This window comes from Rattus norvegicus, chromosome 20 (assembly GCF_021556685.1).
Source record: "Rattus norvegicus strain SHRSP/BbbUtx chromosome 20, alternate assembly SHRSP_T2T, whole genome shotgun sequence".
NCBI classification, from domain to species: domain Eukaryota; kingdom Metazoa; phylum Chordata; class Mammalia; order Rodentia; family Muridae; genus Rattus; species Rattus norvegicus.
The window spans coordinates 21063753-21311723 of NC_141553.1; the positions used below are offsets into that span (position 1 = coordinate 21063753).

Sequence of the window (247971 nt, forward strand, 5' to 3'; positions counted from 1 at the left end):
ATGTTCACATACGTGTGGGTGCCCTCAAAGGTCAGAAGATGTCATCAGATTCACTGAAGCTGGAGTTATGGGCAGTTGTGAGCCAACAGATTTGGGTGCTAAGAACTAAACTCAGGGCCTCTGGAAAGAAGCAAGAGCTCTTGACCAGCCAGCGTCCCCCAGCGTTTATTTATTGGAACTCACTCTACAGACCAGGCTGCCCTTGAACTCACAGAGATCCGCCTACCTCTGCCTCCTGAGTGCTGAGACTAAAGGTGTGCGCCACCACAGCCTAGCTTCCCTTGCCTCTCTTAAATACTTTCATATTTTTGCTGGCACTTTTTGTCCAACTCTTTACGTTTTTACACATTAGAAATGGAATAATTCTCGAGAGTAGCTGTTAATGAGCTTCAACCCGAGTGTCTTCCGAGGAAGAGATCGTGTTTCCGAGTAGATGTCTCTGAAAGTCCTCAGGGCCCCATTTTCTTTACAGATTGAGAACATAGGCTAGACTCACGTTAACCCCCTGTGGAGCATGAAGCATCTGCTACCGTAATGTGGGGACCAGGTTGTCCCTGGAAGCAGGCACTGAAACAGAAAGGTTGCCAGCTTCCGGGTCAGATGAACTTAGCCCAGCGGCCTGCCCGTCAGATGCATTGTCTACTCCCCCAGTGTCCTCATTTGGAAGGAAGGATGCTGCTTACAGAACTTAGGGTTTAGGACTCCATCCTTCACTTACTCAACTGTCAGGAAGGCACCAAGGATATTATAGTACCAGAGAGAAAACGGAAAGTGTGTCTCAGAGTCTTCGGTAAACTGTGTTGATTTGAATGAGAGGTTGCCTGGGAATACCTCTGTTTGGACACTTGGTCCCCAGCGTGGTGCTACTCTTTGGGAAGGTTACAGAACCTTTAGAAAGTACAACTTTGCTGAAGGAAGTGACTGGTTTGGAGTGGGCTTTAAGGGTTTAGAGCTTTGCCCAATTTCCTGTTCTAGCTGTCTGTTTTCATCCTGGGTGTGGATGAACTGTGATTGGTCCACTGCCGGCTCCTGCCATTCTGGTTCCTATTGTCTCTCACTGTTGCTTTGCCTGACCGCCATGATGGATTGTATCCCTCTGGAGTTGTAATCTGAATTAATAACCCCCACCCCCCCAACCCTCCAGCCCTCACCTCCCACCCCCCACCCCCACTTGCCTTTTCTTGGAGTGTTTTATCTGGGCAACAGAAAAGTAACAAATACACCAGCTAACAAGAGCCGACTGGAATGTTTCCAGCTAGCTGGACTCCTGCTAATGTGTATCCATGCTTGGAATCAACAAGAGAGGACTGAGTTGCTTAATATCATTTTATTCAAACAATTATCTTCTATCTTGGAGAGTCCCAAAAAAAGTATTTAAAGTGTTGAGTGCCTCACCCATTTGTCACTTCACTATTTCCTCAACGTAGTAATACCAGGTCTAACTCCCTTCTCCCCTTTGCCGGCACCAGCATTGGGAACACTGGGAGACTGTCTCTTTTATAGACTGTCCGTCCCCATTTGCAACAAATAGGCAAGAATTTGGATTTGTAACCATGCTAGACAGGAAACTGTATCTGCAGTGTAGTAGTGTAGTGCCTGATCTCATTTGAAGTCTGCGTTTCACTCAAGAAGTCGGCTTTATGGGTGGACAGATGCACCTTGTCTCTTGATCAGTAGGCTGAGCTCAACTCTCCAATCTCCTGAGCTCTAGAAGTCACGGGACAAATCCAGAGAGAGCTTCGCTCTTTTTCCGTGTATGAACTACTTGTCATGCGACCCTGGCTGTTGTCAAAGGAGACTTTGTGCTAGCTAGCCTATCCTAGACTTGGAACCAGACTATATAAAGACAAGCAAGTGTCCTAGGCTCTTGCCTGCTTCCTTTTGTCCCTCTCTTCCAGAGCTCATTTAAACCTGTGAAAGATCTCTACAACCAAATCGCTACTCGGTGGCATGTGTACCCCTAAAACAAGTTCCAAGGGAAAAGTGACAGATCTTAATTTTTCTCCACTGTAAAATGTTCAAAACAGTATTCGATCCTTCAGTCCCCTGGGGACTGCAGTGACACACTGGTGAAATCCATTCCTGTGTGGAGAGATGCCTGAGGTAGTCTCAGTACCATTATCTTTATGATTAACTCAACTTCTCAAAAACAGCACCAAGACCTGCACCTCAAACTCACCTCAGTGACAGGACAAATTTTTAGTCAGCCATCCTGGAGGTTACGAGAGTACTATTTCAGGTTGAAAGTTGTATAGATGGGCAGAAGAGATGGCTCAGCAGTTAAGAGCGCTGACTGCTCTTCCAAAGGTCCTGAGTTCAAATCCCAGCAACCACATGGTGGCTCACAACCATCTGTAATGGGATCTGATGCCCCCTTCTGGTGTGTCTGAAGACAGCGACAGTGTACTTATATACAATAAATAAATAAATCTTTTTTTTAAAAAAAAGAAAGAAGGGGTTGGGGATTTAGCTCAGTGGTAGAGCGCTTGCCTAGGAAGCGCAAGGCCCTGGGTTCGGTCCCCAGCTCCGAAAAAAAAAAAAAAAGAACCAACTTGGGAGACACATGTCCCCAGCTCCGGAAAAAAAAAAAAAAAAAAAAAAGAAAGAAAAGAAAAGAAAGTAGTATAGATGTCTTCAAATTAAAGCCTCAAAAAATGAAGTCATGGGAATCCAGGTGTGGCAATTCAAAACAGACCTTTTAGAGGAAGGCATAAAGTTAAAATATGTTAATGTAGGCTCCATATCGATAAGACTTCATGGGGAGCATGGACCCTTCTCTTAAGTAAGTCTTCAAAATACTTTTCTCAGAACGTCAAAAAAAGTGTCCGTGGTCAAAGAGATAGTCTACAGGGTACAAGTACTCGCTGCCAAGTCTGACAACCTATGTTTGATCTCTGGGATGTACATGGTGAGTGGAAAGGTACAGCTCCCACAAGCTGTCCTCTAACACACGTGCACGCGCGCGCGCACAGACACACACACACACACGCACAGGCACCTACAGGGTAACACACAATAACATACATGGTAACATACTCAGACACACAGCAATACATACACTCATACACACTCCCTCGGAGACACACACACAGCAGGTAACACACATTCTCACACACCCACTCACACACACATTCACACATACACACACTCACACACACACACTTGTCTCCCCACACGCGCGCGCGCGCACACACACACACACACACATAAATAGGCATAATAATTTCTTTTCATTTCCAAAGCACCTTCTTCCTGTAAATAAGTGGTAATAAAGCAATTCTAAATTATTCTTATCTCTTTGTTATTCAAGTCCCATAAGGGCCCTTCATGAAGATTTTGTTAACTGAGTTCTCTTAATTAAAAATGCGTTTGCTTAAAATACTCTATAATTTGACTTTATACAGTGAGTAAGAAATACCTTTCATTGAGAGCTCGCAGATGTCAGGGCACTGTTTTCAACATACTCACACCCATCATCTGCTTTATCTTGGGGACAATCGGTTATGTGTTATGTGGACATTTTTTTTCCTCTGCTCCCAGGACAGCCAGCATGCAAGAGTTTTAGAAACTCCTTCAATGTCCGAAAACAATAAGATGATAATGCAGAAATATTAACTTAGGACCACTTGATTCTACACCCTTTCTCTTACCCAGACTGTTAGTGCGTCTCTTAATTAGGGTATTTTAACTTGGAGAGAGTGAGGAAGGGTTTGATAAAGCCGAACACCTGCGCTACTTGCCTTTTACCAGTTTCATGGTGATACAATGTTCCAACAGAAGCAAGCAAGAGAAGACAGGGTTGTTTTAGCTTCTAGCTCCTGAAGGAAGGTAGCCCATCTCAGGAGGAAGGCATGGCAACAGTGAGGGAGTTCATGAGGGCAGTTCACCGAAGCTCCGCCTTCTAAAAGCTCCATAGCTTTCCCAAACAGCACCACCCACTGGGGACCAAGTGTCCAAATGCACAATCCTGTGGGGGACATTCTCCTTCCAAGCGCCACAAGCGGTAAGGTGATGAAGCAGAAACATAAACTGAGAATCACCTGATTTTAAGCCCTTTCTCCAAGCCACGCTGCTGATGAAGATACCATTTTAACGTGGACAGTACTTAAAAATGTTGACTTTAATAAAAAAATGTATTCATATTATTACTGTGATTATGCGTGCGTGGAAGCAGGGCTGGGGAATGTGCACTGTTCTTGTGAATGCAGATCCTCCAAGGAGGCCAGAGGAACTGGAGTTACAGGCAGATAGATGTAAGCTGCATGCAGATGCTGGGAATGGAGTGTAGATCCTCTACAAGAGCTGCAAGTGCTCGTAACTGCTGAGCCATCTCCTCAGCACTGAAAATGCATTTCATAAAGGGGAACACCTGACCTAGGTGCCCCTTTTAGCATTTCTTCAACCTAACATTGCGGCTTCCATTCTCTTCCCTTCCGTGAGTACATCACCAACACTGGTTCTGTACATCTATTTCTTTTTTTTTTAAGGTTTATTTATTTATTATATACATTGTAGCTGTCGTCAGACACACCAGAAGAGGGCATCAGATCTCATTACAGATGGTCATGAGTCACCATATGGTTGCTGGGATTTGAACTCAGGACCTTTGGAAGAGCAGTCGGTGCTCTTAACCACTGAGCCATCTCTCCAGCCCTCTACATCTATTTCTTATTTCAATGCATGTGTGTGTGCATATGACACACACAGTGGGGGTGGGGTACTACTGAAGTTGGTATCTCAGTGTTGTCTTCTATTACCCCTCACCTTCTTACTCTTTTGCTACAGACACCCCTTGTAATGCCAGGCTTGCAAATGGGTGCTGGAATTCCAATCAGGAATTCATACGCGCAAACATTTTACCCGCGGAACCAACTCTCCAATCCAACCCTCTGCCTCCTTTACAGACTGTATCACGCACTCAGTTGCATTTAATAGGCAAGGATTCAACAATGATGGGCAGGAGGCTCAGCCAGGGCTGCAGTGCCAGGCCTAATCACCTTCCAATTTGGAATTTCACTCACTGAGGGAGCTCCATCAGTGGGCAGGGCTCACTCTCAATCTGGGCACACAATTCAGTGCTCCAACTCCCAAACTCAGCTTACCGCAAACCAGAAGGGACTTTTCTGCAATGAAGCAAGTTATAAGAAGTCCCTGTTTGCTCTCAGCTGACACTTGTAAGGGTGGTAGCCACCCTTGACAAACGCTTTATTGTAGGTTCATTCTGCATAGTTGAGTGCGGTGCCATAGCGTCAAAAGGAGTCACAAAGTGTGACCCACGATAACTTCCAAGTCTCCTCGCTGTCAGGTAGTTGATTAAGTTCAATAAACGTCCTGTGTACAGTCACAAAATCATCCGGTCGATGGGTGACAGGCCTGGGAAGATTAACCCATCTGCCCTCTTCCCTTTAGCTCTCTACTGATTTTGCTCCTAGCAGCAGCTGCTACTAGAGGGAGGGTAAGGAATAAGGAGCTCTAGCCAAGTCCCCCTTTGTCCATTCTAGGAAGAAAGCAGAAGCAGCCAGATAGGGCAGTGTTGTTGTGCCATGATGACACCAGCTGAAGGGGGAGCCAGCCCCAACTTCAGGAATTCACAGCACAGTCCTCAGCCAACTTTCTCCGCAAAGAGGGATGCTGTGGAATGGAAACTTCCACCATGAACTGGATTTTTCTTACAATTTCAACAATTACTTGGTTATTAAAAAAAAAAAATCTGGGCTGGGAGATGACAGACGAACACATCAGATGGGGATTGGGAAGAGGAAGCGGTGTCTAGGTAATAAACAGATTCTTCGGAATAATTTGCATGCAAACGCATAAGAACCCATAACCCTGCCAGCGCCAACAGGACAGAAGACAATCGCTTGCAGCAGTGTGTCTATCCACAACAAGGTGTGTATGCCCTTGTCTTAGTAAGGGTTTTATTGCCGTGAACAGACACCATGACTAAGGCAACTCTTATAAGGACAACATATAATTGGGGCTGGCTTACAGGTTCAGAGGTTCAGTCCGGTATCGTCAAGATGGGAGCACGGCAGCATCCAGGCAGGCATGGTGCAGGAAGAGCAGCGAATTCCACCTCTCTTTTCAAAGTCTGCTAGAAGACTGGCTTCCCGGAACCTAGGATGAGGGCCTATGCCCACAAGGCCACATCCACTCCAACAAGGCCACATCCACTCCAACAAGGCCACACCTCCAAATAGTACCACTCCCTAGGCCAAGTATATTCAAACCACTACAGTCCTATCCTGTGCTTGCTTTCAGGGTTTGTTTGTTGTTTGTTTGTTTGTTTGTTTGTTTAATCAAGGTAGAAGCAGAAAATCAGAAAACTGATATGAATCCTCTTCCCTCTCAGTAGCTCAGATAGAAGCAACTGTTGGTCTAGGAGCAGGACAGTAGCCATTCTGACCCAGACTCAACCACCGTGAATTTTCTGTTTTCTATGTAGCTCGGTGCTTCAACAGCTCAGATCGACTCGCTACAGTCCAAGCTTGACACAGTATTTTTTTTCCTTGTTCACACCCAATTCCCCAATGTTTGAAGCAAGACTACATCATAGTAAGAGGTCAGTCAGAACTTGTGACATTATTAAATGAATAAGCATCTATCCATCCTCAAAGACGGCCACCAATATGAATGGGCTTTTCTTCCATGGAATTACAAATAATATTTATTGTCTCAGTCTACTTTAGCTCTGGACTTTGGGTAATTCACTAGAGGGTATCTATCTCCATACATTAAATGCTGGTTCACGGTTAAGGGCCAGGAATTCACCTCTAGGTGAATGTTTACCCAGAAACATTCCAGTGCAATTTCAAACCCTCCCTTACCAACATTTTGTAGTGCTCATTTAGAAGAGGGCTTTCTGATACGAGCCCTTTCTCCTTTCTGAGATGTTTCACAATAAGACAGAACAGAGTTATGCTTGGTCAGAGGCACAAATATGAAGATTATTGATGTATCTTATTCGATGTGCACAGGGGAGTCTGTGTTTCTCTGTGGGTATGGATAGTAAAATATTTGAAGGAAAGGGGATACAGTGATGATATATTGTTGCTATTTAAAGGAATCAATACACACACACACACACACACACACACACACACACACAGGTTAGTTTTAACTGTTAACTTGCCACAACCTAGAATAACCTGGGGGAAAAGTTTTAATGAGGAATTAACTACATCGGGTTGGGCTACAGGCACATCTGTGGAGGATTGTCTTGATTATTAATTTATATAAGATCCGGCCCTAAGAAGGGAATCCTGAGGGGTTGGGGATTTAGCTCAGTGGTAGAGCGCTTGCCTAGCAAGCGCAAGGCCCTGGGTTCTGTCCCCAGCTCCGAAAAAAAAAAAGAAAAGAAAAAAAAAAAAAAGAAAGAAGGGAATCCTGAACAGTGTAAGACAAAGCCAGATATGAACAAGCAATGAAGCATGCATTTATTCTTTCTTTGTTCTTTGTCTTAATTAGGGTTTCTATTGCTGTGATAAAACACCATGACCAAAATGCAAGTTGAGGAAGAAAGTTGAGGAGGTCCTTAAGTTACTGGGAGCAAATTTCTCTTCCCTCCCTGTTTATTGTTGTGTGCCTAACTAAGGTTACACAGTCAAAAGGGTCCCTCATCCAACCCTGTGCATGCTGTTTGGCCTTATCAGCCTCCAAATTATGAGCTAAGTAAACTTGTTTATTTTTTTAATAAAGTTTAAGCCTGTCTCAGGAATTTTGCTATAACAGTTCTACAAAACATCCCGAACAAAAGCAATGTAGGCAGGAAAAGTATTATTTGGCTTACAATTCCAAATTATAGTTCATCATTTCAGAGAAGTTAAGGCAGAGATTCAACAGCAAGTCACAGCACATCCCTAATAAAGTGTGCTGGCTTGATTTATGTCACCTTGACACAGACTGTAGTCATCTGAAAGGAGGAAACCTCGACTAAGGAAATGCCTCAATACCATTGGGCTGTGGGCCAGCCATAGAGCATTTTCTTAATTAGTGATTGATGAGTGTGGGGTGGGGGCAGCTCATGGTGGGTGGTGCCATCCCTGGGATGATAGTCCTGGATTGTAGGAGAAATCAGAATGAGTAGGCTATAGGGAGCAAGCCAGTAAGCAACACTCCTTCATAGCTTCTGCATCAGCTCCTACCTCCAGGTTCCTGGTCTATTTGCGTTCTAGTCAAGACTTCCTTCAGTGATGGACTGCAATGTAAAAGTATAAGACAAATAAACCCTTTCCTCCTCAACTTGCATTTTGGTCATGGTGTTTTATCACAGCAATAGAAACCCTAATTAAGACAAATAACAAAGAAAGAATAAATGCATTCTTTTTTTTTTTTCTTTTTTTTTTCGGAGCTGGGGACCGAACCCAGGGCCTTGCGCTTGCTAGGCAAACGCTCTACCACTGAGCTAAATCTCCAACCCCGAATAAATGCATTCTTTTTTTTTTTTTTTTTTCCGGAGCTGGGGACCGAACCCAGGGCCTTGCGCTTCCTAGGTAAGCGCTCTACCACTGAGCTAAATCCCCAGCCCCCTAATAAATGCATTCTTGATTGCTTGTCTAACACTGCCTTTGTCTAACACTGTTCAGGATTCCCTTCTTAGGGAATAGTGCTACCCTTAGTGGGCCAGATCTTATATAAATTAATGATCAAGACAATCTTCCACAGACTTGCCTGTAGCCCAACCTGATGTAGTTAATTCTTCATTAAAACTTTTTAAGGACCACCTCCTGTCAATTGCATAATAACTGCAGGCAGCTAATGAACCTTGAGGGGGCTTACCACATCCAAACCCCAGTGTCTCCATTGCCTTCCTGATGCTGTGATAAAAATGAGAACTAATCTATTTTGCCTCATTGTTCTAGAGAATATTCTGCCCATCACAGTGGGAAATGCATTGAAATAGGACCACAACATGGGCCTGAACCATCACAGTAGCACCAAATAGGCAAATTATAAACAAAAGGTGAGGTCAGGCTGCAAACCCAAAGTCTGCCCCAGGTGACATACATCTCCAACAAGGTGCTACCTTCTAATGAGTCGTCATCAGCTGGGGACCGACCCATGAACCTGGGGGGAGCATTTCATGTTCAAACTGCACCCCAGGTAAATTCAAAAGTCTGCAGCTGGATCTGGTATCTGAGGGTCAAAGGTTTCTTCAGTTAAGGCTACGTGTCTCCAGATGTCATTATTGCCTTGAGTCCAGATCCTTCAGACCCACATACTTCCTTAATATCAGCTCCCTAACCTGGGAAATAAATGGTGTCCATTTACCTTCCAAACTGCCCTTGCTCTTCCTTGGAAGTTGCATGTGCTGTTAACAAGTGGTTAAGTCACTAAAGGCATTTAATGAAGGTGAGCACTCGGTCAGACTGAGTCATGACTCTGTGGTGCTTACGCTCTAACATCATGGAGACGTTAGCGCTCTGGGACTCGGTTTCCTCCACAGTCAGTGAGGGAATGATGAAGGCAGGCTGTGTGCTGCCGGCTGACCTGGCTTTGAACTGAGGGTGGAGAGGCTTGAATGTTACCCAACCTGTGGCTTCTCAGAGTCACCCTGATATCAGCGTTGGGTGACTATAAACTGACAATACATCAAGGCTGTTCTTCTAGTCAATGGAGTGGATAATATAAGTTGTAAGATGGTACGTTTTTTTCCCAGGGGATTCAATAAAGCTATTTTTATTTTGAACGGGGAATAAATATACCCCATAAACGTTGTTTATATTTTCTGAACACTGCTTGCTATTTCTCAAATTCCGTGAGTCTGTGTTTTGCGTATCTCTCTCCACCCAGAACAAAAATACTGCTAAGGCAAAGGTATCCTAAAAATATCGTATGGGTGGTAAGAATAAAACCGAAATTGTCTGCATGCGCCCTACATGCTTTCTAATACAATTAAATTGTGGCTTCGTGATGGCTCTATCAAATAGAGAGGATGAAACTAAAGCTTGCAACAACAGGAATGAAAAACCAAGCTCGATATGGTCTGAGTCAGATGCCAAGTACTTCCTACTATGCCTCACTGCCTCCTTGAAAAGTCAGTTTCTCGGGTTGCGGATTTAGCTCAGCGGTAGAGCGCTTGCCTAACAAGCACAAGGCCCTGGGTTCGGTCCCCAACTCTGGAAAAAAAAAGAAAAAAAAAGTCAGTTTCTCAAACTGGGTGGAAGCAGACACTATGTTAAATATTTCTCCATTACTGTCTGTGAATAAAAGAGGCTATTCTCATGGGGGGGGGGGGGCTTGTTTGATGCATAGATGTGTGTTCCTGTCTCCTGTTTATCTTTAGTGACTGTTTGTTTGCTGTCTGTCTGTCTGTCTGTCTGTTTGTTGAGATGGGATCTCACATCTCCCAGGCCGAGTTTGAATCCACAAAATGAGCCCAAATACTCAGTCCTCCTGACTCTACCCTACAGGTACTAAGATGATAGGTATTCCTGGTCTATTGGGTGCTGGGGATGGAACCTAGGGTCTTGTGTATAACAGGAAAGCACTTACTCTACCAACTAAGCTACATCCCAGCCTTCTAAACCTTACGTTGTTGAATTTTACTTGAAGAGGAGGAGGAGGAAGAAAAGGAAAAGGAACAGGAGGAAAGAGAAGGAGGAGAAGGGGGAAGAGGAAAAGAAGGGGGAGGAGGAGGAAGAAAAAAAGAAGAAGAGGAAGAGGAAGAGGAAGAGGAAGAGGAAGAAGAAGAAGAAGAAGAAGAAGAAGAAGAAGAAGAAGAAGAAGAAGAAGAAGAAGAAGAAGAAGAAGAAGAAGAAGAAGCAGCTGTTGATGATGATTTAAAGTAAGTGTGTGCCCTATAATTTCAATACTTGGTGAGAGGACAGTCGTAGGTTAGGTATGGGACCAATCTTGGCTACAAACAGCAATAACCGTGACAATTTAAAAAAAAAAAACAAAACTTCTAAATAATACTTTGTTTTCATTGTACTTACTTTTAAGGCTACAATTTTCTATTGCACATTAATATTGGTTTTGCTCACTCAGACTCATTCAGAAATTGTGTGTGTGTGTATGTCTATGGAGAGGCCAGTGGTAAATATCACTGTCTTTCTCAATCTCTCCCCACCTTAGCTTTTGAGGCAGAGTCTCTCCCTGAGCCTGGAGCTCACCAATTTGGTTCAAGCAGATGGACAGCAAGCCCAGGATCCTCATCTCCATTTTCCAGCTCTGAGACTCCAGGATAATAATATGCCTGGCTTTTCACACGGGTGCTGCCGATCCAAACCTGGGTTCTCATGCTTGGGAATGAACTCCTCTACCGGATGAGCCATCTCTCCAGCCCACATGAACAAGGCAAAAGTCAGCAAGAAGACATGGCACCATCTAAAGTTCCAGGAACACCAACCCAAATGAGGAAGGTCAGAATGCCCATCAGTAATCCTGCCTCCATATTGATTAAGTCCCATCCCAGGCAGAGCCATTTTGGTGGACTCTGAACACGGAAAGGGGTCAGAAACAAGGAAATGTGTTAGCCACACAGACAAGATCTTCTTACACCTTCTCCATGCTGTCTCCTTAATATATGGCCAGCCCACTCCTGTTGTCTGAGTCCATCCCATCCGAATCCCCGTTTCTCTGGTACGAAGCTCACTATCTTCACGGTAAGCCTAATTAGTCACTCCCACATCTAGTGAATCACTTTAGCACCGAAGTCAACCAATCAAATCATAAGAATACCAACGACGGGAGCTGGAGAGATGGTTCAGTGGTTAAGAGCACCGACTGCTCTTCCCAAGGTCCTGAGTTCAAATCCCAGCAACCACATGGTGGCTCACAACCATCTGTAATGAGATCTGATGCCCTCTTCTGGTGTGTCTGAAGACAGCTTCAGTGTACTCCTATATAATAAATAAAATATTAAAAAAAAAAAGAATACCAACGACTCAGTAAGCGAAATGGATCAGCCAAGATCACCTTAAAGAAAAGCACAAAGAGCCCAGGGCGGAAGGCCCATTTGTGTGCCATGACACATACAGCTCCAGTGTAGTTAAATGCTCCAGGGTTAGCAATAAATTCTTAATAGCCTGAAATCTATTCTTGTTTTCCACTGTTAAGTCTTTTCTTGGCTACTTGGAAAACATTGGCTTTCTTTTACTTTTCTGCCTCTCCTGCCCCTGTGTACAACTGGAAATTTGGATAAAGTAGTTGTTAATTATGAACTATTAGAACAAGAATGACAGCCCCTGTACTGGGAATAGCCTCCCCCCAACCCCCCCCCCAAAGAAGTCTAACAGACATGAGCTGTTGGGACGTCACAGATGAACTTTGCATTCTACTAAGAGACTTCCACTGTTCAGCAAATAGAGACAGAAAGTGTAAGAAGTTGGTTGGTCTGCCCTAAACCCTTTAGAATTCAGGAGATCCAAGTGGGATTAACTTTTATACTATCTGCCTATCACTAATTTCATAGTTATTGCAAAATGTATAATAAATGTGCCACGAGTTCCCCCACCCACTCACACCCACAGCAGACGTGAGTAATCAATCAATCAAGGAACTCGGTCAGACTAAGCATTCTTAACAGACACTGACATTTTCTTCTCTTAAGAGCAAGTATTCAGAGTCTCCTAACGTTTCCTTGTTTGTTACCCTGATGGACACAAGAGACCTAATCTTATTGGTGAGTTTCGAAAGGAAGCCACCCATGAGTTGGCAACATGTTCCTTTTGGGAGAAGGCACATTAGTTTATAAAGCATGTGCTTCTATCGTTCCAATGCCTCTCGGCGAGCTTTTCGGCGAATTTTCTCCTTGACCTTTAGGGAGAGGAACAGTATGGTCCTACCTTAAGTTTCAGTGAGGCTCTCAGATTAGCAGTGTTAAAAATAAGGAGGTCTACTTATGTAGCAAACAGATCGACATTGTAATCATAGCAAATGCAGTGTCTTCTCTTGGCTACTTCCTTGCTTAAACAGATTCAGATTTGGGGCCAGAGAAGAAGGAAGATATTTTGAAGTCGCTAAATCCTATTCCCTTTAGCTATCGATTAGGATTTTGGGAACCCTAGTACCTCTCTCGAGCTATAACGTGGTTTTGTTTATAGCTACAAAGGTCTGTGACATCAGTGCTGATAAGGGTGATCTGACGACAGGGCATAAGAAAAGCCCTCCTGTAATCAAAAACCTACGACTCCAGAGGAAATCACTTTTGTCTTAAGTGCAGACTTAATCCATCCCAGGCAACTTATCCAATGGGTAAATCTCACGATCCAGACTCCTTATAGATACACACTCCTGGCAGAGATGTAAATTGATACCACCTTTCATGGGGCTAATTTGACAGTACAGCCACATTGTAAATTTACTTACACGTTGTCATGGAAATTCCACTTCTGTGGATCTATCTCACAGGCGATGTTTGCACAAAAATAAATGCCCAAGCTCACTGCAATACCTATTGTAATGATGGGAAAATTGACACTCTCTAAATCCCAAGCCATGGAGAGCTGTTTAAATAGCTGTGAATATTATGACTCGGATTCTAGTGGTTTGCGTTTTGAATTAAGTGTATTGTATTGTGTCTCAGTGAATGAGATGGAGATAGGAGGGAAAGAAATACCTACCTATAATTCTGCATTTCTCCCATCTCAAATGTTAGATGAACCGGTTGTAATTTTATAGCTAATAATTAATAAAAGATGAACACTGCTGTTGCCATATTAATTCATAGTCTTTTTTCCCCCTTAGATGCTGCTCTGATGTCATTTAGGGTGCTCCTGTCACTGAGCCTAGAAGCTGAACAGGTGACACAAAGGGTGGCAGAAGATAGGCCTGGGACCCAAGCAGTCTGGAGAACAGCTTCTGCAGGCCCTGTGCACGTCCTGTAAACCTCTCCATCCTATTGCAAGCCCAAGATGGCCATGGCTGAGGGAACCAATATCCTTGATTGTCTATGTGTATGTTTATGATATATATGTGTGTGTATGTGTATGATGTATATGTGTATGTATATATATAGATATGTCCTATATGTAGTCAAGAAAAATGGTATAATACATATTTACTATATACATATATGTGTTTATATGGGTATGTGTATATATGTGCTTATATATGGTTGAATACACACACACACACACACACACACACACACACACACACACACACACACTTGGAAGAGGAGTCAGATCTCCCAGAACTGGAGTTACAAATGATTGTGAGCTGCAAGGTGGGAGCTGGGAACTGAACCCAGGTCCTCTACAAGAGCAGCCAGTGCTCTTAACTGCAGAGCCACCTGTCCAGTACCCTTAACTTTTGAGGTAAGAGATGAATGTCATTCAGGATTTCCATCCTGCTTCTCAATTCAGAATGCCCAAAGCACGTCGCGAACAAAGACCGTCTTCATTCAAGTTTTAACTCGGGGTCACTGCCCTTACGAAGGGCCTTCTGAAGTACTCTGTTAGCATTCCAAAGGCCAAGTGCACATCCGATTTCATTTCTACTCAGACTTACTTGGCCCATTTCTCTCCCCAAGAAACCTGAACTACAGATAAGATTTCAGAGACTGCTTGAGAAACAAAAATGGACAAAGCTAATTTTCTTTAAAAAAAAATTATATTTATTTCTTGTTACTTCCACGTGTACGTGTGGCGTGTGAGGAGTAGCGACATGAATAGAGGTCCAAGGGCAACTTTGTGGAGTTGGTTCTTCCCTCTACCTTTTCCCCCTGATTGACCTCATTCCACGGACTGACTTCAGGCGGCAGGGCTTCAGCGGCGAGGGTTTTACCCACTGAGTCACAGCACTGACTATCCAGGTGTCTCCTCTTTCAACAGCAGTAATCCCCTCCCTAGACTGAAGATGATCTGTCCCCATTGTCCTACAACTGTCTCATCCACTTGGGCTTTCTCCAAACTGGATGACATCTTCCGGGAGACTCAGTGGGTTAGCCTGGTGTTGTTTGTATTCTGATATTAATACAGCTTCTTCCTCAGGACAGGTTGCCCCCAGGAGCAGTCCACAGACATCAGGCGATGTCATGTGAACCTTCTTCCCATTTTAACTGGTCAATAAAAAGCTAGAGTCTGTAATTAGGCTGTGGAGGAGAAAGGTAAGACTGGAGATTCGAGAGTGAGGGCAGATAGAGAGGAGAGAGGAGAACAGAAGAGGGAAAGGATGGAGGAAAAGGAGGAGAAGCCACTATGGGATCAGAACTGTGTGGCCCAGAGAAACCACAAGTAGCAAGGGGTCTCACAGCTGGGGAACAAGTTAATAGAGGGTTAGATCTGCCCAATCTAGGCATAGAACTTATAATTATAATAACTGGGTTGTGTGGGTTTTATATGGACGTATTAGGGTTGGAAAGTCCAACAAGAGGGAGAGGTACTCTCATTGATCACAACCAAGTCCCTAGGAAGGGCCACCTCCTGCCCCTACCACCTCCAAGGGTTTCTAGGGTGCTAGGCACCAGTGTCCATTGCCTTCCACTCGGCCCGGCCCACAGGACTGGGACTGGGCAGTTTTGTTGTTGGTTTTCAACAATACTAAAAGATTCGGTGGTTCTGCCAGTGCCTTAAACCATTGTAGACCTGTTCACACCTATTAACGTAGTTTGCTCTGAAAGTATTTCCAATAAGAGTAGGGTTTTTTTTTGTTTTTGTTTTTGTTTTTGTTTTTTTGCCTCTTTCGTGACATACAACGTAGCCTGACACGCGCCATCTGTCCCATCCACCTATGAGGAAACTGAAGCTCTTAAAAGCAGCTGAGAATGTTTCGTGCTTGTGAAGTAGCCAAGACTCTAGCCATGCCTCCCACTCTGGGGCTTGGGTCAGGTTCTTGGCGTGAATTTTTCAATCCACAAAAACCTGGTGGACTGGGGGGTACCTTTAAGACATCGTGCTTCATTCTATTGGAATAAATCAGTCCAAACTCTTTCGGTAGCCAATGCTGTCCTATCCCTGTGGTTTCTTAGTAGGTCTAGCAGTAAGCCATTGTAAAGCCCCAGCCAAGAAAACAAGCTTCTCTTGGAGTCTTTGGCAGACAGAGAGCCTTGTCCCCTGGTAGCAACAGAGAATCCTTTACAGAGGATGGGGACTTGGAGTTGGTTCCTTGAACGAAGAGGAGGGGAAGTAGAGACATTTAGAGAAACCAAAATTATAAACGAGGCATGGCAATCGCTAAGATTTTCCCATCCTATGGAAACACTAGTGGCCAACACGCTAGAAACCCTCGAAGAGAGCATGCGCACAGAGGTGAGCAAGCATTCTCTCGTCAGAAAATGCCTTAGGCTCAGCAGAGACCTAAGAGGCCACTGCGCAGGGTTCTCTGTAGACTGCTCACTGACCCCCTACTTGTCCTAGGGGCTAGGTCCCTTATTCACTGACCCATTCTTTCCATTTAACACAATTAATGTCATTTTGATGCTAAGTACTCTGCAAAATCAAGGCTTGCACAGCCTTCCAGCCAACTGCACTCCCTCTCCACGGAGGAGGACCTAGCTCGTAAAAGCTCTAGCGTTCTCTCAGCACATGGAACTTTTGTGTCTATGCTTCCCAGATTTTAAGGGATGGAGAAACGCCGGTGCCAAAGCTGGAAAACCCCAAGATCAGGGAGATCAATGATCACAAAGAAAAAATACGGGAAAGGGGTGGGGGAGGGACAATCCAAGCAAAATTCCCAAGTTACCAAAGTCAAATTGAATTGACTATTTTGAGGCACCTTTTCAGATAAAAATGCCCCTTGTATTACATCTGCCTGATACTAATGCTGCTAGTAGTAGTAGTAGTAGTAGTAGTAGTAGTAGTAGTAGAAGAAGAAGAAGAAGAAGAAGAAGAAGAAGAAGAAGAAGAAGAAGAAGAAGAAGAAGAAGAAGAAGAAGAAGAAGAAGAAGAAGTGGTGCCTGGCAGACATGAGAATTATTATTTATTCCTCTTAGTCTCCTGGGGTCTTCCATCTATGGAAAGGATGATTTTATTTTTAGTCAGACAAAACTGATGCTCTGTGTTGGGGTAACCAACAAATGTTCTTTCCCCCCAAGAACCAGTGGCTTAACACCCCAGGGTCAACACCTTTCCTTTATCTCTAAACCCTCCAAGTTATTCACAGCCACTTAGAAGCTTTCTCCTCAGCAAACCTGGGCAAGTTATTCAGTCTCTTGGTGCTCAGGCTTCCTCAAGGAAGAGAAGCATGAGTGAGGGACACTCATATCCAAAGGGCCGTGAGGATGAAAAGAGATAACACAAAGCTTCTAGCAGTTCTCCTCAGCCACGATGAGGGATGAGCACTCTGTCAACTATAGCTACTAATTTGCCTTTAAACATACCCTGGCTAGAATCATTGCACACATGGAGAAACTTTCTAATGGTAGAGGCAGGGAGGTCAAGCATTGCCTTCGTCCTTTGTGCATGCCCTAGGCAACGCTTTGGGGTTGGAGGGGGTGAGTGGAGGGCTACCAAAATATAGATACTTGTACTCACATGACTTATATTGTCAAAATTTATATTTTAAACATTTTTAAAAATTCCCTTTTAAATTGAACACTATTTTAAACATCTGTCCAGGTCAATAAATGTGTTTCCTTAATACCTGTGAACATTTCCTTCTTGGGGAGATACCATGAACTATTTAGATGATTGTTAATTATTCACATTAATTATCCATTATTCATGCTTCTTCCCGACGTTCTTTCCTTCCATTTTAAAGTGTTCTGTAAATTTTGCACATCATTTTTATTTTTGAGTACAAATGGAGAACTTCATAGAGATGAAATCTTGACTCTGATGGTCCGCTGTATCCAGGAGACCTCTCGTAAGTCTGTGTCGCCAAGTTGGGCTGCAGGGCACTGTGTGAATTTGAAGTCCCACCAGTCCCACCAGCCGAGCGAATTCCATATTCTCACTTCCACCCCAGCTCTGACTACTATTGAAAATCTTTGCCAAGTTGATAGGTTATTAATGTAATTTCATATTTTAATTTAAATTTTTTATCAGATGGAGGGATGGGAATTTCTAATGCATCCATTCATCAAGTGTGCGAGCTTCCGTTTTCTTTTGTAACATCCAGGACGTTGTCATCAAAGAGACGATGAAGGGTGTTGCTAAGAGCACAGGGCTCGGTAGGTAAGGGCACTTCCTCCTCAGGCACAAGGATCTGAGCTCTAATCCCAGCACCCAGGTTTTAAACGGGATGCTGTGGGGGGAGGAAGAGAAATATGACTGAGATTGTTCTGGCCACCAGCCTAGCTCCAGGGTCAGGATATCCAATGTCCTCCTTTAGCATCTATGTATGAGCATGTGTGCACATGCACGAGTGCGCACATGCGTGTACACACACACACACACACACACACACACACACGTGGGGGGCAAGATACAACTGTAAAAGCAGCTCCTTTAAAAGGATTTATTTATTTATTATACATAAGTACACTGTAGCTGTCTTCAGACACATCAAAAGAGGACATCAGACCTCATTACAGATGGTTGTGGTTGCTGGGATTTGAACTCAGGACCTTTGGAAGAACAGTCAGTGCTCTTAACCGTTGTGCCATCAACTTTAATTCACCTAAGGTAATTGTCATCTTGAAGGCTTACTGCCTCAGTCCGCAATCCTAGGCCTAGTCCAGAAAACTTCTAGTCTCTGTACAAGTTAATCTAAGCCTAGAATGCTTTCAGCCTTCGAGACTTACTGCTGAAAGGGCGCTTTCTAGTTCTTTCTGACCTCTGATTCACCGGCATAACACAGCTGTTCTGGCTGAAACTCCTCTCCAAGCTGACTGATTCATTCTGGTTTCTCTCCGCTTCTGCTGAATTGGTTTTCTTGGCCACATATTATCTTTGGGAGTCAGATCTAATCTTGTCTCTCTTCAATCCGTCTCTCAAAAACTCTTCTGGTAAAATTATCTCCTCTCTCTCTCTCTCTCTCTCTCTCTCTCTCTCTCTCTCTCTCTCTCTCTGTCTCTCTCCGCTGCCTCTCAAGTAGCTTCCCTTTCTGTTCGTGAGAGTTAGGCATATCCTATTTGGTCAAATCTTTCACTGACTCATCACTTTGTCTGCCACACAATTAGACATCACTTTCAAATATGACTGCTTCCTTCTATAAACTAACTTTACCTTCATTGTTTGGAATTAAAGGTCTGTATTCCAGCCAGAGGATTTAAGTGTGTGGTAAGGCTGAACCACATCACAACTAGACACAGAGTCGTCCATTAAAAAAAACCCGCAGTCCTAGGGTTCACGGTTTGACCCAATATCCTGAAACATACAACTGAAGACATTTCATTCCCAGACTTTGACAGGCCAAAATGGAGGCTGCTTCATTAGGTCAAGTAATGTACTGACAGGAACATTGGATGTAAAAAAGGGATTCCCTAGTTTACAAGACATAAATTGTTGATGTTTCAACTTCAAGATATCAAGGTGGATTTCAACCTTGTCTACTCTAGCCTCAGTCTACCCACCTCTACACGACACCCAGTCTTCAGTGGTCCAACTACTGATGGGCGACAGCCCTAAAAGGGGACCCCGGAGGAGCATATTTATGGCCTATATAACGCCGTAGACGTCTACAGGAACGTAGAGTGTATAATTAACCAACACTCTGAAAAAAATCAGATTGTATCCATATATAAGTAAATATATCTGCTTCAGTTCTGTAGTGATTATTCTACTTGTGATTAACAGCTTTGAGCACATTAATATATGGAATATATGTATAACTGCAAAAAAACCCCTATGATGCAGGGCAAAAGTAAACATGAACTTATAAATAACTATATGTCTATCTGATACGTATTCTCAGTCAAGGGTCTGGTGAGCGAGGCTTCAAAAACTTGACCCTAAATATCTTATTAGGGCAACAGTTATTTCTGCAAAGTAGGCACTGCTTTAATTATGGCCGTCTATGCACCGGCTTCTATATTTTATGTACCTTTTATTTGTGCTCTACGTCTTATCTCCCAAGGTAGGCTACAAATGTCTTACAGGCAGAGATCGGCTTCCTGCTTTGGCCCCTCTCCCTCTTAGCGCGGTGCTAGGACCCCTCCAACTCTGCCCCTTGCTGGCTATTAAAATGCCTCAGTCTCCTCACCCAGACTATTGGAAACAAGAGCACCCAGACTATTGGAAACAAGAGCGCCACGTTCACCGAGCTGGTGTGGATGAAATTTCGAGAGTGTCGTACAAAGTTACGAAGGACATCTTCGGGGCTCAGTGACTGGGAGTTGTGTTTGTCGCAGGTTGGATTAAATTCTCACCTTCCCGTGTATATGGGATGCTGGGGCGTCCTTGTCAGGAGACAAAAGGGAGTAGGAGAGGTGGCTCCTCCTTAAACGAGGGTCGAGCTTAAGATCCACAGTGAGCAGATAATTAAACGTGTAGTCGGTGCTACAGAATAGAGTCTGGTTGGAGTATGCAGAAAGTTCTATCAGAGTACAGCTAAAAGAGCTATCAATAGATCATCCGCCCTCATGCTTTGAGGTACAAACAGGAGCTTTCGGTAGGCAGAGGAGAACCATAAAGCTTGGTGGAACAGCTCAGGCAAATAGACACAAGGCTAGCTCTCCAGGTATGGCGCAGGGATCTGAGGCACTTCCAAAAGGTCTTTTAGGTCCAAATAATAATCACCACGACACCCAGACATCATTTGCTTCTCTTCACTATTTTCCTGTCACAAAACTGCCATGGACTTTCCCAGCAACCTTGCGGCTCGTGCCCGACTTTAATAGTATCTTTTTCCATCGCGGCTTATTTTGGGAAGGACAGTAATTTTCATTAAAAAAAAAAAAAGTTTTTCTCATGAATTTATTACTTTAAACTTAGTGAGTAAATAATTGTGGCTATCTCCACTTTAATCTCCAAGATTGGGGTCTGCATGTGGTTATGTATTTACATATGCGTTTCCAGTTAGATACACATCGACATCTTCACCATAAACAAAGACTCTGGTGTCCCCGGTGACGGTCCAAAGTGAAGAGAGATCGCAAGTCCATCAATACAAAGGCATAAAGTTGCATGGTGTGCTCAAGGAATAAATGAATACGTGAACACCGGCAGTTAGCTGGCTCTGGTTTCTTTTGGAAGTAGACAGAGTATAAATTATAAATACACACATTGCATATTTCATATACAATGAATATGATTATCATATCCTCTCGGCTATGAACACCAGAGATAAAATATGTCCAAATTCCGAAAGAGTTAACCTGAATTTATTGGTGATTTCAAGAAAGGATGAGAGAGCAGATTTAGTTAATCCAGGGAAAGTCATCGCGTATAAATTTGCAAACTAAAATATTCCCTTGGCTGAGGTCATATGTTTAATTTTAGCAAGTAGGGTGAGTGTGTTTGGGGAGGTATTTATACTGAGCAGTGAGTACCGAACTGGGGATGGGTTTGACAGAGAAAACAACGGTGTAGCCTTTATTATTTTCAGTGCAAAAAAAAAAAAAATTGAACTATTAATGTGCTGTTCTGGTTGAGAATTTAAACTCTCCAAAAAAAAAAAAATCTGGAAATTCAAAGTCATGGTACCCATAGCAACCATAACTCTGCCCCCTTGCATGCCCAGTGAGGAGTATTTTGTACCAAGGTACATGCTGTGAAATCTATGCCTAAATGTGCTATATAGCAGAATTACAGTTGCTGTGGGAACTGTAAGTTTGAATTGCCTGCCTTTTGTGTCATTAAACTTTCAGCTGAAGCATTGAATTAAAGGAGTTTCTCTCTCTCTCTCTCTCTCTCTCTCTCTCTCTCTCTCTCTCTCTCTTGCTTTTCCTCGTTAAAAAAAATTGATTGGACATTTTTAAAAAAAAAGGTATGAATGGTGTTAGATTCAAATGGTAGGGTGGGGTAAGACTGGTTCCCAGATGTAGGGGCTGATACAGCATTAGCGAGTTACCACATCTCCATATTGTGGCTCGCAAAAATTCATAAGACAATACTGTTTGTTTTTTTATATAGCATCTTTCATTCTGAAGCGTCCGTTCACGTGGGCAGTAACTGAACTACGTTGGGCAAGACAACTCAATAGATATTTTAACAATGTCCAGCAAAAGTGGACAGTGCTTTAGGACAAACACCAAGGAGGAAAGTCCCTGTCATCCACTGTGTAGAACTAAACCCAAGCAGTCTTCTGCTCCTATGTCTTTGGGGGGCATTAGCAAGGTCCTTGGCATCCAGCCATTGAGCTGCATCTCTCAAAACTGTGGATGTTTACCGCCTCTGTTTACAGGGAAAGTTTTCCTAGAGCTCTTGACAAGGAATACCTCTAGAAGGTCACCTGACTGAGTGTACTCTTCCTAGCCTGGGAATGCAACACTGAGCCCTGCAATGGGGTCCTCCAGCCCCTACTACAGAGGGCAAAGACTGTAAGGAGCACTCAGTCTCCATCACTGTCTCGCATCATACCACATCAGCCCTGAAACAGCCGCAGATGTTTACATCACTAAACCAGCACGGGGGTCCCACAATAAAGTTTGTTTCTAGAACTCCAAAATTCAAATTTCATGTCACTACCATGTGGCACATCCTACCGTTCTCCAAATGAACTTTGAATCCTTTAAAATGGGGGAAGCTGAGTCCTGTGCTGAAATCTAAAGCAGCATGTCCTGTTCAGGTAGCCATGGACTTCTAAGCATATAACAACCAGTTCTTCCTCCAGCTCGAAAAACATGCACATGTCCATGTATACATAAATATGTGTGCACTTATATACGTGCGCATGCTCATACTATATAGATTTCTTGACATCTATGGGTGTATTTATATCTAATTCTATACATACATGGGGGACATACATTTGCTACACACTGTTGTGATTTGAATGTAAAATGTCCCCCACGGGCTCATGTGTTTGAATATTGGTCCCCAGCTGGGAAGGTTGTGGAACCTTTAGGAGAGAGAGCCTCCCTAGAGGAAGTGAATCACTAACCGCCCAGCCCCATTTTCTGCTTGGTTTTTGCTTCCAGCCTGCAGATGCAACGTGATCAATTGTCTTATTCCCTCCCCTGACCCTTGCTTTTGCAACCACGACAAACCACATCCCTTTCAGAACACCAGCAAAAACACTGATGGTGATGTTAATGATGATACGTCTCTTCAAAGGCTTTTTTTTTTTTTGTCAGACATCTTATTACATCAGCGGAGAAAGTACTAATACATACATTACTACTGACATGAAAGACAGGCCAAAACAGGAACCAAAATTAGCAATTCTACTCATTAAAGACAACAATCTATTCCCCCTGTATCTTTTGTACTTATTCGCTAACTCTACCCAGAGCCAAGACTCAGAGAGAACGCTGATTTACACTTCTATCTCTCCCAAAGAGTCAAACAGAAGTAATAAATAAATAAATAAAATAAGGAGGCATCCCTGAATTTCATTTTTTCTTCTTTAATAATACAAGCAGCTTCATACTGATATTAAATGATGGGTTTCGAATACTTCCTCGATTTTCGTGTTAGTCACAAAGTAATTGGAAACAGATTTTAGCATTCTTACTTTTAAGTTTAATTTGCGGATTAGTCAAGGGTCTCCAGGGGACGAGAACCAGTAAAGTACGTGAGTGGGCGAGAGAGAGAGAGAGAGAGAGAGAGAGAGAGAGAGAGAGAGAGAGAGAACTATTGTATTATAAAGCATCAATGTATGTGGCGGCTAACGGACACTACCAGATACTAAGAAGGCATGAAGTCAGTGTTTTGGGTTCACTCTGAAGTTCAAGGAAGACCAAAATCTCAGCTCAAGTGGGTAGGGATGCTCCCTTTCCTTAACCTGTCTGTGCTAATCATGGCTTTGACTACTTTTCCATCCATGTTAAGGGACACAGTCCATTTAACTGAGGAGAATGTGAATCCCATTCAGTGACTTCCTTCCAAACACACCCAAGGTAACTTTTGGCCATAAATGGTCTCACCCCGTGACCCAGTCAACACCTAAAATTATCTATCATCATCTACCAAATCACCTCTGTCCTTAACCTGCTGAGTTAAGTGTTCTCTTACTGGGACAGATGCTTGAAGGGAGGAAGATTTATTGGAGTTCACAGCTTTGCGGGTCTCAGTTCAGGGTCACAAAGTTCCTGTCACTTTGGGCCTGAAGGGGAGGCAAAGGTCTTAACAAACAACCAGCATGTGGTGGAGCAAAGAGCCTCACTTCCTGGCTATAGGAAACACAGAGGCGGAGAATCGCTGAGGGCGAGCATACCATTAAAGGCAAGCACACAGTTGCTTCACTCTGAGACGGACCTCCATTTCCTAGTCTCTACAACCACCCCGCAAGAGATTAAAGAAAGCAAACTATGGACGGAGTTAAAACCCAGTCACTTCCTGCCCTTAAAGGATAGTTCAGAGTAAAATAACAGCCCTCTCTCTCTCTCTCTCTCTCTCTCTCTCTCTCTCTCTCTCTCTCTCTCTCTCTCTCTCTCTCACCTGTCAATAAGGAACAAGTTATAACCTGACTTATAATCTTTGTTGAGTCCCATAGTACAACTGCTGTCATTCTTTCTGGTTTCAAGGTGCCAGGGGGTACAGAGTAGTAAGGGTGTCCTCGCCCAGCATTGGGAACAGGAAAATAGGAGGTAGAATTAGCCTCAAGAACATAGACGCGAGTGAAGTCCAGCAGAACGGAATGCAGTGGGGTTTGAGTATGTTTCATTGTTTATTAGTATAACTTAGTTAACGGCGGGACGCATGTAAGTTAAGGTTTCATAGTGGATGCGTTTAATAGCCCGCTTGCAACATTTGCCCAAAATGTCATGATGAACTCTGGGGTCCTGGGGGGGAATTAGTGTTAGTTCGCCATTAAGGTGGTGTCACCAGGGTAGGGAGTTGGCTCGATGGGGGAAGCGCTTGGCACGCAGGCCTTGAGTACTGAACTTCAAAATTTCAGCACCTATACAAATGCCAGGCAGGCATGTCAGTAATTCCAGAACTCCAGAGGACAGATAGGGAATTGTGGGGGAGGGATGTGTGGGGGAGGAGGGTGATAAACAGCCAAGCTAGAATTGGCTAGCTCCAGGTTCAGCAGGAAACCCTTGTGTCAATAAAAAAAAAAAAAAAAAAAAAAAAAATGGAGGAAGATACCCAGTGTGAGCATGAACTTTCATATATGCACGTGCTAGCACGTGCAAACACACACACACACACACACACACACGAACGTATACACATGCACACATACACAAACACACACAAAAATAAAATAACATAATCTCCTAATTTAAAGACCGAATTGGGCAATTCTCTGAAGACCCATCTAATTCTGTTACTTGGTGGAAGCTTACCAAGGTCTATTTTGATCTGAAGTCATTGACAAAGGGGATTGGAACGACCTCTGGGCTATTCTTGGCCAAGGACACTGATCTTTTTCTGCTCTTAGGGATGAGACACATTTACATATGTGAGCCTTCCCCCCCAGAAGCCTTAGCTTTGTCAATCCGTAGCACTTCGAATGTGGGTGGGTACTGGCACTCCCATGAGTTTGGTTGACAACCCTTAGCCTAGGTGAACACGGAACACAGATGACCAGTCTAGATAATTGCACCACAATTATCTGAGAGACCTCGGCAAATTCAGAAATAGGCTTTTCTTCTAGCACATAATTATAGCAATGGACACAGAGACCCAGAAATATGTAAAGGTTCATTCCTTGACTTTCAGAGTGGTGATTTGTCTCCCAAACCCACTGTGCTTTCTCCATCAGAACTTGCTGAATGCTTGTCAAGTGAATTCAAGTTGTAAATCGCCAAATTCAAGGCACAAGTAATGTCCATTTGAAACCACACAGAGGAAATTTCTATAAACAATGTATGGTCACTGTCATCATCACCCCCAAGTGAAGCAAAGACTCCGTGTGTGTATATGTGTGTGTGTGTGTGCTTAGTGTCTGTGAATGTATATATGTGGTGTAAGTGTGAGTGTGTGTGCTTAGTGTATACGAGTGTGTGTGATATAAGTGTGTGAGTATGAGTGTGATGTGTGTGTAAGTATGTGTGCTCAGTGTGTGTGAGTGTGTGGGGTGTAAGTGTGTGAGTGTGTGTGTGTGTGGTATAAGTGTGTGTGTATGTGGTATGTGTGAGTGTGTGTGGTGTGTGTGACTGTGTGTGTGGTATGTGTGTGTATGTGTTCGTGGTGTGTGTGATGTGTGATATGTGGTGTGTGTGTACAGGTGTGAGTGTGTGAGTATGAGTATAGTGTGTGTGTGAGTGTGTGTGCTCAGTGTGTTTGTATGTGTATGGTGTAAGTGTGTGAGAGAGTGTGTGTGGTATAAGTGTGTGTGTGTGTATGTGAGTGTGTGATGTGTGTGACTGTGGTGGTATGTGTGTGATGTGTGTGTGCATGTGCGTGTGTGTGTGTGTGTGTGTGTGTGTGTTATGGTGTGTATGGACAGATAGGTTGCAAGATTTTTGATAACCTCATATGCCTAGGACTTCTAGTTTTTTATAAGCTAAAATAATTTTCCTAGATTTAAAAAAAATCTTGGGCTGGAGAGATGGCTCAGAGGTTAAGAGCACTGTCAGCTCTTCCAGAGGTCCTGAGTTCAATTCCCAGCGACCACATGGTGACTCACAACCATCTATAATCAGATCTGGTGCCCTCTTCTGGCCTGGAGGCACACATGCAGGCAGAAAGCTGTATGATGTATATATAATAAATAAATATTTAAAAAAATAAAAAGAAATCTTATTAAGGTCAGATGTGGTGCCTCGTGTCAAAAATGTCAGCACTTGGAAGGCAGAGGCAGGCCAGTCTCTGAAGTTCCAAGACAGCCAGGGCCAACTGGGTCACAAATGAATCTAAAGAGCCAGGGGTCTGTGAGTGGCCCTTTCTGGCAGCAAGACATCCCATAATGAAAGGAGCTTGTGAGTCAGCTAAGAGTTAGTTCTGTTATATGCATCCCTGCAGAGCAGGCAACATCTTAAAAAATGGTGTTCGTATGCTAAGTAAGTCACCAAAGTCAGAGGCATTTAAAGGTGATGGGCAGTTAAAATAAAGTGTTTGGGGGTAAGTTAGGACTCAAATTTAGCTTACAAACATTACAAAAAACGAAAGGTTCGTCACTGATCCTAGGGATGGCAATGATTTGCTCCTTTAACCCAGTTTCCCTGAAAATATGCTACTCATTCGAGGTTAAGAAGGGACCTTGGTGCCTCCCCTGTCCACAAAGACTATTATGGGACCTTTGCCCAAGGATATCTTTCTCCAAGTTTCCCACGTCATTCCTGCATCCCATTCGAAATCCGTTCAGAAACCTCTCCCCAGCCTGGTTCAGGGCTGGCATCCCACACCCACCCCAGCCCTGAAGACCCGCTTCTGCAGCCAGGAATCCCACATTTAAGGTGTAGCTCAACCTTTGACCACTAGAGGTCTCCGGGAAAGCACTGACCCGTATAACCCTGTTTATCATCCTAACCGTAGACTTGTTGCATAGCCCGGCGAGCCCGCTCTGCTGGAGGCCGCCTTCTGACGGTCGCCAACCAGTCCTGGCTCGCCGTGGCGCCAGCCTAGCAGGGGGATGGGCCAGGCAGTGACTGACCATCACACCGGGCTGACTCTTAAAGTCACGATTCAATCCTCATGGTCTCGTGGGGGTTACCTCTGGATCCCCACTTTTGGCCAATCAAGTAAGGGGAGAACCCCAGGTGGGCAGCTGGTACCCTTCTGTCACACTGCCCAAGACTAGCCAAGGTCTAGGCGTTCTGAGTCACCTGGCATCAGGTCCCTCAGCAGGCAGGGATCCACCTCCCTGTTTTGCCCCTCTCCCCAACCCTTTCCCAAAGCTCCCCACACTCTTCCTTCTCCCAACCCCTGCCCTGTGGAAGGACACTGGGGTTCCATTCACTGCCCCTGTTTTTATCCGTGTGGGAGGTTTCTAGAAAAATAGTGTCGTCTAGCTGTAAGAGAAAAAAAAAATTAAAAAAAAAAAAAAAAAGGAGGAGGAGGGGGAGTCGAGGGGGAGCCAGAAAGGAAATAGCCAGGTTGAGTTCCCAGTTTTTATCAAGCAATTCGCTCACCAATGCTGCAGTGGCAGATTCGAGCCACACGCGGTAGTGTGTAGCAATTAGTAGATACAATGCTGACTAAAGTGCTAAAACATGAAGTATTATTGTAGCCAAGGTCAAAAATGCTTCAGTTGCCTTTTGCAATTGGGGTGTGGGGGGAGGGCGGGGAGAGGAGGCCCAGAGGTGAGTGGAGAGATTGGAGGTTTCGAAATGGACGCCTTCTTTCTACAAACTGTACTTTTTTTTTTTTTTTATGATCCTGTTTATTATAGCCCGAGCTACCTAGTTATGTCACTGCTGGGTTTTGCAGCTAACTTAATCCTCCTGATCCTTTATGGAACGATTCACACACATCGAATAATGTGTCTCTCCCCCCAACCCCTTGAGGCCCAGGGTGTGTGTGTGTGTGTGTGTGTGTGTGTGTGTGTGTGTGTGTGTGTGTGTGTATACATATATGTATATATGCATATATATACTTTTAAATATATTAGGTAACTTAGTTGAATTGGGAGCTCATAAAGCAACAGGGATAACAGGGATATAGATGTGTGGATGGAGGTTACTGTATTTCAGTACAAGGGGGAAAAAAAAGAAAGAAAAAAAATATTGGTTCATGTGAACATACACCGCTCCACCCTCCTCCTCCTCTTCTTAGAGCCAGCCAGTCACCGCTACAAGCCTTTTTTATAGATAAATAAAGCAGTTGCTTTCCTGATTATAACTGTTGTGAATGGATTGTCTTCTTACAACATTCAATCTGTTTATGAGTATTTACTTTACATTAGCCCAGGGACCCCGCACTGCTGGAGTTTGCTTCTATTCCCCTGGGTGTTGGTGTCTCAAGTCTTACATCTGCTCTGTGATTGATGGAGACCGAATCCACGTTATTACTCTCTCACAAGCAGAAATCAAACAGGCTATTAACTACATTACTTCAAAGAACTGTTTCAATACAATCTCCTTATCTTAATTGAAACTTTCTTTGTAGGGATAGTTGCTAGCAGATAATTTACAGGTGTCTACCAAACATCACATTAAAGAGGTAAGAACAGATTTTTTTTTTTTTTTGAGGTGGGGGGACTTAACATGGTGATCTGTAATTTTAAAGGCCTTTCTCAGTATCGGATAGACCATTGATTTAGTAGATTTATTATGTTCATGGGAGTGGAGCTCGTGGTGCTGGAGGAAGGGGAGGGGTGGAGAAATCCAGTTTGCAGTTTAGCAGGGAATCTGATTATAAAAATGCAAATATTCAAAAAGACTCTGGGTTTGGAAGACCTTATCAGGGGAGATGAGGCAGTGCTGCCTGGTGTCATGCCTACCTTCAGGAGACGTAGAAGATGGGTTCTAATTAGGCGAAGTCATTTACAGACACTTAAAGACTACCCAAGTTGCTCAAATGCTGTAGAAAGCTGTGTGTTTTTAAGAGAGGTTTAATACACAACCCAGGGATACCCTCAGGCACTGTGTCGAGGTTTCCTGCATAAATGCAGCCGCCTTGGTCAGGCAGGAAACTGACTCATAGATGATCTCAAAGAAAATCTTGTCAAAATACAGCAACTCAAGTCTTTTTTTTTTTAATATATCATCTTTTGAATTGAATGTATATATTTACACTAACAGGACAGAGGCTAACGGAAGCCTGAGGCAGCTCATGAATATTTTTTTTAAATATGTAAAATGCCCTTCAGTCAAATCCATTCATATGTTAAAAATGAACAAAATGGGTTATTCTAATCAAACGTCTGCAGTGTGCACCATAAAGTTAAAAAGAGAGGGCGAAAGGGCTGTAATTTCTCTCTCTAACCCATGTTTATGAAATGGTAAGATCAGATGAAATTTCAAGGAAGATAATTAAGGAGTGATGTGCAAGTCATAATTTGGCTAATGCAAAAGATGGAAGACTGTAAATTGGTACACTGTCCTCCCCCACGGTGCGGAGTTGGAATATTACTTTAAATTATTAAAATAGCTTTTCGACAGCTTCCAGAATACGGGCTTTTTGGCATGGGCTTTTATTACTTATTGTAATTGGAGGATCTGCCATTTTCTTTCGTTTATCTCTGTGTATATAGAAACAAGATACATCTTGCCTTTTTTTTTATGACTTCTCCATGTTCCGAATCAAAAAATGTGTTTTAGATAATGTTCAGCGCCCTAATTCTTACTGCAGCGGAGGCAGACGTTATGGAAAAAAAGCGTCAAAACACACACAGAGGGTCCTTCCACCGCCAGATCACCGAAGACGAGGCGTTTGTGCTCTGCTGGGTGTATTAACTTCAGCCATGTGAATATAATTTTCATTAAAGTAATCCTGTCTCAACTCGATGCTGCGGGTAGAGGTGAAACGTTGCGAAAGCGTTAAAAATAGCTTGCTAGTAATTTCAACATCCTGTAATTTTATCGCGGATCGAGTTTCAACTGTCGTACTATACAAACCTTATCCCCCATATAGTACATGTTTACTTTTTTAGCCTGCCAGACCCACTCTGGAAAGATTGGTGCCAATATAATAAAATCGCTGGGGAGGTTGGGGGGTGCTGGAAAGAGTGGGAGGAGAGCCGGGAAGGGGTGGGGGAAGTGAGTACACCATTTTACATCAACGCTGCGAAAATGCAAGCGAGCCAGGCGGAGGACCGGCAGCTGGGTCGCAGCGAGCGAGGGCTTTGCAGTCCCTGCTTGTTCCTTGTTCTGTGGCTCTTAAGTTTCTCTGTTTGCATAATAGCCGTGCATGCAAACCGCGCAATGCTCCAGGGCTCTAGAACAATAAATATACACATTTAAAACCTTTATTGTCTTACGATGTGTTAACCACCCCCCCCCCGTTTCTAACAGCTTAATTTCTGATGATATTTAACTAGTTTGCAAATGGATTATTTTTTTCAGTTTCAAACTATTACCGAGAAAGCTCCCCCTCCCTTTTTTTGGAGGAGGGGGGCACGGGAAGGATTGGGGGTGGGGTAGAAGTCGGTATATTATTCCTGTAGCGCCGGGTTATATAAACACATTATCATTTGAGAGAGCCCTTGGCGCCCATCAGCATTGTAAACACGTACGAGTGTATATACTTCAAAATTAAAGAATGCACACGCAGAACCCGGAGCCCGAATTCATATTCCGAGCAGACTCGCGGCTCGCATGTATTGATTTATCATGCACGGTTTATTGTTCCTCTCCCTAAATGCAGTTGCTGTCCGTTCAATATTGTTGCAAAATCACGAGACGTGTGTGCACTGCTCACTTGTCTTTCTGCTCTTCTTCTTCCTTTTTTTCCCCTGCTGAGTATTTTTTTTTGCGAAGCGAACAAATGCATTAATATTTATATGTTTATATAATCGATAACCCACTTTTCCCTTCCGTGTAAATAGGCATCGGAAGATAATTTAACAGATTAGTTCTCTCAAACATGGCAGTGAGGAAACGTAATTTAACTATCAAACAAATCTACATGTCTAATAACAGCAAATCTGCTAAGGAGCATTAGAAAGAGGAGCGGCGCCCCGGAATCTCTGCAGGAAATGTTCTTTATATTAGACATATACAAGCAGGTCCTGTCAGATGCACAACGCAGCTCGGGAGACGTGGTCTGCTCCAAAAATCTCAGCCGACGTTAGCCACAGACACAGAAACGGGGTAGATAAACGTACCCTCATTACTTGGTTTTAGGGTGGGTTTCAATTTTTTTTACATCTTCCTGTCTGCTTTTTGCCTTGATCCATTCTCTTCCCGCCGAGGTCGGACTGAGCCCTTCTCCCTATTTCGAATTTGATCAACCCATCTTTGGCAGCAAACCCACATCTTTTTGACAGGAGATGAAAATTGAGTCTTCGAAGAAATATTAGGATATATTTTCAATCATTTTGGTGTCGAGGGGGAGGCTAGAGCTTAGTTTTATATTGAGACATCACGCCGGCTGCAAGCAGAGAATGCTTTCCCCTGCCAGGACCTGATGCAATCCATTCAAGCCAACAAGTTTGGAGAGAATGTTGAGTTCAATCAATTCAGAACGTCGAGATGGAGCCCAACTCACTCCAGGTATTTCGCTCTCCTCCGCTCCTGCGGTCCCGCCGCCCCCCGGCAGCCCCCAACCCCCCAGCTCACCCACCCCCTCACACCCCCCCACACCCCCCACAAACTTTTTACCAAACTTTTACCCTCTGCATCCCCCCAAAATCATTTTTATTGTTTTTTTAAAAAATCCCTACGCTGATCATACCTACATAATGTAATTTTATCGCCTCATATGGGGAACTGGGAAGGGGTGGTGGTGAGGACCCGGAGGGTTTTTTTTTTTTTTTTTTTTTTTTTTTTTAGGGGAGGTAGAAAATTAGTGGGTTTTGTAATATTTTTCACCCAACGTTCTATCTGTGGGTCGGTCTGTATTGAGAGTCTTGTGTGTGAATGTGCCTAGGAATAGATATTTGTGCTTGATGGCTACATTATTTACGTGGTGCTTTTTTTTTTTTTTCTCCTCTCCCTCTCTCTCCCCCTCCTGCAGTGGGTCGGCTCACCGTGTGGCTTACACGGACCTTATATTTTCTATAAGGCTTTTCAATTCCACCTTGAAGGAAAACCAAGAATCTTGTCCCTTGGCGACTTTTTCTTTGTAAGATGTACGCCAAAGGATCCGATTTGCATAGCGGAGCTCCAGCTGTTGTGGGAAGAAAGGACCAGCCGGCAACTTTTATCCAGCTCGAAACTTTATTTCCTTCCCGAAGACACTCCCCAAGGCCGAAATAGCGACCATGGCGAGGTGGTAAACCTATCTCTCCCTCTCTTCCTTCTTTATTATCCACCCCCCCTCCAGTAATGCGTATTATAAGGCAAGCTTGAAAATACTGTATTCAGTTCTGCGGTGAGCAGGATCCGCTCGTTTTTTAAAGGGGTAGCGCCACTAACTGGGGCTGGAGTATTTTACCATTGTCAGAGTTTGGCTGTCAGCTTTACAAAGACCGTCCAACTGCTGATTTTAGTCAAGATCAAATAACTTGTCGAGAAGGGTTTTGTTCCAGGGTGTGTGTGTGTGTGTGTGTGTGTGTGTGTGTGTGTGTGTGTGTGTGTTTAGCTACCTCCTCTTGAAGATTAATATCCCATGCTTTAATATACATATTTTAATATACATATTTTTTTGCTTTTTTTTTTTTTAGTTGTACCTTCATGCCTGGCTCCTAGGCTTGGTAGCTTTCTTTTAGTGGGTTTTGATATTGTTCGCGTTTTTTTTTTTTCTTTTAAGTATTTGATATGTTTAAGAGGGCGGAAATTACGAAACGGAGGCAGAATGAGATCAAAAGCAATTGAGTTGGCAAAGGCGTGTTGACTGAAGTGATAAATGACAGGTACTGGGATAATACATTCAAATAACTTGCGCATCTGCCCGGGCGGATTTCAAAGCGGTCGTGTAACCGGCACAAACACGTTCGGCATTAAGAACTATCTCGCGCCCACTCCCCCTCCTCCCGGAGCCATTTGATGTTCTGGTTTCCAGTGACTCCACGCGAAGTGGACGTCTTCCAGTGGGGTGTGGGGCTGGGTGCAGGGGCCTCTGCGGTGAGGTGCGAGGCTGCGCGCCGGGTGGACGCGGAGGGGACCCCGCGGCGCAGCCACCGGGCCACCTCCCTCGGGCTCTGTCACTGCGGGTGTGACCGCACCTCTACCGGCACCCCGGGTCCGAGGGCCGAGCTCGGTGAAGCGATAGCTACCCCCACCCCTTACACACACACACACACACACACACACACACACACACACACACACACACACACACGGGAACTATTTTGGGGAGTCTGCGCTCAAGGCGCGGCGGGAGGGAGGGCGCACGGCCCCCCTGGTCAGGCTTTGTGTCTCCCGAGAGAGAGCAGGGTGATCAGACTGAGACTTTTGAGGGCAGCTAGCTCGGCGCCAGGCTCGCGAGCTTTCGAGGTAGGTCTGTTGTTAAATGAATGGTTCGGTGCTGAACTCCTCCGGGGCCCTGGAGCTGCCAGCCCAGGCAGAAATTCCTGGAGCTGATGGAGTTGATTGCACTTTTGGCCTTGCTAGCTCACTCCCTCTCCCCCGGATCGAATTACCCCTCAGTGGTCCGCGGCTGGTTAATTAAGGGAGTTCGTCAGAACCTCGGCCCAGGAATCTGCCTTTTCGGAAATAAGCTCCGCCCTCCTCCCTGCACACACCCCTCCCCCGCCCTCCCCGACTAGCCTAGGGTGTAAGCATTCGGTTTCCCGGGCTCCGCCTGCAGCCTGACTAAGGTGCTGTGTGGATGCAGAGTGGGACCCCTGCAGCCCACCAACAGGTTGAGCGACTTCCCCCGGGCTCAAGCCCCTCCCCCGACCCAACTTTGCTGCGCAGCTGTCTTCCTTCTCCCTCCCCCTTCCTGATTTCTTATTATTTGCTTTTCAAATTTATTACTTCAACATGGCCTGTGATCTGGAGAAGGGAAGGATTAAATATCCAGAAAAGAGCTGGTGCCTAACAGACTTCGGACTAAACCCAGGAGGAAATCATTCAGTGTTTTATGGGATATTTGTGGTCACTCTCTCTCTCTCTCCTCTCTCTCTTTTTTTTTAATTGAAATTGGAATATTTGTTGAAAAGACCCCGGGTTGACCCCACTAGATCCTCTTTAATTTCTGTTGGTGTAACTAAATGGCGAATTCTGATTTAAGACTAAAATCCACAGACGATCCCATCTGTCTGTCAGAGCTGTTGACAATGAGTAGATACGTTTTTAAACACACGATCTCTTTTTAATTGTTCCTTATGGGGAGCTGTAATGATCTAGGCATTTCGTATCTACTGTATGAGCCATACCTCAGAAAATTAATCTTGCCATTTAAAAGTAAACTCTAGGGGGTTTGTGGAGAGAGGGCGGCTCTATTTATAATCCTCAGCTGCTTATGCATAGTCTAATATTATGCATGATTTGTTTTTTAATGCTAACACGGCTGGTAATTAGCTGTATGATTATACTTGTATATTTCATTAGGACTTCGGCTGATGTCATTGTGAGTTATTCAGCCATATTAAAACAATTTTCAATTGAGATAATGACACGCCTCAAAATTATGCAAATGGAAGCTGCATTGTGCAAAATAATTATGACAAATGGAAACCAGGTAGAAAGTTTCCCGGTGCAGGATCGCTTTTCCACCCCGGTGATGTCATTTCCCCCCTGGCCTAAGTCAGACGTTAGCAGAACAGCAGCAGCCAGGCTCCTGGGGAGGAGAATCACAGACCAGCATTTACTGCAGGCGCCTAGAGGGGGCAACAGGGCCTCTCATTAAGAAATTTGCTTTGTTTTCGCCTACTCCATTAACTTGTTTATATACATTGAAATGGTTTTTATTATTGATTTTAAATAGTTTTGAAGGATGCCTTTGCCGTTGGTAAATGCAGGGGAATGTTTTCTTGGTGTTCAAGAACATTTAATCAGCCAGTAGAGTTTATTTTAAGTAACCAAATGGAGGTTAATAATTTCCTGATTGAGCTGACATCGGCACCTATCTGAAAAGGACAACCAGGACTCAGTATTCTCTGCTGAAAAAGAGTTGTTCTGCCTTTTTCTGATTTCTTGAAATGGGAAGACGTCAGTTCTAAAAGCAGAAACATGATCATTGTGTGAGTTTAGAAATAGCGTCCCTGTGTGGTTCGCTGTGATTTGCAGCAGATTTTTTTTTTTTTTTAATTCCACATGAATCTTTGCAGTCACTGCAGGAGACCCGGGTGATGCAGGATTGTGCCTACCCATTTTATAGATGGAGACAGGAACATACCAAGGTCATGTTGCCTGTCAAATGTGGCCAGTCTCACCCAGTCCTTCCTGAACTTTAAGCTTGTGTCCTCCAATGAAAACCTATTCTTTTTTTTTTTTTCCTTTTCTTTTTTTTTCTGGAGCTGGGGACTGAACCCAGGGCCTTGCGCTTGCTACACAAGCTCTCTACCACTAAGCTAAATCCCCACCCCCGAAAACCTATTCTTGAAACAAGAAAGCACATGGTAGTAGATTCTCCAAGCATGAGCCGTTAAAGGCGATCTCTTGATCATTTTAAAATGAGGCTACCCAATCAGCCCTCAGGGCTCGGACATTCAGGGTTAGAAGACTTTATCTTACGTAGTTCAAGTAATCCCAACCGAAGCCATAGAGCGAAATTATTTTCATAGTTATTAATAATTAGCTATTGATTGGTTTCCAGGGCGATAGTGACATCAGACATGGCCAGGGCTGGTGATCTGCAGTGAGGAAAGGCGTTTTGCAAAAGATGTTTGAGGCTAAGGAGATGATGGCTCAGTGGATAAAGCATCTACTGGGCAAGCATAGGGAGCCGGGTTCAAATCCTCAGTGCCTCATAAACTGGAAGCAGTGATCCTAGCTGGAGATGGAACACAGCAGTGAACAGGACTTTAGACAAGGTAGATGTTAGCACTTGAGGTTGTCTCTTCACTTCCACAAACATGTTAGTACCCCATGCATACAAGTACCTCTCTCTCTCTCTCTCTCTCTCTCTCTCTCACACACACACACACACACACACACACACACACACACACACACACACACACACACAGAGAGATTTCTATTCTGCAACTTAGTCTCAGTTCGACCTTAAATAACCATAAAGATCTGAGCCTCAGTCTCTTCTCCCATCAAATGGGAATAATAACGAGAACTACTGAAAAATTTGAGGGATCGAGAGACATTCTTATGTAGGGGAAAGCACTTTAGATATTTCAAGATGCTTAAAATAAAAAGGACTCAGGGTAAGAATGTTATAAACTTTTTTTATATATAAATAATAAAATGTCATAGTGACGTTTATTGGATTTTGTTGGATTTAATCGTGATGCTGTCTTGACTCAGCACAAGAGGAAGAACAGGGCCCGGGGAAGGAGGGAGTGCCTTTGGTAATCACCCTCGATTGGCACATGTGCCCAGTAGCTCTTCAGGGGAGGACATGGCAGAGTTGGTGGGTAATTGATCCCAATACTGGGCAACCTCTGATCATGCTCATTCTCAAATTGCCAAGGACTTAATTTATCGGCGGTTGACTTTCAGAATGCATGCATGTGCAGGCTTGGGTTTTTACATGAAGGTTTGTTGATGGCCTGGAACTAGGGATGGGGAAAGTTAAGCTAATGATGTCATGGAGTCAAGACCAAGCATGCCTGGATGTTTTGGACTCCAGCTTGCTTTCAGGATTTCTAACAGTATGTAGTTGTCACCGTCCAGGATACACCGTAAGTGGCGATCCGTTTAGAAACCGCTTCAGAGATGCCTATTCTAATGAGAGCAGTATAAGTTGGAGTTGAATCCAAGACATTGAAGACTTTCAATGGTCTCAATCTAGTGATAGAATCCTGAAGGATTTCTCAAGCATTCTGTGTCTCAATATTTTCATCCATATATGGGCATGTGGTATCTACTTCCTGGGATTGTTTTATGGACTAAATGAGCTACTACTATGTGGTGGAAAGGTACTCAGTGGATAAGTCAGTAGTGATTGTCTGTGTTTGTTATCCTGAATACTGGTATGTGCTTTTCTCATTGGAATTTGAATCGTTCCTAGCAACTCCTGGGTTACTTTGCTAAAAGTCCCTGGTGACTCTGGTTCCTTCCACTGGGGCTGTTTTTCCTCTGTGTGTTGAGTTTAGCTGTGTCATCAGAACAGAAGCTTTCTTAAGAATTTTTATTTTGCTACTGAAAAATGTTGCAAACCGGACCGGCAACATTTTTCAAAAGATTACCTGATTTGGTCATACCTGGGGGCCAGGCAGATGCATTCTGGAATCTAGACGGTTCTGCCTTGGGCTGTCTTTGTTTTTGCAAAGCCCGTAAGCTGATTTTAGAGATTTCTGAGTCTCCTTGACTTGTTTTTCTGTCCTTAAATGGTGCTCTGCCTCGCCCAAGACTCCATTTTTTCATCTGTACAATGGAACTGCTGATCTTAATTCTACTGAGAAAATCAGAGACAATGATTACAAAAAAAAGGGAGTGGGGTGGGGTGGGGGTGGGGCAGCCAGCACAGGACTTAGGTAAACTCAGCCTCTTGTGGTAGAGGTGATTTTCATCTGGAATCAGGACCCATGGGAACTCAGCGACTGATGACTTCAGTTACCCTGGCTACTGTCTGTTCATAGTCATTCTTTAAAACTAAATGAAGGGACATCTCTAACCATGTTTAGAACAAGAAGTAAAGCACTGCATGGGGGCCACTCAACTGGACTCTGCTAAGGGCCAGCCAGCTAAAACTTGAAGGCCAAATCTGGCCCTCTGATAGTTTGTAAATAAAGTTTTATTGGGACGTAGCCAAAGTCATTTATTTATATAGTATTTGAAACTCTTTAGCTGGGACAACACAGCTAATACTTTTGACGGCTACCACATGATCAACAACATAGTAGAAAAATTTGTTATCTGGCCTGCTCCTTTCCAGAAAGAGTCTTCTGACCCTTGACCCATAAGGTCGATGTAGAAGACGGAACGTTTCTATTCTTCAGTATTGGGAACTGAACTCAGTTGGTTGGCACTTGTTTAGCACATGCTCTTGGTACGAGCTATTTCCTCAGTCCCTATTCCTCTTTCCTACTTGGCTCAGAACAGGATCTCGTATTATAAGATAATTGGTATCAGTATAATGTCATTATCGTTTACAGATGTGGACGTGGTTTTTTTTTTTTTTTTTTTCTTTTTTTCGGAGCTGGGGACCGAACCCAGGGCCTTGCGCTTGCTAGCCAAGTGCTCTACCACTGAGCTAAATCTCCAACCCCATGGACGTGTTTTAATATGGAGTCTAAGACATTCATTTTTTTGTGAATAAATACAATTCACATTAAAGTATATTTTGAATGGCTGAGATCCAAGTTCCAGGCAATATAGGTATTGTCTGGCTTATGTTCATCAGATATATATATATTCCTACTTGCTGAGGGTTAACCTCGTAGGTGGTAACAAGATGACTAGAAAACACTTGACAAACTGACCCCTTTTCTCCAGAAGCTGATCAATCTTAACAAAGCGGTGAGTTCAATACGCTTAAAGACATACAGACAGACACAATCGGAGATATCCTGTCACATGAGTAAACTGGAAAACATGGCGTCTATGTGCACTAGTGTGCACTGAGCCCTTAAGCACAGCGGAGGTGGAAGGGAACCGCCCCTTTGGGGAACCTCACAGACTATCCCACCCTGATTGACAGATTCTGGTCAAACAAATATCGTCAGACTTTCCAGCTGCCGTCCCGAGTTGAAGTCCAAATGAGCTAAGGTCTCCCTGGATGTTTCATGCTCTTTCTAGAAAGTAGAAAGCGAGATCTTTATCTTGGGAGTCTCAATTGCCAGATACACTTTTACAGAATACCTACTGTGTGCTAGGGCCGCATGCCCATTTATAAAGTACCCACTATGTGCTAGAGGCGTTTCTCCTCAGGGTCATGAATCCCCTTCTCAAGAACTCGTGAGCTGATGGTGCTTTAGTTTGGTGCGTCTCAGGGCTCTCTCTTTGTGTGAGGTAACATAGCTAGCACGGTTCCCCTCTTCCTTGGAGTTCACTGAGTTCAGAAAGGCTGAGCATGAAATGACAACACTTGGGAGGGTGGGGCTGAAAAGATAGCTCAGTCATTTCAGATCCTCTATTTATCTTACAAAGACTGAGCCACCTGTAACTCCAAACCCAGGAGATCTGTGACCCACTTCTGGACCCCAGGAGTGTCCCACTCATGTTTGCACACATAAACACATGCAGACAGCTGATTTAACTTTTAAAAAAACTTCAAAATACCTGGTTTAGCCTTTCAGAGTGCATTCTGTTCTTGCAGATAATCTGGGTTTGATTGCCAGTACCCACGTCCGATGGCTCTCCAACTGTGTGTGACTCCCATGTCGGGGATCTGATGCCCATTTCTAACCTCTGTGGATTTCCGCACACATGGGATATACATGCACTCTTGCGGGCTCACACGCACACATACATAACAAATAACTAAGTAAATCTTTTTAGAAATGATGTCGTTCAGCATGGCCCATTGGCTGGTCACCAGTTTGTTAGCTTACCTCAGGACCCCATCTCACACTTTCTCCTCTTCTACTAAAACCCACATCACCCCAGTGGATGACAAAACATGTGAACGGATGTTGTGAGTTGGACTGTCCAAAGAAATAAGCCAATGTTTTAGATCCAGGGTTCAGCCTGGAACCGCCATGATGGTCTCTCCGGGTACCTTCTGATCTTCAACAGTCAGCTCGTTGAAATTAGGGACTTTGTAGTGACAAAACTGAAACCGAGACTTCTGGAGAGAGGAAGAGTCAGTCTCCAGCCTAGTCCTGTGGCAGTTCACAAAAGATAGCATTTTTCTCAGATGGGTGACCTTAACCAAGGTTTAATAGTGACTCCGTACCGAAAGCAATTAAAACCTCTCTTGACATTTAAACGGTCAGGCCCGTACTCAGGAAATGTTATTTTTTTTTTATGAAGTACAAGAGTCCACGCATGTAAATACTTGGTTATTAATTATTAATAAAGCACGCCGTTGTTCATAGTGGCATCTGGTAACGCGCAACTTGGGCTCATTTATCAAAGTCTTGTTTTAACCGATATCCAGCATATAATTGCTTGAATCCAATGCGTTCGCTTGTCATTTTTTATAGCAGGGCAGTTGGATATTTGCCATCCTCTACTCAGAATAATATTGTAACTAATGATTACTTGGTGACTCTGCTTTTAAGGGTATTTAAAACAAACCTATCGATTGCTGCCTAAGAGATTTCGTTCAGCTCTAAGCGATGTGGTCATGGATCCTTTGTTTCTGGAAGCATCTGTCCCTGAGTCCTTGTGTAACGTGGACTCGTTCAGGGCGTAGTATAATCCTCACCCGTGTTTCCATAGACCAGAACCTAGGCCTTGGCCCTTAGAGCATGTCCATGCAAATCCTGGACTCTGAGCATCATATTGGCAACACTTTTCAAATTATGTGGGTTCGGGGCTGGCTCGGTGGATATCAGAGGACCCGAGAGTTAGGCATCCAGGTATCCATGCCTTTAATCCCAAGGCTAGGAGGGGAAGACCGGGGATCCCTGGGGTTTAGTGAGCAGCTATTCTAACAAACTAATGAGCTCTGGGTCCAGTAGAAGACCCCCGTCTCAAATAGTAAAGTACAGGATTGTTTAGGAGGGCGTCTGAATTCAACCTCTGGCCCACACAAGCACGAACACTCATACGGGGAAGCGCGAACGCCCCGCCCCTCACACACGCATGTAATGTCTATGCGCCATATAAACCCACTGGAAAACATGCGGAAAACTATTATTAAAAAGAGGGCTCTGAAGTCAAGCCGATGGATCCAGCCCACAGCAGACGCGTACCCGCAGCGGGAAAGACGGAGACTTGACATTGTCACTCAGACTAGGATGGTGGCTTGATGACGTGAATTTTCTTTAGACCCCTTGTGCCTTATGGGTACAGCAGCCTACATTTTCGTGCGCAGGACAATCCAGCCCACAGCCATGCTCAGCCCTTACATCCGACCGAGGAAACAGACAGCAGAGGCCACGTGTTGCTAGCCCATCTCTTGACCCCTCCCCCACCTTCCTTTCTCATGACTCCCAGTGTCCTGGTTCTCTCCTGTTCAATTCTAAAGCCCATGCTTGGCTTAAACATTAAACTCCTGTCTTTGCGAATTAGGCTTTCCTTTCTACGGCCTCAAGCATGGTGAGCTACTGGGCAAGCTGGAAAATAAAAATGTTCTAATTGTGTCTTTTAAATAAGCATAGGAGTGAATTAATTACACCATATTTTGTCTTTAGTTGCTTAGTTACACAATAGTATATTCCTGAGCACCGGGAAGATAAATTGGCTCTCTCCGTGCCGTGTGTCCCTTAATCATAATTACTGTATTGCTTCGGAGAGTAAGGCACACATAGATTTTTTTGCATTTTTTTATTAATAGTCCGAAATATGCATATGATCTATAAAGTATATGCTGCTCAACCTGCTTTATATGCTTTTATTCGGGAAGAAGTTTTATTGTGGTGGTAGCATTTGCATTACTTGCTCAAAGATGTAGTTCTGGGAAATACATAATTGAAATGTTTTTGAATTGCTTTTTCTGGCCTTTTCAATCTTATTCAAAATAATATGCCTCTGGTCCCGGAGCAGTCTCTCTGATTTGATTTAACGTCTTGCTTTGCACTGCATGCATGGAGCAGTTTTAACCCCTGCGGAGCCCAGATGAGGTGCTGGGATTCCTCGGGTGTCTCATGTCTGGGGTTTTGGGGGGTCAGGCTCACACTGTAAGGGTTTCACGGGATGAAGGGATTTGATGGGCACCCTCATCCTAGAACAACTGCTTCCATGGCCTATTCTTGGGATACGTTCTTATTTTTCATTGGGGGGGGGTTTTAGGGCTTGAACAAGCCTGAACCTTGTGTACTGGGCTTCTGGGGTCCAGTAGAATATGGCGTTGTTACTGGAACTTGGGTTTCTAGACCCACCCCACCCCCAACCTCCACCAAGGAAGGCAGCAAGAAGGAGGCGGCTTAATACAGTTGTTGAACAATGGGAGAGCCTAGCTTAAGATCCAGATACAGGCTTGGTAAATGTATGTGGAAGCTGACCCCATTGTTCTATTGTGTTTGAAAAGCAAGTAAATTATTTACAGATATTTGCTAATTAAAGCACAGTTAGCCAGGACAAAAGAGCACAGTCTAACTGGAGACAAAGGGCTTAGTGCAAATATTTCAGTCATGCTAATTCTGTGTACTCTTAAGGAAGAAATATGTATGTATATGTATATATGTGCGTGTGTACAGATTTATATATATAATATGTATATATTATATACATAAAATTTTATTTTACATTTATTTCCTTATTTTGTGAGTGAGGACAAGTGGCTATTGTGCAGGTCAGAGGTCAACTCTCAGGAGTCAGTTCTCTCCTTCCACCATGTGGGTCCTGAGGACTGAACTCAGGTTGTCAGGGTTGGCGGCAAGTGTCTTGACTCACCGAGTCATCTCGGTGGCCTGAGAAACGTGCCCTAAAACTGTGTTTATAGAGGGTGAGAGCGAGTAGAAGGCACAGAGTCTCAGTCGGAAGATGGCTAAGGTCTGAGGTGCTCCTGGACAGCATGGTACATGTGAATGGTAAGAGAATTGAAGTCCTTAAAAGTACTCATGGGCTCTAAGTGGAGGCTCTGTGAGGTGGTGGACGGCAATGTTTTGTGTGGTATGCATGCATCAGATTGCTGCCATCTACCCCTTAAATACATAATTCTATGTGCTAACCACAATTTAATGAATCTAGAGACGTTACCAGTGAAAATAACATATACATGCTTATGTACGTGTGGACACATATGTATGGCTTCAGGGCCTCTATGAGGAAAGCTGATGCACCGCAGAGGTGATCGGCCAAGTCCCCATCTTGTTATTTGTAAGCTGGGTTCACTGTAGTCTTCCTAAGGCATGTCAGACACAAGTGGTTTTGACCAAATCTTTGGTCCAACCTTGATTTGTTGACTGACTGGGACTCAGCTCAGGGAACCATTTGGGAGAAAAACAAATTAGCCCTCTTCTGTAGGAGAAAAGTGAGTAACCTTATAGTTTCCAAAAAGCTTCGGTTGGGGGCTTCCATCTTGCTGATTTGATAAGATGGTGCCCTAACTTTGGTCAAGTTTAGGTTGGACCTACCTGTTGTGTCTCCAAATATCATACCGATGGAAACCGCGCCTAGAAAGTTAAAGTTCTCTCTGACTTTCTCTGGTTGGAAGGATCAATGGCTGTCCATTGGTCAGGCCCATTCTTTGGCTCTGTTGCCATCAACAGACATTTGTGGGTTTAGACATGAGTAGTCCCGGGGTCTCTTGGCATTACTGATTGCCAGGGTTCCTTAAGATAAAGGCCCTTGTCTAATTTCCCTGGACATTAAGATAGACTCTCAGGTAGCAGGAACTCTGAGGCAGGGAGTCCAGTTTCCCCACATTGTTACCACTCAAATCAAAGTTGCAACATTTCCCACAGCCGAGCCCTTATGTGGCAGCACCTTGGCATTTATCTATCAATCGTCCATAGAGCGGCTCATGTAATTATGGTGGGGATTCTTTAAGGTTTGGAGTAACTTGTTACTACTTCACTACTAACAAAATAGATGTAGTGGGGCTAAGTAACATGCCCAAGTTCACACAGAGGTGAGACTTAGACCTAAGACTGAACTCTAGGCTTTCCCTAATTCTTCCGAAGACGAAGGGTAAGCAGTTTCATTTTTTCGATGTGAATCCCTATAACTTTAGGATGCACTAACGACTCCAAATATTGGGACCTTTACTGAGCACTGACTTGGTATTTATTTGAACCTCTAGAAATCGGTAGTTAGGTTGGTGACTGATTGATACCCATACACATCTATGGTAGTGTCACATGCTCTATACTGGAATTTAAAAGCTCCTTAGAGCCCACCTGAAGTCCATTGTCACAGGAGAGAAGTCTTAGCCTCAGTGCCTCCAGGATGTCTTCTGAGTAGTCTAGGGAACACAGACCCAACACGGGAACATACAGGCAGCTAGAGAGTAGACACACGGTTCATCAAATTACCCCAAATCCTGTGTCCTGGTCAGAGTAATGAAGGAAAAAATAGAGGTTCCCATGACATGGGTGACTGGCCATCTTTGAAAGGCCTGCAATGACACTGTGGGAGAAGTCTAATGAGGTTTCAAGGGGAAGCCTAAGACGTTTATTGACGAAGGAAGACAAAAGCAGCATTGCTGGAGGATGATGGGAAAAGACATGGCCTTGGGAGTCTAGTGACCCAGTTCTCAATACTACAGATGCCATGTGGGGACATCTGTGCCTAAACCAATCACCTAACAAACATCATTTTTAATGACTAAAATGTCTGGCTGTGTGGATGATGGAAACTTAACGCCCATATGCCAAAATCATTGCCTGCTTAAAAAAATTGATAAAGTTTTACTAGTACACAACATCCCATAATGTTTACTGACAGTGTTCACATTATAGTGGCTGAGAAGTTATGACAAAGACTCGCTGAGATTAAAATATTTCATGCCCGAACCATTCCTGAAAATGCTTGCCAAATCCTGGTCAAAGATATTGTTACCTGAGTTCATCTTAAAACTCCCTGCTGATGGCTTTAGATGCTACTTCTGTGTATACGTCTCATAGCATAAGGCTCTAGAAGGTTCTCCTGTCGCCTCCCATTTTGTGAAAGGATAATTTGAGCACCTGTCTGAACGCTCCAGGATTCTAAGGTCATCCATCAGGAAAGTGACAAGGACTGAAAGGAAACTGAGTTATTCTGACTCCAAGGTGCTGATGGTCTAGACAGAGAAACCTTGGTCTGCTCTGGTTATGAGCGGAGAGAGAGAGGAATGCTTTAATGAGTTGAGGCTTCACTATGACAGAAACACCACACAGACGGCGTCTGTCTTTCCATCTTCCTCCAGGAAGCCTTCCGTGGCTGTCCAGAGGAAAGGGACCCCTGTGGAGCACACACAGGCCCATGTGGGAACCAACCATCTAAGGCAGACAGACACATCTAAGGGACAATATGGTGTTCAGTGGAGAGCTGGGAACTGTAAAGTTCACTTGCTGTGTGGCTCTAAACCATTGCTCCTCAGGCCCTACCTGTCACTGCCAGGCAGGAATCGTCTCAATTTTGCCAAGTCGTCAATTTCGTATGAAAGGCTAGAATTCTGCATGATGTCCATTGACCATTCAATCCACTTTGTGACATGCTCCGTGGGCCAAACAAAACACGACTTTTAGCCTAGCTGTGACCCATCCTGCAGTGTCCCTAGAGCCTTAAATTATGTTATCAGATTTGGTTCATTTTCTGTAATTAACCCAGAAGGAACCTGTTGGTTTAAAGGGGGGGGGGCAGCAGGAAATGGGGGTGGTAGGAGCGAGTTGAGCGGTCACTCAGATCTAAGCCGGCTTCCAGCATCCGGAGCGAAGGCAGGGACACTGAGGAATAGTAGGGCTGTGCGTAGTGAGTCTGTCTTCTCCCTCACACCTACTCTAAGGCCACGGGAAGGGGGCGGGGATCCTAGGCATCAGGGAGCAAGAGGCTGTTGATACAAGAACCTCGAAAAACACTAGGGCTTTGGTGGGTAGAGGTTTCTGATAGACACTGCGGAAAAGGGAAATTGAGGCAGAAGAAAAGCCACAGGCAAGAAACAGCACGGCCATGCTGGGTATGTGTCACATGTGGTTAGAGGTCTTGAGTCCAGTGCCTAGGCCAGAAACCGGGGAGACTGAAGCTAAGCGTCCCAGTATGTCATTGGGACTTAAGTCTGAAGCCAGCGCTGATTAATAATTCCTCAGACGTGTTTTCTTCTTTGAGGTTAAAATACAAACCATCAGTGTGGGCTCCCGGTAAAATAGTGAATATTTACTTTGTCGGTCACTCAGTGTGTTCTCCTGGCCGGCTGGCCTCGTGTCTCTGGCATCTGAGTCTCTTCACTGAAAGGGGTGACCGGAACTCGACTGGAAATATCTAATAAAATCACAAGGCGGGCAGAACCAAACTAAGACCTGGCTTATCCTCCGGAGCTTGTGGTAGATATTTGGCGTGGTATTTGGCGTGAGCTCCGCTCTTCCTAGTCCTGGACTAATCCTAGCTTTTTGAAGTCTGCCATGGTGTTAGACATCCTGTTAACAGCCCCTTAATAAGTAATTTATTGGTTTGAGTCACTGGGCTATTGTTTGAAAAACAATAACCGAGAAACCCATGACGCTAAATAAGCTTAGCTTCCTGGGGTTTCACCTGTCCCCAGAGATACGAGTTCAAAGGTTTTCGTCTGTGTTTGAGATTTCTGGATTCTGAAGTGGGCGCACTCAGATCCACTCTCCCCTGGCTACTCGAGGCATTGAAGGTGCTGAAGTGAGCATCTCTGCACGAGCTGTAACAACATCCAATAGGACCAGAGGATGACAGAGTCATGAGACACCAGCAGTGCCCCAGAGCTTCCTCCTCAGTGGGCCAAAGGTCATACCTGCAGCTTCTCACGTTCCAACCCCCACCCTGCTCCATGATGCAATCGCCAGGAAACCTGCTGTCCACTGAGCTCGGAGCAGGCATTTATTTTAAATATACCCACTTTCCCTCTACTCAAAGCAAGCCTCTGCCACTTGCTGCTTCTTCATTTGAAATTTTGTTCGGTTCCTTGTCTCCCTCTTCCTCCTCTCTTTTCTTTCCTCGTCTCTTCTTGTTTCGCCTTCTCTGTTTCCTGTTTCTCTTTCTCTTCCTCCCTTCTTTTTTTTCCTCCTTTTTCTTATTTTTCTCCTCCTCCTCCTCTTCCTTCATGACTTTTCTTGGTCATGGGGTAAAAGGCTATAAGCTGGTCCATTCCTTTCAAAGACGCAAACACAGTGGAAGGATACATCCAGGCCAGAATACCTTGGGTGCACCTTAGGGAAAGGATTCTCTAAAACAGCGATTCTCAACCTGGGAGTCTTGAACCATTTGGAGGTCACATGACTTTTCACAGATCATCAGGGAAACACAGATATTCACATTACGATTCATAGCATTAGCAGAATTATAGTTATGAAGTAGCAGTGAAGGAAATGTTATGGTTGGGGGTCACCACGACATGAGGAGCTGCACTGAAGGGTGTCAGTATTAGGAAGGTTGAGAACCACTGTTCTAAATAGAGTGCCTGCCAGCTGGGACATGAGGTCCTTTTGCTTTGGGCTAATCCCACGGTGTATATCAGGTTACTAGAATTCAGTTGAAAACACTGTTGTAGGACTCCTTGTCAAATTATTCCAAAATATATGGGTCACACATACTAAAAGGTCACCAGATTTACTGTGCCTTAGGTGAAATTATGTGTCCCGTTTCTGTTTTGAGTGAATATTCACCATAGGATTGTGTTTTGTGCTCCTAAAAGTTGAATATGGCATCAGCAATCATGTATTGGGTTATAAAATATCTATCCTGGACTCTTGGGGCAAGCAAAAAGAAGGTTCTGGTAAGAGAAGCTGAGTATGTTTTTTCTAATACAAGTTTTATGAGTTACATAAATGGTGATATCTTTTATAATTATTTGTGGGCTCCGTTTCCGGTTTCGTTACAGTATATGTTCTGTTCTTTCACATTTTTTATGTTACTACATCAGTAATTTAATAGCCAACCAGGTACTCAGAGTGCTCCTAGGCCCAGAGTCCCTTAAAGAACCTCTTGATTGGCAGAGTGAAAGATATTCCCACTATGCCCGAATAGAAACATGCCTTGGTTGTCTTAATTAATCAAGTTGTGTGTGTGTGTGTGTGTGTGTGTGTGTGTGTGTGTGTGTTGCCTCTCTCTCCCCTCTTTCTCTTTAAGACAAAAAGAGCAATCTTGTCTAGATTTTGGGCAGAAATCTTGTAAGGTTTTGTGCTCATGGTCTTACAGATCTCATGTGAAGCCAATACATTGCCACCTGCTCAGCTGGACCAGCGGTCTTTAGAAAATGATATTTGATTGACAGGCTAGAAAGAAGACAAAAGCCATGAGCCATCGAGTCCTTCTGGGGTAGCTAAGGACATAATCCAGTATCACTCTAGAAAAGTATCTCATTTCTATTTTCAGCTATAAATCTTTGACTTCTACTTAATTAAACCTAATTAGTATTAATTAGTATTATGAGGGGATCATTCAGGGTTCAAGATAAGAATGATATCAGCCCATTTTCCCCTGGGTGCTTCTTTCATTGGCAATATTAGATTTCTTTTCCCCTCCTATCTTGAAACGTATGATGGCATTATTATGGAGTCCTTAAAAATGTCCAGAGATATCGTCCCCTGATCCAGGATGCAGGCAGAGGCATGAAGTGCTTTCCCATTGGCTCATCATCTGCTTAGACAAAAGCCATCTACTCTCCAAAGACAGTTGAAACTGGAGTTTAGCACCCTACTGCACAGGTCTCATCTTGGTCATCGTATGGTAGCATACAGTGTGTCCTGTGTCACGGATTGGGGTTTTGCTTACCAATTCCTCACGAAGTTAATCATTCTAGTTTTGCCATCTCAGCCAACCCTTACCCTTCCCAGTTTCTGTGGGTCAGGTGCCTGAGTGGAGGTTACCTGGACGTCTCTGACTGGACGTCTCTCAGAACTACAACCACAGTGTGAGCTCAAACTTCTGCTACCACAAAATTCTGCTGGAATTGAATCAGTCTCCAGGTTCATTCTCTTGTCCCCCGGAAGGTCTGACATCCCAAGGGCTGTTGACCTGGATATCAAGTGGTCTCTTGCTATGACACATGGACACCCGTGTGTATCCCATCACACACATGGTAAGCCCTTTTCAGAAGTGGCATCCCATTCTTCTTGGCTTAATTCTGTTGATGAGAAGTCATGTGTCATCCACACTCAGACATAGATGTGGAGGGAAGAGAGGTGGGTGTTGATGAGACCTCTAAGCGGCCTCCTATGGCCGTCAGCAACAGAGCTGACTTTCATCACGGACAGCTGGTCTGCTGTGGGTTGAAAGATGTTCTTGCTCTGCCTCGTCCTTTTATTTCTTGTTCTCCTCTCATTAGGCAGCCTCCTTGGGCAGCTCTTTCCTCAAACACCTCCTCCCTCTTGTAGGCATGTAATTATAGATGACATACACACCAGACAGCAGATTGCTTTAATCTTTTAAAGATTTGTTAGTCTTACAACGTGTCAACAAGCCATATTGAGTCTTTTTTAAAACCTAATGTCTTGATCAATGCGTTTGAGGAGTTTAGCTCAAAATGGCATTGGATCTGATGTGGGTAAATCTAGTGAGAAGGACGGAAAGCCAGTAGCGGATAGAAGCAGGTACCACACTCCATAAGAAAGAGGAATCTGTCTGGTATAGTCTTTGAGATGGAGCCTTAAGTCAAGATAAGTCAAGATTGTTCTGAGAGACTTCTAAAAATCTAGATAAAAGGCATTGTTCCTTGGGTTTGTGTTTCTAATTAGCAAGATCATTAAGGAAAGATGAGCGAAATGAACCCTCTCCCCATGCCCTTCAACCTTCGTGCACCAACTCAGAGAAACTGCCGGCCTTCTGTCCCCTGAATTCCATAGAAATTAGCTGGTCTCTCCCGTGCGGGGAATGACCTGTTTCTCTTTAAGGAATAATGTGAGTTGATTTTCAGCAATGTGTTCTTCTAAATGTTTGAAGAAAAGATAGCAGATTTCTGCCAACGTAAAACCAACGGCAACAACTAGGTACGTTTTATTTATTTATTTTGTCTCAGGGCTGTGCGTATAGGTGTCACAACATCCACCGGAAGGTCAGAGGAGACAGCTCCTGGGACTCAGTTCACCCCTTCTACCATATGGGTTCAGGAGGCGCCTGAAGGTCAGGAGGAACCTTTACCCACTAAACCATCTCGGCAGCCCCTGATCAACGTTTAATACCGATAGTGACTCCTGGGGAAGTTTTTGTGCAAAACCTAGCGGAACATTGACCAAATGGGTCTAGACTCAAACAGGGAGCCCACCTCAACTCTAAAGGACATGGGTATGCTGGATGCTCCTCTCAAGGTCTTCCTCTGTCTTTGAGGTTGACCTTGGACCACCTGCCATTGTTCCCTTTTTTTCTGTTTACCAAGACCTTCCCTGGCTACCCTAGGTCCTCGCCCTTGCCCTCCACTGACGCTCACTGTCCCTCCCCCAGTACTGCCCCCTCTTGTTCCTTGTTTGTGATTTTGTTTACTTTCGGGCTCTTCGGCTCTATTCCCCACACCCCCAACCCCAGTCCGTATACTCAGAGGCTTTCATATAGCCCAGGCCGGCTTCAAACTTACTGTATGGCCAAAGGTGACCTTGAACTGCTGACTCTTGGCCTCTCCTCCCTGAGTGCTGGGAGTCACCATGCCCAGTGAATGAGGTTCTAGGATAGAACACAGGGCTTCATGACCACCAGGCAAGCAAGCTACCAAACGAGGCACAAAGTCCGCCCATTCCTTGGAGAGCTTGGGCAATGTTGGCCTGCTGAACCATATATGAGACTAGAGGGAGGGCCACGTATTGATTTAACAAACAAACAGACCACAAAAACGGGAGCTTTAAGAGTAATAAATGGTGGGCTGGGGATTTAGCTCAGTGGTAGAGCGCTTACCTAGGAAGCGCAAGGCCCTGGGTTCGGTCCCCAGCTCCGAAAAAAAGAACCAAAAAAAAAAAAAAAAAAGAGTAATAAATGGTTTTCAGTTATTCCACATAGCAGATCTGGCATGCGCGGTGGCTGAATTTTGGAGTCAGTGTAACCAGTTAGCTTCAACAGAATGTCCTTATGGAAGGCAGGCAAGACAGGTACATTGGTAAAGTTTTCATTGTACAGTTATGAGGACCTGAGCTTAGTTCTTGGTATCCACCACAGAGCTGTGCCTATAATCTCGGCACTGGCGAGACAGACCCGGGTCACGGGTCACAGGTCACAGGTCACAGGTCACAGGTCAGCCAATCTGGGTGAATCAGGAAGGGGGTACGTTCAGTTGGACAGTGGATCTTAAAAACTAAGTAGAAGGTGATTTAGGAAGAAAGCTGGTAATGCCTCCACATGTGTACACACAAGCACACACACACACACACACACACACACACACACTCACGCACTCACTCATGCACGCACACCGAGAATACTCTTATCGATAGCTCAGGTGAGCTCGCACACTGAGAATCATCCCCATTTCTCTTCTTTGTTTTGCTGCTGGTTTAGTGTCCAGCATATGCGTGCCAAGCTAGATAAAGGAATCTGAAAGCGGTTAAAAAAAGTAGATGGTGGCGTTAACAGTCCATCAATTTGTCTGAAGGAAGCCCAGCCAAGCTCGGGTCTCAACTCAGTTTTCCTCAGTGGGATACAATCCCTTGCTCTCTGTGAAAATTGCCCTTAACTTTAAGGAGGCAAAACAAAAGAGAAGAAATGGAAATTAATTGGAGGCTATTTGGGGAGGTTTCTTCCCCTTGACACTTTCTCTGGCGGAGGGGGTTGGGGAGAGAAAAATGTTCCCCTGCTCATGGGAACAGCCTCACCTAATAGGTTTTAGTTTAGCTCACCTTTAGATGTAGTTAGGAACACATAATACTTAAGGTTTTGTTGTTGTTGTTTTTGTTTGCTTGTTTGATATGCAAGTGAAGTGCTGTGGGCCTTACCCTGAAGGCTGGTCACTTTACTGGTCACACCAAACACGTGACACCTCAAGCATTGTTCCTTAGCGTGATTGTGCTAGGACAGATTCCCTTAGTTCCTGGAGCTTCAGGCTTGACCTGAGTGACTGTCGAGGGTAATGAAGATGCTGGAAGGGGAGGGGCTGGATGGAAAACCAGAACTCAGTGGCCAAGAAACCTCCTTGGTGAATTTTTTCCATGGAGTTCAAAGGTTAAGATAAACCCTAGCATAGATGAAGAGCTATCATCACCTCCCGGAGAGGAAGCTCTCTGTATTTTTAACTGAAACTTGAGTAGCAATGTCTGACTTACTTTGGAGGCAAATGAGATATCTCAGGAAAAAGTCAATGGATGGATGGATAGAAAGAAAGAAAGGAAGGAAGGGAGAGAGAGAGGGAGAGAGAGAGAAAGAAAGGAAGAAAGGCAAGTTGGAGAGATTGCTCAGAGATTAAGAGCACTGACTGCTCTTCCAGAGGTCCTGAGTTCAAATCCCAGCAACCACATGGTGGCTCACAACCATCTGTAATGGGATCCCACCTGTATGTGTGAAGAAAGCTGCAGTGTACTCATATAAGTAAAAATAAATAAATCTTTTTTTAAAAAAGAAGGAATGATACATAAATACATAGATAGATGCATAATATGCAAATAAACATTTTTAAAGGGATGGCAAGGTGACTCTGGCTCTTGTCTACAGGCTGACCATCAGAGTTTGATCCCCAAAGAATAAATTTCCACAAGTTTTTTCTCTGACTTCTACATACATGCTGTACTTACATTCTCTCTCTCTCTCTCTCTCTCTCTCTCTCTCTCTCTCTCTCTCTCTTCCACCCCCTTTCATATACACACAAAGTAGAAAAATATTTTCATGAAAATATTTTTCAAATCATGCCTGTGCTCCTTACGTATACGGTCCTGAGACCTGAGAGGGATCCCAAGAGACACAAGGATGTCACCCGGCTCTTTGGGGAGGACAAGAGAGTTAAGCAAGGGTACAGCTGTGGTTCCACCAAAAACGTTTACAACCTGAGTTCTTACTGAAGGCGACAGAATCGTGCAGTTCAGCAGCAAATGCTGACGCCAAAGGAAGGCTTAGTAGCATGTTTCAGGCAACAATAGGAGCGATTCCCACTGAGGGCACCAACTTAGAGCCAATAGCTTCTGATTTTGCTTCCTAGGGCCACTAGGAAATGGTAGTTACCACCTATTGCCATCCTTGTATCGGAGAGGATGATATTAATCCAGAGCAAAGATAAGGACTTGAGTAGAATATGTCTGTGGGGTCGATCCTTGTCTAGGCTGCTCATTTCTCCTCTCTATCGGCCTCCGTAGACTTCACCATCATCGCCCATGAGCCCTTGTGGTTCCAGGGATTTTAGCCAAATCGGTGCCCTCCTAGGGTTGGAATAAGGGGTGTCTAAAAGCAGCTGTGTTTTCTTTTGTTCTTCCTTTGATTATCTAAGTTGATGGTGGAAGGGTCTGTCCCATCCTGGTCACTAACCTTGCCCTCTGTGACCTTCTAGAAGGTGCTACTGAGTCCGTACAGGCCTAGGTTCCTGTGTTCGAGGTCTCTTGTGTTTCCATTATGGCCCACCACCTCACAGATTCAGTTTTTGTTTTTTTCCTTTGTTTTTTTTTTTTTCTTTTCTTTTTTTCGGAGCTGGGGACCGAACCCAGGGCCTTGCGCTTGCTAGGCAAGCGCTCTACCACTGAGCTAAATCCCCAACCCCTGTTTTTTTCCTTTGTAACCCATTGGGTTATCTTGACCGAGTATCCTATCTCTCACTAGGGTCCTGAGAGCTACAAGGGCAGTCTTTGAAATCAGCGTGATGAAGCCCAGTGGGTTTCCCTCATCTTCTTCCCTCTCCATCACTGACTTATAAAACCTCCCTTATCTCTGCCCATTTACCTGGTATGTGCACGTTTGTGCTCCCCCGTGAGTGTCCTATGAGCACATCACAAACATGAGTGACAGGGACAGCGGGTGAACCAAGTTGGAAGGGCCTCATGCCATAGAAATTTGAAGGGAGCCTTGTAAATCAGGGGGTGCCAACAGAGCTGGGCACTTGGGTGACACGCTCTCCCCTTTACTGGCAGACACCACTGCACATCTGATGTACGCTTGCCCAAGCACAGTGCATTCTAAGAGTTGACATGATCGTTCTCTTCATTGGATTCCGTATGGATGAAAACGTTTGATTCTTTATCAAAATAATAATACTTTTTTTTTTGAGAATTTCGAGATGTGTTTTGAACATTGGTTCATCCCCTCTCCTAGTCCTTCCCTTAAACCATTCTCTCTTCCTGCCACCCAGCTTTTGAGTTTTCTCTCCCATCAAGTCCAGTTTGTGTTGCTCAACTAGTTTGGGGAGTGGGGCCTGTCCTGGCAGGTAGTCAGTCTACCAGGGATCACATTATTAGAGCGAATGGACCCCTGCCTCCCCCTGCAGCTATGAAATGCCAATCACCCTTTTCCATGCCCCCACCTTTATGCAGGGATTTTCTTTGGCTTGAGTTTGTTACAGTTACAGTTGCTATGCGGTCTTATGGGCAGCCGCCCTGTTGTGTCCAGAAAAACAGTTTCCTTGATGTTATCTACCACTTCTGGCCCATAATCTTCCCAACTCCCTCTCTTCTGCAATTATCCCTGAGCCTTGAGGGTGAGGAGTGGGGAATGGGGAGGGGGAAGGGCGTGGTGTGTGTGTTTCCTTTCAAGCCAGAGTACACTGGTCTCTGGTTCTCAGCCCGTTGACCCATTCTTGTGGAACCCAATGGACTAAGAGTTTGGTCTTTCAATTTATTTGCTTACCACCATGAGTTACCGTTCTGTGTCGCCAAGTTCTGCCATGTTTTAAGCGCTACGTGGGAGCCCCGTTGTGAAAGCTGAGTTGTTCATGGCAGTTTGAGAGGAATGTCTCAGCCCTTATCCCCTCACCTGCCTGTCCCTGACGCACCCTTGGCTGCGATTTGCATGACTGTGCCCTTGGGGCTTAGCTGACTACAGCTCTGTTCTGCTGTGGTCTGTTGTTTGGCACCACGTGGTGCTGGGGGATGCGGGGGCTCTCCATTGACACAGAAAGACGTAGGCTTAGCTATGTGTATCAAAAATGCATTGTAACCGTTTCAATGCGTGGAGAGTTCAAAATCTCTCTCTTGTCTACGCCTGTAGATGGTCCCAGGCTATGAGTGTGGTGAGGTATCAGGCTTCCACTTTCATTTTTCAATATTAAAATCTGAAGCCCTGCTCATTTGTTCTGTGGACAAGAACTGGGAGGTTTGAATTTCACGTCCATGTGCCACTTGCTCATGGCTTGGTCACATGCATGCTGTAAGGGAAGCGGAGAGACGGGTCTGTGCCTTGTAGGCTAACTATGGGAAGGAAACGGAGAGTACCTATTGAGGAAAAGTTAGCCGTAGCTGGAGTGTGTGTAATTCCCCTCAAACCAAGGGTCGTATTGTTGATACCTCACAGGAGGGTACATTAGAAAACTCAGTTAATAGTCCACTAGAGTTGATGCTCATTACCCCGAAAGCTGGAGCCCAGCTGAAAGTTTGGAATCAAACTTTAGGATGTTGTCACAGGCTTTCAAGGTGGACGGGTGAAACTCCACGGGGAGTGTCTTCTTCGAAGATTAAAACGGTAAAAGAAAACCTAGGCCCTGATTGTACTTAGGAATATGTCTCCTCCACCTTCTGCGGAGGTTTGGAATGAGGAAGTAGACAAACAGGAGCCAGCAAATCAGTGTGGAGCCCTCAGGTATCAGGCAGCTGTGCGGGCAGCTGTCCTCGGGCTTCCCCATTGTATCTGTGAGCCGATTGCCTTCCGTCCAAACCGAACTCTCTTCTCAAAGATGTCCACACAGTTAACAGCCTTGGGACTCAAAGACAGTATTTGACTCCAAACCAAAATAAACAGGTCCAGCACCAGATACCTGGGCTCCCTAAGCTTGTCTCTTCTCAGTGAGGCGCCCCAAGAGTGTGGGCAGCTCTGTCCTTACGTGTTCCCCTCAAGGAGGTGGATCTTGGAGACGCTGCCACAGAGAAAGTGGACCCGTGTGAGGGGTGCAGACTCCACTAGGTTCTTCTTAACGCAAAGATTTTACTTCCAGGGTAATTTAAGTCAAAAAGAATGTAAAGAATATGAAAATACTATGCCTCAGTGGTATGATACAGAATATTTTTTTAGCATTTGTTTGTCTCACTGACTGTTTTATTAACTAAGAATCCTCCGTGGTAAAATTATACAGGACTCACTGAGAATCTGTTTACGTGAGATCAGTTGTTGGTTCTTATTAGACTAAAGTGAAACAGGCCAGCCAGTGATGGCACGCACCTTTGATCCCAGCACTCAGGAGGCAGAGGCTAGCAGATCTCTGTGGGTTTAAGGCCAGCCTGGTCTACATAGCGAGTTCCAGGACAGCCAAGGCTATGCAGAGAAACCCTGTCTTGAAACAAAACAAGCAAACAAACAAACAAAGAAAACGAAACATAAATTATTGAAATATAGCATTCATTGCAAAATAATAGTGCAGTACCCGTAGGTGAAGGCATTGACTGTCGTGTGAAATCTCACCACAGAACACAAAATTAAGTTGGATAGGTGAATGTAAAAAGTACAAAACGTTTGGATGCAAACACTGATTTTTTTTAAAAAAAATATTTATTTATTTTATGTATAAGTACACTATAACTGTCTTCAGACACACCAGAAGAGGGTATCTGATCTCATTACAGATGGTTGTGAGCCACCATGTGGTTGCTGGGATTTGAACTCAGGACCTCTGGAAGAGCAGTCAGTGCTCTTAACCGCTGAGCCATCTCTCCAGCCCACACTGATTTTTTTTTTTTTTTTGTGACCCGGGATTAGGCGAAGTATTCAGAGGCAAAAAGCAAAATAAAATAAATGAAATAAAAGAACTCACAATTCATAACAGAAAAAATTTGAGCTAGTGAGACACACATGAATCTATGAATTCTTCTACAAAATGTTCTGCTACGGCAAGAAGACAATATTTTTCCAAAGATTTGTATCATTCTATATTTGTGTGTGTGCTTGCTTATGTCTACGTACAAATGCTCACATGTTGGTGGCCAGGTACCCACAGAAGCTAGGAAAGGTATGGTGTTGCCCAGAGCTGGACCTCCAAGTGTTTGTGAGGTGTCTAATGGCAGTGCTGGGAACCAAACTCTCTATAACGGAAGAACACCAGGCACTCATTGTAACTGCTGAGCAAACTTCCTGGTCCCGAGAGGGTGTATTTTCAATCAACAAACCTGACCAGAGTCCAGAAGTTAATGAAACCACTCCAAGCTTAAGGGTAAGGAAACAACCAAATTTTAAGACTGTGAGATTTAAATATATAATCAAAAAAAAAAAAAACCAAAAACAAAACAAAACAAAAACGAAAAAAAACCTAACACCTGAAAACTAATATTTTGGCATCGCTAGTCATGTGGTGACATGGAACTGGAAACTGTCAAGAGGCGAGAAACCACAGTGCACACAGTTAATTAGCAGTGACATTGTCTAGCAATGGAAGGGACTAGGAGAGACTGTCTGAATGCAAAATGGTAGAGCTATCCCAGAAAGCATCTGGGCAGTAGCGATCCTTCACCCAGGTGTTTAGAGACCTGAGAAAGACCAGGGCATGGAAGATACATTGTATCAGTTCTGTTTGTAATTACCTAAACTGGAACAGCCCAGGAGTCGGGGTGACTGAGAATGGTTGAGCATAACTTTGTATCTGTCTACCCAGAGGACACCTGCTCACCCGAGATTCAAGCTGTCTACTCAGGCAGAACATGGCTGGCTCACAAGGCACTGTGCTGTATGAAAAAAGCTATCACAGAAGGGTATGATTCAAAGTACAGTAGATTCAAAGTATGTGACACTTGAAGACAGGATGATAGATCAGTGTTTGCCGGAAGTGGGTGGGATAGGATGACCATGATAGGGGCTTCTGAAGTGTTTTTAGAAGGAACATTTCTTGTCTGGCAATTACGTATCGGTGGCTGTAAGAGTTGGTAAAGAATTTGGTGAGCATGTAACATTTTCATGGAAGTCATAGGTGATGAAATACATTCTCAGATATAACGGATAAGTCTCTTTATCATCTAGCTTCATGGTGTTAGATCTGCTTCCGTCCTCACTCAGTGGGCTGCGGGCTCAGGGAACCCCTTCCATGCTCTTGAAGGAGAATGAGTGAAAAAAGTCCAAAAATAACTTCATGAATTTTGATTTTTAGATTGGGCCCTGTGGATCCCCTGGAGCAGTCCAGGCATTCCCAAAGGCTCCTGGACTGTCCTTTGAGTATCTCAGAATGTACTGTGCCATATTTTAGTTATCTTCTAACTCATCCTTTTTCTTTTCTGTATCCACCTGTCTCCTGTGTTGGCTTCATGACTTTGCTCAAATTGATCCTTTTTAAACATTACATTTATTTAAAGAAGAAACTATATTTCATACAACTAGAAAAAAGCATCAGTTTTCAGTCATTCAAATAACTATAAGATAATTAAGCCAGGAATTATACGATATATGAAATACATCACTCCTTGCTTATTGTATGTGTTTGTGTACACATATATAATAGACACACACACATAATGTATATGTACAAGTATCCCATGACTTTGCAATTAACCTAGTATTTAATTAATGCATATGTGAACCTCATTGACACTCTGTGTTCTTAACCCTTGTCTCGAACAATGCATGTACTGTGGGTGGGCATGCACACACGTGCATATGTGTGTGTAAGTGTGCGTGCGGGTGTGTGTTTTCCTATGAATCATCTAAATCCATCTCTGCATAACAGACTTTGGAAGATATAAAGGCATCACTAACTCTGATAAACCTTTTGGGCCAACCTAGCCAAGACTGTGGTCGGTAGCTGGAATCATTATCCTTTAAAAGAAAAGAAAATACCTGTCAAAATAATTACAGCACATGAAGGTTAGAGAAGTTGCTCCGCAGTTCATAGCAACAAAATCCAGGCCTGGGATTTGAACCCAGGCAGCTAGGCCGCAAAGTCACCAGATAGGAAACCTAGATTGCTATCGGAGCCTGGCCGTGAGTCAGCACTAGGGTGTGTCACTGACCTGCAGGGCCCTCATCAGGGACACAAATGGAGACTGATCAAATCGTGGTGTGTCCACTGAAAGAGCTGGTGTCAGCGCTGAGCAGAGCAGGTTGGGGAGCCTAGATGAAACTCCTAACCTACAGGGGATTTCACATCTTGAAAAAAAAAAGAAAGAAAGCATGTACTGTTCAGTTTCTGTTGTTAGTTTTGGTCTTGCTTGTTCCTTTTTTTTTTCATCTCCTTCCTTATTTTGTTTTATAAGATTGAAGTCTAGGTTTTTTGTGTATAAATTTTCCTACATCCGTCACTTCCAGAAGAGCCAGCCATGGCCTTGGGGTAGGCTGCTCTATGACTTCTGGCCTGGATTATCTTTTCTGACTTAGAGGATTCGTGCTCCAGTGAACTGGTTTTTGTACAGTGGTAGAAATCAAATCCCAATTACAGGAACAATTTAAAGCAATGATGAAGAGAAAGAAGAACTTAGTGAGCTTCTTAACATGTCCTACATAAATATTGATTAAACGCTGGGTTAATTGAAAAGTCAGGGTCCATTAACAAAATAACAACGTGTATTTCTTTGTGATCCTTCTGCGTTGTCTGAGAGTGAATCGGGGATATTACTCAGTATTTACTCAGCACTAATTCTCAGTTTGCTGAGAGCTCATGGAATCATGGCATGAGCTTATTGGAATTCTTTTCATAGACACAGAGAGACTTGCCCAAGAACGGCCACTATGAGAAAGTTAGTCAGCCCTGACTCAGAATAATAAGTATGGACATGTGACAGATGCCATTGTGTGCTCAAAGTAGGGTTTCCCGACACATTTTCCATGTACACGTGGGTCGTTTTGTTTCACAGAGTTGTGTGCTGTTTCCAGTTCTTATCAGATTTCCTTTAAAAATCCATTTAACAGTGGTGAAGAGATTCGGTCTCTCTAAATCCACAGTAAAATGCAAGGCTGTGTTCACAATCAACCCCATTACAGTTTATATGTTTGTGTGAATCCCTGCTCATGCCTCTGTCTCTCTGTCTGTGTCTGTGTCTGTCTCTCTGTCTCTGTCTCTGTCTCTCTGTCCGTGTGTGTGTGTGTGTGTGTGTGTGTGTGTGTGTGTGTATGTATCTAAGTGAGTGAAGGGATTGTCTAGGGCAAATCTACAGAGATAATCTTGAAAGACAAGTTTATTCATTAATGACATCATAAGGATTGTATTTTTCTCTTGGTTAATAAACTGTTTGTTTGACGGCTGCTGTAAGGCAGCCAGGGCTAGTCATGCCATTTCTCGGAAAAGATCTGAAGCAACTGGTAATTGAAATGATAATAATCATTTGATCTATTTGAGAATAACACTCATCTCCAAAGTTGTCTATTCTAGGAAGCCTTATTTGGTCAAAACGTTGCCAAATTCCATCTGTGCTAGTGTGGAGGCTAATATACCATGCTACTTAATTATTTTCCAGAACATTCTAAATGCTGTTGCTGCTATGCCCCCTCCCCCACCCCAGAAGCTGTCCCCATATGCTTTGAAACAATACCCAGCCTGGATTTTTTTTTTTTTAAATTCTGACATTTCATAATCATCATGTAATAGCTATAAAATGCAGGATGAGCAGAGGTCTTCTATTTCAAGAAGTTGATGAAATAGTAGAGTTGAATGTGGGTGAAATCAGCCCCTGCAAATGGTATTTTGTAATGTGCCCACAGCTTATAAAGTCTCGAGGTATTTTCTTGAGAAGAGGGTAAAACACAATTTCCACTTTGTCTGCCTTTACGAGAAGTTCATATTTGATCAAGATAAGGGAGGGGATCCCGTTACCCAGGCTTGTGTTATATTCTTGAGAGAGTTCTTGTGACTGTTCTTTGTAACAACCTTCGCTTTCTCAGAAGCAGTCATGAACCGGACAAGGAAAAGCAAAATTTTCCTCTTACCTTAAAACATTCAAAAGAACAAAACTGAGACCTTCTTGCTGTGTAAACATCATCGTAATAAAACCCTTTTTGTTTGAGTTGGAACAGTGTGTGCGTTAGGGTGTGTGTGTGTGTGTGTGTGTGTGTGTGTGTGTGTGTGTGTATGGGTGGTTTATGTGTGAGGTGTGTGTTGTGTGTATGTAGTGTGTGGTATTTGTATGGAGGAGTACATGTGGTGTGTGTGTGTGTGTGTGTGTGTGTGTGTGTCTGTGTGTCTGTGTGTGTGTGTGTGTGTGTGTGTGTGTGTGTGTGTAGGAAGGGTAAGGAAGAGAGAGTTGTATCTAACAGCAAAATTAGCCAAGTTCCGTTGTGAATTCCTTTCTGTCTAATAGTTCAGAGACATCTTCCTGTTGTTTTGTCAGAACTATTTTGAAATTTTTTTTTCTGTAAGCTTTAGGGGTTTTTCACAGCTAAGCCTTCGTCAGAAATGTTCAGTCAAAGAAAGGGAATGAGAGTCAGCTCAAGTTAAAATGTCAAACGCTTCAAATCAGTTCATTTAGAGCCCAGGGAGAGGTATCCATAAGTCTTTTCCAGAGAATCTCTGGGCCAGGGGGCCCCCTCTTTGTTCCTCATAGAGATATCTACTAAATATCTTGCTGGGTTAATTCTGAGGCAGAAAACTTGTTTCCTGGAAGCAATTAGAGATGCTCAAAATTCAAATTTATGATCCTTGGGAGGAACTGAAGCTTCAACGACTTTTCTTAGATTCAAAGGCCTCCTCGGCGCCCTCCCGCCCCCTACCCCCCAAATGTATTAAAAGAGAAAAAAGTCCACTCATCTCTCAGCTTGCAAAGTTTTTCAGAAACACGAGAACGTGTAAGCTGCTTTCAGTGGGAAGCACATAACATTTATAAAGTATTTCTTTGGGGATTACATCACGGTTTTATTTAATTTTTTTAGGACAAAAGTTAAATTCAATATTTGTGTCCAAGCCAAGGGAAAATGTACCATAAACATAGGAATTTGGGGGTGAGTCAGAGTTCCAAGAATTCTAGATTTACTTAGGCCATTTATATGAAGACAGGCTAACCATTAGTCATCCAGCCTTACGCTTTTTTCATTTGCAATTAATTGCATTCTAAAAATTAGCTTTCACCCAAGGAGTTGGATTGGTAGATGGGGCTTTGTGTCTAGCATTAAAAATGTCTGTGAGAATTACTGTCCTGTTTCTGGAAACTTCCTACCTCCCAGCAAACGCATCGTATAAATTATTCTTTAAAATAAAGAAGCCTGGAAAGTCACTGAGCTCAAACGAGTTCGTAGGATTCTTCTCACCCTAAAAGCTACTTGTCCCAGGTTAGGCCCCTTGCTGGAAGGTGAGGCTGTCCCTGTGGCATCCAGGTGAGCTTTGCTAAGGATGGATATTTTCCTTCGGACCCCAAGTAACATTGTCTGTTCTCCCCACCTCTCGTAGGACGAGGTCATCGCCGTCTCTGAAAAGGTGATTGTAAAGCTCGAGGACCTCGTCAAATGGGCGCATTCTGATTTCTCCAAGTGGAGGTGTGGGCTCCGAGCCACTCCGGTGAAGACCGAGGGCTTTGGGAGAAATGGCCAGAAGGAGGCTCTGCTCAGGTACAGGCAGTCAACCCTTAACAGTGGGCTCAACTTCAAAGACGTTCTCAAGGAAAAGGCTGATCTCGGTAAGCTCGGCTCCTGCTTCTAAACGCAATGTACTGGGATGTGCGACGGGCTACACTCCCCTTGTAGCCTGAAACCCTTACTATCAATCATTTACACGAAACAGTGTAAGAACCATGCGTGTAAGAACGGTGTGGTATCTAAGAGTTGTGTATTATTTAAGAACCATATAGCATAATTTTAGCTTATGGGGCTGGAGAGCTGGCTCAGCATTATTTAAGAACGTATCGTTCTTTTAGAAAAATTTCAGTTCAGGGTCCAGCACCTATACTGAGCACCTCCAAGTCCCCTGAAAGCATTACGGACATCAGATGTCTCTGGTCTCTGATGATACCTACACTCACGTGCGCATGGCACACATAGGTGCATATATGCACACACATACACACAATAGAAATAATAAATATGAGTTTTCAAAAAAATATATATCATGTATATAATGACATATTTAGGATCTAGAGAGATGGTTCAGATAGGAAAACCCTTGCTTTATAACCCTTAGGACCGATATGTGAGCCCCAAGACCCACATTACAAAGTCAGGCACAATGATATATGTGTTTAATCCCAGAACTGGGGGGTCTGAGTCAAAAGAACAGCTGAAGCTACCCCACCTAACCAAAGAGATGATTTCTAAGCCAATGGAGGTGGGGGACGGGAAGCCAAGATGTGTGGCTTCTAAAGAGTAATACTAAATGCTATCCTCTGACCTCCACGGGTAGACACAGGACAGGAACAAACACAAAGTGTACCTAGAAATACACACACACAAAGAATTCATATCTTATAAAATTACATATCGCATAACATTAGAGTATGTAATTTTTATTAAAAAGTGTAAGTATGTACAATACATATGTGTGTATATATGATTGATTCACTCTAATGGGGCTCAAGACTATGGCCTGGGAAATGCCGGGGCAGGAAAGGAAACGTGTGGCCTGTTGTATTTACAGGGTCTCTTTCGTGTATAGCCTCTTACTGGGTGACATAGCATGTGACCTCAAATAATGGTCTATGTGCCGTCAAGATCTAAGACTTAATTAGGGCTAACAGTGAATTAATGGCGACTTAAAATGTTTGCTGTAAGTGGGTACTAAAACAACTAGGGTTTCAAGTCAGAATTCCATGGAAGGAATGTAGCAGCCCAAAGTGCAATGGTGATTCATTTACCTCAGGGCCAATAAAACAAGCTAGAAACTGCTGGGGTGGGTGTCCTTGGCCTCCCCCACCCCCTCGGCTATGTGTTTATCCCTCCTTCTTGTCTCCTACAAAGGAGTGTCTGGACTTTAGATTCCTCTTCTGTCCAGCTTTGAGTGTTCTGGCCATATCTTAACATCAACTCTGCCCCTCCGTCCCGGGGCCTTAGGTAAACATGTATGGTCTGATTTTCCATCCTCCCATACAAACAGGGACATGAGAGGTCTCACATGGTGAAGGCATTCTCCTGCCTCAGCAGTCACTCCTCCCATGACTGTGTGACCCTGACCACCTTTTGTGTGGACTTGTTTGTATCCTCAGTGGCCTTCTTGGGCCGACTCTTCTGGTGTTGCTCAAGACCAAAGCTATTGACCTCAGCTTTAGGCTGCCTGTTTCCTCTTCACGCAAAGAGGAACTTCGTCCTTAACAGAGTGAGGTGTCTTTTCTTTCATTAGACCACAATGCCGATTTTTCAGGGACCTGGTTGATGCCTCAGTGTGACAACTTCCTGGTTTTTTTTTTTCTTTTCTTTTCTTTTTTTTTTTTTTTTTTTTGTTTTGTTTTTAAACCTAGAACTTAACTTTTACAAGAAACCTTGATGATTTCTTTTAACTGACACAGACTGAATAACATCAGGGAACTGACTCTCTTTCATGTGACTCTGGTTTGTGGTAAGGCGTGCAGTTTGAGCAATACCGTCAAGACCATCCTGCAGTTTAATATCAACTGTTGCCTGGCAGCTCTTTGATAGATGTCGGACGGTGGCATTTTAGACATATGGCCCCACTTGTCATGTGAGCAATTAGAAAAAAGATTATTAAGGTAGAATTCTTTCCTCTCAGCCGAGGAACTTTCAAAAATAGTCTTTACGTATTTCCTGTTCACAGGTCCTGACTACTTTTATGATGTGTGAGAATGTTTAGAATCTGGTGGTTTGCCCTCTTCATGTGTTATCACTGTCCTGTCTCCCTGGTCCTGCTTTTTACCTTCACATTAAACCATTTCTTTTTTTCATTTTTCTTGAGTTATAGAATATAGTGTTACTGATAAAACATTAAACAGGAAACCCTTGGGGGACAAAAGGCTATGTAAATGGTTAAGCTTGATGTCACACATGTAAACAAGAGTATTTATAGCAGGGTTGTTTTGTGTTTCAAAGGGATAGTTTATTAATGAGCGCACACACACACACACACACACACACACACACACACACACACACACACACACCAGTTTCTTAACTCCATCTAAGGAGAGTTTGAGAATCTTAGATTCTTTAAAAGAAAAAAAAAAGTCCATAATTTTTGTAGCTCCCGCCCCCACCCTCCCTCTCTACCCTCACCTCAAGTGGTTCCTGAAGAAACTGGTTTGCCTGACTATTCAAAGCACTTGCAGAGGGTTTGGTCTTGAAAATGCAGATTAGTGGCTTTGAAATCAAATTGCATTTACATTTACTAAGGAGAACTTGGTTAATGGCTAAGTGTAGCTGCCTTAGAACCTTCTTTGTGGGACTGAGATAAAGCCAAAAAGTGTAGACTGATAAAAGACTTCCCAGATGATTTGGGGTGTGTGTGTGTGTGTGTGTGTGTGTGTGTGTGTGTGTGTGTGTGTGTTTGTGTGTCAGACTTGGGATCCATTTGTGAGGTTAGCTTGGGAAGGGATATATTCAACAGGAAATTGAGTGAGAGACCCCTTGGGGGAGCAAGAGAGACTACATACCTTTTCTTTCTGTAAATGTAAGTACCCCTTTAAGGACAGAATGTAAGGCCTTGAAATTCAACTGGGTTGGTATGAACTGTGGGGAATTTGAGACAAATAGCTTTCGTAATTGGAATGTACACTGTGTTGTAATAATGTGCAAAGAGAAACAAAAACTTTCCTTAATGTAATGAGTTTCCATTATTTGTCTGATCTGAAGTTTGTGAATCCACATAGTTGGGATTGACAGTGGGGACTTTTAGACCAGGAACGCTGCCGGAAGTCATTGGCCGCACACAGTTGGGTCCCAGAGATCTTTCTACTCTTCCTTTCTCTGGCTATCACATCAAAGGATTTGTTGACCTTTCTTTCTACCTCAGTGTTCTCTTTCTAGCTCACTTTCAGTCTCTCTGTGTCTCTGTTTCTCTCTATTTCTGTCTCTCTGTATGTCTCTATTTCTTTCTTTCTCTCTGTCTGCCTCTCTTTGTCTCTATCTCTCTCTGTGTCTCTGTCTGTCTCTGTCTCTGTCTGTCTTTTTCCCTCTGTCTTTGTCTCTCTCTCTCTGTCTCTCTCTCTCTGTCTCTCTCTCTCTGCCACACCAAAACCACCCCAATACCACACTATTAGTGGAAGCTCTCAGCTCGCTGGGTCTTTCCTTCTGTAGAACCTTCCTCATTGTTTTCATCAAAGAAAGATGAACTTTTGAGATTGCTTAAGGACCCTCCTACTAGCCAGGAAACGAGCAAAGAATGGAAAAACTCACCTCTCCATGGAGAAAGTCAAACTTTGAGTGTGCTATTTTTTTTTTCTTAAAAAAAAAAAAAAAAAAAGCCCAGTTCCTCTGGCCTGTTAAAAACATCAATAATAACGAAAGAATTAGGTTGACTCTCAAAGACAGACTTTTTTTTTTTTTACAATATAAAAACCAAGTAAATGAAAGTGCTCCTCTTGCTCAGAGTTAGTAAGTTTCCTCCTCTGGCAGTTTGTGTCATTTCCCGTCTCTCTGTGAATAGTGAAAGAACAGAATTAAAACAACACAAGTGTCTGTCTGGCAACAAATTAATGCTGCACAAAGAAAAACTCTGCCCAGTGGTACCTCCCAATGGCCACTCCAACTTTCTTCACCACCCTGGCCGGTTTTCTTGTCTTTAAATCACCTTTCCCCTTGAGGGCAGCCTGTTTGGTTTTTTTTTGTTTTTTGTTTTTTTTTTTAAATCTTCCAGAGTCTTCATTTAATCTTAAATGGCTGCTGACAACAACTACAGATGCAGCTAGTGAAAAGGCTAATCATTAAAACAATAAACATTTCTTCCATGTGATGCAGCACATTTATTATCCCCCCCACCTCCTTTTCCCCTTAAAATAAAGTTCCGCATGAGACCAACACCAATCGGGCTGTCCTGGGGTGGGGGTTACTCCTTCAGCTCATTTCATACTGGAGGGTGGTTTCTTTTTCTTTTTTTCTTTCTTTCTTTCTTTCTTTTTTTTTTTTTTTTTTTTTTGGTTTTTGAAGTCAAGAAAAATAGCTCTGTGAGAACAGAGGGTTAAAGGAATGTGTTATTCATAAGCATAACGAACACAAAACCTGTTCTTCCAGAAGAATCAGACTGATTAAATCATTCACTACACAAGCCTCTAGTTATTTATTTTTTTGTCTTCAGAATTACAGTACTTAGCTTTGTATTAAAGTGGACCTGATACCCATATTTGGTATGGCCGTTGAGGGGAGTCAAATGAAGACTTATTTCATTTTACAAAAATTTTAGCAACTTAGGAGAATAAAAACTATCAGTTAAACACAGCAAAGTTGCATTTTTTATTCCTTGGGCTATCGTTTGGGGGGAAAAAAATCAAATTATTTTATACAACACTGTTTCTCACAGAGTTCCTTTAAGCGAGGTATGAAAGCCGCAATGTAAGCTTTATTGGCCTATAAATATGTCATTATAGTTGGACTACATTTATATGCTTCGGATTGTTGTTTAAGCCAAGAAAATATGTCTCTACAGGTTGACTTTTTTTTTTTTTTTTATTGAAACCCTTTGAGGCATACAGCAAAATGTGTTTTAGGCCAAGGTTATTAAAACAGCCTTTTCTCCCCCCACCCCCCTTTTTTTGTAACAAACTCAGTGTCAATTATCATGCTGCTAACTGTCTGCGGATGGGCGGTTATGAATGGTCTCGTCTCTTAAGTATGACTTTAGAAGAAAAATATTAAAAAGAGGGGAGGCCATCCCTTCTCTGAGGAGAAAGAAAGGGGGATGGGTGAAGGGGAAAGGGAGGGGCTGGGAGGAGAGGAAGGAGGGGAAGCTGAACTCTAGATGTAAAGTAAATAAATTAATGTATGAAGAAAGAGGGGAGGCTGAATGAGAGAACAAGAGAGAGAGAGAGAGAGAGAGAGAGAGAGAGAGAGAGAGAGAGCGCGCACATGTGGCAAAAACTGCCTGAATTTAATATTCCCTAAGTGTCTACTCGTGCATCCCACCAGGCAGAGAGTGACCTCCCCTTTCTCTGCCCTAGCAGGGGCTTCCTCTATACTTTGGGTAGTAGATGGTACCATAAGAGGATGTTGCCTTTAAGATCTTTAAGATCTGCTGCTCTCTGGAAAACCCCTGAGCTCAGCACATGCTCATGCCTTCAAGTTCTTGGTTGTTAAAATGAATAATAATATACACCTTGCTTTGAGATCTTGGATTTGGGAGGAGATCAACCCAGGACGGACTCCCCTGGTCTTAAGGAGCATTTGTGACCCTGGAGTCTAAGTTACTTTTGTCCATGTTAGCGCCATTGGATGGAAGTTGTGTCTGACCAGGAGCTATGTAGAACTCTGTGAGCACCATGGTTTGTTTCTGATGCCCCTAATCACAGTTTCTGGGGACCAGGAGTAGGGTTTCTCTCCACACTGCCTCTCCCAAAAGAAGATACACCGAAGTGTATGTATACTCCTATATATAAATTATATATTTATGTATGACATGTGGCATAATATAAATATAATATATGATGTATAATATATTGTATCTGATGTGTAATATATAATATAATGTTCCTGCTTACCCTTTACCCTAGCCACAAACCTATCTATGTAATGTAGTATATATGGTTAATCACTGTAGTATTTACATGCTTAAACTGACAATATTACTCGTAGTAATACCTAATATGTAATCTGTAATTGAGGTATGTGACACACATTCGCTTTTCTTCATATCACAAATTAAACAATTTGTATTAAAGCAAGCCGAGCCATCCATGGCCAGTAATGTGAGGAATCTCTCAAGTTCTTTGTTAAAAATTGACTGGCATTGTTGCTTAGAAATCCTTGAGGCTTGCTTGGTAATACAAATGGCTCCTCTTAGTCACCTCGAGTGTGGAGTGTCGGGGGCTTCCTGGAGTACTCAAGGCCAAGACTACTACTCTGCTTTAAAGAACGAGCACTAGGGTTTCCCATTCGAAATACATTACTAACACGAGTTGTCCAATCAACTCATTAGGATTGGAGGCTCCTCGTGAAGAACCCACCCCATCCCGCCTTCTTTCTTCTCTCTGCCAGTAGGAAGGGGTCTTCTGAAAAGGCTTATTGAATGTGCCTTGGGTATCCCTGGTGCTGTTTGTATATTGATGTTAATCCTGCTTCCTCAAGAGGGACTGCCCCACAAGAAGTAGATTACCTTCCCTAGTGATCTCACTGAGACATCTCCCCATTCTAGTCCTTGAAATGAAGGCTAGAGCCGATGATTGGGCAGGGTAAGGGAAAGCTGGGGTTAGAGGAGAGAGAGGAAGAGAAGGCGGGGAAAAATGGAGCAGATCGAGATGGCCTGGAGTAGCAAGGGGTCTCATGGCTGGGGAATAACTTAGCATAGTGATCGATCAGCCCAATCTAGGCATATAGCGTATAAATACAATTAACTGGCTGTGTGTTTTTCATACGAGTTTATTGGGGAAAGAAACTACTCCCAACAGAATGTGTCATATTCTCAGTTGCTTGGCTGAACTGTTTCCAACTGAAACGGGAGAATTTTCATAGATGATGTATGCTTGCAATATTCTATTTGTGAATAATTTGAGAAGCCCTACAGGACCACTCAAGACACTTTGGCCTTTCTAATGTCCTTACTTTCCAACCAGAAAGACCCTTCTGAGGGATTCTCTTATGAGGGTTTGACAGCGGTCTGTGCTCACTATGACTCTGTGCAGAATCTGATCATAGCACAGTTAATTCCCAAGAAGCATGCTGCTACAGGATCAATATGGCCCCTCCAGGAGTTGTCTCTTGACATTGTAGAGTGATAACCCAGAGGCCCTTTTGGTTAATGTAGGAAAGTCGAGAGTTCAAGTTCAATCTAGACTCAGAGTGAATACAAGGGTGTTCTGAACTATATAAGATGATTCTGTCTCACTAAAGAAACTGAAGGGGTTGCAAGATAGCTCAGCAAAGTTGAGGGGGCTTGCTGCCAAGCCCGAGGAGCTGAGTTCAATCCCCGGAATATGGTGAAAAGAGAGAACTGAATATTTTTTTTCTGTACACACACACACACACACACACACACACACACACACACACATACACACACACCAAGTAACTCAAACATGCATAAATTGACCACCAAGATGTTTAGAATATGATCTAAGAATAATCAGAACCCACAAGCTTGCAACTCAAAAGGGAGGCAAAAATGACTTATTTTATTTGAAATCGAAAATTCAACTTGCCTCTCTCACTAAATAGTCGAAATTATCCTGAAACCGTGATGGAAAGGTCCAGTTTTCCAATGAGAAATACTCATCTACGTTTCCCGAACTCAGTTGGGAAGGAAGTCTTTGCCAAGTTTCCTAGGGCTTGAGTTGATTGGCAGGCATTGGTTGATGCTGCTTTCCACATACATCACCATCCCATATGCAGAGCGTTCCTGTCCAAGATCCTTTTGTTTGAATTCCCATGGACCCGAAAGGTCTCCAACATGTTCTACGTTGATACATCCTTTGAAGACCGGCAGCCGGCTAGAGAGAAGTTCACAGAACCTGGGAGTTTCTGAGTTTGAGAATTAGAAAAAAAAGAGGTGACATTAGATCCGCAAGGGTTTTCCCTTCTGAAATCTAACACAGGAGCGAGCCTTGGGGCGGCTTTTTTGGAGCTCTTTGTAAGGTTGTCCAGACGGAAGGGGCCTCTGGGGACATTGGTCCAGTTAACATTTCTTCTCTCTTCGCTAGTGATGGTCTTAAGAGTTCTCTCTTTATTTAGCTAAACAACCCCAATGTTTTCAATTCTTTCCCCGGATGTGGTTTTTAAGCTCCCTCACCCTCCTGGTTATTCATTTGAGGATGCCTCTCCAGTGTTTACACTACAGTGGTTTATTCATTTATATTGTGAGGTACTGTTTTGCAAAGAATCCTACGGCCAGAGTCAAAGCGGCTTCCAGGGGTATAGAGACCACAGTACAGTTCATCATGTCCAGTCAGATAGCCAACAGCTGGCGACGCCCTGGTGCTTCCAGCGATGATGTAACCCCAGTGAGGCTTAGGCTCCTCCATGCCTCTTCTCAGTCTTGCCTTTTCGAAACCTCTGAGAAATAAACATTATTGCCCCCACCGCCCCCCCCCCCCCCGTTCACCCGTCTACTTTTGAGTTGAGTTCTTCTTTCTATGTAATACCAACTACAGGCTATTACTAAAGGAACATCACCATTTATGAATCCTGAATAGGCCTTTTGGAAAACACTGCCGGTGAGGCTTTGCCTTTCCAATGGCTGGCGTCCCTGGGTGTGGTGTGAGGTGTGACCTGGATAAACTGGGTTTTGCCTCAGTAAGGATCCTGTGCGAAGGGCAGCCGGACGGACGTCTGGCTTATTTCACCCTGCTCCAACAGAGCCCATGGAGTGTGGTGGGTCCTCTTCGTCTTACCACGTGAGGCAGGTTTAGCTCACAGCGCCCTTCTGAATTCCGATGTCCTTGCATTTACGCTTTGTCCAACCTGTCGGGGGTTTCTGGCTTTTACTTTCCACGAATCAAATTCTTTGTGGCTATTTTTTCCGTACATCCACGATGGGTATGGAAACCGGCTTATGCTTTCCCTCAGGCTTCATTCGTGAGACATGACTCTATGGGCTGGCAAGCTGATGAGAAAATGAAAGAAAGATCCGGCTGGCCTTGAACTCCTGTCTCTCGACTCCCTTTGTCTCCTCTATCTACTTTGGGGAAACCGTTGGCTTCATACGAGATCATGCATCTCTAGGATCAAAGACAAACCTCCAAACTAGGAGTGGTGATTGCCAGTTTCCTTTGGTGACGGCATTTTAGTCTTGTCTCTAGGACAAAATATAAGGGTAGAGAGATCTATTTGGCTCCCGGTTTCGGGAGGGTTACCTCCAACTTCAGTTCTCCCCTTTGGCAATGACGTCACAGCCAACCAGGAAGCAGAAGTCCGCATAGGAAGCAGCCAAAGACAGTACAAACCCAAGGAGGTGTCCCCCTGAGTGACCTACATCTTTCACCTCACCCTTACGCCTTTGAACTTCCCACAGCCTCCTAATATAATGCCAATGTGTGGGGACCGAACACTGAAACCTCGGTCCTCTGTAGGACAGTTCCTATTCAGCTCATGATGGATTCAGTTGGCCTATTGTAATCTGTTAAACACCTCTTAAAAAAGAAATGCAGCCCTGGCCCTTCTTCAGGTACTTTTTTTTTTTTTTTTTTTTTGAGGCTTGACTCAGCCTTGCTCTCTTTTAGTTCCATTCTTTTATTTGCCTTTAAAAAATTATTTATTATATAGAAGTACACTGTAGCTGTCTTCAGACACACCCGAAAAGGGCATCAGATCTCATTACAGTGGTTGTGAGCCACCATGTGGTTGCTGGGAATTGAACTCAGGACGTCTGGGAGAGCAGTCAGTGCTCTTAACCACTGAGCCATTCCCTCCAGCCCTAGCATGTTCTTTCTGTGAGTCTCCTCCTTCACTTAGATCTTTGATAATTGTACATTAAATAATTTAATAAGTATACATTTTTATTCTTCTGAATCATTTGACAATACATTTCGTAGCCACCCCTTTCCTTTTTTTTTTTAATATTTTATTTATTTATTTATTTTGGAGCTGAGTATTTATTTTATTTATATATGTACACTGTAGCTGTCTTCAGACACCAGAAGAGGGCATCAGATCTCACCACAGATGGTTGTGAGCCACCATGTGGTTGCTGGGATTTGAACTCAGGACCTCGGGAAGAGCAGTCGGTGCTCTTAACCACAGAGCCATCTCTCCAGCCCAGCCACCCCTTTCCTTGATAAACCCATCACTACTGGATAACACACAGATGTTGTAGGTAAAATGGAAAAAAGCAATTGCCGATTCTCTTCCCACATTGAGGGAAGCCGGCTGGCATTTACATGTATGTTTCTGTGTGGAGAGGCAGGGATTTGTAGTCAGACACACCCCCCCCCACCTCCAATCAAAATAAAATATACTGTTGGGGAACCCCGCCTCATCCCGGATTTTATAAAGAATGATGTGACTATATCTTTGTGACGTAATCAACTTTTATCTGGCCGGGGAGTGGTTCTCTATTGAGGTGGTTCGTTCTCTGACATCTTATTGTTGGACTTCCCAGTGGTTTCTGGTCCTCACCAGCTCTGTGCTCTTCCCTAGCTGTTCATACATCTGCAGAGGGGAAGGATCTCTGGCCCCCAGAACGCACAGACTGTTAAACCAGCCTGTGATTTTTCCTTATGTAACCCTATCCCTGCTTGTGTAAACTTCAAACCTGACCACTCCCCACGCTCCCCAAATTCTCCAATGTGCTTTTGACTCGCTTCTGCCTTTCTACTGTAGGAATGGCCCTTCCAAGAGCTGTACGTGGGAGAATTCTCCTAGCTCTTATAACCCTTGGTCATTGAGTTCTTGATAATTTACCTCGCCTGACTGGCCTCTAATCACACGGTGTAGTCTCTACCACCTTGCTGAGCACCTAAGTGTATGCAGATGCTTCTGTCTAATCTTCCTAGGAATAATCTGAGCTCTACAAGGTTGGGCCCCGACTTCAAAGCTGTATCCAGTAGGCTGAGCAAACATTTGGCTTTTATAATCGGCCCCTCCTGAAATCACTCCTTTCAGTCCACCTGAGCCGTCTATGTACATTCAAAGGTTGACTTCATTTTGTTACAGCACTTCCCGACACACCCTGCTGTGGCGGAGGGGCTCTCTCCTTGGGGGTGTTTTGAGGTGAACTTTTGAGAAAGGGAGGCTAATTAGCAGCAAGTATCTGTCTCTCATTCTGGAAACACTTTTTGAGGGAGCTCTAAATACAATCTAGGCTATCTGAGGATCAGTGGTGGTGGTGGTGGTGGTGGTGGCATTAATGTGTGTGTGTGTGTGTGTGTGTGTGTGTGTGCGTGTGTGCGCGCACGCGCGCACGCGCGCACGTGTGGGTGACCAACTTTATATATTAATATTGGCAGTCGTTAATGTTGTTAATTCCTCAAGGGAATATTTATCTTGCTATAGGTTTATAGCAGAGGCATAAAGGGTTCAGGTTGGTAAACAAGTCCAGACGAAGTCATTCAGCCTTACCTTTTTTTTTTTTTAAATTAGCAGCTAGTTTGTAACCTGCCTTTATTTATTTATTTATTTTTCTTCTTAGGCGGCAGGTTATTAAGGCAATGGCTTTAGCTGCACGTGTAATATTTCTTTTCCTAGGCAACTACCCTGTTGTAATTCTCAGCTCCCTTAAAAAAAAACCAGTTTCTTGCTAATGGTTGAGGAACAGAGGCCCCACCTTCCAACCACCCAGTGGACTCCTTTAGCTCACAAAGATGGCATTCTATGAGGCCTTGCAGAAATGAAGCTCTGGGCCTGGCCTATTCTCTCCATAAGAAATAAAACATTGTTTTCATAGTCATGTTGATAATAAAGGAGAGTTCAAAGCGTGACGAAATGTATACTTTACTAGTAGGGTGGAAAAAAACCAAACTATGGTTACCTGGCTAATTTACCCCATCACGTGATGGCTGTGTGTATACATACAGGCTTTTATACATGTGGAATCTGTGTGCCCTTCTTTCATCCTTTCTTCTTCTGCTGTTTTAAAAACGACAATGTTCACTTCACTTTGTTCCCATTGTTCTGTATCAGTGTTTTCCATCAAAGATTTGGCAGAATAGGCCGATACAAAGTAGCTTCTTTCCCAGAACTGTGCAGGGTACCCAGCTCCCTCCAGCGCCCCACCCTGGAGTAGACCTTTAAAGTCGGATTGGTATTGCATTCTTTGTTTCAGACAATATAAGGTCCTGACATTTTAAGTGCACCTTGATTGCTTATCTGGAAAGCCAGGTGAACAATGCTGGTGTCACGGGATTGGGGAATTGAGTGAGAATCTGGTTAGACCTCGTTTTTTTTGCAGGCATCAGCACACAGTAGGTGCTCTTAGCTAACAATAGCAGTTTCCTTTTGTGTTTCCTTCAGAAAAAAAAAACAAACCTTCAAAACTGTTTCCTCCCCTCTCCCCAAGGCTAGCAGAAGGTTGTGAGTAAGAATGTGAAGAGGTATTAATAGGTAACAGCAGGGAGCGATTTAATTCTTAACTCCCAGACACCAGGTTATCTATTACAAGGCATTCAGACAGACAGACTCGGGACTGCGTGAGCCATATCTAAGGTTCTCTAAGGGCCGCAGAAAGCCTTGAGAGTTCTTTTGAAGTGCTTTTTAATATGTTTTGAATCTTCAGATTCTAAAATTTACCCAAGTAGGTGTTGCCTTGCAAGCCACCTGCCTTGACCTTTCCCTGACCTCTCTTTGATCGTAAAGAGCAGTGGATCCTACTTGGTCAGAACTCTAGCTGCCCGGAACTCAGAGTGTACTCTGGCGGGATCCGATCAGTACTCACGTATCACTGGCCTCCTCTGGTGTTGCTCTGAGAGGGAGCAGACAGTTCCTGGGCCTTAGTGGATGACTGTAGGGTGACTGTGTGGATAAGCTTGTGGGCTAGCAGCAGTTAGACACAGTCCCAGGCGGAAATCTCGCATCCATGAGGTGTCTAATGATTCCAAAAGAATGGATATCATCATGCTAACTTGGCCCCGGTTTGGGGGTGCTATTTAAATCGGAGGGAATGAGCAAGAATTCTCCATGCGGGTTAAAATAACCCGTATGGGGTTGTGGTGGCAGGCGTCTCAAAAATTTGAGGGCGTCGAACAACAGAGGGGTGTCTTACTTAGCCGCCGTTCTGTGTGGCGTAGGCAGAATTCTTCAGAAGAGACTTTCTTTGTGGTCACCTCGTCGGGGGGGGGGGGGACCACCCTTGCCACATGGGATTCTATGCTCAAGGCAAGATGGCGAAAGACCAGAAGGGCTGAGCAGTGAAAAGCTTGCTCAAGAAACTCGTGTGCAGTAGGTTGGCGCCATTTCCATGCCTCACTCATTAATTAAGTGCTGTGTTTTTGCGTCCATGTCTTCAAGGCCGTGGAGAGTAAGGTTCTAGAATTTTCTTGGAAGAAGTGGAATTGGATGCTAGGATTAATAATGTTTCAGCCATGCGTTTAGGATAATGATGAGTATTAGAGCGACATAAAGTCTCCGGATTGAAAAGAACCACAGCTTTTCTGCTTATAAGAGGCTAATTAGGACTTATTTCTAATGCCTACAGCGACTTCTGTGTCCTCCACAGAAATCCCTACTGGTTCACATTTTATTATTTTCCAATGAGTGGAAATTCACGGTTTTACAAAAGAGGCCAATTTTAACTTCGCTCCATTACTTTAAAAGAAATTGTTACCTTTTGTAAATTAAAATTCGAGTGCACAGATAAGCCACGGTGTCCACCGGCTAGCATCATCCTGCTATTTCTATTCCCATAACAAACTCACACAGAACGGATCAAATATACCCAGGTTGGTGTTTCAAATGTCTGAAAAGAATTCAGCTTTTTTTTTTTTTTTTTTAATTGTGCTCTTTTACCTGTGGGGACAAATTCCACCTCTGCCCCATCCCTCAGTACTTCCTGGTGGCTTTTGCCTGAGGAGTTGCCTCTGTCCCACTTAAATTGCATCTGCTTTAGTTTCTACGTAATGGGCAGGTGGAGGAGGGTTAGATGCAAATTAGTGCCCTGAGGAAGAGCTTGAGTCAGGGCTATCCAGGGCTACCTGGTGAAACAGTTCCAGGAAACTGAAAGAAAAAAAATTCGTCTGTCTGTTTTCCTGTACTTTTACACATTTCCCCCAAAGCATGTGCACACACACGCACGCACGCACACACACACGCGCACACACACAAAGCAAGCCTGTAGAATGAACAAGAATTAAAAACTTTTTCCCCCTTGTCTACTTTGGTTCCTTCTGGAAGCAGCGAGTTGGTCATGGATGGCAGACGCTGCCTCTGCTGTGTGTGTGGTGTGCGTTCGTTGGTCAGAAGTAGAAACTTGTTTTCCTGCGTCACTTTGCAGCCAAGAGTGGAACAGGAACCTCCATTCCAAGACCCCTGTGGAACACGGCTGTGAATGTGAAAAGAAGGTTCCAGAAAAACTACAGCATCCCAGTGAATTATTTAATTTACACCAAATGTATTTGTTTTCCTGAGAAAACAAATAGTCTTTCATCTTCCGGGCTGCCCTTGAACTCACCACCCATCGAAGATGACCTTGATCTCCTGAGCCTCCCACTTCTGTCTTCCAGGTGTTGAACAACGTGTGCTGCCTGACCTGGCTTCCTCTAATCTTAAATTAAAAGCTAGAGCAGCCTGTTGTTGTTGTTGTTGTTGCTGTGGTTGTGGTTGTTGTTATAGGAGACCACATATCACTGTTCAACCTTTAGCGTACAGATTAAATATGTCAGCAACGAGAAACTCAGATACTCCAGTTTCCAAGACTCGGCTTCCAAAAACACGGCCTAAAACATACATCCCACTAATAATTTTACATCAGGCACACGTTGAAATAGCTTCATAAATTGACTTTACTAAATGTATTATCCCAGCTATTTTGACCTGTTCCACTTTTGATGACCTTAGGGAAACGCTTCAAAGTTATGTGACTGGGCGAGAGAGTTTGGACAGGCGTGGCGGTTGGCCACCCAGGCTTTTTATTTTGAAGCAGAACCAACTTTTTATGAGGCTCAGGTGTCACTCTCTTTTCTGGGGAGAAGAGTCTCACGGTAGAGTACGGCACACAGGTACAGTTGTAAGGCGGCCTGTAGTCAGACTGTGACTGTGACGGGGAAAGAAGAGTCTAAAACAGGCTACACCCATAAGGAAAGGTATCCCTGCTCAGAGCAGGATCCTGATAGTTTAATAAGTGGTCCTTCCATCCTGTGGGTCCTTTCTGCTGTCAGGATATCGCCATCAGTAGAAGGTGTCATGGTCACTTCTGACGTGGATTTTATTGAAGGGGTGTGGACTTGGATCTGACTCGTTTTTTTCCCCAGATGGAAATGCTGTATTTCCTGTTCAGCGTGACCTCTCTGGGTTCTGAAAAATACATCACGGCGAGCTGGGGGTGGAGCTAAGTGGTAAAGGGCTTGAGGGGCATACCCGAGGCTCCGAGTTCACCCTGCTCTTTGGAATAAATAAATAAAAACAAGGTTGAGAAGAACTACGGGATGTTTCCTATCAAGAGCTGGCGGAGACGACGCATGCTCTTCGCTTCTCCTTGAACGGCTCAGACTACGAGCGTCTGCTGAGATGCGGAAATGATAATAATTTAGCTTAAGGCTCATTTGTGATTTATTCATTTGGATTTTGGGGGTTTTGAATTGTTGCAAAACTATGAGATTTCTCATGCTGATGTGAGTGAGTTCTGGCAACAAACGGCCATCCGTTCCACCTCAAGGCACCGAGCCTTTCATCTTCTCATTGGGTGTCCCTGGCTTATCGCAGGAATATTTTCATATTGTATTCTTAGAGTATAGCCCACAAGCCGAAAAGAGGGCTGGCAATTTTAAATCACAAACAATAGGACTTTTTTCACGAGATGTCAACTCTCTGCCTAGTTACACCGTTCGTGGTCACAGATAGAGACAATGTGGTTAATCAAGCCAGCTCATATAAGACAAGGCAGTTCTAGTGGTGAAGTTCATAAAGGGCATGGAATTCACCTCCGGCAGAACTTTCTGGATGAATAAGATTCCTATCCCACCACTGTCCTGAGAGTGACAGTAGGAACGGGTCGGAGTCTATAATACACTAATGTCAGAATGAAGCAAATGACCGACATCCTTATTCCGTACCGAGCAGGCAAGATGGCATAGCCGGTGAAGGACGCCTGGAGACGAGAGTTTGATACTTGGGTACCAATCAAGGGTAAAAAAGAAAATTGGCTCCTCAAACTTGACCTCTAATCTCCATAGTCACATGCCGGCCCCCTATCACAACGTAATAATGTGTATATGCATATACGTGTATTAGTCAATATTCCAATGTATTGTATATAATATGTATATTGGGAAAATATAACTTAGTCTATAAATCGAGTGTCTGCATGTGCTTCTGGAATAGAACCCAAGCCCAGGGTTCTTCCCTAAGAACTGACACATAGATTTTCATAGGGATGTGGTCCTTTCCCAGACTCGGGTCTAGAGCTCCAAATAGAAAGTGTAATATGTGTTTTCATGGGAAGTCGATGGTATCTTTCCCTTGCCTCTGGAAAGTACCTGCAATGATTCTGTTCTACAAAAGTTATTGTAAATCAGCTACTTCAAAAAACTACTCCGGCAAAAAAAAAAATATTTCCCAGCGTCCCATGCAAATCCCATGGCACAGTACAGCCAGTAGAGTCAGCCAGCCCTCGTGAATGTCTCCTTCCGAAAGTGACTCGGGCACTTTGAGGAGTTAAGGAACCCTGAAAGAAGGTTGATCAGTGCTCATATATTTGACAAAGACCGTTGGATTGACTTCCTCTAAAAGTACAAAGCCACCATTCACTTAAGAACAAACCCTAGGGCAAGATGTGTAGGTGAAAGGCAAAGTGTGCTTTCCCACCTCATTTCTTCTTTATTTCCAGAGGTGGACACTGTCAGCAGGAACGGGCTGTAGTTAACATTGTTCCACTGTCCCATGATAAACGTACAGTGGCCATGTTGTCTCCTCAGCTCATTTTAGAATGTCTGAAGGAGTCTTACTATCGTGGCAAGCCTTTGAAAACACCTTTTAGCAGAGTACCTTTGGCTGTGGACATCTATTTTTTAGGGCTTAATTTTTGATATATTGGGTTTTATAAGCTCACTTACATGTTCCTTTGAAGTGATCTTTCCTCTTCTGGTGGAAATGCATTTAGTACTTGACCCATTCAATAAATACTCTAAATATTTATAAAACAGTGAGGTTTTGTCTTTTACGTAGGGAGATCTGCATATAGTTTTTCCTCGAAACTTGGCTCGTTTCCTGTGAGCATGATTTTAAAGCTCGTGATGAGAAACCTTTTCTTTACTTCTTTCCTCACATCAGGGTCAATCTGCCAATGACGTAATTAAAATACTGTCAAGGAAAGAAATGAACATCGACCCTGCCCCACCTTCATCTCTTTAAAATAAATTTCAAAATATACGTGTGAGTGAGCGAGTATGTGTGTGTGTGTGTATGACAAAGTATATATGAGTGTGTGTATATGTGTGTATGAGAGAGTACATATGTGTGTGTGAGAGTGTGTGTGTGTATGAGAGAGTATATATGAGTGTGTGTGAGTGAGTGTGTGTATGAGAGAGTATATGAGTGTGTGTGTGGTGTGTGTGAGTGTGTGTGTTAGTGAGAGAGAGAGAGAGAGAGAGAGAGAGAGAATATATGAGCCTGTGTGTGTGTGTGTGAATGTGTGAGAGAGTGCCTGAGTGGGTGTGAGTGGGTGCAGGTGTGTAGGTGTGAGCGAGCGTGGACTGTCAGGTTCGGCAGAGGGTTTGGTAAAGTATATAACAAGTGTTATCAGAGACTGAGGTCTTAGGTTAGGAAATCCTAGAATCCCACCATTTTTAAACCAACCTCCCTATCTTTTGTGATACTAATGACTGGTGATTTTACTATTAATTCCCTTCATGTAACTTGCTTATTTTTACTTAAATCGTGATATTAAATGGGAAACTTGACATTACTGCTGTTAATAGAAAGATCCAGATAATTTTCCGCAATTAGCAATAAGGATAAATAGACATGTGTATCCCTGTACCACATAAGATTGACCTGTCCTAATTACATCTCTGTTGGTACGATAGAATATTTGAACCAAAACACAAATTTCGGGAGCAAAGAGTTTATTTGGCCTTAGTTCCAACCAGATATAGAGTTCATCGATGTGGGGGAAGGTGTGACAGCAAGAGTGTGAGGTCAAAATGGTAAGCAGGAAACAGAGAGGTCACATTTCATCCCCACACAGGAAGTAGACAGCCAGAACAGGAAGTGAGGTAAGGCTGTAAAATTCCAAAGCCCACTCCCAAAGATGTCCTTCCTCCAGCAAGACTCTGCCCCTTAAAGCTTCTATAATTTTTTAAACAGTGCCAAACACTGCGAAGCACCTGTTCAAACACTTGAAGCCCAGGGGGCAACATTTCATATGCAAATCAGGACTCTAGGCTACAACAGGTGTATACTTCTCTCCCTCCCACTCCCACCCTGCCTCTCTGAGGCTTTCCTCATGCACAAAAGCCTAACCTAGATTGTTGATTGCAAGGAAGGCCACATGCAAGCCTGTCAGCAGCAAGTTACACATTCTGTATTCCGTGATTCTCTCTCATACCGATCTATTAGCTCAGAGGCATAACTGCTCCCAAGGTGGGAAGGTTAAAAAACAAGCAACATTCAAGCTTACACCTAATCCTTTGTGGATCAGTTGTCCTATATCTTAAGGAGCAGAAGGCTAGATGCAATGCTGTAGAAACAGTGAAATAGGAATCTTACCTTCTTAATACCTGCATTTTATGGCTCTGTTCATCCCTAGTTCCTGAGTGGGACTAGGAAATAGAAGAATCTCAAACTCTAGACTGTTTACATCTTGGGGTGAGTAAAGGCTAATCATTGTGGTTACCTGTTGTGGTTTGAATGTGAAGTGTTTCCACACAGCCTCAAACGTAGAACACTGAGTTGCCGACTGGTAAGCTATTTTGGAACATTCTGTAAACTTTAGTAGCCAGAAACTAGTGGGAGGAAATCTCAAGTTGCCAGGCCAAGTCTTTGAAGGCTATACCTCACTCCTGTTTCCTTCCTTGTCCTCTACATTCCAAACACCAAAAAATGAAGACCCTCTCCAGCTACATGGTCCCACTGTAGTGACACTCTACCCATAAACATAGGGTCAGGGTATCATGGACCGAAGCCACAGAAACTGTGAGCTGACATAAATCCTTCCTCCCTTACAGCTTACATAGAGTTAATTACAGCTACTGCATGACTCTGTCCTCGAGAGCACTATTCCTGGCTATAACTTGTTTCTATACAATTTTGCTAGCCAAGGGTCACTTGCTGACCTTGAATTCCCCAAATTGGCTGAATTAGAACAACTTACTTGCCTAAGCGTGGGTCTTAATCTAAGGAAAAGGAAATAAACACAGATTTAGACACAAGGGTATTTTAGCAGTGCACACACACACACACACACACACACACACACACACGTGAGGCTCACATTGCATAATGCTCTTGTTGCATAATTGATAAAAGCACAAGGTCCGCTGTGTAGCCTCAAGGTCCTGCTGTTGTCACTAGTTATTTAAGTACACATGCTTTAGGAAGCTTTAGGACTCAGTTGAGACCCTTGGGAGTCTGAGCGTGATGTGCGGCTCGAGAAATAGATGTAGATGTCGATGTAGGCATTTGGACTCTGGCCTGGTTCTGAAGTCAAGTCTTCAAATCGACTGTATGCCATCCTGCTCTCCGGTGAAAGCAAGCTGCATGCCAGCCAAGTAAACCACCATGGACTCAAAACAAACGCAAGACCAAGACAGTCTAACGTTAAAGGAGTCATTAGAAGAATGTACTGGAATATAATTTTTCCTACCTGTGATCGAGATGTTAAATCCATTGAACCGGAGTGACTCATGTCTCATCGCCAAGACTTACATATGATCTTAGAGTGAGTGGTTAATAATTGTAACTTACAAGGCTGTCCACAAATGCATGGGGCGGAGTTGGGGGATCTGGTGACGCCGTAAGAGACCAAGGGAGAAGCTAGTGTAGCTTCTAATGTTCGCAGAACCATGAGCGATGCATGCACGTTTGTAACATTAGCCTTGTTTCTGGTGTTTTCAGGAGGGGTTAGCCGATGACTGCATTTTTGCTAAAAGTTAAAAAACAAAAAGAAAAATGGTGCACCCTGTTTTCATTAGCACCAAGGAGAGGGTTTGGATGAGGCTCCCTGCTTGTACAGCACATCTTTACCTCACGAAAGAGAAAGTAGGCACGATGGAAATCATCCCTTCCTGTCTCTATCTTCATTCTTAGAGTTCCCAATGAGTTCTCTGCCAGGGAGAAAAGACCCCATGGCAGAGCTTCAGGCCTCATCCTCAGATTAGCTGGTTTGATTCTGTATCCACATCTAAAAAAGTTAAATGCTACACATTCTCTTGAGTTCTTTAGTATCTCTACTTGATCCACCGTGGTCTGTTACAGAGAGGTTAAACAAGGGAGCAACAGCCCGCACTGGCCTACTAAACTTGACGTGAGCCTCACGGCATGAGTGGCCTGTCACTGAGGTGGCAACTTCAAGACTGTGGCCAAAATCTAGGATGTCATAGCCTTGCCTCAGGTAAAGATCCAGACATGCAGGTGTGCTCTGGCCTAGAGTCACTGCCTATAGGTCAGCCTGGTAGACCATCTCTTATCCAAATAAGGAGTAAAGTAATTCCTCGTGATGCCTGTGAATTCTCCAGAATGTCCCCCCAGAAAGACATACAAGCTAAGCGTTGTTTTGTTTTCACTACTGCTTCCTGTGCCTTGACCTCACTCCCTGGGAATCTCGGGAGATGTCAAACCTCCTTAAGCCTCTTCTGCACACAATTACTATATGGGAATATGTAACACGCACACAAAACTGGAAACAAAATGACCTATGACCTGTGCAGCTAGCAACAGCTTTGGTGGCATTCGTAGTGGTCAGGTAAAGGAATGTATATGCCAGGATTCTCGTGACTGGTGCCAGAAACCCTTCGAGAGTCTACTCCAGGGTCGTTCGAGTTTGCAGACTTGTGTGCCTCTCCCGTCACTTTCAGATTTGCTTCCTTCCTGGTTTTGGAATCTGGGTTCAAAGTAGATTCCAGTTTGCAGAGTAACCAGCATGGTGGAGGAAGCATGGGAGGCCACGAAGGCTATAGAATAATCAGCACACCCATGGGGGTCACAGGTGGGCATTTTGTCACCTGGGGAGCGGTGGTGTGTGCCAGGAACTAGCCCTTCAGTGGCTGGACCTCATCTCTCTAGAGAGCACACAGCGAGGCCGGCCTGGAGGAGATGAGGCAATGGTGATTTACTCAGATGCACTGAAGCCTTTGCCATTTCCACTCCATGAGGTCCTACCAGTGTGGGACAGGAGGAGGACAGTCCTCGCTGCAAGCCTGGTCTCCCTGAGTGAGCGCAGGAGGTCATGTCCATCTAGAATCTGTATGTAGTTTAACTGGAATCCCACCCCATAATGCTTAAGCGAATGATGCTCTTCATGTGCACTGACTAAAAATAGTTTCATCTGCGGTGGGAGCAGAGTTTCACGTTTATACGAGCATCTGGCCTATGGAATCCAGTACTCCATTCTTTAAATAGCTTCACCCCGCTCTGGAGTACTCAGCCCTGAAAATGTCTCCCAGCCAAATACCTTGTTTACACAACCCTGTTTAACTATAAACAAGCTTTCCCCCTTTGAAAATGAAGAAGAATATTAATTTGGAAATCAATTATGCTTTAGGGTTTTTTTTTTTGGTGTGTGTGTGTGTGTGTGTGTGTGTGTGTGTGTGTGTGTGTGTGTGTGGTGTAGTAGGGACAGCTGCAGAGAATATTTAAGACGCATGCATTTAGTGAGGTATTTCTGAATTGTCTACCGTATTTAAAATTTAGGATTTTCCTAAATTCGATTCGAATGCACATAAGTCACGTGTGAGCTTGGAGTCTCTTCTAGATCATCCTATGTAAATCCAGTTAAAAAATGAAAGTTTTGGGAGCCAAAGAATTCATACCACTTCTAATACCCAACGATAATAGAAACATAATTCTATGTCCACTTCGCCTCTCCACCAGAGACGTTTGGGGGTCAGAAATCATTTGGTGGCAGGCAAGGAATGCACCTTTGTTAGTTTTGGGGGGGGGCTACTAATGGTTAGTCCTCACGAAGAAAACCATGAAAGTCACAAATTGAAAGGTAAACATTACAAATGGATAGCTGGATAATAGTTAGCTGTTACAGTCCAAAGGGGCAGGGTTTTTTAAAAAATAGTTTTATGACCCTTGCCCAGCCTTTACTGAAAGATACTGTATAACGACAGTTACACATTTCAAGTCCATATGTCCTTTGAACATTCTTCTTCAAAGATAATAGGAAATAGTCCTGTTTCACAGAGGGGGAGAGGGTAAGGGAGAAGGGTGGGGAAGAGAGGGAGAAGAGGAGGAAGAAAGATTGCTTTTCCAATTTATATGGATTTTAGTGTTATACAAAAGAAATCAGAGGAGACTTTAAAAAATCCAATTCATGGACCCACAGCATGAGGTATAATAATGACACATCAGGAACCCCAAGCTCCTATCTCAACCATCCTGAAAATTAATACAGGTTCAATCACTCTCAGGTTCGTTCAGTCCTTCACTGAAAGACAGTCTAGATGTGTGTCTCTGTGAAGTAAATGGCTTCTATGCATATAGGTCAATTTGGGAAGGGGTCGGGGAGAAGAGGCAGGAAAGGTTAGAGGAAGATGGAAGGAAGGAGGAAAAGGAGGAGGAAGAATAGGAGGAGGAAGAGGAGCAAGAAAAAGACTTGTTTTCATATACACAACCAAATTGGCTGTTTGGAGTACTCAAGGACCCTAGGTTTATAGCTTACATTCATTAACTTACAAAACAAACAAAGGCAGCATTTTGATCGTTTTAGGAGTGCATGAAGAAAAATTGGATGGTGAGAAGTGGGTCCTTGCAGATTAACTTTTTTTGTGTGTGAAGAAATGAATATCAGCAGATCACCGGTCAAAAACTTGTCAACATATAGCTGTGTTTGAAGAAGCAGAGTCATTCGGGCTTCTTTTTTTCTTTTCCTTTTCTTTCTTTTTTTTCTTTGTCATCTATGTAAAAATTAGATTTGGGGCCGTCATCTCAGAGAGGTCAGCCAGGGGTTTGTTTTTCATGGCCCACCAAAACAAATGCTCCCACTGAACTGGAGTTATGCGTGTTCTCTGCTAAACACTGCGATATCTTCATTCAGAGACCACTTCCATTTTCACCAGCGGAACATTTTCAGATGAAAATCTAATCTCGTTCTAAATTGTCTTTACGAAATGTTTTCCCTATCGTGAATATCATCAATTTGTATCGCAGGAAGTGGAGACAGGGAAAGGAGTAAAAGTCATTCATGGTCCCCAAGCCCAGAGACTAGCACTGTCAAACGTTCGATCCCAGCCTGTTCTTTTTCCTGATACAGGGGTGTTCCTGACTGTAGAGATGTATTATCGTCTTCAGAACAGCTTTGGGGGAACAGGAAACAACAAAGCTACTTAAGACATACAGTGATTTCATATTACAACAAAAAAAGACAATGATAGTGTTACAAACTATGTGTTTTCCCATACTTGGTGGTGGTGATGGTGGTGGTGGTGGTGATGATGGTGGTGGTGGTGGTGGTGGTGGTGGTAGTGATGATGATGGTGGTGATGATGATGGTGGTGGTGGTGATGATGGTGGTGGTGGTGGTGGTGGTGGTAGTGATGATGATGGTGGTGGTGATGGTGGTGGTGATGATGGTGGTGGTGGTGATGGTGATGATGGTGGTGATGGTGATGGTGATGATGGTGGTGGTGGTGATGATGGTGGTGGTGGTGATGATGGTGGTGGTGGTGATGATGGTGGTGGTGGTGATGATGGTGGTGGTGGTGGTGTACGCATACTCTTCCTGTGTATGGATAAATGTGTAGTGGGTACAAGTGCACATGCACCTGGAAGCCCAAAGTTGATGTTCAGAATCATCCTTTTGCATCTTATTTCTCAATGCAGGTCTCTCAGTGAAACCAAGAACTGGCCTATAAACCTAGAGTCATGAGCCAGGTTGCTCTTAGAATCCCCCATCTCTGTCTGCAAGGGGTAGAATTGCAACTGGGCCACGCCCACCAGGCATTTACTAGAGATCCAAACATCAACCCCCAGACTTGGACAGCAAGCTCTCTAAGTGCTAAGCCATATTTCCAGTCCTGTAAAATCTATTTTAAAAAGCCAGGCCTGGGGGTTGGGGATTTAGCTCAGTGGTAGAGCGCTTGCCTAGGAAGCGCAAGGCCCTGGGTTCGGTCCCCAGCTCCGAAAAAAAGAACCAAAAAAAAAAAAAAAAAAAAAAAAAAGCCAGGCCTGGACTTTCCTTCTCAGAGCCATAATTCTTCCTGGAGTTCCCAAGTTCCCTGTGTAACATTCCCATACCCTTAAAACTATAAAGAACCGCAAAATTCAAGCTGGTTCCATTCTATACCCAGCACAAGTATCCTTAATTGCTCTCCCAGGGATGCCTTCCCTACATTTACACAACTATAGGTTTTTTTTTTCACATGCTCTGAATTTTATTATTTTCATATTGATTTTATTTATTGATTGTTCTTTGAGACAGTATTTTATGTAACCTAGGTAGCTTCAACCTCACTATGTAGTGGAGGATGACCTTTATTATTTATTTATTTATTTATTTATTTATTTATTTATTTATTTATTTTTATTTCTTAATTGTGCCTCTATCTTGTGAATGCTGGAATTTATAGTTGTACATCATTAAGCCTGTCTATGCTGTGGTGGGGATTGAACCCAGGGATTCATGCATGCTAGACATGCACTCTATGAACTGAGCTGCCTCACCAGTCATAATAGATCAAATTCAGTAAAACAGCGACCTCTCTCTAACACTTGTTGCTGTCAGTTCTTGAGATCTTTTTAGAACCCTCTAATGTCTAGGTTAAGCTCCCTGCTGTTCTCAGCTATGTCTCTTCCTCTGTACACTCCCCTTCCACTCAGGTGATTCAGCTCAATGCTCACTGTCAAAACGCCATCTGACCCTCGTGGCGTGGCAAAAGCTATTTTGTCTTGTGTCCATTTGCCAGCCATGTCTCATAGTTTCTCAGTAGCAGTACACTCTGTTGGCTCTTATATGAATTATAGTGAGCTAGAGACATCGGCTTTCACAAAAACAAAGTGAAAACTGCATTTTCTTTTATTAGATTTAGTTCTATTAGCTTCGGGCCATTCTTCAGCCTTTTAAGAGCTTTTTGTCTTTGACCACATGGGTTTAGATTCTATCTGCCAACCGTGACATTTGCAAGTATGAAAACTCTCCTAGTCTTTACTCAATCAAGTTGATTAACACACAGCAACTACCCCACACAGTTGGCTGCTGTCTATTTCACAGTATTCCATTTCTATTTGCATTTCTTCCTAAGGTTTATTTTCCCAAATATTTTAAAGGAAATTTTTCTTTTTAAAAATACTACTTATTTAATGTATATGAGCACACTGTAGCTGTCTTCAGACACACCAGAAGAGGGCATCAGATCCTATAACAGGCGGTTGGGAGCCACCACGTGGTTGCTGGGAATTGAACTCAGAACCTCTGGAAGAGCAGTCAGTGCTCTTAACCCCTGAGCCATCTCTCCAGCCCCTAGAGGAAGCTTTTCTTACCAGTCAAAAAGTCTTTGTATTATGCGGTGTGCACAACTCAGAGCAAGTCTGAATAAATCCATTGGCGTTGGTGACTCGTGCCTCTACCTTACTTGCTACACCACCTCAATGCTCTGTATCTGACCAAAAAGGAACACACGGTGTGAGACGGCACCTTGAGTTCAGCTAGGTATGGCGCATAGCACTGGAGACACGGCTGAGCGAACAGAGCATGCGCTGCTCTTGTAGAAGACCCAAGTTCCAGTTCCGGTGTCAGACAATTCGTTTCTTATTACGGCTCCAGGGAATCTACCTCCCTCTTCCCAACTCTGTGGGCATCTGCATCCATGTGCGCACACACCCAGAAACATACACAAGTAATTTTAAAAGATTTTTTATTTTTAGAAGAAAACAAGACTTTTAAGTATCTTTATAAATTTACCTAATGTTTCACAACAAAAATAAATTTACCATGGCAAGGAGACATAGCCACGCCCCAAACACACGTATGTATGCGTGCACACAAACACACAAACAGCAAGTAGTTTCACTAAAGAATACTTACCTCCACTATAAGTGGGGAACCCTGACATTATTTTTCATTCTATCTCATTGCTTAGAAAAAAAGGTCCCAGATACAGATCTCCTCACGGGGTTTGTAGTCCTACTATGAGCTTCAAACATCCTGTTGGAAACACAGACCTCGATGAAATCATGTAGTCCTGTTGTCCTGCTGTCCTTTTTCCCGGAAAGCACTCAATGTTTTGGGGTCTAAAGTTAACTAATTATTGCTCGCTCGTACCCCGTAGCAATACAGGCAGAACTGACGTGTTTTCTAAAAGGCTTAGACCCTTCTGAGACCCCCTGCTTCCAAGGTGCTGTAGAACTGAAGCTTGTGTTCTCTTGTTAATCAAACTGAAAAGAGTTAAGTGTTATTAAGCTGCCCGTGTCTGAAGCAGAAAGGCAGTCCACATATGGTACAATGAATGCCCTTGAGTTTTCAAAACCCGGACAGGTCGGCTCTTCCCATGGGCTGTGTTTTGAAGGTATCCGTCTTGTAGGCATTGTATGAGTTGGGATATTCCTCCTTAAAGGAGAAGGAGCGGTCATTTCCTGCCTCTTTGCTCTGAACCTAATGGAAACTGCCTTCAACATCCCAAAGATAGAGAGAAGTTTCTATTTATAGACCCGAGGTTCCTTGAGTTTTAACCAAAGGAAAAAAGAACAATAATAAATCGCCTTTGAGTTTCTGCCCGTAGAATTGTTTATTTAGCATTTTCTGTAAAACGGGAGATCTTCTGTCCTCACAAGAAAGACTACATGTGGATTGCCTGGGAGACTTGAAATGATTTCTAATCTTGTCCCAACTGTCTACTGCTCTATAAATGAAATGTTTCATTTTCCAAGAGATAGTGACGGTTTTCCTGAAGATGGTTCCTTTGCCGCCCTGCAACAGTGCTGCCCCCTTAAACACAAAGTGTTCTTCTGCTCTGTGTTTTCCAAGACAACAATGACATTGTTACTCTTATTGGAAGACAGGCTTTTCTGCAACTCCTACACTTGATCTTAGCCAAAAGGCCGAGAAGCGATTTTCTGCAACTCCTAACCTGCTTACATCTTAGCAGTTTCTTTGATTCCTGTTTCCGTGAAGTTGTTTGTGATTCACAAACTCTAAGGGCTGCCATTTTTGTGGGATGGTCAAATGGGACAGTGGTCATGTGGAGAAAGAACTATTTTATATAATATGTAATATGAATGTATGTACGTTCATATGTATGTATGTATATGTTTGGAATAAGAAATATCTACAACAGTGTTTTCTTTTGCTGAAATAAGCAGGTCTATTATTGACAGCTGGGTCAGCTGTACCAAAAGTCCTTGCAATTTTAGGGAGGTGATGAGGAGGTGGGCCACCAGGTTACTAACCATCCTTTCTTGTCCCTTGGGTTGGGCATTTTCAAATTGTTTAGGATTTCAGACACCAGGTGTGCTAACTCTAGACAGGATAAGGCTTTGTCGCTGACGCTATGTTGTGGTAATGGAGAGGTTGGACCCAATGCTCCATGTCTGAACCAACCTGGAAATGTGTGTGTGTGTGTGTGTGTGTGTGTGTGTGTGTGTGTGTGTGTGTGGTGTGTGTGTTGTGCGAATGATGTGCGTAGGCATTTGTGAGCACTCACAGAGGTAGGAGATGTGTGTGGAGGCCAGGGGACAATTTTGGGACCCAGTTCCCACCTTCCACCTTGTTAGAAATATCGCTCTCATTTCCTTTGCCCGCTGTGCACTCCAAGCTGCTCAACAGAAAGTTTTCCAAGTCTTCACCTCCTGTCTCCAAGTGGGAGTGCTGGAATTATAGATGTGCACCATAGGAGCTGACGTTTTACAAAGTTTCTAGAGTCTTCGAGGTTGCAGGCCTAACATGTTTTATCTGCTGAACTCTCTTTCCAGGCCCAAATCTACATCTTGAGCCAACAGATTTTTCACTTAAGAATCACTACTTTTCTATATTTTTTTCCTCTGAAAAACTGAACCTTTTCCTCTTCTCTGTTTACTAAATACCTTAATTTTGTTTATAAATTGCTCTGTGGTTCAGTGAGATTTTATTGACTCCCCATAGGTTGTGATTTCTGTGGTAGACCGCCAAAGATTCCATCGTTATAACTGATAATTCCAAAAGGGACGTTTTTTTAAACATTACTTTTAAAGCGTGAGAAAGAAACATATGGTGACTTGTCCCCACCAGAAAAAAAATGACTAATATCCACACAGACCAAAATAGTTAGTCAGCTCATTGTGTATGTTCAGATGATCATGTGTGTAAGATGTATTTAATCAACACATTCTTCCCTGATTCCATATTGAAATACTCGAGATCTCACGTGCCAATAGCTTTTATCTAGAGTCAATAATCGATGAAAAAGCTCATCCTTAAATTATCTATGAGAATGAGGATGTGAAAAGAACCTGGACTCACTTCCTTTGTAACTGACTGGCACTGGGATTGTTGTTGTTGTTGTTGAGCATAATGTACATGAGACGGAGCCAGGACTGTGGAGGAATGTTCAGGTGAATTCAGATGGGATAATGTTGGAGAATCCCACTCAGAGTGGAGTTCTGCGCAGTGTAAAACACCCTGTAATGTGGGCAAAGGAATTGTTCCTACAGATTAAATGCATGTCTATAGAAGGATCATTGTGTCTGCTTCAGATGTAATTTCATGCCTGAAAATTTACACTGAAGGAAAAAATGGTCTGGATCCCATTAGCCAGGGCTCTGTTTTGCTGTCAGTTTAATTAAATGGAAACCGTTGGCAAGAGCCACAGAGGGTCATAGAAGCGGTACGATTTTTGTATGTTGGACCGGGATACCTCCAGGTCTTCCAGCTTGAAAAGGATACAAAAGAAAAAAAGAAAACCGAGACCTGTGACTCAGTTGTGTTTACAAATTTCCTCCCGGTTTACAAGGAGTTCCGCGATAAGCAGGCTGTAATAATTTATAGGTAGTGTGGGGGACAATGGCATGACCCCAGATAGGGTATGCTAATCTCAGGGAGGCCGGAGGAGTGATGTAGATGTGGCTCTGAACAATAGGAGGAGGAGGAACACTTTCTTCAACAAAACTAATTGTTTCCTTTGTTTTATGGGTCCGTGGGGGACGGGGAGGGCACACAGGACTTTTAAAGTGTGTGTGTGTGTGTGTGTGTGTGTGTGTGTGTGTGTGTGTGTGTAAAACAAAAGAAAGAAGTAAGAGAGGAGTGGGGGGAGCGTAAGCAGAGACCCAGGGACAGTGATTTATCTGTTAAGTGTGTTTGGCGTCCTGCCTTTTGGCTGGAATGTAGGAGAGAACCGTATTCGGCGTACTTTAATGGGCAAAAAGCTCTGAGCTTCTTTTGTAAGGGAAAAAGACCATGTTTTCTCTTCCCTTGTTCAGTTCAACTTTATTGCATCTTGACATTCTGTCTTGTAATTCAATAGCAAATTCTGGACCTAGCTTGGAAAGAAAGAAAATTCAAGCTCCTTCTCCTCCCCTCCTCTTCCTCCTTCTCCCCCTCCTTCTTCCTCCTCCTCCTCCCCCTTCTTATCTTCTTTTTCCTCCTCCTTTTCCTCCTCTTCCTTCTTCCCCTCCCCCTCATCTTCCTCTTCCTCCTGCTCCCTCTCCTCTCTCTTCCTCCCCTTCCTTCTTCCCCTCATCTTCTTCCTCCTCTCCTTCCTCCTCCCCCTCCTCCCCCTCCTTCTTCCCCTTATCCTCTGTCCCATCCTCCCCTTCCTCTCTCCTGCACCCCTGATATTGCAGAGAAATAGATCCCATACCCAGGTCGTATCTCATCTACAACTCTTTCCCCCTTTGAACTGGCATCCAAAAGTAGTGAATGTTTGATTTTGCTGAAACTCTGTAGCTGCCCTTGAACCTTGAACTGTACTGAGAGAGTTGGTGTGCTTGTGCCTATTCTAATAATTCAGTCGATGTGGGTAATTTGAAGGAAAGTATTTCAATCTACAGTTTGAGAAAAATGTGTATTGAAGGTATTCTATATGATACACCTAACACACACACACACACACACACACACACAATTATGCTTGTGGCAACACCAATTAAAACTGTATGATATAAAATGTGAACCTCCTATAAGGTACTGCGTTGGTAGAAATGGGATGTTATTTTGCCAGTGATAATACAAGATGCTTAAAAGGTTTTGTTAAAAAAAAAAAAAGATACCAGCAACCCATAAATCTAAATCATTATTTTCCCCTTTAAGTTGGCACAGTATTGTCATTATTGTTACGAGCTGAATAGAGCTGAATAGATTCACTGGCTTGTAACTCCCTGACAAGGCATGTTGTGTGTGGGATTTAATCAGCTACAATCCATAAAAGTTGGCCCTCTTACTCAAAACCATGTGACTAAATATTTGAACAGTGAAATATTAGGGAATCTGCGGGAGGGATATTTTCCTTCTTTTTTTGTCCAGGTTTTTTTTCTTAATTTGCTTTAATTACGCCTATTTCGTCATAATAACACTAACGACCACTTAATGTGTTAAAAGAAATACTGTGGTGGAGAAAAAAAGAGAGTTGAACTCCCGGGTGTCTTCTGACATTGATACTTACATCTGGGGGTTCAGGTGTGTCTGCCTGTGTGTGAGATTTTCTTCTATTATCTCCCTACTTATATATCATCTTCCCACACGCTACAGCACACGTCTGTGCGCAGCTGACACCGATACTTCCGTGAGCAGCATCTTCGAATTTCTGGCTCAACTGTCTTCACTATGACGTAATTTAGTTAACGATTCCTGTAGATTTGATTTTTCCCCACCCCCACCCCCAGCTTTTAAGCTGTGTAAATTTCAGAGATGCCTGTCGCACATATCATTGTATGTCCTCAATGAAAAATGCCTACAACGGGGGACTCGTAAGTTCAAAGGTCAAAGTAGAATTCTGAGGCCTCCGCTAAGGGATGGTTAAATACACACATCATTTTCGGTAGATACTGTGTGTCCTGAAACCATCCCTAAAGCCAGTGAAACATAAACAAGTTGGTCTTCGAGTTTCAAAAGAAGCAGAGTGACCGAGAAGTTGGGCCATCGTGTGTGCTGCGTGGAGTGAACCTGAGGGTACCAGGTCCTAGAACGATGACTCCAGAAGTCTGACCCTGAGAAAAGATAGCCCTGCCTTTCCATGCAGTTCCCAGTTAAGTCCCTTCTCTTCCTGCCAGAAGCCCCGCCCCCTTTTAGAGTGATGCCCCGCCCTTTAGAATGGTCTAGCTCCAGGTTTTGGGTGTGTGGAGGGAAGGCTCCTGTGTTGTCTCTGAGCACGCCTGGTGGACAGAAGCAGAATTGACCCAGCGTGATAGGTTGGGACTCAAGCGGAAGGGTTAATCACTGTTTCAGCCAATGGTTGTTTATCCCGATGATGTCACCACCACGACATCAGAGGCTCCGGGCTATTCCTTACGAAATACTCAGAACTGAAAACATTCCTTCTGCTTTTTAGCACAGCACTTCATGTGAGGATAAGGTGGAGTTTCAATAAAATGAGGACGCTTGTGTTGCTTCAGGGTCCTAAAAAAAAATTGTCTTTTTTTTTAAGCTACAGTTAGATGAAATTCACTTACACACACACACACTCCATATATCAGAACGAAATACAGGGCACAGGAGACTTTTAAACTTTACTACTGACTTTCTGTACGTACAATTTAGTCCAAAAATTATAATTTATAGACACACCCTTGTAATCCCAGTGCTTGTGAGGCTGAGGCAGAAGGATCACAAATTCCAGGCTAACCTCGGCAACACAGTGAGTTCCGGTCCAACCTGAACTATGCGAAAAGACCCTGACTCAAAAATCAAACATAACGATGGTGATGTATAGATGATGAAGAAGAAGACGATAATGACAACGACGTCGAGGATAATGTTGAGGGAGGAGGGAGAGTGGGGAGGACTGGGAGGTGGAGGTGGAAAATAGAAGTATGAGTTAGCAGCCACTGTGGGACTGGATTTTTAGGCTCATAAACAGCTTAGGCTTGTCTTTTGAAAATCAGATGAGATATTCGGGCAGCTAGTTTATTTTAATTTCTTTTCTTTTCCAGTTCGTGACAGTATTTCAAATAATTAGCCTGATTTATGATAATGGATAGCTTGGAGAATGGGGATGCTTCTGTAGCAAGCACGCGGCCAGTTTATTGTATCTGGCCTTATCCAATTATAAAATTGAGTTTAGTCATGTAATGCTGCCCTAACTAAAATATCGATCACTGCAAGCCGGCTTTCTCCACATTTATACGGGGAGGCCGTTTGGAGCATCTCCCTTCGAGGCAACCGCACATGTGAATATGGTTACCCGGCTCTCTTCCTTAACATGTAAGAACGTAAACTCTGGCTAAATTTAGTCTCCTGACTCTAACGCACATGTTTGGTGACAGCAGAGAGGGAGGTTCTGATGACGAGCAGGATATGATAGAGTAGAGTAATTATTTCCCCAAGAAAACGAATGTACAACATTGTTTGTACAAATAACATAAAGTGATTATTTGCTACGGAACAATAAAAGGTCATATTTAATTTTAAAGACCATCCCCCCGGGATCTTCCATTACGTTCTGGATATTTTTGGTCGATAACAGCATCTTAAAGGGTGGAAGGTGGGGGAAGGGAAGATGGGGGGGGGGCTGTGGCAGTTCCCTTTCTCCCTCCCCCCACCACAAGAGAATGTGGGACAGGAATGCTGAAGTATCCACTTTGGAATAACGTTTGTATTTCTGGGTTTTTTTTTTTTTACCCCATATTGTTCACATAACCATTTATTTACAATAATTTGAGTAATCTCAGAGTTCCTCTTAAAGGCTTTTTTTTTTTTTTTTTTTTTTTTTGGCCTGGATAAAAAAGTACAGCTCTAAGATATTTCTCCTAAAATAAATCCGAGACGGTTCTCATTTGTACTCAGCAGGGTTGATTACTTGCAGACACACTGGAAATTTACATGCGTGTCCCTCCAGTATAGAGCACTGATCTGCTCAGATCATTACGAAGAGCGCTTGGCTGTTTGCCAAGAGGTCGAAATCTGCCGCTGTAAATCGTGAGTTGAAATAGCAGAAAGTAGATTTGTAACTTAAAAAGTGTAAACAGTTTGGAGAATGAAGTAATTTCAGGGTGTGATTGATTGCTTTCTGATTGTACTTTCAGTGAGCCTGGGGTCTCTAGGGCAGATACGTGCTTATTATACATTTTCAGTTTTCCAGGCAATAATAGCATTGTTGGTAGACTTTTAAACAATGTATGCATCTCCTGGAGTGACCTTTTAGGAAATGAATGGTTTTATTGTATGTCCATTACTTTGCCTGAAACAACGTCTTTGAGTTATTAATTTGACTAGTTCTATAAATAAAGAATTCAAAACGCAAGGCAGCTGTGCAGCCCAGAGCACAGTGTGCCACGCTCTGGCTTCGCAACCACTGTTTGAGATGGAGGACCCCATGAACAAATGGTTTCGTGGGTGATAAATTAGTCATGTTTCTGGAGCCCATGGTTACCAAAGATTAGCCCTTCAGAGCTGCAGAGCCGAGAGTTATTATCAAGGAGGAAAGCGGATAGTGGCTTTCCACAGCACCAGAAGAGCGATTGGGCCTTTTTGAGGCATTTCAGTGCTGGATGGCATTGGTGGAGGGACAAGTAATGGGGTACTAGAGAATAGATAGATAGATAGATAGATAGATAGATAGATAGATAGATACATACATACATACATACATACATACATACATAGATACATAGATACATAGATACGTGGATAGATGGATGGTAGATAATAGATACATAGATGATTGATAATAGATACAGAGATAGATAGATAGATAGATAGATAGATAGACAGACAGACACATGATTGAGGATAAATACATACATAATAGATAAATAGAAAACCAAAGATAGATCAAAAATAGAAGACAGGTAAATATGAATATACATATGTATATGTAAATAGATGATAGATGGATAGATAGATAGATACATAGATAGATAGATACATAGATACATAGATACATAGATAGATACATAGATAGATACATGAATACATAGATACATAGATACATGGATACATAGATACATGGATAGAGTGATGGTAGATAATGGAGAGATACATAGATGATTGATAATAGATACATAGATAGATAGATAGATAGATAGATAGATAGATAGATAGATAGATACATAGATACATAGATATGTGGATAGATGGATGGTAGATAATAGATACATAGATGATTGATAATAGATAGATAGATAGATAGATAGATAGATAGATAGACAGACAGACACATGATTGAGGATAAATACATACATGATAGATAAATAGAAAACCAAAGATAGATCAAAAATAGAAGATAGAGAGATAGGTATATATGAATATACATATGTATATGTAAATAGATGATAGATAGATAGATAGATAGATAGATAGATAGATAGATAGATAGGCAGACAGAAATAGATGATACAGAAAGGTAAGAGTAGCCATGGTGGGGCTCACCGTAGCGTAGTGGGTAAAGTGCTTACTAAGTATGAGGACTGAGTTCAGTCCCAGGTATCTCTCAGACAGACAGATAGAGCAGTGTGTGTCTGCAGTGCCAGAACTTGGGAAAGCTGAGTAGAGGATGCTGAGTGAATGTGGGAGCTCGGGGTCCAGTAAGAGAGTCTGCCATGAGATGGAAGACAGCAGGCATCCACACTAGACATCCTTAGGCCAGGCATCTGTTCCGCTAATGCTCCTGCCCAACCATCCTGGACAAGTCTGTGTCTTTGGTCCTCTTTCCCCCATCAGTAAAATAGGTGGAAGATTGATGTTTGAAACATTGTTTTGAGATTCACCAAAATGTGGGAGGATTTCATGGATATAAAGTGCTCTGCTGACTGACTGCCCTCCTTGCATTCCCAAGGCTACTGTGTGGTCACAACATGGGCTTTGCTCACTGCCTATCTGATACTGTGAATGGCTCACAGGGTATGGGGGGGGGGAGGGCACTGGAGGCGGTGGGAGGGGTGTACTCTGAGAAACAATCACTCACTTTCACAGCCAGAGGTCCCAGAAATAACTTTTATGCTAAAAGTAGTTTATAGGTTGTTTTTGTTTTGTTAAATGGAAACACTTTGTCCAATATAGCCCCCCTCCCTTTTCTGTATTTTTTATTCCTTGTTTAACTCAACAATTTTTTTTTTTGGAGGATCCCATTTTATTCCCATATTTAGAGAGGAAAATTTGCAGCTCTTAGGCATTTATCGGAGCATTCACTACATTTCAAGTGGAGGCTCCAGGGACCCAGTGGCAAAAGGAACGCAGCCATAGCTTTATGGGATGTTCGTGTGGCATTTGCCCATAGAACTTCCTTGACCCATGGTTTTCCTATGCTGGTCTCTCCTGTTTGATAATCTTATACGTTGCTGTCAAAATCCCGAGGTGTGAAGGCTACTACAACTCAGGAGTTGAATGCTTAGATCTCCTTTGTTTGAACTAATTTAATCTAAATAGCCACACACAGCTAGCGGGTATTATGGGGTGGCAGCCAGGGAAGTCAAAACACCTGTCTTTAATTACAGGCTAGGAAAGTAAAGAGGGTATTCTGTAAGTCTGGGGAACAAACTGGTGAGAGTTTCTATTCTCCTTAAGGAAATACTATGTCAAAATACCAAAAGTTATTGTTTGGAGAACCACACTTGGGGGAGAAACAGAGGGATAGCTTTATAGTATACATGTTGTCTAGAAGCGGGTTGGTAAGCAGTGATAAGCGAAGATCATGTTGAAACAGTGTATCAGGCTGGCAGTAATGACACCCCTCCCCATCTGGCTGGAAGGAAGTCCCTGCCAAACCAGCCTCAGAATGTTCCTTTGGTGAATAGCAGGAGATTTAGGTGCATATGTGCCCAGTGGATCCACACCGTTTGAAGGAATCTTGATGCAGCATGAAGCATTTTCATTTGGAGTGGTTCAAATCCAGTCATGTGTATGGCCTAGAAACTTCCCAGAAGTGCTAGGTGTGAAAGTGGGCCTATAGTTTGCCTACAGTGTGCCTACAGAATACCTACAGTGTGCCTATAGTTTACAGTGTGCCTAGTGTATCTAGAGTGTGCCTACAGTATGCCTGCATTATACCTACATTGTGCTTACAGTATGCATATAGTATGCCTACAGCATGCCTACAGTGTGCCTATAGTATGCCTACGGTGTGCCTACAGTGTGCCTATAGTGTGCCTACCGTGTGCCTATAGTATGCCCACAGTGTACTTACAGTGTGCCTATAGTGTGCCTACTGTGTGCCTATAGTATGACTACAGTGTGCCTATAGTGTGCCTACTGTGTGCCATAGTGTGCCTACAGTGTGTCTATAGTAGGCCTACATTGTACCTATATTGTGCCTACAGTGTGCCTAACCAAGATGGTAGCCATGAGTTCTACAGCCAGCATGGGTGGGGCCTGACCCAGGAAGGGCTGCCTTGAATATCTGCATTAGACCAACAGTCCAGCCACTGGGCTTCCTACATTCAAGACCTCTCCTCTGAGAGGGGAAACAGCCTTTGGCACCAAGTAACATTCAAATGGGAAAAGAAGGCCATTAGACATCATATAATTTCTATCTATCTATCTATCTATCTATCTATCTATCTATCTTTCTTTCTTTCTTTCTATTATAATTCTACCATGGAATTCCTATTATTTACTTATTATAATCCCACAATTCTATCAAGAATGGTAGACAATGTGGATTGTAGTGAATTTTAAAAGCATCAACAGAAAACCAAGTGGAAGAATGGTTTCACACCACACTTCACACACAGACAAAGGTCAGATTCCCACCTGAGAACTTCCTTCTCTCTGTCATCTCATCCCGGGCTTTCTTCTGGACTTTTCTCTCTCCACAGGGCCCCTCCTCTAGACTGGGACCCTGCCCATCCTAATGTGCTCTTTCAGCTCCAGGGCCATTAGCTACAAGGGTCCTAACCCTTTTTATCCAGGAGCCCTAGCAGGCACAGTGAGTGGCTAAATCCCACAGTAACTTTAAGGTCCCACCAAACAATGCTTTCACATCCTTTCAAATCAGAAGAAAATACCATGACCTTTAAGTCAGTAGGGAAAAAATTCTGAATATGTACTGTTTTTTATAGTTGTTGTTTTTATTCAATATTTTGTTTTGTTTTGTTTCATTTTTTTTTTATTGACGCCTACACTCCAGTGCCTCTTCCGGTTTAAGTCAGAAAGTCAGACAACAGTAACCACATTGCTGTCTGTTGAAGTTGATGGCCAAGAGAACTCTAGCCCAACATTTATCTTAAGGGAACTCCCCACAGAGGAGGGTGGTTTTGTCCTTCTGAGCCTCATAGAAGCCAACTCTTCTTCTCATTAGCGATGACACACTTCCTTTTTTTCCCGGGGACCATTGTAGGCTCTCAAAACCAGGAGATGGTAGACAGCCGTGAAGCATCAGTCATTGCGTCCCATTCCCGTGGTCAGTACGTCTGTCTTCTTACCCTGCCATCTTTTTTTTTTTTTTTTTTTTTTTTTTTGGTTCTTCTTTTTTTCGGAGCTGGGGACCGAACCCAGGGCCTTGCGCTTGCTAGGCAAGTGCTCTACCACTGAGCTAAATCCCCAACCCCTTACCCTGCCATCTTTCCTGGCTGTGAAGAATTCCTTCTTGACCTTGACAGCTTTCTACCGTATCCAAGTGTTCCGAACACTTCTGTGCGTGCATGGAAGCCTGTATCTCAGAAGTATTTCAGACACTTGACCAAAAGGAGGAGCTCACTTTGACCATAACGGTTCCCATGCCCCACTGAACGCCGCACACCTCAGGCATCCACGTAGAATGTTTGACTACATATTTGTCTTTCTACTTCTCCTACAGAAGTGTTAAGATTTTCCTACGGAGGAGAAGCAAAGGAAGGCAACGGTGATTCTGGGTTACCGGAAGTCACAACACGGTTGCCTTTCCCTGCTCCACTTCCTTATCTGAGCACCGAGCCGGAACCGGAAGTGCAGACAGGGCAGGAGCTTGCACATCCCTGCAAAGCCAATGCCGGCCTCACAGCTCCTTCTACGTTGCTTCATCCCGGGATACCATCTCTATTTCTGCCTCTTTTCTTCGATTATTTTAATTTAGCTTCTTATAATTTCTTTCAAGAATAACTTGTACTGTGACTATTTACTTCCTCTGGTATTCTCTCTCTCTTCTTGCTCTCCCAATCTTACAGATCCCTCCTCTTCTTCCCAACTAGGTCCCCCTGCTGCTTCATGTCTTATTTTTGTGTGTATGTTGTGTGTTCGTGATCATATAGATAAGACAACATTTCATAGGAGCCTCTCCATCCTCCAGCTCTTAGGGTCTTTCCACCCCACCCCACCCCTCTACCCTCCTGAGTCTTACATTGGTTGATTCGGACGTACCGTTTAGGGCTGGGCACTTAACAGTCATTCATTCTCAGCATGTCACCAGTCATGAGTCACTATATTAATTATTGCTCACTGCAAAAAGAAGCTTCTCCAGTCATGATGGACAGTGCCACTTTACTAGGCCACCAAGAGCGAGCCCCCTCCGGTTCTTCTTGAAATGATTTATTCTAGTGCGGCTTTTACCCCAACCATAATGTAATTGTACTTTAATCAATACAAAAATGTCTGCGGGACCAGGGGAGGGCTAGGGAGGAGAGAAGCCAGGAGATGTGAACCCTGGTTTAGTTATCTCTCTGAAACAATGTTCACGTTCAACCATCTGCAAATGGAAATGGATTGTTACTCCGACTGTCTTGGAGAAATAGATGCTGATTCCATAAACCCATGGGGCTTCCTGTTTCCGGTGGTCTCCCTTAAACTCAGAAGCATTTGGTGGGCTCAGTAAATACCTGCTTTCACTGAACTGGCAGCTAAGGAATTAATCGAGTAACCAGAATTGGCAACCTCCAAGGTGGGTGCTTTTTTCGGATACAGCACCAGAAGGGAGAGGATCTTGGTTTTCCAGGGTCATGACTCCTGACCTCTGTTCCATATGATCCTTGGATCTCAAATGTTATCCTTCCGCTGAGCGCCTCCCACCCCAGCAAGTGGCTCCATTGTGAGCCTCCTTGCGCCTTCTCTCTTCACATCACAGGTTTTCCTGACTAGAAGAAGCTTCTCACAGAACCTGTGAGGAATAGCTACTTTAGTGATCTGTGGGATCAGAGAGTCCTGGAGTCTAGAGCAGGGTTACCTTGAACGAGCGGTGTAATCTCTCTCAACCTCAGTTTCCTCGTGCTTGAGTCGGAAGCAGCAAACGTATCCCTCCCCGGGGTTGCTACGGAGATTAAAGACTCAATGAAGGCTTAGCGCTCGGCTGTCCGGAGCATATGTTCGACAAGAGGCATCGTTTTCCTGGCACGACTGTGCTCAATAACTGAGCATTCTGGCCGGGTGCCTGGGACGTGATTGTCATTGTGTCTGTAGGTTTGGTGTCAAGCGTCGTGATGACTGCCACATGGATGAACACCAGGAATCGCGGTTGGCATCTCACGAACAGAGCCCGTATCTTACCTGGCGAGGTGTGGGAGATCGTAGGCAATGTTTCTGAGTCTGTTGTGCTTGAATGTTGTCGGAGATGAAACAGGTCTGTCAAGCTGGAGATCCCAACACCCGCAATATACATTCTGCTATCCAGGTCTCTTAACACCTGTCCGTTATCGGATGCGTGATGTACGAAGATGCATTAAGCAGAAGCAGAAACACCTGACCCGGGTGTCGCTGAACTCCATTATGCTCCTGTCAGCCATCCACAGTAGTGGAAGCTTCGCCCTTTGCTAACTAGAATCTCTGAAGGCTTTCGCTACCTGTCTTTTTATCGTCTTGTTTGAAATAAATGGTGTTTTATGATTTTTTTTTTCTTTTTGCGGGTTTAGAAATCTCATTTAAACTGATGTGATGGGACACTTTAGACAAAAATGTAATCATTCTCACCTCTTCCTGTGTTGGGAGATGTCCTTCCTGTCACAACTAGACAGTCGGGGGGCGAGCATTCAGCTTGTTTCCACACAAGCTCTCCTCCTTGCGTGCCCTCTGACATCTCCCAGCACTCCATAGAAGTGGGATGGTTTTGTGTCTGTTCTAAGCAAATTATATTGTAGAAGAAATAAGAGGACTGTCATTTGACGGGATTCTTTTTTTTTTTTTTTTTGGTTCTTTTTTTTGGAGCTGGGGACGGAACCCAGGGCCTTGCGCTTCCTAGGCAAGCGCTCTACCACTGAGCTAAATCCCCAACCCCGTTTGATGGGATTCTTGAGAGAAGCAGAAACCTTAGACCGAGCAGACCAAACAATTCTCTTCTCAGTTCTGGAAAGAATACACGAGGTCCGATGTAAAGAGAGCTATCATGTTATCATTATTTTATCATTATTATTTCCAGTAATGATATATTTGTATATTGGTTCTGGGCATTTTTAAAAATAGCTTTAAGAACTTGGTGAGTGAAGACATGAAAATCAATTATCAGGATTCTTGTAGGTGAAGACCACGGTCCAGTCATGGTTCCCCATGACTCAGCACATAGTACTTACAGAACATTCTAACCCAAGCCAACATGGCGGAGACAGGTTATTGAGGTGCTTCGTTCACTGGTTTATGACTGGGAAGACTATCTCAGCACATCGTTACAGAAAGGTTTTTGAGGGTCCTGGGGGGGGTGCTGCTTGGAAGAATCGCTTTTGTTTTTCTTTACGCAAGTGATTTTAACACTTGCTTTCAGTAAGGAATCGGCTGAGGTGATCTGTTGCTGATCGAATTAGAAACCATCCCGTTTAATAAAAAGAGCAAAGGTAACATTGAATAATCAGATGTCTTGCCAGGTGGAAAGAGCCCTCTTCCTGGAGACTTTGGCCCCTACCTTTCCTTCAATATCGCCTCCTGGCTTCTTGCCTTCCGGGGTTTAACCAAAATGTGACCGCACGCCCCTCCAAGGTCCACTGCCACTTTTCCTTGGTGCTCAGTCTGGGCCACAACAACAGCTCTTTGATGTCGGCGTCTTCACGTGCCCACGCCCGTTAACTTTCCTCTTGAGGTGGCAGCAGCAGCACACGTAGGTACACAGGTCCCATCCTTGAGGTCTCTATAGTTGTGTGACGGTTGGCAAGTCACATCTTATGGTCACTGTATTCTCCATCTGAAAAGCGGGGCTCTGGATAATAACTTCCCATAGTACATTCTAGAAAAGGGGCGGCAGCTTCAGGGAGCCCCTCCTCCTGTCCCATGATTCCTTAGCAGTAAGGTTACAAGTGTACGAGTTCTGGGCCTCAAACTCGGGTTCTTATTCTTGTAGGGGAAGTATTTATCTTCCTGGCCCTTTGTCGTGTAATACACTTGTTTCCAGAATGCTTTAAATCCAACCACTCTGACGCTTTCGTTTCTGCCCTCCAGACAGTCAGTAATCGGAAAAGGAGAGCCCACCTTGAACGAATTTTTTTAAAAAAAAGCACAGTTGTGTGTTTACAGGGTCTGTAGTGTTTCTGGATATAATAATGAAATCCAAAAGCCAGCCAGTGAATATTTTAGAGTTACAGTTCATATAATCGTCTGCCACAACCCCTCAACTTCATAGCCACACAACTGTGCTGTTGGAATGCAGACTCGAACACGGACGTGCTAAGCTGCATGGCCGTGTTGCAATAAAACTTTATCCATAAAGCAGACCTGGGGCTGGATTTGGCTCACGGTCTGTTAGCCTTGCACACGTTAAGTCATCTCACTGAAAAATCTGAGATAGTCCCGAAACAGCCATTGGCGCCATGGGAACGGTTGGTATGAAGCCACAATATCGTGACTGGAGTTCATCTGCACCCGTCTGCTATTTGATGATCAGTAAAGGTGGGTCGGTTTGGGTATTGGCTATTAGGAGCCAAGAAAACATCAAAGATGAGTGTGTCTGAGGCTGGGAGATGCTATATGGGTGACAGAAGTGACCCACAGCCACCTTCCTGTCAGACTTCAATTTACCTAGGACTAAAACTGCACAGAGAGGAAGTCGAGTGGAGCCTGCCTGTGTCATCAGACCCCAGTGATGCTCCTCTCACAGTCCTGAGAGTGTATTAAAGGTGTGACGTGTTCTCCATGGTCAGTCACCTCGCCGTGAGCCTGAGTCTTGGTTTCGTTTCTCAGTAGGTTTTACAAGTACCTCCTTCAGATGATAAACTAGTATTAGCATTGCATACCCTAGAAAAAGGAGATAAATACTCATTCTGACTGACTGGTGTGCTCCCTCAGTCATGACAGGAAGCAGTAGGTAGCTTTTGGAAATGACACCAGGCCCATTTGCAGCAAGTCCCAGAAGACAGAGGGATTAGCACACAGCACAGGGCTCTGGCAGGCTCGATGGTAGGAAGCCTTATTTAAAAAGTAAATAAAAATAAACAAACAGATACAGCTGTCATATCTTTTATACCAGTGGTGCTGTAAACCTCTGTAATGCTGCGACCCCATGTTTAATACAGTCCCCCATGTTTTGGTGACCTCAAACCATAAAATTAGTTCCTTGCTACTTCATAACTGTAATGTTGTTACTGTTGTGAATCAGAATGTAAATATCTGACATGCAACACTCTTGATCCCTGTGGGGGTCGTGACCCACTGGTTGAGAACCACCAGATTATAGGAAGCAAAAGGTAGCAGAAAGAGTCCCTTGAAAGAGCAATGGTGTTGCTATCTCTTGGCTTCTTTGGGATCTTGGTACCAGACACCAATCTCGCCATTTTCTACCCCTCTATGCTATAGGCTCTTCTCCCAGCTGTGTGTCTGAAGCTCTTGTTTTCTTGGGCTCTAAGACCCAAAGGTATCTTGAGGACTGCCTTATTCCCAGAACAGCCCTATTTTCCTGTGGTTCCCCTTTTGGGTCAAGTTGTCTAGCATGAAAGTCTTCCCATTTGTTCTCTGGGAGGCGCTTAGGTTTTCTGTCCAACATGGCAGTCACTAGCCATGGGCTGTTTCTATTAATCCCTTGAATCTTGACTTGTCTAAATCAGAAGATGCTTTAAGTATAAAATACACTCCAGATGTCGGAATTTTCGTATGAAAAAGTGTAAGCTCTAGCACAGATCCTTCTGTTTTGATTTATTGGAGTAATACTTCAGATACTTCTAACTAGATAAAATAAACGTCAAATTAATTTCACCTTTCTAGTCTTTATCTTCTTAATATTGATTATGTATTTGATTCATAGAATGAGTAGTGGTTTGCTAAAGGCTTTTTAAAAAATTCTGTATATACCTTTTCGCATTTTCAAGTGGTTATATGAAACAGTGCTGTATGTGTTGCAAACATTGAACATGATAGAGAATGGAATGAGGCAGTGGTTAACTATAATTAGAATAAACGTCACCAATGATGTGATAAGAGTTTACGTTGAAAAGTGCACATTTAGTAAAGCGTAAAGGTTCCCAAATAAATCGTATACCATTTATTTTAATCCATCAATTTATTCAATCCATGTCAAAAACTCCGCTAGGCTTGCAGAGCGTTCTGGCCCCATTCGAAGCGATCAGCATCGTTAGCCTTTTCTGTTCTGACTTTTCTGATTTACAGCACCCAACACCAGAGCGCCGTGTTCGAAGCACCGCCATGATTTCTGCTTAAGAGAAACATATACAAGAATAAAAAAAATCAGGAGTCTGTGGCTTGAGGTGTGAAATATATCTAGGCAGGAAACCCTCCGAAGCAGCGCTGGGATTTGAATCTATCCTCATCTTAGTAGGATGCTGTCTCGTCAGGGAGATGAACTGAGGGATAAGGTGCTGCCAGGGATCCGCCGTCGTCCTCTGTGGGTTCCCCTCAGAAACCCTGGTACCCTCTGGTTAGGAATTCACCAGCTCCAGCGCTGTTTTCCAATGAGTCACTGGGGTGAGAAAGAGACCTTTGCCCTCCCTTCTGTGTTGTATCTCGGGAGACTGTGATAACTTGAAAGAACAAATGCAACCACAGTGCTCCCGTTTCCTTAGGTTACAACTCCCAGAAGTCAGTGCGGGAGTCTGGACAAGGCTTACAAGTTTAGGGAGAGAGCCCAGATTTCAAGTGGGGATACAGAGTGAGACAGAAAGACAGAGACAGAGAGGGAGACAGACAGACAGTCATGCCCGCACGCACGCGTGCACAGATATATAACCGCTTAAATTCATGAGCCTTCCTCTGGGCAGGTCTGCCAGCCACAGACAGCTCTCTTCCCATTCCTTTAGCTCCTTGGGAAGAAGAGCTGTTGATTCAGAGCCCAGGGTGACCTGCCACGTGACTGCTTATCCTCTGATGGGAGGGTCATATATTTATCTCAAACTGTCTGTTGGTTAATTGAATTTGTTAGCGCTCCCAACGGTCTGGAGCGAGGAAGCAGGACACTGATTCTGAGCCCTGCAGGAGTGTACATTCTACTTATTGATCGAGAGGCACATCTTTCCTCACACCAAACACACATACACACACACACACACACACACACACACACACACACACACCAACCAAGAGCATATTCACACAGAAACTGTAACACTCACCGGAAGTGCCCTTTCTTAGCGTTTAAAATATGCTTACTATAAAAACGGCCGTTCTAGCCATTTTAGCTAGAAACGTTAACAGCATCTTTAATGCGTGATGATTTCTGCTCTTTATCAATGGAACCCATTTGTCCCTCCAAAGCTCTGAGTGATTGAGCAATGGCTTTTCATTCATCCGGTCCCACCTCTGGCACTTCCCAGGGCCTGACAACCTCTGTTCTACTCTCTGTCTCCGTGAATTAATGTATGATATCTGCCCATTGGGCATGGATTATTACTTAGCATGAAATAGCCAAGGTTCATCAGTATTGAGTGTACAGCCCAGCCTTCTTTCTATGGCTCAACCACATCCCCACCACCCAGTCACATCGCATGCAGTTAGCCTGTTCTGTTGATGGACACATGAACTGTTCCCACTTTTTGGCTAATACCTGGTTTTGTTTTTCAGTAACTACGGATGTGTCCCGAGGAATGGAATTAACTACTGCCTATATAGCAATCCTGTATTTGAAAGCAATAGTCAGGGGCTTCTCTACCACAGTTACACTAGTTTACACCAACACATGAGGGTTTTTCACAAGCTCACTAACACTTGGTACTTTTGGTGTCGTATACAGTAGCCATTCTAATGAGTGTGAAAGAATTGCTCTCTATGGTTTCAAATCACTTTCCTTAAAGAGTAATATGATTCTGACCATTTTTCTTGGTTCTGTTTGTGTATAGTCTGTGGTACAACGCCAACTAATTTCCTTTTTGCATTTTAAATTAAATGGGTTTTTTTTTTGTCTTTTTGATATTGACTTTTCAAGACTTCATATATTCTGGCTATGAATCTCTTACACACATATGTATGTATATGTTATGTATATGTGTATGAATGCATGCATATATATTTATGTTTGTATATATGCAAGTATATATGTATGTATACATGTGAATATGTATGTATTATGTATATTATGCATGTATATGTGTATGAATGCATGCATGTATATTTTGTTTGTATATATGTACATATACATGCAAATATGTATGTATGTGTGTGTGTGTACGTATGTATGCATGCATGTATAAAATCTGTAGATGTTCTCTTCCATCCCACATCTATCTTTCTGCTCTGTGATAGCATCTGCAGTGCACAAAAGTTTTAGACTTCTCAAACCTTTTGTCTATTTCAGTTGAGGTGCTGACAATCTGCACGCGGGCTGGGGTCTTCTAGATCTTTCCATCTGCCTTCTTCAAACAGCTTTAGAGTTCCAACTCTGACATTTCCCTGCTTGGTCCAGTTGTCATTGTCGTGTGAATCCATGTGAAGTAGGGGTCTCATGGCTTTCTTTTGCCTGAGTGGATCCAGTTTTCTTACTGTTGTTTTTAAGGGAAGCTCCCTTCCTCATTCAATGGTCTTGGTGCCACTTTTGAAAAATAATCAGTTGGCTGTGGCTGTGGATGTATGAATGTTTCTTCCAGGCTCCTGTCCCTTGCTGTTAATGCATTGTTTCCATTAGAAAATCAGTACTGCATTCACTTATTTTATTTACTTCTGCAGAGAGAGAGAGGGAGAGGGAGAGGGAGAGGGAGAGGGAGAGGGAGAGAGAGAGAGAGAGAGTTCATATACAGAAGGACCCTGAGTGTCTTCGTCTATTTCATTTCTTGAAGCAGTGTCTCTCGGTGTACCCAGAGCTTGTCATTTCAGTCAGACCAGCTGGCCAGAGAGCTCCAAGGACCCGCCAGTCTTGGCATCATCCTAACACCAATCACGTCTAATTCATCTCCACAGCTCCAGTGTTCTCTTAGGATAGTAAGTCTGTACTAACTTTCAAATCTGGGAGTGCAAGGCTTCCCAACCTCTTCTTTCTTTTCAAGACGAGTTGTGTCTCTGCTGTCCCTTCAAAAGTATAGATGTCTAGTTATAGATAGAGAATGGATAAGTACATAGAACTAGATTGATCCACCCTCCATACATTCATACATACATAATCTATACACACATACATGTATACATATATAAATACACAGTGGATTTTAGTCAAATAGATATCTGTCCATATATTAAAATGCAGTTGACGTTCACACAGCTTTTAAAAGAAAATGACAGGTAAATCTCACATCCTCAATGCTCCTTTGTTAATTATTTTCTTTACATATTAAAAAGACCGTGCAACACTGTTCCATACCCACTCATACAGTTCTAAAAAGGGAAATAATAACTAATAGTCTATTCGCATGGAAACTGTAACACTCACCTTTCTTTATCGTGTAAAACATGCGTAATATAAAATCAGCCATTCTAGCCATTTTGGCTAAAAACACAACTGCATTTGTGATATCAAAGAACCCTCCTACATTGCTAGGCTCGGGGGATCGAATGAAGGGCCTTCACTTCCATATCTGGATAATTCAAAAAGAAGAAAGCAAAACCATGACACTAGCCAGCAGCTCTGCTACACGTATCCTCCAGGAAAAACAGAAGTGTAAATCCACAGGAAACTTTCACGGAAATGTCGATAGCAGCTATCGATCTGTCCTGATTGTACCTTGCTTGGGTTTACTCGGCAGAGCACCCCCAACATCGCGGGTCTCTCCAGCTGCCATAGACACGGAACGGTGATCTTTGCAGCGACAGCTGATGTAAGACACAACTGGGAAAATGAAAACACCGTGTGGCTGGTCCCAGGGGATATGAGTGTGTGCGGTGTGGAGCAAGGGTAAAGGTTACAGAAGCTGTCTTCATTTTGGATGCTGGTTCGGCTAATGGAGGCTTGGATTCCTCCTCTATAAGAACGTGGTCATCGGCAAATGCAAGGCCCATTGGGTCTCGAAGCGGTAACAACCCTTTGTAAACTAAGAGAGTTGACTTTAACTAAGTCCGGATGTGACAGAACAGCAGCCTTACTTGGGTTGCTAGGAAGTAAACGGATGCTTAAGTTAACCTCTGAAAACAATTGCAGGCATGACCTTGGATTGGGACAAATTCATGCCCAGAACTTGGCAACCCGAAGTGCTATAGATACATTCTATTCCCCTCTTCAATGAGTTCTTCAAACTCACTTATACTAAGAATGAATGACTCACAATAGGTTCAAGATTAACCTGTTTGGGGGTCTGAAAAGAAGACTCGGCAGTTCAGAGGACTTGCTCCTCTTCGACAGGGACCGGAGTTGGGTTCCCAGCAGCCACACTAGACAGCGCCCATCTGCTAGTGACTTGAGCTCCAGGCAACCCGATGTCCTCTTCCGGCCTCTGAAGATACCGGTGCACGGGTGCCAGTGTGTGTGCACACAGATAAATAAGTGAAAATGGCGGACACGTGTTCAGTAAGAGGTTAACTTGTTTGAAAGGGAGACAAATTCGAGGTAGGTCAGACCCCTGGGTTCCAGCACGGTCCGAGCACGTGATCTCCCAGTGCTTGTACCAAGTGTGTAATCCCTGTCTTGTATGACATTTAGATTTGGCTAAGATGATCGTATGTAAATGAGATGCAAAAAATTCTCAAGATGGAATTCAAAAGAGCCTCCTGAATGTGGCTTGCTCACAGTGGTGGCCTTTTGGGAGGACCAAGGAGGTAGAGCTGGCTGGCACCCTCTCGGGTGGGGGGGGGGCTTCATTTGCTACTTAAGAGTGATGTCTGCATTTGGTTTGAATTTGTTTTCTTGCTTGAGAGACAAAGCAGTGTCAAGGGTAAAAAGCCAATAGTCACACGGCAGTATGTAATTTTATGTTCCTGTGTCTGTCGAAGCTATGCCTTTTGATACAGCTGGCTAAAAACCCTGGGTTAAAATGTCCTTTGTTCTGTCTGCAACCTTGTAATGATGTGTTTCCCCACGAGGTCTCTTTTCTCTCTTCCTTTCTTTCTTTCTTTCTTCCTTCCTTCCTTTCTTCCTTCCTTCCTTTCTTTCTTCTTTCTTTCTTTCTTTCTTTCTTTCTTTCTTTCTTTCTTCCCTTTTTAAGTTTTCCAGTGATGTTTTGGTTGCCTACCCTGGGAAGATCTGTTTTTCCTTTTATCAAAACAAATGGTAAACCAGGGACCATTTAAAGTCGTTTTCTTAGTTAATAAAGCCAATCTCCTTGCTCTGTTATGTTAAAAGTGCATTATCTTTTTTATTGCCAGTTCTGTGGGCCTGGGTCTGTTTTCCTTCGTAGCAATCTCAGGCTGCCCCACTCACTCGCTCACTCACTCACTCACTGACTCACTCGCTCACTCACTGTGTGGAGAATTACAAAATGGTTAAGGGCAGGTCAGCTGACTTACTGTACCAGCCATTCTCAAAATAACCACAACAGTCCAGGCCTGATGGGCCATTTACGTCACACAGTGTTTTCCTGAAATCGTTTTGTTGGCCTTTTCATTTCTATCCCTGATAGAATCTTGCTCTTGGTCCCTTTTAATCAGGCGTTTAATTTGTTTTTATTATTAATATTTTCCACTACATGTCTTGGCCTGCCTCCAGTAAAACAGCTTTGATGGGAGGGGGGGTTGGGGGGGAAGGAGGTTGAGAAAAAATAAAATTAAAAAAACCTCTTCCTCCCTCAACAATGGTTTCACTACGAATGTGTTTTCTCCTTTGATGTGTCTGGACTTGGAGAAATAACTCAGAAGCCTTGAGAGAGATTTGGAAATACAGTGAGTGCACCCCACATCAACACGCAGCCACAACCAGGGACTGATAAAGTTGACGGATGACTTTGGAATTTTAAAACGGTTCAAACCCATTCAGGCTATTTAGTCACATACCCTGACTGCATATTTTTCCCCCTTTTACAAACGCCTTTTCTGTATAATGTCTTGTAATTAGAACAGGAAGTCATCGAGTAACTGTAAGACGAATAAAAGCACTTAACACTGAAAGGAAAATTACCTTCCAAGAAATTATATTCCGTCTTTTTTTCCCCCCTCTCTCTCTACCCTGCATGTTACAATGTTGGTAAGGAGAGTAACAGCTGTAACTACTCTTATTTGTAGGATTTTTGTGCTTGGGTTTTCTGAGATTAAAAAAAAAATCATGTTCAGTAATAATCAAAGATGAATGGACAGAAGATAGGAAATGCCTAATTATGACAAATATTCTGTCACAACAGAACAGCTATTAAATGGAGACGGTGTAATTGTCAATTGCACTAACGGCTGGAAGGCTGCCAGGTACACAAAGTTGAGGGCTCGCCCTTAGTTGGTTGCTAGGAGCAGGCAAAAAGTATAAAGGTTTGAGAAAGGAATGTGTCCTGTAGGAAAGGGACAGCAGGCTGCATAGATCACTGGGCAAGCCCTTTCTATTGACATGATGTTGCTTAAATTGTTTCAAAAGTAGACATCGGGTTTTTTGTTTTGTTTTTTAACTCTAGCAAATTCATCTCTGCTTGGGGGAGGGGACCAAAGAAAGGAAGCTGTAGGTTCTCCGTGCAGCAAGCCTCAAGGACATTGTGTTTCAAACTGAGCCTCCATACAGATTTGGAATCTTTTAAGTGAAAAATCTTTAAATGTTTGTTTCTGTTGGCGTCCAGACGCATTTGCCCTAATACGATTACAAGAAGGAAAGGGCTAAATACTTGGCAGAATTTTCAGTTGAGGTAATTAGGCACAGGAAAGGACATGCCTATTTTTTCCACAAAGCTCTATAAAGTCCTAGTGTGAAGGGTTTTTATGAAGGGGTTTTTTTTGTTTGTTTGTTTGTTTCAGGCTTTCTGATGTTAGATGGTGGTTTTCAGTAAACATACCGTGTGATGTTTCCTAAACAGCCCCCCCACCCCACCCCCAACCCCGCCTGGGGGATAAAATTATGTTTCTGCAATGTTATGTAAGAGATGAGAGCAAATTTCTCCTCCAGAATGGATGTTTTGAACCTCCTGCACATTTGGCCACCATTAACTATTAAAAAAGGAAGAAAGAAAGAAAGAAAGAAAGAAAGAAAGAAAGAAAGAAAGAAAGAGAGAGAGAAAGAAAGAAAGAAAGAGAGAAAGAAAGAAAAGAAAGGACAGAAGAAGAAAAGCATTATGGATATTTGAAAGTCTACGCTCCAGTAATTTATTGTGCTTGCCATTTCATGCATCTCTTTATACAAAGACAATTTGAGCAACTCACAGGATGAATGCTCGCCCCGCCCCTCCCCCCCCCTCCCCCCCCCCCCCGACTCCATGAGAGCCATGGTGTACAGTTACTGTTTGACAAGTCGAGGTGGAGTTTCAGATTATAATTACAGTTTCTCTGTGGAATTCTGTTTGGGAGTTTGAAAAATATATAAATAAGTGAAAAAAAATGACATTGAGAGAGGTTAACAAAACGTGTAATTATGATATAAGTACAGGATTAGAGCCATTTCAGTGGAGAAGTACATGCTCTGTACTTTAGGTATTAACTTTTAATAGGCCGAGTTAAAGTTCTCTTTATTGAAGTTGAAATGAGGTTTCGTCATTGTGGGACTCTTATTCCCTTTGAATATTTAATTTAAAGCTAAGCATGTTCACATTTTTTTGCTGGGGAGGAGTGACTCCAGAGATGGGATGACATTTTAATAGAATATCATAACCGTTGTTTACAATACCAACCTTGAGTACCGATCTTTTTTTTTTTTTCTTTTACTTAATTTTTTTGGCTGGTTATATTCTACTGAGTAAAATCAAAATCAAATAAAAAAGTATATATAGCCCAAGAAACTAGAATGTTCTAGAAAAATACTCTGTACGGTTAGTTCCGAAGTTTCTTGTCTGATGTGGGTGTGGTTGAAAGAAAATCATTGTTCCGAGAACACTTTGTTTGTCTTTTGCTAAACAAATGTGCAATTTATCCATTCTTTGTTCGCAGATTTCTCTACTAAAGTCTCTTGTGAAACAGAAAAGGGGGGACCGCGTTTATTGGTGGCCCTTGTTTCATGTATCTGAGTATTTATGAGTCTCTGAAAGGAGAAAGGAGGACTGGGTCTAGCTGCAGGATTTCTCTAAGAATTCTTGAAGGGGCTGTTTGCCTTCATTTGTTTCTCTTTGTGCTGTTGTGAAACAGAACATGCCAGCCACTGAAGAGTTTAATATTCTTATGGCTGTGTCAGGAGGAAGCTGATTTAATGGAGAGGCTTAGGAGGCAGTTAAAGGATCATAGAACTTAAGATCTGCAAGGCTCTTGCAAAGTCTTCACATCCATACCAGTTTATACGCTTCTCCTTCCTTCCTCTCTCCTCCCTGGCAGTCTCTATTCACGTCTATAAGGGCTGAGGGTCTCTTGGGCTTTCTATAGTTTTTATAAATATGAAAGCAATCCCTTGGGGAATGTCTAATTACAAGGTTGGAAATTTGCCCCCGTCCGAACAATGCCAAAATTCTGGTCCAAATGGGTGGTTCTGTTCACAAGCAATGGAGTTAGCATAATTTTTGTTTTGGCATCACCGAGGGTTGCCACATTAGACCAGACCCCAGCTGTGCCTTTGGCCTCCTGGTGTAGAGAGAGTTTAATGAGGGAAGAGGAGACAGGAGCATTAGGCTAGTAAATGTAGGATTCAGCCTTCTTCCCATCTCCTGATTGGGAAGTCGCTATGTGAAAATCACATTGATAGTTGAAGTGTCTACAGTGAGCAACACGGGCCTTAAATCACATACACACACACACACACACACACACACCACTCACACACCACTCACACACCACTCACACACCACACACACACACACACACACACACCACACACACCACACACACACACCACTCACACACCACACACACACACACACACACACACCACACACCACTCACACACCACTCACACACACACACCACACACACCACTCACACACCACACACACACACACACACACACACCACACACCACTCACACACCACTCACACACACACACCACACACACCACTCACACACCACACACACACACACACACACACGCACGCACTTAGCCAGAGTGGAATCATTCTGGTTAGTAGGTGGGTGAAGTTATCAGTTCTCTGGTTTTACCTGACCAAACCTTAGTATCTCCATCCTAGTACTATAAATTAGTTATCACTACTACTACTACTAGTAACTCGAGGCATTTCGTCATGATGCAGAGTTAACCAAACAAGAATTAAAAGGTTAAAAGGTTGGGCTTCGGGGTTGGGGATTTGGCTCAGTGGCAGAGCGCTTGCCTAGGAAGCGCAAGGCCCTGGGTTCGATCCCCAGCTCCGAAAAAAGAACCAAAAAAAAAAAAAAAAAAAAAAGGTTGGGCTTCCAGTGTCAGGGAGATAATCCTGTGGGTTACAACTCAAGTATTGTCACCTCTACTTTGGGGAATAGTCACAAATTGTAATGCTGTTTATAGGGTCTTTGTGAGGAACAAAGGACTCATTATCTGAAAGAAAAATTTTCCCTAAACTGTACTATTTTACTCTCAGTACCAGAAATAGTGCCAGTGCTCCTTCTAATCTTGAACACATCAACTGTGCCTGCCCCTCTCTGCTTTGAGTGAAAGGTTTGTCTGTTGGCTTGTTTTAATGTGGTGTCTTCTGTGATACCTGCCAACAATCACGAAAAAGTAGCAGAGGCAGGCAGATGTAGTCCTGGATTTTATTCTGGGCCTTAATTGATTTGAAAAGAGAAATAAGAATAAAAACACACATATAACTGTTATAATTATATATGGAGGAGGACTATATATATATATATAGATATATATGTTCTTCTATGTTGGTATGCAATATGTTGTGTGTAACCTAGCAAATATACATGTGTACTATTATATACCAAATTTACATATAATGTCAACATAACCATGGATGTCTTTTGAGATTTTTTATATTGTAACATGATATGCATGCCATATATAACATTTTAATATATAGCATATATTATGTATAAGTCATAAATACATATGCAGCCTATAAATATAAATCTTTAAGTATTACATATAATACAATTCTTCTTTAAATGCATGTATTTTAAAACCCAAGCTAAGTAAGTCACTAAGTCTATGCAAAACAATAAGAAAAAACATCAGGCTCAGAATTACTTGCTTGGAAGTCTCCAATGCATGAACTTGGCCGAGTGCATGTAAAAATATGCATTCCTATGGTTCAGAGTCCTTTTGGGTGGCACACAGAACCAACCCCATTTCAAGCATCCCGTGAGATCTTGGATAATGTTCCCAGGACAACCCTTAAGAACATTGTTCTTTGACAAACCAGACACCTGTAGGTCACCTCTTCTTGAAGTGGCAGGAGGACATGCTCTTCCAAAGATTAAGAGAAGAAGCCAGGAACTGTAATGAGGGCAGTGTCCTTGTTGGGAATCCGGATGAAGTACGGAGAGAAGGAGGCCATGTTTCAGCACACAAGTTTGCCTGAGCGATGTATCCCAAACAGAGAATTAGGGAAGAGGGCAGAGGGAGCACCATCATGAGAAAGTACTCACGGGATGTCGGGAGAATGATAGAACAGCAATGAGGTAGACTCGTAGCTCAAGACATCGCTCAAGACATCAGAAGCAGTGTTTCCTTCAGCCTCCATCCCAGGAAAGCACAGCGTCTTCCATTTTTATTTCTAAGACACTTAGAAAGACGGGTATGGTTTTCTTGTCTTCCCACAAAGCCAAAGGCACTACTCAAGTAGACTCAGGGACCACAAGGTATTTGTGTGAGGTTTTCTACATAGAGAGAGTAGTGTAGGTTCTGGGCATGCACCACAGAGTAAGCTCTGACAGTTTCTGGCTGGATTGTCTCAAATTCACGTCTTGAACAAACACGGTGAAGTGTTTGAGGTCAGTCTACCTTGGGAATCTCAACTTGCCCTGTTGTGGCACACTTTGCAGAAACTCCGGGCTACTGTTCATTGGTAGGTTTTTTTTCCATGTCGCTGGCCTCTAACGGTGCCAGCTGACAACGTGGCAGGAGTCTAAGAAGCGTAAGGCGTGTAAAGACATCATGCTAGAAGCAGCTAAGCATCTCCGTTCATGGAGAAGCCTCCGGGCTGAAGAGCTAAGTGAACGTAATTAGCGATACATCTGGGTGTCAGCCTCCCGTGTGCAAAGGTCGCAGGCACACCTTGCATTACTCCTGGTTATGTCCCGTTATCCCGTTCTGTCCCAGTTCATCTCCCACTGGTTACCAGATGGCCACCATAGACAACTTACCAACCGTCTCACACAGTCCTCTGCTCAAAACGTTGAGTGTTTAGCCATTTGACATCCAAATGACAAACCTGGGAGCTGCTGACCATCATGTTGCTGGTGTGGGTCATGAAACCCAAGTTCAGTGTGACACAGTGACAGGCGACGGGCTACCCAAGGGAGCGCCTGCCGTTTCTCAAGCTTCAAATGAAGGAAGGGTTTGTCCACCACTGCTGAATCTGGATTTTGCAAATATCCAGAACACATAGGTTATCCTTAACCTCAAGGTCATTTGAGAGGATGGCTGCCTACGTTTTCTGGAGTGTTCTGAGTAAAGATAGTCCTGACGGGACCGATTTTCTGGGATGCTCGGGGAGCCTTCTCAGCAAGATTCTCTGAGGTGTGCTAGGCTGGCTACCTTGTGGAGATGAGAACCACAGGTAGTATGGGTGTGGGGGGAGGCGGAGTTATCGGTATCAATGAAGTTAGGGTAAATCGTGCTGTAATAACAAGTGACCCCCAAATTGTGTCCTTATAAACGGTGAGGGCATTGTTTCTGCTGTGTTTGCCTCTATTTTGGATCAACCAAGACCCCTGATGTCTCAACTCCAAGACCCAGACTGGCAGAGGAGCCGCTGTCTGAACATCACAGATGGCCCCAGCAAAGACAAAGAGACACTGTGGTCCATGGCACACCGGCTCTTAAAGCAACCAACACCTTCTGTCACATTGGCCAAAACGAGTCCAGAGGCTCCTGGACTCCCAAGAGTGGAAAAGAGTGGGAAGCACAAACCTTTCTCAGGGCCCATAAAGAGAACCCAGAATATTGTTGGCTGCACTCCAGAGCAGGTGGCAACGTTCCTTAGGTCTATGGGCGCTGCTCTAGGGTTCCATGACAATTTTGCCAACACACACACACACACACACACACACACACACACACACACTGTGTAATCAATCTAAGCCAAGCAATAATTATATAGACACTCAACCAAGTTTTCCCTATCACTGTGACACCAATGACTAAGAAATACACTGAAGTCTCAGGGAAGGAGTATTTTAGTTTGACTGCTGCCAAGTGACTCAGACAACGCTTATTTTGTATGTCCGTGTGGCCACAAAGCAATCTTACTCAGGGCTGGCCTCAGGCTTTGAGGGTGGGAAGCTACATTGGGAAGGGGATTCTGGAAGATTGTGGCATTTCCAGACTGTGATAAAAAATAAGGACTTTGCAGAAGATGTCTCTATTTCCGAATCCAAAGTGTCCGTTGAAATTAAGTTGCGGATGTGAATGTTCTCTCTTTGGTGGGAAGAGGGTAATTGATATGTTTTGTTTTCCCCTCTGTCTAGGGGAAGATGAGGAAGAAAACAACGTGATTGTGCTCAGTTACCCTCAGTACTGTCGGTACCGGTCCATGCTTAAACGCATCCAGGATAAGCCATCGTCCATCCTCACGGACCAGTTCGCGTTAGCCCTGGGGGGCATCGCGGTGGTCAGCAGAAACCCCCAGATCCTGTACTGCCGGGACACCTTTGATCACCCCACTCTCATCGAGAACGAGAGCGTGTGTGATGAGTTTGGTAAGTGTCTTGTCTTTTACTCTGTTCGAAACGTGTTCGCATGAGAAGCCATTCTCAGTTCCCAGAGTGAACAGTGCTGGGGTCAGGGCTTAGTGTGAGCACCCGCCTCCCCCCAGACGCCATAGTTCTGCAACACAAGGCGTCTTCTTCGCACTCTCAGTTTACCACAGGTGAACGATGGATATTTTGTGTTCATTGTTCAATATATAACTAGTAATTAGTAATTGCTTGGTTGATCTTGAAGGTGGACTTTGTGATTGGAAGTCTTCATGATCTTTCTTTGAAAGCTTGGGTTACTTAAATATTTTTTTTTAATTTTCTGATTTTATGAAGTACTATAAGAAGGCATAGATCACAACCATTCAATAGCATGGTGGAGAGAGATAATAGATTGATCAAATGGACTGTTACACACACACACACACACACACACACACACACACATACACACACACACACATTGAAGATGTGCTGACTGCTTTAAATTTTCGCACATAGAGATTCCTGGCTTATGAGTAGTCAGCAGTGGGGCTGTCGGACACCATGTCTTACCTTGGGAAACCTTGCATTATTCAGTGCAATGTACAATGTGCAGAAGGCAAGCTAAGACACTATCATCTTATACCATGCCTCCTGCATCCGATTGAGAAGACGTTACATCATGTCAGTGATTCTCCATCAATGGTATAATGGTACCCTGTTCAATTCATCATTGAGGCCAAGGAAGAGAAGAGGTTAAGACTCCCCCCCACCAAAGGCCTGGAGAGTACACACACAGACTTTCTTCAAGCTGGTTCTCTGCCTGATTCTGTTGTCTTGCCTTGTCCCTCAAGGAAACCTCGTTTGCATACTATTTAAATCCAAATGGTCCCAGTGATCTTTGAGACACTTCTACTTGACTTTGTGAGCCTACTGTGGTCTTTCGGATTTCACAGTCTGTGACTTCGGGAGCTCTTTGGCTACTACAAAGGACTCTGTAAGTCGAAGCTCACTGGAGTCCAAAGGCACAGACTGTGTGAGCATGGGTGTGTGTGTGTGCATGCTAAATTCCTCCTACACGGAAGCGGATATTGTCATACTTTTAATAGTCAGATGGTCTTTTCATTACTGCAGACCAATTATTAAATACAATTATTAATATAAATATCAATACAATTATTAAATACCCTTTCCTTGCAGGTGAACATTTACAATACTTTTCAAACTTGAGGGAAAAAAAAAAAAACCACCCACATTCCTTGCTCCCAAGCCCCATGACTTACTAATACCTGATCCAAAGGTCTCTAAATTCCTAACACAGGTTAAAGCTGAGTGAATGTTTTCCCTACTTAAGAATATTCAATGGGGGGCTGGGGATTTAGCTCAGTGGTAGAGCGCTTGCCTAGGAAGCGCAAGGCCCTGGGTTCGGTCCCCAGCTCCGGAAAAAGAAGAACCAAAAAAAAAAAAAAAAAAAAAGAATATTCAATGGGCTGGAGAGATGGCTCAGAGCTCAAGTCCCAGCAACCCCATGGTGGCTCACAACCATCTGTAATGAGATTCAATGCCCTCTTCTGGTGTGTCTGAAGACAGCTACAGTGTATTCACATACATAAAATAAATAGATAAATCTTTTTTAAAAAGAATATTCAAAGTTAGTGTTTAACAACGTAATAAAATGAAAAAAAAAGTTTTAAATTTTTTGTCTAATTTAGGGGTTCTTAGGCACTGCGTTTCAATGCTGTCCTGTCTAAAGTTGGAAACAGATGCTCCTGTCCAGCGATTATGGTGGTTGTTGAAGCATTGCTAATGTTTTTAATGTTCTTGCAAACATGAGCATCTCCTGGTAAATGTACTCCTGCAATTTCTTCTGGCGTACCTTCTTTTAACCCTGCCTTTCTCCTCTAACCTCTGGAAATAGTACTTAAATGAGCTTCTAGAAAGCAAATTAAATGAGGAGAACATCGGACTGTTACAAGTCCCTCACTCCTCAAATGGCCCATTCTTTTCGAAAGTAGCCCATGCTAACACATAAACCATGTGGCTTCCCTTGGCCCCCGTTTGAGCCCTTTTCCTCCATGTGTCCCCCACCGCCTTGGGTACACACCTAAAAGTTCCAGACAACAACTTTTTAACTCGAGTCCCCCTCCCCCAGCTGATAGTACACGCCAGTGACATGGGTTAAAGTGTTTGTTAAAAATGCGGTATTGGGTTTCTCCAACCAACGAACAGTTGGTGGAAGAACATAGATTTAATTAGTGAGTGGCATTAAACAAATGTTCCTAATACCAAGAGCTGCCAGATGACTGAAATGCTTCTTTCAGATAACCCAGAGTGCCAGGGGGCCCACAGATGAATCTTCCATGCTGCACAGTCAGTAACTTGAGTAATTGGTCAAATATAATTTAGGTAACAGTATGCCTAGGCTATAAAAATCTGTTTTTATTAGCCTGTTCGTATCACCAGGTGGACGGATCGTGGAGCTGATGGCAAAGAATTTAGAGCACTTAACAACTACGTCTTTGATACAGGGAATTCCAAACCGCAAAATAATAATAATAATAATAATAATAATAATAATAATAATAATAATAATAACAACAACAATAACAATAATAATAATTCCTCCAAGTTTATTCTCCGAAGGACAGTATCTAATTGTCTATGGCTGATGATGATTAATTTATTAACTGACCTACTGCTTTCCTCTGTGACATGGACAGCAGAGGGGGACACAAAAGAGAAATACAATCTGGTCCTTGCTTATTTTGAGGATCAAGAATCTAAACGGGGAAGACAGGCTTCACATACTTGGAAACCTAACTATGTTACAAGAAAATCAGCAATCAGTGTCACAGAAAGTGATTTTGCTAGGAATGCATGCGGCAGTGGCTGGGGAGGGGGGAGGGGAGAGTGGATGCCTGAGATGAGAGTCAGGATGCGAGGACAAGAGAAGCCTTGCATTAGAACGTGGTCCAGGGTTTTCTAAGTGTGTGGGTGCACGTTTGTACGTGAGAACGCAACTGCACGTATGTACATAGAGAAGCCAGCAGACAACCTCGGGTGTCTGTCTCAAATACCTGCCACCTTTTTGTTTGAGACAGGGTCTCTCATTGGTCCAGAACTTTGCCCTGTAGGATTGGCTAGCCAGGAGGCGGGATTGTCCTATCTCTGCTCCCCTGGTTACAACGCATACCCCACCGAGCTGCATGCCCACCAATGAGCCCTCTCCCCATTTCCCTTCCTTGGTCTAGTTTTAAAATATGGAGGTGTGTGTTTCAGAAACCCGTTAGAAACATGGCGATTGTTATTGATTCAATCCCTGAGTCGCTCTTGGCTGGGGTCTACGATTGGTCCCTCTTAAGTCATTCTACCCATAGTCAACCTCAGCGTGGGTTGTAAGAAAACTTGAAGGAGAGCTGGTCGCCTGACTGGTAAGAAGCCAGCGAGTGGCTTTGAAACAAGAATGAGCTCTTTGAGACAGCGATGAGCCCACATTTCCTCTGGGGCCCACCAATACGGCTTACCTGCATAATCAAAATACGTCTCTGAAATGAAAGCCCCCCGTCAGGCGGCTTTGCCCCCTCCCTGCTATTTTTAATGTTGTCCACCGAATAACAGCTTTAATTGGACAATAAAAGTAAGCCCTTTAAATCTACAACCAGTCTCTATAAATAAATTCTCTGTGGAATTTTATGAAGCCGCTTAATGAAAAGTTTGATTAGAAACTATTAAAGAAAAATAAAATGGATGAAATTTCATCGTTTAATCCAATGTTACAGTAGTACCATTTTAATTTTTATTTACATTGAGATATTCGGAATCGAGTAAATATATCCTGGTTTTAATTAACTAGCCTCCTTACTTGGGAAGGTTATTTTAGGCTTGAAAGGTTTTGATAACATGCCATCTGCTTTCTTGTCTGTATTATGCAAGTCCTTCTCTTGCTGTGTAATGTCTAAACCTATGACTTGAGCATAAATTGAATCATATTAATGGTAGGTGATTGAACAGCTTCAGCTCCGACATACTGCCTATATTCGTCCATCTTGTCAGCGACACAGCTCTGCTGTAGTGTGCTTTCTTAGCACAAGATAATTGACTATTTAAAAAAAAAGCCTAACACATTAGACTCCCCATTGAAGCATTATGAAAATTCATTGTATCGCACATACAATTAAGGGATGAGGTTTTTTTTTTTTTTTTTTTTAATAACAGGGACGGGAGTGTGTTGTGAATAGCATTTCGTTTTCTTCCGAAATATCTTTACCGTAAGCGTGGTTCCTGCTCCCACTGCCCTGTGTCCCTCTCCCGACACAGACATTTCCCCCACAGCTCCCCTTCTGTCTCTTACCTGGTTATGTAATGACTTCTGTTTTGTACAAATGCACTCTGTCGTCTATATTGTGTATGCAGTAGAGGCGGGGGGGGGGGGGGGCAAACACTGTGTCTGTTCTTTGCTGTTAGAACAATAAAAGGTCCGGCACTTGGAAATGAACAGTGTTTACACTACTATCATGCCAATTGACTTCACATGTGTGAAGGGTGGACAAACTAAATTCAAACAGAGGCACAGCCAGACCAACACAGGAGTGAGGCACTGGCTCCCATTAGAGGACTGCAAAGGTAGCCCCGTTTATGCCAATAATATGGAGAGAGAGAAATGGTTTACTTTGAAATAAGTGTGTCTGTGTGTCTGTGTGTGTCTCTGTTTTTTGAATTGCAGAGGCATAAGAAGCAGAAGTCACACTTTTTTTTTAGTTTTTTGGCAGTTGAGATGTCTGTGTGTTTCTTGACAAAGAGTATGGGGCAGGGTGAAGCACGGCTTTGGTCGACCCTGTACGGAGCTAAGAGATGAGTTGGGCTGTCATTAGGTATTTGGTCCTTGTGCGGACACCGTGAGTTCTGGCCTACAGGGAGAAGAACTTGGCTGTGTTTATACTAAGGCAGACATTCCACTGGGGATGAGGTGTGGAAAGGGCTGCAAACTGTAGTAAAAAGAGTGCTAAGCTCACATGCAAAGAGATCATGTGATCAGGGCTCAACTATTGGATCCCCTACAGCAAATGTGACAAGCTCCCTTACTTGTTCTGTCAGTAAATTCAGGCATTCTCAGCCATCTTGCCAGGTTCAGAATAAGTCACCCCTGTTATACACACATACACACACACACACACACACACACGCACGCGCACACACACACACACCAGAGAAGAACTGGTCACTGAAAAACAATAGACCAATTATCTTGCTAAGAGGTGTCTGTTTGAATGAGGAAGGCTCAGTCTCAGGATGTCTTCTTCTGCCTCACTGTGTGTGCCTCTGTTGACTCTCTGGCTTGCTAACACTTCACACATGTGAAATCAACCTGCTTCTACTGGAGTCTCAGGTCTTCGACAGTGTGTGTTCATAGGAAATCATTGTGTTTGTTGAGTCCTAAAGGATCCAGCCCCTAGGGGTCCTGGGGGCTTTCCAAGGGAATGAATGTGCATGTAAAGTTGTCCACAGATCACAGAACGTTTTAAAGATGCCCTTCTCAGTTGAACTTTGTCCTTTCCCATTTCTTGCTAGTTGAAATGGTGATGTTATAGACAAATGAAGTAAGAGCAAAGGGAAAAGACAATAGGCGAGATGAACCTTGATTTTAATTAATCAATCAATTATTAATTAATTAATTAATTTGGTTTTCCCAGGCTGTGCTCGAACTCACTCTGTAGACCAGGCTGACCTTGAACTCAGAGATCTGCCTGCCTCTGCCTCCTACGTGCTGGGATTAAAAGTGTGTGCCACCATGGCCTGGATGAAACATTGAATTTCTATGAAAAGCAATTCAAAGCATGCAAAGTCAGTATGAATCATAAGGGAGAGCTTCTTCCCCTCTAAAGATCACGTGATCTGATCACGTGCTTTCCTAGAAATTAAAGGAAGGCAGTTCTTGTCTTAAGGATCCTGGAAATTTGCCAGTAAACTGTTTTTTGGGTTGTTTTTTTTTTTTTTTCCTCCCTTAGCAAAGTAGTTTCCATGGTCACAGTGGATTCCGATGATCAAATGTCTTTGCTCCTGGCCCCTGTCCACATTTGGGAGTCCACTGTGTGTGGTGGTCACCAATCTCCCAAAGGACAATAAAACCGTTTTTTGTCTTTAATTGAAAGTGATTAGGAAAAGAACTGGGCTTCATGCATGCTGCTGTTTGTGTAGAAGACCTCCACCTTCAGGAACCCCCCTGTGCCCTCCTGGAACTTTCCTGGAGTCTGTTTATCCCTAGAGTAAAGTCAAAGCAAGTCACCCTTATGGTCTGTGCTCTCAGACAAGAGGTAAAGAAAATGTTTAAGTTCTGATAGTGAAGCAAATCCCCAGAAGTCTGTGGGTAGAGACACATCAGATGCATTCCACAGAAGGCTCCACCCCCTGGGCTCTGGGTAGAAAGGGGGCTTGAGAGGGGACCACCCTGGTCAGAGGCACTGGTAGTCTGGATCCTGGCCCACGTAGGGATTTAGGGAAAGATATTTTATCGTGCTGCTATGAATTGATTTAGAGTCAGCACCTAAGGAATGTTGAGAATTAGCACATGTCTTTTCTTTGGGGAGAACTTGAAAGGATATTTTAAAACAACTTGAATGCTTTTTGTAGCCGAAAGGACTCAGCAAGTTACTAACCAGTTAGGACTCATGGGTGTGATAAATTCACCTTTACCCCAGAAGGAAGAGACTCCGTGTTGACTAACCCTTGACCTAGTATTTCATCTAGAAAATAACTGATTCTCCACAACAAAGCCAAGATCCATATATTCCCCCACTATAACCAGGTTTTTTAAATTAAAAAAAATACATGTTTGTGCTGCAGCTCAGTTGGTAGCATACTTGAAGCTCTGAGTCAGTCTTCAGCATCACGTGGTCTGGGAGTAGTGTCGCTTGCCTCTGATGCCAGCATTTGGAAGCTAGAGGCCCAGGTAGGAGTTCGAGATCATCTTTGACTTCGTCAAAAGGTTGAAGTCAGCTTGCAGAACATTGACAATAGTCAATTTTACACACACACACACACACACACACACACACACACACACACACCAAAAAAAGAACTATTGAAAGAGAAATAAGAGGCAACTAGATTTGGTTAAAAGTGAGGGTGTTGGAATGGATTTTAATGTAAAGCTATCTTTGCTCTGTTTAAAGTTCTTCTTGGAGGGCTGGAGAGATGGCTCAGTGGTTAAGAACATTGGCTGCTTTTGCAGAGGATCCAGATTCAGTTCTCAGCACCCCCAAAGCAGCTTGTCTATATAATTCCAGTTCCAGGGGACCGAACGCCCTTTTCTGGCCCCCGTGGCACACAGATGGCACACGTACATACATGCAGGCAAGACACACATACATGTGAAATTGAAAAAATGTAAATCTTACTTTTAAAGACCTATTTTATTTTTAATCATAAAATTATGACAGGAGAATAACAAGGTATAGCATAGGTAGGGACCACGCCTTATGGGAGTAGACCACCCTAGGTTGCTGTGAAGATGAACATGGACTGCTGAACTCTTCCTGGTTACTAGAACCTTCTACCTCTTGTCTCACCCAACACAACCACAGCCACTCACCGGAGCCTCAGTGAAAAGACCCACAGAATCGTTTTATTTCTGTGGCAGCTACTCGGGAAGATGAGGTCTGAGGTGGTACTAAAGGTCATTCAACATCTGTTCTAGCCAGAAATACTTGTTTTGCTGTCTGCTTGGAATGTGTCCCTCCCAGGCACCGTGAGTCTCCTCCTCATCATTCAGGCCTCTGACCTACTCTCTCCTTCCAGGAGAGACAGAATCTGGCCATCCCAAGTCCAGCTCAATCCTTCAACCAGCATGTTATTATCGTCCCACAACTCATCATTATCTGCAATTACTTCTGTAATTGTTTATTTACCCGTTTATCGGCTGTCTTTCTTCCCATTCCCCAAACACACTACTGGAAGCCCTTGCTCACAGAAACAACACGCTTTCTGTCTTGTTCACAGCTGCATGCTTAGGGACCAGGAGAGTAGTTGCATGCAATCCTGGTGTAATAAACTCTGGTTAAATGGGTGAACGGACACACAAGCACTGTGGCCATTGTTCTTCCGCATGTTATGAATAGAGACATCACAGTACAGCAGTGGTACACAGCCCACAAGTGGGTAGACCAGGATTTGAACCTAGATCGCTTGATTCTGGTCCTGTGGTGTCTCTTTCCCCTCCCGCCTGACTGCCTATGAGTCCAGACCCTGGTTAGGAACAGTGTGTCAACCACTTGACATTAGGACAACTGGAAACAGATAGCTGACCGCCATCTATCTAGTGGTGTCAGTGGCAGAGATTGATAGAAGTGGGGATAGGTAGACGCAGAATGATCTGGAAGATTCAAAGTCTGAAGAGCATTGATTTAGAATCAAGAAGCTTTGGTGCCAACTACCACCCTCCCCTCCAGGTGACTGCCCCTGTCCCACTGGTGACCCAGTGTTTTCTTGACTTTGTGGAGGCCTCAGAACTTCCTTCTCACCTGAGAGGAAGCTATGCAAGGGCCCTTTAAGAGATGGAGCAGTTTCCGGTTCCGAGGTTGCAGGGGGAGGAGAATAAGAACCCTGTATTTTCCTGGACTCTGAGACCCAGGCTGCCAGACCACCGGGGCTTGCCCCATACACCTCTTTGTAATTTTCTGCTTAGAGTGTCTCAGCTTTCTCAACTTGGCACCGATCTTTAATGAAAAAATTATAGCCCTAATTTAAAAAAAAAAGAGAGAGAAAGAAATGAAATGTATGCAAGCTTTCTGATTCCATAGCTGCTTTATTCCTGCAGCACATAAATCATTTCCCTTTTTAAAATTAAATTTAGCTTACCATGATTTGGTAATGGGGTTTTTTTGGAAGGAGGCAGAGTCTTCAAGCTTTTGGCAAAGGGGCTGCTTGGGTTTGCCTATTCAGGCCATCTTCTTATTGGTGGCTGGCATGGGCCTCAGTTCCTCTCTCTGGGCTCTCTACCCCCTTTAGAAGGTGCATAGAAACACCCTTCCTAACAGCCTTTTCTCTCACGGCCTCCATTGCTTTCCAGTAATCATCTTGGGGGACTGGAGAACAGGCAAGATGGACAGAAAAGACCAGGACATTCTCGTGGTCCTTGTTACTCACCCATTCTCTCACTGAGCACCAACTGCGTTCAAAGCAGGGTTCTAGGCATTGCTGGGACACGAGGCTCTATTGGCAAAGCACTTAAAACTTAGGCTATGTCACGTGAGAGACAGAGCGATGGCCCACTGCAAATACCACTTCATATCCTCTCTGTAGACTCGAGTTCTACCTCTGAGTGGCCTCAGAGACTGAGCAATTTTCATGGGGTCACAAGCCCAGTGCTGAAGTAGCTTTGTTGACTGTTCCCAACCAGCACACAGACTCAGAGCGCTAACATGGAGACCTCTGCTCAATCAGCCCCAGCCAGCACCCACACTCCGGCCTGTTCACCCTCAATGCACACGCGCACACACACGTGTCTGACAACACACTTTGACTGTAGAACAAGAATTGTTGAGAGACTCTTACTTTGAGGGCCAAAGGAGGAGAGACGAGCCAAGCTTGCTGAGTGAAAGCTTTTCGTCAGGTAGCAACCTTTGCAGGACACTCTGCTGGTGAACGGAAGACCTTATGTCAGGGTTCACAGATGATACCTGAAACAGGGCTCTGGTGTTGGTGAAGCTTCTAGGGGAGGCGGATCTCTGGTGAGTCCTGGAAGGATTCACAGAGGATGCTATTTCAGGGGAGGAACAAGAAAGGGCCCTAGACTTGAAGTTCAAAGAGTTCGTTTTCTCTACCATTTCTTTTTTTTTAGCTTTTAGTCAAAACTAAAAGCAATTCTTTTTTTTTTTTTTTTTTTTTTTTTTTTTTTTTTTGGTTCTTTTTTTCGGAGCTGGGGACCGAACCCAGGGCCTTGCGCTTCCTAGGTAAGCGCTCTACCGCTGAGCTAAATCCCCAGCCCCACTAAAAGCAATTCTTACAAGCAAACTTTTCCCGCTAAGAGATGTCATCTTCCCCTGAGAAGGACATGTGTCACCTTACTTAGTCTTTCTTTGAGACCCCGCTGTGGTTAAAGCCTCAGAGAGGCCTCTTACAAGAAAACCTGACTTGTCTCTTATTAGCTTAGGCCCTTCCTCAGATCTCCAAGAAGGGCGGAAGGGAGGCTGTTGGGTTAATGGAAGGCTCTCTTGCTGTACTGCCTCCTCAAAGGGAGGGTTCCGGGATGGACGATGATTTCGGAGTAACTATTTCTAACATTGTACTCTATGTCCCCCTGTTCCTTGTTTCTCAACACTTTCGCAACACTTTTCTTTTTCCCAATTTGAGTGTCCCCCTGTGTGTGCGTGAGTGCAGACATAGCTCTGTGATCGCGCCATATATGCACGTGTGGCGGCCAGAAGTGGACATGTGACTTTTTTGAGTTAAGGTCTCTTCCCGGGGCATAGGTCTCTCCTAGCAGGCTAGGCTGGTTGACTAGTGAACCCCAGGGGTCCACCTGCCTCCAACCCCCAGCCCAGCTCCAGGATTCTAAGAGCACACCACTATCCTCAGCTTCTTCCTTGACTACTGAGACCAAACACGGTGCTTGCGAGCCTACTCCTGTCTTTGCTAAGAATAAAACACTATGTATTGACTTGTGGGAAGCCATACACATGCCCCTGCCCACGTGTCCTGGTCAGAGGACAACTAGCAAGAAACTTTTACTCCATGTACCACATAGGTTCTGGAACCAAACTGAGGTTGATAGCACATGGCTTTCCCTATCTCCCTAGGCCACTCACCCCGATTAAACAATTGGCCTGTTAAAAAACTTAACAGGCTTACATGTATTTTTTTCCCCATTGGATTCTAAGGTCCTTCAGTGTTTGGGACAACATGTTTGTTGAAATGACAGAGAAAGCAGGACTGGATTCCAGAAGGTCTCAGGCCCCCACCATTCTTATCTCCTTTGGTAGATAAGTCAAGTATTTATTGACCTCCCTTTTCTCAACTGTAGCTCCTGGTGGACTGAGTTCTCTAGGGAAAATGTTAGCTCCAAGGGATTCCCTCCCCCCAACATTTATTTATCTCTTCTAAGCCCAGAAGTGTTCTTCACAAGTTGACCACTGTCTTTCGCTGAGGATTGTCCGCTTGCCATGACCCTGTCATTTCCCAACACCAGCAGTGGGTTCTTGTCTATTTTGACAGGGTGTTACTGTGAAACCCAGACTAGCCTTGAACTCCTAATTCTCTGGTCTTAGCTCCAACGCTGGGATTGTTACATGGGAGCCACCATGCCTGACTTCAGCCCGTACTGTTAATGTCAGCCCCAACTCTCACTTTGGGGCTTGAGGACATGCCATGGTCAACACAGTGGCCATGTCTTACAGAGACAACCAGAGTTTTCCACTAGCCACATAACACCCCCACCCCCCATCTCCAAATCATAATAACTTAGTGAGGAAAAGAAAAAGAGACAGGAACAGCTCACATGCCTTTCAAAACACTGTTCTTATTGTGGGAACTTATTTCTATTATGAAAAGAGAAGCATTATAACAACTGCCGGTCTTCTGTGAGTGCGCACCATATGCTGGTCTGTATGTGAAGGCCTTTCCATGTATCTGATGGCTGAACCCATAAAGCTTTACTCCAAGGAAACTCCCACTAAGCCCTTCAAAGTGGGAAAAGACGCCGGTCACAAGGAGTTAAGAAGTGGTCAGTTTGCATTCTGACTCATCAAAACTCCCATGTTCTTGCCTTTACAAATGTCATTTACAGTCCCATCAGTATCTCAACTCCGCTTCCCAAAAGCCATCAATAGTCCCCAGATGTCGTCCTTCGTGTGTAGCTGTTTTCTTTTGTTTTGGCTCTCAGTTGGGGCAGCGGGGGTTGGAAGCATTTCCAGTAACTTGAGAACATCCTGTATGCCATTTTGCTATCCTTAAATTTTCCTTATTATAAAATAAACATTCGCCCGTGTTAAACACTTTGCGAGTACCGTTTTAATGGTCGCTCAATATTGCGTAAAATGAGTTTATTGAAGTTCACATGACCTTTCTATTTGAAGTTTCGATCCCTTCCTCTGTGGCTTTGGTAGTATTACGATGTGTTATGTGCACTTAACACTGTCCTGACGTTCTTTAAGCATAAAAATGTCAACATCGAGATGACTTCCTCAGGAGAAACCCCAAGGATTTCTATTGAGAGGATTACTTTCCCATAAGTGAAGCCATAGATGTCAGCTAGTCAGCTATGGGTTTGGGTTTGCTGTAGCCTTGAGCAGGAAGACGAGTGCAGACAAAAAGGGAGCATGTTTCTTAGAGCCATGGTTCTCCTAATGCTGCGACCCTTGAATACAGTGCCTCATGTTGTGCCCCAACCATAACACTGCTTTTGTTGCTACTTCATAACTATAATATCTGTGTTTTCCAAAGATCTTAGGAGAGTCCTGTGAAAGGGTTTTCCACCTTCCAGAAAGGGTTTCGACACATAGATTGACAACCCCGTGTCCTAGGGCACCCATTAGACCTGTGGCTCTTGACAGTCTGTCTCTGACCTCTCAGAGTTTAGATGAGTAATAATCTTGCTATTGAAATGTTTTATTTGTCAAGGTGCAATATATTTGTAATGCACTTATTGCAAGCAAAGTGCTGTTTTAAAAATAGGCATTATCGGGGTTGGGGATTTAGCTCAGTGGTAGAGCGCTTGCCTAGGAAGCGCAAGGCCCAGGGTTCGGTCCCCAGCTCCGAAAAATAGAACCAAAAAAAAAAAAAAATAGGCATTATGGAAGGACTAAGGCAAATTAATATATGCACTTCCTTGTATACTCAATTTTTTTCATGATGAGAACATAAATATCTACTTTCATCAAATTTCAGAAATAAAAGAACCATCTCCTTAGTCAGTGTGTCTGCGGTACATGTCTTGGACATAGTCCTCCCATCTGGTTGAAATTCTGTGTTGTCCCATATCTCCTCCTCGCTTCCCGTCATCACCCATCCTTGGTACCCATCACCCTACTCGGTATTTCTTAGTGTAGTTTTTGCTAGATTCTGCCAGGAATATCATCTGATTGTCTGTGCCTGGCTCATTTCACTTAGCTCGATATCCTCCAAGTTCACCCACGTTGCTGCAAACGTGAGGACTTTCTTGTTTTTAAAGCCCAATATTATTTATGTACACACCCCGCACTCTTTGTTATCCATCCATCATTGGTTGATCAGCATTGATAGGTATCAATTATGTATTATTGTGCATACTGTAACAGAGAGCTTGGCAGTGTGGGTCTCTCTTGAACATAATGATTTCATTTTCTTTACGTAGACCCAGTAATGGACTCTGTAACAGTCCTGTTTGTAACTTTTTGAGGAAACTCCTACAGTGTTCCTCATAACGACTGGACAGACTTACATTCCCCCTGTGACCAACATTTCCATCACATCCTCTGCCCCCTTAAGATGCAGACAGCGCTGGAGAAACACCTAGAGCTGCTCCCTTCACAAAGGGAAAAAGAGAACGCAGCTGACAAACCATAGCCTCCTTCCTAATCGGCCCTTGTTCAGAGACATGGAGGAGGTGCAGTTTTGGTGAGAGCAGGCACTTGGTGGAAGGTGGCAATAGAAGCTGGAAGAGTTCCTTCAGCGACTACGGGTTCCATTAAACGGTTTTGCCTGGGTACACTTCCATAGCCAACATCACAGAGAGCTAGAAGCTATGTTTGTAACTTACAGAGAAATTAAGAAAAAGCTACAGAGGTCCAGAAAGGACACTTTTCTGGGCATTCACCATGAACATACCAAGCAAGAAGCCTCATCAACTCCGTCCACTGTTCTCACTCAGTCTTCACATCTCATCTAGAAGATGAAATGTCGGACATGTTTTGAACGGTTTTGGGGACCTCCAGTCCCTTTGAGACTCTGATAGAAGCTTCAAGTCATCTCCTAAAAATAGATGTGCCAACATAATTATTACAATAATGGCTTTGAACAGGGTTACTTGCAAAAATTAATACAATGAGCCCATGTAGTCCATCCTGGGTGTACTTTTCAGAACTGAAGGAGTTTTATGATACCTGAGTTGAGAAACCCCGAGTCAGTGGCCTTCCAGATGATTCTCTGGCCTCACCTACCTGCTCGCTATTGGTGAAACAACAACGGACATTTCTAACAATTCTCCACAAGAGTTCAACACCATTAGAATTCTGATTAATCAAAAGAGAATGATAACAACAGTAGCTCATACCTCTTATTGAGAGTTTAACACATGTCACAGAGTGAGTTATATGCTTGATAAAGTTAGTGTGGTGTCTACCTAAGAAATGGTGTGTATTTCATTAGTTGAAAGTGTAGTGAAACTAACCTTACCTAAACTTTAGTGAGCACCTACTGTGTTCATTACCTTTAGTGAGCGCCTACTGTGTTCATTACCTTTAGTGAGCGCCTACTGTGTTCATTACCCTTAGTGAGCACCTACTGTGGTCATTACCCTTAGTGAGCGCCTACTGTGTTCATTACCCTTAGTGAGCGCCTACTGTGGTCATTACCTTTAGTGAGCGCCTACTGTGTTCATTACCCTTAGTGAGCGCCTATGGTGGTCATTACCTTTAGTGAGCGCCTACTGTGGTCATTACCTTTAATGAGCGCCTACTGTGGTCATTACCTTTAATGAGCGCCTACTGTGGTCATTACCCTTAGTGAGCGCCTACTGTGGTCATTACCCTTAGTGAGCGCCTACTGTGTTCATTACCTTTAGTGAGCGCCTACTGTGGTCATTACCTTTAGTGAGCGCCTACTGTGGTCATTACCTTTAGTGAGCGCCTACTGTGGTCATTACCTTTAGTGAGCGCCTACTGTGGTCATTACCCTTAGTGAGCGCCTACTGTGGTCATTACCTTTAGTGAGCGCCTACTGTGGTCATTACCCTTAGTGAGCGCCTACTGTGGTCATTACCCTTAGTGAGCGCCTACTGTGGTCATTACCTTTAGTGAGCGCCTACTGTGGTCATTACCCTTAGTGAGCGCCTACTGTGGTCATTACCTCTAGTGAGCGCCTACTGTGTTCATTACCCTTAGTGAGCGCCTACTGTGGTCATTACCCTTAGTGAGCGCCTACTGTGGTCATTACCTTTAGTGAGCGCCTACTGTGGTCATTACCTTTAATGAGCGCCTACTGTGTTCATTACCCTTAGTGAGCGCCTACTGTGGTCATTACCTTTAGTGAGCGCCTACTGTGGTCATTACCCTTAGTGAGCGCCTACTGTGGTCATTACCTTTAGTGAGCGCCTACTGTGGTCATTACCCTTAGTGAGCGCCTACTGTGGTCATTACCTCTAGTGAGCGCCTACTGTGGTCATTACCTTTAGTGAGCACCTACTGTGGTCATTACCTTTAGTGAGCGCCTACTGTGGTCATTACCTTTAGTGAGCGCCTACTGTGGTCATTACCTTTAGTGAGCGCCTACTGTGGTCATTACCTTTAGTGAGCGCCTACTGTGGTCATTACCTTTAGTGAGCACCTACTGTGGTCATTAACTCCACTGACTCTCCCAGCAGTCTTAGAGAGAGGGAACGAAAAACACAGTGCTGTTGAAGGAAGTCATCCCACATGCTAATTAACTAGGTGCTGGAATTCATGCTATACTGTTCTTTTTAGCATTCTGCTAACTACTCTAATCCATTAAACAGTGAGTTCAAGAATCTGACTTATACCCAGCATATCTGGGAGTTTTGTGCAGTAGTACAGCAGTGCTCCCCTATAGGGAAGCCAGGAGTGCTCCTCAAATGTACCCGCATCCCTTCTTGTGACTTCAAATATAATCTTTCTCCTCCCCTCATCCAACACCTGAACACCTTCCTGAGGTGAGAGGCTGAGTCAGAAAGTTGAGAGAATGGTAGGATGTCTTCCGCTCACTGAGATTCCCTCCCTAGGTGCTCAGGGTCAGTACAGGGAGGACGAACTCTCAGGCATGGCCTGGTTCAGCCTGCTTGCAGCTTCCTGTTGAGACGTGACCACACTTAAGAGCTTGGACCTTTTTGCAATAGTGGCTGACTTGGTGTGGCCCCTAGCACTGTTCTGTCCTGGGGGTGTGGAGGGATGCTGTCCTGGGGGTGTGGAGGGATGCACCAGCCCCCTCATGTAGACCGATGGAGTATTACCTTCATCAATCCTAACACCTCTTCCTGTAGAGACAACATTGTTACATGTATCGTGACTGATACAATTGCATTGTAATTGTATCGTTGTAAATGTACGGATGAAACCTCACATTGTTGTCAATGACTCTAGAGACAAAGGGGAGAAAATGTGCATTGAAATTCAGTTATCTTGTCTGGTAACCTTCTAGGGGTAGATAAAGGGGGGGAAAACCCTGTAAATATAGATTTTCCCAAAGACAATTTTCTGCAGTTTATAAGTTAGTTGACATTTCACCAAGCCTTGAACAGGCCATGTGACAGGACCCAGTGAATTAGAGCCACGCTGGATTTTGGCATCTGTCTTCCCAGCGACTGTTACCAATAACATGTAGAAATATTTTGGCATTTTCCTTGATACTATTTTCAACTCCCGTTAGTATAAATATTTAGGGTGTTTTAGTGCAGTGAATTGTGTGGCAAGCACATCATTAGCTCTTTTATCTCAGGGCTGGACTGTTGGAACAGTGTGCCTGTTCTTGAAATGTGTTAAGAGGCGATATACAAAAGGCTTTGTTGAAGTTTGAAATGGGAAGCGTCTTCTCTCAGATGTTACTTATGGTCAGATTCTCACCAGTCTACAAAGTATGCTAATTACACACAAAGGCTCTGAGAGGGAGAGAGCAAACTCAATATTACTGTAGAAACTTCCTCAAAACAAAAACAGGGCTGTCATGGGTAGTGGCCATAATCACATGAACAGCCTGTGCTTCCCATGTGGACACATGTTCATTAGTATGTGTGCACACGTTTCTAGAAATTCAGAAACTGCCCAGGGCGTGTACGTCTGCAAAAGGAAGGCCTACTGTTGGGTTCTTTCCCTGATCCCACCTCCTTTCAAAAATAGAAACTCAGAAGTTCTGAGTCAGGCTACAGATTACTTGGCTAGTTCAATGGCAGAGTAAGTTATTAATGACACCCAGATGTTGTTTTTAGTGATTGGATGTTTTCGATTGTGAAATCATATTTTCTTCTGTGTGTTCGGAGTGATGTTTCTTGCTGGGCTCCGCACGCAGCATCTGAAGAAAGAGTCCAATGGCAGAAGCTTTTGCGTGTCCAATGGCGTCGCCGATAAGTGACTGCTCCACTCTTTATTTTTAGCTCTAAGTGCTTTTTTCCCATATGTCTAAAAATAAGTATTTGCAAGGTTTGCATTTCTGCTGCTCCATTGTGATACAAAAAAATATTTGTACACCGAGCAAAAGGCGCTGATAAAGCTGAAGATGAGCTATTTCAAGAAAGTAAGGCTTGCTGTGTTAAGAGGAGATAAAATACATTTTTATGAGTGTAAATGTCAGAGAAAGCCATCCATCTTATTTTGAAATAGTTTTAAAGGAGTGGCCAGATAGTTGACCTCTGAAATGATTTAAATAGATTCTATCGGGGGTGGGGGAGGAGGGAGGCTTCCATGTCTAAAATAGTCCGTTCTGGTATATATTGGATAATGTAAGTCATCTCCCAAAGATGTCACTTAGTGCCTGGTCATCTGGGACAGAGGCTCCTCTGTATAAGATCACCCAAGCCAAGGCCTCTTCTCCCGCCTTTGAATCCTATTCCAGCTCATTAACACCTCCACCCCAAGGCTGGTAAAGAAAATAGAGGAAGAAAGAAAAAAAAAAAAAAGACTCACTTCTGTTGCTCTTAACAGTCCTTGCAAAAGGCCAGCTCGGGCTGAGAGAGAAGCCAGTGGAGAGAAGAAAATGTAGGATTTTCTGCTTTCTGTTTTAGGCTCCCTGTCCTTCCCCAGCACAGGTCATCAATATAGGACTTAAAGACATTTGAAGGAACTTGACACTGGAAGGCCTTGCAGACATAATTGTGTATTATGTCTTCCCTTTAAACTCACAGAAGTGGGGTGAGTGCTAGGGCGTTAAATAGCACCCAGCCTCCATATCTGAAGGAAGCTCTCTCTATGGCCAATGCTCCTAATCAGGGGTTCCACACAGCAGGTGACAACTCTTAATTCACCTTCAGACTTAAACCATCTCCATGACAACTCTATGGTATTTCACATCTTCCAGCCATGACCTGGTGACATTCGGCGTTAATGAGATTGGCAGGTTAGGCTGTGACTGTGTTTACCTCTTTGTGTGTTACTAGACTTAGAGTTCACCCACTACCATCCAGAGCCAAGCTTCGCTCTTATCAGGATAGGTGCCTGGTTGACACATCTCCGAACCTATTAGAAGGGACATTCTTCAGTGTTGGCAGTCCTTAACCACCCTTGCTGATATGTATTCCTTATAGCACTCTGGCTATACCACCCTCCCATTTCAGCCCCACTTTTGGACCAACCAGGCAGCTCAGAGATTTGGGGCTTTGTCTTGGAAGCTCCTCCATCAATCAGAATTCCAAATTGACGTCGTTAAGGTCCCCGGAGGTGTTGAGGGTCCCGGGATCCAGCAATTATGGTGAATAAAAACCTTGCAGCTAGGGAGGGTGAATGCCAGAATTCCCAACTACTAACGGTGGAAAAGGGAAGTGGTTTGTGTTAGAGTATGGTCATATTCTCCTGATTAAACCCACTCAAAAAAAAAAAAAAAAGACAACACTGTAATATTTTCCAATGACTGTTTATCATGAATTACGTCAGCCTTCATTTAAGTTGCTATTATTTCTCCTTAATGCTTCTCTGGTGCCTACATAATTTACCACGCTGGCAGCCTTGGGACTATGAAATAAGCTTTCATAGTGTCCGTCGCGGCGTAGGGTTTTTTTTTTCCTTGGGGGGGGGTTGTTGTTGTTAATTATTATAAAACTCCTTTAACTTTTTACAAAGTGACATAAAATATTGTTGAGGTATTTATGGCTCAAACTACTTTTACATGGCTCTATTTTGCTTCTGGCTAGTTCTTAACTAAAGCAATCATTTGTGGTTATTAGAGCTGCCAGAGAAATTATGTCAGAGCCAGTTTAAGAGCATTATTATGTATCATGTATCACATGTCAGTACTTGAGGCTGCCTTTCAAAAAAAAAAAAAACAAAAGCATAATTTTCATTTGTGTTCCTTCATGGATCAGTGATTTATAAGCTAACCGGTGTGCCCATCATTCGTGAGCCTGTCTCAAACCTCCCATCATCCACTTGGAGTCTCTTTCCTGTGGATCTAAAAAAAAAAAAAAAAAAAAAATCTCTCCAAAGCAAATGTTGGCAAAGGTTGAGTTCCAGGCCAAGATTTGTTTCTAGGGAGTCACGGAATTAGCTGGAACTGCTTAATGGCCCGTGGCTAGGCTAGTTCTGAGTCCCTGAGTGTGTGGTTTTTCTGTGTAGATTTCCTAAGCATTGGGACCAATGATTAGGACTTCTGAAGGGTGGGAGGGGGAAACAGTTCCCACTCAGGGATGACCCTGCCTCAGATACTCAAATAGGCTACCCCTGCTTTCTAAAGATGGTTCCTGGGTGAAGGACATTATATGGAGAGAGGCAGAGAACCAGTTTCGTGGTTCTACAAAGCTGCCCTTCCAAGCAAACTTTCTATTAATACGTCGCTCTGCTGAGCTGCAAATACTGCGCATTCCCCTCCTTGCTTATTTAAAGCAAGAGAGGAAGGGCGTGCCAGAGCATTCTACCAGGAACGAAAACACATTAATGACTCATGTGAACAATTACTGATTTTCTTAACCTATAATTTCTTAATTACCGTCAACCAAAATAATTTGCATGATAATATCCTCAAGCCCCTCCTCGCCAGTGGTGTTTCCCAGTTTGAGCTTGGGGATCAAAGAGTCTGTTTGATCAATAATCAGGGAAATTTAACTCCTTCCTTCTGACCAGATCTACAGGATGCTGACTGGGGATATCTTCCGCAATAATCACCTCTGACACAATGGGAAAAAAAAAAAAAAAAAGCTCTCCAGTCAAGTAAACAGTTCTGGAAAGAGCTTGGGGCCATTTTCTTTAGCTTGAATTCAAGGAGGAAATTGTGACTTTTGTGAAACTTGCATAAATTTACATGTATCCTGTCAGAGTTTTAAAATTAGACAACATGCCTGAGTGCCCTGGAAATGAGTCTGCCATCCAGATTTAGAGAGCTTTTAGCTTTTTTAATTAAAGACATTTCACAAGCCAACACCAGAGAGGGAGAGAATTAAGTATTACATAAGAGCACAGCAACCTTGGAGATTTAGTGAGTGAATATTACGGATTTAGAGAAGGAGATAAAAGGTGCGAAGGGAGTGGTTACGGGGAATTTTCTGCAATCCTTTTTTTAACTGTTAAAAAAAAATTTTTTTTTTTCAGAGAAGCGAAAAGGCCAAGCTGCCATTTGCTGCAGGCCTCGTTCTGGAACCGGTTCAAAGCTCACAGAACCGACTGTGGGGTTGTGGTGGTTGTTAATGAGCACTCACGGCAGTGCGCTAGGATCATGGATTTGTTATGAATAGATGTATTCAGATATATTCACATGCGTATATTTGTATATGTATATGAAATTCATGTATACATATATGTGTGCTTGTATATATATACATATATACATATGTGTATGTATATATGTGTGTATACATATGTATGTGTGTATATATACATATATGTGTATGTATATGTGTGTATATATATACATATGTGTGTATATATACACATATGTGTGCGTGTATATATGTGTGTGTATATATGTGTGTATGTATATATACATTATATGTGTATATGTATATATAAATATATGTGTGTGTACATACATATGTATGTGGGTATATATACATATATGTGTATATATACATATGTGTGTATATATGTATATGTATATATATGTGTGTATATACATATGTATGTGTGTATACATACATATATGTGTATATACATACACATATGTGTGTATATATGTGTATGTATATATGTGTATGTGTATATATACATATATGTGTGTGTATATATACTTATATGTGTGTATGTATGCATGTGTGTATGTATATATACATATGTGTATATATGTATATATATGTATGGGGTTCAGAAGACAGAAGACAAGACTTGTTGCCACAGCAGATCATGAAAACCCCAAACAATCACTGCAATAACCACATTTATGCTGCTCAGCCCCACATCCCACAAACCTCCTCTCTGAATGCCTTGATAACAGCTGATAATGAAATACTGTTATTGAACATGTTAAACCACTTAAAGGAACTTAGACTAAATACTGTCAGCTCACGTTTGCCTTCCTGGCGTGGTGTTCATTTATTGAGAAACTTGGAATGCTCAACATCTGGGCATAGCTCGGTGCACGTGAAGCCATCTTTAAAATGTGTATATTTCAGAATTTCTTTAGCTGTATTTATTTAGAAATCTGGGAAAACTCTGTAAACATGTTGGAGGATATGTGCAGCATTTGAATATGAAAGAGAAAGTCGGGCCTAATTGAAAACCTAAATTTCGTTTTCTATAAACGCTACTCTGCCGGAAAGATACGCTTCTAGGGTTAGAGAAATCCAGGTTATGATCAGGGCTGTTAACAGAGAAATATCTCCCCATGCCTTGCACCATATGCATGAACCAGAAAAGCCCCCATTCTGGCCCCTTCTGGGTATGAGATGTGATGTTTATGCCTTTAAAAAGTAAAGAGTTGGTTTATTTCAGCACTCTAGGATACGGTTGGAGTTGTGCTCGCCGCGCTCGCCAATTGCATAGACAAACTGGAGTACAGCCATGCCTGCACACTGCAGTGCTAACGGCCTTTGGTTCTAGCCGATAATTAACCCATATGTTTTAAAGATCTTTTTTCATTTATATTTATATGTGTGCTCCTCTCTCTCTCCCTCCCTCCCTCCCTCCCTCCCTCCCTCCCTCCTCCCCAACCCTCCGGCCCTCTCACTCTATGCACAAGTGCCATGTGGCTGTACATGCCTGTAGAGGCCAGAAGAGGGCATCAGACCTTCTGGGTCTAGATGACCAGGGACTCTCAGCTGCCCAGTGTGGCTGCTAGGAACTGAAGTACGGTTCCCTTGTGTGTGTTCTTAACTGTTAATGCCACCCCTAGCCTGTATACTTCAGAGTCCAGCCTTTAAGACACTGATCCCATTGGCACAACTGTGGTATTTAGGAGATGGTACAGTGTAGGGATGAGAAAGACGAAGTCATTATTAACGCCTCACAAATTCCCTCCACTGGGAAAGTACAAACAAGAAAGACCATAATTGCAGAGTTTTCCGGTCGACATTTAACATTGTGTGTGTGTGTCTCTTTTGATAGTGCTCAGACCGAGGGCTACCTATAGACTCGAAGCCCACTCTGAATTGTTCTTTGTGATGTGGGCACGAGCTTTGCAGTGTAGACCAGGCTGGACTCCAAAAGTTTTAGGATTCTCCAGACAAGGTGCAGCTGAGATCTGAAGAGCCCGACTAGAGGAATAGCCGTCTCTCTCGTAGGGCACAGGTCTTTTTGTGGTGGGGACGGTTCTGGTCCATGTTGGGTGCTTCAGAGTTAAGGCATTTTTAAAATTTCATTTTAAAATGACGATATAATTTCATCACTTTCCTCTTCCCATTTCCTCTCTTGAACCTTTACCATGTACCCTCACCCCATGGCTCTCTCTCAGATTCACAGCCTCATGCCTCCTCTCTGGTGTCTGTTGGGCCCTGTTAACATGGGAGAGGGGCGGGGCGCATGACAGACCCAACCCCAAACAAGGAACAAGAAGCAACTAAAGAACACTGAGAGTGGAAAAATCCAGTCTTCCCCAGAGAAGAGCATCCCTAATTGGCTATCAAATACCAAGTGATCAGCCCTGACATCATACATTCACTTGATTCTTAAGATTTATTAGTGTTGGAAGGAGTCTGCGAGCACCATGGCACCTGTGTAGGGATCAGAGCCCACGTTTGTGGAGTTGGTCCTTCACCTTCATGTGAGTTTCAGGAAACCGACCAGGGTTCAACTCAGATCACTGAGTTAAAATGAGAGGCAACTTTATTCGGCGAGTCATCCTACTGGCCTATCACGCCATACTGGGTCCCTGGCTCCTTTGCTTATGGCTTCCATAACTACTCACTTATGACTATATAATTAGGAGGCCATCATCAAAAAAAGATAAAAATTGAGTGCTCTCCTTAGGCAGATATCCACCTGGGCCTTCTAAAGAACAGAAACATGGTGGGTCTGGAGCAATAGTTTACTGGTAAATGTTGGTTGCCCACACTGTGGAGATCTGAGTTTGGATGCCCAACACCCATAAGAAAGCTCTTGACTTGTCTCCAAAAATGAGGTAGAGGTGCGGTGAATTGGGGGGCGGGTCCTTTCTGCCAAACCTGGAAACCTGAGTTTGGTTCCTAGAACCCATGCTGTAAAAGCTGAGAACTGACTCCTGACGGTTATGCAAATTGTCTTCTGATGTCTGTCCACACCATGCCGAGGCCTACACACATGTATGCACATACGAACAGAATTGCATGAACCCCCCCACACGTGCACATACACATGCACAGATGCACACACACAATAATACGTGAATGAGTGAATAAGTAAAATTACACACACACACACACACACACACACACACACACACACACACATAAATTTTTTTTTTTTTTTTGGTTCTTTTTTTCGGAGCTGGGGACTGAACCCAGGGCCTTGCGCTTCCTAGGTAAGCGCTCTACCACTGAGCTAAATCCCCAGCCCCATAAATTTTTAAAGAAAAAAGTAGGTGGCGAGCCATGGAGGAAGACCTCTGCAGTTGATGTCCGGCTTCTGCACGTACACAAGCACACACACAGGATAAGAGGCCACGGGAACTGAAATGACAGAAAAGAACTAAGAGGCTATTACCTGGCAAGGAAATGGATGGGAATGTGAACTCTAGGCAACTGATTTCAAAGGAGAACCCCCACGAGGATCTAAAACTGCAGATTTGAGGGTCGGTTTGTACAATAACCCATAGAGCCAGAGTGTTACCCCATTTATTTATTGATTGATCGATTGATTAGTTACAGCTTGATGATTGTTTCTGGATCAACAAAATACTAGAAATAAATCAAAAAGATGACCCTCTCTCTTTCTTCTAGTGTGGGCTTCTGCATCTTGAGGTCAGTCCCCTGTCCCTTCCCTATACATGCAAAGTGTGGCAGAAATACTTAGTGGTTGGAAGACACCATTTAACCCTTGATGTGGCCAAGTTTTACCTGTTCAGTACAGTAACATCATTTTTCCGGTGACCCATTGGTTCTCAACCTTCCTAACGCTGAGACAGTTTTTTTTTTGTTTTGTTTTGTTTTTTGTTTTTTTTTTTTTTTGGTAGAAAAACCTTTTAATTAAAACAATTTACACATTGACACTTATGGCTTAACTAGGATAATTTTTGTCCAAGTTAAAAATGTACTAAGGACAAAACAGAAGACTGGCGGAAATATAATGTACAGCACTTGCTCAAAACAGTAGTGAATTGTAAGAGCTATCAAAGCAAAGTCCAATTGGAGTAATTAAAGTTTTACATAGGTAAAAATAACTATCTGAGAAATCAAGAACATATTTAATCGTATCGCACACAAACACTGGTATTAAGTCACCTTCCTACAAAATTTCAAAGCATAAGGATAAACTTTTCTACCTACCAGAGACCAACAACTGACCTGATTACTCAGAATATCTTTGAAATGCTATCCCTTAATTTAACAGAGCAATAGTCCATGTTTGTGTGTATGGACTATCTGGTTACTACCTTGGAACAACTGATGTTTGTTTTTTCTGTAATCATCCGATTATGTTTGATAGAGAAACAAAAATCCCATTACAGTATGGCCATGTCTTCAATTAGGTTAGTTTCCTTATTTATTACTTATAAGCATCATGGATTGATTCTAATTAAAAAAGAAAGAAAAAAAACACACCTTAATGAGTATAAGATTAAAACAAACTAATTTTAGGTTTGTGTGATTAGTACCTTTATAAAGGATTGTAGATGGACTTCCTATATGTATATATAACCAGTCTGTTCTCTCTAGTTCTAACACCACTGAAATCCACGCTGAGACAGTTTTAAGATTTATTTATTTACTTTTATTTATATGAGTACACTGTCACTGTCTTCAGACACACCAGAAGAGGGCGTAGGATTCCATTACAGATGGTTGTGAGCCCCCGTGTGGGTGCTGGGAATTGAACTCAGGACCTCTGGAAGAGCAGTCAGTGCTCTTAACTGCTGAGCCATCTCTCCAGCCCTGCTGAGACTTTTTTAATACAGTTCCTTGTGTTATGGTGGCCCTCCCAACCATAAAATTATTTTTGTTGTTACTTCTTAACAGTCAGTTTTGCTGCAGCTATGAATCATGTTGTAAATAGTTCTGTAGGTAGAGGGTTGCCGAGGCGGGGGTCTTGACTCGCAGGTTGAGAACCACTGGGCAAACCCTCATTACCAAAGAATCAGAAGGAATTTGAAGGTAACAAGCTCTTAGAATTCCATATTTTTCTTCCTTAACTGTATGTTTGGGGCACCTTTCTCACTAAGGCTTCTAGCAGTCACCATCCATACCGTGTAGTAGTAATTCACGTGTCCTGCAAAGAGAGCCCCTCTCTTCAGAGTCGCATGCAAAGTGACATAGGGTCCCTTTCACGCCTGTCGCACTAAACAAAAGGCGTGTTGAGGGACGTGCGGACCTGTTCCTGCTCCCATGTTGGGTCGTAGTCTGAGATCAGAAGAATATGTACCTCAATGTTGACGAGGTCTTCCAATTTAAAGTAGATTTGAGAAGGTACATAGGCCAAGGGTTTAGAACAGCTGATCTCGTCAGAAAAACCAAACAATAAAACAGAGTAAATAGTTGCCCCTTTGAATATGACAAGTGGGGCCATCAATCAACTTCCTGAAGTCTTACCTGTACAGTTAAGAAGAGTAATTCAGGCTGGAGAGATGGCTCAGCGGTTAAGAGCACTGACTGCTCTTCCAGAGGTCCTGAGTTCAATTCCCAGCAACCACACGGTGGCTCACAACCATCTGTAACGGGATCTGATGCCCTTTTCTGGTTTGTGTCTGAAGACAGTTACGGTGTGCTCATATTCATAAAATAAATCTTTCAAAAGAAGAGTAATTCTTATGGAGGAAAGTTGAGTTTATTTCTGGTCTTCTACCACAGCCACAAATATCTAACAAACACAGTCTGTTGCCTGAAGGATTTCTTAGACACATTAGAGGACGTAGCCAGCTGGGGAGGCTAAGTCAATCTCCCGACCGCTTCCTAATATAAATTTTGTGTGATGATAAATGACATTATGTAGCTGATCAAAGATAATGCCGGTGTCCACACTAGTTAGGGCAGCTTCCCTCAGATCTTCAGCTTCAAGGAGGACAGGGAAGACTCACACTTAGTAGGTGCATTTTGTTGTGTGTAGCTTTAACCCTGACAAACCGTCCTCAGGAAAGCATCCTTCATCATCAAGACTGTGGGATAAAGAAGCTGGGGGTAAAGTGTTCTTCCCAAAACTGTGGCCAAGTCTTTGGCTGGGGATCGTGAAGCTCTGTGGGTAATCTTCACACCAATGCCCTGCTTCCTGTTTGTGTTACCACAGCAGTATCTACTTGGCAATCTCGATCCTCCCCATTCCTCCAAGAGCCTCTTAAGTGGTAGGAGGGGGAAACCAAGAGCCCGTTATGATTGGGCACACAACTGTTGCTGGAACTCATGGAGTTAAATCCCATGGAAGAGTCTGGAAGGGATCAACACTTTCTTGAACCACTGGACCTCTTTGAGCATTGCAACGGGATGCTGGGCTTTAGTCTAACCGTACCCTTGGAAGCAGGTCTTCCTATCAACGCTGCCTTTGTAAACTCAGAAAGAGGGGGCACCTGGTTCTGTAATTCACCTCAGGCTGTGCTACCATTTGCTCCCCTTCCTTGTTTGTGTTGCCATTTCTAAGTTGCTTAACTTTTTCAAGTTCTCTTATCTCCCAGAAGAGTCGAAACACCTGCTCTTCCCATGGCCGAGGTAGGGCTGGCCAAGATTATATAGTGTGTGGGAAACAGTGCACGGGGCCACCCTTTGGCCCTATGGTCTTTGAGACGAGAGAGTTCCATTTGTGCTCAAAGTCAGAGGGTTGAAACCAGCTCCGTTCTCTCTCCCGTTTCCACCCTTTCGACCCTAGAGTTTAGAGTTTTAGATAAACACGAGAGGAATTTTAGCACCGTTTTAAAGTTATTTTCTATAAGTAGGCATTTCTTTTTTAAGATAGGGAAGATACCAATTTAAATGACAACCTAAGTAAGAACACTAATGCTTTACTTCTTTTTTCTTTCTTTTTTTTTTTTTTTCCGGAGCTGGGGACCGAACCCAGGGCCTTGCGCTTACTAGGCAAGCGCTCTACCTCTGAGCTAAATCCCCAACCCCTAATGCTTTACTTCTTAACCTGGTTCCCTTAGGATAAGCCCCTCGGTGTGGACTTCCCCATCTGTTCACCCAAGTCCATGTACTTCTTCTATTCAGTAAGTGCTTAAGGAGAACTTGGTCTATGCCAGATACCTCAGGAGCCCTTCAACCACAGTGAATTCAATAGGCTTAAAATCATGAGTTCTAGATTCCGAGTATGTGCAGAGTAAGCAAGTACTTACACAGGTGTGTGTGTGTGTGTGTGTGCGTGTGTGCACGCACATGTGTGCTCACACAAGTGTGCTTGTGCATTTGTATGTATATACATGAGTGTGTAAACAAGTGTGTGCCTGTTTGGGAGGGTTTGGGGGCAGATGTGTGTTACGTGAGTGTGTATGGTGAGTGGGCGGTGTAGTGTGTGTTGTATAAGAGTGTGTGGTGTTTTTAGGAGGTGATTGGTTGAATTGTGGAGCACGGTTCAACCCATCTGACGAGCACACCACCCGTTGTCTTTGTGGCTGTCCGTGGCTGACATTTAATGGTGGCGCCTCCAGCCCTTTTCTTTTTGAGACTTATTTCAGAAAGCAGGGTAGAAGGGACCTTTCTGTTGAGTTTATAATAGCAATTACAAACTGATAAGAGCAGACCATTCATCAAGCGACCATACCTCCGGACTTTTATCTTTTTGGGTCAAATGTTTCCTGATTGATATTGACTCCCATATCTTAAGCAGCCCTGAACAGATAAGAGGCGAGGGAAGAAATTCCTTTGAAGGAGATTTGACAAAATTATGTTTTCTGATTTTTCCCCAGAGAGGGGGGGGGGATTAACTTCCCATTGTTCTTATTAAAGAGTACAAAAGCTACCAAGCCATTCAAACCATTGAATTGAAGAAAATCTAGAAAGTTTCCACAGGTAGATATTGACTCTGTCCCCACAGCATGCAAATAAGCTTCAAGGATCTTACATCCCTTGTTCTGAAACCGCTCAGACAGACCTTTCAAAATATTGAGCATGGCCCTGTATCAACGCACTCAGGAATACAGGGTACCTAAAGAACAGGCAGGCGCATGGCGTAAGTAAAGGCCCTGCAGGAAACTGCTGTTGGGACATCGTTTTAAAGGGCGGGAGGACAGGAGATAACCACTCTGCACTGAAGTGACCCTGAGCGCTGTTACTATGTACCCGCGCAATTAGAGAGTGTATTACGTTCCGAACAGTAAACACCTTCCGAAGGGGTGTATAAATCAATTAAACGGGCAATACAATGGCCGGCCACATAAAATGTGTCATCCAACGGTATTTTCCGCACACAGGTCTCGAGACTTTACATCACGTGATTCCTCCCCACTGTGCCTTTTCCTCCAGCCTACCTCACTGTAAAGGGACCATTTATCATCCCGGTTGAATTCAGTGGCCCTGTCCTGGTCAGATTCACGTGGCCATCTTTAAAAGGGGTTTGAAATGGGGAGATTTGGGGTCATTTTTCTAACAGCTCTTTAGGGAAGGGGATCCGGATTTGTCTGGCTGCCTTGATTCATTTTCAGTTTCTCCACAAGCTTGGTCATTAGTGACTATTCAACCCCGTTTGTGTCTGTGGCCTAAAAAGGGCTAGGTGACCTGCATTGCCGCGTCTCCTGCAAGAGCAGCCGGATGTTACAACAGAGGAGTAATTAAAAGAACATACCAAAGACAGATGTCTCTCGAGCATGCCACTGCACGTTGCAAAGCGGAGGAACCACACCACAGCTCCCGTATTTACACAAAGCCCTGAAGTTGTCTCTGTCTAAGGAAACAAGCCATCTCATGCAGCCTGACCCCCGGGGCCAACCGAGCCAAAGCACAGGGGAAGCTTATTTGCATTTAAATGGCAAATTGGAAACATTTTTCTAAGATAGTTGATAAACATATTCCAAAACGGCTTTCATTAAATAGAAGCCCGAGATGTCTATTTGCATTTATGGTGCAGGCCTTGTAAATCCTCCTCATGTTCCTTGGGAAACAGCTGAGAAGCAACAAGTTGGCTGCCTAATAAGGCCTCTCACGGACTTCCTTCTCAGTACCTCAGAGAGGGGCAGACACTAGCTGGCTGAGTCACCTCTTGCTGCATTTTTTTCCTTCCATTCCCCCAACCAAGCCTGTGGACCACCTAGCCAGGCAGAACTCCAAAGAGAGTAAGTAGCCTAGGCCTTCCCTCCCTCGCAGATTGAGCACATGACTTGTGAGCCAATAAGAAGTGACAAGGAGGGGTTGGGGATTTAGCTCAGTGGTAGAGCGCTTGCCTAACAAGCGCAAGGCCCTGGGTTCGGTCCCCAGCTCCGAAAAAAAGAAAAAAGAAAAAAAGAAAAAAAAAAAAGTGACAAGGACAGTTTGTCCGCTTGAGACATATCGACTTATCGGTTAACAGCTATGTCATTGTGTGGAAGGAGGCGGGATAGCACACTAAAGAACACAGCATGGTGTTATTTCCGGGCACTCAGCATTCCAGGGTGGAGACTTGTAAATCACCACCGTGATAAAAGTGAATAAATACCGTCCTGGAGCAAAGTGAATCCTTCCTGTCAGATTCGGCAGACAGAGAATATAGTTTTAATTTTTTTTCTTTTATTATCCTCTTGCATAGTTTACTGGAACTCACGTAACAGGGCCTGGCACATTTTACCCAGTGAGTAATATATTAATCCCACTCTCCCCTTAGCTGTGTGGGATTGTCAGTTGAGTCAAGGTTTAAAAATGGGACTTGGGGGAGATTTGCTCTGGATCTGTTGACTAATATCAATTAAACCCCAGAACATCGCACACAAATTGAAGATGCCTTTTTCGCTCTTCTTAAAGACCCAAAGATGCACCTCGCTAATAACCTGTTCCGTATCCTTAATAAAGAGCGGGCTAATTAAAAATTGTTTGCTGCCTGAAAATGGACAAATGAAGAGCCATATATTAAGATCAGCAACCTCCTTTGGCAGAAGACGCCGGATGTGGGCTAGGGGGAATGAAAGAAATAATTGTGAGCTTTTTAATGCTCCGCGATGACATGTGCAAATGAGGGGTTATGTCACCCTGACAAGGCACAGGGGGGAGGAGACATGTGGCGGGATGGGCAACCAGGGTTAGTGTCCACGATAGGGAGGCAAAAGGGATCAGAAACAGTGTTATGTTTTACACCGGAAGTGCCCCTTCCCCGCCCCCGGAAGTTCATGCTTGGATTGATTGTTCCCGACTGGTGGCGCTGTTCTTCGAAAGTTGGGGCTCCCTAGGAGACACAACCTAGGTAGCAGAAGTAGGTCACTGGGGATGGGTTTTTGAAGGTTATCACTCGCCCTGGTCTTGCTCCTTGTTTGCTGGTCTGTCCTCATGTAAACGCTTCTATCATACAGCCCCACTGCCATGAATTGACCCTTGACCCGTTCCCACAGTGATGATAGGCTGAATCCTTCTGAAACCAGGAACCAGAATGAGCTTTTCCTTCCAGAGTAGCCAATGCACCGAGTTTCTTCTTCTCCCCCACACCCACCCACAAGGGGACAGCTTGCTCCATCCCTGAACTCCATTCTTCTGTAGCTGGTGTGCTCTCTCAGTAAGAGGATAGGCGTGCCTCTCTTGGATTCTGTACAGACTAAAAAGTCAGGACCTCTGTTGAAGTCTTGAATGTACGTCGTCTTCCATTAGGCAAGAACCTATGCATGCATGCTTCCGAAAAAGAAACTCACCCTTCTGACCCACCAGTCTGGTGGCGACTTCTTCGTTCAGACTTTAATTGGAGCATCACTCTTCCCTGATGCCTCCCATGAGGTCAGTGCCTCTGTGACACCCCAAGAACCCTTAGTCGTTCCTTTATACCACTTATATCTTACTGGAGATAAACTGGGATACTTGAGGTCCTCCGTGTGTAGCTCACCGATCCAAGGTAATGGAGAATACGTTGAACTTAGTCTATCTTGAACCTGGAATACTAGTTGATATTATTCATGGAGCAACGGGGTGGGAAGTATACGACAGTTGCCCCTGCACTCTGCTTTAAATAGACCCAGCTGGCTTGTGTATCCAGTCAGGCTACTGTGCAGAGCCAGGACGCACAGAGCCAGGGCTGGGGGAAGGTACCTCTCATATATAGCTGTAGGTACACAAAGAGAACTAGGGTCTATCTTTCCAGAATATTCCTGAGCTCTGAGTTTTTATTCCCTTCCTCCCTTCCTTCCTTCCTCCCTCCCTAACCCTTACACACATCACACAGACTGCTCTCTACTCTAGGGAACCCGTGTGCTCTCTCACTCTCTGTCTGCTGTCAGGAGCTATAGTGAAATTGAGGGTTACACTTCTTTATGCATTATCCTCCCCGGAAACTTATAACCTCCTTTTGTGTGTGAGGTTCAGTTATCCTAGGTGTTTTTCTCCAAATTAATTTCTGAGGGAAGACGAAACCAAGATGACAGAGTAGTCATGAAGAGTGTAAATGGACGTGTGAGGTGTGAGGCCTAGGAGTCAGAAAAGCATCCTGACTGGTAGTGATTACAGGATGGGCACTGACCGGAGCACCGAATCTCTTATACATGAGGAAACGCATCGTCCATGTGAGCCCCACGTGAGAAAGGATTGGAGATTGAGATTAGTCTCCCCGACCCATTATCTGTGGCTTCACCCAGGGCTCTCCACTTAATATAAACAGATGACTGAGATCTGCCTGTCACAGACCCTTAGCTTTGCTCACTTTTAAATACTTGGCTTTGGTTTATAGATGGTTTTGTGGCCAGTCATGATGTTGGGATGTCAAAAAAAAAAAAAAAAGAAGAAGAAAGAAAGAAAGAAAGAAAAGAATGAAAGTGTGTGGGGGAGGGCTGTGCTATAAAATAGAATGTATGTTTACTGGTAAGAAGCAGAGAACATTTGGCATCAGCGGAAAAGCTGAGTCTTTGATGTAGAACATAGACAAGTTCTTTTTGTTTCCATTTGGGTTGGAGAAAGAGATGATCGCTCTGTGATAAGTTCAGTGGGTTCTGAGGCTCGGTGTAACAATCGATGAACCATGCGTTGTCCTGCCCCCGGAGGATGTACCAGGATGAAACACATGTGCGGACACATGAGTGTGGGGGAGAGAGGTGCCACACTGCAGGAAAAGCAGAATGGACTCAGTAAAAGGAGTCCCCTGCCTTTTTGTGTGAGGCTTTGTTATGTAACAAGGTTACTTACCGGTGTGAGTGAAGGAGCTCAGAGGAGACACAGTGGTGGAGGACAGTCATTGTGTGTGTGTGTGTGTGTGTGTGTGTGTGTGAGAGAGAGAGAGAGAGAGAGAGAGAGAGAGAGAGAGAGAGAGATATTTCTGTGATTTCCTGTGACTGCCTGTGGCTACCCTATTCTGGACAGGGATCTAAGAAGTAAAATGTCCTTTTTGAAGTGTGGTAGGGTCCTTGGTTTTAAACGATTTCCCCCCTGTTTGGTTTTGTTTTAAATGTTCTCACAATTAATGCCTCTCGCATGTACTCAACAATAGTTGCCTAGCAACCACCAAGCAGTCTATTTAGAAGGCAAAGGGTCTGAAATTGAATGAAGAGAGAACATGACTCAAGCTGTAGCGGTAACGGACAAGTTTCTGATACCAGTTTCAAAGCGTAGCCCCCAGCGGCCAAGCAAGGGGCCATCTGGTCTAGCACCTGTAGAAGAGGTGCATGAAAATGGCCTGCATGTCTTGGACAATAGACGTACCAGAAGGTTCTCTGAATGTCAGCTGACCGATGTTTCTCCCTTCTAGTAATCTGCTTATGCAATCCCTAATGGATGGGTGTGTGCGCAGTTAAAACTGTCACCTCAACCGGGTCTAGAACCCGCCTCGGGGACAACCGTTAAGAGATGACCTTGAAGGTGTTTCTAAATTCGGTAGACGGGAAGACCAACCCTAGATGTGGGTGCACCATGCTGGTCCTTGGACTGGGGTCCTAAACTGTATAAAAGGAGAGCATTCATCTCTCTCTACTTCCTGACTGAGTCTACGAAGTGACCAGCTGCCTAACTCTCTTGCCACCTGGACAGACTGTACCCTTCCACTGGGCCTGGATGTAAACCCTCCCTTGCTTCCTTAAGTTTCTTTTGTTGGGGATTTTGTCATCGCAAGGAGAAACATTGCTAACAAAGGAGCTAAGAGTGTTCTAGAACTCTCCAAGATGGATTCAATGGCGTCTCTGGGAGCTAGGTTTAGGATCTTGCAGCCTTGAGCTAAGTAGGTAAGGACTGTGTGTCAATCAAAGAGTGTCCATCCCTGAAGGAAAGTATCTACGTATCTGGGGCTCTCACCGCCACATCCTAAGAAATGGAAAGAACCTTCGATCCTCTAGATCAGCAAGCATGAACTAAGGTAGCCATGACACTGGACAGAAGAGGAGCAGGAGGAAGGGAAGCCTGGGTCTTCACCGTTTGATTCCCAGGACCCACAAAGTAGAGGGAGAGTTGATCCTGACAAGTTCTAATCTGATACCCATATGTGCCATGACATGTATGCCCACCCCAATAAAAAAAATAAGCCTTTTTTTAATTTCTAAAAGAACATAAATTAAGCCCTGAATCAACATATTTGTGAGATTTTTAGAAAACCCAGACAAATCTCGTAGTTTGCAGTTGACATTGGCTGTGTGGTGTGTGTGTGTGTGTGTATGTGTGTGTGTGTGTGTGTGTGTGTATCTGTGTGTATGTCTGTGTGTGTGTGTGTTGTGGTATGGTATGGGGGTTATGTTTGGCTCTGTGTGTATGTCTGTCTGTCTATCTGTCTGTTTGTGTGTGTGTCTGTCTCTCTTTCTGTGTATGGGTGCCTCTATGTCTGTGTGTGTCTGAGTAATCCAGCAAGTGAGTGGCCTGAAGTGCTTTTCTCTCAACTTTTTTGAGATGGTGTCTCGATGAAACTGGAGTTCACCATTTAACTAGACTGTCTAGCTTAGCTTAGAGATCTTCTGTCTCCACCCACCTCACCGCCCAGCGTTAGGATTGCAGATGTGAGCCACAGTGCCCAGCTCTGGGGATCCACTCAGGTTTCCATATTTGTATGGCGAGCACTTTACCAACTGAATCATTCATTCCCCAACCCCTCAACTGGCATTCTGTGTTTTACTGTGCAACATGAATAAACCCACTAGACATGTCCGGTGAATGAATGAATTCCCTTCTTATTTGATGAAGTTGTCACTTCCCAGATATCAGAACAGAGGCCTGGTGAGTAAATACTTAATCAAAACCAATAGAAGTACCATGGCCTTAAATCACACATTGACGACATTCTTTTATCCCCAGCTGGAATAGCACAGTCGGCCGTAGGCTGACAATCCAACCCAGTAGACAACAACTCAATAAAAGCTGGAACTTAGGGGTTGGGAATTTAGCTCAGCAGTAGAGCACTTGCCTAGCAAGCGCAAGGCCCTAGGTTCGGTCCCCAGCTCCGAAAAAAAGAAAAAAAAAAAAAAAGCTGAACTTAGAATGAGAATCAAGCATCTGATTAGTGAGCAGAAATGAAGGCCCTTTCTCCTTTTCTGCCATCTGACTTGTCCTGACTTATCTTCTCTTCTGCCATAGACAAGTTTGGGATGTGACTAATAGGAATGTTCCAGAGAAAGATCACAGAGAACTTTGACCCTTAACTGGAGTTCAGCCTTCCTGAAGGATCTGCCTCAACTAAGACCCTGCAGCCAGCAGATTGTTGCCCATCTTGACCAAGCTCGTTATGTTCGTTGTCTGTTTATTGGTCTCCTGCTATACTCAGAGCCGTTGTGTTGTGATTCCTCCCCCAACACAGTCTTACTAAAGCAATGCTTACCTACATGACCATCCTTTTCCTTCGCCAAATATAATCAGCCTAGTCATTAGAAGTAATGTCTTATTCTGTAGACACCATGACATGGCAGCCTCCTGGAAGGCCTGTTGATTAAGCGATACCATGCCTCTCTGTTCTTAATTTTAATTCCTGAGCTCAGCGAGGCGCTCACATCTGCTGAGGGCTCAGGGATTGCCAGATCATCTATGCCTCTTCCCTCAGCCAGCTCTTGGCTTCTGGACTGCCCAACTGGATGTGTTCCTTCCAACGTGTCTCTACATATCTCTGTGATAATAACACCCTCCACCATTCACTGGGGCCTTGAGTCTGTGGCCCGCTGTCTAGGACTGTCTCATTCACATTCTTTCAACCTCGTAACCTGTGAGGATAGAGTAGCAAGCCCTCCCTTTTAGGGAATGGGCAAACTTAGCCCAGAGAGAGATGACTGTTTGCCCATGACTATACAGATGCCTGAACTAACACAGTGAACCTACAGGACCACCTGCACCCATACCTGCCCCCTCCTTGCTTTCTGGTGAGACTTGGGTAGCCAATGGCAATCTTCCCAAAGTCACCAATGTGAGATACATGAAGGAAAAGATGTTTTAATTTCAGGAAAGTGTCCTCGCCTGTGAACATAATCAGATGTACGCTCCTCTCTGTCGTGTGTGTGTGTGTGTGTGTGTGTGTGTGTGTGTGTGTGTGTGTGTGTGTGTTCATAAGGTGGGTGTAGCAGTTTTCTCATTGTAAAATTCAGATAGCATGGGACACACCTGGGAAGGGAGCCAGATGAAGCAAACAGTGGATGGTTATATAAGGTTTGGGGACTGTATGTGACAGAACAGGGGCTCACTGTACTTTCTTTTCTCAATTGTCTACTGTTTGCTAATGTTTCCTTCTCAGTGTGATTGCCTCTCAATTTAATAGCACTTTCCAGCCAAGGCTTTACAGAGCCAGACCCAACGTAATTCCAGTGCCTTCTACGCTAAACGCACTGCACGTGTATAGCCAACCACAGCCCGACATGTTTAGCTAATGGGTTACTCGGGAGCTCTGCGCTTCCATAATTAAGTGATGTATGTAATTTTGTGTTAACACATTTGCGATGTGTGTTTCTCTGGTGACTGCAGTGCTCTATTCCGTGTAAAGCATGACATTTTAATTCCCACTGAACGGTTCTGCACCTTGATTCCGCCGCCTTGTTTTTGTGACAGGGGATTATTTGGCAATCAAGATAAAAGCATTATTTAGGAAATTTCTAGACTATCCCATTACCGGGAACTTTTAACTGCAGATTAGTCTCCTATTTTATTGATTGCTGTTTTCGAAATCTTTATTGGAGATTCAATTTCGTCTCTGTGTTATCGATGTGCCCAGATTGACATCTGCAAGAATGTTTTTGTTGGTTTTTTTTTTTTTTTTTTGTTTTGTTTTGTTTTGGTTTGGTTTGGTTTTTTGGTTTTTTAAATGCAGCTTTGTAGTGATGGAGGTCTTTAAAAAGCCCACAAGGTAGAACATCTTCCCCACGAAAACATTTTGTTTTCTCTTAGGTGTTCTGACTCTTCTTGGGCTAGAAGCTCCCGAGACCAGTAGGCATCTCTGTAGGCGCTACTCACACTTCCCCTACTTAATAGCAATCACAATGGAGGGCAAGTGCTGCAGGCACAAAGATAAGCAGCCGACGTAGCCCAGCCGCCTTCCCTCTTTAGAGGTGTTTGTACGGTAGCAATCCGAGCGATTTAACAAAGACCGCTCTATGCTGGAGGATGGAAAGATGGCTGGGTGGTTAAAAGAAGTTACTGGTCTTACAGAGGACCTGAGTTCAGTTCCTGGCACCCATGACCAGCTAACAACCACCTGTTACTACTCCAGCCCCAGAGGATCCAGATGCCCTCTGACCTATGAGGGCACCCCACACACCTACACGTACACACGCATGCAGGCATATTAAGTGACAGGCATTGGTTTCAAAACCTGATACAGAGTTCTGTGTCCCCCTCGCTGTATGTAAAGCACCTAGCATCACTTCAAGAGTTCGCTGAGACACACGCAATCTGTGGTGGGTACAAGAAACCAGAGCGAGTGTCTGTGGACAAAGGCACCCCACACACAGCTGGAGAAGGGCCTGAAGAATCGCAGGGTAGGTCATGTCTGCACCTATGACGCCCTACTTTTCGCCTGATTTCTGGAGATCTGATCTCAGGTCCTTGTGCTTCTGCAGTAACCCCTTTACCAACGGAACCATCTCCCCAGCTCTTTGAGCTGCGCACGGCATTGCTCTGTAAATGACCCAGAACTCAGCAGTCAGAGCTCGTAACACTCCAACTCCCCACCACGGTCTTCTGTTTCGATCCACTTGGTCTCCCAAGCGTGTCTCCCCACACTTCGTGTCTTACCAGCTCTCCCACTCTGCATTTCAGTGCAGTGTTTAAAGAACCCTCAAATCTAGAACAAATCGTTCTGTTCATCTCAAAGAATGACAGACCTCACACGGTTCTGGTTCGAGACCTGGGCCAGGTGTCAGATTGTCAATTTAATCCTAGCCTCTGTGCTAGGAGCCTCTGGGTGATCCTAGAATACTGGCAGCGAAACCAAGCCATCCCTCCCTGGAGTTATGTTGCAAGGAGTGGCACCTAGAAGCGTGGTATTGTGTCCAGGCCCCGCCCACACCCTTACTTCCCGGAGCCTGAAGCAATACTTAATAACCCCAAAAGAATGTTTTCGAATTGTTCTTCTGTTGATCCCAAAGAATGGGAGCCTTCACACGGTTCTGGTTCAAGACCTGGGCCAGGAGTCAAATTCTAAATTTAATCGTAGCCTCTGTAAACGCTTTTTCCTCTACCGTCCGCCATTTAAAGTTCAGTCTTCCCATCTGTGAAAGCAACAAACATGTCTGTCTTTCTGCCATGCGGGCTTGTTATTCTACTGGGGGGGCAGCATATCATATTTCCTACCATAATAGGAATTAAACAAAAGCCCTTTGAGCGAGAGTCCGGTGTGTAAACGCCTGTGCTTAGAAGTAGATGCACATCAGAGGCCCCTCCATTGTTGTTGTTGTTGTCTTTTAAAGAGAAACAAGGCTAACTAGAGAAATTATTTTGGAATTTTTTTTTTTTTTTTTTTTTTTTTTAGTAAAAGGACATGAAAGAAAGGGCACTTTTTGAGCTTGCGCCGCAGCGCACACATAAGAGCAGTCAGTCATGTTTTGCTAAAGAAGACACAGCTGTTTAATTTTATGGTAGAGTTACTTTAAGGACTTTGTCAATTCAAAGTCGAAAGCCAAACAACTGTTGCTGCAAAACTGGAGTCGAGGCCAAGTCAAGATAAATCCGCTCCTAAAATCATCTTGGAATTACAGAACATTTGGGTTCACGCTGGGCAGGGGGAAGTAGCTTTATTTAAAAAGCCAGTGCCTTGGCTGGTAATTGGAGGAGAGAGGGTTTGCTTTTTGTGTCCTGGGCTCTGCAGTTTTGGATCCCCCCAACTTCTTTTTTTAGCTGCTTGGTTTGTTTTAATACCAAGTTTATTTGCTTTTGGGGGCGAACAGGCCCATTCAGTAGGAAATTGTCCAAAATTACACCACATAGATTGGAAATGAAATTTAAAAATCAAATTAAGCACCAATTGCACAACTGATTATAGGATTTAGAATTATTATTATTATTATTATTATTATTATTATTATTATTATTCATGGAATGATACAGCTTAGTCCTTTCCTTGGTCTTATAAATTCCAAGTTTCTCTATACTGCCTATTGTTAGAAACAAATGAACTGGCCTTTTTTGTTTTTAGTGGCTTTTCTTCCTTATTAGGGAGTTATTCAGACATCTTTCCTTGGTTCCTGTAATTCCAAGCCAATTGGAGTATCAGCCTATTTTTGGTTATGAAGGAACTTTTAAAATGTGGGCATGATCTTTTTTACGGTTATAAAACTCGTTAAAATCAATTGGCCACAAAAATAGAACAGCTATAGCCACAGATACAGTGACTCTGTTACCTTCCTGGGATACATTGTTCTACACCTCCTATACAAGCCCCACCAACCTCACCTCACAACTCCTGGCATCCTGAAGGAGGCCTACTAAATGTAAATTAAAATGCATATTGAAACAGCCTAAAGTTGTGGTTCACACTTGCGTCCCTCCGAGATCAATGCCCTACCTGTGTTTGAGTAAACCTTGTTAGTTCCTGGGGTTTTTGTGGTCATCCCTGTGCATCACCCTGATTTACCACAAGAGGGCAATAGAGAGTTTGCTTAAGGCTAACAAAGCCAGAAATGGTTCTAATGACGAGCTAAGTGTTTTAACTTGCTAAGGATTTATTTCGCGGCCTTTCAATCGCCACACTTGCAAGCCTCTGGGTTTCCTGAACAGCCAATAATCCAAAGACATTTCTTCTGAGAGGAAATACAGAGATACCGGTGCAGACGAGGACTTTTGCCCAAATAAGGAGGCTTTTTATGGCGACCCCATGTGTTAGATAACTGTCTACTGACAGTTGGTCATGAGTTTATAAGGTCGGATGCTAAAATATGTATACCATATGCTATGAAAGCGCTTGGGTGGAAGACCAAAAAAAAAAAAAAAACCTTTACAGCTATCACCAACATACCAGAGGCACACAGACGGGGCGCTTCATTGCATGTAGGTTGAACCCATCCAAAAATGTCATTAAAAATGATCACCTTATAAGTATCCTACAGTAAAATACCCGTCGCATGTCTTGTTCACGCTGCAGTGATCGTTTTCATCTCTCAGCCTAAAACCTGAGGTGCTTGAGCTGCAGCTCTCGCTGTCTAGCCTGAATTTATTTCCGGAGCCACCATTACTGCTCTCGTGTGTTATAATCCAGGTCATTTGAAGATAAAAGGAAGGGGTTCAGCGGAGGAGAGCTTGGCTTTTGATAGGTTGCTTAGCTCCTGTGCTTCATGGCCATCGTCATAGAAACCAAAGTGGAGGAGCCAGAGGGAATGGACTCTTATTTCAGACCCTGTGACTGGCTATGCGGGAGAACAAGACGCTAGGCTGACCCGGTATTAAGTAGCCACTATCATCACAATGTCCGGTGGTCTTTCTACATTTATTTTTTATCAAGTGCATATGTGTACGCATGTGCATTGTGGGTCTGAAGACGGAGATCAGAGAACAACTTCGTAGAACTGGTTCTCTCCATAGAGCTTGGCGTGGGTTCCAGGAATCAAACCCCTGTCCCTAGGCGTGCATAGCAAGGTCCCTCTTCTGTCACCCTGTTTTCTTGCTGGTCCTTTGGATGCTAAGGATGACTGGATAAAGTGCTCGTCTCCTCTACAGTTCCCAGAACTGAAACCTCTTTCTTTCATCCAACTTCTCCGGGCTTCTTGGCAATGTGTCGTGTGAAATTGTGGGACCTGAGGCAGCTGGACCATGCCAAGAAGGTCATGTTCTTGCCTTGAGGGCTGACTGTATCTGACCCCTCTCCTTACTTTCAAGTGAAATCTCTAAAAGGCAAACGCAGTTAGACTGTAAACTTTTTCGGCAATTTGTGGTCAGGAAACTTCTACTTGGGATTAGCCAAACTCACTCAAATTCCATTTTCTCATGCTCATGTCTGCACCAAATGATTAAAACACTACACCCAACTCATGTCATCAACATGTCAAAATAGCTCAGGAGGAGTCAGAGCTCCTCTCTCCCTCTCTCCCTCTTTCCCTCCCTCCCTCTCTCCCTCTTTCCCTCCCTCTCTCCCTCTCCCCCTCCCTTCTTCCCTCCCTCCCTCCTTCTCTCCCTCCCTCCCTCCCTCTTTCCCTCTCTCCCTCCTCCAACATGTTTTCACTTGGTACCTTAGTTAAGGAACTTAATGTTCTAACAGCCTTATCGGGACGTTTAGTAACCTCGAGTCAATATTACTAGATTTGAACTTTTTTGAGACCCCACATCAGCAAATTCTGGGGTAATAACATGTGTTCGTGACAGCAGACATTACAGCAGATAGGACCCTACATTGTATTGGACCATTTGAGTTGTGATCTTCGATAACTGTGTTCTAGCTTCAGACGTCGGTCTGTTTTGCTTACCCTTTGAGTCCCAACCAAGGACATCTCTGATCCTAACATTATGTTGTCGTCCAAACCAGCATCACCCATACGGAAGATGACACAAGCCGTCTGCCATTGAAAAAGGAAAATGTGGAATTAATTTTAATGATATATTTATCCAATCCATTATAGCCAAAATATTGCCATTATCTCAGTGTGGACTTGATTTAAGATGCGCTCTGTGAGATCGTTTGCTCTCCATCCCACATGTTGAAAACCAGTCGGTGTTTCGCACGTAAAGTGCACCTCGTCTCGGACGTGGGGTTTCAAGAGCTCTGCAGACTCCTGTGGGTACCGTGACCGCACTGGATGCAGCGACTTTAAACAGGAAGAGAAATGTTTTCTCTTAACTGACAGCGTGAAGCTTCACCCTTCTCTATCACTGTTATTAATTATTACTAGTATTATTATGAGATCCATGGAGTGGTTTCCACTAACATCTGCCCTGCTGTTCTCTGTGACACAAACTCATGTTTCCAATGACGGAGCACATGAGCTTGTCACAATCAACCACTGGTCCCTAGTTAATGTATGCCTGTGGGGGTCAGGAACTTTGTTGCTGCCTCTGCCCACACACCACACCCCAGGCTCCTTTCTCTTCTTCTCTGGACCCCTCCAGACTACATTTTCTACTCTCTTCTTTACAGTCAGAGAGCCATGGGACCGCAGAAGGGTTGTGAAGTGCCTTTGCAGTACGGCGGCTCCTGCAGCTCCTCAGGGGAAGCTCAGGGAACGTGAGCGAGTTTTAGCAAAGCATTTTAAGAAAAGCCGTTATGGGCGGAGATGGGCAGAGATGTTACGGGCGGGTGTGTGCACGTGTTCCGTGTGTAGAAGCCGGCGTGCATGTGTCCATGCTGAGGCCAGAGGAGAGCTGTGTCATCTTCAGGCATTGGGGGTGTCTGTTTGTGTTTTGAGGCTTGGGCTTCCTGCTGAAATTTGGCTAGCCAACCGGCAGCTCGCCCAGAGATCTGCCCGCCTCTGCCTCATCGGTAGGAAACTACATCTGCGCACCACTGAGAGGCTCAGGGACGGGAGTCTGAGGATTGAGCCCAGGCCTCCATGATTATGTAGAAAACACTTTATAAACTGAGTCATCGCCAGCTCCCTTCTTAGTTAAAAAAAAAAAGTTACATTTTTATTTGTGGGGTCATGTGCCACCAAGCACTTGTAGAAGTCAGAGGTCAATTCTCTAATTCTCTCTTTCCACCATGCCGGTTCTAGGGATGGAATTCAGGTCACCCCGTTTTGGAAGCTAGCACTGTAGATTAGTAGGACCTTGGGCTCTTACTTTTAAAGAAGGAAGGACACTATATCCTAGATTGTTCTTTTGGATGGAATAAAGAAATTAGTAACTGGACTTTCTGCACAAACTCCTTCTGTACATCTTTTAAAACAAATTAGGACCTTATTCGATTGTTTTTATTCGGTGTGGATTTAAGAACCAAACTGTGTCTCCTAGAATGTTCATCCATGTCTGTAATGAGTTAAGCATAGCCATGCTAATCTATGTATGCACAACCAACCAAACCAAACCATAAAAACTATTTACTTAGATCCAGTGGGGAACATTTTCTTTGTCAAATTGGCAAATCGAATACCTTCGGTATTGAAACTAGACAATCTCATTTCCAAAGCTGGAGAGATGGCTAAACACAGACGCTGTGTTTTAATGCAAGTCTAAATGCTACTTACCGTGTCCTTCTGAAACCATTTGACGTAAAAATGTAGCTTTCAGTTCGCTGCAGTTGTGTTCAGTAGGGGCACCTCGGAGGGTATCAATCATAGACTGGAATGAGCAAGTTTATTGGTTGTCACAGAAAAAGGAGAGAAAAAGAGAGAGAGAGAGAGAGAAATACTTGTTCTCTGTTCATGAGGTCCTGTTTTTATGACCTTCAGAAATGGTAGGAATTAAAATATCCTTCAAAAACATGTCCACAATAGATACTTAAATAGCCTTAAACAATAAACAGACAATAATAATAAATTGTAATTCATCCCTGTTAATGGTAACATGGCAAGATAGGCTAAGTCTGCATTTGCTTAATGTTTTTCAGAAGATGGGAAAGAACTGACTTCTTTGAAAAAGTACAATGCGGAGTTGAAATGGCATATTTTTTTTCTAACTGTGCAGTTGTGTGTGTGTGTGTGTGTGTGTGTGTGTGTGTGTGTGTGTGTGTGATTTTTCTCCCCTGGGGAGCCTAGACTGTCACATAGGCCTGGAAGTGGCCCACAGGATCCCTGACATGTGGAGGGAGAAACAGTTTCAAGTACATGTGATCACAGAGGTTGGAGCCACTGTAGTCCTTTTAGAGAACACTTTTGTCATTGTTGGAAAACCAAGGGCCTGGGTCACATCCAGGCCATGGTGAACCACCCTGTTACCTGAGAGTTGAACACTTTTTCCACAAACAACTATGGGACACACCCACCACCCCTGAGAGCACCTACTGAGTCCTCCACCAGGAGTCTGTTTCCTCTCCAGGACCTCTGAATAGTCAACGCAGGTCAGAGGGAGGGTGTGAGACCATGCAAGGCCTGGCTTAGCTTTCAAACGCCTTTCCTATTTCCAAAACCTTCTTTCTAAAGGGTCTATCTTCAAACAGCCCAGAATCCTCCCCAGCTCTATACCCAGGTAGATCTCAGAGCTTCTTTGACTTCCTGTAAAGATAGTCAGAAGCTTCCACGATCTCTTTCCTCTTCGACAGTGTCCGGTGAGCCTCTTTCTACAGAGTACCCTCGGCGACCGGAGAATCCACACTATGACTTTAAATCATTTCTGAGTGGTATTTGATAATTTCTGTCTCCCAGGGAAACGAGGCTAGAAATCAGCTTATTTCTTAGGATAAGCCCTGACTACAGAAAAGGCTTGCTTGTTTTTAATGCAGAAGTACATGGAGTCACGTGCTCTCAAACCAATTAGCAATACAGATGAACTCCAAGCCCTGTTCCATTTATGGGGTGGGGGAAGAGCAGAGGGAAATAACGTGTATTTTTAAAGTGTTTCCGAGAAATGAAGACCTCGGGGACAGAGAGAGAGAGAGAGAGAGAGAGAGAGAGAGGAGAGGGCGTAATCAGGAAAGAGCTATGCAAATCGCATGCCTGTGAAATTACTAATCCGTTGATCAGAGGCATTAACAATGCCCCAGCATTCAGGAGTGTGAACCAGGAGTGAGTAAGACCAGGCCTGTTTTGAACGAGATCACAAGGGTGTTTACTTACACAGTTTGTTGAGCAGTCAGTGAAGTCTATGGCTGTTTGGGACTAAAGCTGCCCATTCTATCTAGGTAGAGGAAGCATGGTCTTACACTCTCTTCTCATTAGTGACAGGTAGCGAGGGTGATCTGAGCCTCCTAATACCATCTTCTTATTTATTTGTTTACCATCCTCTTTCTAACAAAACAACTGCTCATCCTTTTGGGGAAGCAGAACAACGGGGATCTTGTGAGAACCCATGGTTCAGTGGAAATGCTACATTGAAGCAAGTGGTACCAGAAACAGAGGAACTGGCCTTGGGCTACAGCATCTAGGAACTCTCAGCCTGGTTCTCCAGGAGACCAGTAATACGCAGTGTGACCATGTGACAATTCATCCCGGGCATGTGACCTGCGGTTGTTCCCAGAGATATGATCTTGGTGGCATTTAAACGCGAAGGCTTTTAGATAGCTTTTAAATCTGGCCCTAGAATCTGGGCCCTTATCTCTGGGTTCCTCTTTCTAATACCTTTATTTGAGAGAATAGATTTTAAATGCAATTGTCAATGCAATTATCATGTCCTAAAGCCCTTGCAATGCTGTGCCGCTGTATCTACTTACTGTTCTCTATCCATCAATTAAGGTTAGAGTGCTTCCGTAAGACCAAGTTGGACCTGTGAATGGCTCTGGGCTCTCACAGATCAGGCAGTGCATGTGCCTCTCAAGTGTTTTCTGCTGGGTGGGGAGGACTGTTTATAGAAAAACAGAATAAAAATAAACTCAGAGTCTTAACTTATGTGGGAATCATGTTTTGTGAATTCACAGAGAGCTTCAACCACGTAAATATCCATTGGCTACAAACACGCAGGGAATCATTTATGAGTTCTTATGTTAAAATGTTGGCTTGGTGGTGAAGCCACCAAGAAGGTTTGGGAGCTTTTAGGCTGTTTTTGTTTTTCCCCCAAGTATTTAAAAACTGGAATTCTGTAAGAGATTATCTGCGAAATGCCTTTCTTTTATTACGCCCATAAATTTTAGGAGTGGCTTTGATCAAGCCTCTGTCATTCTCGATTTCTAAATCTTTGACTCATACATTAATAACTAAAAACATTCATCCTATTCTTGCTAGACTGAAAGAGGAAGTTTGTAAATAGTCAAAGGGGAAATATTGAAAATAGAACGTGGTAATGATAACTAAATTAGGGTAGATTTCTTTTTTCTTTTTTTCTTTTTTCTTTTTTTTTTTTTCCTTTTTTTTTCTTCCCCAGAAAGAGCAGTACTCTGAGCTGAAACTTGCCAGAGTATTTTAAGATTATTGTCTGTAAAGAAAAATTCCCAGCATTTCACTCTCCTCAGAGGAAAGGCATTACAGAAATGTAACATATCACCAGGAATAAGGATTTTGCTCTCCGGCTCATATTTAAAATACAGTTTGAAAATTCAATGACTTAATGCTCTGCTTAACCCCTGTAGACAAAGACACACACACACACACACACACACACACACACACACACACACACACACACGGTCAACTCTTAGGAAGACGATGTTTAGGTTTTTTTCCACTCCTCAATTTCTAGGTCCTCTCAGCAAGTAAGACCCTCTCTATGTTATGAGTAGACACAAAGAACTTCTCTAATGGATACCTAGCGCGGTCATAGAGGGCAGGGAGAAAAGACCTCTCCAAAATGGGAAGAAGGGGTTCTTTGCTTGCTGATGAGTCAATCCAGCTTTTACAGCCGTTTTTCTTTGTAGGATTTCCAAGAGCATAAATGGTATTAAAAATAAATAAATAAATAAATAAATAAATAAAATGACGGCCATGACAGGGAGAGCATAGCAGAGAGAAGGGAGGTGGGGGAAAGCAACATTTAAGCAAAAGCCTGGCTCTTGCCAGTAACTGGTTACATTTCCTCTGTCCTATTATTATTTCAAGAATCTGGACTGAGATGAGTTTCCCACACCTGACAGAGTAGCGTGTCTGAACCTATAGCTTAAGTGGATACACACAGACCCCCACTTTTTTTTCTTTTCTCTTTTTGAATAAACCGTCCCTTTAAGAGAAACAGAGTAACAACAAAGTGCGGGGCTGTTGTCAAGAAGATAGACTATGTTAACAAGGGGAAAGAATGGCCTAAGCAGGCCTCAGAAGTCAGGGTGTCCTGAACATAGAGGTAGCGTGCTTCTTAGAGGGTTAATGTCTGCAAAACCAGCAGCTGCTGTGCAAATGTGAGCCCGTGTTAGTTGGCAGAGGAAGATGGACAGATGGACAACTGAAGAGAAAAGTTTTGTTTGTTTCAGTCAGAGAAATCTCTCACTCATCAGCCAGTGATTCCTCCCCCCCCCCACACACACACACTGTAAAGGGGTCACAGGCGTAGCGCTTTGACCAAGTTTAACTGACTTTAAGGCATTGAGCAGAAGCCCAGTCGCCAACTGCTAAGTCACAACTGGAGGGGAGCCCTGCTCTCAGTGAGTCCAGGAGAGGCTGGGCATGCTAGGCTCACAGAAACAGGTTAGAGTTGACTGGTGTTTTGGTTTGGCGGAAGCTCACTGTGGACTGCCAGAGGGGTTGACATCTGTGTACTCATCAAGAAGTGAGATGACTCTGTGTGTGGGCAAGCAGGAGGACCCTGACTAAAAAGCAATTGCCCGGGCAGCAATCCCATTCCGATAATCAGTCATGTGGTCTGAGACAGCCGACTTCATCTGCCTCAGCTTGCTGATCTGTAGAATGGGGAGAATAAGAACAGTGCTGACCTCCTGGGTTTGCTGCGAGGTTTAGTGGAGTTATCATTGGAAGACAGAGCTATGGCGGGCACTTAAGATGTTCTCAAGAAGGATGAGGCACTATTGTCTTCCGAGTGTAACACTGAGGGAACCTGTGCAAAGCGTGGTTACTGAGGGGCAGGAGAGACAGCAGGTCCATGGTTAAGAGGCCTTACTGTTCTACCAGAGAATCACCCATGTGTGGTTGTGGGAGGGAGCCCCAAGTGCCCTCAGAGACCAGAAGACAGCAACAGACGCCCTGGAGTTGGAGCTAAAGGAGGGTTAAGCCGTTGGGGCTGGGTGTTGAGAACTGAACTTAGGTCCGCTATAAGAGGAGTATGCACTCTTAGCTGTTGAGATATCTTTCCAGCATCAAAATAAAACCTAGAAGGAGGGGGGGGGGGGAGAAGGTGGGGGAGGAGGAGGAGGGGGAGAAGGAGGACTTAAACACATACACACTGGACTACACTGGGTTATGAGTTATATATACAAGTGAAAGGAGTTATAATAAGAATGGCTTTACAAGGGTTGGGGATTTAGCTCAGTGGTAGAGCGCTTGCCTAGGAAGCACAAGGCCCTGGGTTCGGTCCCCAGCTCCGAAAAAAAGAACCAAAAAAAAAAAAAAAAAAAAAAAGAATGGCTTTACAATATCATTTGGGTTTTTGTGGGGTTCTGTTTGTTCATTTGTTTTGTCTTCAGTTTTTTTTTTAATTTATTCTTTTCAATTTTTTCTTTTACTGAAAGTAGATTCTTTTCTCATGTTGGTTTCCTCTCCCTCTCCTCCTCCCAGTTCCTCCCTACTTTGCTTCCCGTCTGCATCCACTCCCTCTCCAGCCTCTCCTTAGAAGAGAAAAAAAGATAAGAAGAAGAAAGGGAAGAGATAGCTGACCAAACATGAGAAAATAAAATATAGTGCGGTGAAGCAAAAACCATCCTACTGAAGTTGGACGTAGCAACCCAGAGAAGGAAAGGAGTCCAAGAGCAGGCACAAGAGCCACATACCCATTCCTCCTCAGAGTCACCCATAAACATACAAGCTAATAGCTCTAATATATACTCAGAGGACCTGCGCAGACACCTGTCGGTCCCGAGATTGCTGCTTCAGTCTGTGTGAGCTCATTTCTACCTTGCTCAGTTAATTCACAGGGCCATGTCCTCCTGATGCCTTGCGTCCCCTCCGACTCCCTTTCTTCTTACTCTTCCAAGGGATTCCCTGAGCTCTAGGGCCAGGGTGGGTCGGGTTGTGGGGTCAGGAATCTGATGGAGACCTCTAATGTAGACTGTGTGTGTGTGTGTGTGTGTGTGTGTGTGTGTGTGTGTGATGTGTGGCTGTGGGTCTCTGCTTATGTTTCCGTCTGTGGCCAGAGGAAGCCTCTCTGATGACAGAGTTGTCACTTGTGAGAGCAGAGCTTGGACATGAGAGGTCACTCTTCCCTAGAGCAGGAGCCTGCGGCTCCAGGTTGAGACTCAGGACCTTGGATTTGGCATTTGCTTTCCAGGGGGGAGTAAGTACAGTATCCAGGATGGCTGGAAGGTATGAGGATGTTTCTCTTGTGAGAAAATAAGCCTCAAAGCCCTACTCTGTCCCAACCACCGCACCATGGGCATTCACTTTTTAATCAGAGGTGAACAGAAAGATTTGTTTCTCTGCCCTGGGGGCAAGTTAGGCATAATCCAGGGGTGGAATATTTGTTATCTTCCTCCCCCTCGGTCACAAAGCTCCACTGAGGGTCTTAGATAGAAAAGGTCTCCTGTTGCATTATGGGGGACTGGTCACCAGTTCTTCTTGGTCACCGCCCCTGGCACATAGATGGTTTGTGACTGATACGGAGCACAAGGCTGTGGTGAAGGCAAAGGTTTGGCAGCAGCCAGGAAGCCAAAAGCCTCTCTTCCTTGTTCCGCTGTTACCTCAAGCTTCCAGGTTAGGTGACCAAAGCATCGGATGTAAAGGGGTAAAGGTTCCCAGCGTGACACATGTATCACGTGATCCAGTTGGCAGGTCCCACTTACTTAGGAGGATGTGATGAGTTATCTGTGTTTCCATTAGTCATTCAACAAACACCTTGACACAACGCTACCTCCCTAATGTTATGCAAATAAGATTCAAAGTCAATGGCCCTACCCTTAAAGATGGTCCAGTCACGGATAATAATATTGTGCCTCTCCTTCTGTACAAAGAATACAATGACTAAACAGAGGGGGGTGGGGGGAGGGGGGGAGAGAGAGAGAGAGAGAGAGAGATCCTAATTGGGAGTAAAAGAAGGATTTGCATTAGCATGTTCTTGACCAATTAAGAATCAAAGACCCCATATTTAGAGTTCTGTGATCAGTGCACTGGTTTCCTCCATTCTAACTTTGTAGTTCTCAGAATCCGCTGAGTATCTGGGTTCTGAAAACATCCCCAAAGATGAAGGAAATCGACTGGGTTTCAGGGTGGCTCTTACAGGTTCTCAGAACCTTTGCCTTGCTGTTTTTAAAACTTGGGGTTCAGTGCAAAGCTCTGTCTTTAGACAGGGCCTTTGGGCTTTGAAAGCTTCTCTGGAAATAAATGCCTATTAGGTTTTAAGTGCTTTTCAAAAATATGAGGAGGGGAAAGATGGCTTTGACAAGTCTCAGAACAGAGGCCATATTGTTCTGTTCCGACTGAAGGCTGATGGGATCTCTCAGAGCTTCTCTCTCAAGTCCGGTTTGCTTCTGCCTGCTCAGTGCAGAGCAGTTATTTTGATAAGGGGACTTGAGAGTAAGTCCTACCCTAGCAGTCATTAAAGCCTGGCACTTTGGTCCTTGTGGAAGAGCTTCCGAGCTACACAAAGTCCTTTAAACAAAACAGTCCACACCCTGGCTCCAGGCTGTGGACCGTAGCAAGTTCTCCGAACTGGGCTCTGAGCTCCCGAGCTCCCACCAGAGAGAGGTCAGGAGCCACCAAACAGGCTGGGCGCAGTCAGCGAGTCGCCAGCGAGCCAGGGAGGAGGAGAGAGCAGAGTCTTCCTTGCTAGTCTGGCAGCTCCCTCTAAGTGCTCAGAGCTCAGAGCCCATCCCACACACCCGTGCTAGTCACTGCTGTGTGTTTACATGAGTAATGGAGCTGCCGGGGGAGGGGACTTGTGAGCAGCGCTGAGCCTCCTCGCAGCTAGGAAGCTGCGTTCACACCAAGACCAGACTTCCAGGGATGAGACTGGGGAACAGTCCCCTGCCGGAGCTTTCCTGAGCACAGGCGTCAATCAGGCAGATGTTTGGCGACTGGAATGGGTAATGTCTGTTTTCGATTGATTTTCCTTCCGACTTTACCTTCGAAAATTCCAGGCAGGTTTTCTGGGATGGACTTTGAGACCAGCGTTTTTTTTTTTTTTTTTTTTTTTGTTTTGTTTTTTTGTTTTGTTTTTTTGAGAATGAAATGAGAACGGTCGTTTGGGAAGGGGAGCCCGAGCCTCCCGAAATGGCTTCATAACCCACACTCCCCACTTTGACAGGAAAGACACTGTTGCCTTAGCTGAGTTTCACTGACAGTAAAGCTCCTAACCGCGGCAGAAAAACAAACTAGTAGGCAGTCCGTGTGTATGTAAATTGAGTCCAATATAAAATGTCCTAAAGGCACCGGCTAACCCTGTGTGTCAAGAGATAAATAACAATTAAGAGGCTCCCTGCTGTTCAGACTTTTTTTTCCCCTCTAACTGTCCTTCAAAGTAATAAAAATATAGGTGCTTTGAGAGCTCTGGAGAGATTGCTTGGGGGCGGGGTGGGGGGGGAGGCATTCGTCTGGAGTTGGTTAACGGCAGCTCCGTGAGTTAGTAGGTTTTAGATTTTTTTTTTTTTTTTGAGAATTGCATGACCATGACCGATGGCATTTGAATGTGAAAGCTGGTAGGGGGGCAGTCAGGACACCCCATAAACAGCCCAAGCTCAGCATCACCTGTGTCATTTGTAACTATGGCTTTAATCACACACACACACACACACACACACACACACACACACCTCCACAGGAGTCAGGCTAACCCCAGTGTAAGCTTTGGAATTTATTTTAAATAACCCTCCAGATCTTCATAAAAATATATTGAGGAGGGAAAGAGAACACGCTGACTCAGTGTCTTGGCCAGATTTGCTGAGATTTGAGACAGGCTGGCTACAGTAGTATTCGGGAGAAAATGCGTGGAATGGCAGCTTGTTACTGTGAGCCCCTTTCTCTAGTCTCTCTCTTTCTCTCCTTGCTATGGTGATTTGAGAAAATGCTGCTGTCTCAAAACTCTTCAGAAGAGTGATGTTTTCAGATGTTCCTTTCCTGTGATGACATCACAGGCTGGCGTGGCTTTTGGGTTTCTAAAACCGAGATATCAAACAAACAGGAGGAGAGATCTCCAAGTCTGACCAGGGGTACTTCTATTCTGACAGTTGGCACTGGGGGGGGGGGGTGTGGGGAAGGAGGGAGGGTACAGATGTGGGAGGGCAGGAGGGGGGGTTATATTTCCCATATCTCCCTCATCTTATTTATATTAATTAGACATGGGAAAGGTGATACTTTATCTGTGAGAGACAAACTCCTGCATCTACCAAGGACCCTTCAAAGACAGGAGTATCCAATAAAAGTTGGTGGCTGACCTGCGTGTTTCAGCTATCAGAGCAGAGCACTCTATAGTAAAGTTTCTGGGTCTTTTCCCCAGAAGAGGTCTGACAAATTGCTCTCCATTTGTTTTCAGCGCCAAATCTCAAAGGCAGACCACGCAAAAAGAAAACATGTCCCCAGAGAAGAGACTCCTTCAGTGGCTCAAAGGACCCCAACAATAACTGTGACGGTAAAGTCATCAGCAAGGTAAGGTGGGTCGTCCACTGGGACTCGTCCTGACTGAGTTTCCACTTTGACCTCTCTGATATCTGATGTCTCGGTGACCGTCCGAGTTCAATTCAGAATCTGTCTTTGGCTCTCTCGGCTACTGGACACTTCCCTAGTGGGTGGGGAGGATCTGGTAGGAGGCCAGCGGCGTTTTGATTAGTCAACAGAAAGACTTCTCACCTCCCAGTTTGGCTTGTTCAGGAAAGGACATGATTAAGTGCGCACGTCACTCAGCCTGAGATCTTATACCAGATGACACAATGACATAGTTTACTCTGCTCGGATCAAAAATAGACCAGCTGAACCATCCTCTCTCTGAGTGGACACATCTAAATGTGCTTCAGAGATTAACTGGAGATGAAATTAGAAGTGGCTAGAATTAATCTTTTTTGGTCATGTTTTTCCCCCACCCAAGGTCACCTCTAACTCATATTAGAGCAAATCAGAGATACACGAGAAAGAATATGCATGCAAAAAAAAAGGCGAATGTGTGTTTTTTAAAGATGTCTCTGGATACAGAAGGAAGGCGTCCACTGTAGAGGCTTGTTGGCCCATTTTGAATGAGCATTCTTTGGAATCTTTGCAGTGTGTTCCTGAAGTGTTTCGTGAACTATTTAGCTTCATATTTTTAGACTTGTCTTTTGGACTTCTATGAGGCTGGGTCACGGTTCCGCATTCTGGTTCTTGGATGTTTGTGTTTGGTGTTTTGCTTCTAGGCCAAAGACAGTTCTCATCCATCTAGATCAGAAACAAAGGGCAGATTAGACTTGAGGAAGCCTTTCCAGATCTAAGTGCTAGAGCTTTGAATGTGGGGGCATGTTGATCATTGATGAAGATTCTGACGTAGAAGAAAATGGCTTGAATTGACGTGGCTGGCCGGCTGTTGCTTGTTCTGGATCCTCTCTCCCCTTCCCAGTGTGTCGAAGGGAACCATGGATGTCTACATTCTGTAAATCTTATCTATGACTCCTAACCACAAAGTTCTGAAGGCTCTTTTGTTAGGGATTTGTCAAGCTCCCAAGGTCTCACCGGAAGCCTTTTCTTTTCTTTTCTTTTCTTTTCTTTTCTTTTCTTTTCTTCTCTTCTCTTCTCTTCTCTTCTCTTTTCTTTTCTTTTCGTTTTTAATTTTAAAGCCAATCTCCAACAGTGTGTATTTTTTTAAGTTTGCTGGCTAAATGCAAGCCCAGTATTCTCTGCTATTGCTTAGTCTCTGTCCATTTAACTCTGTGCAAGTGAAGTCATATGGATACCATGAAGGATATTTTCTCATGAGTTGAGAATCTTAGCCCTGGACCCACTACCTAGGACCTTGGTTTCTATGTCCTTGAATGAAGGATCTGTCCTTTCCCTGAAGTGCGACCCGAGGAGTCCTGCAAGGTCATACATAGGGAGTTGGGGTTTTACAATGGCGACGTTCAACAGAGAATGCAGAGCCTACGTTGCATCTCTTTGAGAACATTCTAAACCTGAGCGCACTGGGACAAAGCGCTCATCCTTGTTATTTGGAATTACTACTCATGTGTGGGGACTACAAAACTCATACTGTGACTCAGAGAGCAGAAGAAGCTGACGGCTATTGAAATCATGGACTGTGTTCAGTGTTTGCTGACTTTACTCTTTTTACGAGGGATGACAGCCAAGTCTCGGTTCTCCTCACCTCTCCTTTCACTAACGCTGCCACTGAAATTGGTCACCATGAGACACGCCATCCTTCCAATGTTCTTGCGCTGTGGTCAGCTCCTGGGAACTAGTCGGACGTCTTAGCTTTTGGAACCTTTGGATTACAGTCTTGCCTTGAAATATTTCTAATGGGCTTGGAGAAACCCACTAACTGGGAAAGATTAATTTTTAAAGCGTGGTGAGTGTATCTGTTGGCACCTGTCTGGAAAATCCTGCAGGAGGAACAAATGCTTGGAACAAATGCCCATGCTTGGGGCCAGGAGAGCCATTTTAAAAGACATCTGAGTCCTAAAGTGGTCTTTTGCCGTGAAACGTTGCAGTAAAAATGTTAAGTCTATGACCATCTGCTTATTTCGGGAACTTGAACCAGTGTTTTAAGTGTTGGTGAGCCACTTGGTTCGTAGACCTGCGTTGTGTTTTCAGAGCGCCTCAAACAGACCATTTCTAACCGTGGATAAATGCCAGCCACCTGCAGCTCCACACGACAAACCTTCCGGAAGAGAGGCATGGGATTTTCTCTGGTCGTGACATCACCTTTGGAAGTTTGCAGGCTCTCGGCGTTAATAGGACAGCACTTTTTTTCCCCTGGAGAAATTCCGTGGCTTTCTGAAGGCAACGCATGTCTCGTGAGGAGAAAGAACACCTGGCCCTAGGAAGGGGTCGTGAGGATCAGTTCCAGTCCTGTCACTTGATGGAGCCATTTATAGCAGCAGGCCCATAACTGAGGCTTGATCAACTATACTTGGCTTAGATCTTTAGTGATGGAAAGTAAATGATTTTGTGTGGTAGTGCATGTGTGTGTTTGTGTGTGTGTGTGTGTGTGTTTGTGTGTGTGTGTGTGTGTGTGTGTGTATGCACGCACACGTGCATTAAGCATTTTCTAAAGATTAGACATGTAACAGGTGGTTCCCATGTAGAAAGAAACATAGAGAGGCAAAGTATGTTATGCTGGGTGCCCTCTTAAATCACATCCTTGCTTTGCTGTGTGTTGCAAGTGTGATGCTCGCGATAGTTTCAATATCATCATCTCTTTTGGCCATCCAAACTATCCCTAAGAATTATTACCAAGAATCCAAGGGTATTGTCCCCAGTTGTTGACCAAATCAGGATTAGAAGTCTAGCCTGCTTGTTGCTGGTTCAGCCCAGCCGGGTAGCCCTGCTAATAACCAAGAGAGTGGTTACAACTCAATTGCATAGAAGAATGAGGATAGTGTCAAATAGACACGTGGCTTCATTGAGAACATTAAACATCGTTTCTCTGATTAACATGCTGTCAATCACTCTGAAAACCCCCCAGAGCTTCTAGTGAATTCATCAGGTGTGTGTGGCTCAGGTCAGGAACCTGACTGCCACCCTTAAAGGTCATGCTTTCTTAAGGTCAACATGAGCACTAGATGGTATTTCCATTTTAATACTTGAATTGCAGTAATTCAGCTGTCTAGAATGCTGGGAATGTTTTTTGAGTAAATGTGGGCAAAACAGGCAGACAATAGCTTGACTGAGTCTTACGGAGGCGTGGGGGGGAGGGGACACAGAAAGCTTGCTTGCACTGAGAAAGTTATCAAGGTAGTTTGAGATGCAAGCCACTGCCCATTTGTTACCCTCCTGCTGAGCTTCCTTCCTCCCCTAAGGGGCCCCTGGGATACAGGATGGAGTTCAGCAGGTGACAGCATGGTCTTTCTTGGAGTCTTTGTCATAAACAGAGAGGGTGAGCTACTTCAGCCGTGGCTCTTACCACATGTACTTTCCTTCCATTTCTAGTATTTCTCTTCTTACACACACAAGCAGAGGGCTTGTCTATCTATCTGCAAACCTCGAAGTCCCCTAACCGAGACGCCTCTGTCTAATAACAGTGATGCTCCGTCTGTTATCACCACAGACTTAGACCTCGGCCTGTTTCGCACACGGCTTTGTGCTCTACTTCTCTGAACATAGTTGAGGTTTGGAGGTAAGGTAGACCAGAACTCCAAACTTAGGTGTTCAGTAGCCACGGATCAAAGATCTTGAGCCTCAGTTAGCTTCAGTTTTCTCTCCTGTAAAATGGGTCTAGTCAAGTACCTTTCGCAGTGCCTGTGGCTGGCACAGCATCAATGAAGCACATAAGGTTACATCATTCATTAAAGGCACCACATGGGCCTAGGGTTCTTGCTCTTGATTGGCTGGGTGCCCAATAGAAGAAAAGAAGCCCTTACGCTTTATATACCATCTAGTTTTGATTTTTTATGTGACTTGAGGAATCATAGTTCTCAGTAGGAGATGTCATCATGTCCGGGTTACATATAAATATGCTAAATCGTATTTCTCGGCCCTAGGTGTCATGCCTGGAAATGTGATGTGCCTTTTACTTGAAAGTTTGTTTGTTTTGACCACCATTTAAGTTCATCGTACACATTTAAACCTGTTCTTCTGCCTGTGCCTCAGTTTCTAGGTTCTTATGACAATAATAACTTACTGCATGAGAGGTGTGCACATAAAGTTCAGGGGGATAGCTCAGGTGTTTAAAATGCTTGTCCTACAAGCGCGAAGACCTCAGTTCAATCTGGAGTATGCATGTTAAAAGAAAAAAGAAAGCTGGTCCGGTTCTATGTGCTTCTAACCCCAGTGCTGGGGACATGGGGAGAGACAAGCGGTTCCTTGGAGCTTGCTGGCAAGCCTGCTACTCTGCAAGGCTGGCCAGCGAGAGAATGCAGTACCTGTCGGTGGTATTACAGCAGGGCTTAGGTACTAACGTAAACCAATAAGGCAATACAGATGAACACTAGGATGCTTCACGGTGTCAGGAGCCAAAACAATTAGGACATACATCATCAACCTAAAGCTTGGCACTGAAAATTGATAATGGCGTCAAGAGTCACAGGATGTCTGCCTTCCTATGACGTCACAGAGTGCACAAGTTGGACGACATTGTCAGTAAAAATCCTATATGGGAAAACGTCTTCACCCCATTTCCACAGCCCCTTAAAAATATCAGAATTATCTCTGGTGGCCCCACTGATTTGCCCAGAAAGTGTTATTCTTGTGAGACCAGTCTGAAGAAATTAAAGCAGTGTGCGCTCTCAAGAGAGAGAACAAGCGGTAACGAAGCCCTCTCAGAGAGGATGTGCTCCCCCTCAATAAATAAACAGAAACCTTTTCATCTGCTTAGGATTGGTGGAGGCTGAAAAGTCTGAGAGAGAGAGAGAGAGAGAACAGGGTAGAATCTGTGGGACGTTTTTATTCACAACGTTCCCCGGCCCTTGCCCTCTTCCTGCCTGATGTCAGCCAGGAGACGTAAAGAACACTGGAATGTACACATTCCCCACGGGTGCATTTGAACCCGAAGTCTGACCCTTTGTACTTCCCCCTTTTACAATTAAAATAACTCAGCGACTCAGTGTTATATTTAACAGCCATCAAAGGCCGCTGTACAACATGGCCGAGAGCAGGGAACATTAGGTTAGCCAAGCTCCAGAGTCTGCCTGCGGCGCAGAAGAACCGTGGAGTATCTGCCTCTATTTATGTCTTAGTTTGAGAGGGTGGGCCATTTGTTCTACTTGGGGTTTTAGCTGCTCTCTGTTCTTTCTTTTCTGGCAAGGAGACATTTCCTATCCCATCCTAAGCTGATGGAAAAGCTATCAAGTCCTCATTAAAGAGTCTGTTTTTAGATATAATATTCATGGTCATATGAGGTCATCAACCTCAGATGACACATGGCAATGACGTTGCTGGTATATCCCAGCATGGAGAGCTCTTCCAGGTGTCTAGAAAGAGGAAGAGGATAAATCTACACAAAGAAATAAGTCTATCTAATATATTATACTATGTTATATATAGTATATATAATATATATAAAGTATCGGGCTGCTGTTATGAAAGAAAGGTTTCATCAGTGACATTAATGATGGTGCCCTTCGGGAAGATAAAAATGTGTCGAGAGGCAAAGCAGTTTTCTCACCAAACATCAACACTGTTTCTTCTGGTTTGACATGAATGTACTATGAAGAATACAAAGGGCCCTGGTACAACCTGGCCAAGTGTGGCCCTCTGGACACCTGTTTGTCAATAAAGTTTTATTGGCATTCAGAGCACACCCTTGGTAGACTCAAGTACTTGCCATCAAGTCCACAGGGCACAAAGGCCCACTGTGTGCTCCTTTATAGAGCTTTGTGCCTGTTGACTAATTGTCTAGGACCGTTCTTACCCAAGGCTGTCTTCCAAGTGTCCCTTAAATATGTCTTTGCAAGCCTTCTGAGGCCGGGCTTGATTTGTTTATACTGTGGTTCCTACTTTTTTCCAGGTGAAAGGGGAGGCCAGGTCAGCCTTGACCAAGCCGAAAAATAACCACAATAACTGTAAAAAATCCTCGAGTGAAGAAAAGCCAAAGTTGTCCATTGGCGAAGAGTGCAGGGCAGATGAACAAGCCTTCTTAGTGGCCCTGTACAAATACATGAAAGAAAGAAAAACGCCCATCGAGCGAATTCCCTACTTGGGTTTCAAACAGAGTAAGTATACTTGTTTTTGTTTCTGAAATATCAAAAGTTGCTCGGATTCTTTGAAATTGCAAGGCATCGGGCGGGGGCGGGGGGGGGAGTGGGAAAAAATGTGTTTTTGTTTTTTTTTTGTTTTTTTTTTTTCTTTCTTTTCTACTAGTGATTATGTTGAAACCCTAATCTAGGCAGGGTGTTTTCTGTTTATAGTAGATCCACAAATTGTCCAAGCCAAGAATTTTCTCCCTGCCTCTTTCCGCTGCATTGTTGCCTTCTGGGACAATTGCAGCGATATTTATAGGCAGGCGTCCGAGGACGGTGACTGGAAATAGACCGTGCTGAAAGATTCTTGTTTTCTGTTTTGTCAATCTAGAGTGTCTGCAACTCCTTTCTTATGAGATAATGACGATGATGTCGCCTTATCAGGCACAGATGTTGCCTATTCAGGGACAGCTTCTAAAAGGGAGATGTTTAGAAGTGGACCAATAAAGAGGGGGGGAAAACCTCTTTAGTCCTAAACCTGTTGGTTTTTGTTTTGTTTTTTTAAGTCTGAATTCACAGCAAATGTGGGATAAAAACCCAAAGGGAAATCCCAGTTTGGAGCAACTTTGAGCTGGATGGTGCATCTAGACGTCTTCATGCATAGACACAACTCATAGCTTGAGCAGAATTCCATTGAAAACAAAAAAGAAAAGATCTTGCCCCCAGAGTTCACAGCCAAGTGTATATTTTGCTCTTGTCTGGATTTACTGGTGCACAAAGCCATGGGACCCTCCAGCTTGAAATAGTATTTTCTCCAAATGCATCTTCCCATTAAAGCCACATGTCATTCCGATGAAGAGAGTCAAACCTGTATGTTCTACCTAACAATTTACACAGCTAATAGCAGCTGGCGCTGATTACAAGAGAGCACTCGAAGCCATTATAAACTTACATAACGGCAGATGATTACAATGTTTGCCTGAAAACTAGCTGCTTGGAATAGAAGTAAAATCAATGTTCTGTGAAGAGCTCTGTCCCGTTATCAATGTTTCTGAGCAAGGCCAAGGCTAGGCTCTTTCAGCCTTGAAACAGGACAAGGCTCGCTATGGCTTCTCGAGAATGGTGTGTCAAAGAGCCGTTTGACAGTTTAATTCCCCATTTGGTTCTTTTCCCTTACCAAGGGATTACTTGAAGTCCAGTATTCTCACATTCCAAGGTATCAAGTACAAAATGAACACCAAAAATATCTCGATACCAGTTGAGCCAAGCTCGTTTGGCAGCATAACCACGCAAACCCTAAACTCGGGATTTGTTTTTTGTTTTTTGTTGTTTTTTGTTTTTTTGTTTTTTTTTAAGTTACAGTTATTCCAAACATCACACAGCTATCTCAGGCACAGATAGGGAGCTAAGTGGGTCCATGACTCCATTTCTCTGTGAACGGCTATTTCCCCTTACTGTGTGACTCAGGCCTGGCATGTGACCTGCCTGTTTTCTACACTCACATGCCAGACACATGTTGGCAAAAATACAGCCAAATCCTTTAATACAGCTTCGTTATCAAGCAGTCTAAGAAAGTAATTGTATATTAAAGTGACTGTTTACTGATCACAGAGAAATCTTATCTGGAGGAAGCGTGGCCATCAAGGCCTTCTCTCTGAGAACTGAGCAAGACCCACACCCCTGTTCTGAATTCCCACACATTCCCCAAGGTCCTGCCAATGTCTTCTCTTCCTTTGCAGATGAAAAGACAAACAAGACGATGCTATTTGTTTTTAAAGTCCACAGGCACTGTAGTGTTGCGACCCTCTCTCAAGAAATACTTTTTAAGGGTTAAACATAGTAGATCCTATAATGTTGAACGCCCCTCGAGTGAATTATTTCCCAGAAATTTAGCTCTATGGGGTGCAGGTGATTGCGTTTTGTTGTTGTTATTGTTGTTGATAGAGGTGATTGGGTTTTTTTGTTGTTGTTACTGTTTTTTTTTTCTTCTCTTTCTCATTGAGAAACAAAACAAAATGTTTGAATTGACGTTTCTTGAAAGTGTGTTAATGCAATGCTTATCTAAATACTTATTGTCCCTCTAACAGTTAACCTTTGGACTATGTTTCAAGCTGCTCAAAAACTGGGAGGATATGAAACAGTAAGTGTTTAAGCAACTTAAATGAAATGATTTCACAATCTGACTCTCTCCCCCCGCCCCCAACCCCTCTGTCTCTGGCCAAAATGGAGGAGAACTGAAAAGCAAGCACACCATCATTGGCTGCCTTTCCCAATGGCTCTTACACTTTGGGGGGTTTATTGGGCCAGATTTGGAAATGGTCCCAATTAGTTCCAGGTTTGGCAAAACTGTAAACTTGTCGTAAAACACTACAAGTGGAAAACATATGTAACTCTCCCCTGTCAGGGAAATTAGTTGGGTCTGTAATTTTTTCCCATGTTGAGAAAGGTCTATGATTGTCCGACAAGCCAAGATTGCATAAAAGAAATCTCCCTTGGCAACCTACCTGACATCTGTTCATGTCTAATATGGGAAATGTATTAAAGGCTTTCAGAAGTCATCAGGATTGGCCATTAAGGAATAGAATAGAGGACAGCCTCCTCTCATTCTAGGGCAAAAGAAGCTTTATTAGACAAGGGTCACTGCTACATAAACAGGAAGTTATCAAATTTATTCAGAACAGGCTCTGACATTCTTTATCAGCTAATTCTAACTGACAGGAGTGAGTTATTTTTAGCCCACGGGAAAATTTGATGGCCATGGATTTTTACAGCGTGTATTTCTGAGCCAATAAAATATCAGAGGGACAAACGGAGATTAAGATCTTGAAATACGGAGGGGGGGAGAAAGATCTGCATTAACGTAGCTCAGAGAGACGACATCTGTAATAAAATTAATTGACATAGGAAGATGGCGTCATTGGGAATGTTTTTCTCTCCCACACGATAATCAGATTAAGTTGTATAGTTCCTCTGGCAATTGAGTGGAAAATTATTTCTTTTCTTCCTTTAAGAAGTAATCTGAGAGACCTCTGTACTGTAGTAAAATGAAAGCAACAGACACAAAGTCAAGAAAATTATATTTATTTTACCCCAACCCCGCAATCCAGTGATCCTTGCCATATAACGTATATTGTTCCAGAAACTAATAGAATGTTTTGATGTAGGAGTCTGGGCACAGGAAATTGTAGAAAGTGCTATTTGAGTCAGATAATCTGATATTTACCATTGAGATATCTGCTAGGAATTCTGGCTAAAAAAGGGTTTGACGTGCATATGTGAACTGGTTGCTATATGGGGGCAAATGTGTTTATAAAGAAACCCAGCCCATGAACACATGTAAAATGTTCATTTCATAGATGCAAGTTCATTTGCAAGATTTGTTTTATAAAAGTACCCTGTGCAAAAATAAATAGCTTTTTTTTTTAACTTGGCGAAATCTGTTGATGGATTAAGATATGGACTCCCTGCCACAGTTATAGCTCATGGTTCTGCAAAATCTTGAGCTAATTATAGGTCTCCTCTGTGTGAAAGGATGGAAACTTAGTCTCCTGAGCTCACCAGTCAGCCTCTCAGCCTCTACTTGTAAGCTGATCTTACAACGTGAAGAATATGGGGCTGCACTCTGGTGAACTGTGACCGAGGTTGGTTACATGATATTTGCACAGCGTTGTGAAATATGGTTTTCAAACTCCAGAGCTTCATGCCGTGAACTGATAGGAAGAGTCCAGCAGATTTCACAGAATTCAGTGTTTCCTGTCTTCATATCTCTTGTATCTTTACAAGACTCCCAAGTTGGTGTGGAACAAATAGAAGAAACTTCTGATAAATTTGGGGGCGCATTTGCAGTACTTTTGGACTCATAGAATTGATTCTTTTGTTGAATGAATAAATGAACATAAATCAGCAGATTACCTGACCATGTTTACTGGCCATCATATGCATGTGAGACATAGGTTAGACACCACGGGAGAAAGGAAAGATCTAGGTTCGCCATCCTGATCCTTAAGGCACTTACTTTAAAGAGAATCAGTCATTAAATTATGGGTGGAAAAAAATTGAAAAGACCATCACCCTGTAGAAACAAAGTGATCTCCCTGATAGAAATGAGGGAAGGGGGGTTGGGGATTTAGCTCAGTGGTAGAGCGCTTGCCTAGGAAGCACAAGGCCCTGGGTTCAGTCCCCAGCTCCGAAAAAAAGAAAAAGAAAAAAAAAAAAAAAAAAAGAAATGAGGGAAGGAGCCTTCAAGGCTCAGATGTGCTGACGAGACCTGCAGGATAAGTGTGTTGGACGAAAGCGGCTCTGAGGTGACCTTCAGAAGCAGGTGAGGGGTTGGATCCACCTTGCCATGGCTTTCTTAGGGAGAGCATTCCAACATAGAGATAGGATAAACTTGGTCACAGCAAGGTCGGGCAACTAGAGTGGCCAGTGCCTGGGACAAGAGACTGAGTAGAGAGTTCTTGATAGATGAAGACAAGAAAACGAGCCCAGGAGAGAACAGGAGTTGGATGCAGGGGTTGGGGACTGTTTAGTAGGCTGGGGAAGGGAGCAAGGGTAAAGGATGTCACCCCATTTAAGAATGAGTTTCTCTTCTCTCTCTTACTGTGGAAGATACCTTTTCCATAGGCAATCTGTACCAATGACAGATGGACAAGGAAGAGTGGGGACTCTCTTTGTGTGTGTTCTCAACTGCCTTCAGCTTAAATCCTTATGTCCAAGTAGCATGGGTGGGAGATGCATAATCTGGAGGATACACGAAGGACCCAATGGGAGTCCTCCCTCCGTCTACTTAGGAATGGAATTTTTAAATCCCCCTCCCTCCCTCTCTCCCTAACTTCCGGCTTTCTGTTGGCACCTAACTATGTTTCTACTATCTACATCTAAACTTTTGGCCCTGCTAGGTAGGTACACAATACATTTTTTTTTCTTGGAGTATTTTGACTTCGAATCTTAGATTTTTTTTCAGTGAGGTTTTAGTTTGGCAGCCTAGAACATCTTCGAATGTCAGTCTTCCCTTGGCTCAAGAACAGGCACCATGTTTCTGTTATTTTCTTTTCATGCTGGGAAAAGTTCCTGGTAAATCTGGATGCAGCTTTCCATTTTGAGTAAAAGGAATTATAGCACCTTGACAAAACGTTTTTGTCATGACTTGACCTCTTCATGGAAAAGAATCCTTGTTCTGTTTATGTCCTTTGTCATACAAAGAAGGAAACTAAGGCATAGTTTCTAAGACCATTGTGGTGGTGGTCTTCCGGTTCTAGCTTGCTGGTAATTGCCACTGTATTTTTCAGATTTTAACTTAGTGGCATTCCCCATCGTGGTATTTTCTTCATATTCTTGCCTGCAGGATGTCCCCAAGATACAGTGTCTGTAGTAGTATAGGTGAGAGGAGACACTTATAAATTACTGTCTCTTGTGCCTTCCATTCCTGGCAGTTTCTCATATATCTAGGATATTTTCTTCATATTTAGGAGTGATGTTGATATCATCTTTCAGCCCATGAATACCAGCTGTAGTATAGTCCCAAATGGAACCTGTCTTCAATTACGTCCTCTATCAAAATCACATATCAAAGACTGGAAATTTGTCCTTAAAGTTTTTTGTTGTTTGCTTATTTGTTTGTTCTCACCATGGCTAATGAATTCATAGTACTGTAGTACTGAGATACGTCCCCAGCCCTTTCAAGTTACCACCCCATATACATGTCAGAATGCTAACCTTTCCTAGTAACCAACCAGTTACAACCTGAGATAACATCTCATTCTTAAGGGGGAAAAATGTAAGAATTTAGGAGAAAGGTTTAAATGGATAGATAATGCAGATACTTGATATGTAGATATTTGATAATATAAATACTCAGGACCAGTCCAAAATTCAAGCATCAAGCTTGCAGACGTGTTACTGTATGACTGTCCAAAACCAGGTCTCTGGAGTTCCCTCTGGTTATGAACAAGAACATCTTAATTGGCTTGTTTTTGTTTGTGGTTATGAACTATTCCAAACCTTCTGGTTTGAATTGTGGATTATGGATTGTTTCATTTTTGTTCTTCACAATCCTCCAATTTCAATTTGAGAGAGAGAGAGAGAGAGAGAGAGAGAGAGAGAGAGAGAGAGAGAGAGAGAGAGAGAGAGGCAGAAGTTTCATTTTAAGTCTGTAATGTTGGCTGGCGATGTACCATTCTCTCAGTCTCTTCTGCCTTTACTGGAAATACAGCAAGTTTCTCTCTGCTTTGAGGTTTGGGGATCATAAATGTATCTAACAGATTTGATTCCCTAAAACACTGCATCTTGAGGGTTTTTGATTGGCTGCTGGCAACGGCTTGCTCTTTGCAGACTTCCAGCTAGACACTCCTCTACCCAGTCTTTTCTTTCTAATCCAGAAAGGGATATCGCTTTGCCCCTGAGCTAGGGTCCTTCCTGTGCATCTGGGGAAGCAGTAACTACCAGGGGAGTCTCTGAAGCGTGAGGGAGCACATCAGCTGTAGTTTTTTAAGGTAACTTCACTGACCACCTGGTGGAAAGCCCCGTGCAGTATTCTGAGAGAAAGTGGTATTAGCACAACGGGTGCCGAGAGAAATTTATCAGAGCACAGAAGGAGGCACCGACAGCATTGTGCTCCCAGACCCCTCTAGCCCCACCAATGAGGCAGCGCCATGATGTGTTCATCTGGGACAAGGCACTTGGCTGCCTGCCGGATTATGCTCTGACGTCAGACTCTGGCTCTGACATCAATTTGAAGACATCCTCCGGCTCTGTCCCTAGCATTCTTGAACATACCAAGCGTTTGGCTTATTTCAGAATGGTCCAGGCCAAAGATGATGTCATGTAGTCTTGAACGGCTTCAGTTCCTGGAGTACTACCAGGAATAAAAAAGTCATCTTCCTTGAATTCAGCCCCACCTCAAGGTGCCCAGACAAAGCTCTGTTTCCCAGGCAGCCTGAGCTACGTTAGGAGCTCGCCCGCGCATGCGCATCCCTTGACTTTGTGTTGACTTCCCATTCTTAAGCCACCGGGAAAAACTCAAGTCCACAAAAGCTCCTAGTTCCGTCTGTTTCACTAGACCCCCCAGACCCCAGTATGATTTTATCCTCGTAATCTAAAAAGTAGATAAATTAAAGTCTCCAAGGCTTTCAAGTGGCCGTCCTGCAGTCGCGTGCGTGTGCGCGTGTGTCCTTAGTTGCCCTGCGCCTTTTTTCAAAGAGAACATAATATATTTACTCGCTCACAGACCCATACATGTAAATGATGGGTCACGATGTTTCCACCCCCTAACTTCAACTTCAACTTCCACTTCCCGCAGGCCCCCCAACCCCCCTCCTTTCCACAGGTGTCCCCAACATTCCTCTCTCTCCCTCCCTACTTCACGCCTTCTGTTTTGTGTTTTATTTTGGTTTAGCTTGCTCTGTTTTGCTGGTGGTGGGTTTTTGTCTTATAACTCTCGCTGAGTGCAGTGACCTGTCTGAGAACACTGCCGATCTTGCCGGCTTGGCTTCATCCTGGACTGGTCTTGTGCTGGGACCAGAGCTGCTGTGAGCCCCTGAGTGAGTGCCATGGTCACATTTATGACCAGATGACTGGCTCTTTGTCCTTGGGTGTTCTGAGGGATCTCATTGTTGTTTCGGAGACATGGCCTCTCATTGGCCTATACATCACCAAGTAGGCTAGACTGTCTGGCCACTGAGCCCCACAGCGCCACCCATCTCTAAGTCCCCAGTGTTAGAGTTCCAAGCATAAACCACCACCTGTGGTGGCTTTTCCGTGAAAGTTCTGGAGATGAAACCTGGGTTCTCATGTTTATACTCAAGGGTCCTACTGACTGTGCTATATCTCTGTATACCACCACCTCCCCAAAATACTCTTGAAGCAATAGTTTCATCAGTGAAACTACGGAGGGACTTGGGTTTATTTCTGCTCATTACTGCCGTTTTCTCATACAAACAGCGGTATAGACAACTTGTTTGGTGCCCCTCTGAAATGTCATCTGGATTCTAAAGGTCACTTGGAAAACATGAGCATGTGTGCTGGACCTAAGGGGCATGCTGTGATTTTTGGAGACCCTTTAATTTTACCTATGCTAGGAAAAAAGTGATTCTCAGTGGTCTTCAGAGTGAGCTTGTCACGTGTATCCTGATTGGTTCTCGCACCTGAGTGCAGTCTGCTCAGTCTTTGCGGTTGTCTGGAGTTGTGATGTCCATTAAGCTAGGAGCCTTGAAAGCCTTATCTGTTTCTTTCTCACCTGACCTCTGACCTCTGTCCTCTGACCTCTGACCTCTGTCCTCTGACCTCTGACCTCTGACCTCTGACCTCTGCCCACCTCCTTCCCACCTCCATCACTCTCTGTACCCAACTCTGTCCTAAAATGAGATGAAGTATAGGTAGATGGCCATGTCCCAAATCTCTAGCATCTGATGTGACTTCCTAGAAGGGATGGCAGGGAAATACAGCTCAAGAAAAAGGACTCTGTAGTGAACAGCATAGCAGAGCCCCTGTGTTCTACCTAGAGACAAAGGGTCAGCACAGAGGAACCCTTTAGCTTCAGAATGTGAGAGACTGACAAATCAGAAAGCACTTTTTCAGTTTACTCTCCGAGTCTTGCTGACCCAAACCCAAAAGGCTGAGAACTCAGGGGAAAAAGCCTTCATGCCTGGTGTGGCCTGTATTTTCAGATCAATCTGATGGGAGGTAGCTTTGATAACAGCACAGAGACATCAGCTCTGGGTACTGGAAGGCAACTGGGTAGATGAGGGTTTGCTCCTACTGTACTGTGTATCCTTAGACAAGTGATGGGTCCTTCCTGAGTCTCGGTCTCTTCATGTCCCAACCGTGTCTGTCCCCTGAGAGATGGCAAGAGTCAACAGAAATGCAAGCTGTGTAGTGTAAAATAGAATGTGCTGTTTGCACAGATGACCAGAGTGGGAACTGCTTCTGCAGTGGTTACAGGGATGTGCTTAGCTGTTCCTGCAGTCCTACTGTGCACCTTGTGACCTCCCCTTATCTAAATGAAGACCTTGCTGGGCGATGTCTAAATAAAGGGGCCTTGGTATCAGGCATGAGGAGTTTTTGAGGAAAGAAATTGTGCCTCTTTATTTTTGGTTTATGGCCGTAAACTGTTTAGAAATGTGCACATGGTTGTCAGAACCTGTCCTAGCCTCAGACATGCTCAGGTTCGGTAGGCGAGCCATGTGATTCCCCACCCCCCCACACCCCAAATAATCAATGTCCAGATCTTAGCATCTGTCATTTTGCAAAATCCCAATCTATGCACAACAGTAAAACTTATGGGCAAAAATAAAAAGAGACCACGTCGTACAGGGCAGGGTATTGTTTATTGTTTTGATATTATACACCCAACTCGATAAGGTACACGGTGAGCATTTCACCTTGGGAATATGTGTGTTTTCATGAGATCTGATTAATATCCCATTTCCCTGCTCTGTGTGAATAGAGACAAACAGATTGGATAGGCACACCTCGAACTCAGGCTTCCTTTTAGTGATGATAGACTGTCCGGACGGCTGTGAATTCTTCCACTGCTTATCACTTTCATTAATCTATATGATCGCTTTATTAGTGCCCTGTTTTGTTATAAAGCAGGAAACACGTTGTATGGCCCAAAGGGTCAGAAGATGCATAAACAAACGTGTTTGAGGGAAACATTTTCTTTAAGTAGTGTGGCTGGCCATCCACCTCCTCCCGCTTCCGGCAGCCAGTGTCAACTGTGATCCATTTAAGTTGGGGAACTAGCATACAGTTCAGTGGAAATGTAACTTTATTTTGTACTGTGTCACATAACATAGAAGGAGCAGGGTGTGTGTGTTTGGGACCTTGGGGGCCAACCGCTGTTTGAATAACTAGGGAGACGGTGCCTTAGATAAAGTTAGCCAAGGCTGGCACGCAGTATCAGAAGTCGGAAGCCATGTTTTATTGTGAAGCGAGAGATCTTCTGTTAAAGCCATTGCCTCTCCCCCCTTAAACTCACCAGCTCTGTTTCCGGGTGTCCAGGGCTGTCTGTTCTCTTCTGAATGTTGTGTATAATGAATGACCCTGGCGCTACAGCTCACTCTCGATGCTAGATTGAATCTCTCGTTGCCGTCTTTTCAGATAACAGCCCGCCGTCAGTGGAAACACATTTACGACGAGTTAGGCGGTAATCCTGGGAGCACCAGTGCGGCCACTTGTACCCGCAGACACTACGAAAGGTAAGGAGCCATTGCCTGCAAAAGCCTGGCCTAACTAAAACTGCGTCGTTGGAAGACGGTTCGGGATAAAGACAAGATGGGGGAAATCTAAAGGACCATTAGGAAGACAAAATACCCTCACCCACTCCCCCACTCCCTCACCTCCCCCCACTCCCTCACCTCCCCCCCACTCATGCCCATCCCCCAACTTCCTCTCTCCTCACACACCCGGTATTCTCCTCTACATAGCATGCTCTCTGGTCACCCAGACTAAAATTAGGTGTGCCTTTACTTAGGTTTTTGTCTTGTGGCCACCTGTCTGGCAATGCCCCTGCCTCTGCAAGTGTGTCTTGCTAGGGATGTTCTCAGGAGGCCCATTTATCAGGAACCATTTGGGCTTCTGGAAATCAAAGATGGGGAATGTTGCCATGAGGTTCCCGTGTGCCTGAGCCCTGGAAACCAGGCATTCCTTAACCCAGCAGCACTGCCTGGGGTTATGTCTACGTGGTCTGCTTTTCCATACCTTGTGAGGATTTCTTCACTGATAGATCCGCTTTCTTTCCATCAAGGAAATCTCGGGCCAAATTCTGCATGGCTTGGTTTTCTAATAAGGCCCACCTGTGTCAGGAAAGCGCTGATGATACAACCAAGAAAGAATACATCAGGGCCTCTGGGGAAGGCTCTGTGGGCTGGAGTCATGTCCCGTCCCATCTGCCCGCTTCCCGTGCACCTCCTCCATCCCCCAAGTTGTGTTAAGGACCATGTGCCTACACTGACTGTGTGCCTACACTGACTGACTGTGTGCCTACACTGACTGACTGTGTGCCTGCACTGACTGACTGTGTGCCTACACTGACTGTGTGCCTGCACTGACTGACTGTGTGCTTACACTGACTGACTGTGTGCCTGCACTGACTGACTGTGTGCTTACACTGACTGTGTGCCTACACTGACCTGACTGTGTGCCTACACTGACTGACTGTGTGCCTGCACTGACTGACTGTGTGCCTACACTGACTGTGTGCCTGCACTGACTGACTGTGTGCCTGCTCTGACTGATTGTGTGCTGCACTGACTGATTGTGTGCCTACACTGACTGACTGTGTGCCTGCACTGACTGACTGTGTGCCTACACTGACTGACTGTGTGCTTACACTGACTGTGTGCCTGCACTGACTGTGTGCCTGCACTGACTGTGTGCCTGCACTGACTGACTGTGTGCTTACACTGACTGACTGTGTGCCTGCACTGACTGACTGTGTGCTTACACTGACTGTGTGCCTACACTGACTGACTGTGTGCCTACACTGACTGACTGTGTGCCTACACTGTGTGCCTGCACTGACTGACTGTGTGCCTGCTCTGACTGACTGTGTGCCTGCTCTGACTGACTGTGTGCCTACACTGACTGACTGTGTGCCTGCACTGACTGACTGTGTGTTTACACTGACTGTGTGCCTGCACTGACTGACTGTGTGCCTGCACTGACTGACTGTGTGGCTGCACTGATTGACTGTGTGCCTGCACTGACTGACTGTGTGCCTGCGCTGACTGTGTGCCTGCTCTGACTGACTGTGTGCCTACACTGACTGACTGTGTGCTGCACTGACTGATTGTGTGCCTACACTGACTGATTGTGTGCCTACACTGACTGACTGTGTGCCTGCACTGACTGACTGTGTGCCTGCACTGACTGACTGTGTGCTTATACTGACTGTGTGCCTGGCACTGACTGTGAAGCTGAGGAGTGGCAGCAAATTCCTGAGTGGGGCGTGCTTTGCGTGACGAGTCCATACATAATGTTTATTTAGGTTCTACCAGCTTCCTTACAGCCAGCACTGCCCTATGGTAGTGGAGAGGGGGTTAGTAATGGTGTGTGTACATGCCTGTGGGTGTCAAGAATACATGTGCACACATGTATGTCCTTGGTGTTGGAGGCCAGTTCAGAATTCATCCTCTACTGCACTTAATTACGGATCTCGTTGTTGTAATAAAGTATCCTTACTAAAGAACATAAGTGAGAAAAGGTGTATCTGACTCATGAAGGATGGTGGGTTCAAATCCAGGGCTGGAGAGTTCAAACAGAAAGGAGGGAGGGAGAGGGAAAAGGAGAGGAAGAGAGAGACTGTGTGGTTGTGTGCTGTGCATACATGTGTGTGCCTTCATAGTGTTCGTGCATACACTGAAAGCAAGATACACCTGGCTAGTGGAACAGAGCATGCTGGTAAAATAGTTAAAATGATAATACTCAAGTTGCTGATTATTTTTCTCATGGTCCATTGATAATCCGACTTTGACCTACGTTCATGACACCCACTGTGGGTCATATACAGCATCCTTCATAACTCTTCTTGACACGGTATGTGTTCGTTATGTCCCCTTGACGTCTAAGGGCGTCTAGCAGTTCCTCATTTTTAACTAAGCAGCCAGTTAACAAAAGTGAGAATGTTTGTTTTAGAACAATTGAAGTAAATCCAGTTGGGTTTAGTACTTCATGAAAATTTCCCATGGAGTATTCCCAAGAGATTGCCCTGGCCCTATTGTAATCTGGAAAGATTCTAAACGTCAGTAAGAGATGTTCAAATTACCGCTGTTGGCAGCACTGTTTTTCACATATATAAATGTGACTGTGATTTCTCTCAGTACTTAGCATCAAAGCTCACGCATTCTTGTTACCTACTGTATTGGACAGCTGATCCCCAGTACAATATCTCACCAGTCAGGGCTCTGCCCACGGTGCTGGAGGCTACCATAACCTACTTATATCTTTGGCTTAGGAGCCTCTAATCAAATCATGGCATGAAAGGCATAAAAACATACTCTCTCCTCTTCAAAAGTTCCCAGCACTCGGAACCATTCATCTTAAGGGGACCCAGTGACAAACAAAACTGGCGAAAGGAGTCACAAGGCTGCAGCCTGCTCACTGCTTTGGCAAATGGGCACAGTCATTAAGTAGATTTTACAGAGCCTCACACGATCAAGAGCAGGAAAGAACGGGGTTAGAGAGAAGGATTGAGTATAGTGTGTGTGTGTGTGTGTGTGTGTGTGTGTGTCTGTGTGTCTGTGTGTGTGTGTGTGTGTGTGTGTGTGTGTGTGTGTGTGTGTTTCATTTTTCTTTAATGAGGTACATGGGTATTTTGCCTCTGGTGTGTGTGTAGGATCCTACAGAGGCCAGAAGACAGAGTTGGGTCCCCTGGAACAGCAGTTATGGATAGTTAAATGTTATCATGTGAGTGCTGGCATCTGAACAACTTCTGGAAGAACAGCTGGTGTTGTTAAATGCTGAGTGTGTCTCCAGCCCCTGGGTGTGTTTTCCTTAAGAGGTTTTGTCAGTGCCACAGTCTTGACCGGAATGCCCAGATACTTTTAATGTACTTCACTGAATGATTTTCCTGTTCTAAAGAAAAGTAGATTCCCAAACGATGTAAAACTGTCAATTTTGGAAGCCCTAGCAACGACAACCCATTATTAAAAGGTTTTACATTTTTCTTTTCATTTTCTGAATTTGTAGGAGAAGACTAGACATTCTGTAACTTTTTGGTCTCCCATTGGATTATAGTTTTCAAGAGGTATAATATAATCTTCCAGTTCTGGGATTTCTTGGTCAGCATTTGAGTTAGGGGATGGCAAGTAGTAGACTGGAAGCCATGTTAAATTGTCAACTGTAGGACATGTCTTGAGAAGAAGGGGGTGGCTTCAGTAGTTAGGGGATGGCTTAAAGTGTTAGTATGAGGCACTGAGGGACACTGAAGTGCTCACAGGCTTCTGGGACAGCTGAAAGCTTAGAACCCGTGGCTCTGCTGTTGTCGGGTGACACTGTTGTCTGGACACACCGTCAGGAGTGCGCAGAGCTTAAAGACTGGGGTAATTCTGCACTGATAACAAGCCCTTGACCTTTCTTCAGTAGCCAAGTTTTGCTCTCTAGACTGCTTCAGCCTTCTGGTCAGAATGCTACAAACAATTAGTAATTAATAACCATTAGCTACCAATACTTAAAGATCGTGGTTTTATTGTTTTTAATATAGACTGTGCAGAACATTTTTAATGTAGACTATGCATGCATTCAGACCACTCTTTTAAACCAATCATGATTGTACTGGTTGATTTTTGGCAACTTGACACAGATTAGGTATCTGGGGAAATAGGGACCTCTTTTCAAGAATTGCCCTCAGTAGATTGTCCGTGGGCAAATCTGCAGGGAGTTTTCTTTATTAATGACTCATGAGGAGGACTCAGGCCACAGAGGCTGCCCACTCCTGAGGAGTGCTCGCTTTGGCTTTCCTGGCTGATAGACTGTGATCGAAATGTGCAAGACAAATAGACTCTTTTCTCCCCAGGTTGCTTTTTTATGAGTACACTGTCACTCTCTTCAGACACACCAGAAGAGGGCCTCGGGTCCCATTGCAGATGGTTGTGAGCTACCATGCAGTTGCTGGGATTTGAACTCAGGACCTCTGGAAAAACAGTCAGTGTTCTTAACCCCTGAACCATCTCTCCAGCCCTCCCCCGCCCCACCCCAGGTGACTTCTAATTAGGACTTTTTATCACAACAATAAAAAAGAAACCATGAAAAGTTCCTTCAGGGAATCACCAATAATCCCAAGGACCATAGAGTGGAAATAAGGCTGGGCCATAGTTCTACAAATGTCTGCTCTTTCACTGGTTCTCCCAGAGGATAGTACTCCAGAGGGAGTACTCTGATCAGATCAGGGACTTTAAGCAAAGAAGAGGCTGGCCTGTTGCTAAAGCCATACATACTATCAGATCCATTCATCCTTATCAGTAACAAGTTGCGTGGCCACACAGAAAATGGCTGGCCGCTTTGGTGCACAGCCACCATTTTCAAGAAGCTGGGGCAGTCGAGAGAGCTCTGAACTTTGTGGTGACTTTTCTGAAGCCTTCCAGAAAGCCTCTCGTTTCTTATCTGAGTGTGTGTGTGTGTGGGTGTGTGTGTGTGTGTCTGTCTGTCTGTCTGTCTGTGTTTGTGTGTTACATGCACATGTATACATGTCTGCATGCATGCATGCACTCGTTCCTGTTCAAGTACAACAAGTGTGTGTGAAGGTCAGAGGACAGTTTTGGGGATCAAACTCAGGTCCTCAGGGTTGATAGTGAGTGGTGGCCTTACCATCCCATTGGTCCCTACATTATTCTTTGAGACAGGGTCTTGTCATCCATCAGGCTCGGCTGGCTGGCCAGCCAACCCCAAGGATCTGTCTCTGACCCACAGTGCCGAGGTCCTTAGTACACTGCTACTACCAGGTTTTACATGGTTGCTGGGTTTCGAGCTCAGGACCTGATATTTGCTGAGCCATCTCCCCAGCTGCTTCCCTGGGCAAGAATTATATTCTTTCCATTCTGATATAGGGAGTACCATGCTCCCACTTCCTCCCTCCTGCTCTGCTTCCCTGGACAATGATAAGGGAGCGAGGGCTCCACATCACATTATCTACTGCTGATGTATTTCTTATGCAGTGCGGCTCACGATTCCAGTAAATGTTTTTGTTTTACTACAAGAAAGGGGGGGGGGACCCCAAACCCCGGTTCCTCATTAAACGTTACTTGTATATTATTAGCTGGGCACTTTGGGTTTATTAATGAGTGCAATAATAAAAGTAGGGGCCGTGGAAATGAATCAGTGGGTGTTTTTATTTAAGGCAGAGCAGAGGCCGTACAGTGGCCGTGAATGCCTCCCTGTCACTAGGGCCCTGCTCGTCCAAACCTGTCTCTGATTGGTTTAAAATAAAATAGGTCCAAGCACTTCATAAAAATGTCTTTGTCAGCCTGGTTTTGCTTCTAAACCTATTCATCTCTGTCAGTGTTTAATATTAGTGCCAGGCTCCTGGCCATAGTCCATTAGTACTGTATTTAATTGTTCATGTTACAGATGATTACCAATGTAAAAAGGCTTCGTGTTTTCCCAGCGCGAAGCTGTTGCTATGTAGCTGTCGCAAACTCAGCAAAGCTTATGAAATAAGGCTGCTCTCGACATTTCTTGCTGGGATTTATAGATTAAGTTACTGTTGATGAGGACGCCAGGAAATGTCTGTGTTCTCCTGGGCAAAGGGCTCTTCTGAGGACCATGTTTTTCTTTCTTGTCCAACCCTAAAGATGCCTTAAATCGCTTTCCTCTTTTAAATCGGGTAAGAAACAAAAACAAAATGGCTGCTTCTGTGGGCTTTTTTTTCATAGCATGATTTTTTTTTTCCTGGAATAGTAATTCATTTTAAAGGCTGTTTTCATATGCAAATTTTCTTGGTTTTTTTATAATGTTTTTTTGAAGCACAAGAAAGGGGGATCTTTATACAAAATACTAGATTACTGGTTTTAATTTTCTTGAATAAATTACATGCTCTGTTTGTGTGGAACACATGAAGTCGTTATTAGGGATTTTAAGGGGCTGGGGACTTAGCTCAGTGGTAGAGCGCTTACCTAGGAAGCGCAAGGCCCTGGGTTCGGTCCCCAGCTCCGAAAAAAAAACCAAAAAAAAAAAAAAAAAAAAAAAAAAAAAAAAAAAAAAAAAGGGATTTTAAAAAGGAGCATCAAGGCTAAAGTACTTCGTGGTGTGCTTTTCCGAGTATTTGGAAAATCAAAATCCGAAGCAAATGTATTTGTCTGTGAGGGAAATGAACGTTTACACTTCATCCGTCTTGCATGCATAATGTCCAATTTCAAATTCTAACCTTCTGCTTCCTCCCCCCCCCCCCCAAGAGTTCCTTGGTCAAGACTCAGTTACTCCAAGCAGCTCAAAATGCTTACTGTAGAGTGACTTAGGGTGAGCCACACCCAACCCAGAGGTCAGGGGCAGAAAATGAATGGCAGCCTACGGGGTCTGCCGTGCTGTTCTGAAGGTGTGGTGGACAAGGTGGGGGGAAGCTTTGTGCTCTGAGTAAGATAAGTAAGCACTGTGCTCAAAATCAGACCCCTAGATCTTTCAGGTTCTAAAATACCTCAGCTAATCATAACTGGGCAAGAAGCCAAGGGAAAGGAAGTCAAGGCGAGTTCCCATTCCATTCATGCCTGAGACATGGGTCTGTGTATCCTTGACACCCTTCAGGCCAAGAAACACACAGTTGAGAAAGTCACAGACGGGACCCTAGAACTTTGTATATGTATATGTAGTGTATGTATATGTGGTGTACATATATGTAGTATATGTATATGTGGTTCCTAAGCTGCTTTAGTGTGTGACATTTAGTCTGTGAACTATTTGTTACCAGCCCACGAGAAAGCTTAGTGAACCAGGCCAGCTGCAGGTAAGCTCTGTGAACTCACTTTGGCTCGGAGCAGAGTAATTTTATTTTCACTGAATATGCTAAAAAAGGAAAAAGAAAGAAAGAAGAAGAAAAGTGAGGGCTTGCATTGCATGTGTCTTTTGAACTTTTATTTTCCGTAATAACTCATTTTTAGTATATTTTCCCAAAGCAGCATCAAGGCACAGGTTGGGCAATTGGAAGAGTAGCCCTGTCCTCTGGTCACTGGATATGTGCTGGTTCCCACCATGGTCACAGACTCGGGTGGCTTTGATACAGTGTCTCATTGGCAGCAGAGATTGCTAAGGAAGCACGGGTTTCCTGAAACGCAGGCATAGCTTCTGATCTCCCACTGGACAGCAGCCTCCAGTAACCACTAAAAAGCTTCAGAAACTCCCGGTTTGTCTAAAGTATCAAGAGGTCTGACTCATGGGCCAGGGGAGACACTTAGATAGTTAAGACGTTAGAAATCAGATGTGTTATAGAAAGGCAAAGAGGCAGCAGAGAGGGGAGAGGTTTCCACCCACAGCAAGATGTCTTCTTGTGGGACCTAGGATTTGAGCTGGACCTTAGAGAGGTAGAGTTAGGACTTGAGTCCATCATCAAACTAAACTGTTTTCTGGGCAAGGACCGTGGGACATCACCTCCCTCGAAATTTCCCGTAACTCCCAATTCTGCACCATGGGCATGATGATAAAATGAATTTAAACTTTATAGAGGCGGTCCCTTTTAGAACACACCTAAGGAGTAGAGAGTGAGGTTGTGATTTCTAAGGCCTGTGACTCAGTGTCATATAATGATCCTTTGTCCTCGAGCCCCTCAGAGATTTGATTCAACAGGTAGATTGCCCCATTCCTCACCCAGAGTGGAGCTGCCATTCCGAGGACCTGCATTTGCCTCCTGGCCACCATCTTGTTCACGGGAATCCCTTGTAGGCAGACGCTTTCTTTTCCTCTCTCTGCAAAACTGCCACCAAGCAAGCTTTCCTTGTCCCCTCAATACTAGAGGTCCAGCTGGTCCTTACTGACACAGTAGCCCAAAGAGCCAAACTCAACTTGTTTCTGTGTTAGCATAGCTGCTCTTGGCCTGCCTGTGTCCCCTAGGCTTGCTCCCTGGACAGACCAGAATGTGGTGAGTGTCCACCTCCCTCACTGGAGTAACCTTTTATCATCCGTAAAGAATTTCTCCACACAGGCCATTCAGGTCATTTCCTCCCAAGAGCCTCACTCTTTAGATTTCAAAGCAAGCCTAAAATGTCCTGGTAACTTCCCAATGCCTGGAAACTAAAACAGATCCCATAGTTTAAAAAAAAAATTTTTTTTTTTGGTAAGCATAAGCAACAGCATCTGAAAAGTGTCTGTTTAAAAATTCTTAAATTTGCCTCTGGGTTTGAGCTGTAATGACTAGAAGTTGGAGTTTACACTGCTGACTGTAGAAACAGCCGCAGGCACTCACTCTTCAAGCCTGTCTGTCTGCTGTGCTGGAAGCAATGGCCACTTCCTTTGCTGCCCTCCTCCTCAAGAAAGACTTGCCAAACAGCACTTTCTTCTTCCCCAAGTCTTTATTGTCTCCTTTCTGTCCATTTGTTGTCTCTTTTTCCCACCACCCTGCCATTTGGACTTAAATGGTAAGGCTCGAGAAACTCTTCCAGGCCTACCCAAACTTTCCTGATAGTTCCCATCAACCGTGAATTTAAATTGATAATAGATGATGTGTCTTAGCCTCTTTCCTTTTTTTAATAAACAACAAGAGGCTTATGATTTCTCTCTCCTCCAGGGGTTTTATCATGAAGATTAAGTAACCGTATTCTCAAGCCTGCCACTGTACAAACATCTTTTCAATTTTGAGACTAACAGACACAAGCCTTCACAAAGGAACTATTGAAAATCCAGAAAACATGTTTCCAAGAGAGAAAGCTGGGGTGTGGGGGTTGGGGGCGGAAGGCAAGGAAGGCTCAGGTGACAAAAAGAATGTAATTGTTTACCATTAAAATGTATCTTTAGCTTGGACACTGAAAATCTCTTGGAACCTTGTGTTTTGGTACAAGTTGTTACAAAGTTTGTCCATGAATGCTGGAGAGACCAGTGAAGATTACAGAAGCCCTGGAGCTGGTGGTGGCTTCTAGTGTGACTGGGAATTAGTGTGACAGTCCTCACTGGGAGTCAGTGTGATAGCCCTCACTGGGAGTCAGTGTGATAGCCCTCACTGGGAGTCAGTGTGATAGCCCTCACTGGGAGTCAGTGTGATAGCCCTCACTGGGAGTCAGTGTGATAGCCCTCACTGGGAGTCAGTGTGATAGCCCTCACTGGGAGTCAGTGTGATAGCCCTCACTGGGAGTCAGTGTGATAGCCCTCACTGGGAGTCAGTGTGATAGCCCTCACTGGGATGCAGTGTGATAGCCCTATGGACTCTGCCTGCCATCACTTGTGGGATGCATATGATGTTGAGAACTCCAGTGATGCTCATAGATGCATGAAATGGTGTCCCCTGCCCTTGAAATGGATCCATGCCACGCCAGTCAGAGCTAGTCATTGAGAGGAATCATTATTACCATCTTTTCTGTTGTCTGGCACTGTGTAGGGTTGTTATAGTCTGTCCATCTTCTGTCGTGAGTGTATATTATAATCTCTGGGGCATGGAGTCAACCATGAATCCCGTTCTAGGTTCCTTCAGAGTGGTCTTCATTTGACGGGCACGGGTATGATATCAGTCTAGACAGAGAACTCCTCAGAAGTATTGAGCAAGCCTCGTAAACTGAGCTGAGAAGAGCTCTTATTAGAGAAACCATGGGAAATATGGCTCCACTAACGTTAAGTCATGGAGGGAAAATTTTGTGGAGAAGCAATACGTCAGTGTCTCTCTTACTGTTTATAGCAGATTGGGCTGCATAAACAAGCTCAACCCATCCTGGAACATCCTTGTGTGTGTGCCTGTTTTGCTGTATGTCAGAGAAGGAATGTGCTCTCCCCTCAAGCTATGGGGTTGCCTCTGATGTGAGATGTTGACCCTTTGTGGGATGGCCCTGTGGATTCCATGGGCCCGTTGCCTCTGAGACAAGAAGGCTCTCCCTGATCTCTTAGACAATCTCATAGCAGCCTAGAACTTTCTGAACATGGGCAGGTGCAATCAATTAGGCTATCTCCTAAAGAGATTATTTTTCAATCTATGAAGATGGCCATCTAGATGTCGGGGCAGGTAGCTCTGCCTAGCGGACCTGTGTACCACTGTCTAGTTGAGGACTGTCCAACCCAAGGACGGTACAACATGACCTTGTCATCTACAAATGTGTTGGGCTACATTCCTCGTTATCCTCGGATGTGTATTGCTCATGGCCCACCGGTCAGACACCTTGATCCAGTTCTGATCCTCATTTTTGCCACGCATTAAATGAAGGCAAAATAATACACACGTGAGTAGCTCTGTCTGTAAGGTTTGAAGGGAAGCCATGAAAACTGCTCGTATCAATAGCAACTTAATATGGTGGCTGCTATTGCTACTCTAATGACTAAATTAATAATATATACCTGTAGCTGGGTATAACTCGGTGGTACAGCACGTAATTATTGGTATGGACTAGGACCTGTGTTCTATACATAGACAGCATATCTGATCTTTTCTCTGCCTTTCCATCCTGCCTCTACAACTCCACTTCAGAGCACCTGCCATTTACCTACCTCTTCCACACTGGCTCACCTTGACAGGAGCCAAGCCGTCCTCTTGCAGGGTCTCTGAATGACACATTTTTTTTTTTACCTCCTGCTCACTCTGGTTCACGGGCACTCTAGGACGATGCCTAGGGTATCATAAATAACAGTGGGCCCGAGAACAAAGCTCTCTTACTGTTCCAGGAGAGACTGGAGGGTCCTGAAGGGTCCCGGCCAGCCCTCCCATTCTGGTCCTTCCCAGGAAAAAGACCCTTTCTGACAAATGCTAACGCTCTGTCCGGGAAGATAATGGACCCTGTATCTTTTTGGTGTCTCCTCATGGACCCCAGTCTGGTCATTCGTAAGGACTTCCTTTCAGCCAGTGCAGCACTGCCTGCTCTTAGTAACTTAGGCAAACTCCCTCCGGTGTTGCATATTGTATTCCCAACATTCATATCCCCACTCGGTTGACTCCTATCAGGGACTGAACACTCCAGCCGTTTCTGGGGGTGTTGGCAGGTCTCCTCCAGGTCAAAGGCATCTGCTGTTTCACTCCAAACCCCCCTGTATATACACACACACAGTAACTTTTTTTCTTTCTTACTAAAATGAACACCATAATATGAAAATCCTGGTCAGGACCTGATCCTTCTTCAAATGTGTTGTCCCCATCGAAGGGACAATCTCCATCCTCTGCAAGGTCCCAGAGCGCACGTGCATACGTCCGGTTTGTTTCTCGGGTGCCTACACTGCTGTTTTGGCGTTTCCTCAGGTGTGGTCTCACGCGTGGCAAGGAGGTGGGCAGGGTGTGCCTGTGGTCAGCGCCTCTGTACTCGTTTGTGCCTTAGCAAGTGTATACCCTCGATCTTTCCCAAAGCAAAGGCAATTTTCCCGGTCCATATTTGATGAAAGATTGCCTCCCATATTTCACAGCAGAGTTATATTTTCAATTTCTGGCTCAGAAGGGAAATGTCTGGCCAAGGCTTAGAATTTATCAAGCGCAGCGTCAACTCAGAGATGTAATGAGGCCATTTGGGGGTCAGATCAGTTCCAAAGCCCCAGTGGAGTAAACATGTTGTTTCTTTTCTACTGCCACAAAGAAGCCCTGCTAATGGAGGAATGACGATCATGTCTTTAACCTACCGTACATGCCAGCTTTGTCACCGCTGCCCCTTACCTGGTCTGCTCCAAAATTCATAGCGAATTATTCAAATTTGAGTTTTTAAAAGGCTGGTTTAATACTGCGAGCATGTCCCTGAGCCAGCTGGGGTAGGTTTGAGATGCAGACACACCCTAAAGACTCCCCACTCTCTTTCTTAATTCTCTAAATTGAATCAGTTCCGGACATTATTATAACATCCTTCTCAGAGCTCTCTATAAATAGACAGCTTGCCATTTATTTCTCCTCTTAAGCACCATTTGCTAAATGTTTTGGCCCAAAAGTTCAGCCCGTCCATGCACATATGCTCCAATTCAGGGGACGTCACGGCTACTTGTTAGGATGAGATAGGCCAGGCATTGTTTCTGTCCCTCGGCTGACAGGGAAGGTAGGGCTTGTCACTTAATAAACATGAAGGCTTTTTCTTCTTTTGTGTAAAGGGTAAATGACAAGGCCTGCAATATATACTTCTCTGATGTCAGCCTGCCACTTTCTGTCTTGAGAAAGAGTGAGGTAAGGCCCGTGAAGATTGCAGACATAGTAAATATAAAATTACTCACTTCAGTGTTTAAAAAAATAATAATAAAAGGGAGAGAGTTGGCAACTTGCCAGATTCCTTACATTACAGTAATAGATTTGCTGACCCCTGACGTCTGCTGTAGAGCAATGTATTGAATATTTTATAATATCAGACGGGGCACATCTAAAAACCTAGTGTGCCGAGCGCCATTATTCAACTTGAGATTTAGCGAAGCCACGCTATTTTCCAGCCGGCAATTTCTTGTATGATGATAATTTACCGGCTCAGACATTAATAAGTCAAGGTTATAATGCCATTGATTTGTTAATTTTAACTTGGGTTGATTTTTTTTAGGTCTTCCTTATTATTTTTTTTTCTTTTAAAGAAGAACAAGGGGGTGTGGGAATCTGTCTTTTCACAGTGACTGAATTTAATAAGGATCTCTGTGATAGCAAAAGGCTCCCCTACTGTTTCTGCTTTGAGGTGGAAAAATGTTATTCTTGTATTATTCCTGGGGAAAAAAATAAAATAAAATCTCATGCTGTTCCAAATCTTATGCCTAGGAAAAGCTGGGGTTTTTTTTTCCCCTTTAATACGTGATGGCTTACCTAGTGCACATCCATTAACGGCACCGTAAATAAGCAATTTACTAATCTGAAATAGGAAATCTGGACAACAAGAAAGACCCATTTATCTCCCCAGCTTTCAATCTCTAACCTCAATGCAAACAGAGACGCGTGTCTGTACAGATTTACTAATGAGTGTATTTCTTCACGTTCTCTCTGCTCCTACCCACCCAAGACTCAGCCTACATTCTTTGAGTTGAAGCACAATGAAAATATTTCTTCTGTGTAATAGATACATTTTTCTTGGGGGCGGGGGGCGCATACATGTTTGCTTTTTATCTGGACTCTTTCGAAGCTGATTAAATCTTCGCTGTGCTACAAATATTTGAGAACCGATCCTCCAAGAGGCACAGGCATGTGGCCTTACCCTATATCCTTTTATAGGATACAGGCCTACGCAGCTTCCTGTATTGGGCAATGCTGATCTCAGAGTAGCTAATGTGTTTTTAATGATTACGTGTGTGTGTGGAATGTTGAAACACTCAGAAACCTATCGTAGCTTTCGTCCTCTGGCGCGGTAAAGAAAACTTCTAATAATCCGATGATGATAAGATCGTATCCTGTGGGGTAATTGTGCTGCCCCGTGACTGAAGAAGAACTTTCCAAAAAAACCCACTCAAGGAAGTCCCAACAAGTGGAAGTCACTGTACGAAGCAGGGCTTGTTTATGGACTGTGTGGGAATGTGCCCTGCTCCTCAGAACTCATATTTCATCCATTTTTCTGTTTAACTGCTGCCTTTCTTGTTTTATTTTGGGAGCTCTTTTTTTTTTCTCCTTCTGAGCAACTCTGATTATATTTCAATGATTTAGAAATGGGGAAAAAAACATGCATTCAATTGATCTACACACACACACACACACACACACACACACACACACACACACCCTCGGGAAGCCTTGAACAAGTAGAGCTTGCGTTTGGATTCAGTTTTACCCTTAGTCATGCCTCTTCCCAGATACGAGAAACATTTAATTCCTAATTTCCTGCCTTCTGGCTTCAGGCTTCTGACCAGCAAAGTGAAGATATATTTTGTATTGCTGGAGGCTTGCCCACTGCTTATTTGAGTCTAAATGAGAAAAGATGATGGGAGGTGGGCGGGGATGACAATCCTGCCCAGTCTCATGAACTCGCAAAATTATGAGATAAAATCAAGTTGTCCCTTGGTGTACACTAGAGATCTGGGTTAGCACGAGACTGTCAGAACCCAGAGTGAGGGTCTTTCTGGGCTCCCCAATCCTGTAATCTGTGTTCCTTCCTTCCTCCTCCTCCTTCTCTTCACACTCTGTACCACCATTCTCAAGAAAGAGAGTCTCTCTCTCGTGATGTCACCATCTCCATTAGACAAGGGAGCCGGAGGAAGGGAGGTACCACAAATGGCAAACGTTGGAATACCAGGGCCTCTGAGCTCCTTGGTTCCCATGGCAACAAAACAAAAGCACAACAAACCTATCTGTCCCAACAATAAAATGTGTTTTCATTAAAATCAATTTAAAACATTTTTTTTCCAGCTCAAAATATTCAATGCATTTTGCTCCTGGTTTGGGGAGAGGGAAAAAAAAAAGATCCCTTACTTTTCGATATTAAAAAAGAGATCATGTCCCAGCCTGAACAATGCAGAAGAGAGAATTGGTGTGTGTTGGGGGGAGTGGGAGGGGGAGTTAGGGGGGGAATTGGAGACTTTAGAGATGAGACAGAGTAGATTCAAGTATGAACAAGACTGCCTTTTCTTTCTCTTCTGTGCAGTTCTGCTTTTATTATATAAACACACTGTAATATTATGGTGGGAAGCAGGTACTTGGCAACCATACGTTATTTTAGTGAGTCTTACATGAAGAGAGCTGTTTCCAGTTTTAGCAGTTGTAACGTGTTTAAACCCGGGCTGTAATGGGATCTGAAGAGAACTCTCCCCCACGGGTTATGCTGATCTTCGTGGCTGGCCCGCTGCCCGACAGAGGCCTCCAAAGTATTACCCGTGCCTCTTTGCAGCACATACCTTGTCTGTGCATGTTCGGTAAACAGACCTGGGCCCTAAAATACCGTAAATCCGCATTTGACTTTTTTTTTTTCCACAATGTCCTTGCATTTTGTTGTCGGTGTCTCAGATGTCCCCAAGTCCTTACTGAGAAACCCAGAACGGTGGTGTATATTTAAGTAGCTAAGAGACAAATTGCGTAATCAGAAACCAATTCTGAGATACTCGACAAATATTGCAAATCAGTATTCTTAGGGGTGGGGTGGGGGGAGGAGGAGGTTCGAGTGTCTTAGTTTAAAAATAAAGGATTCCCAATATTTGAGCAGATTGCTGTTGTCTCCAAGCCAAGTACATTTTCTTCATTGAGTCAACTTGTCGTATTTAAAACAAATTATGTTTGCTGTATTAAGGTTCATATTTTTAAGGCCGAGCCTTGTATTAATCCCACGGCGAGTCATTAATCATACCAAATGCATTAGAAGAACTTTAATCACTGGAGTCGAAAACTCGGATTGTAATGCAACCCATGCCTTTTAATTACATCAGCCCTTTCCCAGTTCAGATCAAGAGCTGCGTTGCAAAGGGAACAGATTAAAAACAGAGCTGTTTGATGTTTCTCTTTTTAGAGCAATTTTATGCACTTTGTTTTTAAAAGTTATGTAATTAAAATGTTCGGAATTTTTCAGCCCTCTGATTTTCCTTGCTTTGGTGGTTAGCTGGCTTCCTTCTTGCTAAGGCCCTTTCTAACTTGGCACGCGCCCCCCCAAAAAAACAGACCATCTCCTGGATGGGATTACCTGCCCCTCCAGGGCCAGAGAATCCATCTGTCTTGGCCAAACTGAGCAGGCCTCCTCTTGACCTTCGATCTCAAGTGCTGGTCTGCAAAGTGTGGCAGTGGTGAGGTGTCAAAGCCAGTATAATATATTGTACTTTTCCCCCAGTGGTACCTATTTGTTGAACCTAGGGTTGGGTTTCATGAAAGCAATTCCTTTCTCCTGGGTCCGTGTTAAGGTAAATAAAAATGAAAACTCTGACCAGAGGTGCAAGCACATTCAAGCTCCAGGTCTAAGAGGGGCCGTGACTTTTAGACTCATTGTTTAATCTTGGGAAAGTGGTAGTGAGGGTGATGATGGTGATGATGGTGGTGGTGGTGGTGGTGGTAGTGGTGGTGGTGGTGGTAGTGAGGATGACAATGATCCAAGAAGATGTAGTGTAGATCATACGGAATGGTTTTTACTGTCTGCCTAGCCTGTCTTAGAATAGAAGCTGGATGAGGTCAGAGGCTCAGAATATTTGGTTCATGGCTGGATTTCAGTATCTGGAGCAGTGCCTGGCACAGGGTGGATACTTGATAAGCATTTGACTTAACTGTAAATGAACAGCAGCTGTCACTATTTTTCCTGATGTCACCGGCATTCAGCCAAGTGCTAGGGACCATTGTGACAATGTCAACCTTGGCTACCTCCGTTGGTGTTCTTGGCATGTCAGCTCACAGAACCAAAAGGATAGAAGTCTTTCAGGGGAGTATTTAGGAGACCAGATCACCAAGCTTCACTAATAGAGTAGATTACATCGAGTGAGTCTCTGGGGTATATACACAACATAGGGATGAGGCCACCCAACAAGTTACTTACGTGTGACTTTCAGCTACTCGTGGTCAGCCACCATTGAAAACCAATATTCCTCTTGACGTGTTGGACAGTTACGTATGTGTATGTAACTTTTACTACTGCAGTCGGTTGTTCTAATTGTTCTAATTGATATTAATTATGGCTACTAATCTCTAACTCTACTCAATTTATGAAGTAAGCATTATTAGGTTTTTAAGCTTAGGGAAAGTATAAGATACAGAGAGAGCTTGGTACTAATGGCAGTCAGCAGCCATGAGGGGTCTTAGAATGCATGGCTATAGATCGAGGGTGGAGCTACTATATAAGAGGAAGCAAGCCCCATAGCAGTGATGTCACTAAGCCCCATAGAGATGATGTCACTAAGCTCCATAGCAGTGATGTCACTAAGCCCCATAGAGATGATGTCACTAAGCTCCATAGAGATGATGTCACTAAGCTCCATAGCAGTGATGTCACTAAGCTGCATAGCAGTGATGTTACTAAGTTCCACAGAGATGATGTCACTGAACTCCATAAGATAATGTCACTAGAATTGGCCAACTAATGACGCATCTCTTCTGCCTTCTGTCTAGGTTAATCCTGCCGTATGAAAGATTTATTAAGGGGGAAGAAGATAAGCCTCTGCCTCCAATCAAACCTCGGAAACAGGAAAATAATGCACAGGAAAATGAGAATAAAACAAAAGTCTCGGGAAACAAACGCATCAAACAGGAAATGGCCAAAAACAAGAAAGAAAAAGAGAATACCCCCAAACCCCAAGATCCGTCTGAGGTGAGTTTCTGTACCCTTTGGTATGCCAGCCCTGGGGAACACACTCTGCCTCCATGGTGTCCAGATCCTAAAATCTCCAGCCTGCTCTTTGAAAACCTCATGGCTGGTCTGAGAAATCACACTCAAAGCCTCTGGGAGGGATAGAGGGCAGCCAAGCCTAATAACCTAGGTTTAAAAGGAGAGAACTGATTCTGTCTGGAAAGTTGTACTCTGGCCAGCACACACGTGTACACACACACACGCACACGCATGCACACTTAATTAATTTTAACTCTAATCTATCAATTAATTAAAATAAATCTTTTTAGAAACCCAAAGCGTTTCCTTCCCTTGAGAACTTAGATGCAATGGCGCAGTACATGGCTTGGAGTGACTATGGCCATGACAAGTGTCTAGAAAGATGAGAATTCCCTGTAGAAAACCTGCAGCAACAGCTTAGAACTGGAGACCAAAGGAGCAGGACTAAAGCCTCCCGAAACTCTGGGTTCCCTCCAAGTCAATGTAGCTTCTTGTCCATTTCATAGCCAGATTATGTAAGAACTCGGTGTGGCTTGGGGGAAATGGGTGAGAGGGGAGCAAGTAGGTATCAGAGAACAAGGGCTAATAAAAATCTCTGGGTGTCTCCTTGGGATTTCTCTCCAAAATTTTAGGAACGGTCGCTTCTCATTCAACAGCCTCGGGTTGAGATCAATTTATCAACAACTTTAGTCTATACTGGTTATGGGGAAATTACAAAGTGATTCCCCAGAATCTCTCATATGGATAGGTAGTTTCTGGACCTTTGAAATGAAGCCTCAACCCCTGTTTTTCAGTGGAAATCATGCCTGGTAGCAGCCAGCCAGCCAAGGAGACTGATCTGGGCTCTGTTTCAATGTGAATAATCAAACATCCAGCTGCCCATTTAAAACAAAAAACAAAAAAAAAAAAACAAAAAACAAAAAAAACCAGCAGTTACGTTCGGAGACAGTGTGTTCTAGGATTCAACCCCTGAGGGAATTTGGGTACTAATCTTTAACAGTCTCTAAAAATCAGGCTTATAATGAGCATGTAAGAGACAGCTTCATTAAATACCAGTTCAAAGCACAGACATATACATACACACACAGAGAGACACACATCACCCCAGATGCTTCCTTCTTTAAAAGATGATATTAGGGGCTGGAGAGATGGTTCAGAAGTCAAGAGTACCAACGGCTCTTCCAGAGGTCCTGAGTTCAAATCCCAGCAACCACATGGTGACTCACAGACATCTGTAATGCGATCTGATGCCCTCTTCTGGTGTGTCTGAAGACAGCTACAGTGTACTTATATATAATAAACAAATCTTAAAAAAAAAAAGATGATATTAATACCTTACTTTACTGGAGACTGACCCTTGAACCTCAGGTTTTGCACCTACTAGTAAAGAGTTCTACAGGTACAATCATGCCTGGTTGTTCACTTTGTGGTCGGAGACAGGGTCTCTGTAAGTTGCTGACCCTGGCCTTGAACTCATGCTGTAGCACAGGTAGGACTTGAACTCACATCCACCCGGCTTAGCCTGGGCCAGGCAGAACTTTATTAAGTTTCGTGATTTTTAAGCTCTAGCAACTCTAAGAGGAATAAAACACAAGATGTTGCAGAATTGTAAACATCTGCAAGCTTGCAACAGAAATGGCCCAAAGCAAGGAAATTCCAAGTTAAGGCTTACATTCCATTCCTCCTTGATTCTGGTGATTTATCACGGGGCTTTGGATTGGTCGGTTCTATGAGATACCACATGCACAGAATACAGCCAAAGCACCAGCGGATGCTTGGAGGATCATGAGGCCAGCTGACCTTTGAATGGCTCCAGCTGGGTGGGCAAACTTTAAAACTGAGTTTGTGAACTGTAGGAAGGATTTTTAGTCCACCCATGGAGCCCCTTAGCTCAAGAGGTGACAATTTCCGAGAGCAGAGTGAGCAGTCTGGCTATAAAGAATCCCTCAGACCTCTGAAAGCTGTGGGTCTCCCTGTTCTCCACAAGGAAAACTATTCCAGTGCCAATCATCCCCTTTCCTGAAGTGGGTTCTGTCACGTGAATGAAGTCTTGCTGTCTCCACCTCTTTGAAAGCAAACATTCAGTAGGAACCAGGCCCACCAACTCCACAGAACTATGTTGGGAATTCAGCGGACCCACGAGCCAGGTTTGGGAGTTGCATTTAATGCCACATTGTAGCTTTTATGTTCTCTACCTGAGATGCTGAAGTCAGTGAAGAGGAAGGTAGGAGTCTAGTCAAATCCACTCTCCTCGGGGTTTACAAAGTACAGAGTGAGACCCAGGTAGTTCACAAAGCATAGTCTTTGGGGGAAAGAAACAAATGCTTTTTCTTTTGTTGGCCTAACTTTCAAATCCCTCCCTAAACCAGGTTTATAGACAAACATGCAAGACTCCAACGTACCAGGCCAAGGTCACAGAACTTTGAAGGATTGAGCACAGTTCAATCTTTTTCAGCCTCTTATTTTTATGTCTCTTAATGCATAAGCTTAGAATGGAGTCAGTACTTAAAAAGATAGTTCCTGTGCGAGAAGAGGGTCTGACTGTCGGGTATTACATATGCCTGGCAAGCAGGGTTATCTTCATGTAAATTTGAGAAAAAACATCCACAAAACCGGTATGAGTCCTTGAAAGTACTTTTCCTAACTATCCCCCAAACCAACGTTTTTAAATCTTTCTCAAAGGTATGATTCAGTTGGTGGTTTTGTCACAGCAGAAAACATTCTAGTGATGTGACTGGGCCAAAGAGTAGGGACCAACTCACTTCAGATGTTTCATGACATTATTATGCCCAGCCTTGCTCTTCAGCTGTATCACAATGCTTATAAAAGCTATCGCTTATATGACTCGATAGTAAATGGCTGAAATTGTGCCCAGGCCTATGATAAACAGGAAGTATCCATCCCATTGGCTACAGTTTGTTTCAATAAATAGAAAAGCTGAATTGGAGGGGACACGGCTACCCTGAATTGTGTTCATTTCGTGTGTGACTTTGATAGCAATGAGTTTGGTGTACCATAGAAGGACTTAGAATATCCCCTATCCCTGGATGTACACATTTCCATCTGCATATGTCTTTGGTCTTTTAAAAAGACCAACACACTGTGTTGTTCTAAAAAACAATCCATGTATGTAACCTTAGCTGGTTTCCAGTGGATCCCACTGAACTCCTTAGGAAGGGACGGCTCTTAAGGAAAGGCCAGGAGTAAGCCTGTTTGTTATTGACATGGGGTTTCAATTTTTGAATGAAAGATGTTAAAAAAAAAAAAAAAAAAACTGGGGCTGGGGATTTAGCTCAGTGGTAGAGCGCTTACCTAGGAAGCGCGAGGCCCTGGGTTTGGTCCCCAGCTCCGAAAAAAAGAACCAAAAAAAAAAAAAAACTTTATAAGAAGCATCATAAAATGCAACATGTAATTTAAAACCTATTTGGGTAATTGACTGATTTGACAAGAAGACAACCTTAGAATTAAACTAAATATCAGAACAGTGATCTGATGTGTCAGTACGTCACTCTGCTGTTTTGATAGGTGTCTCATAAGGGGCTGAAGCGAGTAAGCTTATTTCCCTGAATGTCTCTGTAATTTAGATTTCTTTGTTTAGAGCCATGATTGGGGAGTAATAAAACCTTACAGAAACTTGGTAAATTGATTGACAAGCCTGACTTCAAGGATAACTGCTGTGTATGATACTTTGTTTCCTAATGAAGTGTGTCAGTGTGCATAGTTCTCTTCTTACTGTCTCCTTCCATGTTTTTCCAGGTCTCATCAGAGCAAAGAAAGGAAGAAGAAACGTTAAGCCAGAAAAGTGTCCCAGAGCCTCTCCCAGCTCCAGAAGTAAAGAAGAAACCAGAAGGGCACAAGGATCTTGTAGTGAGGGCCCCAGTGTCCAGAGCAGACCCAGAAAAGGGCAATGAAACTGACCAAGGTTCCAACTGCGAGAAAGAAGCTGAGGAGGTGGGAGATAAGGGCCTTGCCCCTCTGCTCCCAAGCCCTCCCTTGCCCCCCGAAAAAGGTTCGGCTCCTACCCCTGGGGCTGGCAAACAGCCCCTTGCCTCTCCCAGTGCCCAAATGGACTCAAAGCAAGAAGCCAAACCCTGCTGCTTTCCAGAGAGCCCTGAGAATGACCTCCAGGGAGCACCGTTCTCCAGCCTCCCCACCACCGAGCAACCACTGGCCGTCCAGCCTGAAGCCGAGGAAGAGAAGCTTCCTGCCATGGCTAATTACATCGCCAACTGCACTGTGAAAGTGGACCAGCTGGGCAGCGACGACATCCACACTGCCCTCAAGCAGACCCCGAAGGTCCTCGTGGTCCAATCATTTGACATGTTCAAAGACAAAGACTTGACCGGCCCCATGAATGAGAACCACGGACTTAACTACACACCCCTGCTTTACTCCCGGGGCAACCCTGGTATCATGTCCCCACTGGCCAAGAAAAAGCTTTTGTCTCAGGTGAGTGGGGCCAGCCTCTCCAGCAGCTATCCCTATGGCTCCCCACCCCCCTTGATCAGCAAAAAGAAACTTATCGCCAGGGACGACCAGTCCCAGGCCCACCACAGCCAAAGCTCTGATCACATGGCCATCAGCCGGCCATCCGTAATCCAACATGTCCAGAGCTTCAAAAACAAGGCCTCTGAAGACAGGAAGAGCATCAACGACATCTTCAAGCATGACAAACTGAGCCGGTCTGACGCCCACCGCTGTGGCTTCTCCAAGCACCAACTCGGCTCCCTGGCGGACTCCTACATCCTGAAACAAGAGGCACAGGAGAGCAAGGATAAACTGTTGGAGAAAAGAGCAGTCTCCCACGCCCACGTGCCCAGTTTGCTGGCCGATTTCTACTCCTCCCCGCATCTGCACAGCCTCTACCGGCACACGGAACACCATCTTCATAACGAACAGTCCGCTAAGTATGCCGCTAGGGACGTGTACCAGGAATCGGAAAACGGCGCCTTTCTTTCTCACAAGCACCCAGAGAAGATACACGTCAATTATCTCGCATCTCTCCATCTGCAAGATAAGAAGCTGGCTGCGGCAGAAGCCTCTACCGATGAGCAACCAACAGATCTGAGCCTTCCCAAGAACCCACATAAACTGACCAGCAAAGTCCTGGGCCTGGCCCACTCAGCCTCAGGATCCCAGGAGATCAAAGGCACCTCCCAGTTCCAGGTCATCAGCAGCCAGAGCCGAGACTGTCATCCCAAAGCCTGCCGGGTATCACCCATGACCATGTCGGCCCCTAAAAAATACCCCGAGTCACTTGCGAGGTCAGGAAAGCCTCACCACGTGAGACTGGAGAACTTCCGGAAAATGGAAGGCATGGTCCATCCCATCCTGCACCGGAAGATGAGCCCACAGAACATTGGAGCTGCTCGCCCCATAAAGCGCAGTCTGGAGGATTTAGATCTTGTGATCGCCGGGAAAAAAGCCAGGGCTGTGTCTCCCTTGGACCCAGCCAAGGAGGCTTCTGGGAAAGAAAAGGCCTCCGAACAGGAGAGCGAGGGCAACAAAGCAGCCTACAGTGGGCATTCTGGGGCTGCATCGGAAGGTCACAAGGTCCCCCTCTCCTCCCCTATCTTCCCAGGTTTGTATTCTGGTAGCCTGTGTAACTCAGGCCTCAACTCCAGGCTCCCGGCCGGGTACTCCCATTCTCTGCAGTACTTGAAGAACCAGACGGTGCTTTCTCCTCTCATGCAGCCCCTGGCTTTCCACTCGCTTGTGATGCAAAGAGGAATTTTTACATCGCCAACAAATTCTCAGCAGCTGTACAGACACTTGGCCGCAGCCACCCCGGTAGGAAGTTCCTACGGGGACCTGTTACACAATAGCATCTACCCTTTAGCTGCTATCAACCCTCAGGCCGCCTTCCCGTCTTCTCAGCTGTCATCCGTACACCCCAGCACAAAACTGTAAGCCTCGCCGCGCCCAGCATCCCCAAACGGTGTGGTCCATGCACCGAGCCTGCCTGGAGGGCTGGTTGCAAAGTTGGAAGTCAGTATCCCTTCTAAAAAGGTTTCGTCCCAGCCATAGAGGTGAACGTACCTACCTTTTCGGGGACAACCCTAGGCTGGCTGGCCAGTTGTGACCTCCCTTCCAACACAGATGGCCTCGGGCCTCCAGGTCCTTGTCTTTTCACATTGGTCTTATGAAGGGATCTGTGGTCTATCCTAGAAGAACGCAGAGGACCCCATCAGATTTGGGTGGTAAGGAAGCGACTGGAGAGTAAAGTTGGGGAGGCAGGCTTTTCAAAGGCAAGGTCAAGAAAGACTGGCAAGTAATAACCAGGGGACGCCCGTCTTTTTTCATCAAACTCGCCAAGTTCAATCAATGCAATGTACAGTAAAACTTAAAGAGACCTTTCATTCTGACACTATTAAACAATCCAGAGAAGGAAACACTGTTAAACTGTATATACTCGCTTCTCTAAGCTACCCGTATCACTGTTCGCTCCCTAACTTATATACAGGTAGTTGTGTTTTCTCCCGGTCCCTTCTTGTTCCTGCCCTGGGGTATTTTCGGTTTGTGTATCTGTTTGTTTGTTTGTTTATCTGGGTTTTGTTTTGTTTTTTCTTTTGTTTTTTTTGTTTTGTTTTTTTAAATTAAACAGAATCCCTTCTGTTCGCAGGTCCCTCTGTTTTCGTTTTGGTTCGTTTTGTTCTGTTCTGTTTGCAAGGCTGACTGACTCTCTCCTGGTTGTCCATGTGTATTTTATCAACCCCTTCCCCTCCCCCCCTCCCCCCACCGCATCTTCTTTTGAGCAGCTTTTGGGTGGTCAAGTTATTGTTTACAAGTTGAAGCAACTGATTTTAGTGGAACAGACTGTAAGGAACCCCTGGCGAACACAAGCTGGTTTCAAGCCTGTGCCTTTGTGGGTCTGCGCCTCGAGGATTCTGTCCCTCCCTGGTGGGATAGTGGAAGGAGTTGCTTGCTTGCTTCTGCAGCCAAAGGCTTTCCTTTGAAGTATTGGATTATGTGAAAACCTTTAAGCACTGCACTCACCTTATCTAGGCTGTGAACCCGTCCTACATACCAGAGAACTCACAACACAAAAACCTTGTTAGCTGAAAAGCCACTGAGTGGACCCACTTACGGGCTGAGGAGAGGTTTTAGGAATTTCAAAACTTAGGGCAAGAGCCAGAGGAACTCATGCCGGTGCTGGAACTGCACCTTTTAAACGGTCTGCAGAGAGGGGGCTTGGGAAGGATAGTGTGTGACTCTTCCGCAGGGGGGAGGGGCTACCCAAGGTCTGACCACTGGGCATCCCAGCCAGGCCTTGGCCTGTCAAGGGACAGGGCGATTGTCATCGTCAAGATTCTCTCGGGTAACATCTTTGAGGAGTGATTAAGAGAGCCATCCTCGTTGGGTGCCTAGGGCCTGGGTTTGATGAGTATTTGTACCCACAAGGTGGTTTGTATCAAGTTTTTCACCATGTGGCCATACTGTCAGCTTTGGGGGTCTTTTGACTGGCACTCTTTGACAACCGATTCTGTCTGCTCCCAAAGCACAAAATCTGCTACGCATAGTGAGTGGAGCCTTAGCACACATTGTCCTTCCCATCTGTGTCCAGCCCTGCCGAAAGCTTCTTTGATGAGGTCCCCAGCCCTCTGTCCTCTTCTTCCCCAACCGACACCAGTAGACTATAGGACCATAGTTAACCAAGTCTCAGTCTCTCTCTCTCTCTCTCTCTCTCTCCCTCTCTCTCTCTCTCTCTCTCTCTCTCTTTACCTCCGACATATTTAAGTCTATGAAACTTGATGACGGTTTTCAACATCTCTCAATAGGTAACTCAGCTACAAAAATAATCAAAACCAGTGACCGTGAACCCGCGGCTCTAACGCAAAGCCATGCATGCCTCTCGTTCCTATTGAAATGTCCTCATGATATGAAGCCAAATAGTCCATGTAGTAACATGCTATCCAAAGGTGGAAACAAAAGAATGTAGCGACCCAGTGTTAAGAGTTCCATTTGCTTCAGTTAATTACTTACCTTCCTGTGGAATAATATATATATATATGAATATACGCTATATATTTAATAGGACCATAGATAGATTAGTATAACTTAGCTCACACATGTGCACATGTAGAGTGCTCTGCTGTTGCACAAGAAAGGGTGTGTGTGTGTGTGTGCGTGTGTTGGAGGTGGGTCTCAATTCCAGCCAGCATGAGACTGGCCAGGACGCAGTTTGAGAAAGTTACACTAGATTGAATAGCCACAGAATCAGAAGAGGAGAAAAGGAACCGGGGATTCTGTAGCAGACAATGGGCTGGATCCATACATGGTCCCTGTGAATTCATTTCTCAAAGAAAAAACGGCCATGTCTGCCCCCACACAAAAATACCCCACCACCACAAGCTCACCCATTTGCAAGATGGGGCAATTGTTTTCCTCAGTGTGGTGATTCAGTGTGGAGATGTGTCCATCGAGTAGGAATTCGGTCACACCATTTTCAAACAATGTCAACATAATCCAGCTATTGTTTTTCTCACTATTTCTGTTGAAGGGAGCTGGGACACACACACACCCCCCCACCCGAAAAACATCAGGACAGATGCGAAGACCTGGGGGCGGGGGTTACTTTCCCAGTAGAAGTGGTGTGTTATTTGTTTTAAAACTCCAAACGGAGATCTTGGAAATCTTTCAAAAAGACCATTGAATTTCTCATTGCCTGAGAAGGACATTTTTTAAAAGTCTTAAATCTGGCTTTGTTTGCATTGTTTGAGTTCAAGGGGCCTTATTATTGAATGGCATTGCACAAGCCTTTCTTTTTTGCAAGCAAACCATTGTTATTAGTTGTTCTCTAAAGGAAATTGTGGAAACCAATTGGCACCGGAGTCATAAATCCATTTACCAAGTGTGGCTTCCGAGAAATGTTGCAATTCGGAATGCACCAAGCCCGTGAATTATTGGGGATTTGAAGATTCCAAATAATATTTAAAAAGATGTCATTTCCAGGCAACTTCAGGGGTCTTGCTTTTGGAAATTCAACTCAAAAATAAAACAGAAAGTAAAAATAAAATTACCGCAACAGCCCAAGCAAACTTTAGGCTTCAAATATTTGTCTGAACATGTCTGATTTAAACATGTAGTATTTGCCACAGGACAAACTGGTTTATTTCCTAGCTAGAAGTTCCTACTTTTGCTTGTTCATCAGGGCATCTATAGAAGGGTTTGTCTCAGTGTTGAATTCACACAGCTTTGCGACCTGGTGCGTGCATGACTCCTTAGGTACTGTATTTCACTGTGTTGGTGTGTCTGATGGACGTTTCAAGGTGGTCCCACAAATATATTTTATGTAGTGTGCCTTCAAAGAGAACCATTTATCTCTCTTCTCGTGTTGTCCCACTAAGTTACATTTGGTGGTGGCCAGCCAAGTCCTGTGGGGTCTGATCTGACTCATTATCCCGAGCTGAGAAAGTAACGGGAATGGTTTTGCCCCAGTGAGACCCACACCGCTGGAGTAGGGACTTTGAGCACCTCCACTCTGGTGTTGACTGTCGATGTATTGATATTCTGCTCGTCTCCCCTTGGCGGAAAGGACTCTGAAAAAAAAAATAGCAGCGTAATCTCTTGGCTGTTTATACTTTTTTAAACCTCCCCATGCTGTAAATATTGTACACTCTGAGTAACCCCAGCTCTGTAACCTTGATGCTCTGTAAGGTGATATTTGTATATAGCAACCTGGCCCAGTGATGTTATATAATTTCCCAATGGAGAGGTTATTGGGTAGCCTTGGCGTTTAGTTTTAAACACTACCAGAAGAATGCTGAGCCAACAATAAACACTCAACTTTGTATGTTTTCCAAATTGTACTTATTACTGCTTTTGATACTGTATTCTGTGCCAATAGTTTCCCAGTCACATAGCAGGCAAGAGATATTTTGTACTTTTTGATCCACTGTAATATTTAATAAAAAATGTTACTATCTGTTTCCTTTGGGAGTGTCTGTCTCTTGGGGAGCTTTGTGGCTGCAGCAGCGGTCTCTAAATTGGAGATGGCGATGATGATGATGACAGCAACTTACTGGGAACCTACTAGAAGCCTCCTTCGCCTACGTACAGTTAATGGCTGATTGACGAATGAGAAAACTATAGTTTAGAAGGGTCTTCACTTGCCAGAGAGTATCTGACTAACGAATGGTGGAGACAAGATTTGAACTGGGCAAGGGAGGGAGGTGGGTGGAGGTGTGGGAAGAGGGGACTGCAGGGGGCTCCTAAAAGTCTGCATTTCCTGTGCTGGCTAGTCACAGAAAGTTACTGTTTCTCGGATTAATCAACAAATGTGTCTTGATACCTCTATTGCCTGCTGTTTCTACCTGGGAACACAATAGAAATGGAAAAAGACTTCCTGTGGAGCCTAAAAGTCTCACTGGAAAAAGTCATTGACCCTTATAAGGGTAACAGCCCGAGGTGACCTCATTCTGGTGGGGGGATGGGAAAGAGTCGGATGACGAATGTAGTACCTAAGAGGAAGTCACCACTGACCGGACAAACATGAGTTAACTAAGAGGGGACTGGGACAGGGTAATTTAAGCATCAGGGACCATGTATGCAAAGACCCAAAGGCTGGAAAGTTAAAGTAATTGAACAGGGTCTCGGGGTACTAGCTTACAGGGTATGATTACAGGCATCACTGAAAGAATGTGGTTATTAGGGGAGGTTTAAATATGGCAGGGACCATCTAAGTAGGCCAGACTGAGCCTGTGGTCATTGTCCTGGCCAAAGGAAGAGGTTTAAGCAGGGAGGCCACCAGGTTGGGTTGTCCCCACTGACACCATTCTCTTAAGAGCTGCTGTGTACAGGCAGGTGGAGAGCAGCCTAATAGAGAAGTGGCCTCCGTTTCGCCTGAGGTGGTAGTCTGGTTGGCCACCCTTCTGAGGGACTTGGAAGACAGAGCACAGGGGTTGAAAATGCAGGAAAACAGGTCCGGAAGTCTGTATCGTTAGCATCCATTGGGTAGACATCATAGATAAAGATGTCGGGGTCTCTCCCGGGAAGCCTGTGGGCTCGCCCTGGTCCTCCTCAGCTTGCCAGTAGTTGAATGGAGGTGTCTGCAAGGCAGAATCTATGGATTCCTTTCCCGAGGAGATAGGGCAGGAGGGGCAGGAACAGGATCAGGGAGGACTCTGGTGACAGTTTAAGCTTGAGATTATGCCATGTCATCCAAATGGGCTTTGAGTAGACGGGAGAGAACAATTTGGAGGCAAGCATGCCATGTCTCTGGCTTCATCCATTTAGATAAAAAGACAATACCTAGAACACTTTTTACCCATTAGAATGGACTACGGGGCCAGCAAGGGTTGTGACAACATTCCCCACCCTCTCCTCGTTGGCTGCCATCCCTTCTCTAATGGGAAAGACCCCTAGCCCCATGGTCCTCTGACCCATATCTCGCTGGTCATGTACTGTGGCTTGGCTGCATACAGCAGAACATCTATCCCTCTGTGGCACGCCGGGTCTTTGTAGATGAGATTCAAGCACAACAGGAAATGTCACGATAAGTTATCTATTTTTTTTTTTTTTTTAAATCGGGCTTGCTTGGTAAATGTTGTCAGAATGGGACAATACCTTCGGTAAAGATTCACTCGGGGCACAAAGCAATGAAAATACCTAATGCTGCATTCCAGGAAAATGGCCAAAGAGAACAAATGTTTTACAGCTGATAGCGATCAGGGTCTGAGTAGTTATTTACAGTAAGTGTAAGTGAAGAGGAAGAGTTGGAAATGACCAGTGGTCAGGGGTTGGGGGGAGGGGGTAAGAGAAGAGAGCCTTAAGGTCGACCTACAAAAAAAAAAATAAAATAAAATAAATAAATAAATTGCATTAATTTGCGGTCCATGGATTCAGAATTCCTGAATTCGAAGACCTCTGGGCAAGTGACCAGAATTAGCATGGTGAAGCATTTGTTGAAATAGGACACTATTTTTAATCATGTTTTCCAGAGCCACAGGCCTGCAGCCAGCTGCCTTGCGTATAGGTCAGAGTCACAGGCATTGGGCCAGCCACGTCGTGGTCACTCAGGTCTCTTCTCAGAATCCCCACCGCAGTCACTGTTACTGACCCACTGTGGGGTGCGGCTGTGCAATACAACTTCCCCGGGTGGTAGAAATGTGTGTGGAAATCTTTTCCGATCTCATATCTCGCAGCCGGTGTGGCAACGGAGCCCCTAAAATGTGCCCACTGTGACAAGGGCACTGACTGCTGAATCCTGTCCGTTACGTCTGAGAAGCCGCATGTAGCAGGCTATCCGATGGGTCGAGGAGGATCTAGAAAAGCCAGTTGACCGATGTGTGTTTGGCTAGACTGCAGCTATTCCGTGTCTACACGCTGCTAACACCAGAAGCAACGGACACCGTGCCTCTTTTTTTCTTTTTTCTTTTTCTTTCTTTCTTTTCTTTCTTTTTTTTTTTTTTGGCAAAAGAAAAAATTAATTAATGGTGATGCTCTATTTCATTGTGGATTTGCGAAATGCAGGAGTTAAATTCTCGTTTAATGAGTAAGTCAGTCACTGAGCAAGAAAACACTAGGAGATTCTCACGGGAATGGCCTCTGGCAACCCAGCCCGACCTTCAGGGTGGCATGCGAGATATGGCCACATTCAAGTCACCCTACTTCGTTCCATGACAGTTTATCACTCGCTATGGAGTTGGGCGAACCATCACCATGAGCTAGATCGAGGCCCGCAGGGTGGGGCAGGGCATCATGTACGAGTAAGTCTATGGACAGCCATGTTTTGGTATTTTCTTCAAGCCTGGGCCTGTTACTTCACTGATGTCTGATGACTGCAGTAATTAAGGACCTGAACACGCACGCCACGGCCGCTGCTTAAAATGTGGGGTTCGTTTTTGTTTTTTGTTTTTTTTTATTGGGGGAGGGGCAGAGGTGGTCTTCACTCACCTTCAACCTTCATATAAAAATCCGAGACATGAATGCGATACTTATTTCCACAAAGATGAAAATAAACAAACGAAAAGCATGCGATGTATTAGTACTGGACAACTGAGGGAAACGAGGCTCGACTGAGACCTTGCTAACCTGTCAGGATGAGACACACGGCCCTGTGGTGGTGGCCAAGCCTCATCCCCGTCTTCGGTCCTAAAATTCCCCAAATTGAATCAAGAAAAACAAAACAAAACAAAACAAAAAACCACCAAGTCTCATCGTCCTAAGGCAATTTGAGAATTAATGAGACAAGAAGAGGAAAAACAATAAAAGGAGAGACTCTCAATAAACAGTGTTAGCAAAGAAAGCAGAACCAGTGGATGGTTTAATTTATTAGAATCTTAAGCTCAGAGAGAGAACTGGGATTTTTAAAAAATATTGTTTCCAAGGGGGGAAAAAGTCTAACAAAATTTCCTCAAGGGCTGTGAAGCTCGTAGAATTAAAGATTTAGTTAGCATGCAAATATTTCCTGACCAAAAAGCACCAGGTTTGGATAGGTTTAGAACCGTCTCAAAGAACAGAGGAATCGCGATGGGTAGACCATTCTTTATGACCCCTCTGTCATCTCATTGCCAAGAGGCAGAAATCTTAGCAAGATACCGGCAAACTAGAAACTAGATGTTTTCCCATGTACATACGTTCAGACAGATGCACGCATGCATGTGTACCTAAACATGTGACTACATACATGTAAAATTATTTATTCAAAGTATATTGGAATAATATTAAATTGTGACTGAAGAGAGCTCATTCCAGACATGCCAGTATAGTAAAAGCTAGAAATTTTACTAACGAAATATCATGCTAAACGAAATTCCGTCTGGAATAAAATTAGGTTGAGCCCATATGTCAATCAATGGACCAATGAACGCCTATGGAATTAAAGATTTCAGGCTGAAGATCTTACAGACAACACTAGGGTAAATTCCTAACCCTCCTAGGAGAAAAGGCACCCTAACCACCACTCATGATTTACACCCTGGGTCAGCTTGCTCTCTGCAGTCTCCATTTGGAAAAGCGAATTCCAAGTGTGAATTTTATTGGGAAAATAAGCACAAGCACCTTCACCGGAAGGCTTCGTTTTTTTTTTTTTTTTTTTTTTTTTGGTTCTTTTTTTCTGAGCTGGGGACCGAACCCAGGGCCTTGCGCTTCCTAGGTAAGCGCTCTACCACTGAGCCAAATCCCCAGCCCCAAGGCTTCGTTTCTTTAACAAAGGGCTCCTAGGGATCACAAAGGAAGCAGGCAGAGGAGATAAGCACAGACTGAGAGCATACAGCTGAATGAGCTTTGACAAATATGGCTTAACCCTCGGTATAACCAGGGTTTTGGGACCCCGCCCCTCCCCGCCCCAGGAACAGGTAAGAGTCAAATACAAACAGCTCAAGCTGTAGTCATTGAATGTGCCTTCCTGCACCCTTGAAATAATCATTAAATTACTTTTTAAATATATGCATCTTTAATTCTGTGTGTGTGTGTGTGTGTGTGTGTGTGTGTGTGTGTGTGTGTGTGTGTGTGTGTAAAGAGTGTTTACATGTGAGTGCCAGTACCCACGGAGGCCAGCAGAGGGCATCTGGTTCCCCTGGAGCTGGAGTCACACAGGTCGTTGTAAGCTGTGTGACCTGAATGTTGGGAAGCAACCTCAAGTGCTCTTAATTGCTGAGCCATCTTGCCAGCCCATCTAGATTACTTATAATATCACATACAATATAATGCTATAACCATATAAAATAACCGTTATGCTGTGTTACTTAGGGAAAAATACATAATAATAATAATTAATAATAATAATAATAATAATAATAATAATAACTTCATGTCTGGTAGAGGCTTATTGGTTTTCTTTGCAAATACTTTAAAACCCATTTGTTAAAAGTGCACATTAATAAAAACAAAACTAAATCTTTTTAGAATGCTTAGAAATGAAGAAAGAGTATTTTTGAATAATATGATTACTCATCTGAAAAAAATGCAAAAGTATTTGCAGATAAATTACTGTAAGGAACAAGAAGACTTAGTACACTTGAGTAATTTAAGATTAAAATGTCTGTAATACTTTTAGCTGCCAACCACAGCTAAAGTGATATATTTTTTTTCCATTAAGGACAGCAATAAGACTAAAATGTTTCTCTGAATTAAATCTAACAAAATGAGTTTGAAAGTAATTTGGCAAAATAGAGTGCAGATGTGCCTCATGTGTCTGGAATCTGAGAAAGAACACGTTTGGATTCTGCTGAGCCCTAACACTCCCGAGGTGTGTTTATGGGTGTCGGTTGCAATATGGCTCTCCACACTGGGGAAATCGGACAGAGAATAACACAAAAGCTTCTCAATGCACAGTGGAAACCAGCAAGCAAGTGCAGTAACAGGCAATAGCCAAGAGTTTTAAAATAGCCATGCACCACTCTGAGAAACTGTCAAGAAGTTAGTGTGCAATGAATAAAGATGCATTGCCAGAACATTCGCAGAGTGTCAGTAAGAAGTCATAACACAGGGCTAAGTGAGCCGGCTGTGAAAGCCAGAGGACCTGAGTTCAAATCCCCGGCACCTTTATTAAAAAGAGAGGCGTGGCCACAAATGCCTGTAACATGGTGGGGAGCAAACGAGCAAGGTTCAGTGAGAGACCCCGCCTAGAAGGAATAATGTGGAGGGTGACAAAGAAAGACACACAGAGTCGTCATCTGGACTCCGTGTACCCTTGTAGGGTGTGCACGCATACATAAGCACACACACATGTACACACACATACGCACACACATGCACACACACATACACACATGCACACGCACACACACACATACACACATGCACACACACATACACACGCATGCACACACACACATTAAAAAAGAGAGATAAAAACAAAGTAATGAGATATGTGTTACAGAGATACTGTCTGTGGATATGTTTAAGGAAAATATATAAACATAGAAAGAAAGATATGGTACAGACAAGAAAGAGTAGTCCAAGAGGAATGGAGGAGATTCTTGTGGAAGAAAAGGTAATATATATACACATATATGGATATTTATATACATCTAGATATAATTCATATACATACATACACATAAATGTATGAATATATACACATATTCATATACACATATATGAATACATGTGGATACATATGTATGTATGCACACGCATATACACATATACACACACTCATACACACACATATATACATATACACAGTAACTGATAACTGATATCCATACACAATCCCACAGTCCTCAGGAGTGTGATGGCTTAGTGGGACCTAAACGTGTTCTTTCTCAGATTCCAGACACATGAGGCACATCTGCACTCCATTTTGCCAAATTACTTTCAAAATTATTTTGTTAGATTTAATTTATAGATACACTTTAGTCTTATTGCTGTCCTCAATGGGAAAAAATTAAAATATCACTTTAGCTGTGGTGGGTAGCTAAAAGCACTACAGTCATCAGTATTTTAATCTTAATATTTAATATTCACTGTTAATATTTAATATTAATATTTAATAGTTATGTGTGGGTATATAAATATATAACTAATACTTTAATTCTCCTTTATGTAGGGGTATTTTGCCTACTTATATACTCTGGACTCTGGAGTCTAAAGATATGAGTGTGACCAAAGCGTACAACCAATGAGGGCAGTCACACAGAGCAAGGGGAGACCTCCATGTCAGTTGGGGCTCAGGGATGACTCTTTGAAGGCTGTGACTATTCAGCAGAGACTAGGAAACTGATGACTAGACAAAGAAGGTCCATGAAGTCCCACAGACAAGATAGAGCATGGTGTTCTAGGAACTGAGAACCCACAGGGCTGTGGTCAGGAAGGGGAAGCAGGGCTTCCAGAAGAACAGAGTTGCTGGGCAAAATGCAATGACTTGACAATTCTCACTCTTACAGGATCATTTAATGGAGTATGCTAAGCCTAGGAAACACAAGAGGGCCACAAGACAAGCAGTGAGGAACAATCAGAACACTAAAAGAGGAGACACATTGGAAAAGTACACATACACACATACATACACACATTCATACATACACATACACACACACTCATATATACACACACATACACAAGCACACATAAATACACATACACATACTCACACATATACACACATACACACACGTGCACACACACACACTCATACATACACACACACAAGCACACATAAGCACACATACACATACTCACACATGCACATACATACTCATATACATACACACACATGGCACACACATACACATATATACTCACACATAAGCACACATACAAAACATGCACATACACATACTCACACATGCACATACATACTCATATACATACACACACATGGCACACACATACACATATATACTCACACATAAGCACACATACAAAACATGCACATACACATACTCACACACATACTAACACTTACACATAAGCACACATAAGCACACACATAAGCACAGACATACACTCATTCACACATACATACACACACATAAACATACACACACAGAGATATACACGCACATACACAGATACATACACACTCACATACACATGCACACATGCATACACATATACACACATACTCTCACATATGCACACACTTACACAAATACATACACATTCACATACACATGCACCATACACACACATACACACTCACACACACATGCACACACATGCACACACATGCACACATATATACACACATACACACTCATATACACATGCACACATACACACATTCACACACATACACAAGCACACATAAATATACACACACTCACATACTCACACATACACACATGTGCACACACATACACACAGATACACACTCACATACACATGCACACATACACACACATATACACATGTGCATACACATACACACACATACACAAATACATACATGTGTGCACTCACACAGATCAGTGGCTTTCTTAAATCACAAAACTGTGCAAAAGATCTTGCCCAATATACCTACTAAAAGAATCCAGGGGCCAAATGTAAGACATAACTTGAAGAGTACTCATTGTAAAGACTTTCATAAAGTATAAACAGACCCCTGAATGCCTTCAGTTGAAGGACAAACTGCAGACCAATGGGGAAACACTGTTTCCCCATAAATTAATGTTTAAGTTGAATGAAATTCCAATAGAGATAGCAATTTTTCACATCTTGGTGTGAGTTAAAATAATATTAAGTTCATTTATAAAACCAATTATGAAGATTAATCTGGAACATTCTTGAAAATGAAATGTAATATAAAGAGTTATCCCAGCTTGACAGCTACGGTCGGTTTAAAGCTCCAATCATGAAAATAGTTTAGATTAGAAAAAAAATAGAGTGAGAAATATTAGAAAAAAGGCTCCATGTAATGAAAGCAGGTCCATCTGAGGATTAATATGAGAAAGAGAGACATTTTAAACAGTAGGAAAAGGAGATTTCTCAGTTAACGAGGCCGGATCAATAACTCATTAGGAGAGGAAAAATTAAGTTGGATTTCTTATTCATTCAATGTACTAACATTGATTCCCAGTGGATCAAAGATTTAAATACAAAAAGCATCGAAGGAACAAAAAAAAAAAAAAACCCTAGAAATTCAGTTCTGAGAAAAGCAAATGGCTGTTTTTATGCTCCTGGAATAAGGAATATTTTTTAGGAGAGGCTGGACACATAGACACCTCAAAAACAAAGATCAATATTCTATTACATTAAAAACCGCTCTTGGAGTTGTGATCCTTATGCCCTAAACCAAGAGAAATGAAAAGTGACTGGTGGGGAAACTTCATAAGTCATGTGACAGGAGAGGGGGAAGATTGTCTTCCTCTTAAGAAAAGAATGCATGCAAATAACATAGAGAATTGGTCAAAAGTCCAATTCGGAAGGACGGGATGAGGTGTCAGACAGCAGATTGCTAAATGGTAAGAATAAAAAGCAACCGGTAATTACAGAAGCCAGCAAACAGCAATCAGAGACTTCAAAACAAAACAAAGCAAAACAAAACAAAACAAAAAACCCTCAGACTTCAAGAAAGTAAGTGACAGGCCCTTTTCTCAATGAAGAACAATTTAACTTAGCTGAAGCCAAAATGACAGACAGGGTCATTACTGGAAGGAAATCGGAGAAAGTTCATCTAATTTTAAAGGACCCCATTTCGGTAGCGCTTACTCTACTGGGAACTTTCCTATACAGATTCTGATGCTGATCAAGAGATATGTACATGTGTGTGCACGGAAGTGCTGCTGGTCTAAACCCAAAGAAAAGCAAATCACAAGAAGACACTGGTTGCATGATGGAGAATGCTCCCTTACGGAGAGTTAGCATTGTCATCTAAGAGTCATTTGTTTCTCTTGCGGGAGAACCCACGACTGGTTCCCAGCTCCTACAGGGTGGCCCCAGTTCCAGGGAATCCAACACCCTCTTCTGACCTCTTCAGGCACCAGGCCAAGTCATGAAACACAAACATACATGCAGGCAAAACGTTCATGTTTATAAAATAAATCTTCAAAGCAGTTTTTCAAGTGTTACTATTCAGACGGGAAAAGGAATGAAGTGTTTTTGTGCACAGAGAGGGGGAAAAGAAGGGTATGACCGTGCATGCGGACTTCTCCCTTCCCAGTCAGGATTATAGGAAGCAGTAGACAGATAGTCACACGCACATAGATATGTCAGGACAATTGTTCAGAAAATCATGAAAACCTATCAGTGGGTTCCATTGGCCACAGAGCTGTCATTTTTATATCTATTCTAGTCTTTGTTCTATCACTGGGTATTTTGCTATTGTTTTTATTGTATGTGTTTTGCCTCGTGTGTGTCTGGTGCCCTTGTAGGACAGAAGAAGGAATTAGATCACCCAGAACTACAGCTACAGATAGCTGGGTGCTGAGAACCAAACCCACGTCTTGGGCCAGACTAGCGAGTGCTTGCAACTGCCTAGGCATCTTTCAGTCCCCACTATTGTATAAATTTGTCACTTCTTGAAACATGAGAATGGATGGGGTTGTTGGAGATGGCTCAGTGAGTATAGCACCGGCCACGCAAGCTGAGGACCTGAGTTCATCTCTTTGGTACCAGTGTAAGTGCCGGGTAGGCACAGCCACCAGCCTCTAATCACTTGAGAAGCAGAGAAGGTCCCCGAGAATCTGGCTCGGTGTGTTAGCCAATGTGGCAAGCTCAGGGTTCAACCGAAAGATCCTGCCTCGATATTTAAGGAAGATTTGCTCCAAGAAGACTTTTGGTGTCAAGTTTGGCTCCACGATACAGACATGTATATGCTGACACACCCACACATACAGATGAGTTCACACACATGCAAGAATGCACATGCACAGACACAAACACACATGCGTGCACACACACACACACGAGTCCATACACATGTAAACATGCATGTACGGTCACACACATAGACACACATGCACACACACGAGTACATACACAGGGAAACATGCATGCATGATCACACACACACATCCATATATACATACAAACAAACATGAGTGCATGCTCACACACACACACATATGCAGGTGAGTCCATATACATGGAAACACATGCAAAAGAAGCATATGAAAATAAATTGCCTATATAGTGGAGTGATGTACTTTTCTTTCTTTAAATAAATCCCCAAAGCTTATAACGCGTTGAGGTGGGGGGCTGGAGAGATGGCTTGGTAGTACCGAATGTGTACTGCTCCTTCAGAGGACCCAAGCTTGGTCTCCAGCACCCATATGCAACTCTAGCTTTTTCTGACATCCATAGGCACCTACATTCATGCACACACACACACACACACACACACACACACACACACACACACATGTCCATACATATGAAAGCATGCGTGTTCATGGGTAGGCGTGCTAGTGCACGTGTGCTCTCTCTCTCTCATACACACACACACACTACTTTAAAAGAGATATCAGGAATATATTGACTAAGAGAAATAACATTGAAATAGCCCTGAGGACCTTTCCAGGGTCCCTCAGCCATTTCTAGAGCAGGAGAGTTTCTCGAATCTTAAAGATTTCCCCACTTTCCTGGGAGATGCTCCTCACCCCAGTTTACCTTCCCCCACCCCCACCACCCACCCACCCCCACCTTGCCCCATGCACAGCAATCAGAGAACATGGCTTCAGCATCAGGAAAGTTAAAACAAACAAAAGGAAATCAGGCTTTAAAAAGAGTATCGTGACAGTTTGTACACGCATTTCCTCTCCACAGATAAAACTGAGGGAGATGACAAAGCCAGATACAGGCTCACCTCCTGCCTTCTTCCCCATCTGTTGATCAGGGCTGATGGTGATGGCTCACACTACCCCATCCTTCCTCCACTCAGGCAAGCTCCAGGGTCCTAAACACCTCAGGCTTTGGGCAGATCACCAGGCATGTGTTTTATGATCCTACCTGGGTCTTCTCCCTTCCATTGCCTGCATCGTAGGATCTTTGTGTTGTTTCCAGGGAAGGTGATTCTGTCCAGTTCACACTGGGTCATGCTCCTGTACCAGTTCAGTGTACTACGTGGGGTCCTACGCAGTCGCTACACTCAGCGAAGCTGCCAGCTGTTTCCAGGACCCTCAGACAGCAGCTAAGCAACTGCATGAAAAGAGGAAGCTGAAGGGAAAAAAATCAACCCAGAATTTGAGAAGGAACAGATGCTGACGAATTAGTACAGACCCCATTATCACACTGCAAGGCATGTTCCTGCGTGTGTCTGATTCCCCAGCACTGGGACTGTACGTGTACCTGGCACCTTCCCATAACTGTATATCTGTGTCTTCATGAGGAAAAACAGTGGTCCCCACATCTTCTCCCACATACATTTGAGTTCTCCAGAAGAGTGAACATAAATAGGAAATCCCCCAAACTCAGTAGCACTCGAGAACTCTTTCATTGAGAATGTAGACGACAGGCTGGAGAGATGGCTCAGTGGTTGAGAGCACTGACTGCTTTTCCAGAGGTCCTGAGTTCAAATCCCAGCAACCACATGGTGGCTCACAACCATCTGTAATGCGATCCGATGCCCTCTCTGGGTGTGTCTGAAGACAGATACAGTGTGCTCACATAGAATAAATAAATAGATCTTTTAAACAAAGAGAGAAAATGTAGAAGACGTGGAAGATACGGGTCTTAGTTGGAACAGAACAAGATGAGGCTGAGTCTCGTTTAGGACACATGGGAGACATCAGTAAATGGTAACAGAAGGGACCATAGGCAATCCTTTTACTTCCGGATACAGGCCTACAACCAGACTGCGACAAAAATCCTGGGCCAAATGGAATTGGCCTAGGTGAGTCGGAAAAGAATGTCCTGGTCTGAGAAATGGAAAAGCAAAGAACCAACCTCATTAACACCCTCCTTACTGTCCATCTTCCTTCGGTAGAGCAAAACTTTCCTAACTGTGCTGTGAAGAACGGGTATAACTTGGCCCGACTCAGAGCATGGGGGTGCTAGGGCCTGCCTTCTCGAGGATTTCATCTATGGAACCTGGGAAGAAAATGCCTGCATTCTCCGGAATAGTAAACGTATCCCAGTGTACACATTGGACGTCTAGAATTCAGGAGCCCTTGGTCGCGCCTGAGGCTGACTCACAGACGGTCTCCTGATGTCTTAGCTTGTTTTCCTGACGCTATGATAAAACACCCTCAGCAAAGCAACTTAATGGAGGACTGTTTGGTTCCATGCCTGGGAGAAGTGACAGCAATGGGGACTTGAGGGAGCTGGTCACAACACATCCATAATCAGATACAGAGAGCAAAGAATGGGTGAAGACCCGTTAGGGCCTGACTTGCTTTCTCCATTGAATCCAGCAAAGGACCCCACACCCTGAGAATGGTCCACCCACAATGAAGATGGGCCTTCCCATGTCAGTCAATGCAGCCGAGACAATTAGCCGTCGTGTAGACGACCCCTCACAGGTATGTCCTGAGAGCCACTTCCTAGGCATCCAGCTGTCAATATTGACCACCACATTAACCTCTCCACACTCCAGTTTTCTCATTTTTAATGCTGGACTGTGTGGGAGGGGCAGGAGGTAGGAGGGGAGAGACTTACACGTGTTTGTGTGACACAGGAAGGATTTGTGGAGACCCTCCTACACCAGGCACAGGCTTAACCACTGGTAATACCATCACGACTGAAACAGAGGACATTCGACTTCCTGAAGGGGGGGGTCGGACAATAGGTGAGAAAAGTAGCCGTTAATTTTTAGAAAGCGAGAGAGGCTGTGGCTAAAAAGATGAGAGTTCAACGGAGAAAGCGAACCGAAAGATAGGGGTGCCCTGTTCTGCACAGGAGGGGCTTCATCCTCAGCACAACAGAGGAACCAGCTGCTTCCCTCACAGCAGGACTCCCGACTAAGCCCTTATCCGGGACTCAACAATGCTGCAAACATAGTTCCTAAAATCGCTTGGCTCCCAACCAACCCCTTAGACCCACAATTCCATCATGACGGACCCACACTCTGGGGTCTTCTTGGCCCGTGGAAACCATCGGGGTAGCAGATGCTGTCGAGTCTAGGGAAGAAAGATACAGGGAGGAGGCTCGCATCTGGACAGGTCAATCCAGGAGGTGTTGGGGCAGTTTGTGCTCATTTCACCTACTTCTGATCTTTTTCAGTGCCTGTGCGTGCGCGTGTGTGTGTATGGCAGGGGCAGGTGTTCCTCAGAACGAAAATAGCCTGTCGTCGGACTAACAATGGTAAACAGTGAATTTTGCTTAGCCCTTGGTCACAGTTCACCGTGTGCGAGCTCATTTAACATCCATGGTAATTCCTCGGCACATGCTGATGCCACCCCCATTTTTCCAAGGGGAAGACCACAGACCCAATCCAGAGAGTGGGCTGACCAAGCGCAGGGTGGCAGAGATGGAGACGGGCCGTCGGAAACCCCGTCATTTCTTTTAACCATTGTGCTGTGTGACCTTTCATGTCAATCATTTGCTTGTTCTTAAGATTGTGGCTCCTCAGAAGTTCACCTTCAAAGGTTTGTAAATGAGTGGAGATGGTAGAAAATGACCAAGGTCCTGGAGGTGGACGGTGAGGGTTCTTCAGAAAATGTCACTGGACTTAAGACTTTAAAACTATTGAAGTGCTCCATTTAATGTTACCAATCATTGTTCTGCATGAGGTGGAAGAAAGAGGTGATGGTGTTGCAAAAAACAAATTGCAGATATGTAATTTTGTCACTAAACGTGTCTAATGAATTGAAGACTTTTTAACGTTTTACTTGTTACCCTTTATGGTTGTTGTTGCTTGAGATGTGGACTTGCTGTTACCAGACTGGTCTCAAATGTTTCTCCGCTCTCAACTTCAAGAGAGGACTAAGTGAGTGTCTTAGTTAGGGTCTTAATGCTTTGGAGAGACGCCCAATAGATACAGCAATATCTTATAAAGGAAAACATTAAATTGGGCCTGGCTTGGAGTTATCACCATGGCAGCATCCAGGCAGACATGGTGCTGGAGAAGGAGCTGAGGGTTCTACATCTGGATCAACCGGCAGCAGAAAGACAGAAAGATACTGGGCCTGGCTTGAGACTCTGAAACCGCAAACCCCACCCCCGGTGACACACTTCCTCCAATATGACCATACTTCCTCCAACAAGGTCACACCTCCTAGTAGTGCCATTCCCTCTGAGCCTGGGGTTGAGCGGGGGGGGGGGGGGGGGGGGGGGAGTGGGGGGGGGGGCATTTTCATTCAAACCATCACAATGAGCATACGTTTCTCACTGAACTTTTTACAGAAATTAAGTGGAAGACACGAAGGATTTTCTCACGGTCTAGAGAATATGGACCAAGAATCTCTCCCTCTTGCTGAGAAGTCTCCTGTCTCTTGGATGGGTCTCTTGGGACATACCACCTGGAGATTAAACTGTCTTTGCCCTTTGTGTCCCTTCTATCCAGGAGACCAAAAGTATGCTAGTTTATTGATTCTCTGAACATTTTTCTTACTCAGTTCAGAAATGGCCCAAAATAAGACCTCCACAATTGTCTCCTTACAACTATTGCAGAAGGTAACAGATAACAGACTCAGAATCCTTCTTGACACATTGAAATTGAATGTGTCAATTCAATTTGCAATTGAAATACAAGTAAGTCAGTACTGCATGAGTCACCATGTGCTTAGCCTTCACCAGGGATGGGGACTTTTTAGACTAGCGGTACACTGAAACCCTAGGCAGCTTTGGTATCGAGAGCTATAAAATGCTAGAGGAGGAGGGATTGTAGCTGACAGCTTACTGTATCCAGTGTGTAAAGATTGCTCATGTGGGAAATGCAGTCATTTTTTCCTAATGGAAAAATTACCACCCTACCCCCTTTTTAAAAAGATTTATTTATTGTGTGCATATGAGTTCAGTGTTGCTGTCTTCAGACACACCAGAAGAGGGCATCGAATCCCAGTTAGATGGTTTGAGCCACCATGTGGTTGCTGGGAATTGAACTCAGGACCTCTGGAAGAGCAGTCAATGATCAAGAGCCATCTCTCCAGCCAGAAAAATTACCCCCTTGAGGGAGGGCATGAGCTCTTATAACTTCACAGGACCCAGGAAGTGCAGAAGCTTATGAGGTGCCCAGGCCCCTCTTGGAGGTCACAAATGCAGTGAGAAGAGGTTCAGAGACAATGCAGCGTTTGTTAAGTTATCACCCAGGCTGGGGTAGGGGTTTTGATGATGCTGCTGCCTTATTTTGTCACCCGTCTTATCTAAATTAGGGTTTTATTGCCATGATGAGACACCATGACCAAAGCAACTGTTATAAACTGTCATTTAATCGGAGCTGGCATACAGTTTCAGAGGGATTTAGTCCATTATCATCATGATAGGAAACATGGAGGCATACAGGCAGATGCAGGGCTAAAGAAGGAGCTGAGAGTTCTATATCTCAAGCCACAAGTGACAGCAGGAGAGGTCGAGCCACACTGGGACTAGTTTGAGCATAGGAGACCTGGAGATCCATCTCCACAGTGACAGACTTTCTTCAACAAGACCACACTTCTGAACAGTGCCACTTCCCATAACCAAGCATTCAAACACATGAGTCTGTGGGGACCATTCGTATTCAAACTGCCACCAATCTCCTGCGGGTTACCCCCAAATAAACTCACTGGTTTTTCAGGGAAGACTTGGGTGGAATAATTTCTTTTGTTGGCGGTTGGTGCCCTGTCCAGGGTGAATAAATACTTTGTTCGTGTCTTGCTGGGAAAAAAGTCACACAGCAGTGGCCATATAAAAATTCAAAGGTAGGCTGAACCATAGCCAGATCTCTCGGTTTCAAGCACCAAGAAATCAATGAAGGTGGTAATAAAAACTCAACAGAAACCTGGTTTTCCTGTCCTAGTTTGTGTGAGATTAGATAATACAGGGTTCAAGGGAGATACCCAAACCTTCGTGTCCCTGCTGTGTGCTGGCACAAGCCTCCCCGGGTGTCACTTGGGTTACCACTCAGATTGTGGAAGATAGTGCGCTGGTTTCCTCTTCACTGCTGCTAAGCTCCGACTCGACTCTGAAGCCTGCACATGACATCTTCTCATCTCCACATCTCTCCGTACTGAGAACTTTCTAGTACGCCCTATCTCTTTTCCTTTGCTCACCCTGCCTCTGGTTCTCTAGTGTCTCTGGCACCCAACCCTGTGGTAGAAACCTCTCACAGCAAACAGCCCTGAGTAGATGCTGGCTTCTACGATACTCGGAAGTCCCACTTCCTGATTTCTGGGCCTTTTGGGGGAGTCTATGTTTTAAAAACAATACAACTAAGAGCTCGTCTCTTCTCTGGCAAACACTTTGAATATATAATCCTTTTCACCGTCTTATTAAACCTCCAAAGTAGATAATACTAAATCTATTTTATAAATGAAGAAATAATCTTGGCTATCCAACCTGAACTCAACCAGGGTCTCAGTTACTTTTCTATGGCTGTGCGGGGACACCATGACCGAGGCAACTTATACAATTAAATGCTTACATTTAATCAGGGGCTTCCTGGGGGGTGACCAGGAAGAAGCAGGCAGACAGGAATGGTGCTCGAGCAGCAGCAGAGAGCGTCCATCTTATCCACCAGCAGGAGGCAGAGAGAAAGAGAGCCTGAACCTGGGGTGGGCTTTTTGAAAATTTAAGGCTCATCTTTAGGGACACACCTCTTTCCAAAAGGCCATACCTCCTAATCCTTTTCACAGTTTGATCAACTAGGGACCGTAGTCAGTGTTGGGGTAGAAATCTCGGCTCGCGTCCAGAATGGGCCAACATGGTTCCATGTGGAAAGGTTTAATGAGAGAAGAAGAGTAGAAGAGGAGAGGATTAGAGGCCAGCCATGAGCACGTGGAAGGAAGGGGGAGGGGAATGACGAGAGAAGGGACAAAGGGGAAGAGGGGGAAAGGGCAAGAGCAAGAGGCAAGGGAATGAGGAGAGGAAAAGCAGCCCCTTTTACAGTGTCGGGCATACCTGGCTGTTGCCAGGTAACTGTGGGGGTGGAGCTTAGACAGAATGCTAACAGTGAGGATTTGGGGTTCTTTAAAAACCCAGTTATATTATGTGAGTATGTTTCCATTTTAATCCCGGGTGTGGGATTTGGGGAGGCTTCAGATTGTCCCCAGCCTCTAACTAGGATTGTCTCGAGATCTAAGACAGGTGTGATTTCTGCCAGCAGTAGATGGCTTCTGTTTGGAATTCTGGGGACTCTTGAGAGAGTACGAGTGACAGATGCCTGAAAGGGCCTGTGGCAGCTGCTGCTCCTTTTGCTGTTGTGGATTACTAGTTGAAGATATCCTGACGATGGATACTGGACTTGCCCCCAAAGAACCTGGCATCCTTAATTAGCAGGATATAATCCAAAAAGATCTACAACCCCTTTACGCTCTAACCTTCTTTCTCTCTTACATAGTGTTGGGTGGGTGGGGGATTGGAGGGTATTGCAGTGGAATAAAGGCTGGAAGGGTAATAGACAATAAAACCCAATAAAGCAGCCCCAAAAGAATGCCAACAAAGGACCAGACATTCAAATATAAGAGCCTAAGGGGCCTATTCTCACTCCACCCACACCCAGCAAACATGTAGCAGAGGTGCTCAACAGATCTCTGAACCCTGTGCCCAGGAATCTCCAGTCAACTTGACTGACTTCTGTAGTCCTTCAGAAGTTTCTGATTTCAAGGACTAAGAATTTAACGTTGATGTTTCTGGCCAAAGACGATATAGCTCTTCGCTTGAGGAGGCCTCTCCTCAGAGATGTTTGGATCCAGACTTACTTTCTGAGCTAGTACAGTGTAAGCTAAGGAGCCCTGTAGGAGTGACAGAGGGATCCCAGCTGAGAAGGAAAAGGCAAGGGAGTCTGAACAGTTAAAACAAGGAGGGAGAGGAGGAAGAAAGGAGGAGGAGTAGAGGAAGAGGAGGGGGAGGAAGAAGAGGGGGAACAAGGGAGGAGGAAGAAGTGGAGACCAACCACAATAACAAAAGATGGAGGACTTATTCCTTTGCTCAACTTCAAAACTTACCATATGTTCTATAATCAAGAGAACAAGATGGCTGACACAAGGCTAGACACCAAAGTCAATGGCACAGAACATGGGAACCCAGAAATACACACCTGCACTCAGCTAAGTTTTAATAAGGGCACCTGCAACAGTTCAACCTGAGCGTGATGCCTAATCCTGTCAGCCTGACTGGATTCGGAATTATCGGGAGACACAGCTCTGGATTTGTCTATGAGAGCGCTTCCACAGAGAAAGAAAGCCCCATTTCTGATGTAGGTGGTGCCATCCTAAGGACTAGGGTCTCCCACTCAATAAGAAAAGAAGAAGAAAGAATGGAGCACCAACATTTATCTCTTCTTTGCCTCCAGACAATAGATACAATGTGACCAGCCTCTGCCACTAAACCTTCTCAGCCGATGGACTGCATCCTTTGAACCGTGAGTCAGAGTAAACCCTTCCTTCTTCAAGTTGCTTTTGTGAGATAATTTGCTCCGTAGCAATGAAACAGTAACTAAAACAGACGTCACAATTGTTGCCGGGGCAAAAGAACGAGGCCCCACCCCCTCCTCACTTAATATGTAAGCATTAACTCAAGAGGTGAAGGGTATACGAGCCAGGGGACAAGGCAGTGAGTCACAGGAGAGAAGGGGTCCTACACAGCGCTCATTCCCAGGCAAGCTTCACAAGAGTCGGGGGAGCTGCAGGCTCCTGGAGCCAGGGAAACTGCTCGTCAGCGTGGCCCTCATCCCCTCACACAGAGCATGGTCAGTTCGGACTCTAGCTCCGGCTCTATTTGCATTCACTGAGGCTTAGCTCCTCTTCAACAGAACTAAGCTAGATCTAGAGGACAAAGGTAGAAGCCGCGGAGTGAGGGGTCCTGGGGGTGGGGGTGGGGGTGACTCCATCACTGAGATGGAAAGTCCCTAAGAGGAGGCCTCTGAGAGCGGGCATCAGCTCTGGAGAACCTGTTTCGAGCGGTTAGAAGTCATAAATTCTGAAATAGAAGAGCTGGGTTTGAATTTCGAAGTCACCATTTAGGGGGCAAGCCATTCTACCAGAAGGTTGAATACTTCTTTATATGCAAAGTAGGGGAGGGGCGGGGTAAATAAATGTGGGACAGGACTGTGGGAAGCTCTGGATTTGTGGCCTTTGGTAGGAAGTAGGAGGAGCGGCTGCTGGTGTCTGGTCTTCTGGGGCTGTAGTGGATCCTGCTTTCTAACGTGGAGTCTGTGCCAGTTCTGGGTAATCGGTTTCAGAAACACACAGCAGGTATGTTCACGGGAAAGCTCAAGAATGTCATACAAGGGACCATTTTAGATAATAAACTCCCTGTTTCCAATCTCGCTTTTCCAGAAATGAATGCGTCTACTGCAGATTTGGGGGTGGGGTGAGGGTGGATTATTTTTAATCGTCTTTCTCAATTCTTCTGCTCTTTTTATAAAAAGTTATTTTATGTGCGTATGCCTGTATGTATGTACAAGTACTGCCTACATGCTTGGTGCCCTCAGAAACCAGAAGAGAGCGTTGAATCCCCTGACATTGGGCTGGGGAAGGTTGCAAGCTACCATGTGGGTGCTGGGAACCGAACCCAGGTCCTGAGCAAGAACAGCAGGCGTTCTAAACCACCGAGTCATCGCTCCAGCCCCTCTTTTGGTATTTTTTTTTCTCTTTTTTCTTTTTTTCGGAGCTGGGGACCGAACCCAGGGCCTTGCGCTTGCTAGGCAAGCGCTCTACCACTGAGCTAAATCCCCAACCCCTCTTTTGGTATTTTTACATGTACCTGCGTGTTTTTAAATTTGAAAGTGTAGTTCCTGATGGCAGCCTACAGTATCCGGGTCTTATTTCTTATTCGCCATCTGAGAATCTCTGGCGTTTTTTTTTTTTTGGTTATTTTTTTGGATTTAGATTAATGGCATTTAAAGTGACTAGTGACATAGTTGGCGTAATGGCTACCATATATCTAACTGTTTTCTATTACGGCCCTTTTCCTTCTACTGATTTATTTTGTTTTCTACCTTCTCTGGTTTTAACTGAGCATCTCATCTTATTCCATTTTCTTCCGGCTTGGCTGTTCATCATACTCGCAAATACGTTTAATTAACTAGGCACACATCTGTCATGTCAGTTACTCAGAAGACTGGAGCAGGAGGATTGCTCCAGTCTAGGAGTTGGGGGTCAGCCCGGGCAATATTGGAATACCTCATCTACAGAGTGTGAGCTCTCTCTCTCTCTCTCTCTCTCTCTCTCTCTCTCTCTCTCTCTCTCTCTCTTTCTCACCATGTGTTTGTTTTAGCAGGAAAACTAAAGTGTGGCTATGTCTTAGAACCTCTGGCTATGCTGTGGAGAAGTCCTCTATTAATGAGCCCTGTGCTCTTTACTAACGATGTAATAATAATAATAATAATAATAATAATAATAATAATAATATCCCTTTTCATCTCCTGCTGTTTTGAAGTTTGGCCATAGTGGTAGTAGTCGTGTGTGTGTGTGTGTGTGTGTGTGTGTGTGTGTGTGTGTGTGTGTTGTGTGCAGGCACAGGCATACATGTGCATGTATGTAGTGAGATAGGACCCAGGGCCTCAGGGATGCTAAGCAAGAACTCTTCAACTGAGTTCCATTCAGCCTTTGCTGCTTGGCATTTTTACCTAGGCAGTGACTGCTGTAGGCCGTGCTGTCCCTGAAGAGCCGTGCCCTGTAAGCTCCAGGTATCTCTGCCCACCACTGCCTTGAGTCATCCCCAGGTCAGACTTCAGCTCCTCTGCGTGAGCTCTGCCCTCAGAGTGAGACAGACCCACTGTGCAGGGAAGAGAAGCTCACGGAACCTCTGCAAACTCCTATTCTGTCTTCAGGGAGAATTCTCTCTCTCAACCCGGCCTTGGGCTCCTCTTGGACTCCTCTGCTCGTCTCAAGAATGGGAGAGAACAGGCTTGGTCCCACTGGGGTCATCCACTTGCTCTCTCTCCAGAGAGAGGTTGCATGTGTGTTTTGAGGGATGAAGAGAGGGGCAATGGGGACCTTTAGGAACCTAACCCAGGGCTGCATTTGGACAAAGCTGGAAGCCACTTCGGATTTCCATCCATATCCCTTATCAAGGTCATCACTGCGGTCTCCCACCAGAGGTTGGACTTCTCGTATTTCTTCTATGGGACCAGACCATCTCTTGGTTCGCATCTTTGTTTGGTGATCTTGTTCTGCTCTACCCACAACCTTACCTGTTTTCCTCAGGAGGCATTTCCTCAACCAAGCACTTGTTCACGACCCTCAGCTCATAGTCTTCCTGGGATCTCCAACCTGACACTATCCAAACAGGTCAAGGCTTCTGTGGATGCATTTCATGAACAATTCTCGGCTCCAAATTGATTTGGTGTCTCCAAACAGAACAGCTAATACCATTTAAATGCCAGACGTCCATACAAATAGAAATATATAAAATATACATATATTCCTAATATGTACTAATATATATATACTAATTATACACACATATATATCCTAACAAGACTCTAGCTATTCATTGTTTCCAATATAATTTCTTAATCATAATACTCTCCTTGTGACTGTTCTTCAGAAGCCCCAACATGGCAAGAGCCCACTGTAGACAGGAAATTGATTTATTTGATTGTTCTTTCCATTCCAGACTTGACTCATGCTTCCTGTCTCCTCCATTCACAATACCGCTTATCTCTCAATGGCTTCACAGAGGCAAACATGGTACTCGTGTCTCCCCACTCCTGACCATCCTGCCACATCCTGTTCTTGAGGAAATGATTAAATTGGTTGAGTAGCTGAAATGTTCAACTTTTACTTTTCTTACCTTGGCGGCAGAGGGAAGGCCCTTGAAGGTATTTCAGGGATGTGAGGAGACTACTGGAACACACAATCCTGGAGATGGTCTGGTATTTGTCTTCAGTAAGTGGATGTTGGGCTTTTCCTCACATTCCTAGCCTGTAGATCAGTCACAGCAAAAGAATAGAGACCCTCCCCCTCATACACACACACACACACACACACACACACACACACACACACACACACACACGCACGCACGCGTACAGATCACAGTCCTCACCTGCTCCAGCTCCGAGTTAATCACAAAGAACTTCATGATACTGTAGCCAAGTTCCTTGGATGACATTCCCTGTTCTGGCTTTACCCTTGCTACCTGAATTAACCCTTTAGAAAAGAATAACCCCTTAACCCCTTGGGAGCTCCATTTTCCTGGATGTAGAGAGCGGTTCCAAAACACAGGAATAGCAGTGCATATAACGGCTGCTCCAGGTGTTAGGGAAGGCTGACTCCAGTCTTCTTCCCATATCGCCCCAGAGTCAGCCAATGAAGTCACCTTTCTGCTTCTCTGGCGGTGGCTCAGAAAATGGAACCCCCAACCAACAAACCCCTAAAGTTCACATCAGGAGACTCTCACATTCAAAGACCCTTTCTCTTGGCACTGGTTGAAGCCACCAAGATGAACAGAGGCCTGGAGAGTTGAGGGGCATGTTCAAAGCCCAATGTTCTAACTCTGGTTAGTCACCGACACTTTGGAAGTTCACGTTTACGCATCCTGGCAAATGGGTTGCCAACTACACAGCCAGTTGTTACCTCCCAGGTGTCTCTACTTGGGGTCATCCCAGGGCGTCGGCTATTCCAGAGGGCAAGGCAGTGAGTGAATTAAGATCCTCAGGGATCACACTGGTGCTTGGCCGCTGGCCAGGGTCTTCAAAGAAGGTCACTCTGGATGTACATGTGTTCTGACAGAAATGTGAGGCCAAAGAACAGTCTCTCAGAAGCAAGGAGAATTCTGTCAGCTTTGTGGCTTTCTCCATTCCATGGTTCTCAATAGACAAAGAGACCTTCCTGTCTTAGCCCAGGCTCTGACAGAGACACAGAGACGCAGAGTAAGAAAGCCTGATCCTGAGACTTCAGGCATTTTAGAAAGCCTCCATCTTGCCTGTGTGTTTGTTGTGTGCTAGAACCTCACTGATGGGGAGGAGAGTCCATGACTGTACCTCAGAAACAAAGCTTATGTACATACAGAGGCCCAGCAGTGAGGAGGGCATTTGGACAGCTTCCAGGAGAGCTATCCTCACCAAGGAGGGCAGGACAGTCATGATAAGCACAATGGGGACATGAGTATCCCCTACCACAGCATGACAGCTGGCACCCGGCTGCTACACAGTCCATGGTCCCCAGAATCTAGAGTAGCTTTGGAGGAAGTATGAGACCCTGGAGGTTGCTAAGGAGGGGGTAGACACATACCACAGCTTCCCCGGAGGTGGGAACAGAGCATACGGATGGAAAAATTCTCCCAAGACCTGAGGAGCTGCCCTGGCCCTAAAGTTGTCAGGATTTAGCGTAGCTAGATCCAGAAAAACAAAACGAAACGAAACAAAAAACCCTGAACACCAGGCAAACTGCAAATTTTAGACAACAATGAATACTTTTTAGTATTTGCTGTTACATGATACTGGGAGTATACTTTTTAAAAACTAATGTTATTTATCTGAAATTCAAATTTAACTGAGCATTGTGTACTTATCTGGTACTCTTCCGCCCCCACCCCCACCCTCAAACAGAAAAGTGATATTTTAAAATACCATTCTAAGAAAACCATACATTCAGTGTCAAAATTATAGAGAAGTATGGAAAATAGAAATAAAACCCAGGCACCATTTTGCCACCCAGAGTTAACAGGTGTTAATGTTTACCGACCCTTGTCATTCAGTGTGTCCATTCTCTCTCTCTCTCTCAATGTGTGTATATGAGTGTGTTTTAGTAAGAACCATGTGCTTATAAATTTATACTGGTGCAAACATATAGTTTCATATTATATTTTCATCTGTAACATCATATATACATATATGCATATAAACATAAGCACATAAACACACACGTACACATGCACATATACGCATATACACACATGTGCATATATAATACATGTGTACATTTATAAACATACACATGTACACATAGGTATATGCATGCATACTCATATATACATATATACAATATACACACACATGCATACATTTATGCACATATTCATATACACATATATACACACATGCATATATATACATATATGTTCTAGTGCTAAATCACTGACTCAGCAGTCAAGAGTACTCTCTGCTCTTGCAGAAGACCTGGGTTCTCGGGGTTCCCAGGACCCACACGACAGTTCATAACATGCCCCAACTTCAGTTCCATGGGCTCGTTCACCCTCTTCTGGCTTCCATGGATGTCAGGCATTCGTGTCGTGCACTTTGATATGTGCAGGCAAGAGAACTTTTAAAAAAATATGTGCTGCATATAAGAAAATGTATGCTATCAAACATCTTTGATACTGTCTTTTATTTCACGTGATTATTAATGTACTAATGTTTTATATGTCTTTTCTTTTTTGTTTTTTTTGTTTGTTTTTTTTGTTTTTTGTTTTTTGGGGTTTTTGTTGTTGTTGTTGTTGTTTTTTGTTTTTTTGTTTTTTTTTTTGAGATAGGGGTCTTAGTCTGTAACCCTTCAGGGAGTCATTCCTAAGCTCACTCTGTAGACCAGGCTGGCCTCAACCTCACAGTGATCCACTGGCCTCTGCCTCCCAAGTGCTGCCATTAGAGGTCTTCTGCCACTCTGCCCAGCCTGAAAGTCGCTTTGACCCTTTCTCGGTAGACCTTCGTGAATGTTGACGTTGACTCTTTTTCCATGCATTCATGGAGAGGCAAGAGACGACCTGCTCTTCCCTGACAGTGATTAAATGTTTGACATGACAGCTACCCAGCCCCACTCCACACCCATACAAGGGTCCATGAACACCTGAGGATGAAGAAAAGGAGGGAAAGACCGATCTCTCTCAGGCCTGGGAGTCCCAGAATGCAGACACTACCCCTGCTTTCTCATTGGGCTCCTCCTGTAGGAAGCACATCTGTCTGGATTTTCAGCAACAAGTTGATAAAGCCTTTAGCTTTGGGTTCAAGCCTCACTCTGTGTGTGTGTGTGTGTGTGTGTGTGTGTGTGTGTGTGTGTGTGCGCACGTGCGCTCTGAACACAGAGATGAACAAGACCCAGAAATCATGTACAGATGAAATTTAGATTTGTCTGTAGTGGTGGTAGCAATCGATAATAGCTGTTAAAAAGAGGAGTATATAATAAACATGGGAGTTTCATGAAGGAGACCCCAAACCATGTCAGCACTCTCACGGGCACACAAACAATGAAATTCTGCCCTTAGGGAGACAAGGCTGCAAATACTAGCGCTGTGTTCACAGGGCATTCTGGACATCACTTTGTATCTGAATGAGAGACTCTTTACCTAAGCCTCACCCGACGGTCAGCACCTTCTTCAAAATTACCAACTGGTCTAAGAAGTCCTTACCAGACGGTGTTGATGCAGTTCTAAAATGGTGATTTCAGTGAGGAGTGTTCCCCATGGGCTCATGGGTTTGAACACTTGGTCCCCAGCTGGTGACACTGCTTAAAGTGGTTGTGATGTGGGCTGGAGAGATGGCTCAGTGGTTAAGAGCACTGACTGCTCTTCCAGAGGTCCTGAGTTCAATTCCCAGCAACCACATGGTGGCTCACAACCATCTGTAATGGGATCTGATGCCCTCTTCTGGTGTGTCTGAAGACAGCTACAGTGTACTCATCTATATAAAATAAATCTTAAAAATAAAAAAAAAGGTTGTGATGTTTTTACCTCTCAACCTTTCTAATACTGTGACCCTTTAATACAGCTCCTGTTGTGGTGAACCGGAGGTGGGTCACTGGGGATAGGCCTTGACTCTTTTAAATAAACTTAGCCCCAAGTCCTGTCTACTCATTGCTTCCTGACTGAATGCAACCTGACTAGCTGGCCCCTGCCTGCCTTCTTCTATTCCTTTCCTATCGCAATGGAATTCCTGGACAGGTATGGGCTTCCCTAAATTACCTCTTGCAATATTTCACAACAATAAACTTCAATTCCAATTAATCTCCACAGCACAGAAAAAAACAAACAACAACAAACAAACAAAAACAAACGAAAAACACCCAAAACGAGACCGACAAAATCTTATCACCCTCCTACCCTTGCTATCCCCAACCCACGAGATGCTTCTAAGATTCCACTTACTATACTCGGCAAGAACCTCAGCTCTTTGCGATCAGTTTTGTAATGGCTGTCCCCAAAAGTGATACAAAGCAAAAACTGGGGCTGTTGGATCCGTGATTAGCCATGGCTGGCAGTGTTGACGTTTTCAGCTGTACGCCATTCATCCAGTGGGGTGGTAAGAAGTGATAGCTGCGAGCTAAAGACCTGGAACTGAGATGTCCAGGTAGGGCTGGTGAGTGGGTCAAAGTGCTTGTTGGCAAGGCCGGCTGACCCAGGACCCACGTAGGAGGAGAGAATTCGCTCCTTCAAGTTGTCTTCTGACTCAAACACAAAGAGTTTGTTTAATCTTTGAATTTTAACCACTATGCTCCGATCTGGGCCGACCGAGGGAAGCAAGGCCAAGAAGACCACGGAGGTAGGAATAAGGGTCGCCAGAAGGTTCAGTTCACTCTAGACCCACACGAGGAATTTAGTGTGATGTAAAAAGCTAGATGGTAGGCAGAGAGTCAAGATCCCTCTCCCTGTCTGTCCTCCATGCCCTTCCCTTGTCTGGCGTTTGTGGGAAGCCACTGCAGCTGGTGATTTAGCGCAAAAGGAAGCCCCGCCCATTACCGGAAGTATGGAAAGAGAAGCAGGGACCACCCCTTGCCCCACAGCCGCTAGCTCTGTCTCGCTCTGTGTGTGTGTGTGTGTGTGTGTGTGTGTGTGTGTGTGTGTGTGTGTGTGTGTGTGTTTTCCACACTTCCAAATGTCTAGTGTTCCGGGTGATGTTTGCGTCTTAGAGGTCCACAGGCTGCAGCAGCAGGCTCTCCAGGAGCTCTTGACTGCCCAGAGACACCTTCTCTGTTGGGTTTGTCTAGAGGACCTCACCACCAACCCACTCCTGGGCAGAGAGCACCTAGTGAACGTTAGAGCAAATGGTTCTTTATACTCCGACTGACTCCAAGACGGTTTGGTGTTGCAAACATAACTACAAACCTTTTTTTAAAAAATTAATGAAATTTCATCAAGAAAATGTGAAAATACAGTAAACCCGGGTTTTAAGATGGGGGGTAAAATACTCAGGTAGGGGCCGGACAGATGGCTCAGCGGTTAAGAGCACTGGCTGCTCTTGCAGAGGACTCAGGTTGGGCTCCCAGCACCCACATGGTGGCTCACAAGCATTCACAGCCGGAGTTCCAGGAGATTCCATGTCTCCTTTGACCTTTGTGGCACTCAGGCACGTACAAACATCTAGTCAAAATACTCATAATGCATGAAGTAAAATAAACGAATCTGTACAAGACCCTCAGTGAATGGTTTTTCAGTTAAGGTAAAATCCAAAGTCTCTTACATCCCAGTGAAGACGGGGAAAAAAGTCATTTGCTAGAGTCTCAGAAAAAGAAAACACACACACACACACACACACACACACACACACACACACACAGAGAGAGAGAGAAAACAAGAATAACAAGAAGCCAGTGGCTCAGGAAAAGCCTAGGTCTTTCTAACGCTACATCAAAGACTTTGTCTTTAGTAGTCCTCATAAAAGGATTGCCTGTGATATAGTAAGAACAATCTCCCTAAAGTAATGCAGTCATGGCTTCCAAGTGGCTCTTTCTTGATATACCCCTCCTGAGAGTGTTAGCTCGGCCTGTCTAAGCATCACTCCTTCAAGGCGACTGGGCCAAAGGGCAGACCTTGAGGACGAATTCTGTCCAGCAGCTCACTGATGATGGTAGCTCGCAAGTGGAGAGGCACCAGAGGGACCCTGGACAAGATGGGGCTGACAGGTGTCCGGTGAGGTTTGAAGATCATGGGCTGGGGATTTAGCTCAGTGGTAGAGCGCTTGCCTAGGAAGCGCAAGGCCCTGGGTTCGGTCCCCAGCTCCGAGAAAAAAAAAAAAAAAAAAAAAAAAAGAACCGAAGATCATGGACGCAGTGAGCATCTGCATCTGACACACCTTCAAAAGGAAGCAACTTGCTTAGAGCTGGATGAGGGGGACTCCGAGAGGACCGTTTGTGGAGGGAGAGACCTCATGAAGTGCTAGCAAACAATCTGTATTTTAAGCCCAAGAAGAAAGCATCTCATAGCAGGCAGCCTTACCAAATGTGTGCAGGCTCTGGTGGACTCATCCAGGGACTGTTTGCTCCTCCTTTTGGGATGCCCCATTTCCTGGCTCTCCAACAGAACTGTAAAATATCACTCCTGACTGATGGTTCACATATGAGGTGACAGGTAAAGCAATCATGTTTGGCTGTGTGTGTGTGTGTGTAGCTCAGAGACTTCATGGAGTGTGTTCTCTTTCTACCTTTACATGAGTTCTAGGGATTGAACTCAAGGGGTCAGCCTTCCGCTGCAAGTGCATTGCACACGGAGCCAACTTAACTGGCTCTATAACCATGTCCTTAACAGAAAAACAAACAAAACAAAACAGAAACAATTATCTACAATCTACGGGGGACTTGAGGCAAATAGGAAGACAGAAATAATCTGTCCCACATGCAGAAAGGGAAACCACCATAATTTCCAAGGACTCCAGCTTCCAGGTTGGAACGAAACTCTGCCTTCTAGAAACCTCTTCTCTGGATGGGAGTGAGCTGTTCCCTGGCATTTGCATACATGCAAACTCAGATCCCGTAGTTGTTTCTGATTGCCTGTTCTCCAACTATGAGTACCTCCAATCTATGAGATCGTTCTTCTGCGCTTATGCCAAATGGTCACATTGATTTGCGACGCTAATGAAGTAAATACTCAAGCATCCGTGTTCATGAGCTATTGCCTCCATATTGATTGTAGCCTTAATTGACAATTACTTGAATGGGCTGGGCTACGCTGAGCTTTTATTAATTTTCCATTGTGATGCTTGTTACTAAACTTCATTACAATTGTGTAACAATGCAAACTCCCCACTGTGGCTAATTGAAGTGGAAAATTCCACTGGCCGAGTCCCCAAATCTATTTATTCTGGAAAAAGAAAGATTCTGGTATTATTAAATTTGATATCAAGATTCTAAAGGCTCGATTCCGTGGGAAGAACATCGTGACTCTGGCTGTGAAAAATAAATAGAATTTACTAAATTGTTTTTCCTTTGCTGTTTTTTCATGGGACGTGTTGGTAACCAGAGACTAGATTTTCTACCTCACTGCCTGATGAAACAGTGTGCTTCCTGCTACTGTCAAATTGTGTTCATCTTCCCCCATTGCCTCGCTTTAAAAAATATATTTATTTATTTTGTTAGTGAGTTGGGTTGATTTTAATTAGGAGAGAGAAATGGACGGAGAGATCTAGAATCAGCGTTATAATTTCCATCAGCTAAACCCTGCAAACAGAACATTTGTTTGTTCCTGTTGTTTCCCCAGCAAACCAAAAGCTTTGCTTTTAAGCCACTCTTAAATAAGCAAACAGCCGAAAGCCAAGAAGCTGCAGCCGGAAATGGAAGTTGCAACTTTGTCACAGACAAGCTTTAGTAAAAGAAAACAAAATTGCTGTCCGTAGAACTCTCAGAAGCTCACCAGGGACGGGGACATCTTGTCCCTCTCCAATCAGGCCAGCATCAGGGTGGGGCCTCCTTTGTCCTCTAAAATGCCCCTGATGGTTGGTGATTATATGGGAAATGTAAATGAACGGGGTCAGTTGAATCACAGCCATGCACAGAAAATGGGAAAATGTAATTCTGGGGGTCAGTCCATCCGATCTGTGCTTGGGATGGGCTGGGCTTGGGGATAAGATTATTCATGCTGATTCTGACTCACTGATTATATGCACAAAGCCTCCTCCAATTACACGTGTGTGCTTCCCCCCCCCACCCCCCCCCACCCCCCCCCCCAGCTGGGGATGGAACCCAGGGCCTTGAGCTTGCTAGGCAAGTGCTCTACCACTGAGCCAAATGCCCAACCCCACGTGTGTGCTTTTAATAAATTTCCAAACTTCACTTTCTTTGTCATTCATAACAAAACCTTAAAAGTATTTTTGAGTTGCCTTGATCAGTCTCTTCTGAAGAAAAGTTTTCTAAGACACCCAGAGCTTTACTGGTTACAGGAAATGAAATACCAGTTTCTGTTTTTATTTATAGTAACAGGAAGTTCCACTAGAGTGAGTCTAAAAAGACTTAAAATCAAGTATTAATTATATTAGGATAAAATTTTGTAGGATAAGAGAAAGTAAAACCTGAGATCTCAAAGAAAAAGCAATAAAATTAGCATCAAATACAATTTTTCCCATATGTATCTATATTGAAATGATTGATGGTAACATTACATTTATGCTCTGGGTATAAATTTTGTTAGTGCAGGGCAAAATTTTGGGACTTGGGGGGATTTAATTCCATTTTTATTTTATGTGTATGGGTGGATACCTTTGCACACCACAGGTCAGAAGAGGACTTCAGATCTCCTGGGAATTGAACCCAAGTCCTCTGGAAAAGCAGCCAGTGCTCTTAACTGCTGAACCATCTCTACTTTTAAATGTCACTACTTACCGTGCAGCGTGTGCTGGGTGCTGCCTGGTGGCCACTGTGAGTAGTAGCATCTTCACAAAATGAGGTCTTAGAACTCTTGGCTTCCCTAGATCTCTAATCACAAGAGAGATGGGTTTCCTTCTGCAGCTCCTTCAAGATAAAGACCATGGATGGATAGTGGGGTGAGAGGCTCAGGTGTCTCCAAAGGATTTAAGAGCTTCTTGATTGCCCCTCCCTCACCTGCACACAGCTCAGACTAAACTCTGTCTTCTCCATGTCATTGAAAGTTTGAACAAGACTAATGCTGACACTTGTATCTACTCTCTCCAGTGGATCCCTCCTTCACTGGCTTCAGCTTCTTTGTTCTTGGTTGGGAGTTTCAGGAAAACAAAGCATACTTTGGACTCAGTCTAAAGGCAAGCTCGAGCATCTCAGGGGCCCTGCCTGGCCCTCAGTGTCCCGTTTCTGTTTGAAGTTATTTTACTGGAAGCCATTGGCCACAATATAGGTCAAACCCACCATCACAAGAATGGCCACCAGCATCTACCTGTTCACATAAAGCCTAGGCAAGGAACCCATACAAGGGTTCTTTTCAGGGTTCCTACTGGTTTGCTAAACACCACGACCAAAACCAACTAGGTGAGGAAGTCACAGGTTGCAGTTCATCATGAAAAGCACTTAATTAAAAGAGTAGGGCAGAGGCTGGAGATGTGGCCCAGTGGTTAAGAGCACTGGCTGAGCTTCTAGAAGACCCAGGTTCAATACCCAGCCATGACACCACAGCTCACAACTGTCTGTAACTCCATTTCCAGGGCTTTTGGTATTCTCACAGAGACATACATGCAGGCTAAAAACTAAAGGACATCAAAATAAACCTTAAAAAAACAAACAAAACAAAGCCAGGCAGGAACATAGGCAGGAACCTGGAGGCAGGAACTAAAGCAGAGGCGTGCAGAAAGGCTGCTTACTGGCTTGTTTTTCATGGCTTGCATACTTGGCCTTCTAATATGTCCCCAGAGAAGTGGGTTGAGCCCATTCACATCAGTCATCAACCAGGAAAAGCACCCAAAGGCTTGCCTGTGGGTAATCTGAGGGGGATGGGGACATTTTCTGAGCTGAGCTCCCTCATCTCAGATGACTCTAGCTTATATCACGTTGACAACAAACAAACAAACAAACCAGCCCAGTTCGGCATTCTTGGGTTGTTTTTTTTTTTTTTTTTTTTTTTTTTTTTTTTTTTTGTGTGTGTTGTGAGGCAGGGTCTCACCCTTTCTCCCAGAGTGACCTAGAAACTCACAGTGTAGCCCCAGCTGGCCTCAGATTCAACAGATTCCTCCTGTAAGTTAACCAGGTAGAGATCCAAAAATGTCCTAGGTTCTACTAAGTACTCCTAAAATGACACCTTGTATTTGCATGCTCCTTGTTCACTGTACTCATTCATTCATTCACTCCCTCATTCATTTATTCATTCCTCTTAAGACGATTTCGTGGTGGTTTGTTTTTAAATGAGCTAGGAACTATTTCCAGTTTAGAAAAACTAGCCAGAGAATCAATCTCGACTCAGTTGCTAGGATACTCTGTCTTTGGAGCAGAAGTAAGGAATCAATTTCCCTGCGCCTTAAAGAACATGTATTTAAGTAAATTACTTCCCTAGAAATATTGATTCATTTAAAAAAAAAAGCATTAAATAATACGGAAACAAGAGGATTTTTTTTTTCTGTGAAAGCCACATCTCGACAGAGAAGCGGATGTGCACTTAAATAAAATGTATTTACAAGATAGTCAAGGAAATAAATGTTAATGCAGTGGCAGGACCGTTCACCGAGTGAGCCCTCACGGGCCGCTGCATAAATGATGATCGTCGAATTGCCCGAGAGGTTTTATGTGTGAACTGACTTTGTGAATCTTCCAAAGAACTCGGTCCTGGAA

General features: G+C 44.0%; 1 protein-coding gene and 1 long non-coding RNA gene across 4 annotated transcripts; both read left to right on the forward strand.

Annotated features, from left to right (window-relative positions):
• Window positions 1–31947: 31947 nt before the first annotated feature.
• On the forward strand, window positions 31948–215061 carry Arid5b (AT-rich interaction domain 5B). 3 transcript variants are annotated; one of them, NM_001107624.1, is given in 10 exon segments: window positions 31948–31975; window positions 32439–32693; window positions 62535–62760; window positions 118894–119124; window positions 171101–171213; window positions 177191–177395; window positions 179450–179502; window positions 187461–187558; window positions 204916–205114; window positions 208889–211517. In NM_001107624.1, coding segments are annotated over 10 exon segments (3555 nt in total). In that variant the 5' UTR covers window positions 31948–31954; the 3' UTR covers window positions 211043–211517.
• Window positions 215062–234106: 19045 nt separating this feature from the next.
• LOC102550601 (uncharacterized) lies at window positions 234107–237318 on the forward strand. The gene is made up of 3 exons (XR_015645795.1): window positions 234107–234284; window positions 234677–234789; window positions 237158–237318. It is a non-coding gene; the product is annotated as an uncharacterized LOC102550601 (long non-coding RNA).
• The last annotated feature ends 10653 nt before the right edge of the window (window positions 237319–247971 follow it).

Excerpts from the sequence above, each read along its gene's own strand:
- Arid5b (XM_087597501.1), top strand. The coding sequence starts at position 33,410 with ATGTTCTGGTTTCCAGTGACTCCACGCGAAGTGGACGTCTTCCAGTGG. Across the intron at positions 33,860-62,534 it reads CAGGCTCGCGAGCTTTCGAG|GACGAGGTCATCGCCGTCTC; the intron begins GTAGGTCTGTTG and ends CACCTCTCGTAG. Across the intron at positions 179,503-187,460 it reads AACTGGGAGGATATGAAACA|ATAACAGCCCGCCGTCAGTG; the intron begins GTAAGTGTTTAA and ends CCGTCTTTTCAG.